Here is a 242,043-nt window from a genome sequence, read left to right on the forward strand (position 1 = left end):
ACGAGTTTCTTGACGCATAGAGTTATTATTATTTAAAAATTAAATCATGCTGAACCACGTAGAAGATCGCCAAGATGACAAAAGGCAGGAATCATTTCAGAGATTTTAACTCAGAATTAGAAATGTAGGCGAACTAAAAAACTCGAGTCACTGAACGCACGGAGACCTCACTCTATAATCGCGACTTCTTGTCTAGTCATCAACCTGACTTGGTAATGTTTACGATCTATGTAAACATGAGAGACAAATACCATTAATCATGTAAATCTGATGCGATTATTTAGCGTCTCAGAAGACAGGGACATTTTTTCCCCAAAATGTTTGATGGGGCTACATCCACTAATTTTTTTACGGCAGGAGGCATCTTCTATCACGTGATAAGTTTTATGCCTCCCTTTCTTATTTTCGTTAAAGCAAAATTTTCCTCCTTAATTAAACTCAAACTAATATTCGAACACAACAAACACCTGAGAGTTGAGACTCTGAAATATAGGTTTATTTGACGAGGATGCAAAATACAGATGAAATTATTTCACCGTTGATAACACCAATGGGAGCTCATAGAGCGATGCCGGAGTGTGAAGATAGCTCTAATGAGACGTATCCGAGACAGAGAGGTAGGAAGACTAACGGATGACACGCTGAAGAGGATTACCTAAATTTTGAGCATTCGCGCCGTTTTACTACTGCATTTTATTAGCCTAGGCAGAAGTTTACTGGGTAATTCATGACGTCACCCGCACCACGCTCGGCGTATGACCGTACTGCCGGTTCAGCTTCCATTTTTCCTTTTAACTACATGCAAAGTCATCACCGAAGTATCACCGACGGCAATACACTAGATCCGCGTAGTGACGCTTAAAATATGTCAATTAAATATCTCCAAAACCAGTATCGTATTTCACTGATGTTTTCTTAAAACGAGGCGAAATATTTAAAAATGACTCTGAAATGTTTATGGCATAAATTATGGTAAAATTCGTGTATTTGTTTTTTTTGATTAAAAGTCATTTTTGAATCATTTTAAAAACGTATTTAAAATGATTAAGGTCAATTTCTCATGGATATATGAGACATTTTAAAAATGTAAATGACAATATTTTTAAAATATATTAACAAATGTACGTAAACTATTTTTCCGCTTAAATTTTTTTTTTTTTTTTTAAAACTTTTTTCTAAAAATGAAAATATTTAGATACATGAATTGCTTATTTTTAAATTAAACATGCAAACCGTTTTTTTAACTACTAAAAAGAATTACCAAAACCAAGAATGCCTTTCTAAATTCTAACCTAACCTATAACTTAACAAACTTAACCCAACCTAGTCCAAAAATTAGTCTTTTAACCGTCACACAGTGGATCGAGTCAATTAGAGAGGTCGGGCATGAAGTTTTTGACTAAATTGCAAATTTTGATGTCAATTTCGTCACATTTTAAATTTCAAGGGATGCTCATGGAAGAAAATTTCACGAAAGAACCAATGGAATCACTTTTAGAACCTCTAAGTCTTGTATAAATGGAGTTGGAGGCGTTTAAAGTTTCCAAACTTTGTCCAGCCTCTCCTATTGATTCGACCCACTGGGCGTCATGTTCAATTAGAAATTGTTTTTGTACTCGTATTATATACCTGGTTTATTGATCTCGGTTTATGATTGCATATGACCAATGTTAATTTCACTGGAAAAAAAGTCGCTTGGATCTAGAGTCCAAACTCTTGAAAACAATGACAAGAAAAAATACTTTTGATTCAATCGGCTTTCTGCATAAATCAAAAGTAAGTACGCTTAAACTAAGATACTTGGTTCTCGATTTAGGCAAAAATCGAATTAAATCAAGAGTATGTTTTCTTGTCTATGTTTTTAGGAGTCTGGACTCTAGATCCAAGCGACTTTTTTTCCCAGTGTTTAATCAACAATCCAGGTATCCACTCCAATTTGATAATATCTGCTACCTTCCAATCATCGACATTCTTTGAGCCGTCATCGATGGTCTAGCGGATCCGATGACCCATGCTAGAGAAATGGCTTAAAAATTTTGAGTACGTGCATAATTTGAGGGGTCCCCCCCCGTCTGGAGAGACGTTACCGAATAAGTAGCGGTCAGTTCGTGTCGATGAGACCGCCGACCATCGATGACATTAATTACGCGTTACGTGTTCGCGACTGCTATCTTCGCTCTTTCGGCGTAAGGACGAATCTCGATTTGTACATGAGCCCCGAAAGCGTAGACTTATACGGGAAACAGAGCTCACGAAGCAAGTTAGATGCGTCCTTGCGTCGGAGGAGCGACGACGCTATGTGCTCTGGTCGTGCGCCAAGATGCCAGTTCAGCTCGAATCCTTTCAATCACACACGTGACCGACGTGACCCACTCTCCCGCGTTACCGAAAAGAGCAGTCATTCCAGAAATTAAGCTTTAAGGCGACGGGATGGAGCAAGATGTACTTGAGCGGAAAATTTTATTCATAAGTCCCTCAATTTTCGTAATATTTAAATTCATTTCCCGTTTTTTTCTTTCTTTCAAAAATAACCGTATTTCATAGGCGGGGCAAGGAAAGGCGTACGCCGTCTCCCCCCCTCCCCGCTCGCACGAAAAAAGGAGTAATATAAAGAGAAGAAAGAAAGAAGGAAGGAACTGCGGAGAGAAGAAGGAATAACGCTTACATTTGTGTAATTATTCATGACGAAATTGACATAAATCCCATATTTGATGTTATAAATTTGGCATTACTTTGATCTGCACATTAATTTTACACTTGTTCATCAATGACTGATTCTGAAAGCCAAACTACCTAGTAACTCGTAATTGAGTGGTAAATTAAATTATAGTCGGGGGAAAAAACCCATCGGCAAATAAAAAGATAATTGATTTTTGAAGTACAATTGAGGGACTTACAGAAGGACAAGGCGCATAAGTGCAATTTTTGAAAAAATTGAGATATTAATGATTTCAAGTAAAACTAGTCTTAATCCAAATTCTGTGAAAAATTCGCTTCCAAATTCCAATTTTCAAGTATCAAAAAGTCGGTTAGAACTTTCTTTCCGCTATGAGGATCCATGTAATTTCGAAGCTTCAAACACGTATTTCTCAAAATATCAAAAACTGCTCTTATGGGCCTTGTCCTCCAAGCCCCACAATTAGTGATAAGCTTTGTCAAAAAGTGAAAAAAGGGAAATAAGCATGCAGCTAAAATATTACTTGCATTAAGACACGCTTGAAGTCAATACGATGAATTCCAGAGAGGAGTAATAATGTATTGATTTATGAGTTTATAATGAGAGATCTATGAACAAGGAAAGCCTATGGCAGCTTTAAAAGATCAGGTGAGGAAAGGATTTCAAGCATAGACTGATCCCTCAAGTCGCAAGCTAACAAGATCAATCTAATAACATGCTTCGTGAAGTATTCGCATCGCATCAATTTGCCATTGATATTTCCTTACTTTCTCCCTCTATCTGTCCCTCTCCTATTCTCTTTGATTTGCTTTGCCTCTACTTTTTTTGCCTTTTTGCTATCGATTTCCTCTTTCATTTACGTCTTCAAATTTCTCACTGATTCAAGCAGTTTTAAAGGAAATATATAGCATCTACGGAAGTGGAAGTCACTTGTTTACCAACCAAAAGGCTAGTTATAAGCACATCATGAAACCATAGGTAGTTTGATGTTTTAAATCCTAAATACTCGTGTTTACTGCAGGAGAAGCAATACATTGATCGCTTCGTTTGATTAAGGCAAAATTCTTAGATACTCATATTGGAAAACATGAATACTAATGGCGGTACGTTCAGACGCGGATCCATACGCTTCGAACGTGAGGGGTGGGGGGTGGATTTTCACTAAGCCCTATCCCCCGGGGGTTAGAGGGGTCTGCAGTCTGGTAGGTGTGGAATATCCAGGTCAAATGCAGGTCCGGGGCGGGAGGGCGGCTTTCCTCAGGTCATTTTCGAAATTTTAAAGTACACCGAGAAAATAGTGAAGTTGATTCAACATTCTGGATGTAAAAAAGTGTGCGAGAACTTGTAAAACGCTGAATTACACCAATTTACATATTGACATTGCTGAAGTAACTGTTGTACCGAGTGATTCAGCATTTTATAAGTTCTCACAGATTTTTTTTACATGCAGAATGTTTAATCAACTTCACTTTTTTTCGAATTATGTGCAGTTAGAGTCAATCCCATCATAAATGATTACCAAATATAAGCGTCCCTCGTTCTTCTTTCCTCCAATCAAATTATGACAACTCTTGGGTGTTGTTATTAACACTCCGGTGCTGAAGTACCATTCCAAGAGAAAAGTATTTTCTTGGGGGAGAAAAGTATTCGCTCGGGAGAGAAAAGTATTCTCTCGAGAGAGAAAACTATTCTCTCAGGAAAGAAAACTATAATCTCGGGAGAGCTTAACATCCTAGGATATTACTGTAACAGCAGAGTGTTAATGACAACACCCAAGAGTTGTCGCAAATTTTTTTAACATCTGTGGTGCACCTTTTTATCGGGTCCAAATTACCTCTGACCAGAAACAAGCCCTCAGACATCCATGCTCCCCAGTCATATCAATCCTTCGCAACCATCATTGTTGAGCCCCATAGCTAGTCATCGCGGTACAATGCACCTAAACTCAGATGACCGCAAAACACTTTCGTAACTGGGGCCGACCTCCGGTAAAAGTTCTGTCAGACTTTGAAACCCCGGTGAATAAACCCCGGATTAGAATCATCGGCTCGCCCGAAATCGGAACCGACCGGGCACTCTAGCGATACACCACATCTAAACGCCGCACAGTGGATCGAGTCAATAGGAGAGGTCGGACGAAGTTTGGAAATTTTAAACACTTATAACTCGCTTTGTATAAAAATTTGAGGTTCTAAAATTGGTTCCCAGAGACAAGAGATCCTTCACTGGCCTCCTAGCGACAGGTGGAAGATTTTACTTTCGGGGATTCTACAGTTCCTTATGGACAATTATTAGGGAGCAACAGTCATCACCTCAATTTCGGCTGTTGACCTACCTACATGGTCAATGATGAGCTTCGGGTGACGTCATGAGCCAAACAAGTTTCGCAAACTTCGGCCATTTTCGACTTGTTTGCAAAACGAAACTGCCAACACGTTGTTAAACATCAACCATGTAGGTGAGTCAACAGTAGAATGCTGAAGTCCCGAAAGTGAAAGCTTCCACCATGGCCAAGATACTAGTGGAGGGTCTCTTGTCTCTGGTGGTTCCATTGGTTTTGTCGTGAAATTTTCTCTTAAAGGCACCCCTTGAACTTTAAATTTGACGAATTAAACATCAAAATTTGCAGTTTCAGCCTAAAATTTCACGTCCGACCTCTCTAATTGACTCGATCCACTGCGCGCCGTTTCGATAACTCTCCTCCTCCCCCACCTATCACCGTCCGATTTTTTACGTCATAGCTTCCTCCGGCCCCGGCTTCTTTCACAGTTTCCCATTCTTTCCTTTCGGTCGCGCAGCGATCTCTGTCGGTGTCTCTCGGAGGCTGTCAACCAATCATTTAGCCGGCAAATATCGATCGGATCATCACCCAAGGGTGCACGGTCCTATTATTCTTTGTCCCGCGACCGGAGCTCGTGTTGTAACGCGGGCCGTTCCTGCGCGGTCATTTGCCACATCGCGCGTGAAATTGTGTCAATGATAGCGAAGAATATGGATAATCTTTTAATTAGGCATTGCTATGTCAGCTATATAGCTAAAGCAAAGTACAACAAAGAGGGGGGAGGGTATAAAATAAATAACGTATTCTCCCAGATGCTGCATGCAAACCCTTTTGCAGGTAAAAATTGGACTGAGTTAAGGTGAATCCAGGCTTGGAACTTCGCGATTTGGCCACCACGTCGCGCTGCTCAGAATAGCCGCCTATATTTGCCAAAATAATAAAAACCGTAATACTTATTCAAGATTGGAGATCCAGGGGATATGGCAACATACTTGAGGAACACTCAGTAAAAAAATCTTCTCAAAATTCCCAAAAATGAAGTCTTAACTACGGCGGAAAGTAATTCCCATTGCGGCAATGGGAGAGAGAGAGAGACAGAACATGAGGGATGCCGTTGCGCGCTCGGCCGCCGCCTCTGAGCTGAAAGTTTCAGCCGTACTTTCTCTGCGCTTGTAATTCTAACTATCAATATTTTTGGCTCAAAAAATCAAGCAAAAATTAATCTATATCTTGTGGATCTGCTTTTTGTAATTCGAGGAATATTATTTCAGTAATCGTCGAAGGAAAGTGAAATTCTCAATGGCGACTGGTGGCGCTATCTCTAATCTTGAATTATCCCTAATCGGACCCTGGATTCACCTTAAGCAGAAAGGAACCAACCCACATTTTGGAAAAAATTCAGTTACGAATGGTTTTGAACTCAACCACTGCTCTACTATCTATCGCCAAAAATTCGACGTTTTTGTTGGAGAAAATTTTGCAGAAATTGAACTGAAGTTTATCTTTTACACTGAGTCTTATGGAGGAGCCAAATTTTAAACCTCTTTTTCTCGGTTCGATCCCGGTGTGGCTTGGTTCCTTTCTGTTTAACTCCGTCCAATTAGAGGTGAGTCATAGTGATTGGAGTTACAATGAAACTATGATTACTGGTTTGCTTTGGTACACCTGTTAATTCTAGTTGGTCCTGATATGTAATAATTTTCAACATTTTGAAAGTTCGTACTTATATCCAGGTAAGTTTTGAATTCTTTCATTTTAAGCTTTACTTCCTGATGAAACCGATTGCTGCGCATAGTTTGAATGAGTATTTCCAAGGAGGGGTATCTATCAGGGCTGTTTTTAGGCCCACCCCTGGCTGAATTTCCTCAACTCTACGATTTTCTGTTCACTGAAGGTCTACTTTTTACGGACTCCACCAGAATTTGATCATTTCCGGTTTCTAATCAGGTCTAGTACTGGACTATCCATGGATCTAAGGGCCGATTTTGGTGACAAATGCAGACTTTTCGGCTGTCGCCCGCTAACCCGCGAAACCTGCATTTTCCATCAGCTATAGACTTGATTAGAAACCGAAAATGATCAAATCATGATGCATTTCGTAGAAAATAGATCTTCAATTGGTAAGAAAGAAGCGGAGGGTTAAGGAAATTCAGGGCAGGTCCAAAAACGGCCCTATTGTCGATACCCTTACCTCCTTTTGTAATTGTAGGGTCGAAATTAAAACCTGGTAAATGTCAGCTGGAGTTACGCTAAGACTGTGTAACTATATCTTCTTCATTTAACGTGCATTCAGTGGCTTAAGAAGTACAATTTTTATCTTAAAATAAGACAAACATTGATAAAAGATGAAAATTGATGATAAAAAAGATGATAATTTTGGACAATAAATCGATGAAGCTATTGCATTTGGGTTCTTATACGATAAAACACCCTAAACTTAATCGCAGCAACACCAAATGACACTCACCGAGTTTTTAGTTTCTACTCTTCAATTGATGGGGTTGGTTACGGGGGAAAAAATGTGAAAATGTCATAATTCCATAACCGGAGTTAATTATAATTATAATCATACACAGAATCCTTGGGTTTTCGATCAGACGAGAATTTCCGATTAAGCATGGCTTTCTCTGCTTTCCCTTTTGCCGAAGAAAGCTCATCTTTGCTGTGCCACTTGAACTAGAAGCTTCTCCCACAATATTTAATGACCCATCAGCTGAAACTGATAGTCCCAGGAGTACCGTATCTTGAATATGCAGTTTTGAGTATTCGGGATCGGTCTTAAAAATATCGACATAATTCAACTTTTTCATTTGCTCAAACGCTTCCATTGCAGTGAGACTGCCGTTACGTTTGGGTGACTTTTTAAGTCCTAAAACAGCTCCTAATTTCTTAGACTTCCAAATTAAAACTATGTCCGTTTTCCTTTCGACGTCTTTAGACCCTGAGGTGCAAAAAGTTCTGCCACTTTCTACCACGACCTCTTCCTTTCCTTGACTGGCGAGCTGTTCAGCGGATCTCCTAGCATACGTGTAGATTAACGCCTTGAAAGTAGAATCCTTTACCGGAACTTTAACTGAGGTGATGTTATACAAGACCTCGCCCAAGCTTTGAAGTGAAGAATTGGAGGTAGTAAAGCCGGTCATAGCATCCGTGAAAAGCCTCTGATGTTTTTCGGAGACATTAAAATATTTAAAACTGTACCCACTATCGTACCAATAATCCCTGAGTACGTAGGAATTTGCCCGATTTGGAGGTTTTACCATTCGTGAGGATCCCATGTCCTGTGCTACAGATATTAGTCCCAAGTCCAGGAGCAGTCTAAGGAATATGTCGATTTCCTGCGTTATCAATTTGAAATTGGCTAAAACTACATTTTCAGGCCTTTTTTCCTCCTCTAGGTGCACCATCTTCAGCTTTTCCTTCAGCCCCATCAACAAGGTCATATTTAAATCATTCGGTGCCCTGATTCTCGTGCCATCACCAAATAATGTCTCAGTGACAGTTGAGCCGAATTCGGTGATCGGTAAAGAGTGGTTTCAAACCAATCAATGCACTAAAAGATTCCGATGGAATGATGGGCTGCGATTTCAATCTTTGGACGTACGACACAACAGACGATATATTGAACACCTTCAGATGAGAGTCTAAAACGCCAAATCCATTGTACCAATCGTCTATGATCCTAAAATGATCCTCTAGAGAAAAATCACGCAGGAGATTTTTGACCTCTTGTTCTGTCAGCCCAAAATATTTTCCAATTGTTTCGTCATGGTAAAATTCTCGATGTGTAATGCCTTTTATAAAATTTGAGAGAATTCCTCCCAAATTTAGCGTCCCAACAAACAAAATCCTATCCACACTGACATTTTCTTCATTTGCGAGTAATCCATCGACGAATTCCACAAAATATGCCATCGCCTCTGAGCCTGTAATGTCGTTCAATAAATATGCATGTAAAATTGAATCAAATGCATCGCCCAAAATGATCACCTCCTTCCCAAGTGCTTCCTTTAACATCCTCACGAAGACACTGCCATCTTGTAATGCTTGCTTGAAATTTTTTGAACAGTATGGACTCCCGGGTGTGTACTTCTTAAAAAATTCTTTCAGTGACTCCTTTGCCCCTGTGCAGATTCCTAAAAACCCATAGTAGTTGACCATGTTTTCAATAACTGAGCACATGTTCACTCGAAAGGAGTCCAAAGTGGTGGTTTTACGTAAAGGTGCAAAATCAACAAAAATGACGCTATATTTGTTCCGGTGCGTCTTGAAAAATGTCTCATTCTTTGATATGGTCGTGTTCTCAAAGAATTCAATTGATCTTCGATCGTCCTCGATGATATTCACCGAATCATCTATCTCGAGCCAAGTTGCATTACAGAATAAACCTATCAATGTCAGCAAAGAAGTTTTTCCCATGCGAGGAGGTGCTGTGAGGTATGAATATTTTGGCTGGTTGACCAAAAAGTCGTGAATGAATTCAGTTTTGTCTACGAAATAGTTGTTGGCCTTCAGCTCGATGAGCTCTGTTGTCAGGAACCATCTGGACTGGAAAGAAAATTAAAACATTAAAAAATTATCTGCGACGAGTACCAATATATCATGTAAAAATTGCATTTCATCCAGAAGCGTTGCATCAAAGGGTAGTAAGTATAGAAGTAGCGTATGGAGGAACTTTTATAAATTACGCAATTTCAAATACATGTTTCACACGTAGTGGTACAATGGGAAGGGTTTGATAAAAAAAAGTCTAGAAACCGCACATTATTCTCTCTTTGTAGATGATAAAACAGCATTTTCAAGATGATAATCATAATTGTGAAATCGTTTCACATTCATTAATGAAAAAAAATGTATCAAATGAAAGACATTACTTAAATTACATACTTAAATATCATCACATGGGAAAATTATTTTCCCATTTTTCATCACTTTGTATACCACGATTTGTAAAATATTTTGTTTAGAAGGCATTTCGATGCAGCTTGTATCGGGTCGTTCTTTTCTACTAAATTCTACCCACCATAATCCTAATCTGTCAGTTATCTGACTTTTCAGTATGGTAGTAAATGAGGTATACATAGATTTACAAATAAATTTGAACCTGTTTGTTTACCTTGACTGCATTTGCTCTGACTAGAGGATTTCCAGAAAACTGAACCAGGTAAACACTCAATATAAACTGAATGAATCTCATACTGAGGCAATTTTGATTATTTACCAATCTTGGAAACACCGCACAAATTTCAATGGATACTTGAATCCATGCGATTACAATAATGTTAAATATTTTAATGGAAAAGACATAGCCCGATCAAGCTCTGACATTCTCTCCTAAGCAACCAAAAACAAGGAGGTTACCGGTAGCGTGGCGTGAATGATTGACAGTCGATATCTCTCCATTTAAAACTATGGTAAAGAATCGATTATTAAGGTGTTTGGCGCAAACATCATGTGCATCGATCCTTTTCTATAGGTTTAAATTACTGATCAATCGATTTATCGCAAAGCACGCCACGCCACTGAAGGTTACGACAAACGTCACATCATAAACTTATAATGCGACAATTTTGATCGAGAGATATATTAGATAGATAGATTAGATTAGATGGGTAGATTAGCGAGTATTGTATGACGTCACGAATGCATCCAAACAACACAAGTTTGCAATGTCGCTTCCACTATTCGCACGATGCTTCGCTGTTGTATTCTTTGCGAGGCATGCCTGTCGCTATGTCGCTATCGAGCGATTTCGATCATAACGATGGACTCTCGAGCCCCTTATGACTGATCACCGCTTGAAACGATGAGGAGTATGTAAAGTTGCATGCGCAGAATTGAAGGCACTTTAATTTCCTCGATCGATGTGTCTCTGGTCGTGCACTTACTGGAACTCAAACGTAAGTAAGTGCAATGTAAACGTTTCGTAAAAGTTGAGAACTTGGATCCTCGTCAAACAAATCCCTTTAAAATGACACTGATTTTCTCTACTTGTTTACACATTCAAAATTACCTGCTAAAAAGTGCAGTAATTAATGTGGTATTCAAAGTCGCGAATGCTGAGCACACGATCCCTCTTTCCTTTGAAGCTAGCTCTGACTTTGGACTTAAAACCTCCAAAAGTATGTGTATAGTTTGACAGTGCGATAAAATGTCAGATGCAACGAATTAAAACTGAATAGTGAAGCCAAACTTTTAATCGTTCGCACATCATATACCCCAAACGTGGGCTGGTGGCGCTCAAAACGTACCTGTCTTTCTTCACATTCATTCTTCTTAATTTTGACAAAGTTATACAGGGTTATCCAAAAGTCACCTACCACCCCTGTCACTTTTTTCCTAATTGAGATAAGTAGAAGTTTGAAACTTTGGGAATGTTCCTCGGCTTAAGGTAGCAACTTTTTGGTCCTCCCAAAATTTTGGGGAGCGGCCCCCTCTAAGGGGGGCGGGGGCTAACTTTTTTTTCTCAAATGGCAACCCCCCTTTTGTGATACTTCATTCGAAAGATAATAAAAAAAGAAAATTTTTGGCGCAAACCGCAGGTCAAAATGTTGATTTTTGACAAAATGGCGGCCGGTCGAAGTTCAAAATGGCGGAAATTTGACATCTCCAGCGGATTGGTCTGAAACTCAGAATCCTAGGGTTTTTCGGGACGAGAAAAACGATTCTGGCATTAGTTTTTCAGAAATGTCAGTCCTTTTCAAAATGGCGGCGGTTAAAATGGAGGCCTAGAGCGGGAAGTGGATATTTAGGCTGCTTATCGTTGGATTTGTATGAGACTTGGAATTCACATAGTAGAAGAACTTACTGAGTCCTAGTATCTGTATTCAATAACGTTTAGCATGATTTTTGAACTTCATCAGAGGAACAAGTGACTTGATCAATCAGAAATATGCTCCACTTTACCGCCGAGAAGATTCCCTTATGAATCAATGAAGAAGGTAACGCTTGTTTAAAGGAAATATGCTTACATAAAAAGAAAAGCTATGCTTACTTCAAGCAAAAACCCGCTTTCATTCCGCTCTTTTCCTCTTGATTCAAAATAAAACTCCTTACGGCATACTCAAGAATGTTTCTGCCTATATCGTGTAAATTTTTTCTCTAATGAACTTCAAAAATTATGCTAAACTTATTAAATATGGGGCTAGGTCTTAGTGAGTTTTTGGACTACCGCTCTCTTTTTGTGCCGTAGTATCTTGATTTATTTTGCGAGGAAAACTCCGTACTCTCAAAGGATACCTGTCATTTTTGATACGTTGGAGAGCTTTTAATTCCGTATGATACTGTGCAACACCTCTGTTGCAAACTAGTTGCTTGAAGCGCTGCGGCGCGGTGCGGCGGGCTAGGGTATGACCAGCGCGACACGCACATTGGCGCCTTCAAACCTAACAGGGATACTTCACGCATTGCGCAATGCGTGAAGTATCCCTGTTAGGTTTGCAGGCGCCAGTGCGCGTGTCGCGCTGGCAGCCCACCGCGCGCCGCGCCGCTTCGCTCTGTGTTTGGCTCTAATATTGAAACTCACGTAGCCAGCGTTTTTTAACTCATAATTTTAAAATATTTGCACGTTCTGCATGGATTATTTCATTCAAATTGATAGAGAAAAAATGTTAAATGAAAATATAATGTGTGTTTTGTGAATATTAAGGTTGTTCCGTGTCAAAATTTCCGTCAAGGCTTGGACCAAGTTACTGTTGCTTATTTTACGAGTGACATTAATCTACTGGGCAAAACAGGTGCTCGGACAAAAATCGTTGACGGAATGGCCTGAAACCAGGGTAAGCAACGAGACCAGAAATTAGAAACTTAATTTTAAAACTTTATTACACTTCACGTGTTTGGACGAATGTCAGGCATAGAAAAAGAATTGCGGTATGAAAAAATAAATTATGAAATAATGACAGTAAAATTTTTAACATAGATAAATGATGCTTAAAGGCCGCCGGAATTGGTTGTATTACCATCGACACTATTTTTTAATTTTATAGGAACACAAAATTATCGTATTTACCAACTAACTATGCGTATTGCGTGAGCAACATTATATACATATGTATACAGCAGTAGCATGCGTAAAGTATTTAACATAAGGAGCTCAGCATTATTGGAAGGTGAACATCTTTCGTTGATCGTAAAAAGAAAAACTCGGGTCAACAACTGATTTTTCGACTCGTAATTTAGGGAATATAGGTCCGTACCCCTTCCACAAAGTAACTAACGATGCTTTTTAGTGCTTAGTAATTCACACCTTATCACATAATGCTTTACAGGTGCTGGAAAATTCTTGATTTTCAAAATTAACAGTACAACAAGCTTTTGAAAGTCGCCTTAGGCTGGGGCCTCAAAATTGAACATAAAGTTAAGTTTCCAACTCAGCATGCCACTGACGGGTCTACAGAGTTTTCTGGATGAAGTTTTAAGGATTTGTCACACATTTTCCTACTTGATTAACGCCTAGTGTGATGTTATCATACGTAGTATCAGATTTTGATCAAAATTAATGGCACGGGCATATTGTACTCAAGAAGTTTACACTATTTAGGGCGATTAATCTTCAAACCCCATGGCTATTCACGATTCCTTTAGTTCCCTCATGAATTTAGAGGTTTTGCATTTTTAAATGAACTCTTATGTATCCTGAGCAGAAAGGTTGAAAAGTATATTGCACTGTCGGACTCGCATTGTATGCTCAAAGTCCTAATGTATTCATTATTTTCCCTTTATGAGCAAAAAAAAAACAAATCCTTTGTGCTCGTAACGTCCAAGCGGGTCGCTTATTGAAATACTTGTTAAAACAACAAGATATTGAAATGAGATCTATTGCATGGTTAAGATTGAGGATGGTCTTGTCTTGTTGTATCGATAATATATTTTCAATAATCCGTTCACAGTCGTTTCCTAATTGAGTGAAAGTAACTGCACTACACCGTTGCAAAATTATTAATCGCGATTTCCATGTTACTGGAAAACTGTTGAGCGTTTCTAACTTAAAATTTTCCTGATTTTTCTTCTAATTACACACAAAAATTACTTTCGGACAGAGGCGCGAACAGTCATGTTTGGAATGCATTTACAGGAAGGAACTAGCCCGACTCCAATCTCTTAAAATAGTGCTTCTTCTTCTTTATATTAAAAATTAATATATGAGGACTTATCTGTAACAATAGCGGACGTCGAGTTTTCACATTGTGAGAAAATCGCGTTTGAAGTTTTTGAAGCTTTGCACTTTTCCGCCCGTAGAACCGAGAGGATTCTTATAAAGATTTTCATGAAGAGCAACTCCTCCGGTAAAAGGCACACGTTCTACGATATATCTAAGTGAAAAATTGAAGGAGTAACAGCGATTTGAAAAAAATGTGACATCCGCTATTTTTACTGCAAACACTTTTTTATGCATGAAACGAAGTTTCCAGGAAGGGTAAGGCTGGTGAAACGATTGAAATGAACCAAAAGTAAGTCAATGCTGAGTCATTTAACAAAATTGAACAAGAAACTAAACCGTTTGTAACTTTTACAACAAAAACTAGGAACAAATTCTAAAATCCGTTAAAAATTCAAAAATTCTGGCGAGACGGTCTTGATACGTATAATTTGAGTGTCAGCTACAGCACATGGTCGGTGGACTGGGAGTTATCGCAAGTGGGTTCGAATCTCCACAGTGTCCTGCCGCGCCGGCCGGGGAAAAAATTGGATTCTCACATCCGCTGTTTTTACAAATAACATGTTTTTCAGTTCATATCTCGCCGAAAAATTGTGCTGGAAGTCGAAAACTTTGCACAGGCATTCTTGGAGGCTCTGAATTTCGAAAAAAGCGTTTACCCTAAAAATGGCGGATGTCAGCGACCGCCATTGTTACATATCGACGGTGAAACTACCAAACCACGTATCTCGTTTGCGGTGTTTAAAAATCTACGTTCACATTTTATTTTTTTGAAGTAGACCAAATCAATATCATTCCTTGAAATTTTCACGGAAAAGAGGAAAAATCACAGAAATTTTCAAGACTGGATGTTAAGTAGTTTCTCATTTAAAAAATAAAGTATGACAGGAAGTCTGCGACGTCTCAAACCGAGATACGTGGTTTGGTAGTTTCACCGTCGATATATGTCCTCATATGTATGCTCATCAATAAATGTGTGTACGATCGTTTTTCTCTAAAATGAACAATTTTCGGGTAGAAAAACGACAGCCCTCTTGCCATTCTAAGCATTTCATTTTCTTTTTTTCATAAAATGCTGAAGATACACAATTTTGAAACAGTGCGATCAAGATTGGTTTCTTCTTTTAAATGTTATTTGTTTTGCATGGGAAAGTTTTTGGGTCAATTTTGCAAACTTGGAATGAAGTTACGTTCCGCATCTTTGAAACGATAATATGCATGCTCTTAATCTCCATTTTAGGTTGTTTTATTCTGTTATTCCGGGGCGATTGAGCAGCAATGTTGAATTGGGTTTGCGGTGGGTTTCAATAGAGTACCTATATTGAGAGAGTATGGCCAATGGGCCCCATGGAGAGGCTTAGGACCCAAAAATGGCGGTGCTTTGTTTTGGTTTTTGTGGATGGGAGGGGGGTCATTTCCAACTTTTGACGGTTATCACCAACCGCACTTGCTGCTAACCTTACTACATCTAAGATAATTTTTCTCAAAAATTGCACACGATTAGCCTTAAAAATATGTAAAGATGTCGCAATAGTGCATTTAAGTAAATTTCTCGTTACGATAAGCAAAGAAAACTACATTTTGAGTCATTTTGCATTACATTAATTTATGGTGTCCGCCATTTTTGGATCCTAAGGGCTCCATTTAGCCTAAGATGGCTGAGCCAATCAGAGGTGGTAACTCCAGTGGCCATACTCTCTCAATATAGGTACTTTAGGTTTCAATGTTCCCAGAGGATTACTTTTAGTAATCTGCCGCGGGATATGCGTGATGAGCTGGTGACGGATATGCCGCTATGGGTGCTGCGTATGGACTAGGTGCGTAAGCCGGTGCTGGAGCTACGTACGGACTCTCGGCCTTCTTCTTCGGCTCAAATGGGTTGTGAGCTGGATCCGCGTTCAATCTAAACAATATCAAAAAGGTGTCATCTACAATGGAAACAAATAGACTTGGTGAAATCATGAAAGTTAGAGAAAAACAGTGATCCGGTCCCCCTCCATGATCCAGGAAAGAGTTTACAGCACTTATTTACATACTAGCGAAATGCCCGTGACTGGAGTCACGGGTCTAGAGGCCGCTAAAATGGTGGTATGGGAGCAAAACATGCCATAAAAAAATGATAAAATCGATAGAAAAATGAGTTGAGGGAGAGGGTGATGGAGCTAGAAAAATGAGCTGTGTGGGGGGGGGGGGTAGAATAAATGCTGGCAAAAAATTAAAACTAACCTAGCAATGATTTATTAACAAAAAAAAATGAAAAAAAGAAATTGAAATCCAACATCAGCTGATAGCAAACAAAGGTTACCAAGGAAACCAAGGAATGGAACTTTCATAAAAACAGTTTAGTGGAAAATAGCGTAAGTAGGGCACTTACGTTAATTACCGTTTATAAGTAAACGGTAAATGCGATTTAACCAAAAAACTATACAGTTCTTCATAAGACCAAAATGGACAAAATTGCAAAATTTGAAGAAGCTAACGTAAATCTAACGGTAGTTATCGTGAACGAAAGAATTGCTGACATAGATCCGGTAACTATTATAGGTGGGATGGGATGGTATGGACGCCAATCTTATGGAAACCCTTGGGGGGGGGGGGATAAAAATGTCGATTACTCTGGGTGAGAGTGGGCGACAGTGGATGAAAATGGGTTGTTGCCAATTTCTAACGCTCATCGCCTGGTGCACCCAGAGATAAGAGACCCCCCACTGAGGGAAACTTTTACTTTCGGGGATTCAACACTTCTTTATGGACAATCATAAAAGAGCAACAGTCCTTATATCTGCTAGGTGGAAGATGTTATTCGGGTGACCTAATAAGCCAAACAAGTTTGCTTGCAAACTTCGGTATGTTTGCAAATCGAAACACCCAAACCAAAAAGTTGTTCAACATTCACCTTGTAGGTAGGTTAACAGTTGAATGTTAGAGTCCCGAAAATAAAAGCTCCCACCATTCAGGGTAGCAATAGAGGGTCTCTTGTCTCTGGCTGCACCCGTTACCAACCTCCTTAATGTAGCGATTCAAGATGAAGTTTATTTTTAAGTTTGAGGCACTTTGGTCTCAGAACTTTTTCAAATTTTCATGAAGGTTTCATCGGTACACGGCACCAATAGCACAATTCCAGAATTGAACGCCTTCACTTTCGTGTGACACTTCACACTTAGCTACGCAGTCAACTAGTCGTCTATTTGATTCAAACAGTTTTCTTCTGGCTTAATTGTGGTAAAAAATGTTGCTTTAAAGGTAAGTTCAAGAGTGACTGTTTTAATATTTGACAGTGAACTTACGCATATAGGGAAGGCGCCTCTTGGCAATTGACATTGTACCACCAATCGCAGGCAAATTCACGCTGGTTGAAGAGGGTTCCGTTCGTGCAAAGGAACGAAGCGCCCTGCTCACCCTCTCGACCGTCATGGCACACGTGATAGGCCTGTAAAAGAAAAGGGTTGATAAGTGATTGAGTAAATATAAATAGTGTTACATGAATAATTGAACTTTCGGGAGAGGGGCATGATTAGGACAAGACTCTTTTCGGAACGAGACGTGAACTTAGCTCCAAATTTTTGGGATGTCAAGTCTACAAACGAGCTAACCTATGGTAGGTGTTAGTTCCTGAAGCCATACAACTACCCACAGAGATGTAGGAAAATAAGCTGAGCAATGGATGATTTTTCCCACGACAAAATAATCTTGAACTATTCGATGTTTAAGGGTTTTTTCTTCACGAACTAATATCTCTCAATTCAAGTCACCTCTCGGCCAAATTATGACAAGCGTCTTGCGACGTTTAAAAATGTCCGCCACCTTTTAACTTTTTTAACAGAGAAATAATTGTTGATAAATCTGTTTGAGCATTTCGTTGAATTTTATTGACAACACAAAGAAAATTCAGCGAAAATTTCGGACAGCTTTGTTGAAAAATTTCTCCGTAAGAAAATAAAAAGGCGGCGAAAATTTTTTAAACGTTCAATGGCGCTTGTGATACTTTGGCCGGAGGGTGACGAATTATTAAGATTCAACTCTCCTTCATACGCCGTAAACGTTTATGCATTGGTGCAAGGCTGACGAATAAACTGAAAAATCGAGTCGAACTAAAAGGCCATTAGGTCTTTCGTGGTCATAAGCTTATCGTAACTGCAATATATTCTGGTGGAAAGGTAATTATAGGTGTGGTCAGGTTCAAACCGTAGTGAGACCTTGCGAAACAAGTGTTCTTTGATGACCGCCCTCGTTACGGCCTGTAACTTGACCCCTTTACTTGAATGTCCCGAAGAATTGGTGTTATGACTATGTGCTTGTGCTCACCCAGTATTTGACTCTACTATCTCTCCATTATGGCCTCTACTACAAAACTTTAAATCCAGGGTGTAATAAAGCTCTTGCATATCGACGGTGAAACTACCAAACCACGTATCTCGTTTGCGGTGTTTAAAAATCTACGCTCGCATTTTATTTTTTTGAAGTAGACCAAATCAATATCATTCCTTGAAATTTTCACAGAATTTTTTCCGCACGAAGAGGAAAAATCACAGAAATTCTCAAGACTGGACGTTAAGTAGTTTTTCATTTAAAAAATAAAGTATGACAGGAAGTCTGCGACGTCGCAAACCGAGATACGTGGTTTGGTAGTTTCACCGTCGATATGCCACAGCAATTTGCAATTCAAGTACTTTCCCTTAAAAACTATATATTGAGAATAATCCTGATAGAAATAAGACGGACTATAGATGTACAAAGGAACTAAGTCTCTTAGATATAACGACGGTGTAAGCCGGCAATCACATAACTCGTTTGCGGTGTCTGAAAATCTCCGCCCCTTTGTTATTTTTTTAAAGGAGAACAAATTGACATCATTCCTTGAAGTTTTTGCAGAATTATCTTCGCACAGAGAAGAAAAATCACGACAGTTTTAAAGGATTGTCGTTGAGTAGTTTCCTGTTTAAAAAACAAAGTAAGACAGGAAGTCTGCGACGTCCGACCGAGTTATGTGATTGCCAACTTACACCGTCGATAACGTAGTTTGTAAATTAACTCTCAAAGTTAAGGTTACAATGAAGGAGATCGCTTTACGCGTTACATCCTTCGTCTCATTTTTTGGAATGTTCTTTTCTATGAGAGCCATAGAGACATTTTTTAATAACTTCAGTGGAAAAGAGTGTCCGTATCATATACAGGTTGACGCAACAGCGCCTTCAAAAAGTGTGATAAAATCTCACGACTTTAAGCTTCAAATAGTTACCGAGCTATGTCCGGGGGCATTGTCCATGGACAAATTTTGAAAATTGAGTCGTCTCAGTAGTAATTTTGGTGGACCATGCAGAAAAAAATTATTGTAATACAATTCAAAGATGAGACTCCCAGTAAGAAGGAGCGTACCTTGATCGCGCTTTTCCGGTATTCCTTACTGAAATTGTAGTTCTTAGAGGAAAACCATCTCATAAATTTGCCTGAAATTCTCAGTGACGTGCGAGAAAAGACACTCCAATTTTTAGGAAAATTCGTGAGATGGTTCTCCTAAGAAATAAAATTTTGGTATAAATACTGAATCAGCGCACAATTCTCTCATGGCGGAGACGACGCAGTGACTATGCTTAGCAAAATTTTCGCAATTTTTTGGGGGGATATGGTAGAATTCTGGTATACAACGCCCCTCTCCCCGGTCCCGCCCCCTAGCTCCAGGGTATACTGCCATGCCAAGGAAAAACGCCGTACGGGTCTTCAGCCGTTGCCAATGCTCTTGACAAATCACAAATTTTTAGGAAAATTTGCAATGATTTTTTTTTTCAATTTTTCACAGTATTTCGTTCGTTATTGGATCTAAGGCCTTGTCTCCACGGGACGTTTTCATGGGATTTGTCCCAAGTTCGAATCGCAGGAATGAAACTTTTTTCCCACTTACCGTCTCCACGGGACGGGGCTCATACAGTCCTGCGACTAGTTTGCGCGGGAAGATAAATTAGTTAAAGTCGAGTATTTAACCGGGATTTAAATAATAATTGCACTCAATTGACAATTAGACACATTATTTTAACTAAACAAACATGAACAATGTAGTAATGAATAAAATATCGCACAATTCCTTTTCACTTCTTCTTCTCTCAGTGGGTCCTAGGGGTACAAGTACCATACTTGGTACAACTTCGTAAGTGGGATTTTTCCCTGGGACAAATCTCGTGAAACGGCTCGTGGAGACAAGGCTTTAAGTGTCTGAATAGTTCAAAGGAAAATATTCACAACTTTCTCCAGGAATTAATATTTACTGAGAAAAAAATTTGGCAACATTCAAATACTTATACGGCGTTCTTCCTTAGCACGGCAGTATAGGTCCGTTGAAAGAATTTTCAGTTTACCTGACATCCTGTCTCTACGTTGGCGTACATGCCTGGGGCATAGGGCACATTTCCACAGTGGAAGCTGGTCTGTGGAACTGTATGATACAACGGGTAATCCACTCCCGGAGTCCCTGGAATTTTACTTAAATCTTGTGCAGGCTTTTTTTTGTAAACTGGAGCAACAGGAGCATATCCAACAGGAGCATATCCACCGTATCCAGGAGCCTGTCGAATCTGTAACGGAAAAAAGTAAATCAGTTAGCTCCACGAAAAACACACAATATTTTTTTTCGCTGCTGTAAATTCAGATGAGTGCGATTTACATATTGACTGTTGTAATCAAAACTGAGTATGTGTTATTCTTCGGTCTAGACACGATAATGACGTGGTCTCAAAAGAGCCGCAAGAAAAATGCTATTCGAAATCTAACTTTTTTTAGTTAGTATTTTCAGGGAAAAACAGAAAGGAAATATAAGATTGAATTGTGACTCACTAGATTTCATTTCATGAAATTTTTATGCTTCCGAATTTGTGTCGTGTATTGTTTTTAACATTGTATGTTTTTATTTGAATTTTCTTTGCAAGAAATAATGAGAGAAAAAAAACCTCTCCACTGTCAAAGCAAATTCTCCATGACTAGATGATTTTGACGGATGTAACCAGAATTAACATGACTATGCTAGACGTCACCTAATTTTTAATCGTTTTTTTTAAATTCTTAACAGAAAAGTAAACACAATTTTGAATTTAAATTGTGTAAACATTCTCTATTTAATCTAAGTAAAATACACATCAATATGGGATGCTAATGTTATGTTTAGATGCTAATATTTGTCATAAGACATTTGCAAATTATGCAACTCATCAAGGAAGCAAGCGCCACCGCACAGCATCGTTTCTAACGATGTCTGATGATGAACTCAAATTACTGGTGCACCGGTGCTTCGACCGAGCACTTACATGACGCGTCACATTTTTCCTTAACACTCACTCTGCCAATTTCCTCCACTATCAACAAGTTCCTCCATAATTTTTGTGTTAAATGATCATTGGGCGATCCATGGAATGCACTACTACGCGACGAAGGGTGTGAACTAAATTTTGCAATAGGAACTGCTATATCTGGCTCATCCATAAAAACACCCATCGATTTTGCAAAAATCAAAAACGGAGAGGAGGAGGAGGTAGAAAAAAAGAGGAAGAAGAGAAAACAGAGAAGGAGAAGAAAGAGGGGGGAAAGAGAAGTAAAAAGAGGGAAAGCATGAGTACAAAGAATGATAGGAAAGAAGAGGAAGCAGAAACGACAGAAATGAGCAAGTCAAAAAATGAAGAAACCCGAAAATGTAATGGTTTAAAGGTGGAGTCTTAATTGGACTTCATTTTGCAATTAGGAACCACAATGCTTTCTGAGTTTAAAAACAACGTATGTAACATTAGTGCCTTTGTGCACATACGTTTTTTTCGAACGACTGGCCAGAAATTGAATCAGTGAGAACGAAAACACACCAACTCGAAAAAATGAGTTTAATCAAGACACACACAAAACTGCACGATAGGTAAAGAAATTAGTCTAAGAAAAAGATTTTCAATGCCGAAGGACAAGGACTTAAGCACCTTTTAAAGGTCCAAGCTGGAATAGATGCGCTAACTTCAATGATCTCTATGAAATTTGACCGTATTTGATGAAAACTAAGCGTTATCGAGGTACAGAGTTGGTGTGTTCTCGTTCTCACTGATTCAATTGTTGTTCCAGATTAAAACATGTAGTCCAATTAAAGTCCATGTCCTTCGCAATGAAGAGGGTTTTGAGTTTGATGAATTTTCCTTTAAAAATTTAAGATTATCGAGTATCTAAAAAAAGGAGATATCTTTGTGACACAAAACTCTATATGTATTTGCCACGGGTGTGCTTTTTGCTTTTAACGGCTGATATAGTTGGTTTCCTCAAGAATTTAATTAGCATCCATATTATCTGATAAAAAGGAAAATAATAATGAATAATACCAAGATGCAGTTGTTCATGATTATTAAATTATTTATGGTCATTTATGGCACTCAGCCCATCTTCAGTGCCAGCTGCAAGTAATCCATCAATGTAGATGTAATGATCCATATGTAAGATGATGAAAACAAGCAATTATAATGCACACACAGTTAAAAAATAAAAATAAAGGCAAGGTTACAATCGTCATAATTTAAGAGGAAGAGTGACTTAAAAGAATCGACTAGTAATGCAAAAAATAAGGAGCAAACAACCAAACTGAAAGTATGAAATAACAATGGGTTGACGCGCTGCGTGAGCATAACACGTACGGATAACATACTCTGAAAGCGCTTTTATATCATTAAAACTGCATTTTGGTATGATTAATTATTATTTTACTTTTTATTGCTGTTTCTAATGTATACCGTACATATACACTACTGTACAGTTCATTTGCATTTAATGTTGGTTTTGGACTTGTCGAAAGGTTTTTAACATCACCTTGGGGGAATTTTAGTGAAGAGAAATTGCAGTTAACTAATTATTGTCCTGTCAAGTATATGGTCACTTTTAAACTGAGATAAATCTGCTTAAAATTACCCCATATTATTTAGTTATATTTAAATGAACACTTAATTAATAGTAGTCAGAGCAGCGATGGCGGTATTTTCACCATTGAGCAATATTTTACCAATTGGTAAAATTACTAACTTAAGGGGTAAAATACCATATTTACTGGTTATGACTACTATTCATTAAGAGTTAATGCGAAACACCACTCATTAACGGTAATTTTAACCATACATTTTTCTCAGAAAACCGATCATTTTTCTATACAAAAATGACAAAAGAACAAGATTGACGAATCATTACACTGATATGCGTCATCATTAGATGATATTCCTTTGATTTTTGACACAAAACTTACGTTATGCGGACCGCTTTTAGTAGAGAGGAAACAAGCCACATCAGTGATTTCAATTTTTTACAAGAGAACGTCTGTGCGGTTTCCTTTGGAAATTTTAAGGAATTTGCTTTGCACCATGCAGACAATGTTTTCATGTAAAAAATGAAATCCCCCAGTTAAATTTGACAAAAGCCGATGTGGCTTGGTTCATTTTTGCTTAACGCGGTCCATACTGCCATGCTAAGGAAAATCACCTCATCAACATTCGAAAGTTGGCAAATTTCATTCAATAAAATGTCTGGTTATAAGACATTTCGTCAACGATTTTTTGTCCACGCACCTGTTCTTTCTAGTAGTTCAAGTCCACGCGTTTTTTCGGGGCTACTATTGCGCCACGGAGGTGTTGCACAGTATCATACGAGATCGAGGGCACCCCAATGTATCATGATTGATGGCATCTTTTGAAAACGAGAAGTTCCCTCGCAAATTAAATGGAGTGACGACAACAAAAGGAGAGTGGTAGTAGAAGAACTTACGAAGTCCTAGTATTTGTATTCAATAACGTTTAGCATGATTTTTGAACTTCATCAGAGGAAAAAGTGACTTGAGTCAAGCGGAAATATGCTCAAATTTACCGCCGAGAAGATACCCTTATGAATCAATAAAGAAAATAATGCTTGTTTAAAGGAAATATGGTCATATTAAAAGAAAATCCACTTACTTCAAGCAAGCTTTCATTCAGTTATTTTATTCTTGATTCAAAATAAAATCTTCTTACGGCGTACTTAAGAATGCTTAAGCATATATCGAGTCAATTTTTTTCTAATAAAATTCAAAAATTATGCTAAACTTATTAAATACATGTGCTAACTGTTAAGACTTAATGAGTTTTTGGACTACCGCTCTCTTTTTGTGCCTCAGTATTTTGATTTATTTTGCGAGGAAAGCTCCGTACTCTTAAAGGATGCCTGTCATTCTTGATACGTTGGAGAGCCTTCAATTCTGTATGATACTGTACAACATCTCTGTTGCGATCTAGTTGTTTGAAGCGCTGCGGCGCGGCAGGCTAGGGTGACCAGCGCGACACGCGCATCGGCGCCTTCAAACCTAACAGGGATACTTCAGGCATTGCGCAATGCGTGAAGTATCCCAGTTAGGTTTGTAGGCGCCAGTGCGCGTGTCGCGCTGGCAGCACGCCGCGCGCTTCTCCGCTCTGTGTTTAACTCTAATATTTAAACTTCCGTAGCCAGCATTCTTCAACTAATAATTTTGAGATGTTTGCACACTCTGCATGGATTATTCTCTTTTAAATTGATGGGGAAAACACATGTATTACATGAAAATATAATGTGTGTTTTGTGAATATTCAGGTGACTCCGTGTCAAAATTCCCGTCAACGCTTGAACCAAGTCACTGTTTCTTATTTCACGCGTGGACGTAAGTTAAAGGACAAAATAGGTGCGTGGACAAAAAATCGTTAACGGAATGGCCTGAAACCAAAATGTCCATATTTTGAAGAAAATTATGAATGTTTCTCCTTGAAATTTTCAGGAACTCTAGTGAAATTGCTAACAAAATCATCTGAAAAATCGGAAAGAAAAATATTCCCAGGTTTACCGGGGAATTCGTGTTTTATCGAAGGAAACCTGGCAATACCTAAAGGTTTATACGGCGTTTCCCCTTAGCTCGGCAGCGTATGAGAGCGTTTGAGCGAGACTTCCGTTCACCTTTTCTGAGCGCCTTGTCTCGTCTCTTCACTGGACGATGACCACATCCGCGGTAACAGTGTTCGACACATGATATGTGCAGATGATTATCCAAGGTGAAAAGCGACCTGCCACTAATAACCCAACAAATAGCCGAGGCGTAACGCATATCCGACGGGGCAACCGGTGGAATGAAGTGCGTGCTGAAGGAGAAAACTATGCGCAATGTTCATTCGCATGCGTATGACACGCACATGGGAAAGAAATGGTCGGAACGCACAAATGCTCCGCATTTCCTTGTCGAGACCGCACAATTTCGCTCCAACTTCCGAGGTGCATCCGAAGAGGTTTAATAGCGCAAAACGCAAAAACGCTCCAAAAAGTTAATGGAGAATTTGCACGCAAATTTTGTATTGCTTCGTCTAAGAGTCAGTAAAGAGCTACATTTTTATAATTATTTTCTGATACGGAAAATAGTATAAAAATAGATTTAAAAGTGAGAAAATGCACCGCCTAGTGACTTCATCTGCAGCTTTTCCCATTTAATTAAGTGTGTTTTAGCATATTATATCAAGTAATCATATTCCCACCAATAATTGTTCAATTTATGAACCAAGAATATCCTCTCACCCCGTGATTTCCTTTTAAACACGAATTTTATTAAATCTCAGACACCTGCGAATTCTCCATTGTGAATCCCCGATATCCGCGAATGTGTTATCCGCGAATTCACTTAACTGCACGTAACTTTCGAAGTGTCCTCATTATACGCGATTCATCGTATCGTTTATCTGCAAATGAGTGGATATAAAGTCGAATTTCTGGTGAAATGACAACCGAAGAGGAGATAATTTCCTCAGTAAGAAGTGGGTGAAATCGAATGAACATCGAAAATTCTCTGTCCACTCAACCGGAATCCCTTATTCCCCATGAAACTAATGCCCCGGAATGATGTCGCATTGTCGCGGAACCATTAAACGGGGATCCACTATATAAATATGCATTCCCATTTTCGAAATAATATTTTTACACTAAAGGAAAAAACTGCCGCCAGTTTAACTGGAGGCCTTTCCCTCTCCTTCACTTTCGGAGTTTTACCTCTCGATGAACATTACCAGTCCTTTCACTGGCCAGCGATTTGCAAGTTGGGGGTAATGAGCCCCTTCGAAGCATCAAATTTGAAAACGGAGAACAGCCTGAAGATGTCTGATGGTGCGCAACCCATAAAAAACATTATCATGCACATCAGATATCGGTATGACTATACGCTTTATTTTTTGACAACAGTGCACTGTCTCAACGAATGTAATGTTCGCTATTATGCAAACTACACTTAACTCTTGACCATGCAATTTCGCAGCGCATGCGACGCATAAACGCGCCGGCGAAGAATTTGATCTATCGAATGGTGTATGATAATATGTTTTAATTTGATCTGTGGGTCAAGTGTAGCCATATATCATTTTTTGTGTATTGAAGCTACGAAACTGGACCATACACCTTTCGTTATGGTTGCTATTGTTCAATCTGAATGCGAATCAGAACGAAATGAAACTCATTTCACGGACGCCGCGCTACAGGGAGTAGTATATCCTACCGCCTCTTACTGATACGAAGGTAAACAAACACACATTAGTTGAGGGAAAGACAGGACGATTGCAGTCTCCTTCTAGTTGAATTTGTTCATTTTAAAATTTCATAAAGGTTTGCTAAACGTTAAGATGCCTTGAAAACTAAACTTCACTCAGAATGTTATTGATTTTTGCGGGTAGTACCTGATTTGATGCACCAGTACAAGAAGTATGTCTCCTAGTTAGTGTTTTGGATGACACATGTAGGGTCCATTTCTCCAGACCCCCCCCCTCCTGTGTTTTAATTGTACGTACTTTACATGATGGGTACAAAACTTTTTCTTTGCGGTACATTTGGGTACAAAACTAGTACAAGACTTTGTCGATCTTGAATTTTAATTTTGGGGAGGTGGGGGGTCTGGAGAAATGGACCTACTATGTACACATGTACACATGTACACATGTACACATGTACACATGTACACTTTATAGACCCGAAACTAATAACGAGTGAAAATAAATTTGAATTTGAATGGTTTTCCTGTGAAAACCACATACGCTTATTTACTGCTAAGGTAAAGCAAGGGAGCTTTAGCAGCCGAATTGTTACTACTTGTATATGAGCTTTCTCGTGAAAAGACGAAGTATTGCGTGCACGATTTTCAGTTAAAAATTTTAATTAAAATTTGTTTTTCGTTACTTCTATACACGATAATTTTAGTTTTCCAAAAGACGGGCAAAAAGACGCTCGTTTAAGGTATGAGATGTTTGTAAAACAAGCGTGACGTCAAGTGAAAAAGAAGGCTAAAGAATTATCGAAAAACTTAAAATATTCACATTATCAATATGTAATTCGCAAATTTTTCCTCTTTTAGAAGCGTGTTAGTTAAGTATAAAGTCTCTCAGCTTCTTTGAATCATCATCATTCAAATCTGTCGCAATACAGGGTGATCCAGGGTTAAACGGCCAGACTGCAGGCGCGTGTTCTGTGGGTCAAAATAAGAATTTTTTGTTGTAAATTCAGATTTCGATTGTTTTGAGATCACTTATGAATTTGGGGCATAAAAGCACAGGAAAGTACAAATTTTTTTTGAGATTTGGTTCACAAATGTTGCCAAAATTCAGGAAATACGATTTACTTTCCAAAATTTGGGGGCGGGGGGCGTAGCTCCCTCCGACTGAGGGCACTTTTGGAAAAACTCTTTAGAACATAAAAGTCTTATTTTGACCCACGGAACACGTTCTTGCAGTCTGGCCGTTCAACTCTGGATCACTCCATGTATTTGGTGCTTTTAGCACCTGCAGTAGGTAATAAGATTTGGTCAGAAGGAGAGGAGAGGAGGAACACAAAAGATGAACCCGAAATTTCTTCACAATGGAACGAGACGATCAAATGCAATCACTTACAGAGAGGGCGTAAAGACAAGAGATAGATATGGCTGCAAAAATTACACCAACCGAAACTACAGACTGCATTTTAAAGCTGAAACGAAACTAAGTAAAAGTTAAATAAAAAGTAAGTACGGGATGGATATGATGGCAACGAATGGTAATGAATGACTGACCGACTGTCAGCGGCGCCGCTGAGTCTTGGATCCCGAGCGCCACTCACGAGGCTGAACCCCACATGTGAAATATCAGCACCCCTGTTGCCGCATCGAAGAAAAAATACTTGGATCTGCAAAAAACGATAAAATAACAAAAAAAAACTTGGGTGTTATTAGATGATCACAAAATGAGAGAAATTATCAGCGCTGAATCCAAAAATGACCTTTACTTTCTTCCGAGACCTACTAATTTTCTGGAAAATCAAAATGACCAAAAACACGCGATTTTAGCTCCCAAAGAAGCAATTTTTTTGAATTTCAGTTTGTTGGAAAACTGATATAATTTTCTTTTCTTGAGAGAAATTATTAGCGCTGAATCCAAAAATGACCTTTACTTTTTTCCGAGATCCACTAATTTTCTAGAAAATCAAAATGACCAAAAATACGCGTTTTTTACTCCTAAAGAAACAATTTTTTAAATTTAAATTTTCTGAAAAACGGACATGTGAAGGAAAAACTAAGATAATATTCCTTTTTTGCACCAAAAAATAAGTTGGAAAAGCCACATAAGAGGAGACACTCCAGATAAATTAAAGTCCCCATCCTTCAGAACATAAAACAAACTGATAAGTGTTAAAGTGGAAAATTGGTGTATATCTCACCATTTAACTAGAAACCTTCGTTTTTGAGGATAATCTCTACCGTCCAAAAAAAAATTAATGGGTGCAGGGAGAGAATAGGATAATTTTCGGACTCATCGCTAAAAATTACACAGAAATCACGTAACAAATTTTCAGCGTTGTTTTCGGCGCAGGCCGAGGTGTATTGCGGACCATTAGGTGGAGTGAGAAGAATAGCACTGCTGAATATGCTTCCTCGTTTAGATTTAGCTGATAGGGCATACGTCAAATTGAAAGTACGATACAATTTTCAATTGACAAAACAGCACCTATCATGCATCTACCTCAAGATCAATGGTTTTAAAATTTTCCCTCCCGGAAAAAACGAAAATTAGCGAGGTTCATATCAGCGACCGGAAACAATCTTATGAGCTCGAAAAATCATTCGAGAATGAAAAAAAAAAAAAAAATCCCTTATGATACACGATAACTCTAAAATGGTCAGGAAAAATTCAACGTGCTGAGAAGTGATTTAATTGAAAAGCACTTAAAAATCACTTTAGTGTACATCTCGACTCGAAAATTTTGGTTTTTTTCGTAAGCGGCGTGTTCGAGTTGGCGAATACAGGAGAAGTTGATTTAAAATTTTCATGTAAGTCTTGTGACATTTTTATAAAGAAACATGCACCTGCGCTGGTGCTCAGGGCTGTATTCGTATATATAGTCGTTTAAAGAGCTCTTTTCCTTGAAAGACTCCTTATAGTATAGGGAGGTTTAATGAGTTCGTAGCACAGCATCATAGAAAGGAGACTTTTGACGAATTTCGAGTAGAATTTATAGGCATAACTTTGAAATACGTTAAAATTGTCCCTTTTATAATGCCGTGTTAAAGATCTCTTTAAATCTTCCTTTATCACAATGTGAACCGTGTGTGGCTGGGGCCATTTAAGGAGTCTCTTTGGTATATCTTTCCCCCTCATTTTATTTTGAATTTTACGATACGATGTTGCAACCCAGGCATGCAAAGTACATGAGCCACCGGACTACGAAGCGATATAGCGGAGAGATGATCGCTGGTGCAACATTAATCCTCAATACACCGTGATCTTGGATAAAATCATCAATGTTTCAAGGCCCCTTGATTTTATTTGATGTAAATATCACGCAAGAATGTTAAGATCTTCTCTGCCTACACTAAGCATTAACCAACGAAAACATCACCCAAAAAAGCCAAGAAGATACTAATCATCGATTCTCGTGCCTTGCTGCCTCTTGTATGTAATGTTTGTACCGACAAAAAACTCATTAGATTACCTCGAGTTAGGTGAGATAAAATATGACAATATCTAATTTATTTCAGAGGGAAAGATATAAAATTAAATAGAACTGAGGCACTCAAAAATTCGAATGTGAAAAACAAAGTTATGCACGATATCTATAGAGCTCAAAGCTCTGGCTTTATTTGAGAAAGCAATTCAACAGGGATGAGGGGGACAAATTCGGATGTTTTTTCCTAACCTACTTTTTCTGTATCTTTTCTAACTTAATGTTTTCTTCCAACTACTAGTTTTTTTGTTTAAATTACAGGTTTTATTTTGCTTACGAGCTTTACAATCGGTTGACCTAATTTTTAAAACTTTTATCTGCTGTACAATTCGTCGCTCCTCTGACGTAAGGGCGTATCTTAATTTCCGCGTGAGCCCTGTTTTACATATAAATCCATGTTTTCTAGGGCTCATGCGGAAATTCACAGTTTCTGATAAAAGAGGAAAGGAAAGGAAAGGGGGGATTCGTCAGCTCGCTAAAGAATCTACCCTTGTATAAAGCACATTTCAATGACTAAAATTTTGGCAAAATTGAGTTAGCAACTTTGCCGCATTCTACAGTATAAAATATACAAGCTTATGATTTTAATTTTTTGAGCGTTCTTCAATAACGTTGTAATGTATGAAAAAATTGCAAAACTAAACTTAAAATTACGAAAATGACGAAGTTTTCTCTTGTTCGGCAAAATCGTCAGTTTGCAGATGGGCGGCATTGTTTGTTAGCCATCGATTTGCAAAAGTAGGTGGTGCTATATCAAGAAAGAACTAAGATTAATTTGCTCTTAAAAGTCACACAGAAATTTAATAATATAAATATTACAAATGACACGTAAATAAACCCTGAAGGTATACCCCAAGGATTTAGCACATTCATCACATTTTGCAAAAAATACACTCTCAACTTATTGGTAATGCCAGTGCTCGTTAGGATTCCTCATGTTAACTTCAAAATCATAGATATCGACGATGTAAGTCGGCAATCACATACCTCGGTTTGCAACGTCGCAGACTTCCTATCATAATTCATTTTTTAAACGGAAAACTTCTCAACGGCAATTCTTTAAAACTGCCGTGATTTTTCTTCTCTGTGCGAAGAAATTTCTGCAAACTTACAATATGGTATCAATTTGTTCTCCTATAAAAAATAACATAGAGGCGGATATTTTGAGACACCGCAAACGAGATTGCGGAACTACACCGTCGATATGTAGTAGGTATGTACCTGGGAGCTGTCCTCTATTCACCATAAAAATCTCTGAAACTTCTTTGCCTTCTAGCTGATCTCTGCCTCCTGAGTCTATCTCTACTCTCCTGTCTCTCCAGTCTCTCCTTCATGCGAAGCTCCCTATCCGCTTGCTTCTCCTTCATGCGTCTCTCTCTAGCCGCCTGTCTCTCTCTATTCCTCCTCTCTACTTCCGCTTGGAACGCGGCCCACTCCTTCTCGAAGGCGTCGATCTCCGCTTTGTCGGTCACCTCCTCTCCAACTATGACGTTCCCATACCACAGAGCTCCGTCACTGGACTTTGAGTACGAGAGCTTTTCGCCCAACTTGCTGACGTCATCCGCGACCAGCTTTCCGTTGACGTAGACTTGGTGGTTCCTCAGCGAGACGTCCAAGTCGCCTCCTGGGAGGCTACCTCGCAAGACGAGCCCATCCTGGTTCGCATCGATGTGATGACCTATCCAGTTGTGTGTGGTCGATGAGAATACTGCTCCCCCGTTGTTGATGATAGCACCGTTGCCGAAACCGTTGAAAACGTTGTTGCGGTTGATGATCGATAAGGGTGGTCTACGCCTGGAACCGTTGACCGGTGACGGCATCGGGTCGTCATCGGTGAAGCCGTGGTTGGCGTTGCCGGTAATCACTTGATTACTGTTCCTGATTATCGAGGCTGGTTTTCTACCCCTTGAAGGTGTTCCCTCGTTGTCTGACCCTCCTGCCCTCCAGGATGTTGGTTTGGTGTCCTTGAACATGTCTTGAAACCAGTCTTGACCCCCGGATGAGAAAGGTGACGGACCACCGAAAGGCCAATTCGAAGGTCCATCGCTTTTTTCTTGCTTATTGAAACGGTTTTCGACAATGTTCTCAGCTCTATCCTGTTCAAATTTCTGGATTTCAGCCTCGGACATGGGCTGGCCGATCTTGATGTTGGTGTACCAGAGGGTCCCGTCGTCGGATTTCTGGTACGTCGCCTTTTTGTCTAATTTTTGGGTGTCCTCGCAAACCAGTTTGTCGTCGATGTAGACCTGGTTGCCGATTACGTTGACGCGGAGTTTCTTGTTGGAGTTGCCGCGGAGAATCAGATCGTCGTCGTTGATGTCTATCCTTTTGTTATTCGTGAGAGTCAGTCTGTCCGGCATTTTTCCGGAGAGACTGAGACCATTAACGTTATCGAGGAAGTTGGTTTTTCCATCGGAGCCGCCATTGTTGATGTTGAGACCCTCGAAATTTATGCCTCTGGTTTTTAGGGTGTTGGGTTCCTCAGAGGTCTTCATAGTCTGTTCTGCTGATTCTGGTTCTTTCTCCACTGGTATAACCTCGTGTAAATATTTGATCTGGATTTTTTCTCCATCAGGAGAGGTAATAGTTTTCTCATGATGTGCAAATGTTGGACAACAAGTCGTCTGGAATAGAAAAATGTATCCTCGATTCATGAAGGTGAAAAACGAACCAAGGTGTTGTGATTAAAAATTTTAATTAGTTCAGCTTACGCCATCATCAGAGCATTTGTAAATCTTAAAAAATAAACATAATCACATTTTGAACTTTCAACTTGAAGTTAAGTTGATTATGTTTATGTTTCAAGATTTATAATAGCTCTGACGATGGCGTAAGCCGAAAGCTATCTTAGTTATTACAATTTCTAACCACAACAACTTGGTTCGTTTCTCACCTTTTTACAAAATGGTGTTGTTCAAGAGGGAGCTCTAGTAATTTGACGATTCAGTTTTCAATGAAAGAAAAAGTAATAACGATTTCCTACTGAGGCACTGATAATGTACAAATTAAAGCACTGATTTGGGAGTTTTTCATGTGATGTGAGATTGAGTGAACTTTTACTCTACTTTACGGTATTATTTAACTATTTTTCATTTTTAATCTAACTGACTCAGAAATGACTTTAAACAGTGACTTACAGTTAGCATTTTACGTACTTGCCTCTAAATCGGTGTCTCAGTTGACTCGATCCACGCGTTAATGGACTCGATATATCATAAAGTCGGAAACACAAAGCAACTATTTTTAACAGTGTAAATACTCAAAGCAAATTCACCTGCGATGGTCTATTACAAAATTATAGAAAATGGATTTGCAAAAATTGCGTCTTACCGAAAAAAGAATTCCTATGAAAAGTAAAAGAGAATGATTCGCAAGAACCGCCATGGTTCCGAAGTACTGACTGGTGACGCATGAATATAGAGGAACGATTTTATAGGAAACGTTTGCGTGCAAAATAACCCTGCTTTTTTGACGTTCATCAAAATCAGCATTAATCTGTCAGAGCTTTTGATTAGAGGCAGAGGAGGAAGCGGAAAATCCAATTTAAAAAAGTTGACGTGGATTTTTCCGTTGAATCATATCTCCCTGTTCCTACGAAGAATTTAAGGATAGTGCAACGGACCACCTAACAGGGTCAGAAATCAACCATTGCAATTTTTTGCTCAAACTTAATCGTTTAGTTTAGCTTGCGTGACAATTCTGATGGAAAAAGTGTTGTCAACCATTTACTACATAGATTGCATGGAGGAAAGATGAGTCACGGGGCAAATCTCGCATGGCTCATCAAGAACTCCAATAGACGTTCGTCCATGTCGTCAGAATTGCGTGTTATAATATGATTGACGTACATATTTTTTTTTTTTTTTTTTTTTTTTGAAAAATTGGAAATGTAAATCATCATAGATATCCAACTTATCGCACTAATAGCGTTTCAAGTTGCGTTCGCAGACTGTGATGTGATCTCTTGGGTAGAAACTGAAAATCGAAACCGACATAGAATAAATCAACTACAACTTTCAAAAGTACTCGTTTAATGATCCAACCTCCTAAAATTTTGATTTTTAATTAAGTTAAGAGGCTTAAATAAAGTGATTTTAAAGAGAGCCTCTTCTGGAAAATCGACGATTGGGTTTATGTTTTGGAGTTAAGACCTCACCATGAACCGCGAGATTTTATGGAAAAACGGTGCGAAAATGATGCGTATACCCGAATTTTTATACTTAAATTTACTTTATTTTTTAATATTGTATACTATGTAATATCAGGATTTTTTCCTCTTTTTTTCTAGTAAATGTAGTTTTATATTTCTGTGAGTTTTAATAATTATTTGATACTAAGTTGCACTGATATTAATCTCATAGCATAAATTCATCCTCAGATGTGCGTGCGGTATCGCTAGAACACCCTGGTAAAAATTGGCAGTAGAATCTGTGTTCCAAAATACAATAGACCTACGGTCGGCTGTAAGATTTCCAATAGCTTCTATAGCCGGCTACACAATTTTTTATAGCCTTTTATTGCCGATGGCGATGAAGCAACTCACAGCCAGGCGATAAAATGTATGCTAAACGTCACTAATTACGGATGCTAGGACTTGGTGAGTTTTTGGACCAATGCTCTCTTTTTGGGCCGTAGTATCTTGATTTATTTTGCGAGGAAAGCTCCGTACTTTTGATGGATGCCTGCCATTCCTAATATATTAGAGCGCCTTCAGTTTCGTATGATGCTGTGCAATACCTCTGGTGTGAAATGGTTGCTTCAAGCGCCGTGGCACGCTGCGGTGCGGCAGGCGGGCAGCCAGCGCGAAACGCGCATTGACGCCTACAAACGTAACAGAGATACTTCACGCGTTGCGCAATGCGTGAAGTATCCCTGTTAGGTTTGTAGGCGCCAGTGCGTCGCCGCTCCGCTTTGTGTCAGGCTCTAATATTTAATCTGGCGGAGTCAGCGTTATTCAACTCATGATTTTGAAATGTTTGCACATCCTATATGGATTAATCTCGTTTTAATTGATGAAAAAAATATGTATTAAAGGAAAATATAACGTGTGTTTTGTAAATATTAAGGTGCTTCCGTATCAAACTTAATGATCTCCAAAGCACACGAATTTCTACACAATTTCTTATAGCCTTTTATAATCGATGGCGAAAAAGCAACAGCCAGGCGATAAAGTGTAAAGCCCGGCTATAGGAACTATAGCCCGGCTGCATAATTTTTTATCGCTTCGTAAAGCCCGGCCGTATGATTTTCTCCGCATTCTTCAGCCGGCTATAAGAATTTCTATGGTATTTTGAAACGCAGCTCTTATCGCCAATTTTTACCAGGGCAGCGCATCCGAATCAGTCAACGTTAGAATTGACCGAAACTTAACAGTTGAGTGGGTCAGTCGGGCTATTCACAGTTACGTGTTTTGATCGTTCACGCTATTGGAGATTAGCGATAAATATTAAAATTTGTCTAAACGCCAAGGTTCTTCGTCTTTTATCGACGCAGGTATTGCCCATCGAAAAACACTGAGTATTTCACAAGCAATTTTGACTAAGGAACTTGCATTGTGGTTTACAATTTTACGGTCCACAATTTTGCATCCTGTCCAGTGGTCCATTCCGAAGCACCTCGAGGTTGGCGCACGATAATAGTGTGGCGCTAAGCGAAATGCACAAGGTGCGCGGTGGCGCGCGGTGTTTCAGGCGATCTTCGCGATTGATAATACAACCAACGGCCGTGATCAGCTCATCAGTCACTGCTGAATGCTGATCTTTTCCCTCCCTCGCCCCCCTCCGATTCCATGCCCCCCTCCCCGTTGCCCTAACACGCCTTGTTCCACTTTCACTATCGTTCCGGCGGCAGCGACGCGACGGCGGCCAAGCTGTCTACCCTGTCATTTCCCAACCGTTCTGCAGCACGCCGCAGACTCGGATCAGCTTACTCTCCGTTGGGATTTTGTGGTGGCACGAAGTTTAGAATATCGATGGAGAGATGAGCTTAAGTCGGCATCACTCCATTCGATACTTGCATGTCCCGTTCAAAGACTTTGAAAAAAGTCCATAGGTCTACACGGAGAAAAAACCTCGTGCGTGGGACCCGAAATTTAGGTCATATGGATCTCTGAAGTTTTCGGATTGAGCATCTGAACACTTTAGGTCTACGAGTAGCTGTTGAGGTTCGGATCACACATCTGAAACTTCAGTTCTTACATCTGAAGTACTTCGGTTTTCACATCCGAAAAACTTCGGTTTTCACATCTGAAGTACTTCAGTGTAAGAACTGAAGTTTCAGATGTGTGACCCAAACCTCAGCAGCTGGACCTAAAGTGTTCAAATGCTCAATCCGAAAACTTCAGAGATCCATATGACCTAAACTTTGGGTCCCACGCACGAAGTTTTTTCTCTGTGTGGAAAGATAATTCAATTTGATCATGCTGAGCAAACGCGTTGTAAACATTCGGCCATTACCTAATTTCCCCTGATAAAATACAAATTTCCCGGAAAACTTGTGATTTTTTTCTCTCTAAAATTTTCAGGAAATTTTATCTGCAAATAAAACCTCCGAAATTCAAGGGAGAGTTTTCATGGCTTCTCTCAGAACTGATTTTTTAATTGAAGAAAAAAATGGTGACATTCGAATGTTCACACGGCCAGCGTTTGCCTCAGCGTGTCTCCGCAGTACATGGGCATGAACTAGGGAGAAAAAAGGGGACTGACCCCACCAGAAATCTACTCGGCCTCCTCTAAGGAACGTGAGGGGCTTTGCAAAGAAATCGCGTGATAAATCTTTCATCTTTTATTTTCATCGATTTTTTTCTTCTTGTGAATTCTTGTCTTTTAACCTTTTGTGCAAGATTATACATTGAAATTATAATACAATCAATTTTTCGAGGAGAACACCTCGAAATGCTCCTGAGTTTACTCAATTCTCTGAAGTTCCCCCCCCCTCCCCGGACCCCTAATCTAAGATAGGGAAATCCCCCAAATCCTCTTTTGGAGTTTGAGGAGTCCCACGGCTCCCTCTTTGTGGGGTGTCTGTTAGTGCCTCCCGACTCCCCTTAATGAGACGCTTTTCTACCCTCCCCCCCACCACAAAACGTTCCTTGTTCCGCCTGCACGGGGGTACATGTTCAAATTGACTTAAGGTTATAGATCTATGATGGCGTGAGATAACATGCACGTATCAAGGTTTAAAGTGTTCAGTGCGTTTCGCTCTCATGATCTTCTGATGCTCGCTCTCGCTAAAAACGCAAAAGTCAACTGAATGCTATGAGTTATTTTATGACATTGCAGCAGTGCCGAGCTCCACCAGCGCGTCCAGTGGCGTGGCGTGCTTTGCGATGTATCGATTGATCTGCCATTTAAACATATGGAAAAGGATCGATTAACAGGATGTTCGCAACAAACACCTTAATAATCGATTCTTTACCATAGCTTCAAATGGGGAAATATCGTTAATCGATTATTCACGCCACGCCACCAGCGCGTACATTATTTGAGCGGATAACAAGTCTACTCTAGCTAGGTAACCTTCCTCCCGGCGGGACGATGATGGAAGTTATGAAGGTGTCTGTTTCCAAATCTTCCAGCGCAGGCTCGTTAATCTTTTAATGGACACTTAACACTGCAAGCAAGATCTCAATCAATTTTTGACTTCGGATGTCACACCGATGCCAATATGGATGCCTCTACTCTTGGAAGCACCCAAGTTTCAACTGAACTTGGCCCTGCAGCGAGAGGCATAAAATTCACGCATTCACGTGGAGCGCTAATCGTAGAGGCGCTAAAATCTCGCGCATCTATTTCGCTTATTCAAATTTGAAGAGAATTACTTGTGTTTGCCTTCTGCTTTTTCATTTTCTTCATATTCTCCTTTCTTCTTATTCTCCTCCTTCTTCCCTTTCTCCTCATTCACCCACTCATTAATCTTGATGAGGGGCGCCACATGTTGACACATGTCTCAGACAACGTATCTTGGTTTGCAACGTTGCAGACTTCCTGCCATACTTTGTTATTTTAAAGGAAAACTACCATAAGACAATTCTTTTAAACTTCTGTAATATCCTTTCTCTAGACGAAGAAAATTCCTTGAGATTTTCAAAGAATGACGTTGATTTGTTCTCTCTCAAAAAAATAAAATTGGGGCGGGGAGTTTAAAACACCGTAAACGAGATACTTGGTTTGGGAGTTTCATCGGCGAGAGTGGGTGACAATTTACCCTTGTAACGGCCTAACTAAATACGTTATGTTTTATGTATATGAACTCGCAGTCGCTTAAAAGTCTGGTCGATGCGTGGCAAAAAAAATTAATATTGTTTCCACTGAGATGTCAGAAGAGGGAAGAGGGGATGAAAATTGAGAAGAAGAAAGAGATTACGGATGAAGAGGAGAGCCATAAAGAAACTGATAGAGAAAGATTGGCAAGAGAAAGAGAATGAGCAAAAGAATGAGAGAAAAAAAATGACAGTGAGAAAAATTGAGATGAAAGAAGAGTAAGGAAACAAACCAAGTTAGGATTGTTACACTGAGAAAGAAATTCGGTCACAGATGCTTTGGTTTCTATGACTGAAAGCTTCGGATATCTGAACGAGAAAGCTCGGTTCTGAGTACGAACCGAAATTCAGAAACTGTTACCAAACTCCTTTTCTTAACTTAATATTACGGAGAAAGAGGGGAATTGAGAAAGCTTAGTTAAGACAAAAAAGGTGGGAAAGAAGAAAGAAGAAAGGAGAGGAGAGAAGGAGGAGGGAAATGGAGAGGAGGAGGAGGATAATGTAAGAGAGAGGAGAGGAAAGGGGGAGAGGAAAGGGGGAGAGGAAAGGAGGGAAAATCGAGGAGGAGTGATCGAAGGAAAAGTCAAAGGCGAAGAAGGAAGAAGAAGAAGGAAAGAAGAAGAAAAAGAAGAAGAGGAAGATTGATAAATATCTCACCGACGGTTATCGTTTTTCAAATTTTGTCCTCTTCAAATCTCGATCCCGATTGCCACTTCGGTGCCGAAACTGATTATCGCTCATCCAATCCACGCAGAAAAGCTCTACTCTCTAGGCGACATTATCGGCTTGGCATTCGATCCGGCAATGTTGCGAAACTAGAGCACAATTCCAACCTCTCGTTTCGCGAAGATCCAAATCGTCTCACCTCTGACTTGCCTTCGGAGCTTTTGCGGGCGGGCAGGAGGAAATCGGGACAGGGGGGAGGGGGGGGGTCCTCGTCTGCCACGTTGGGGGAGGCGCGGCGCACCGCCACTGAAGCGACTGTGCCCCAGCCGCACGTTCGAGTCCTGCCCGCCTGCAGTTGGAACTTCGAGCTTGCAGCTTTGGGCTTTGAACTTGACGGCCCAAGCTATGGATCATCGCGCCCTCTTCATATGGAGCTGCGCCCTCCTCCAGATCCTTTTCCTGGCCGTTGACGCCGCCGTGGCGCCCAGTGGCAAAGGCGCAAAGTACCTTTGCGAATGCTACCTCAGACAGTTGAAGAAGAGCACCGATTTAACATGGACGGTAAGTGACTCAAGTATTCTCCAACCGGATTTCTTCGGGTCGTTATGAACTTCACGTCATCAAATCTACATCGGAATAAAATGCATCCTGCCTTTAGCCTTTTTGCTCTGAATGAATAATTTTAAATTAACGGTTATTGAATTCACAATCCTGCTACAGAAGATTATCAGTATTTCCTTATGGTGTTCCGATGCGATTGCAGATTTGGACAACGCAATAATACGTGGCATATTCTGCACATATTGACGGTGAACTACCAGACCACGTATCTCGGTTCGCGACGTTGCGGACTTTCTGTCATGGTTTATTTTTTAATTGGGAAACCACTCAACGTCAATTCTTTTGAGTTACCGTGACTTTTATTCTCCAAAAGAAGAAAATTCTGTGAAAACTTCAAGGAATGAAATTGATTTTTTCTCATTTAAGAAAATAAAATGGAAGCGGAGATTTTAAACACTGCAAATTAGATACGTGGTTTGGGAATTTCACGGTCGATATGCAAGGAAATCACTGATTCCCTTGAGTGGAAGAAGGAGATTGAAATCACTGAGGGAATAAGAAGGAGTTATGGGGTGGCTTCGTTCCCACCTATTCCCTTAAATTAGAAATACAATTTTCGTCCATATTTGATATGAAATGTAGATTATATGTGTGTTTAATTGCTAAATTTTAAAAACGTAAAAAAAAAAATCTGATGGAAAATACAACAATTGAATAAAACAAATTCATATTACATATTTTCTTAACGCCTCGTTCCACAAGTTAAAACTTGCTTTTTTCTCCAATTGGTTTCGTATAAACCTTCCTTCCATCAGCATTCTTCATTCAATTTACAGCATAAATATTTTTGAAAATGCATTCACTGCGAAAGAACACAGCAAAAATTACAATATGAAGAACTTGTGCTTTTTCTTCGAAGTATGGCTCTATTTTCCGATGAGCGGGCAGCGCACAGATCGTCGCGAGGAACGTTCCTCCAAATTTTATTCCGCTTGAGGCGCGAAGCGGATCGAGAGGTTCGAGTGGTCAGGGGGCGTAGCCCCTTGTTTTAACGAAATTATCAAGCTTTTGAAAACAAAATTGGTGACGTCATCCATCGCAGTGGTGCGTAATATGGTTTCGTCTACGTCAAGCTCAAGTGACGTGGTCTAACTGGCATGCGATATATAGTATCGATTAGGTAAAAAAACTCGGTAGGTTTTGAATTATTAGCCAAACTAAGGACGATAGCGCCCCTGCGCATGAGCCTAAAGAATCATTGTAAACCCAAAAATTGGCGAAATTCTGAGCAATGAAAGCAGAAATGTGTTCAGAAAAAACCCTAGCATTCGATACAGAAATCGATAGCTGTATTACACATTAATATTAATATTTTACGTAGGAGTTGATTTCCGAACTATCCGGTGCGGGTGAAACGCCTTTTCCGTAAAATTTTGATGAAGAGATACAGTACTAGGGGGCACGCCCCCTGACCTACACGTAGCCCGATCCCCAAAGGGAGCTTTGCGCTCGCCAAGCAGATCCCCGTAGGTTGAGTTTCCAAAATCTGAAGAGAGCGGACATGCTGAAGTGTTGATAGTCGCAAAACTCATGGGATTCGGACCATTGGAACGTTAGGACTAACTGTGGCAAAAAATTAATATTTAGAATTCAGGCGGTTAGAGGGTTTTTAGTAATGCATCTTTAAATTCAGATGTTATCTCGTTCTCTAACAAAGGCATAGTTGATTACTTTATCCACGGCAAGAAGAGACCATGTATGTATCTCTGAGATGAATGACGTCATCAACCATGTTTTTCGATACGTGATTTCTTCGATTACATCGAATGCAGAAAATTGGCTTCTCGACTTTTATCGCTTTTTGCTAATCTACATGCTACTCGTAAAACCATTCAAACTCAATGCTGCGACACAAGCGACCCATCTCGCACAGTATCCAGTTTTTCAGTCGTTTTAAAGCCCACCTTATTTGGTACAACCAACAAAATGAACTTATTTTGGTCACAATAATAATGAGATTTCAAAATAAACTGGCGATGAGCCCTCTTGTTTAAATCACCAAATACCCCTCTTGGGACGTAGGAATAACTTAGATGCAAGACATGTTGCGGGCGTTTACATTTGAAGGCGTTTTATACGTCTCACTCATGGTCATGGAGCGAATATTCCAGTTGGAAGAAAATGGGAAAGAAATAGATGAATGCTGCAAACGTTTTAATTGGTCGGAGGAGAAGGGAGAGCGGGATTTTAATAGTCCTAGAGAGTCAATGGCGGTGATTAACCTACCCCTTCAAAATATTAATGTTACCCACTTAGTCAGGACTTGTGTTGATACGTGATGAATGAACGAATCATTACGAATCTGTTGTTCATTTTTCTCCCACGGTAGTTTTAATTCACTCAAAGATACCGTCGAGTCATTCAAACTCGGAATATCGCACTTCACTACAGTTTTGAAGATATAATTTTAGTTTCTCTCTTGTCAGTATAAAAATCTCATATTTTTCGTTTACATTTTGAGTTCAGCCCGGGAGAAATTTTCACGAAAATACAACGGACGGCGATATGAGGAAGTTGTATGGCTACTCGAAAAATCTGATGAACGCCCGAACTGTGGGTAAAAAGGACTCAGAACCGGCAAAAATATTCGGCAAGAAAACTGAAGATAAACTCTACCCAGAAAATTTCGATTCCAGGGATCACTGGCCGGCCTGCAACTCTACTATTTCTACTATATTTGACACTGGTTTCTGCGCCTCTCATTGGGTCAGTAAAAACAATTCTTTTTCATAATGCTCAATCTTAAGTAATTTTGCGCTTTTTTTGTCACATGTCCTGTATTTGACATGATGCGTCTTTCTTAAAATAACTTTGAAAAGTTTTTAAAAAATTACATTTTATTAGTCTATCATTAGGCCGCAGAATTCGTTCCACGAGCCGTCATGGGCCACCTTTTTTGCATAGGGGTTCCGGTTCCCCAATTTGACGTATTTATGCTAAAAGGAACTATGTTGCACCCAAATCCCATGCACATAGATCATTTTTGCATAAATAAGTTCAATTGTAAACCCTAAAAAAATTATACGAAAAACAAAATAAGAATCCTGTGTTATACAGTAATCGTCAACTTCCCCATTAACAATCTTCCCACTTTAAAAGTTTAAAAGATAAAGGAAAGACTCAGCTGTGTGTCCATCAAATTTAACCTAGGTCGGCTGAGCCTTTAATAGAGAATTGTCGCACCTTAATCTTAATTAAAAATCTCTATGGCCTTAGTGTACATACCTACTTGTTTTCTGACTGTCCGCGATGAAGAGAAAAAGTTTATCTAAGTTGATATTGTACTGAATATTTATAATTGTTATCAATCCATCGTGAACATCATCTCGTCCTTATTCGATTGCTCTTACTCATTTTATGATGCAGCCATTATCATTCTCATATTCGTACTGTCAATCTTACTAGCACCTTTTTCCCCTGTCTTGTTTATGACTATCTCCCTCCTCCTCTACAGAATGAACGTCCCAACTCATTTTCACTGACCCTATTAATTGAGTTGAAAGGGGTATTTTATGCATAGTTCCTTCAAGTATCAAGCTGAAAGTATTTTGCACCCTGCAGGCTGCCTCAGTGGTGCAAGCTATTTCGGACAGAATTTGCATTCATTCAGGCGGGAAGAAGAAGAATCTGAAGCTGTCTCCGTTGCACCCTCTCCAGTGCTGCAAAACATGCGGATCCGGATGCAAAGGAGGGTACGAATAAAACCACCCCTAACACGATAAAACCATCTGTCAAGTGCCAAAATAACCGATAAGTAACGTGTTTAGCAGTTTGTTTCAATGTAGAGGATAAGTTTAGAAAAATCAATATGTAGTGCAATACGTAATATTGCAAATAGCAATGTGTCTTTGCTAGATGTGACTGTAGAAAAGTCAAATTGTGCGCTAGCCACGTCTCCCTTTGCTCACTTTGCTATGCTGCTGTGCTAAAGAAAAACGTCATTTGAACCTTCAGGCGTTGCCAAATTTCCTTTGATAAACACGAATTTCCTGGTGAACTTGTGAATAATTTCCTTCCAATTTTTTAGATAATTTTGTTCGCAATTTCACTGGAGTTCTTGAAAATGTCAAGGAGAAACATTTATAATTTTTCTCAAAACATAGACTTTTATCGAATGAAATTTTGCAACTCTCGAATGTTCATACGGCGTTCTTCCTCAGCTCGGCAGTATGAACCACGTTAATCAGAAAGGAACTAAGCCACATAGGCTATTGCCAAATTTAACTGGACAATTTAATTTTTACATGAGAACATTTTCTGGAGCATGGTGCGGAGCAAATTCCTTGAAATTTTCAAAGGAATCCGCACAAACGTTCTCTTGTTAAAAATTAAATTGCCCAGTTGAATTTGGCAATCACTGATCTGGCTTGGTTCCTTTCTACTAAACGCGGTCCGCATGGCGTAAGTTTTGTGTCAATGATGAAAGAAATATCACGTAATGATGACGCTTATCAGTGTAATGATTGAGTGCAGTGACTGAGTCACATAGCAAAGGGAGATGGGAGGAGGGGGGGGGAGGGGGCTCATACCCTGCTGGATGAAATGAGAGACAAAATAGGAAAGAAAATTTTGATGAAAAGGATCCCCCCTCCCCAATGTCGCCCCTTGGACGTTTCTTCCTTGTGCCCCAGAGAGGGATCCAAGCTGGTAACAATGAAATTCATCCAATAAAACTGTTGAAAATCGATTCTTATCAGAGCACACCCTGGCCCCTCCGAAAACCGAGACTTTTCCAAAAGGCTTACAACGAGAGAAAACAATGTTGCCAACGTGCTGGATCTACCAATGCGTGCCCTCTTTGAGAGCCACTCCTTCCTGAATGATTAGCATCATTAAACGCAGTAGTTACGAATCACGGTTCTTTTAATCTTCGTTTCATTGCAATGCTGCATGTGGATTGTGCATCCTGTCTTCGAGCGACTATTGCGAATGTGTGCATCACTGAGTGATAAATTAGGCCATATCATGCACTATAACCATGCATGACGTCAATACCCGTGCATTTCAAAATGCAATTTCGTAGTCAGTATATCAGGATGATGATGGGTTAATTTCTCTACAGTTAATTAGCCACTACAGGACTTAGGTGAAATGGAATTGTGTGATTGGTTAATTGTATCATTCATTATCGTGCATTTATTGGATCGGATTATCGATTAGCGTCTTGGTATCACCGAGAAAAGTGAACTTTAATTTGTTAGTGTCCGGTTCAATTAAGATACCTTATAATGTAACCAACAGTCACATAAATCTAATTCAACTTCGTCTTTATAGTGCCCCATGAACTTCACAGAAAAAACAATCGGTCTCTTGGACGGAAAAACTTGCCATTTCAAAGACATTGTGTGCCAGCCAAGCGTAGCGTTCCATGAATAGCACTGAATTATTTTTTTAAACTTACACGCAAATAAATATATGGCTAAAATAAAGAATGTGTATCTCCGATTGTGACGTGATAAGTCTTCGCTAGTGTGAAATTTTCACAAGAGAACTAACGAAAAGTTTTTCTTGAAATTTCCTGTAAGCATTTAAGAACATTTACAATATACGGGGATATTTTACGGGACATTTACAGGTCATTTTTCTTTCGAAAAAAAAAAAATAAAACAAACTTGAAGATTTTTGACGTTACAATGGAGGTACGCGTTCTTTTATTTAACCGTCGATATATGTGTGTACCATACAACAGAATGTTGTACTTAGACCAAATTTGTACCGATACGTCTTTAATAAAGGTCATTTTGAAGCTGGTCTGCAAAATTTTCGCACTCATTTTTGTTTTTAGTACTGACTTAACCTTCCTTTTTCGAGTAGTTATCCTTTCCAGGCGTGGAAATTCATCGAGAAGTCTGGTATTGTGACCGGTGGGGACTATGGTTCTTCGGACGGCTGCAAGCCATACCCGATTCAATCTCCCTGTGACTACAGCACCTACCCAAACAGCTGCATTTTGAAGAAAACCCCTGTTCTTACGTGCCCCAACCCAGACAAACACTGCAGCACCAAAGAAACCAAACCACACATCTACAACAGTACGTATCTCCTTAGATCCATCACATTTGCTTGGTGCATTGGTAGCATTTGTTGGTAAAAAATAGTTTTCAGTAAATCGGAGTAATACGCCAATAAGTACCAAGTCAAGTCAAATTGACTCGTATTTAAACACATCGACGGTGTAAGTCGTCAATCACATGATTCGGTTTGCGACGTCGTAGACTTCCTGTCATACTTTATTTTTTAAACAGAAAACTACTGAACGGCAATTCTTTAAAACTGCCGTAATTTTTCTTCTCTGTGCGAGGGAAATTCTGTCAAAATTTCAAGGAATGGTGTCAATTTGTACTCTTTTAAAATAATAACATAGAAGCGAAGATTTTCAGACACCGCTAGTGAGATGTGTGATTGCGGACTGACGCCGTCAACATGGATTTTGAAGTATAATTTATGTAATTTGTATGTTTTTGAAGGTTAGCAATGCTTTTCTTTTAGTATACACATTTTTGGTAACATACGGGTACTTTTTTCCCCCTCCCCTTCATCATCTGCCATATACAAATTCACCAGAGGAAATAGTCGAGCCAACTGACCTAGCTTGGGATTTCTAGGGGCAGGTTTAAAAAACATTCCCCAACACGACACAACTCTCATAAAAATACCAACTTTTAGACGTGGCCTTCAGGGTAAGGCGTTTAAGGAACATATTCCCTATTTATTTATTTTTTTTTAACAACCTTTGTTTCCAAAATGTTTATTGATTTAACACATCATATTACATTTTGAGGAGACTGAGCTTAACTTTTCTCAAATTTCAAAAATAAGAATTGCCTCAACGCGCTTTTCTGACAGTGTCAATATACTCCTGTTCGTGCATGATGAATGTCCGTATCGCAACTGTAAAATTGAAGGCGCGATGGCGCAAAGGGTGAATTCCCAATGCTTTGCTCTATGCTGCCAAGAAAATATCACTTAGATTCGGGAGGAAAGTTGAAAAAGGCGGTCCAATTACGTCTCTCTTGTCTTCAGCCGTGATTTTTACGTATCCTTTAAAGCACTACTACAAATGAGACAAAAGAAACGAGCACAAAATGGAAGCAGAGCAAGAGAAAGGATGGATGGAAAGGAAGGAGGGAAAGGTGCTTGATGGATGTCCGTGTCGTATTTACAGAATTGAAGGCGCGATGCGTGAAGCCAACATAACATGGAAATAAAGTGAGAGAAAGGACTCGCTTTGGTGACGGCGCAGAGATATAACCATTCGTGCTTGATGGATATCCGTGTTGCATCTGCAAAATTGAAGGCGCGATGGCGCAAGCGTGAAATGGCAATGCTCTATTCTGGGTTGAAGAGTTTCAGGATGGAGATGTGCAGTGTGCATACCTCCACAGTCCCATGGGATAGAAGCAAGAATGATGAAGTGCTCGAAGTGTACTAAAAGGGTTCCAGTTCGATACGGAGCATTGGCGGTTAGGTGTCGTAGCGCGCCGGGGAACGCCATATAACGATACGTGTATGTAGTGGCAGAAATGTAAATGGTTTCATTCATTTAGTCTATAGCTCCCATATGATCTATGCTGATGGTATTTGTTAATACCTCGTTAAGAGGTTAATTTCTGAATTGCTTCTACGTAAAATTTTGAAAAGGAAATATGTGACTTTTCTATTCAGAGCTTGCGTCTGGTTGCCCATTATCTAATGCCTAATTTTCGCTGAAGTTTCCTCTGAGGTATAGAGTAAAACGGGAATCTAAGCTGTGACTCCTCGTAAATTGTGCGACGGGCATTTAATGCTGCGATAAATTTTTAATGTGGGGATGGGAGGAATCGTCAAGTGGTTTCATTACCTTTCACGTCAAGCGGGAAGAAAACACTCACTTTGCTTTCATAACCCTCCCAATTCTTTCGAACCCTTCGATTTTCACACCTCAGCACTCAGTCACAAGTAGTTTGGATTCGTTAGTATGACCTTGGCCTAACAAGGCTTCAAGATTCTTGTCTCCTCACCCAATGCTCTAGTTTTGCGTCGGGTGACATACTTTTACGGGTGTTTTCCCGGCAATATGGTGTAATATGAATAAACAATAATTTCAAATCCAAACTGCTTTTAAAATTGAACTACTTACATATATACCAAGTGGTATATTTGAAAAAAGCCCTCTGATGTTAGGGTAATGGTCGTTGAAATTATACCTTAAGAGGTTCACCTCTTTGAAAGTTCAGCTGTAATTTGTGTCTTTTTTCTAGGGACGTAGAAGAAAAAAAATAACAATTTTTAAGAGCTTTTTTACATCCTTTCTAAAATGTTCAGTGTTAAAAAACTACAGCAGATTCTTTCAGAATTTTTTTAAACACTTTTACGATTAAATTTTACCTCGCATAAATTTTACTTTAAAAAGTTCCCAAACAGAGATTCCTTGATAATAAATTTAACGGGTGTTTTTTTAAAAAAATTATTAAAAAGTTTTTTATTTTTAAAATTTACAAATTGTTGAAAGAATTTTTATGGTCGTTGCTACTAGGGATGCTCTTAATCAAGGTTCATGTCGTCCTGTCAAGTTTCATCCGCATCTTTTATCTGGATCGCATTTAGCAAAAAGGAACCAGTGCGAGCACAGTGTTTTCAAAATTGTGCGAATTCTTCTTTTCTTTAAAAAATACTTAATATTTGCACAGTATTAAAATTTACACATTTATTTTCCTTTAAAATTAACAATTTTTGGTGGAAAGCCAAAGAAATTTGCTACTTTGGGAGATTTTTTCAGATAGTTATGAAGAAGCAACATTTTCACAACACTGTAATCACGCTGGTTCCTTTTTGCTAAATGTGATCCATGTATACTTTACATTTAAGGTCGTGTTAATCCCCGTCTCAGCATGTTTTGCGTTGTTCTTTCACTTCTTGCACCTAAAAAGTCGTCATGCTGCAGAGGACAGTAAAACTTAACCGGGTCCTGTTAATATGTTTCAGTTGATCTGGTGAGGACGATCCCGAACTCAGACCAATTTACTCAAGCCTGGACTGCAGATTTCATCAAGCAAGAAATCATCTCCAATGGCCCCGTCACGGCCACAATGCGTCTCTTCTCTGATTTCTTCAGCTATAAAAAAGGTGAGTAAAAGGAAAGAGGGTCTAAGAGCGAAAAAACCCATCACATAATTTATCAACGGCTCTTTATTTTAAACTTACCAGCTAAGGCAATAATCTAAGTTCTTTAGTTGATTACGAAAAAAGATGCAGCCAGTGAGACTAAGGGGCGTGCTTTCCTAGAAATCTATTTACCCTTCACAAAAACCACATTTGAAATTGAATCAGTGAGAACGAAAACACACCAACTCAAAAAAATGAAAAGAATCGAGACACACACAAAACTGCATATTAGGTGAAGAAGTTAGTTTAAGAAAAATATTTTTAGGGCCTAAAATCAAGTATTTAAGGAAACTTTAAATGTCCAAGTTGGCGCAGATACGGTAACTTCAATGACCATTATGAAAATTGTCTGTACATAGTGAAAAGAGAGCATTTTCGAGGTACCGAGTTGGTGTGTTTTCGTTCTCACTGATTCAATTGTGTTGCAATCAAGTTTTTAATGACAGCATTTTAAAATTGCTCTTTAGACGAATGAATTTTTCAAAATTCTCTCCGAGAGACCGAGGCTCCTTGAGTCCAAATTCGGAGCAAGAGAAGTTCCCCGAACTCTCCCTCAGAGCTGTGAAAGTCCCCCAGATCCAAATCTCCCTCGGTGTGCTCTGGATGGTGCAATTGATGATGCAACGCTGTTTTTTCTGTCTCAGGAATTTACTCACCAACGAAAGATGCGAGGAAGTTGGATGACGTCACATTGAAAGTCATCGGCTGGGGTAGAGACAGGCAAAAGAAAATCGATTACTGGCTGGGAGTCATGCCCTGGGGCAATAAGTTCGGAGATGGTGGATTCGTAAAAATCAGGCAGGGTGTTTCACAGCTACAAATTGATCGTCGTATGCATGCTGGAGTGCCCCAACTGCATTAGAGGTGGATGCAAAATTGAAGGCTCAAGCGAAGGCACTCCTCAAGCGACACCTTCTGGAGTGCAAAATTGTGATGGAGGTTACCGAATAAAAACATCTGAACGATTTTGAGAGGGATTCTTTCCTGCTAGGGTTATAGACACGGAAAAAATTGATTGCTGATTTAACAATTAAATTGTCAAAAAAGATGTCCGATATGTTTCAAATATAAAATATTGAACAGCTAATTTAACCACAGGGGTGGTTAAATCAGAATTTTTTTTTTATTGTAAAAACTGCATTTAAACACATCGGACACTTTTTTAAACTACGAAATTGTTAAATCAGCAACTTTATTTTTTCCAGGGATCTATCCGCGTGGCCAGAGGAAGAGAGAATGAGCAAGAAATTATGAACCTAATTCCAAAATGAAGTCTAATACCATTTTCCGTTGTCTTGTTTTCCTCATTTTTTAATCTCTAAGGAGAAATTTAAATAACATAACGCCTCGAAACTCTCTGTTAATTTTCCCTCGATTATAAAGATAAAATCACAAAATTTTAACGTATAGTGTTACGTAGTTGTTTGATAAAAACATAAGACTCGAGAAATTAATAGGCAACGTATGATGCAGTTATCAGTGGCGTGGCGTGAATTGCGATGTATCGATTGTTATACCATTTACACCTATGATAAAGAATCGATTATTAAAAGTGTTCGCTGCGAACACCCTGCTTATCGATCCTTTTCCATAGGTTTAAATGGCATAACAATCGATACATTGCAATTCATGCTACGCCACTGGCAGTTATGATGATTCTGATTAAAATCGTCCAAATGTCCTGTAAGATTTTTACAATACCTACCTTTGCATTCACCCTCTTTTCATCTGACGAATTTTTAAACATAGACTCCCTTATTCTCGAGAAAAATACGAAGGTACGCCACTGCAATAAAGATTAAATCAAGAATCAGTGCTCAGAGCATAATTCTACACCTCTTGTGAAAGATCTCGATGTTTCAAAGAGACAATAATGTGAATAAAGGTGGCAGAGTTCTTTTAAGAAAAGGCGGGCTTGTTTCCTGACACAAATGCAGATCTAAGTAATCAATGTAAGATCATAAAGTGTAATTTTTTTAGGAAGATAAGACCGGATTTTTCAAAAGACACGACTGCTTGATGTATTAAAATGTTCACAACTCTATAGCACTTTATGCAGACGAAGCTGATTTTGAGTTCAAGTATGAATCTTCAGCGAGGTCTATTCACTCTTATTAATGAATGGTGAAATAAGTTTAAAATTAAGAGAATTTTTAGGATAGTGAGCCAAACTGATTTCATTAAGTCACTAAAGGCAGCTCCACCATTCTATGTGTTTTCATTATACGAGCAATGTCGTATATCAGCAAGCATGTAACGCCTGTCATGAACTTGAATCGGGTAGGCGAGAGATGTTGAAGCGCCTTCATTTTTTTCAACGCAACACGGACAGCTCTTGAGCCCGAATAGTTGCGTCGAGGCCCCTATCGTCGAATTTCAGTCAAACTCGTTAGATTAGCTTCCCACTGAAGGTCGGTAGCCTGATTCTGTAACTTCACTTCTACAGCGCACTTTTATCTGGCGTCCGAGCCCATGCAATGAAATCATACTGTATGTGTTTAACATATATTTACGCTATATTCCGACTTGAAATTTTTTTAGTATCTACATTCTTCATCCCGTCAAAAACTCTTTCATGTAAGATGACCTTCCAAGCTAAAAAAGTTTCTTCTCACTTTGACAATATCACCGGAAAAGCGCAAATTATAGACAAACAAAATAATTTGAAAAAATCTATACAAAATCTAATTTTTTGACCATTGTCCTACAAAAAAAATTGATGCATTTGTATCGATTCGTCAGGCACCCGTTAGGCAGGCTCTCACTCCCCGTGCCTCTCCTCCCCTACCCCCGTATCTTTCCCCTGAATTATATAAGAGTGACCAAACTTCCACATTTTTCAGAGAATAATGAGGAAAACCTAAAAAATAGCTGAAAAAAGAACTTCCATCGGAGACTGTTATTTTCCATGAAGTTGAAGGTTTACGAAGGACAGGAATCGATCCCCGCATCCTACCTCAAAGAAATTGTCCTTTAAGACCCCTAAGGGACAAGCTCAGACTCAGATGCTTCCCTTCAAACTGCAGCGTGATGTTGAAATCGGTATACAAAGCTATAGACAAAGAGGACGAAAGGGGTATGCAGAGATCCTATTAGTAGAAGCGGATGATTGGTAATAAACTAACCATCGGCAACCCAAAAAAGACCCTATAGCTAGTCCATCATTTTCTCCCTTTGTCTATAGAAACCACCCATTTCAACCAATAGGCTCGCTCCGTACTCTCCATGTCCTCTCTGTCCGTATTTTTGTCTATCAATTTCAACAATCAGCCCGCAGCTTGCTCAACATTCGAGACCCTTATTCGGCGATAACACGTGCTTACATCGAATAGGGGTGGATTCCTCATGAAGCGGCAACCCTGATTGCGACCCTTATCGACGGGCTGCAGTTCGGTAGTGTTCACTGCTCAGTTACTACAACAAATGAACAAACAAGGGGCGGCGGGGTGGCCGCCGAGGAATCGCCACCTGTTGATAGGTCTTTGTCGATCGATAACCGTGCCCCAAACCCGAACTTGACTCCTTTCCGCTCTCTTTCCGCCGTCGGGCGTGAATCGCTCGCGAAAACGGTTATAAAAAGATCACGCAATTGGCGCCCTCACTTCATTTGGAGTCGCCAGCGATTGATGGCTTCATCGTTTAAACCTGACGTTTCGATTGACAGCCGCTCGTCTAAGATACCCGGCTTAAATAGCTTCGTTTTAGCTCGGCCCCGCCTCCCCTCATCAAACACGGTTTCGCGTATTATTGCGAGCTTCGTTTGTCGAGAGCGAGAGCAATAAAATCAGACAACTGCACCGACATTAATAGTTCACCTCCATTCTGCATGCTTTCCTCCGTGCTCTTGTGTGGAGAACTGCACTGGAAAAAAAAAAAAAAACACATTGGATCTAGAGTCCAGACTCTTAAAAACATCGACAGGAAAAAATACTCTTGATTCAATCAGACTTAAGCTTAAATCAATAACCAAGCCTCTTAATTTGAGCGGATTTCCTTTTGATTTAAGCAAAAATCTGATTGAATTAAGAGTATTTTTCCTTGTCAATGTTTTCAAGAGTCTGGACTCTAGATCCAATGTGTTTTTCTTCCAGTGTGCTCACAAGCCACCAGATTCACTCAGTTCCATCCATGTTTTTCCTTTTGCTGCATATCGACGGTGAAGCTACTCCTGAGCTACGGCTGATTGTTGAAATTGATAGACAAAACTATAGAAAAGGAAGACATAGGGAGTATGGAGCGATCCCATTGGTTGAGATGGGCAGTTCCTGTGGGCTAAGGGAGCAATGATGGACTAACTATAGGATCTCTCGTGGGCTACCGTTAGTTAGTCTATTACCTACCTCCTTTGTCCATTGCAACCACCCGCTTCTACTAACAGGATCTCTCCATATCCGTTTTGTCTCCTTTGTCTATTGCTTTGTCTACCATTTTCAACAATCTGCCCACTGACCACGTATCTTGGTTTGCGGCGTTGCAGTCTTCCTGTCGTGCACACTTTATGTTTTAAATGGAAAACTACTTAAAGTTAATGCATGAAAACTTCCGTGATTTTTCTTCTCTGCGAGAGGAAAACTCTGTGAAAACTTCAAGGAATGATATTGATTTGTTCTCCCTGAAAAAAAAATTAAATTGGAGGGAATTATTTGAAACTGCGCAAATGAGATGCGTGGTCTAGTAGTTTCACCGTTGATATGCAATTTCATTTCCGAGAACACAAAATAATCAGGTACTAGAGAATTACAGCAAACTCATGGCAATGCCAAGGCAGCGCGGCATCCCAGATGAGCATTCAGAGCCAGATTTACGAAGTTCCTTCATTTCGTTAGGTATGCAATTTGATCTCCGGGGAGATGGAATAGTTGCTTGAGGTCGAGGCAAAGTAGTTTCATCTACCAGAGTAAATTGCTGAGAAAACAGGTTGTTTTCCCTCAAAAGTTTGGCTTCTTCAGCACATGATTCTATTTTAAGTATCGGGAGAAACTTAATAATAGCGGTTCCTACGTTTGCAGCATTCTTGCGGTAGGACACGTATAATTGTGTCTAGCATCTCTACAGCTCTTGACTTATAATTTTAAGCTGCAATTTTACTGCGGGAATAAAAGACCAACAGCAACTTGAATACGAAAGTCGCGATACCACACTGTATGCAACGAAGGGGGGGGGGGGGGGGTGTCTACATCAAATTGAAGAATGAAATCCCTGGTAAAAATTGGCGATAGGAGCTGCGTTTCAAAATACCATAGGAGTTCTCAACTGAAGAAGGCGATAGAAAATCATTGTATAGCTGGCTGTAGAAAGTGGAAAAAATCATGCGGCCGGGCTACACGAAGCGATAAAAAATTAAACAGCCGGGCTATAGTTCCTGTCACCGGGCTTTACACTTTATCGCCTGGCTGTTGCTTTTTCGCCATCGGTTATAAAAGGCTACAAGAAATTGTGTAGAAATTCGTGTGATTTGTAAATCCTTAAGTTTGTACGGAATCACCATAATATTTACAAAACGCACATTATATTTTCCTTTACTACACATTTGTTTTCATCAATTAAAATGAGAATAATCCATACAGAGTGTGCAAACATTTCAAAGTCATGAGTTGAACAACGCTGACTCCACGAGATTAAATATTAGAGCCTAACACAAAGCGGAGCGGCGGCGCACTGGCGCCTACAAACCTAACAGGGATACTTTACGCACTGCGCAATGCGTGAAGTATCCCTGTTAGGTTTGGAGGCGCCAATGCGCGTTTCGCGCTGGCTGCCCGCCTGCCGCTCTGCCGCAGCGTACCACGGCGCTTGAAGCAACTATTTCACACCAGAGGTATTGCACAGTATCGTACGAAATTGAAGGCGCTCCAACATATTAGGAATGGCACTATGGCAGGCATCCTTCAAAAATACGGAGCTTCCCTCGCAAAATATATCAAGAATACTACGGTCCAAAAAGAGAGCGGTAGTCCAAAAACTCACTAAGTCCTAGCATCCGTAATTAGTAACGGTTAGCATACCGTCAGTGAAACTACCAGACCACGTATCTCGTTTGCGATGTCTAAAAATCTCAGCTCCCATTTTATTTTTTTGAAAAAGAACTAATCAATATCATTTCTTGAAATTTTCAGTTCTTATCGCACAGAGAAGAAAAATCGCCAAAAATTTCAAGGATTGACTTTGAGTGGTTTTCCATTTGAAAAATAAAGTATGACAGGAAGTCTGCAACGTCACAAACCGAGATACGTGGTCTGGTAGTTTCGCCGTTGATACACTTTATCGTGAGGCTGTTGCTTAATCGCCATCGGCTATAAAAGGCTATAAGAAATTGTGTTGCCGGCTATAGAAGCTATTGGAAATCTTACAGTCGGCTGTAGGTCTATGGTATTTTGGAACACAGATTCTACTGCCAATTTTTACCAGGGTTACCTGCGGGTGAAAATATATTTTTACAAAATACCTGAATAAACAAAAATGGAATGAACAGAGTATATACTTAATCGTTTCTCTTCAAATGAATTTTTTGTATTCTCCTCTTTTTACTTTTTTCTTATAGAGGACTACCACCTCAGGCTGGCCATTCCATATTTTTCTTAGGTACTTTTTGTCGCCTTTAGAAGCCCTAGACAAATGGAACACTAATTCTTTGATGAGAAACGATGGAAAACTTGTGTTCGAACCTTGAAATCACATGGAAGCGTAAAATATACAAATTCATTACAATAATCACAGGATGCAATGAAATAGCCATGACAACATCGTGGAAGACCGATTCATTTTCCTCGTTCATAATGAGCATGGGGTGGACTTCATTCGTGATATTCTCAACCCGTGTGCGGAGAGCCGCAGACCCCTCCGGCGCATTGCAGTCCATTGTTTTGACACGTAGTTCAAGGCATGCCGCGAGAGCGCAACACCATCATCATAACAAAGTGAACTGCTCTTTCGGATAATATTTTTAGTGATAAGATAAAGTTCGTCCTGTCCGGGTGGTCCCACAAGGGATTTTCTACAAAATCATCGCAGTCGGTGCCCGAGAAGAACTTTCGACGTGTATTGCGAGACTTCAAGCAGGCCAATTTTGATCAATTAGCTGAATAAGAGTTGAGGAGGAAGTGCAATAAAGTGGGGATAGCTCATTGCTCGACAGCAGTCTCGAGTTTTATCAGTGTTTTGGTTGTCCAGTCTCTTCGTTTATTGTCGCGTGGTGGCCGCGTTTTACTCCCGCTGTGATTTTAAGTACACGTGCTTTGTGTTCATACTGTTCTTCAAATATTGTGCTCGGATATCGGAGTTTGGCTCCTCGTAATCAAATAGTGATTGGAACTTTCTCTGCGAACAAGGCCCAGTAGACTGATTCAGGATTTAAAGTTCACAAGACGGTGAGTAAATTTGCTTTGTATTTTACAGGCTTTTATTACCTCCTGCTGATAGTGTATTTTCGAAGCAAGTATATCATTGCGTTCTCCCTCATGGTGGGACCAAGACCTGCGATCATTTGAGGAGCACCGAACTCGAGTTGTAGATTACGAATATATTTGCCATTCATTTTTACTCTCCGGCTGCCCTCGCAGGTAGAGAAAGTATTTTTATAAATTATGATTGACTCGGAACAGCCTGTTGATATCATGGACCAAGATTTTAAATCAGTAAATCTGTGAACTCTATCTATGATAGGAATTGGCGTATGAGTTCTATTTCCAAGGAGCGAGGTATATCCAGCTCTATTCTGCTAGCAATAAATTTTTTACTACATTTAAGTATCTAGCTGAAATTTTGAAGGCATTTTCTGTCATCTTAAATCATCATGAAGTCTTGATAGAAGAACTGTCGAATGTATAACAGTAAGCATTTGCCACTGTTATTGATCCTCTTTGCCTCCAATGCAATTTTATCATTTACTTAGAATTGCGAACTCGATACTTAGGTTTTACTGCATAGCAAAACTTTGTGCTCTATATCGACGGTGTAAGTCGGCAATCACATAATCGTTCTGCGGCATTGCAGACTTTCTGTCATACTTTACTTTTTAAACGGAAAACCACTCAACGGCAATTCTTTAAAACTGCCTTGATTTTTCTTCTCTGTGCAAAGAAAATTCTGCAAAAACTTCAAGGAACGATGTCAATTTGTTCTCCTTCCAAAAAATAACATAGAGGTGCAGATTTTCAGACGCCCCAAAAGAGTTATATGATTGTAAACTTACACCGTCGATAAGTTGATGCTTGAGTCTTTTACAGGTTAGATCTCTCTTTTCACCTCACATTCTCACCGAGAGTCGGATCTCTAGCGCATGATATCAATAAGACTCTACTTATTACTCCGAAACTTAAGCTCAAAAGTATTCTTACTTACTCATTGTCAAATCTGTAATAGTAGATGGTGTAGATATGTTCTGCATCAATCACTTGACTATGATCAGCGGAGGTTTTTAGTCGGCGTGCCACTTTTGAGCACACCAATTTTTATCTAAGTTCTTCAATTTCTCTCTCACAAAAAGAATTTGACACAATTTTCTCCAAAAATCTTTAGATTATGGAGTTTGAAAACTTGTCCTTCGCTACCTACCCCTTCCCCCTAAAAACAGGTATGTATTTAGGGGAAAATCAATGTCATTTATTACGTATAATTGGATGAAATTTATCTTATTGTTAGCATAATACTATGTTAAATTTCTGTGGAGCCATGGTAGTGATATCCAACGTTAGAATCAAAGCGATGATTTCATTCTCAAATATTTTTAAACCGCCCTACTTAGTTTTCATCCAATCTGAGTTCAAAATTGCACTCCCTAGCAAGCACACTGAAAAAATTATGAGTCACCAAAAGATTTTATTTTAATTTTTTTTTCCTACACTTTCTGCTCGTAAAATCTCAGGTACCCCTCCTATCCCTGTAAGCAATTTTTTTAACAGTTTTCTCAAGGGTAAATCTCTCCATGTACCTAGGTAAAAGAGGCCTTGAGACTCCCGTTTTATCTTGCCTTAGTCTTGACCTTAAAGTACCTGAAGTCTGCACTTTATTTATTTATTGATTGATTTTTAAAGAAAATGTGTTTAAAAAATAAAAAGAGTGACAATAGAGTGACATTTAGTCGTGCCATTGAGCACAGCTTGTTTGGCAGGACAAATACATTTTACATTTACAAAAATCAAATACAAAATTCAGGTTAATATTGTTAACTTCGTCACCTTACTGAGGTATTTGTAAAAAACAGGGTCGGATTTTTATGAACAGTTAGGTAGTGAGGGTGAGGAGGGTAGAAACTTGGAGAGCTTAACACAGATGTTTCGAATGAATTTAACTTCAGTCAGATTGTTCGTATGTTCGTGCTCGTGTCATTCGGCAGACAGTTGGAACAGTCTCATTTCGTGTGTGTCTTACGGAATAAGTAATGATCAATTAACTACCAAAAGACCCTCATAATTGAGATAACTGTGAGGCAAGAATGGTCGCGAAGGAAATCAAATAATTTTGGTCTTGTTACACTATCTCGTCGATTTTCCCGAGTTCAAGTCACGTACCTTCTTGGAATCTTTGAAAAACGATTTGACATTAAATTCTGAAATATTCTTCTGTATGTTATTCTTTCCTTCAAACCGTCTCAAGTCCTTTAAGTACACTCTATTTATTTAGCTTTAAATTAGCGACGGATTTTTGAAATAAGGATAAACCGCACGTAACATCTCTTTGGCAGGAAAATCGTAAAAAGAAAGGAGATTTTCCAGTAAGGAAATCCTTAAAAATGTATATAGAAATTTTCACTTCTCATAGGTAGTTCAATGGCCGGCGATGGTTCCGAATGTTCATGTCGAAAGGTTTTACTTTAGCTCTGTCTGAACACAGCTAACAAATAGGGAAAAGAAAATTTTGGAAAAATTGGACGACAGTAATAACATCCACGGTACGGTGTTTCTCATGCCCCAGAAAAATTGATTAAATCATATTTATTTTCTATATATTCCATTTAAAGCTGTCAATTCAGCCATTTTTGAGGTTTGTAGGACTGACATTTGTTTTTAAAAGTATCTCGGATTTTTTCCTCTTATACTTTTGAAAGATGAGTATTAAAAAATTGAAGACCATGGTAAGACTCTGGAACCACGTCCATTGAAAAAAAAAAGCTTGCAAAACATTAGTTAAATGCAAACTTCTCCTTGTTTTCAAGAAAAAATGTTTTTGATGTGAAGCAAATTTTTTTGGTTTTTTTTTTAATTTAAAAAATTAAAAAAATGATCTTTCATCCAAGAACACTTTAATACGTACTTACTTAGGTAAGAGAAATTATTTTTTTACCTCTAAAAATGTTTCTTTCAATCGAAGAGAATTTTTTTTAAGTTGTTTTTTTTTTAAAAAAAAAATGTTTTTTAACCATTATATTCCCAATGTAAGCCACCATCCCGTCTCAATAAAATCGTGGACAAGGCTTGCCATGTTTAAAACGCGTTCGAATTTTTGAAAGATAGACAGAACAATTGAGCGAAGCATAAACCTGGAAGTCCGCATACAAGTGGCGTTATCATCCTCTCATAATAATTGCCGCGTTCACAATAATGAGTCTTCTAACCTTGCTCACGGATGACAATCGATTGATCATGCGGGTGCCCCGCGGGTGTTCAAATTCCTGGATTTTATAGCCATCATCATAATTGGATTACATTTTTCAAGAAGAAACTACTCTTTTTTTGGCTCAGAACATCCATCTCTGTCAGCAGCCGAATGGTGTAAATGCTGTTTTTAAAATGGGTTAAAAAAATCGGCTCCTTGTTGCGAACTGCGATCCCGTCAATGTAGTATTCAAAAAGAAGACTCAAAGTTCATAAAATGCTACTCATAACCGAGCGCATTGTCAAAGTTGCATGCTCAAAATTTTTTTCTACAAGCGCCACACTCTTGTCCCTAAAATTCAGCTGAAACGATTCCTTTGCCACGCGCGCGCAAACTGTATCGATTTTCGAGAGATGCCCCATTGCCCTCCCCCGTCCAGTTTGGACCCAGAAATTGGCAAGTTCAAGGGCTTTGAGAAGACCTCATTGCGCAGTTTCCCGTCCGGGATGGGAAAGGTGTGTAGGGGTTGAGAAAAGGCTGGAAAAGCAATCCATCACCGGTAATATTACGGCCCTGCTGAGGCTGGATTCAGCGATGAGGGATCGGATCTCTCTTTAGACTAATCCATTCACCGGCCGCGACCGTCTCTCCCGTGAAAAAAGAGAGTAAATCCCAGAGCTACCTCAGGAAAAACTTAAAAACTTTTTCTCGAAACGGCAATCGTTTTTCGTCTTAATTTGCCTCACGAAGTATTGAAAAATATCCATAAGTTGTCGTTCATTCCTCCAAAATCCACTATTTCGTCGGCGAGAGAGAAAGAAACCATTGGAAAGCGTTAAGTAGAAAGGAACCAAACCACATCAGCTATTGCCAGTTTCAATCGGGCAATTTAATTTTTTGCATGAAAACGGTTGTGCGGATTTTTGTGCTTTCAGTGAATTTTCTGCATAGTGCGAAGCAAATTCCCTACAATTTTCAAAGGAATCCGCACAAACTTTCTCTCGTAAAACTTTTAATTGCCAAGTCAAATTTGGCAAAAGCCGATGTCGCTTGGTTCCTTTCTACTAAACGCGGTCCAATGGAAGGTATATACATCAACGCGATGGACGATATCGTGTTCTTTGAAATCTACGTACATCTCATAGTTGAGCAGAGAAGTTCGGCGTTTGACTAGATATCGTGGTTATTTGCTTACAAAATGTTATCCTTTTGTATGTGGGTGCTCCTTCAAAAATGTGGGAACCCACCCAGCATGACCTAGAAGGAATGAAAAAAGGGAAAAACATTAGTGTAACCGTTATAAGCAGACATCCAGTGGAGATCCGAGGGTCCAAAATGTTTAATCTTTAATTAAAACTTTAGTGTTGAATGCAAGTTCAGGGTGATGGCTTTAGCTCTTTGCCACAGCAATTTTCAACTGGAAACGTTCCAATACTTGACTTACAATTTTTAAATGGACAATTGATGACATCTTATTTCTTTATAAGTGTACGGGGAAAAAAGTGTGAGGGGTTATCCCCTAAAATTGTGGTACTACCCCAATTTGTTGGATGATATGGACATTTCTAATTAATTTTGGTTGAATCGCAACTCAAGTTGGGGTAGTACCGCAACATTTGGGTCAGTAACCTAATTTCTCGGGATACTACCACAATTAATCGGAGTATTACCACAATTAATCGGAAATGTCCATATCATTCAACAGTTGGGACTTAACCCCTACCTCTTTTTTTTCCGTGTGCGTTTTTAAGAAAAATTTTCAACTTATAATGCCTGTGGAATTTTTTCACGACCACCGGTCAAAGCTAAATTATTCTTGCAATAAATTCTTCTCTACATAACACGTTTATCTGTCCCTAATAACACTTATTCATTAAAAAATCCCCCACCCCACAGCCGAAGTATTAATGAAATAGGCCAAGTTTCTTTCCCTAAAACGTAGAATTTTTTGAGGTGACAATGCATTATCATGTTAATTATCATTGCACCACAACTAGTTTCCTGTCCCAATTTAGACCCCTTCACCCGCCGCCGGCTGAGGGGAGTAGTCTCACCTTCGCCAAGAGTGCCTCTCCCCAAAATGACGAAACCTCGACGACGCACGGTGGATCGAGTCAATCAAAGAGGTCAGACATAAAATTTTTAACTAAAACTGCAAATTTTGATGTTTAATTCGTCTCATTTTCAATTTTAAGGGATGATTCTAGAAGGAAATTTCACAAGGAAACCTATAGAACCATTTTTAGAATCTCAAAGTTTTGTATAAATGGAGTTATAAGCTTTTAAAGTTTCCAAATTTTGTCCGACCTCTCCCACCGACTCGATCCACTGTGCGGCGATATCGGGATGTTGCCTCTCCTAAAGCCCTCCCGTATCCAATCCTGCCATTTCTCACGTAGAATTTGCCTTTTTTACACAACTTCGTGTAGGAAAATCCGACGACTCCCTGTAAAAATGACAACACAGACGAGCCATATTCCAGTCACCGGTGCGATGTCGCCCCTGTCACCTATTATCACGCCGGTGATGGGTGCAGGTGCGACGGTGACAGTCCCGCTTCCTAACTGCGTTGCCGTCGGTCTAATAAAATTTACCTACTTTTTATCATACGATACGGGAAAATCCTAGAGTTTTCCTAATAAATGGCAACGGTGCTTTCAATGGCGTGCAGCATTGCGTCATGCTCAAAAGCTCGCTGGTTTCCCGGTGTTCGTTTGGGGGGTGTGGGGAGTCTTCGGCACGATGTGACAAGTCTGCTAACTTTCTGAAGCTTTTTGAACAATGGACTTCCAAGTTGACGAAACAGCGGCATTCAACCGACCGTCAAACGTCACTTGTCTCGCTATGAGCCGTAGCAGGATCCATCTCCTCGTCGCACCGTGACTTCCCGCCCGCGGCCGGACTCGTGGACTGTCAGTGGCAAAAAATTCTGAAAATCACGGAAAATGGAGTTGTTGCATGTCTGAGGAATTTGCGATTTGACTGTTGTTATGTATGTAAAAGTTCGCGAGAAACACGATGGTGCCACTGGTTCTCTCTGAAATCAACTCCCAAGCTCAAAATAAGCTCTCAAGTTGAGGTCAAAATGGAGGGGATATCTCACGCTATCCTGAGAGTTCACCTCTACATCTAAACTGAAAACACGCAACCCTGCTAATGTATTTACTCCCTGTATTCTGTAATTGAAAAATCGTTTGTTTTTAAACTGAAAGATTCGATCGCGGAAAGATAACTAAGATCCGGCCCTCACACTCAAGTAGTGCAGGTACGTGACCGGTCGTACACAGTGGCGATTCTTGAAAGTTGGCGACTCAATTTTTTCCCCATTTCCATGTGTGTAAAACAGTCGATTCATGGTGAGGTAGCGTGTCTCGCCCAAAATCGATATTTATAATTGATTTAAATTGAGAAAAAACAATGTTGTAAAATTGCCACTGGGCGTAGCTTTTAGTATAGGGACTGGCACACAGTGAAACAAGTCGATGCTGTCAATTGGAGAGGTCGAACATGATGTGGAAACTTTAAATGCTTATTTCTTCGTTAATCGAGAATGAAGAAGTTTAAAAATGGTTCCATTGGTTTTCGCGTAAGATATCGGTCAAGGAGCACCCCTTGGTAGCTAGACTCTTTACCCAATTTTTTTTTTACCCGATACCTAGTTTGGCCAACAAGTTCAATTCAAGTCATACTTTGGCTGTGTTGCTCAAGTCGCCCTCTAAGCGCCCCGCTACAATCGACGGTGAAACTACCAAACCACGTATCTCGTTTGCGGTGTTTAAAAATTTACGATCACACTTTACTTTTTTTGAAGTAGACCAAATCAATATCATTCCTTGAAATTTTCACAGAATTTTCTCTGCACTAAGAGGAAAAATCACAGAAATTTTCAAAACTGGACGTTAAGTAGTTTTTCATTTTAAAAATAAAATATGGCAGGAAGTCTGCGACGTCGCAAACCGAGATACGTGGTTTGGAAGTTTCACCGTCGAAATAAGACAAACGAAGCCAACACAACATGGAATAGAGAGAGAGAAAGGACTCGCTTTCATGACGGCGCAGAGATACAACTATTCGTGCTTGATGGATGTCCGTATTGTATCTGCAAAATTGAAGGCGCGATGCTCCGCTCTATGCTGTCAGTGGTTTGTCGCTTAGATTCGGGAAAGAAGGTAAATAACAATGCTCCATTACATCTCTCCTACCTTCGGCTGTTTTGCTAACGTAGCCATTGAAGCACCACTACAAATAAGATGAACGGAACCAACACAATATGAAAATGGAGTGAGAGAAAGGACACGCGCTGATGACGGCGCAGGGATACAACTATTCGTACTTGATGGCTGTCCGTGTTGTATCTACAAAATTGAAGGCGCTATGACGGGAGGTGTGAGTTTGCGATGCTCTGCTCTATGCTGCCAATGCAATGAATTGTCACACTCCGATTCGGGAGAAAAGTTTTAAAGAACCAGACCCAAAAACGTCTCTCCTGTCTTCAGCTGTGTTGATGTTTGATTTTCACTCGTTTTTCCTAGTTCATGTATTATTCTTTTATAGGATGCATTTGTGCCTTACATCTAAAGTTCGGATGGACCGGTCCCATGAAACCCGCGGATACGTGTTATCAGGGATCGTTGGGTCAGTTTTACGTCTGTTTTGGGCATCTAAGGGTTAAATTCCATTATGGAGAAATTTCGGCACCTATATCATTGCTTGTAACTGAACTACATAAACTATTAGCCAGAAAAAAAACATTGCACACAAAAACGAATGGACAAACTTACATATAATAAATGGACCGCAAAAACTTTGAACCAAACAAAATTGGTAAAGGGTCTGGCCATCTACCCCTTCAAATGTATCATGTGGCAAATAAATATTGAAATTTCTAGATTGATACAAAATTGTATCATCTGATCGCTCTTCCAATGGCTCGTTCTACTTTGGAATGCGGTCTGTGCGACGGTCTCCTGCTGTGGCATCGATGATTCAGATATTCCACACCTGTTTCGAACTTTTCATATCTATCGAATCACCATCATGCTGAACAAAGAACCTACTCAGCCTTCAGCAATGACCCGTGACCTCACCGCTTGTTTTTGAGGGTCAACCCTGATGAGGGGCCTTTTTCAATGAAACAGGAGCGGCTCGAATCCGGCTCCCAGAACTTCTGGGCATCTTCTTGTTAACGATCCGCATTTTATCGTTCGTTGCGTAACAATCGTCTAGGTTCTCTCTCGAAGGGGAAAAAAAATATTTTTCCGTCTAACGACTGACAAACGAAACACGCCGTTGAATGATTGCCTCCCTTTCATTTTGTACCGCTTCAAGAAAATTAAGTCAAATGAGCATAAAAAGGACAATACGCTACTTACGTCTTATTCTTCCAAGATATTCCTGAAACAAGTTTATTTAAGTAAGCCCTCTAACAAATAAATGTTGCAGTTGTATTTTTCTCACTATTTCTTCTCCTCTAGATTTAGCTCATTTTTGTGTAAGTCATTTTAACTGGAGGGTATTTTCCCTTGTAAGCACAGCCCCTTTCCATAAAGTTAGTGACGAGGCGTGAATTATCATCATAGTTATTTCCCTGTTCGAAGCTGTGGTAAAGAATCGATTATTAATGTGTTCGTTGTAAACACACTGTTTATCGATTCTTTTCCATACATTTAAACGGCAGATGAATCGATACATCGCAAAGCAGAACACGCCACTGGTGTATAACCGAGAGGAAAATTCGCTCTAACAACAAACCAACCTGTCAAATGCAACCGCCGCCGCATTTTGTAAGCCTGGCTCATACAAGGATGGTATTGACAGCAAAGCAATAGGCTGAAATCGTCATTATCCCAGCCTAATTTTTCCAAAGTATGAAAAGAAGTTTCCCCGAAAAAAGAATAATTCATCCCCTCTGATTACGGTAACTTGACTCGCGAGTTATAGCTGATAAGGGGGTGGGTCGTCTTTTCCGCGGTAAATATTACTCGGGCAGTTCCAATTCCCACTTGCATGTCCTCCGTTGAAATATTCAGCAAATGCACCGTCCAACCGAGAGGTCTCTTATTATGTGCCGTTGCCATCGCGGGGATAAAATTACGAAATAAGCCAATAACACTGCGTGCTTAAAAATTTCCCGAGCCGTCGCGGAGCGGCAAACTGCGGGGGAGGTTATTGCTCCCGGCCGGCCGCAGAGCAAATTGCCACAAACGCAACACCCGCGTTAAGTCCGGGGGGGGGGGGGGGGGGGATCTGAGACTCTTGTATCGTGACCCTTTCGGTAAAGCACGAAGCGATAACTTTTGCCGTTGCTCTCGTGAGTAACGTAACCCACTCAATCGGAAGGGTACCTACTTAAAGCGGAAGGGAATATAAGACGTACCTTTCTTGGATCCATCAGGAAAGTTGTAAGTGCTGGAAAATGGAATCCTCTGGAATATTCAAAAGTGTATGGGAATGAACGCTGTGCGTGAGTCAGTTTTAGCTGGGAATTCTTGGGAACGTTCCTGGAAACAGGAAAATTCCTATTTAGATTCGTAGATAAGGTAACTTACACTGAAAAAAAAATGAAGTTGATGTAACATTCTGGGTGTAAAAAAAGTGTGCGAGAACTTACAAAATGCTGAATTAACTGCTACGGCAGTTACTTGAGCAATGTCAAGATGTAAAACTAACTGCCGTAGCGGGTAATTTAGCATTTTGTGAGTTCTCACACACTTTGTTTACATCCAGAATGCTAAATCAACTTCACTCTTTTTCGGTATAGCGTCTGTACGACAATTGGACCGCGTGAAGCCGAAAGGAACCATGACACATCAGCTACTGCCAAATTAATTTAAATGGGCGATTTAGTTTTTCACGTGAAAACGGTTGTGCGGATTATTATGCAAATTTCAGTGAATTTTCTGCGTAGTACGAAGCAAATCTTGAATTTTTCAGAGGAATTTGCACAAACGTTCTCTTGTAAAAAATTAAATTGCCTGAAGGAACTTGGCAATAGCTAATGTGGCTTAGTTCCTTTCTGCTAAACGCGGTAAAATTCATCTCAAAGAGTCGCCATTAAAATGAAACGGTCATAGTCTTTATTAAAAATTTTGACCTCTAATAGCAACGAGCAATTTTCGTGTAAGGATAATTACGCTATGCTAGATAATCTTTTAATGAGGTTTCAAGAGACATCTTGAAATATATTTTTGAAGTTATTATTTTCTTCGAAAAGAACGCTGTGCAACAGTTACGAAAAGTCACTAGATAAGCACAGGGTGTCTTTTTGCGCTACATTGTATTGCGTAATGTTTTTTGGTGATGTTGTCGTTTTGCGTTTTCTTTTAATGACCTCGATTAAGTATATTTTGCATCAGAAATTGGATTCGGCTCCCATGCATGCTTTTCTTTGCATCTATTTTTTAGTGAGAGCTCCCGAAAAATATCTTCCAAAACGTACATAATAAAGCAGTATTTAGTCTCCGTTCAAATTTTCAGAAAAAGTACATGTCTGAGTAAATTAGAAAGGTTGATTCTATTTTCCGTAGAAAGCGTAAAGGCCCTTCAGAACTCGCCGTCTAGATTGGCGCTGGCGCATACAACAGTGGCGTGGCGTGAATTGCGATGTATCGATTGTTCTGACATTTAAACCTATGGTAAAGAATCGATTATTAAGGTGTTCGCTGCAAACTTCCTAATAACCGATCATTTTCCATAGGTTTAAATGGAATAAAAATCGATATATCGCAAAGCACACCACGCCACTGGCATGCAAATGGCAACGGGAGTAATCTGGCATCCATCTCAGAGCGATTTAATTCAGCTGTATGCACTTAGTATCATGCACTTGCTCAGAACCGAATTTAGAACTATTCTCCCCCTCTATTCCCCTTACATATCTAATGAATACCGGATTGGTATGAACTTGTCGTGGGTGTGACAGGTACCTATAATATTAGATGTGTGCTTGTGGTCTTAAATCTTGACGTTTGACGGTTCATTTTCGTCGAGGCATGGTGTTTACTTTTATCAGTCAACCTTGAGAGCCGTGTCAGAAAACCATGCACCTGTGTTTGAGTTGCCAAAACTAAATTTATCTCCGGGAATGGATTATTTTGTCCGATCGGATAAAGGAAAGTTCCTGTTTTTGAACTATAATTGGACGTATTTCTGCCAAACGGTACTATGTACATTAAAACATGAGCCCTAAGACCCTTAAGAATGTTTGCATAACAGGGCTCACATCATAATGCACATAGTTCCGTTTGGCAGAAATACGTCCAATTCAACCTCTCTCCTCTCATTCTTGTAGGTATAATTATTTTTGAAAAGACCTCTGGCCCTTTCTCGCCTTTTTTAATACATTTTAGGAGAATAAAAGGAACTGAAAAATTTTAATGAAAGGAATAAAACTATCAACCCGGCCATCTTCTTTTTCTATTGGTATACTGAGATTTCTTCAAGTTAAGTTTTCTTAGATTTAATTTTACGGTGGTCGAAAATTGGAAAATGCGCATTTTTATTTGCAGCATTGCACTCTCTGCTTGTGTTTAATTAGTAAAAAAGTAACACCGAGTGACATCAAACACAGAAATTTTCGACTGTGTAGTGATGATTTGTGATGATATTGTGAAAATATCAATGAACACTCCTTTTGAATATCTTGCAACAAATATTTTTAAATATTTGATCTTAAAGTATGTTAATTTTCTATTTATTTTTTTTCCAGGTAAGTTTCCGTTTGACGTCATCACTGAAAGATCGTTTTCCTGTGTCCGTAAGTCACACTATGAATCTCATATATATGTGTACGTGTAAGCCACTTTATGGCGCGCTGGGGCGCTCTGCGACGCCTACTCGCCACAGGAATCTGTCATGGTAGTCATATATTCTTTTCTAAATCATATTCCGATGGTGAAACTAAAATCCCATTTTGTGCTCTTTAAGAACTGTATACCCACGGATAAAAGAAAATACCCTTCTTGAGAAATTGAACGTAGGCCGGGTCCCCACGCTGAAAACAAAAAGTTATGGGCTATATAGACATACCGTCCGTTCCGAGCTCAGTGGCTGGAACTCCCGGGTGCTGGAGCTGTAGCTCCGGGTGCCACGCCCGGAAGTTTCGGCCTCTGAGCCCGGAACGCGGTAGGTATGTATATAGCCCGAAAGTACGACTTCCACGTTTTTTTTTCTCAGTGAAAATGAGGAATTACCGGCCACGTATTGCATAATTTGTTATAAAGAGTGAGCGAGCGAAGAGGTGTCAAATACTTTCGGAACACCCTGTGTACTCTTCTGATGAGAAGCATTAATGAATACCGTGCCGACGGCAAACGGAAGCGATTCGATGCAGACGTGTAATTTCAGTCGAAACGGTGGAAAGTTGAATCACCGCTCATCCGAATGGCTGTGGATCCCGATATAAGATTGATCTATTTCAGCCGGCAAACAGACCGCCCAATCACGGGTTTTGCGTCTGCTATCAATGCTTCTTTGCAGTCGTAGTATCTGTCATCATAAGTCTTTTTGCTCAAGTTTTTTTTAACGTACAGTACCTTTGTAAATAGAGTGTGGCCGCCATACTGAAGGAGCCACTCGTGAGTGGCTCAGACATCTTAAGTTTTACAGATTTGCAATGCCTTGGCTGTACCATGTCAATAAAATAAATTTTACAGAGTTCATAGGACCCAAAAAAATGGTAAGCGTTGCATGCAGATAATGCAGTTTGATTCAATTGTATCGCCTATTATGACCTTTATTCAAACCACATATTTAGACGGATTTACACCGTTTTGAAACTAATTTTGTGCATTACACTTGGAAGAAATGTCAGCTTGAAACTGTACAATGACAAAGTTGGTAACCGCCGCAGCTTAGATGATATGGACTACATTTTGTAATTTGGAACTATAAATTCTAGCCCGGTTTAAAAACAACGTATGTGCCATTAGTTTCCCTATGCACATAAGTGTTTTTCCAGAAGAGCCAGAATTCATAGTTCCAAATTGCAAAATGCAGTCCATATGGATTGCATTTTGCAACAAGGAGTCACTATCTCTGGCTCTTCCCTAAAAAGCACCTCTCTGCATAAGGAAACCCATGGCATGTATGCTGCTTCTAAAATGAGCCAGAAATAGTGGTTTCTTATTGTAAAATGTGGTCCATATACGTCAAATGTTGGCAACAACCTTTTCTGACGCTCCCTTACCAAGAATCGCCGCCATTCATCAGTACTTAAAGGGTCTCCATAAGATTCAGATGCCATACTTTCCATACAAAGGTACTCAACCGAAATGGTGAAAAATAATACAGCTTAGCTAAGATTAGAGAAAGATTTGATCACTTTTATATGAATAGTATCCCCAATGCAGGATCCTCCTCTGATTGACTTAGCCATCTTAGGCTTTCGTCGAGCTTTCATAAAAAAGGCGAAAACAGCTTTAGGATGGATCCTAATTTTTTTTAATAATTTCTAAAAAAAAAACGAAGACGACCAAAAGCTATTCTACGACCCGCGAAACCAATTCTTAAATGGACTGCGTTTTGCAATTTGGAACTATATATTCTGGCTCTTCTGGAAAAACACTTATGTGCATAGGGACAACTAATGGCACATACGTTGTTTTTAACCGGGCTAGAATTTATAGTTCCAAATTGCAAAATGTAGTCCAAAAAAGAAACCGTACCTACGTTCAAAGGCACACAATTTCCATTAACGTGCAGCTCATCCTCATGATGTAATACATATTCCAGGTATCTCATTCAGAGTTAGCGATAAGTATTTCGAAGTGGGCTCTCCTGACAATCGGTTTAGACGTTTCACCGCTCACTTCAAACAGAAACCTACTTTCATTAAGTTTGCTTTTACTTCCTCTCAACGCAGACGGTTGCAATGTATTACTTCACTCCTTGAAAATACCGAATGGGTCACATACGGTATACAGTATAAACGCGTTAACTCCTCGGTTTATCTTGATTATCGAAGGATCGAATTAACGGGCAGTAAATCGAAGCCCTCGAGAAATTATCGGTGCATTTCGAACTTGAAATCGACGGTGAGGTGAGTCATCGACATTGGAAACGTTTAAGCTCTGCCTCTCTTGCACGGCCTGATAGGAGAAGTGCAAGGACGCCAAATCATGAAGTTGTGTAGAACATTAAGTGATACCGTACATAAAAATTGATTTTTTTTCATTTTATTTATTTATTGCTTATATTTTTTCTTGTTTGTTTGTAGAAATGAATTTTCTGCACTGAGGAAAAAAGTTTGATTTTTATCGAACGTCAACATTTTTTGGTTTAGGTAACCAAAATTTTTGTCATGGGAATCGAACTTTGGTTCAGCCATACAAGCGACCTTCAGTTCATGTGACCAGTAACATCGGTGATTTGAACCGAAAAACTTTAGTGCTCAATATGAACTGAAAATCAGTCCCTGTAACCGAAGTTTTTTTTCTCAGTATGTCACCGATTTCCTTATACTTAATATACATTCCCACTTACTCAATTTTTTTTTCGCTTCTCATTTCCTTTTTTCGTCTTCCTTTATCTTTTGCGATGAAGATCGAAAATAAAAAAAACATTAAAGTCGAACGGAATTTTTAGAATACATTGACTAAACAGCTACTTTAAAAATCTGAAGGAAAAATTATCTTATTTATGCCAGGAAAAAGTCCGGAAGGGGGGGGGGCTACCCTTTCTCCCCTACGGTGCCTCTCAAACTGGCAACATCGTTCTCTTTTCCATTTAAATCTATTATGAACAGTCTATTCTAGGTGAGGCAGTCTACTGCGATGTATGGATCGATTGTTTCCTGTGCGTCCAAATCATCGCTCCTCCGGCGTAAGGGTGTATCTTGATTTCCACGTAAGCCCTGCTCTCCATATAACTCTATGCTTTCCAGGGTTCATGTGAAAATAGAGATCTGCCTTTACGTCAGAAGAGCGACGAAATGAGTGAAGTCGCAGGTTGCCAAACGAGCAAGTCGTAACTGATGCCTCTCGATAAATCGTTCAAAACCGCGAACAGTTTATCCTTCTATAATGCGTTTATCAATGTTTGACGAGCATCCACAGACCGAGTAAGAGCAAATAACCAGGTTGAGAAATGGACGAGTTGCTTTTGAAATAGAATATGTTCAGTTCTCAGGTGAGCCTTAGAACGCTAATATTCTAAAGTAACACAGGGCTCATCTTAAAATGTGACATATTCTCTTTTTGAAACTACGCGTTCAAATGAGATGCAAACCTAATTACAGGAACGTTCCAGCTTGTCTCCGCGCCATTTTTCAAACAGTTACTCATGTGTATTTTCGGTGATTGATAAGAGTGTCGTGACTGGTCGTGATTCACATTTCTCAAAATGGAGCTGACGTTTTTGCGGTGACTATCAAAAAAAATGAGCGTTGCTCTCTCGATCGAAGCTGATTCGCCAAATATTTCTCGTGAAATGGGTTATCGAATCTCCTTGTGCTTCTGCATAATCAGTTTTGTCATAATGAGTTCGGCAAAATGTGTCGATTAAGCCTGAGTCAAGAGCAAAGTACTCCAATATGACACGCGTTTATTTTTTGCGCATGGTCATGTAATAATAAATCTCAGGTCGATAGATAAGATGAAAAAACTGTTTCATGTATCATTAATATATATATATAAAAGTCGCTTTATAACGCACTCTGGCGTTCTACGACACCCAAACGCCACATATGCCTGTCTTCCCAGAGGTTATCGGGCAACCGACACCTGTTTTATGTCATTTTTTAATAATTTTGTTCCAAGCTCCCTTGGAAATTGAATTGTGGAAAGAGCAATCCTTTCATCGTTAGCATTTATTCGCACGATATAATACTATTTTGTGGGAATTTATGTTTTTCATTCAGCATTTAACCATAGGTGTATTATCACGTTTTCTCTATATACTAACGAAAACTTGTCGACTTGACCTGCAAAAATTTCAGTCAGTATCTCAAAAATCAACCTTGAAAAACTTATTAAACGCGGGTATTTCAACCCCTCATCAAGAAGGCATCGCAAGACTTTTCGAATTACACGGTGAGCTGCCAGGAAATTAACTTTCCATATCATTAGAATCAACTACTTTTTACTGGCCACTTAGATTCTCTGCCAATGCTCATGCCAAGAACTTTACCTTGCAGCTTAAAATCAAATGACGATGACAGTATCCATAGCGAAGTTTTATAGAAGATCGTCATTTTTGGTTCTCGGTTTCTTTATCTGCGGTGTGATTAAAAATTCGATATGACAGTGCCTTCAGTCTGTATAATTGTGCAAGCATCAAAAATCTAAAGACATTTCATAGCGACAGGGTGTTTGTTTTGAGATGAAATGGGTTTGTAAAAAAAGGATGCATGAGAGGAATGTAGTCATTTGTGAGAGGACTCTTTCCATTTTTCTCAACAAAGCTATTTATGAAAATGGCTCAAATCAAGGAGGGGTGCACTTTCTTCACTTTATCAGTGGAAAAAGATAATAAAGTAACGAAAGATATGGATTTAATGAATTTTAAAGTAAACTGAACAATTTTTTTGCGGTTTTTTTTATTTTATTTTATTTTATTTGGATAACCGTTATTTTAACCCAAACTTGCTTATTTTCGATAACCTTCCCACCCACGTGTACCTTATCACCTCCGTTGTCCTTGTGCCAGGTCGCAATCAAGCTACACCGTTGCTGCTTTGATGCGTGAATCGTGAAATTACCTTTTTAGTGCTGAGCCTTTGCAGGATTGTATATTTTCTGGGCAGTTGATCTCATGAGGGTCAGCAACATTGCAAAATGCCTCGCAAATCGCCAAAGTTGCTAGATCGTCCGCTAAAATGTTTCAATCACACCTGACAAAAAAATGAAGATTGGTGATTGTGGCAACAATAACACCTACCAGGCAAGAATGTTATTGGTCAGCTCACAATCACCAAGTTGTTTTTCCCTCTCTTTTACAATCAGTACTTGATCGACTCGTGATAAAAATAATTAAGATCCACAGACTGTTGGGAACATCTCTCTAGCTGCGACCAAACCAGTTATGTGGACTCTATCGCTACCAGTCCACACAAAAAATTCGGCACCTCCCCTGTGTTTGTGTTTCGGACTCAAGTTTCTACGCCTGTGTTTTTGCTGATGAGTTTTTAACAGCCTTATTTCAAGGGATTTTTTTTTCCTGTGTCTTCCAAAAGAAAATCGAACATTTTTACTCAGTGCGTGTGCTTAGTATCAAAAGAAGTCGTATAAAATAAAGTCGTGTCCGATAACAAACCGGTTTTCGCGGTATACAATATTCGTGGTATTTAAAGTGGTCAAATAATATCACTTAAACGGGTGTTGTTACGTATCATCGAATCATAAATAACGTAGTGCGTTAGGTTTTTAGTTTCTTTGTGCTTAATAGTCGAGAAGAAATTCTGAACCGTCACACATTTCATACGAGTGATGTAATTTAACCAAAACTTTGACAACTAAGAATGATTTAAAATTGGAAAAATATTTCATAACCTTCATAACCGTTGAAGCAAAAAAAAAAACCGAACATTCCATTTGGACTGCATTTTGCAATTTGGACCTATAAATTCTGGCTCATCTGAAAAAACACTTATGTGCATAGGGAAACTAATGGCACATACGTTGTTTTTAAACCAGGCCGGAATTTACAGGTCCAAATTGCAAAATGCAGTCCATTTGGTCTCTCCACAAATGCCAATTAACTCATACTATCAGTCACAATTCAGTGTTAATTTTACATGAAAATACGTGTTTTTAATTGAAGATTCATCGATTTTTTTTCGGCGCACTTTGTCCCCCTGAATCTCGCAAGTTTCACCGAGATAGAGCCCTTTTTCCATCCAAAATGCACGGCTCACTTTTAGTGCTCAGTTTGGTGCTAGCTGCAGCTCTTAGTCTGTGCACTTGTGAATCTCCCCGCGTGACGAATACATCGGGGATCTCACTGCCGGCGACACTCCCAATCGACAAGGATGCTTTCAACCGCATGGAAACGTTCTCTCATGAGTGGCGACAGTTCCAAGCTTTCGTGCATAATCACGGAAAGAAGTACAGCTCTCTCAAAGAAGAAGAAGACAGGTTTCAGGTCTTCAAGGAAAACCTGAAGACCATCGAGCGTCTAAACGCCGACGAAAAAGGAACCGCTTTCTATGGGGTGAACGACATGGCCGATTGGTCCAAAGAAGAGTTTTTGGCCAAAAGGGCCAATCTAAAACCAATAGATCCCGCGGTATTAAATAATATTACGAAAAAGGTAAGTAAGTACTGTTTTTTATAGTTTTTCAAACTTTAGTTTTATTGCCAGTTCCAATCGCCAAGTGTGTCTTTCGAAAGTTATCTTAGTTTGTTAATCACGTCACAAATGTGTGCCACAGAAGCGTTCAAATAGTTGACCAAAATAAACGTCCCGCTTGAGGAGATCACTGATCGTACCCGTGCCTAATCGCAAAAGCCGTGGGCACATCTCAGATCTCGCCTGCAAAATCGAGCGTATGCAACCCGGCCCACCGCAGAGTTAAAATAGTTGCATTATGAGTTCGAACCCAACTTCGTGTGTTCTCTCGTTGTTCTACGCGTTGTTTTGAGATGGAAGAGCTACGTTAAGGCAGGGTTGCGCGGGTGAAATGAAAAATTTGAAATTTTGAAAATTTCCGTGTAATATTTCATGAAATTTCACTGAATTGTGAAAAATATGAAACATATTTTCAGGAGCTGGGGTATGCAACACGCACTACAAGACACCTGTCGCGTCTGAACGGGATTTTCGGTTTCGCGTCGCGTTTTGAGGGATTGTGGCGAACACTTAACTTAGTGAGCGGACTGAAAACACTCACGTCCCGCTAAAACAGCGTCGTTAATTTGGGAGAGCAAAGTTCGGTGTTAAAGAACGAAAATGAGAAAGTCGTTGAATCACATAGAATTTTTATTCACGGACCGGATGGTAATAAATGGATATGACGGATATTAGAATTTGAACAAGAAGTTACATATTAAGCCGACTTGCGGTAGAGCGTATAGGAATTGACATATCGTCGCGCTAAGATGTGAAAAACCGAAGTGAAGTTAGAGTCGTAGAAGACGAGCTCTAACGGTCTTAGCTACGTAAGATTTAGGCTGCATTGCATCAGCCATCCTGTGCATTGATAAAAAAAGATATTAAAGAAATGTGATCATGCGTCTGATTGTATTCAAGCATTGGCTTAAGGCCTGAAAATGCTTGACTTGTAGAAACTAAGAGAGAGACAGAAGAAATGGGAGAGAAAGGGATAGAAGAAATATTCTGTCTCGGGTGAATTTTGAAGAGGCGTTGCGTAACACGCGACAACACCCGAAAGCAAAAACCAGTCGCTTTTCATTTAATTTTGCATTTAATTTCGAAAAATATTTTTCATATTTCTCAGAAATTTCAAGTTGTATTTTTCACGTAAAATTGCAACCCTGCGTATAAAGGAGGGAGAGCAGTTCGCTTAACGCTTACGTACTCTTATTCCTTAAGCAGGACACTTAACGGCCCCTACACAGCGAGAAAATTCAACCCAAAAGTTTGCTTGATACGGCATGAAATAGACAAAATTGTTGATCCTGGAGTTTCTTAGTCTCTCCGTTGTTTACTGCACTAAATTCTTCGCTAACTGTACCAAAATGATCACAAAGTTTGGGTTGGTCTGTGTTTCTTATTCTATATTATCCAAAATTATTACAAGAACACAATATTTTTCTCAGTGTGTAGAATGGAGATGTTGCATGTGTGAGGAATTTGCGATTTGACCGTTGATTATCATGTAAACGTTCGCGAGAAACACGATGGTGCTACTGGTTTTCTCTGAAATCATCTCCCAAGCTCAAAAAGAGCTCTCAAATTGAGGCCAAAATGGAGGGGATATCCCACGCTATCCTGAGAGTCCACTTCTACATCAATACAAACTCTCCATGCAAAGATAGGGAGCAAAAACATTGCTGTGATGCCATGTTTTCACTTTTAGAGTCCCCAAATAAAGTCTCAGCCCTGTCAACGTATTTGCTCCCTATCTTTGCATGGAGAGTTTGTCTTGATGTAGAGGGGGGCTCTCAGGATAGCGTGGGATATCCCCTCCATTTTGGCCTTAACTTGAGAGCTTTTTTTGAGCTTGGGAGTTGATTTCAGAGAAAACCAGTGGCACCATCGTACCATCGTGTTTCTCGCAAACTTTTACATAAGAATCAACAGTCAAATCGCAAATTCCTCACACATGCAACATCTCCATTATATCACACTCAGATGAACGCTCATTTCCCTTTCATAAGACTCGATCAAAACTAATCCACTATCCCAATGTCTACGATATCCCAGGTGAACCTCTCAGCCGACGGCGACGACGCCACGATCGCGATCCCAGCGGACTTTGACTGGGTGTCGAGCCTTTCGGTGACACCGGTTAAGGACCAGAAATCCTGCGGCGCCAACTGGGCTTTTGCCGTCGTTGGTAACATCGAGAACGTGGCGGCGATCAAGAGCGGAGCCCTGCGGGACCTCTCCGTCCAACAAATAATCGACTGCGCCAATCAGACCGTCTGTGGGCCCGGAAATCTGATCACCGGCTACCAAACGGCCCTTACCACCGGCCTCGTTCTGGAGTCCGACTACCCTTTCGTCGGCAACGACTCCGCCTGCAAATTCTCCCCTAAAGAGGTTTGTCATCATTGAGAAATTATCGCCGTGTTACCAAAGAGAACACATACGCGAAAATGGGGTTTTGAGAAAATGGATGTACACCGTCCGCGCAAAAGAGTATATTAAAAAAACGAGGGGAGCAAGAAAGTAAAAATCTCTACTCTGTGTAAAATTGTCATTACCTACTATTCAAACGACTCTTTAAAATAGTTTAGATCATTACAAACCGACGAATTTTATCTTCGATTTTATATAAAGGACCTTTTTTTCGTTTCATATTAGGCTAGGCAAGAAAGCAGCAAATCGACGGTGTAAGTCGGCAATCACATAACTCGGTTTGCGACGTCGCAACCAGACTTCCTGTCATACATTATTTTTTAATAGAAAACCTCGCAACGGCAATTCCTTAAAACTGCCGTGATTTTTCTTCTTTGTGCGAAGAAAAGTTTGCAAAAACTTCGAGGAATGATATCAATTTGTTCTCCTTTAAAATATTAACATAGAGGCGGAGATCTTCAGACACCGCAAACGAGTTATGTGATTGCCGACTTACACCGTTGAAATGCTGAATATTCTAAATCGATGGCCAAAGTAGGCAGTTCCAGCAAGAAAATATGTGGAGTTACCAGTGGCGTGGCGTGAATTGCGATGTATCGATTGTTATGTAATTTAAACCTATGGTAAAGAATCGATTATTAAGGTGTTCGCTGCGAACACCCTGTTTATCGATCCTTTCCCATAGTTTTAAATGGCATATCAATCGATATATCGCAATTCACGCCACGCCACTGGGAGTTACGCCGTTTTGTTTGAAATAACGTCAATTTTTGCGTCTCTGATGCTCAGTGGCGTTTCTTTAAAGTTGGCAACACTGTTTCCCCCCCCCCCCCCCCATTTAAATGGATCCAAAACAATCGATTATTTTGCCTCGCCAAAATTCGATACTTTTTAATTGAGTTAAACGGAGAAAAAACAGTGTTGCCGACTCTCAGAATAGCCACTCCCTTTGCTACTGTCTTGTAATTTTCGTTTTTTATAAGCTAGAAAAATTTTGCTGTTTTAAATAAACCAGTCAATGTATTTAAATAAAACTAGGGGCTTATGGGGCTGCTTCGCAGCCCCTTATTTTGCCTGTACACTTTTCACTTTCACATGTTTTTTTTTTTTTTTATTATTTATTTTCATTTAATTTTCTGTTTTGTCTTTGAATCGGGTCTAATTATTTCTTTGAGAGAATAAATATAACAAATGTTTTCAAAAATTGTAATTTTATTTAGTAAACTTTAAACTAAAATTTTGTTTTAATCTTCATTCAAAATTATTTTTTAGGTTTTACATTTGTTTTTAAACTAAGTTTTAAGTATCGGTTTTTTATCTTCTAAATACTTTACTCTGTTTTTCTTTAATTGTTGCTTCTTCTTTTTCGATTTCTGCCCTGCTTTTTTCCCAATTTTTCCTTCAACTCTTCTCTTTTTCGTTCCTCCTTTTTTCTTTTCTTCTTTTTCTTCTTCATTTTCTGCTCCCTCTTTTTCTTCTTCATTTTCTGCTCCCTTTTTATCTTCATCCAATTCTTCCGCTTTTTCTTCTTCTTGTTCCTGTTCATTTTTCTTTCCGTTTTCCGTATTTTCTGTTTCAGAAGTTTTTTCTTTTTCCAGTTTCTTCATCTTACTGTTCCACATGAATGTTGTGAGAAAGAAAAATTGGAGGTTATTGACTTGATGAGGAAAAATTGGAAATAGGAAAAAGATGGAGCCAATCACGATTTGGGGTTTGAACTGTTTATTTTTAAAATGTTTAAAAACAAAACGGAATAGACAAAGTCCAAATAGTAATTAACAGAGGAGGAAAGATTTAAATGCATTCCGGATGCGTTAAGGGGTGGGAAGGAGGGAGGGACGGACTGAGAAACTGAAAAAAGTACGTTACGTAACGGTAAATATAGGCGGTTCTACGGGGGTGCCAGTGGGTGCCGGGCACCCCCACACAAAAATTAAGTGCAGTTACCGGAACCGTGAAAGGGGCCTTCTTCTTCCTTCACCTCTATTAATTGCTTTTTTAACCAGTATAGAATTTAATATAAAAAGGACCAAATTATACTGCTTTTAAAGATTCTGCATTCGCTCACACTGAGTAAAAATCCCAGCAATTAATTGAAAATGTTTTAAACAGAATTAATATTGATAGCCGTGTTTTACAAAGATTCTACTGTTTTTTATGGTAAGATTGTAGTTTTGATGGAAAGTTTTGCTAAAAAATTTTCTACGTTGAATGTATAGGTATTTCAGTAGAAAGAAAGGAGAGAAAAAGAGAAAGGATGGTAGGAAAGGGATAAAACTTGAGGGCCGAAACTTAGGCCTCCCCTGAGCGACCTTCCCCTTCGAGACCGGTCTCCGACATTTTTCACCTCTGGGCACCCCCAAACATGAAGGTCTAGAACCGCCTAGTAAATATAAATAAACTTACCTATATATGGATCCTTGAACTTTAAAGCAATAAGGTCCATCACCCGGAATATCAATTCGATTTGCAGAGAAAGAGGCAAAAGCAACAGCACTATTATAATTTCTGATATGCTTTATGAAATTTGGAGAATATAAAAATAATGATTTCAAATCGGTATTTGTCCGAATACTCGGTAAAGAAATTAAGCCATTTTGGCAGCAGTTATTAAAATGACCATTGGACATTTCACCCTGAAAATGGCGAGCATCACAATGATGACAAATTATATTCATTGAACCGACTGAAAATTTGGTAACAAAATTTTCATCAAAGTTCTGATCATCAATTTTATACTTCCGAAATGAAGAAATGAAACTTTGATTTTCTATACTAATAACAGAGTTAAGTTCTTGCTTCACTAAACGAACATGCGAAGAATTCTGGAAAACGCGACCATGTTTTGGAGGACGACCGCCTCGGTCATTGAAAATTTCACTCATAACAACTGTTAAATTTAAAATTAAAATTAGTAAAAATTATTATTATTTTAACAAAATCATAACTGAAAAGTTCAATATTTAAATTAAAAAAAAATAAATCAGAAGAAAAAGGGATGAAATGAAAATGGAAATTAATAATAAACATATTTATACACATTGAAAAGAAACAGCGTGAAAAGTTCTGAGAAAAAAAACTTGGAGGTTATTGCCTTAATGAGGAAAAATTGGCAATAGGAAAAAGATGGAACCAATCATGAAAAACCGTAAAAAAAAAAAAAAAAAAAAAAAAAAAAACGCGGGAAAAGAAAAATGTAAGTTGATGGCAGTTGAGTGTTGGAAGTAACCTCACTTAATGATGATTGTTGAATGAAAACAGCTGATAAAAAGACAGCAAACAGTAAAGTAAGATGCGTAGCAACAAAACTTTTCCGAAAAACAAAAAACAAAAAACCCCCACTTCCCCTCATCCAATTTATGAGTTTTTAGGGATTTAAAAATCGGGGACGAACCCCAGAAAATAATTTATAGTTTTCCCGAAGCATTGAGAACAACACCTTTCAAATGAACCAACGCCCCTCGCAATTAGTACAGTGGTTGATTCACAATTTCATTCTATTTTTCAAATTAAATATTAAGATTATAACGGAAACTCAAATTCCAAGATGTAAGCACTGTTCCTGGTGTTTCTAAATCCAAAGTAAACAAAGATGTAACGGAAGGATTGAAAAAATAAATGACCCCATTGTGTACTATTATAACACTAGAACTGGCAACGTAATTTTTCAATTTATTTTATTTATTTTTTTTTAATTAATGGGAATAAGTTCCTCCCATCGAAGTGTTCTTAAATCAACGTCTTATCCTTCAGTGAAGACCTCACACTGAAAAAGAAAGTTACGGGCTGTATGGACGTGCCGTCCGTTCCGGGCTCAGAGGCCGAATGTCCCGGGTGCTAGAGCCGTAGCTTCGATTGTTCCGGGTGCTACGCCCGGAACTTTCGGCATCTGAGCCTGGAATGCGAACGGTATGTCTATATAGCGCGTAAGTACGGCTTCCACGGCCGGAATTATTTCTTCAGTGCATTAATGTTGCGCCCTCTTAAACTTTTTTAGGTTGCTGTGAGACTAAAAGAGTTCAACGTATACAAGGCATCGGAAGAAGAGATGGCGCAGTTCATCGCTATCAAGGGATCAACAGTGAACGCTATCAACGCCGAGCGGCTGCAGTTCTACATCTCCGGTGTAATTTCGCCGGCCGAAGGGACGTGCGACTCGACTAAAACCGATCACGCGGTGTTGGTTGTCGGCTACGGAAGGGATCCCAAGAGCGGACTTGATTTCTGGTCACTCAAAAACAGCTGGGGCAAGGGATGGGGGGAACACGGATACGCAAAAGTGGCCAGAGGCAAGAACACTTGCGGAATCGCTGGTCATTTTGCTTCCGCCACTGTCGAATAGGACGTTATTAAGTATAGTTACGAAAATCAAACAAGGTGTTTCGTATCTTCATTTTTCTTACCGTATTCACATTGGAGAAAACAAATCAAAACTCCGGCCGTGGAAGCCATTTTTATGGGCTATATGGACATACTGCACGTTCTGGGCTCAGAGACCGAAAGCTGCGGGTGGTAGAGCCGTAGCGTACCCTCGACTGTTCTGTGTACAGAGGCCAAAAGTTCCGGGTGCTGGAGCCGTAGCGCACCCTCGACTGTTCTGTGTTCAGAGGCCAAAAGTTCCGAGTGCTGGAGCCGTAGCGTACCCTCGACTGTTCTGTGTACAGAGGTCGCTGTACTCGGAACTTGCCCTCTGGGCCGGCCCAGAACGGACATTAAGTCTTTACAGCCCGTAAGTATGGCTTCCCCGGCCGTAGTTTTTTTTTCTGCGTGTTCCAAAGTGAATAAAATATTTAAGATATTTTTTGAGGTACAATAGATATTTTTTGAATTTAGTAACCGTCCCCGAGATTATTTATTACAATCAAAAATGTACCTGTAGTTAACTCGCTATCGCCCTGTTTTTTTTGCACTTTTACGTACTTATTTTCTCAAATTTTCATTGGTTCGAAAAAAATATATTGTTAACTTTGGTAAATTGTTAGAGATCTTGAAGCCTGAAAGAGTTTTTTGACAATTATTCACAACAATCCTCTCTCGATTTGAAGTCCTCTCCATGAGCTCAATTTTCGTCAACTGCAGTTTATCAATACCCTATACATTTATGCATATTTATATGAACCTCTTTATCGCCCTCGTGCACTTTGCATATCGCTAGAAGTCGATCAATTATGTTTTCTCTCCTTCCGTCCTGCTGGTAAATTTTGCGTGCTTTGTGATTTTGTCGTGCAATCTTCATGCGATAATTTTGAACCTTGACCTGTGCAGATTTTCTTAATAAAGTAATGTGTGTTACTGAGTCAATTATATTGAAAGTTTTTCAATCAAATATTCAACTTTTTCTTTTTTGTGACCTGTATTTACTGTCACTATCTCGCGGTCACATGGATTTTCATCTCCGAATCAATAACAACTTATCGAAAAAGTCATGGTCACCGAAATACCCGAGAATGTGTGTGCTGGTTCAGCACTTACGTTATTAGAGTGCGCGCGTGTAAATACTTTGAGTAATTGTAAGGCTGAAATGGTGCTGAAGTCGAGCAATAAAATGATGGCATCGCTCATCGAAAATAATAGACAGCTCGTATTGGCTTTGTTTCATGGACAATAGTGGCACACCTCGGTAGCGCGACAGTGCGGTGGCCTCTGACCTTGAATAAAATCGCTATCATGACGATAGAATTTAGAACAGAATTAACATTTATATTGGAAAGAATGAAGATATGCATTTTAGTTTAGAAGATAAACATCAACATTAAACATAACAATAATCATATCCAATCCAGTGGTGAAAATTAGCAGTTAATTGTCTGCATGCACAGCTCAAGCGTCAATGAAAAGTTAAGGTCAATCATTCCGCATTAGCTCCATCCACACAAGCCAGTGTTTACTGCACTCGTATACTGCTGTGCTAAGGAAAAAAGTCGTATGAACATTCGAGCGTTGCCACATTTCCTTGGATAAAATGTTTATTTCTGAGGAAAATTATGAATATTTTTCCTGGAAATTTTCAGGAACTTCAGATCAAAATACGAACAAAATTCTCTGAGAAATTGGCGGAAAAGTATTCAAAAATTTTCCTGAAAATTAGTGATTTGCCAGAGGGAATTCTGCAACGCCTAAAGGCTCATACGATGTTTTTCCTTCGCACGGTAGGATACGTCATATATGCGACCGTGCTAAGGAAGAACACCGCTTGAGCCATCAGGCGTTGCCATATTTCCTTCGAAACATCACGAATTCACGGAAAAATTCGATATATTTTTCTTCCGGTTTTTCACAGAATTTTATTTGAAATTTGATCTAAATTATCTGAAAATTTCAGTGAAAAATTCTCATATTTTTCCTCAAAAATAAGTATTTTATCGTTGGAAACGTGGCAACATTCAAATGTTTATACGGTGTTTTTCCTTAGCACGGCAGTATGGTGGAAATGGTAATTGTTTATTATTCTTACGGACGGCGCTTCGAGTCGTGACGCAAGAGATCTGTGCCTCGTGTGAAATCGTAGGCGTTTTCCCGCGTTGATCTTAGATGGATGAACCGATGAAAAGATTGACCAACCACCATAACGAGCTTCTCCCGTACTGATTCATTCTTCTCTTGAAGTATGTCTTAGGAACGTGAAGTCCTTGAAGTCGGAAAATGCCTTCTGTCGATAGTGCGACTTTTGTGGACTCGGGTGATCAATGACCATTCAACTGTCAAAAAGTAGCTTGAAAGTTCTCCTCCGATCATTCCATCGTGGTGAAACCAGAGGCGGGTCCAGCGATTTGGCAACACCGGATTCCCTCCATTTAAACCAATGTTAAATAATCGACTCTTCTCGAAACACCTGACCCCTCCAAGAATCGATATATTTCCATAAGTTTAAATGGAGAAAAACAATGTTGTCAAATTGCTGGATCCGCTTCTGACACCACCGGGTCCAAATTTTGTTGGAAGCAAACTTCTATATCTGCAAGCAGCTGCGCGGCGACTTTAATGTAAATCACCTCGGAGTGAAAAAAAATCTCAAAATACCTAAAAAAAACCTGGAAAAGTCAGCAAATTTTATTTATTCGTGAAAATTAGGAAGCTTTGCCCCCAGACCGTGAAAATTCATAAATCCGGCACCGCTGCTGGATCTTTATTTAAATTTGGGGGTTTGAAAATGTAACTTGCGGCCAACCGCAATCTATCGGACCCGGGAGTCAGTGGCGTGGCGTGAATTGCGATGTATCGATTGTTATGCTATTTAAACCTATGGTAAAGAATCGATTATTGAGGTGTTCGCTGCGAACACCCTGTTTATCGATTTTTTCCATAGGTTTAAATGGCATATCAATCGATATATCGCAAAGCACGCCAGTTTAGATGATAACTCTTAGGAGAACGGACAGTAATGTTTACATCATCCACGCTGAAATAAAGTGATGTTCAATGAGATGTGCTCAACCTTAGGTCAGTGTATTGATCTCATTGCCCGATTCCACGTTAGTAAGTAAGAGAATAAAAATATTCCAACTCTCTGCGCTATATTGGGCCCAAATGTTGGCAACGAACTTTCATTCACCGACGGCCGCAGTTTTGTTTATCAGGGCTAATTGATAGTCGATTCATGTTTGGCACTGTTGAGAATTCATGGGTGGGTTGGACGGGTCATAAATTTAGCTTAAATAATTGCTGACAGCTTAAGCCAGGATATACGGGATTTTCAAATGCGTTCGGCTGCTACGACTGCAACCAACAAAATTTCAGTCTAGGAAGACTATTAGACGAAAACAAGAGGACCATAAACTGCGGTGGGATGGAAGAAGGTAATATTTTAAACTCAAAGGCATACAAAAAAGCCACCACTTCAGGAGCGTACGAGACTTATTGTTAATATCTCTCCATTATCATCCACCTCCTTTTCTCCTCTTCTTCTCTATCTTCTCCTCCTCCTCCACCCTCCTCATTCTCCTCGTCGCTCTCCTTATATGCTTTCTCGTTTTCTGCCCCTTCTTCTTTTACTTCTTTTCCTTCCCCTCATTTGTCTTTTTCTTCGTCTCCCCTTCCTCCATATTCTCATTTCTCTCTTTCTCCTTCCACTGCTTTTTCTTCCCCCTCTTCCCCTCCTTATTCTTCTTTCTCTCTCTCCTTCTGCTTCGTCTTCTTCTCTTCTTCTTCTCCCTCTCCTTCTCCTCCCCTCTTATTCTTCTCCTCTCTCATGCTTCCACTATCTCTCCTTTAATTTCTCCGTCCTTTCCTCCTCTCCCTCTTTCTTAACCTATTTCTTCTTTCCCTTCTTCTTTTTCTCTCTCTGGGGGAAAAAAATCGCGCCTGCTTGCACTAGATGTAAGCTCACAATAATAAAGTTATTAACATTTTTTTTACTCATACGAGGAGGTTTTTTTTCTCTCTAAATTTTTTCCAAATACATATACAAAGTTTGAAAAAAATATCTTCCTTTTTTACTAACCTGGAACATCGTCTTTGATACGAATTGCTTCTGTTTCTTTCGAACTTGTTTTGAACTTGGTCACCTGAAGCTCAGGAATTCCCGCCATCTCGCTCAAAGGTCAAGTTTCAGCAGTAGATTTTTTTCCGGAGTGAGGACGTCCAGTGTCTAGGCGAGTTTTAATCTTTAAACAAATCGCACCAGTCATAGTCGCCAAATCGCCGGAAATTCTTTGATTTTTTTCTAATTTCTCGCGGGAATAAAATGCAGAATATCGTGCAAAATTTTTCTTCACCGTAATATTAACCGACAGCTCAGAACAGTCTTGAGAGCCGCAGGCCAAAGTTATAAGCTGAGGGACGGAACCTGTGCCGAACTTCACGTAATAATTTACCAAAATTATATTTGTCTGAAGAGGCATATAGGTGATGATTATCATCATCTCACATCTTATAATCAGTCCATTATGAATCCTTTCATGTCCAAAATGTCAAATTTTACAGGAAAAACAAGTTTAATTAATGAACAAGGTGTTAAATGGACCTCAGTGAGGTCATTTAGACGCATCCAACCACTAGATGGACGTCAGTAAGGCCATTTAGACGCATCCAACCACTAGACCATTCGCCTATGTATGAGGAGATGACCAAAAAATCGAGCAACCCTGATTTGTAAAAATTCGTCCAGCATAAGTATCATCCCGACATTCATCAGTCATCATTTGACGAATTTCTTGCTCAACAAGTTGTTCATCAATCATCACTAGGCACAACTTAGCGTTGACCTCTAATAGACTGCTTTAGTAACTACGTCATTCGTTATGATATCCAGCTTTTGGCTCAAACCAAAACAAACTAACATAACCTCATGTGCGAATTCTTCATGAGTTTATTGTGTTAATTTATTGCAATTCAGTCATTGACCGATCATAAATCAATCAAAGACTCATTAAATACGAGAACTTTCGATTGTAAGAAATACCTGGAGCTTTTTACTACTATGTATGCAATAATGCGCGAATCATAATAATAAGTTCATGTATTTGTTTGCATTTGCAAATGGCACATTTTATCAACGAACTAGAACCAAATCTATGTTTCAGGGTTTAGTGAGCGTATATTACGGAACACAAGAAAGAATTTACTAGTCATTAGACATCATGGACTTATGCATATCCATGCTACAGCTTTCAAATTTACTATGGCGATAAGAGCGCGAATCAGAAATAAGGCTCTGTGTCTTACATTTGGAACGTATTGTCTACCACCAACGGGACTTGAACCCGGGCCATAGTGACGAGAGCCAGACGCGCTGACAGCACAGGGGCTGATCTGGAATTGAGACGGCGTAGACAAAGAAGACGTCCGGCGTATTACCAGTCCTATTACTCGCAATGGCTGTTTCCATGGCGCTTAGGTGAACGTATGACAGAACGCGCTATCCGGGATTGCTTAGAATTACCACCTCAAATGTCAATTGCAACCGCCGCTTAGTTCCGTTGGATCAGCAAATACTGTCTTCATTTGAACCATTGCGTTGTCTATCAATTTCATAATCAGCCGATGGCGGCGTAACCACTAAATCAGTCTATTTAACTTTTGCTTCAACTGATTACTAGCTTAGACTGTTCGTGCGGGGTCTATGAAAGATATTGTCTCTGGCCATGTTGCTCATTCGTATGCTTCGAAGCGGCAGCCCCGCAGCCCTGGCGGAATGAACCCACAGCTCTTTGTGAGTGGTATAGTCGGCCGCGGAGCTGATTGTGATTGCCATACGGAAATTGGGGCCGCGAGGACGCGATGATCATGGTGGATGAGTCGCTATGGGGTATACCCAATTGATCTTGTGAGTCATTAAGGCTGTATCCTTGCGTAGTTCTCTCGGGGTTCCTGACTCGTTTTTTCATCCGGTATACTTTTTGACTCACTATCAGGTTGTTTGAAGAACAATGAAAAAAATGGTCGATTTTTTATATTTTTTTCCCATTTAAACATCATTTTATTTGATTCTAAGATTACTTGAAGAAGGAAGGGGTACTGAAAAAAAGTCTCTTGGATCCAGATTCCATGCTCCTAAAAAGTTTCACAAGAAAACATGCTCTTGATCAAATCGGATTCTCACTTAAGTCGAGAACCAAGCCTCTTAGTTTGAGTAGATTTCCTTTTGATTCAAGCGAAAATCCGATTGAATCAAGAGTAATTTTTCTCGTCAAATTTTTTAAGAGTCTGGACTCTGGATCCAAGAGACTTTTTTCCAGTGGGGCCTGAACTCGCCTAAATGGGTCCTACAAGAGGGTGGGGGAGGTGATGGAGAGGGATTCAAGTGCAGTCGTCTTACGTAAACCTAAGCCTCCTACCAAAAAAATGAAATTAAACTATATTTTTCAATAAAACAAAATTTTCTAGCTAATTTTTAAGACTTTATGTTGTATTCTGAAAAATTGGCAACGGATGGGGTGAGTTAAGCCAATCCCACGAAATTTCACCTTCCCCTTGAAAGAGGGTTCAAAGGTTGAAAGTTGGGTTGAAAACTCGTCCTACGGGTACCTCACGGAGGAAAAGGGGGGGGGGGGGCTCCAAAATCCAGTCAAAATACCTTATGTAAGACTTGAACGGGCCTTCAAAGAGACTTCAATTGGAATAAATTCTGAGGAAAAAAGCACTTAAAGAACGATGGGCACTGGAAATGAAGGGGGATGGGTGAAGAGCGTTAATTTCAACAACGGAGCGTTGTCGACTTCGCGTGCGGTTGTGCGTGCTTCCAGCGTGAATATGTAAAACATCGGCGACGATAGCATGCTACATTGTCATTATTCGCCGTAACTAGCGCTCTCTTCATTTGTCACAAGGGAGGCGAATAACCGCCCCGAAATGCGGAAAGATATCTGATTAGCGAATCAATGTTTAATAGCTCTCTACGCTGTGTCCACCAATTCTCCTTACAGCCGTCAATTACTGAGTTTCGTGTCTTCATCGCAATGGACTCATTCAGCTTTAAAAATCGTTTTTCAGACCGCTCTAACTGGAAAATTTATCGTTTCTTACTAAAGTAACGATACATTTTTCAGTTTCAGTAAATTTTTCAGTTGCTACCAAGCAATGAAATGCAAGGGTTAGAAGGCACTCTTTCTTTAAATCACAGGCTTAATTTTCCCGTCAATTTTTGTCATGACGATATTTTTTTTTATCATTTTTTGACCTTAGTGATGTGAGACAGTCGCGGGTCCAGAAATTTTTTATGGGAAATGTCTACGGTCAAAAATTTCTCATGAGAGGTCACAGGTAAAAAGTTCCTGAAAATCACGAAAAAGTACTTTTGTTTTCAGGAATCTTCTTAACTGTGGGAGTTAGAATATTTCTCCTGATTCTTGAATGTTTTAAATTGATGTCTTCCTGTTTTTAAACTGCTGTTTTTTGTGTTTTCTTTTCTCCGCCCACCCTCTACATGTACAAAAAAACTGGCAGCTACTCTTAATTTCTTAGCCACGCGGGGGAGATACTTTGACGCAAGTTCGTGTTGTGTTTCAGCCAAAGTTTTCCGTTGGTAATTGTATGTAAATCCGGTGCCTGTTCAGCGTGATGTGCTTTGAATATTATCGTTCAGTTTTAGTTACGGTTTGGCCGCTTGAGACCGTCAAACCGAACATAGAGAAACAAGATGAAGATTCTATTTCGCGTTCCACGGGATACCCACTTATGGTGACATATTTGTCCCGTACGTACCTAAACTGGTTTTGCATTTTTTTCACATGATCTATGGCTCCTCTGTAAGTGCTGTATTTTTGTTCAATGGACCAGCGCGTCGAAATGGGTTCGTCCATGGACGGATTTAACGTGAATCGGTTTAAGTGTACTTCATGTTTTCCAGAATTTTCTTCAAATCACAAAAATTTATTTTTAAATTTTGAAGAAATTGTCTTTTAAACCATTTTTAATGTGATATTTACAATACTCCATTTTATGCAACGCAAAATCAAATTTTGAATTTTTTGCTCTGCAGGTTCCTTTTTTGCGCAGGCACAACTCTAGGAAAAAATTCTCTTGGATCGAAGTTCGGACTTGAAAAAAAATTGACAAGAAGAAATACTCTTGATTCAATCGAATTTTTGCTTGAATCAAGAACCAGTTTTATTTAAGTGGGTTCCTGTTTGATTCAAGCCGAAAGCGGATTGAATCGAGTGTACTTTTTCAAAATTTTTAATTTTTTCTTTATCAAATGTCAAATTTTTTAAGAGTCTGGATTCTGGATCCAAGAGAATTATTTTCCAGTGCACGGTCACAGGATGATGTTTTTCCCCAAATTTTAGAACTTTTTCGAAATCGAGCCTAAGTATTGAATCAAAGTCGAAGATGAGGCCTCGCAAAAAGACAACAAAATTGGCCGCAAAACGATAGTCCAAGAGGACTAGCGTACGTGGTGTGGTACAAGGTCGCGAATCTGAACGCGACCGCGGCCTTGACGTTGGACGCTTGACGTCGGACGCGCGACGATGCTCGCGTTTCATGTGCGCGTATATTCGACGGACACTTTCTAAAATAACCGCCAAAGTGCTACTTCTTCTTCTTCGTTTTATTCGTCGAGCTCGGGTGAGTCATTACCGGCTTGCATCGTTGCATCGTCTAGTTCTATGTTGAGTCGCGACATGACCTGCCTCAATGTCGGCGGCGTTTAGAAAACGACACGGGGGAGGAGGAGGCCGGCAATTTTTGGGGTAGGCCAGAAAACTTCCCTCGTGCTGCAATAGTCGCACTAAATTTTGCAACCAGGAACTGCAATTTCTGGCTCATCCGTTAAAACACTTATTTGCATAGGGAAACTCATGGTGCTTGCATTGTTCTTGAACTGAGCCAGAAATTGTAGGTCCTAATCGTAAAATGTAGTCCAGTCATCCATTCGAGTGCTTGAGGCTTTTGGAAGCAAACGGAACAAAGTTTCTGGAGCAGAGCACAGTTTTCCAAAAATGACAAAAAAAAAAAAAAAACAATTAAATTGAAGTGAAACACTTTATATTAATTTTTTATATTAAATTTTTTCTATAAAATGCAGTTTTTAATGCTGATTTTTGTGCGTAAAAAAATTTTGGGTCACTCGATTTTTTTCTTCATTTCTTTCAGTAAACACCTGGACATTGGGCATTGTTCCAACAATGGAGACTATGCAGACTTAGGACGTACTATAGCAGGGCTGCCTACTTGCCGCCCCCTTCTCATTCGTATTGAAACTCGATAAAAACCATCAAATGAACGTGCCAGCGGGGGGAGGGGGGGGGTGCATAAGACGCATTTACTCGTGTTGAACACATTTTTTGGGCCCTGTCAACACTACTAGCAAAAGTTCACGAACCTTGCGCGAAAGTTAAGTTCCATAAACCTATCTCTGTGTGGACAAGGCCTTCCATTCATAGGAAATGAACGAAAAAATTATGAAAGAACAAACATAAATGTGGATTAATGATTTTAACTTCCGCCGCCGCGCCGCGCAGACCGTACCGTGTTTGGCGCAATGCGTGAAGTATTCACGCAGTCTTGTAGGCGCTATGCGTTTCACGCTGATCGCACCGTCTTTGCCGCAATGCGTGAAGTATTCATGCATTCTTGTAGGCGCTATCCGTTTCATGCTGACCGCAATGACCGCACTGTGTTTGATGCAATGCGTGAAGTATTCGTGCAGTCTTGTAGGCGCTAATATATGTTAAATGCCGATCGCCACGCCGAGGGTTTCCCCTTAACATCTTAAGTCCTCGTCATCATTTCTCTCTAAGTCGTGCCGTTCCAGGCCAAATTGCATGTTTGGTTTCTCTCTTAACTCGATTAATTAAAGGTGCTGTCTCTTGTATCACTAAAAGACGACAAAATTAGAAATTACTATACTCTCAGGAAATGGGAGATTTTGTCGCCTTTTCTCGTTAGTAATTTTTTTTCTAAATCCGATTTTTTTTATACCTATGTTTAAAAAAATTGCAAAATTTGCCGCACCCTATAGATTTGCCGCCATGGGCCGCGGCCCATGTGGCCACCCCCTTAATCTGGCCCTGTACTATAGGGTGCTCTTCCATTACATACCTCGATTTTTGCCCGCAGTTAAAGTTTTACCATTACATTATTTGGAAAAAGCATCGATTTAATCACTGGTAACATTAATAGAAAAAGCTACCAAATGAGAGAGGAAGTGTGATTCGCATGAAATTCAGACCTAAGAAATTCCGATGTTAACATTGAATCCTGAACGTTCCTAGGTTAGTTTGAAGTTGTTTAGTTCGTTTCAACAGCTAATTTTCAAACCCTTTTTTAATAGAACTGAGTCCTCTTTTCTCCAATTAAAGTTCAGATTCAGATTTAGAGTAAAAAATCCTTGCAGATTTTGCAGGTAACTAAAAAATTTTCCGAAGTGGACTTTCCGCAGTTTGCTTCAAGAAATGACGAGAAACGGATGGAAATGATGGCACACTGAAGAAAAAAACTCCGGCCGTGGAAACCGTACTTACGGGCTATTAGATAGACATAGCGTCTACGTTCCAGCGTCTAGAGACTGTAAGTTCCGGGTGTAGCACTCGGAACAATCTATGCCCCGGCTCCAGCACCAGGATGTTTCGGCCTCTGAGCCCGGAACGGACGGTTTGTCTATATAGCCCGTAACTTTTTTTTCAGTGTATCATGACGTTCGAGCGGCGCACTTTTAATTCAGATAAGTTGGTGGGCTTGACAGGAAGGAACCAGATATGCCTGATACTACGTCCTGCGTCATCCAAAATTATCTACGAGCGCGTCAACTCAATCCCGGCCTGAAAACCCGGGGAGAGAGCGAACGAATCCGGAAACGTCCAGTCAGCAGATCTGCCGTGCTAAGAAAGAACGCCGTATGAACATTCGAGAGTTGCCAACTTTCTTTGATGAAATGTTTATTTTGTGGAAAATTATGAATATTTTTCCATAAAATTTTAGGAACTTTAGATCAAAATACGAACAAAATTCTCTGAAAAATTGGAAGAAGAATATTCATAAGTTTACCATGGAATTCGTGTTTTATCGAAGAAAATTTGGCAACGCCTGAAGGCTCATACGGCGTTTTTCCTTAGCACGGCAGAGATGCGTCCCGATTGTTTCTGCATAAAGCAGAGTTGGAAAACACCAGCCAAGTCATCGAACCGTGGAATTGGATGACGGGGATCAGATCGCGTGACGTCATTCTGCCGATGCGGGAGAAATCATTCACCTGATGCGACGACGGACGCGACAACGTAACGCAACGATGCATGCGACGTGACGCGGCGTGTCGTGACGTTCGCGCGCGGGAAGTCGGACCCGCGTCCATTCACTTTTTTACTCGCCTCCTCGTAGGAGGAGGGGGGCGGGAGGACCTTGTACCATTGTACTGACGATTAGCTCAAATCTATGCAACACGAATCCTGAATCAGATTTAATGCTGAGGTCAGCCAATAAGGGACGGCCTGTAAACTGACCAGGGTGTCTAGCATCAGGATTTTCCCGATTCTATCAGGATTTCAGGTCATGCCGCAATCAGACGCTGAATTTAGCACCTGAATGTGGAAGTCAACAGTCATCGCCCAACGGCTGAAATTTAGCAAATTCGAGTTATTTTCATCCAGATGTGTATCAAATCTACTCGAATAGTTCAGACAAATTCAAAATTGGTCCGATGGTTGCTGAGAATCGTTGCTGAATTTTGCGCGTCACGCGCAAAATTCAGGCATCGGGCCGATGACTTCCACATTCAAGCCACATTCAGCTCCCACATTCAGCGTGTGATTGCGGTGTCAATCAGGATGTAATCCCGATTTCATCAGGATTTGAGGAAAAATTGGTCGTAAAATCAGGATTTTAGAAAAGTCGGCCGTCCGATCGATTTTTTTTATCGAGCTATTTTTGTGAAGTTAAAGTTTCTCCGCCAAAAATCAGGATTTGAAAAAATTATGAAATTAGGATTTAGCGATCAAAAATCCAGAAAAATCAGGATTTCATCAGGATTTCCCCAAATGAAAAAAACTGGACACCCTGATCGACCAATCTGGTGGATACACCCGTTCCATTAATTTTTTTAAAAAATCGAGCCTCGGCCGGTTTTGGCACCCATGTGAGGCACTTTACGATGGAAGGATGAACTCGAAGGAAAAAACATAAGTGGAGCGCCGTAAGCAACTCCTTTGAGACATGGTACTCGTTTAGTATGAAAATTTGACGGTGACCGTTTTAGCTAATTCGGCCATAAATTTTTGATTTGCCTAATTTAAGTATGGTCAAGTACTATAATTATTTTAATATGATTGATGTAATTTCAATTTAATGCCCTCGTTTAAAAAATTGTCTTCAATGTATTATTTCTTTCTGTTACGCTGAGTGAATAGATTTGTTTTAATGGGCGTTATGATTGCACATTGTATTGTAATCTTTGTGTATAAGCGTTTAGTAAATGCACTGTTCCCTTGAATTTATGTATAAACAACGGTAAATAATTTTCCAAGAGACCACGCCTGTGCGGAAAAATCTCCAGCAACGAACTTCATCAGACGGAAGACAATTTTTGGGTTTTTTTTCTGGAGCCATCAAAATATAATAGCTTTTTCAACGAAACCTTGGGTTGAAATGACCACATGGATTTTATTAAGTGAAAATTGAAGGGAATTACGTAATTTCTAAGGAAGGAAAAGAGTCAGGTAGCCGCATGACCTGTTCAAAAAAACCGAATGAAATTGGTCTCAGCTCCACTGGAGCGTGTCTCGACGAACACGTTTGTGGATGACACTCACATTTCAGCTTCGGCCAATACATTTCGTGCCTAATTTTCTTTTTGCCCCTTCCCCTGTCCTCTCCTGTACTTGATAAATGGTCTCCGAGCGAAACATTCAAATTTAAAATTGCGCGCAATTTCCATCGTTGAATCACCGCAGGTTCGACGGTCGGATTTAGCCTTGGAGGTTAATCCGATCTCATTCAGTAGCGTGGCGTGCTTTGCGATGAATCGATCAATCTCCCACCTGAACCTATTGAAAAGTATCGAGTTTCAGCGTATACCTTAACTTTCGATTCTTTACCATAACTTCAAATGGAGAAATATCGATAGCTGATGATCTATGCTTTGCCCTCGATCTCATTGTGGGGCTCTATCTGGGGTATGAAAGGAACACGGCATGATTTTCTGATATTTGAGAATTTGGTATCGGCGTTACTGCCAGATGCATTGAAGAAATTAGCAATTGTCCCTGTTTACATTCATTTAAAAAATGCACGTTTTATTGCCTGACATGACAATCTTGATCATTGGATCTGTCAGGCACCACATTCGCTTTTTAACTCAAATAAATTTTCAGATTCATTTTAAGCGAAAGTCTGAAAATTCACATCGTTCCTTCTATTTTTGGCTCAGGATTTTTGCAAAAAGCAATTTTACTTTCGTATGACTCACTAGTGCCGAAGAAAAGTTCCGCGCTCTCCTTTTCTCTTTTAACCGTTTACTTTATGATTTTTGACTTTGATTACCTGTTGCACTATTGCACTAAGGGAAAACGCTGTAAGAACATTCAAAAGTTACCAACTTTTTCACAAATACAGCACTCATCTTAAGGTGAAGTTATGAATACTTTTTCTTTTAATTTTCGGATGCTGCAGCTTAAATTGCGTGAAAAAATCTCTAAAAAATTGGAAGAAAAATATTCACAAGTCTTCCTGAAAATTCGTATTTTATCAACAGAACTTTGACAACTTTTGAAAGCTTGTACAGCGTTCTTCCTCAACGCGGCGGTGTTGTCCTATTCAATTCTGCTTGAGGATTGACCCCATGTGTGCAATAAGCATTCGAATGTTGTCAAACTCTCCTCGGCGGAATATTAATTTTTAAGAAAAAGTTATGAAAAAGTTATTTTGAAATTTTTTAGAAACAATACATTATATCGCTAATTAATTCTCTAAAATTGAAAAAAGAAAATTGCACGGGTTTCCTTGGTAATTCGTATTTTATCAGAAGGCAATAGGCAACATCTGAATTTTTATGGCATTTCTCTGAAATGGTCTTTGTGAGTTTCGCACGTGGTAATCTTAATCAGATCATTTCAACTATTGAACTCTGAGATAATTAAGTCATTAATGAATTTACAGCAACTTCAAAGGTTTCGCGCCCGTCGCTGCCGTGGTAGGCGTGGATTTCCTCCAGTAGCACTTTCTAATCTATTTTTTAAGCTATACGCACCAAGTGTCTAATACTTTATCGGCCGTGAATTTTTGAATGGCACGACTTTTTTTGAAAACAACGCCAAAATTTGATTCTTCACTCTCTTCAGTCATATTGTCACGAGATCTCTTTACTTAGGAAGCTTTTATTTTTACACGCCCTAGCCGTATTTCTCAGTCCGACCGCCCGAAATGTTTTACGCCTCTGGTGTTATATGCACTGGAAAAAAAACACATTGGGTCTAGAGTCCAGACTCTTGAAAACATTTACAAGAAAAAGGACTCTTGATTCAATCAGATTTAAGCTTAAATTAAAAGGAAATCCGCTCAAATTAAGAGGCTTGTTCTTGATTCAAGCTTAAATCTGATTGAATCAAGAGTATTTTTTCTTGTCGATGTTTTTAAGAGTCTGGACTCTAGATCCAATGTGTTTTTTTTTCCAGTGTGCGTTACCCAGTACTCATGATTTTACATCATAGAGTAAAATTTGTTTTTTTAATTCTCCTAAAAATGGTATTGAAAGTTATCAAGAAAAATAATACTGACCGTTTCGTGAAGTTCGTTCGCACGAAAAGAAGTTCGGTAAAAGTCAAGGAGGTGAGATTTCACCGAAAAAAATTGAAGTTGATTGAACATTCTGGATGTGAAAAAAGTGTGCGAGAACTTACAAAATGCTGAATTACCCTGTCAGTTACTTTAGCAACGCCGAGGTATAAAACTAGCTGCTGTGGCGCGTGATTCAGCATTTTAGTTCTCGCACATTTTTTCACATCCAGAATGTTAAATCAACTTCTTTTTTTTCGGTGATTTTTCTACGTGTAATAACGGCGCAAGAACCTAGTAAAACGATAAAATCAAAAGTAAGTTTAATCTTGGAACAGTGTCGAGAAGCTATTGAATTTATTCCTTCAGTTCAAACTGACAACGAGTCCTTTCCAAAAAAAAAGAACAGAGAGCGAAAAAAATAGGAGCTCATACCCTAGATAGGCCCACTGAGTGAACACTAAAAAGCTTTTTATTCGAAGCCATCCGTTTTCCCAGTATTTTACCCTACCTATAAGACTCGACTCATCTTCAATTAAATCGTCGACAGCTCAAAGCCGTTTCCCATTAAAGCACGATTTGCGAAGAAACATCCATCATTATTCCATTACTTGGCGAGAACAAGTGTGCGAAGACTTTTTAATATAAATTACGCAACAAAGATGTGATTGTGCCGACCGCAGTTAACTAACTTACATAACGCTGTGACGTTCCCCCAACCGCGTTGAGCTCTGCAGCATCAATGTCAAGGTTAACACAGCTGTACGACATTAAGCTATCTCTCTCCGAGTTTTTTTCCCTTGTTCATGCTCGTCCTTTGTTTATATTTGCGCGTATTCAGAACTTTGCATGAAGAGAAAGTAAACTTTTAAGGACTTGTTTTCTTTCTGAAGAAAAAGAACTGGATTTTTCATGGAGGCTGTTAGCTAGTCTTATGCAAGGGGGGATAGTGGGGCCGATAAGCATAACAATCGTGCACTTCTGGAAGAAAGCATGAAAATTTCAGGGATTCATCTCTACCCTATAGACATTCGATTCAGACATAGACCCCAAAAATCTGAGCCCCCTGGGGGGGCAGGGGGGCCCCCAAATTTTGAATTTTGAATAACTACGGAACGGCTAATGTTAGCGTAATTTTTTTTAAGCAGGACGATAGGAAATTTTATCAGGAACAAAAATGGTTCTGATGAATTTTTCTGTGGGATCGATATTTAAGGCGTGAAACAGGAAAAAACCATCGGGGGACGGGGAGCCGGCCGTTCTGAGGCAGATCCGCGCGCTGCGCTGTTTGCCCGGGACGCGCGCGGCGGCACAGTACGGTGTTACCGACGAAACAGCCGCTTGTCTTGGTTTAATCTCAACGATGCGCAGTTTTAAAAGTATTGTGAATATATCGTACTACCTATAAAGCCTTAAAATAGGGCTTAACTTATGCAGGTAATATATGTATACAAGCGAGCGCACGGCAACAGAAAGAGAAGGGGTTAAGTGCTGGAGTTCCGAATTGTTTTGTTGTATGGGTTTGTCAAGTTTTATTACAGCATCCGAGATAACTGCATCAGACATCAGTTGAACGGAATAAAATCTGAGGAACAGTTGTCTCGGGAAGGGGGGGGGGGGGGCTAAAAGTCACAAATCTTATTTATGTACCACGATGACCTGAAAAATGATTTTAAAGTGTTTTTCTTTCTCTTTCTCTCGGTGCTGCGACATCAGGATGGTATCTAAATATGCTTACTTAAGACAGGGAGCCTAATTTTGTAAACAATGAGCATACATGGAAACATGCTTATTCTCCTCTCTTTCAGGAACATTTTGGTACATCATTGCTACGTATAGGCATTTTTTTAAGAGGACCAAAACCACCTTCAAAACTTGCTCCAAAAAAACGGCAAAAGAATCTTGAGAAAGCTTGATATCGATAAATGACCCCCAAAAAACCTTTGTTGGACTGCTTCTTGTACAGTACAAAGAATATTATTAAGTAATAACTAGCCGCCGTATCCGCTAATCTGTCAAAAGGGTCCATTTGAGTGATAGGAAGTCGCGCCTAAGTACTGGGAACCTATCCTGCTCTTATGTCAGCGCATCATAGGTACGATATTCCGCAATCTCGGTAATTTTGCAACTGATTACTGATTTTGACTGATTTTTTGATATTTTGACGATAAATTAACCTTTTGATAATCTCCAAAGCCAATTCGATCAGTGTTACAATGTACGATAAAGTTTAAGGTGTACGTTTTGTGCATTGCATATTTTGCAAGTCCCGTTTCTTGAAAATTGTCTCCGACGTACTTACCTAGAACTCTTCCATGAGCTCCATACAAATCAAAAATCGGTACGAGATTTGCGGGTTGAAAAGAAGAAATGCAATAAATTTCTTCCTGAGGCCTGGTCCTTCTCAGAGGTTCTTTAAAGAATCAGAACCTGCATGATAAATAAATTTCCTCCTATATTAATATTTTTTTCAATACAAATGTTAACAACTCCACTCTAAATTCCATACAACAAAATGTAAGATAATATACATGGATTTTTTTACTGCTCATTCCATTTTCTATGTGTCGTGGTAAGTACCAATAATATCTTCAAGGATGACTCGATAAAAAGAGGCGATAGTATTCAGATATCTTCTTTTTTATCATTTATTTAATGTATTGTTCTATTTTTTTTTAAAAATGCATGTTTGTTGAATAACTGAAAAAATGGGGAGTTCATGATAATGAAAACTTCTATTGACTGGCTGGAGGGAAAAAGAGGAGAAAAGAACATTGTCGGAATGTTCCGTATGAATCAGTACCTATGCAATTGCGAGAAACCAATGAACATGAAGGAAATCTGGTAACCTTGGTGGCGAAGGGAATGTGAAGCCCCCCTACCCTCCCTCCTCACTCCTCAATTAATGTCTCTACCAAGTTTTGCAAAATTCATGGTTATGTAAGCAGCTCATTGTCTCATTCGCCGAAAGTAACATGAAAAATAAGCTAAAAATAAGTTACGAAGGATCCGCCATTTCCAATAGTCATGAAAAAGTGGGTCAAAATCGTATTAAAACTTGTTATTTCGCTCTAATATCTTAAAAAAATGTAATCCTGTCTGTACAAAACTTACATGAGGAAAGGGTAATTTACTCTGTAATGAGGTCGGAAAAGCTCTGCATTCAGAGAAAACAAGACGCGTGATGCGCGATGACCGATCCCTCCTATTGACTCGGCGCTCTCACATTGGAGTATTTCGCTTTTGCTTGTTTTTATGTATTACTAATAAAAAGTAGAGCTTAAATTACTGAGGAAAAGTATTTAGGCAGTACGGTAAATTCATTATTATTTTTAAAACTGCGCATCGTTGAGATTAAACCAAGACAAGCGGCTGTTTCGTCGGTAACACCGTACTGTGCCGCCGCGCGCGTCCCGGGCAAACAGCGCAGCGCGCAGATCTGCCTCAGAACGGCCGGCTCCCCGTCCCCCGATGGTTTTTCCTGTTTCACGCCTTAAATATCGATCCCACAGAAAAATTCATCAACCATTTTTGTTCCTGATAAAATTTCCTATCGTCCTGCTTAAAAAAAATTACGCTAACATTAGCCGTTCCGTAGTTATTCAAAATTCAAAATTTGGGGGCCCCCCTGCCCCCCCAGGGGGCTCAGATTTTTGGAGTCTATGTCTGAATCGAATGTCTATAGGGTAGAGATGAATCCCTGAAATTTTCATGCTTTCTTCCAGAAGTGCACGATTCTTATGATATTTTCCACTTATCGGCCCCACTAGGAAAAAAGTTCGGTGCATATCGAGCACCAAAAGAGCCTGTCAAAAAAGTGCCCTTTTTGGAATCGCCGGAATTTTCTTCAAAAAATTCCAAGCAAAACCTAATAATGAAGCAATCTTTCGATGCATGTTTCAGCAGTTCGTTTGACAAAACAGCGCTGCAAAGTTTGCGTTTCTAACTGTTAAAAATGCCAATGTTTTGAAGTTTTCGTAAAAAAAAAAAAAAAAAAAAAAAAAAAAAAAAAAAAAAAAAAACCTGAACCGATTTACCTTATATTTTCTGGGGGATACTTTTATTAGACTGTTGTTGACACCACAATCATCAGTCGTGATGAAGCGTTGCAAAGTTTGTGCAAGGTGTGTGATGAAAAATCGGCGATTGAAGATCCATACGTTTCCAAATTTCTCATATTAAAGCATTATTTTTAGGATAGTTAGGAATGTATGTCCTCGAAACTGTCTGAATCATCAGATTGGATTGTGCAGAAAATTCTCTAAAAATTTGAAAAATAAGAGCTAAGAAGTTTTTCAGAATTTAGTGATTTAATCTGAGGAAATTTCGCAACGCTCAAGTGTTCGTATAACGTTTTTCTTTAACGCGTCAGTATTAATAACCAAGCTCAGGACGATGATACCGGTACTAACGCCTTGATGCAACTATTCGTGCTCTATGGACATCCGTGTTGCGTTTTAAAATTTGAAGGCGCTCCCGTTTTCCGATTCATGAAGCAGACTGCTCGCAGCGACACGTTATCACGAAGCAGTCAGTGTAGCGGTGGGATGTAATATTCTGATGTGTATAAATAGTGCAAAAACACAGTTCTCTGTTCTATTCCCTTAGTTTTTATCGGAAAACATCTTGCCTCGCATTCGCAACTGCGCGCCAAACGCTTCTGCATGCTCTGCTTCATGGACTTCAGTGTCCGCAGCGGAGCGCCTTCAATTTTTTCAAATGCAACACGCGTGTCCATAGAGTACGAATAGTTGTATCCAAAGCATTCCTATCAACATCATTCGAATGCGTTGCTCATGTTGATTAAAAGCCCCGTTCCGTCATATCTTACCTAGTTGTTAGTTTCGTTTAGTAAATAAATTAAATTCAAATTGCGCTTATGAAAAAATGCTAATATTTTAAAATTCTCCGATTAAAACACACCTTTAATCGATCTCTATCTACTTCAGTAGTTTTAGTAGTTCTACTTCAGAAGTTCTACTAGTTTCATCAGTTCTTGTTACTTGAGGAGACTAGGACTGTTGTCGACACTACGATCTAGCGATCATTCGTGATACAGTATTGCAAGCAAAGTTTATACAAGATGTCCCAGATCCTCATTCCAGGATTTTGCTCTCGGTGCGATTTTAGGTCGAATGGTGTTTGGTACAGAGAAGTTAAACACGGAATGGACTCCAAGAATCGGACTTTCATTTTTTGGAGGTCCTTTAACCTTTTTTCAGGATTCATTCCCTACTTATAACGCCCGGTCTCAGACATCAACCATCAAAACATTTTTAAACGGAAGAAGAAACGAAACAAACATCCGAATTAACATATTCTGACAACACCCAGATAGATTCCGGGCATTTATCAGGAGGGAATATGTAAGCGTTTCAAATTATTTTGAAAAGTTTTCAAAAATTCAGTGTATGTTCAATATCTTAGTAATATTCCAGTTCATATCAGATCTATCAATTCAAATCCTTATCAAATCTAACAATTCAAATCCTTATCAGATCTAACAACTCAAAATAGTCTCAGCTCTCATACACGACATTGTCATGATAATTCTATCTGGATGACGCAGCCTAACAGAAAAGATGTACATATATGAGTTTTCCAAGCAGCTCAGTGAAAACACCGCGCACAGAGCTCTTTGGATCCATCATGACTCATCCGTAGTAGCCGCGTGTGGGTGTAGAGCTTTGTTGCTCTCAATTGTTCACTCTTATCATCACGCAGTAGGCAAAAAAAGAACTTTGTGGGACAAAAATTAGAGTTCCTACAAGCAAAACCTCGAAAATCTGAGTTCGTTGCTCTTGTCGTATTTTTACATAAGCGACTATGTATGTATCATGGGTTCAACGTCAGTCGAATCATCCTTGTCTCACCTATGTATAGTCTTATACGATTGTGTCTCGCACATATTTTTGTGCATACGCACTAGAAAAAAAAAAACACATTGGCTCCAGAGTCCAGACTCTTGAAAACATTGACAAGAAAAAGGACTCTTGATTCAAGCAGATTTAAGCTTGAATCAAAAGGAAATCCGCTCAAATAAGAGGCTTGGTTCTTGATTCAAGCTTAAATCTGATTGAATCAAGAGTATTTATTCTTGTCGATGTTTTTAAGAATCTGGACCATAGATGCAATGTGTTTATTTTTTGTTTTTCATTGCGAATCAGATTTAATTCAATATTACTTACCATCTCAACCTCTCTCATTTATTCCCAGAAATGGTGTTTTATGAGATTTTTAAGATTTTTTACACTTTTGAGCACCATCCATGAATGGAACCTGTTGAACTCTAATTCAATGAAATACCATTGTATAGTAGAAATGTTGACTAAAATGCATGAAGCAACTGAGTTCAATTCTTAACTTCATCAGAGCGTTTTTTCCTCTGGGTTGCGACCCTGCCTATCTGATCGGGAAAGTTTACCCAATCAAATAAGATTAAAGTAGAGCCCTCAAAAATCCCTTCTCCACTTAACTTATGGACGTGTCCAGCGACCGAAAAAAAATTCGACTTAAGCGGCATTTCGTCCTAACCGTAGTTCGACTTAGCGAGCTTTTACTTTATGTCTTTTTAACAATCTGCCATTTGTTCAATTGCCAGAGAATTTTACCAAAATGTGTCAGGAAAATGTCGGGGAATTTAATTTTCCAAATTCTGTCGCAAACCTGAATGATAACAGAATCGAAATGATCTTAACAATACAGGGTTATTGAAAAGTCACGCACCACTGGCCAAAACTTTAGTTCTAATTAAGATATCGACTTGCGGTTTAAGACTTTTTCCTTATATCGAAGGGAACACTTTTTTAGATACTTTCCAGTTTTGGACTCCCTCAGGGGGAGGGGGGCGAGGGGCAACTCAAAAATTTCAAATGGCCACCCCCCTCATGGCCAGTGGTGAGTGAATAACCCTGTATAATACCGCGAAACCTCGACCAATTTTTGGTCGTCTGCAGCGGGGTTTTTGCTCCGTGCGTGTCCGTCCGGTGGCGGCATTTCAATTATCTCGTCTGTCCAGTGTTTCCAGGCTCGTTAGTTATAATGGCGGCTGGAGATAGCTTCCTAATTGGTTCCCCTTTTTTTCTGTTGCAGCGTCTGCTCGGAGTGCGATGCGGGAGGAATGTCAGAGCTGTTGACCTCTCGTCCACCCTGGTCGGGAGACCGAGTCTGAGGATCGCGCCGACGGGACCTGAAGGGTCCTCACGAAGGAAGGTCACTCAACACCGCCCACCGCGTCCTTAAGTCGACACCATGTCCAAAATCGTTGACGAAGTCTACGGTGAGCGCTCCACCCGTCTTGGTCTTCTGCATGGTACACTATTCTTCTCTCTTCCGCTCAGGGTTCACCAGCACAATGGTCTTGAAGCAAAAAAAAAAAATGCGACAAAAATGTACCCAATAACGGTTTGCAGAGGGCGATTCAATGGTTCGTGTGGACTTAAAATCGCGGAAAATCAAAATCTTGGCTGATCCTAATTTCGAGATACCGCAATTTGAAATTTGCACAGTGAATGCAAGTTTTCTACTAATTTTTCGCTTTGAAAGGTATAGCCAAGTACTACGCTATTAGATTTTTACTATTTTTTACTATTTTATCCAATTGAGGAAGGCTAAATTTTCGGCCGAATCTGTTTGATGATATTTACGTGAAAATTAGCCTTGTTACCCCGCTGTGTAATTTGTTTCATTCTTGAATAAACTTAAACAGAAACAAAGTTTAAATTCAAAATAAAATGTACCGCGGTGCAAATTTTCAGTCCTAAAAAGTCCTACGAATTTGTTGTTTCGAGGTTGTTTTCAATTCGCCTTCAACTGCGTCCGCAACAATTGTTGTTATGAATATGTCGTGCGTGCTGACCTCAGCTAATTACATACTTGACTCTTCGAAGGCGTTTAATGTGTGAAAGTAGAGCACCCTGTTGGAGAACACTAGAAATGAGATTGAACGACTCGTTTAATCCATATACTTCGTTTGTACTCCGACAGATCACGCTACTTGTGCACAAAAAACGCCTTCAGAGAGTCGAGTATGTAATGAGCCATAATAAGCACGCACAACATATTCGTAACAACAATTGCTGCAGACGCAGCAGAAGGAGAATTGTTCGGTTAAAAAAAAAAGTATGATAGGAAGTCTGCATGTATTGAAAGGGTACGTATTCGATCGAAATGAATCGAACAAAGAATAAAAACGTGAACCGATCAACACAGATTCCAAGGACAAACAAATAAAAAAGCTGATCAAAATCGGTAGAAAACTTGCATTCACTATGAAAATTTCAAATTGCGGTACCTCGAAATTTGGATCAGCCAAGATATTGATTTTCCGCGATTTAAAGTCCACACGCACCATATAGCCTCACCCCCTGCTAACGGTTTTTGAGTAAATTTTTTTCGCAATTTTTTTTTTTTTTTTTTGTTGGTTTTTTTTTGTTTCAAGACCACTGTGCCAGGGAGCTTGAGAAATTAAGAAGTTTGCACTTGATGCTCGTCACTAGAAGTCCGCCATTAAAAAAAAAAAAAATACAATAAAGTACAGCTTTTGCATGCGTCTGAAATATGCGATTCAAGTGCTTTTTCTCCAGTACATTTTCGCGGAAAACACGATGGAGCCTCTGGTTTTCTTTGGAACGAACTTTCTGGTTTAAAAAAGCTCTCAGGAGTTGAGGACGTAATGGAAGGGATCCGATTCCCCGTGTTACACTAAGAATCCACCTCCATATGGATCAAACAGATATGGATCTATATGGACGTTTTAAGTCTGCAACCATGTATCTCGTTTGCGGTATTGGAAAATCTCCACTTCTATTTTATTTTTTTAAAGGAGAACAAATCGACATTATTCCTTGAAGTTTTCGCAGAATTTTCTTCGCACTGAGAAGAAAAATCAAGCCAGTTTTCAAAAATTTCCGTTGAGTAGTTTTCTATTAAAAAAATAAATTATGATAAGAAGTCTGCAGCATCGCAAACCGAGATACGTGGTTGCGGACTTACACCGTCGATCTGGTTTTCTCCAGGGATTAAACGGCTACGGAACCGTTCCTTCCAGGGATCAAATACATGTGTGTTTTCAGCTAATTTGATGCCACAAACAAAGTGGCAGCACCGCTCATGTAGTTTATTCCCATCAGTGCAAAGAGAGTTTGACTTAATATAAAGGTTAGCTTTCAACATGGCGTAGGGGATCCCCTCCTCTACGACTTCACCATTGAGAGCTTTTTTGAACTTTGAGAGGTAAGTTTCCAAAAAACCAGTGGCACTATCGTGTTTCTCGCGAAATTTTATGAAGGAGATGAGCTTGGATCGCAAATCCCAGACGGGGGCAAGAGCTCAATTTTAGTCGATATTAAAATGCCAGTTTTTGGCAAACACACTCGCTAGAAGTATTGTAACCGCCATGTACAGAATAAGTGCTGAATAAATTACACTTTAGAACTGCTATTGCAAAGATAGTTATTTTTACTGTAGTAAGTTTGATAAAATATAAAAAATTCGGATTTTTATTATGTACCTCCTTCTCGGTAGCAAGAGAGATCAATATGAAAAGACCCGTAGTATGGCAAACTGCATGCGATCCGCTACTCTCTTAATTAACGTTTGCTCAATATTGCTTTCTTCACCAATCAAATGCGCTTTAAAAAAATGTATTGTCCATTTTTCATGTACAATTTAGCGATTTCCACAAAGAAAGCCCTTTGAGTAGGCTTATCATTTGAACGTATTTATGCTACAAGATACTATACGTTGCACGCAAATCTAATGCCTTTAATTCCTTTTAGCATAACTCGTACCTTTTTCTTTCATATCACCCTAGGCATGCACTCGTTCAATATATGTTATTTTTATTATTACCTGCTTATGTTTTCTCTTTTCTCTTTTCCCGCGTGCTATTGAATGCAAATGACCCATGGCCTCTGCATGAAACACTAATGCACGTGATGTCATCCTTCTGCATGAACACTCAAAACAGGTACGAAAATGGCCAACAGTCATAGTACTTTTCACTATATTTTGATTAATTGGTCAGCACTCAATGGGAAAGAACCATTCATTCGTAGCTAAGGCTTTTCAGGCTCGCATCCACAGGAATCATGTGATTGCCCGACGAGCGGAGCGGCGCAGCGCCGCGCACCAGAAGTGGCATTGCCACCGGCAAAACCAAAACGCCTTCAAATATTCGTATATGCAAAACGGACATCCACTGAGTACGAATAGTTGCATTCAAGCGCCGATGTCGTCGTCGTCGCATTCGCATCTGTTATCCTGCTGTATGGCCATGTGACCGCAGAAATCAATTGGTGAAAATGAAGTTTTGATACAATAGACCTCTCAGAGTCCGTTTGTAGGATTTTATCCTCCATATTTCGTCAGATAGACTCTAATAGTCTCCATCTGTAAGACTTTTAGAAAGATGATCTTTCAGTACCTAATCACTTTGCGATCTTTCAGTAGTAGGTAATCACAGTATAATTAAGCGGATTTAAGCAAGGACAGCCTCATTACATCAGGCAGTGACGATTTTGCAAGTTGATAGGCCTGTTTTACCCCCATTTAAATTCATTAAAAAGATCGATATTAGATGAGGCAAGCTGCTTTACCAATAAACGATTGTTTTGCATTTATTTAAAAGGAGGAAAAACACTAAAACAGTGATGTCACTTTTCAAGAATCGCCACCATATCGCTTCATCGCTTCATTTTCTCTTTTGTCTTACTTTTTAACGAAAACCAAGCAATATTCTGACGTGAAATTTTGTGAGAATATTCTTCAAACCCTTGGGGAAATTTTCAGGAAGTTTCACGGCGGTATGTTTCTCAGTTTTTTCGTGGATAAGGTAGCTAGATACAAACAAGAAAACCTGTTTTTTCATAACTCGTGAGCCAAATTCTAGAATCGATATAGCTCATCGTGAACCGGGGATTATGTATCTTCATCCTGTAGATTTTTACTTAATGTTCTCTTTTTTTGTTTACAGGCAAGAAACTCGATTTCGAGCCAAATTTCAAAGGACCACGCAAGCATCGCAGCTGCACAGACTTGTGCTGCCTATTAGTATTCGTTGCTTTTCTAGTCTCCTGGGGAGCCTTAGGTTTTTATGGTAAGAACTGCACTCTTAATACATTCTGACTATTTTTCTAGAACCGATGAGAAATTCCTTTAATGGAAAAAAGCACATGTAGATGCACAGGGGATACAAATTGTCAGATAACACGTACAACCAGTAATTTGAAATGTCTGTATAATGAATTACCGGACCGGGTTAAGCAGAAAGGAACCAAGCTACATCAGTCACTTCCAATTTTAATTGAGCACTTTATCTCTTTACATGAATAGGTATGTTCGTGCGGATTTTCGTGCAAATTTCAGTTAATTTTCTGCCTAGCACGAAGCAAATTCCTTAAAATTTTCCGACAATTTTCCGGAATCCGCACAAACGTTCTCTCGTAAATAATGACTTTGCCTAGTTACATTTGGAAATAGCTGATGCGGCTTGGTTCCTTTCTGCTAGACGCGGTCCAATTTTGGAAGTTTTCCGTCTTAGTGGCAATTTTTCTTGGTCAATTGGAGCCAAAGTGTCTCTCTCTGATACATCACCAAACAAGCATACCTTTTTTCTGCTGCCAGTAAAAGAGTGAAGGAAGGAAATCGAAAAAAAATAACTTAATCTGTGGATAGCTGGACTTACTTGACGTTTTTTGATGGATTTAAATAAAATGTTGGTTTTTGTGGGCAAAAGTAGGGAATGCAAAAGCATTGCTCTTTTTTCGTTTTTTTTTTTTTTTCTTTTTTAATCTTTGCCTCCTTCTCGATGCTTTATTTTAGTGCATATTTCTCTTAATTTCAGCTTTCAAGCATGGCGATATTACCCCATTGATTTTGCCATCAGACACAGCAGGCCGTGTTTGCGGGGTGGATCCAGAAGTTGTGAGCCGAAGAAAACTGTTCTTCTTTGATTTATCACAATGTGCCAAACCAAATGTTGTGTTCAAAGGATGTAAAACACCTCAGGTACTATTTATTTTTAAACCATAGATCATTTTAAAGACCTTTTCAATCTTCTGATCATGAACTCAAAAATTCTTACAGAAATGAGGAAAAAATAAGTTGAAAACCCAGTAGAAATGATCCAAGAGAAAAGATTTTGCCAGGTGAACATGTGAAAGCTCTGCAACAATCCTAATATCTGCTCGTTAATTCGAAGAGTTCTCTCACCAACACTTAAAAAAATCCAATTTTTAGCGTTTCGTATATTCCATGAACAGCCCGCTTAGCGGCAACAACTACAGTGCGTACTCCATAAATTAATATGATTTTATTTTTTTATCCATGATAATGAAACTCCGAAATTTGTCTCGTTCAGGGCTGATTATTCACTGAGTAAAACTACTCTCTTTTCATTCCATTTTAGGTTTGTGTAGAACAATGCCCAAGAGAAAATTGGGCTGCGGATCCATACATCAATCAGCTCAAGCCTGCAAACTGGCCGACAATCCAGAAGCAGCTAATATGCACAAAGCCAGAGATAGCCAACTCGGTCAACAGCCTTAGCAAACTTAAAAGTGTAATCGATGAAAACTTATGTGCCAGATATTACATCAAAAGTCATTCCAGTAAGTCCTTCCTTTACTTTTCCATATTTTCCTTAATGCATGTTTCATATTCGTGTAAAATACAAGTATAAAAATTATCTGAATCTCCTCTACCTTTACAGTTGAATAAATTACTAATTCTAAGCTAGAGGAAAAGTTAAGTTTTGCTACTTTCTTCTCTGCATATACTCAGAAGTACAGAGACTTCCTGACATTGCAACAGGAACAAACTTGGGTCATTCAGAATGGGGAAGTCTCTGTTGGAATACCTATGGAAAATCGAGGGAACCTTGTCTAATTTGTTTACCTTTTTTAAGTGTTTCCTATTAAGCGTTCTTTTGACCAAGTATTACTAAGTCCTCTGAATCTTTGTTTCAGTTGCCAAACGATGCATTCCTACCCTTAAAGATATTAAAAGTGCAAACGATTTCCTTAAGGAAAACAGAGTTAATTGGACAGATTTAACCGATGGAGCACAAGCCATTCAATACTATGAAAAAGCAAGAATCGTAAGTTGTCAGGCTATTCCCAAAATTTTTAAATGGAAAGAACAGCTGTTTGAGTCATGAAATGGTGTTTTCAATACTTGTTCTTATTTTTAGTTGATATATTATCTAAAATGCAATAAAATACAATGAAAACTTGAGAAATCAATTTAATTCCCTTTTAGTGTTAACTCTTCTTTTTCATTCACGGACTAATCTTTTAGCCAACAGCCATGTTTGCCAAGCTCTTAAGTATTGAGCATGTACATATAAATCACGAATAAATATAATAAATTCGTCAAACCAATAAAAACATTCCATTATCTCTAGGAAAAGAGAGGCAGCCTTGTGCCCATCCTGCAGCTGCTTGTCTAGGTAATCTTTACCCCAAGAGTTGACCATTCATGCAAGTTTTCACTTGCCTCTCTTCGTTAATTCGGTCAACATGTTCCAACCACTTTCTTTATCTGACGTCAGCCCATTTTGCAGAACTATACATGACACAAGTATCCCTTGTTGAACTTGCTGGTCTACCAATCCCAAAAAGTAAAACTCACTATTTTTTTAAAAAAAAAAAATATATTCATCTTCACTGTGTGAAATTGTTGTTTGGTCGCAGCTCCAACATTAATGTTTAGCATTAAAATTATTCATAATATTCATATCCATACTGGACTGAGTTGCAACAATGATACATAAACTACCTGCTTCTTATTTTGGTATCAAATAACATTTATTAATGGAGGCTCTTCCAAAACCAAAGCTAATTTTTTTTTAATGTTGATCGAATGACACATTAGTAGAATAATTGGATTAAATTTTCCATGAGGGAAATACTATCTCTGGCTAATTTTAGAATATGCATGATCAGTCAGGTAGGATTGAAAGATTCAACTGTACAGAAAATGATGTAAGTAGTACGAGATCAGTCCGTATTCTTGAATAATTGTCGATTCCATGTTTAGGGGTGCGTTTGGTAGATTACAATCGTATAGTACATCGTAACTGAAACATAAGAAAAAAAGAAAGCTATTGGTAGGATGTATTTGGAGAAATGTACATACAAAGAATATAATAATCGAAGGAGTAGGTTGGTTGCCGAAAAATTGGTAAGTAATAAAAAAAAAATTTAAAATTTAGGTTTAACCATGCCACGGATGGATCATGTCCTCTGGAAGGAAAAAAGGTAAGGAACAGATGAGAAAAATAAGGACAAGAAAGATTAAACGGAAGTTTCTTTTGCGAAGGCACGAGTTATGGGTCTGTTAATGACGGGTTTATCGTCGATTTCGACGTCACTATTTTTCGGAGCGGAAGTAACGATGGGAGAATGACTACTGTAAGGTTTTAAACGGGAAACATGAATTAATTCATTAGATAGAGTACCTCGTATCGGAATTTCAACAATGTAATTATCTAACTGTTCTTTAGATATGATTTTGAAAGGTCCTTTAAATAAGGGATCTAATTTGGAATTTCTTTTCGATAAGCTGACCATTACCAAATCTCCAGGTTTGAAGAAAATTTCATGTCTATCAGAATCGTAACGCTTTTTATCCCTTGCTTGAGCTTTTGCAAGTAAAGTTGGTACGTTTTTTCGGATATCAGTTAAAATATCAATATTTTCTAAAAGATTGGAATCCAAATTTCTCGAGGGAAGAATTGCAGAGAGGGAGGTGTCGGGGTGGAATCCATATAACAAGAAAAAGGGTGAGTAGGTACAAAAAATTGAATGAAAAAGTTGTAAAAGATAGATATCCTTTGCCTAGAACCGAGAATCTGTTGAACGAATTGCGTAAAAACAATTTTTTCAGCGAGTTTGACTTTCTTCAAGGATTCTATCAACAAGAACTTTCCGTGAAATCAAGACCATATTCCGCATTCACAACACCTACCGGTTTATATCAATTTAAAAGACAACCTATGGGTATTTGTAATGGCTCCGCTAGCTTTTCTCGCGCCTTACATCGTGTTTTTGCAGATTTATTGTGGCATGGAGTTGTAATATATATTGATAATTTATATGTGTATTCCAAGACGAAGGAAGAACATGCTAAACTTTTAAAAATTGTTATGGAACGCCTCCTTCATCACGAATTGCGCGTTCGCACAAATAAGTGTCGCTTATTTCATAACAGTTTAGATGTGCTCGGTTTTCATATTTCTAACTCCGACATTTCTCCTGCTGCGAAAAATCTTAGCGCTATCAAGAACGCGAAACCTCCCAAAAATTTAAAAGAATTACGTTCTTTCTTAGGTTCTTGTAATTTTTACAGAAACTTCATCTTTCATTTTGCCAATCTTTGCAAACCTCTTTACGATGTTGTCAAAAATAGTGATGACAAACACTTTGAATGGACACCTGAGGCAGAATCCGCTTTTGCTCTTCTCAAAGAAAAATTTACCTCACCTCCCGTCTTGCAAAATTTTGATGAAACGTTAGAGACAATTCTCATAGTTGATAGTTCCAATATCGCCACGGGAAGTATCCTTGCTCAAAGAGGAAAAGATAATAAAGTGCATCCAATAGGCTTTTATTCCAAAATTTTACCCCCCCTTAAATCTTGGAGTGCCTCAGAATTAGAACTTAGAGGTATCTCTGAATCTGTAAAACATTTTTCAGAATTTTTATATGGTCGATTTTTCAAAATTTTCAGTGATCATAAAGCATTGGAATCGTTCAAAAATTTCAAGCCTAACACAGTTAGATTGAATAAATTGATAGCTCAGCTTATTGATTTTGATTTCAAAATTGTTTACATGAAAAATGATTCTCCAGCAATTAAAGCAGTTGATCATTTGTCTCGTTATCCAGTTGAATCTCTCAATGTAATTTCCTTTAATGATTCTCAGTACATTATAACCGCTCAAAAACAGGATGCTGAAATAACCCCGATTATACAGGCGATAACTTCCCCGAACTCAATTAAAAATAAAGCTATATTGAGAAAATCAAAACGTTTCATCATTGAAAACGACATTCTATATCATGTAACGTTCTCTCATAACGGAAAAAACCTCGCATTATATGTTCCTCAATCGTTACGCAACGAAGTTTTAAGAGATGCTCACGCCTCATTAAATTCGGGCGGAGGACATTTAGGTTTTAAGAGATCTTATGATAGAATTAAATTTAAGTACTACTGGCCTACATTACGTAAAGACTTAGTACTTTACATACAAGAATGCATTTCTTGTGCGGAAAATAAACGATCATATTCAAAATATGGAGAATTACACCCAATTTCACCTCCCCTATCTGGTAAACCGTTTTCACATGTAATTCTAGACTTCAAGGGACCTTTACCATCTTCAAATGGGTATTCTTATGTCTTGGTAGCCATGTGCACCTTGACCAGGTTCGCTGTAACGTGCGCTGCACGAAATGCTGATTCTTCCACCGTTGCAACATTTCTTATGCAAAAACTCATTCCACAGTACGGTTTCATAAATAAAATCAGTTCAGATCGTGGCACGCACTTTGAAAATCAGTTATTAAATTCTTTATGCAATTCCTTTAACATTCAACAGCAAACAAGTACAGCTTACCATAGTCAATCGCAAGGTTTAGTAGAACGTTTTAACCAAACTTTTCTTACAATTCTACGTCATTATATCAACGATACTAGAAAGAATTGGCCGACCTTGCTCCCATGGATAACGTTCGCTTATAACACAGCAACTCAAGAATCAACCGGATACCTACTGAGTGACGTAGGAATTCGCGTGTATTTTCAAGAAGATGGAATCGTTACAAAAGATTAAAGGACTGACTATCGGAGCACAATGGATGGCGGTGCGAGTTGGTAAGAAAATCCGAAGTACAGGGCTTTGCGGTGGAAATCGAAGTGGCCCGGCTCCTTTTGTTAAAAGAGGAGCTCGGTACTAGAGAGTCTTATCTTTCAATCCATCTCGTGACGCTGGTAATAAAAAATATAATAAAGATAGATGCGTACGACGTGATCACAGCAACGAGTAAGTGAAGCTTGCTCGATGCTAGGTTTTGAAAATTCATAGAGAGAGACCGAAAATATGGGAGAAAGGGAGATAGAGAATCTCTATGAATAAACGCGTTGCGTTATACGCGACATTTCTCTATGCAGATAAATGCTTTTAGGTATGAAGTTGAAATAGTTGTTCCCAATTGTAAAATGTTGCATTATGACCTCTCCGTTTACTTTTAGAATCAAAACTAATCATCCAATGTTCAAATGTTTTCAGACTGCTGAAAAAGTTTTTGATGACTTGAAAATATCTGGAGCATACATCATTTATGGAGCCCTAGCTGCTTTAGTCATCAGTGTATTTTACATTATATTACTAAGATGGCTCTCTGGAATCATGATTTGGTTATCGCTTCTATCATTCATCGTTATCCTCTCTTTCAGTAAGTTACTTCTTCCTTCTCATATCACTTCTCAATGAGTAACCAAGAAAAAAACAACAACAACAACAAATGAAAATCAATCAATAAGTATCTAACTGTATCAAATTTTTCACAATTTCTTATCTTATTCTATGTTGACAAACTAGTTAATGCTTTTTTTCTTAGAAAATTTCTGAAATTCAGTGCAATTTTCCTCAAATCAGAATGATTTCAATCATCAATAATATATAATTTACAAAAAAAAAGAAAAAAAAGAAAAAAAACGTCAACTCTTTCTTTTGATTTATAATTTTCTTATATTTTTTTAGGTGTTTTCCTGTGCTATGGAAAATATGTCGAGATTAAAAATAGCCCCAAGTCGGAATTCAGGCTTCCTCCGTCTATTATTAATCGTTCGATTGAAGATTACATTGAAGCATTTAACAACAATGAAGACATTTGGTTCTGGGCTATGATTGTCATTGGAATTGCTCTGGTCATTACCTTCTCCCTAATCATTTGTCTGCGGAAGCGTATCAGAATAGCCATCGCTCTAATCAAGGAGGGAAGCAAGTGAGGAATCATTGTTAATTTGACTTATAATATAAAAAAAATATGCATGATAAACGATGAGGAATTGGTAAAAGAAATAAAAAAGTTAGATGGAAACTTAAAAATACCAATTTTTATCAATGGTCTCGTGCAAATAATGCCCAACCTTTTAAAAATACAGACATTGTTAAAAATGAAAACATTAATAATTCAGATCTAGCCATTCAGTTGAAATAAGCCCTACACAACGGACAAAAGCGTTCCAAAATGCATCAGTACTGTAATTTACAGTAATGTGTCCAAGCATTTTACATATTTAGTTTTTCAATTCTGTTTTGTTTATTATTCATCAGCTTACAGTTTTTTTATCGTGAATTTGTCCGATATGTATTTCTCTGATGATTTTCATATTTTACGACTCCTCTTGAACAACTTTGGTCTCTTTACTTTACAAACAAAACAAGGAAGCAAGCTAAGTAACCTAGCAAAACCATGACAAGTTGAGATATGTAGTTACAAACTCACTTTCAACCAGAGAAAAGAAATAAAAAATGAGTCGACAATTTTCTGCTATTGCAAGACCAATACTGATTATAAAGTAAACAAACCGGGCCTGGTGCAGCAAAATCTAGGCACGCAGTGACATAGACTCTCTGGTAAATTTAGTCCGTATAGTCCATCCACCAATTTGTTGAATACATAATCTGACCTACTTTTATTTTGATTCATAATTTTGAATTTTTACCTTTTTCAGAGCCATTGGATCCTCTCTTACATCACTGATATTCCCTCTGTTCCCATGGATTTTGGATATCCTAGTCATTTCTTGGGCTGCAGTTGTATTCTTCTATTTGTATTCACTTGGAAAATCTATATACAAAGTAGAAGGCCTCTCAAACAGCTCCGATTGTGTTTGCACAAATTCATACAAGGTATTTTTTTCTGTCTCCACCTGTTGTTTTACTCAATTACTATCCCTTAATCCCGCATTTTTTTTTTATCATGCCTGAGGTAAGGAGCTGGAAATTTGTTTTATCAAAATTAACAGTGTCTGAAGAAGAGATGCAGGCTTATGAAAAATAGAAATACTATAATAAAATTGAAAAGTAGAAAAATCTGTCGAATGATCGATGAAATAATGCAAATATAAATCACTTGTCCAAGGTGATGTCATACAGATAGTAGAACTTCAATAATTAACTTACCTTTTGGTCTTTTACAATTTATCACGTCACCCTACTTTCCATCGATAGTTCCGTGGCTTTAGCTTTAATTTATGGTCTATCAATAATAAAATTTTGTGAATTCAGGTTGAATCAGCTGAATTTTGCAGTAGGGTGTCCCACTTTGAGGGTCACCTCCGAATTTTGATGATGGTACCCTCTAAATCGTTGACCCCACTCATAAAAATAAGATTGCACTAAAGAAAAAAATTCTAAAAAAATTTTTAAGGGTTGCGCACGGCCAAAAACTACCCCCCGGAATAGGGCAAAATGCAGAATTTTGCCCATTTTGACGATTTTTTTAAACAACATTGTAATTGAGCTAGGGTTCTGAAAATTTCACAGTAAGAGCATATGTTAGGGTACTTTAAAGAAAAAATTTTGTTCATGTCATCATGCGTTCCCAATTTTTGCTAAAAATCCTCAAAATCGGCTAAAAACGCGATAATTTCAAGATTTTGTATTTTTGTCTCATGACGATTTTTTCAGCTGACAAAGTTAAATTAATCATGAAACGTACCATTAATTGCATCTTTATACTCATTTTGACCAAAATTCATACTTTACTTTATTAACCCCTCCCCCTCCCCCTTCTTTATAACCGTAAATTCAGCGTTTCCTAAGTTGCGATAGGTGCATGTGATTTTTTTCTTTTTTCCATTAAAGATAATACTTTTATTCATATTCTTACATTTTAAATGTCGACGTAATGTTTCATTAAAGTGGTACTAACTTATATACAATGAGAGAGCATGATGTGAACTTGTTTTTAAAAAAAAAAAAAAATAATAACTTGTATTTTCGAAAAAAAAAAATTAATTTTACTAAAATAAATGGGAATGGACTCAAGCGCCAAACAATTAGAAACAGCATCATTCCTTTCTTCTAAAATACTTTCACAGAAGCTCCGTAGAAAAAGAAGAAACACCGACTCAATATTACTTCAAAACACGAGGTGAATCTTCCAAAAAAAAGTGGCAAGGTGCCTAAACAGTAGAGGAAATGCATGATTACTTCCTCTTTGAATACTTAACAACTGACGCTTCAGCGGTAATAACAGGCCAGTTCATCCCTCTGTTTTCGAAACTGGGGCTATTTTTCGGCGTCAATTTGATCCAACAGAAAGTGATTTGAAAGGACTTCAAAAAGTTTGCTTATTCAGTTTAAGATGTTCAATCTTTGCTGGTAAAAACCTCAGCTTTCAATTATTATTGCCCTTAAAGATGCGATTTGTATTTTACAAAAAAGTAGGTACAATAGTATTAATAAGAGAGTATCAGAGGCTTCATTGGCCACTTTTTCAAGACATTAAAGTTATCTTAGTGATAGGTTGGGGCCTCTGTCTGTTTTTGATTGATTTATTTCTAATGGCATGAAAAGAAAAACATTTAAAGCTTTAGTAACTAAAAAGAGCAATGATAATTGTCTCGGCAAGCTAGTGAAAAATGACACTGAATTACACACATTTTCATCCTATCATATGGTTGATTTCATAACAACGAAAAAATTAAGAAATTGCATCACATGAATAGTCATTGAATCTTCTTTGACGAAACTTCCTCCTAACTTTACCAGGTACATAAAAAGAAAGGAATAATGCATTTCCTCAACTGTTTTTTGTCACCTATTGCCTTGCACTATAACCTTGCCACTTCTTTTTGGAAGACTAAACTCGTTTTTCTGAACTATACTTAGTAGTAGTATGCTCTGAAGTTCTAAAGTATACTAAGTAACCATCCTAACCTAACCTATAACTTTTTTGTAAAATACAAATCGCATCTTTAAGGGCAATAATAATTGAAAGCTGAGGTTTTTACCAGCAAAGATTGAACATCTTAAACTGAATAAGCAAACTTTTTGAAGTCCTTTCAAATCACTTTCTGTTGGATCAAATTGACGCCGAAAAATAGCCCCAGTTTCGAAAACAGAGGGATGAACTGGCCTGTTATTATCGCTGAAGCGTCAGTTGTTAAGTATTCAAAGAGGAAGTAATCATGCATTTCCTCTACTGTTTAGGCACCTTGCCACTTTTTTTTGGAAGATTCACCTCGTGTTTTGAAGTAATATTGAGTCGGTGTTTCTTCTTTTTCTACGGAGCTTCTGTGAAAGTATTTTAGAAGAAAGGAATGATGCTGTTTCTAATTGTTTGGCGCTTGAGTCCATTCCCATTTATTTTAGTAAAATTAATTTTTTTTTTTCGAAAATACAAGTTATTATTTTTTTTTTTTTTTAAAAACAAGTTCACATCATGCTCTCTCATTGTATATAAGTTAGTACCACTTTAATGAAACATTACGTCGACATTTAAAATGTAAGAATATGAATAAAAGTATTATCTTTAATGGAAAAAAGAAAAAAATCACATGCACCTATCGCAACTTAGGAAACGCTGAATTTACGGTTATAAAGAAGGGGGAGGGGGAGGGGTTAATAAAGTAAAGTATGAATTTTGGTCAAAATGAGTATAAAGATGCAATTAATGGTACGTTTCATGATTAATTTAACTTTGTCAGCTGAAAAAATCGTCATGAGACAAAAATACAAAATCTTGAAATTATCGCGTTTTTAGCCGATTTTGAGGATTTTTAGCAAAAATTGGGAACGCATGATGACATGAACAAAATTTTTTCTTTAAAGTACCCTAACATATGCTCTTACTGTGAAATTTTCAGAACCCTAGCTCAATTACAATGTTGTTTAAAAAAATCGTCAAAATGGGCAAAATTCTGCATTTTGCCCTATTCCGGGGGGTAGTTTTTGGCCGTGCGCAACCCTTAAAAATTTTTTTAGAATTTTTTTCTTTAGTGCAATCTTATTTTTATGAGTGGGGTCAACGATTTAGAGGGTACCATCATCAAAATTCGGAGGTGACCCTCAAAGTGGGACACCCTATTTTGCAGGTTTTACGAAATGTACCTTTTTGACTCCAGTTTTATTTTTTTCTCCAAAACAGGATGGAGATTTGTGCACCTTGAACGAATGGAAACTCAACTGTCACAACAAGTTTTCTCCATCTACTCCATGTTTGGATGCCAAGTGCACGTATTCTCCACGTGAGTCAGATAGATATATCGACTATCTGCATCTTTACAATTTATTCGGACTTTTGTGGGGCATGGCATTTGTCTCCGGATTTTCGCAAATGGTCTTGGCTGGAGTTTTTGCCACTTGGTATTGGACGCTACACAAACGGGATGTTCCATATTTTGTTATTTGTGGCTCATTGGCCAGGACAATCCGGTAAGATGTTGGAATATCTAATTGCGATAAGTTGAATATTTTTTTGTTGAGGTTCTAGAGGCAGACATTTAGTGAAGGTAGATGTGTGATTGGTCGATTGTGTTGTACACATTATTCAGATCCAAAGTTTGATCTTTTCATCAAGCCAGATAATTTACTAGATAAGGCACCCAATTGCTTACTGATAACTGATTAAATATATGGCCTAATAAAGAGCTCAAAGTATTTATTTCTGTCATCTGTATGACACAAACGATCAATCCACTATCATAAAAATAGCGTTATTCCACCTTAGTCTTGTCTGTTCCGAGAGATGAACATAAAATTCCAGCAGTTAGTCTGCAGTAATGCAGACAGGCGTACTGCGTAACATTGTAGTTTGACCTCCTACACAAGTTATGATTAAAAATTCGGTAGGCTAAATTCTCTCTCAGCTTCAAAATGAAAGCACAAGCTAAAAAATTCAACTGTAAAACAAGTCATCTTGAAGCGAAAAAATAAAAAATTGCGTTTAGTTATCGATGTAGTTAAGTTTTTCTCACTTGACCTGTTGTTTTACCAATTATTATTTTGCCTCCTCTTTCTGTAAAAAACTGATGCACTTAACAAAAGCATTAATGTCAAGTTTCATGACAAGTCCTCCTTCAGTCCCCATTTCGAGAATTGCTATGACTAGCATAGGTATTCATCCTAGTATTGCAATCGGTTAGACTAAGAATAAAAAAAAAACTGTAATGAAGCTCACTTAATGCAGCATTTTCTCTCCTCTTTATTCTGATAGTCTTCTTACCCAATTTTTTTCATTCTCCACCAGGTATCACCTTGGGACAATTGCTTTTGGCTCTCTGCTCATAGCAATTTGTGGCTACATAAGAATTATGATTGAGTATATCCAGAAAACGTGCAAAAAGTATCAAGACAGTTCCATCGCCAAAGCAGTCATCTGGTGTTTCCGCTGCTTTTTCACGTTCTTGGATGCTGTTCTACGCTTTATCAGTCGAAATGCGTATATCATGTGTGCAATCCACGGCAGTAACTTCACTCGTTCAGCAAAGGATGCCTTCGGTCTTCTTAGTCGAAATGCAATCAGAGTTGTTGTTTTGGATCAGGTGAGTGCTAGCCAGCTGAACCTTTCATACTGAACACCATTCAAATTTTGTATCCAAACATGTTGCATAATTTTCTCTATAGCAGGAATTTTCTGTCTTCAACATGAATAACCTTTCATAAAAGTCCTCAAAACTTCCTGAGCGATTGTTACAAGTGCACATTGATGGCCAATTTGCGAAACTATGTACCTCCGTCTGTGATGTTGCAGATTGTTGTCATATTTTATCTTCTATTTGGAAAACAGTTAACGTAATTTCTAGCGCATTTTCTTGATTTTTCTTTTCTGCTAGCCATATATTCTATTTAAACTCTAAAATTAGCTTGCCTCTCTTTGAAATAATAAAATAGGAGCAAAAATCTAGATAAACATCGCAATGGAGGTATGTGGTTTTGAACTGCACTTCAGCCTTTGATACGCATGCATAATTTCTACATTTTACAGGGAAATGAGTTGGCGTTTGATGTCCAATAGTTCCATGTAATGTAGGAGGAGCCTCTTCCCTCAACATGTTAAAGACCTTTTACATCTGGCCTCTCTTCTTGATTTTTTTTATTTTTTTGTTTTACCAAAATGATTCGTCATTAACATTTACATATGGTTAAATTAATTTAGTACAATGAATAGAGGCTGTGATTGGAAATTTTTGCGAGTTATTTTTAATGTTTTGGAGACAAAGCTGGAGTTTATTTTGTTTCCTAACGTCATTGTTGGTGCAAAAAGTAGGAGTGATCAAACGAAATAACTAAATTTATTTTGAAAATGAAATGAAGTCTAATTAACTTTCTTATTTTTTCAGGTTACATCTCTGCTTTTCTTCATCGGAAAAGTTGTCATCACAGGAATAATGGTTGGTATCATGTACTACTTCCTTATGATCCGTCCAAATGATGTCATGGCTTCATTGAATTACCCTGGAGTCCCGATCATTTTTGTTGCCATCTTCTCGTTCCTTATTGCCTCCATGTTTTTCAAGGTCTATACGATGGCTATCGAAACTTTGTTCCTATGTTTTTGTAAGTATAAGATTGTTTACTATTCTTCTAATTTTTAACTTACATCCTCCCTCATCAAGGTCTTATATTGATAGATTTCATGAAATAAAAATTAAAAACGTATATATTTGAATTAGTTCCTTGAGTTCAAAACAACTTCCCTCCACTAATAATTATTCAGTATCAGTACGTACTGCTACACACCATCAAATTTTGAAGTTTTCTCATGGTTATCAAAATTGCTACTTTTAAACATATCTATAAGTAGTAATTGAAATTTATGTAATTAAAGTGTAGCCTGTATGATCAAATTGTACGATCATTACTGAATCACTTTAGAAGACTACAATAATGTCACATTAATCACCCTTGTTCACAACAATAATCATATGAGGCTTCTTAAGGAGGTGCTGTTTAAGGAACGATCATGTATGCAGCCTTCATGCTTTGAAATCTGTTATCTATCAAATTAGCTTTGAAAGCCTATCTACACATTTCCAGACTCAAAATTTGCTCGTGTCATTTTTTTAATTCTTAAAAATTGGAAAGGTTTGTCTCATCAAAGATTTTGTATTTGTTCTAATTTCAGGTGAAGATTCTGAAAGAAATGATGGAACAGCAAACCGTCCGTATTACATGTCAAAGTCACTCAGGAAAATTCTGCATCGGCATAATGAACCTAGTGTAGCATGATTGCTCCAATGCATTCCTTTCACTATTTGTTAATTATCATACATTTAAATCACATTTTTTCTGCTAAGTAGTTATTTTTGTTAATGTTTTCTCCTTTAATTAAGTATATGGTTCCTCCGTATCAGTTCTCCCTCTCCTTCTTAGTTGACTCTTAGAAGCATTTCGACTATGAAACTTCAAAAACACATATTTGGGTTTAATGCATTACAGACCACCTATCATACTTGACTTTCTTAGTAAGAAATAAAAAGTCATTTTTCTAAAACTTAGGTGAAGATACGTATTTTTGCAGTTTCATTATCGATACGTTACCTATGATGAAAACAAGTGGCTGTCTTTTAAAGTAAAAAATTCATATTGTAAATATTATATATTCATCTCATGTTTTTAAGTAATTTCTCTCTTTAAAAATGTTGAATGTACCTTTTTTTAAAAAAAATCAACCATTCATTTTAAATTTTATGACACACGTTTTTGCTGAATTTTCTTGATGAAAATTAACTTAGAGTCAAAACTTTTCCAGTGGTCCCCTCAGTAGAATTTCTGTCAGAGCGCTCAATAGAACCCTTTTTATGATTAGATTTTGAATGTCAGGGAAAGATTTCCTTTCATTACAACAAGATACCAAACTTTCAATAGTTTCTTCCTTCAGTTTCGTTCCTCTGCATCATTCTTTACCTCGTATTTTCTTTCTTCTCTCCAATTTTAGTCAGAAATACTTTAAATCCCCCCCCCCATTTTTCCCTTTTCAAAGTGAAAATATTGCCCTATAAAAAGTTTAGGATACCATTTAAGTTTACGGAACATTTTATTATCATTAGATTTTTATTCAGAAATAGCAATTATTATAATTGTATGAGCTGTTATCATGAAGTGCCTTATTTAATTTGTACCACTTTGTAATAAATTTGAAGCTATAATCCACATTATTCTCCATCTTATGTGGACGAGTGTACACTTTTAAAATATTTGTCTGTCAAATAATTATGCAAGACTGATAACCCTGTATTATTATCCTTGTCGATTTTATTGAGATGTTAATTTTCTACTTTTATTAAGTTGTTTATTCATTTTTGCCCGACAACTTTTTCAATACTTGCATTATTTTAAAACTTGAAATTTGCTCTTCTTCAGCCAAGGTGGTTTATGTAAGTGAGGAATCCTTATTTTTTCTTGAATTATACTGCCAAGCACTGAAATGCAAGTATCTGTCGGATAAAATTTTCTTTAAAAATTTGTCAAAGTTTAGGGAGAGCCAGTAATCTGGAAGGAGTGCAGTATTTTTTATAAATTATTGTACCCTCCCAAAAAAGAAGAAAAAAAAATTTATAAGTGTCATTTTCTTCTTTCCAAGAAAAATATATTTTAATTCATCCATATTGATTTAGTGCAAGTATTATTTTTGTGATATTTTACTTCCATTTTGTCTGACAAACAGGCTCCCCTCGTTTTATCATCACTTGTTATGTTTATTGGTTTTAACTTTGCAGAAACGTTAAATTAAAGTTGAATTTTCAATATTTTATGCCTAGGATGAGATTGAAATACAGTGATTCAAATTTAGGTCTCAAAAGACTTTAGTTGGATGTTCTTGGCGTGGCCAAACTAGCATGTAATAAATTGCTTTAACATATCTATCAATGTAATATGTAAGCCAAAAACTTGACAGATTTCACTTTCCTAGCCCAAAAAGTGATAACATTCTTTTCGTAGGAGAGTAAAGAATCATTTTCAAAAAGAAAAAAGCTTGCAACTTTTTTTAACGCTAAATCTTGTTTCCATCATTGTAAAATTTGCAATTTATTCTGTTTGATAATATTCTTTCGGCTGATGCGCAGCAACTATTGTCCTTTTTTTTTTTTTTTTTGATGAAAAGTCAAAATTTGCCAAAATATTTGCTTCTTCAGTGCAATAAAATGCTAGCCAGTTTGACCATGACAAGACCTCGATATGAATAACCTTAAAGTTGGTTGCTTATTTTACCCACAAAGCATCTTGCCTGTCTTGTGAATATTGTTTTAAATTTCATCTATGAGGTAGAAAGTTGCTGATTTTTAAAATTTAATAGTCATATGTTGAAACATCAGAACCTTTAGAATAAAAACTTCCGGAATTAAAAAAAAAATAAAATGAAAAAATGATTTATATTTTTGGCCCAACTTCAGCACACAGTCAAAAAAAGCCCAACCTGCTTGTCTCTGCTTCAATTCAATGGCAACATTGAGATAAATCAATTTTTCTCAAATTTAAGCACCTACTGAGTATTTTTATTTCTTGTCATAGGAAATTTCTGATGCATAACATGGTCAGTTCTTGGAGCTTACCAAATGTTGATTGTTTTGTGCTTAACAAGCTACCTTCATTGTTTCATTGTAACTTTAACTGTAACTGTTGCAGCATTTACCCTCTCCTTTTTGTATCATATCATTAAATTTCATAAATTTTTTTTATATTTGTATCACATAATTGTTTATCTTCCATCCTTGTCAATCCTTCCAGCATGGAAAAAAAGTTTTTAATTTTTAAGTACCTACTACAGGCTTTACTTCATGATATCTACTAATTTAAAACATCAAGTACAGGGATATTTAAAGGTTTTCTTTACTGCTGATTGCAAATCTAGATTCCTCAAGTTACAAAATATCGATGGCAAAAGAATGGAACCAAGCATCTCCGTTCGCAATGTTGCAAACTTCCTGTCATACTTTATTTTTTCTCTCGAAAACTAGTTGATGTAATTCAAATCTTAAAAACTGCCTTACTTTTTCTTCTCTGTTAACAAAATATTCTGTTTAAAGTTCAAGCTCTGAAGTTGGCTTGTTCCTTTTTGATAAAATGAATTAGGAGTGAAAATTCTGAAACATCACAGTGGAGGTACGCGGTTTTGCACATTGGCCATTGATTTGCATTTTCACCGACATTTTAAGATTTGAGCCTTACCATCCATCCTAAAAGATAATTGGTCGGAATTAAAACTACAAATTTATCAACAAATAATCTATTTTCCTAAAAACTGGTAATCTTTCTAACAATATAAAAGTCTTAATTTTCTATGGATAGGTGTGCCATAAAATGTACAAAGAACAATAAATACTTAAAAAATAAATAGGTACAGTTAAGTTTAGGTCCACTGTACAGTCTACGTCATAAAAAATTGCAAAACCCAGAGTGAATAAATACTCTCTTGCTTAAGATGAATCAGTGATGTTGAGCACTTGTTTCAATTCATATATTTGATCAAAATCAGCCTTTGACTTTCCACAAGTCCTTGCGAAGTTTCATGAACAGGTAGATGAACACGAGGAATATCACATTCCATATCATTGCACTGACAAAACCTTTGAATATTTCAGGGGCGAAAATGTTGGAATACCTCATGGTGATAGCTCGGAATGAGATAATTGGTTGAGTCAGAGGAACTAATCGGTTAAAAAGTTGAATGCTGTAGTGGGCTCCTTCCAGGGCCCAAAAGAATCCTGAAAAATAAAGCGCATATTTGGTGAAAAATGAAAATGCTCAAGGCCTTAAAAAAGAAGCCCAATTACAGATGTGTCAATCAGGCCTGCCCAATCAAAAATGCAACAGGCAATTTTTTACGATTTACCGCCGGTTGTTCTCTTAATGTTTCTTCCTCTCTTGTTATCTCATGTTTCCTGAAATGAGACAAATATTCCTTCACTGATCCAAATTCTAGAATGCCTCAACGCCGGCCATTTTACGAGGGTTTGTTCATTTCGCGCCGCACAACCACCCAACCCGTGAGTGGGATCATGCTAATTCAGTGATCACTCGAAGCCTGAAAGTCTGCATTGAAAGTCTCACTTGAAAATAATTTTGAGTCTGTTCTACTCTAAGATGAACTTACCACAAATTAACATGAGTAAGAAGTTGCTTCCAATGCCAGCGAATCCAGCAGCAGTCAGATTTTTTGAAGTAATCGACAATATTATTCCTGAAATCAAACCGAAACCTCTAATCAAAATATACCTAAGTAAGTCAACAAAATTCTCTACGATGTATAAAATTGAACATACATAAATGCTCTGAAGTTCCGATGGTTCAATTCGGATAATGTGGGGTCGCTGAGTCGAAAATGACGTCTTTTTATGGACGGTGCCGGGTATCTACTCAAAAGCGCAAATCCAAGCACACATCTGAAGGTGGTAAATGCGTAGGTAGCCCATCTGCGCAAAAGGAGTGTTGAGACTCATCCGAAACATGCAAGTACCTGAATAAACCAAAATTTAAAAGGAAACATGCGCATGATGATTTGGACTGCATATTACAATTTGGAAATATAAATTTCTGGCTCATCTGAGAAAACATTTATGTGCATAGGGAAACTTTGGCACATCCGTTGTTTTTAAACTGGGCCAGAATGTATAGTTTCAAATTGCAAATGCATTCCATTTTATCAACGTCTTAACTGGAAAATTATGCATGGAATTTCCCTGGTAAAAATTGGCGATAGGAGCTTCGTTTCGAAATACCACAGGAGTTCTTATAGCCGACTAAAGAAGGCTATTGAAAATCATAGCTGGCTGTAGAAAGCGGAGCAAATCATATACCCGGGCTGTACGAAGCTATAAAAAAGTATACAGTCGGGCTATAGTTCCTATCGCCGGGCTTTACACTTTATCGCCATTAGCTATAAAAGGCTATACGAAATTGTGTAGAAATTCGTGTGCTTTGGAAATCATTAAGTTTGATACGGAACTACATTGGTACTTACAAAACACACATTATATTTTCCTTTAACACATATTTTTTTTCATCAATTAAAATGAGAATTATCCATACAGAGTGTGCAAACATTTCAAAATCATGAGTTATAAATCGCTGACTCCGCAAGATAAAATATTAAAGCCTAACACAAAGCGGAGCGGCGACGCACTGCGGCGCCTACAAACCTAACAGGGATACTTCACGCATTGCGCAATGCGTGAAGTATCCCTGTTAGGTTTGTAGGCGCCAATGCGCGTTTCATGCTCTCTGCCCGCCCGCCGCAACGTGCCACGGCGTCTGAAACAACTATTTCACACCAGAGATATTGCACAGTATCATAAGAAATTGAAAGCCCTCCAACATATTAAGAATGACAGGCATCCTTCAAAAGTACGGAACATTCCTCGCAAAATAAATCAAGTTACTACGGCACAAAAAGAGAGCGGTGGTCCAAAAACTAACTAAGTCCTAGTATCCGTATTTAGTAACGTTTAGCATAAACTTTATCGTCTGGCTGTTGCTTAGTCGCCATCGGCTATAAAAGGCTGAAAGAAATTGTACAGCCGGCTACAGAAGCTATTGGAAATCTTACAGCCGGCTTTATGGTATTTTGGAACACAGATTCTACCGCCAATCTTTACCAGGGTTTAGGCTGGTCTCGAGGATTTTCGTAGGAAAATTTCGCACCTAGACGTCAGAATAATTTTTTTTTCAAAACAGGGGAAAATCCAAACAAAGGATGACTCGGTACAGTAGATTAAAAGGACCTCCACAAATCTTACACGGATACTTCTTTTTTTTTAGTTGTTTTATTTCGAGGATCGGCAACAGTTTAATATATTCAAACAATTAATACGTTTTTCAAAAAATTAAAAATGTCGAAATAAAAAGCAGTAATAACTTTACTTCATCGACACAATAGCGACGCTGGAATTAGACGAGCACGGCACCCTCGATATCGCATGCAACAATCATTGAGCGCATTTTATTTCAACGCCTGGATGCAACTATTCGAACGCCACGGATGTCCGTATTGCATATGCTCGTAAGTGAAGGCGTTTTGAATTTTCAGGCTTTCTTTGAGGCTCCAGTCAGCTCTAGTTTTCCTTGTCTCCTTTTTATGAATTTTAAGGGCAATCATTTGCTCAAATCATCGTTTGTGCTCATGAAAATTTGCGCTTTTTGAATTTCTCCCCACTTTTTTCAGACTTGGCATCCCATAATTAATAAAGCTCGGCCTTTAGAAATTCAAAAATTTGTCTCTGTTTTTTTCCTTTTTGTTCTCCTTCGTTGTTTTGTCGATCAGTGTAATTTCTCATTTCATTGTGAAACCAAATAATCAAAATAATCCTTCACTTGCCAAGAATCCACTTGTTAAGATGTAAATTATGGATTAATCGCTTAGCTTGCCACATTGAATAATGAAGGTTTCCTTACATTCGAAAAGTGTTACAAAATCGTAGAATGCTCATCAGATTTCTCTATTGGAAATGAGAAAAAGACGTTTTTATGACATTCAGAACTGTAGGATCTTACCTTATGCAAATTTTTTTCTTCTTCTTTTTACATGCGTCAAGTGCTGATACAGAAATGAAATTCTCTACCTTCAAATAACTTCGTATGACAATTACGTCGCACGAATAATTTTTTTTTGTCGATTTCTTTGTGGTTTTTTTTTTTTTTTTTTTTTTTTTTTTTTTTTTTACGCGCGTCCTCTTGTGGATATCATGGTATCCATTCATATTTAGGTGTACAAAAGTTTCATCAGACTGTAAAAATGCACATCGCCAAAAAGAAAATAAGAATAAACCATCGTCTACTTACCAAATAACATTCCTTGACTTCCTACTACAACGAGCAATGCAAATGCCAGGGTGGGGTCACCTTTAAACGGCTGACCAAAAACCAAGAATATGATGGCCAATAATTCCACGATTTGTATGACCAAAATGGTCATTTGAACTATTACGTGGGACAACGCAACCTCCAGAAAAGTAATACCTGAAAAATGAAATAAGATGAATTTCATGAAAATCCATATTTCCGATGAAATTATTAAAAACTAATATGAATTCATCTTAATAGGTAAAGTAATGTCAAACTCAGAGTTTTCTATCGATATATTCAGGCTAACAAACCGAAAGCTCTTAAATTTATTGATGTCAGTTAGATGCCTATTTGAAACTTTTCGAGCCTGGATCAGGCCAACTGATTCGAAAGCAAAGCGGCATATTTGGACTGCATTTTGCAATTTGTACCTATAAATTCCGACCCGGTTTAAAAACAACGTATGAGCCATTAGTTTCCCTATGCACATAAGTGTTTTTTTAGATGAGCCAGAATTTATAGGTCCAAATTGCAAAATGCAGTCCATTTTAGTAAAGCAAAATCATCCATCAGCTTACCTGAGCTCATGACTCGCTCCATCACCCCACTCTCTTTTTCTTCACCGATGATTCCAGTCGTAAAAACTGTGGGTAGATAAAACACGGCTCTGAAATAATAAAACAAAAAATAATCATGTTCAAATCGACAAAAATAAATTAAAATGCAAACTCCCCCAAACCTTCATAAAATTCCGTATAGCAGCCAGGCAACAAACCAGCAGGTATGATTCGATTTCAAAATTGCAAAACGAACTTTAAGATATGCGTACTTAAAACGTGGTCAAATGCGTAGATTTTTTGCTCTTGGTTTTAATAAAGTGTTGGCAATCAGCGATCGCCGTTGATTTGAAACCATTGTGATGAACAGAGAAACGAGTGTGGTGAAATCTGTGATCTTAGTTGCGTTTGATCTGAATGAGCAACTAAATTAACTGAGAGGCAACGCGTACAGTATCAAGGATAAATGCAGGCGCTCCAAGTCGAATCGTGCCAAGAATAAAACCTGCGAATGAAATATTGTGATTTGCAAGTGAGACGCATCATACAGCTTGCATATTGCCTGCAGTTCATAATTAGGTACCTTTGTTGAACATATATTTTTAGCTTTCTTATTTACAACTTTTTCATTCCAAATTTTCATCGATCAATTATTAGAGATTATTTTTCCTAGTTCTATGTCTGATACCTCATAAGTGCAGTTTTGCGTGATTTATCGTGTTCCTGTACGCTACTGCGATAATTTTTTTTTTTTTTTTTACAAGCATTCCTTGTTTCATTATTTTTAAACTCTAACCGTGTCCAGGAATATCCAAAGATCACTTAATCAATGAGCTCTTGAAAGTACTTCACAACACACTACTTGTTTTTCGGAATATCGTTTGCGGAATGTAATTTATTTCTCTTTCATTTTTTACTTATCTATACGGCGTTTAGAATGATGAATTTGTCCTGGTATTTACATATTAAAATACTTACATTATTACTAAACCTGGCGTACAGAACGTCGAGAAATCATAGTCATAACTTCCGAAAACCGGTTGTTCCATCTGAATTAGGAGAAAGGAAAAAATGAAGAATTTTAGCGGACACTTGAACAAAATCGATCAACTTGTTTTAGTTGATAAATTAAGTCGAACGATGAAATAAGAAAAAAATATAAAAGACTGCAAATATCCTGATGAATATCAGTCCAAAATTGAATCAGTGAGTTCGAAAACACACCAACTCGGGTTTTTTCGATTTTCACTTTTTTACGGCTTAGTAACACTTATGGATAGAAGCATCTGCACGCAAAGGGAAATTTCGAAAGTTCAATCGGAAATGCTCGAAACAGCCACGGGAAAAGGGAAAAATCGAAGTATTTCATTGTAAATACCAATTTTTGGCCATTTCAAGGGAAACGGGTGACTATCCGATTTTGCAGTTTTCTTTTTTCGGTTCAGTATACCTTGTACCAACAAGTTAGATAAATATTCAAGCGTTATGCAGGTCGAAAAATGTAAATTTTTCAGGGCAGACTATGAAAAATCAGTATCTGAAAGTCAGTGAGGACGAAAACACAAAGACAAAATGTAACGAACGAAAAAATTATGAAAGAACAAACATAGATGTGGTTAAAAATTTTAACTTCCGCCGCCGCGCCGACCGCACTGTGTTGGCGCAATGAAGTATACATGCAGTCTTGTAGGCGCTATGCGTTTCACGCCGACCGCTGCTGACCACACTGTTTGGCGCAATGCGTGAAGTATTCATGCAGTCTTGTAGGCGCTATGCGTTTCCAGCCGACTGCTGCTGACCGCAGTGTGTTTGACGCAATGCGTGAAGTATTCATGCAGTCTTGTAGGCGCTATGCGCTTCCAGCCGACTGCTGCTGACCGCAGTGTGTTTAACGCAATGCGTGAAGTATTCATGCAGTCTTGTAGGCGCTATGCGCTTTATGCTGACCGCCGCGCCGCTCGCTCCGTTCCAGGTCAAATTGCGTGTTTGGTTTCTCTCTTAACTCGACTAATTGGACCGCGTTAAACAGAAAGGAACCAAGCCACGTCAGCTATTGCCAAATTTAATGGGGCAATTTAATTTTTTACATGAAAATGGTTGTGCGGATTTTCGTGCAAATTTCAGTGAAAATTCTCCATGGTGCGAAGCAAATTCCTTAACATTTTCAAAGAAATCCGAACAAACGTTCTCTCGTAAAAAATTCAATTGCCCAGTTAAACTTGACAACAGCTGATGTGGCTTGGTTCCTTTCTGTTAAACTCGGTCCAATTGAAGGTGTTGTCTCTTGTTTCACCGAGGACGACAAAATTAGAAATTACTCTACTTTTACTCTGAGGAAATGAGAGATTTTGTCGTCTTTTCTCGTTTGTAATTTATTTTCTGAATCCGATTTTTTCTCTCTATTTTGATACCTACATTCAAAAAGATTGCAAAATTTGCCGCCCCCTACATTTTGCCGCCATGGGCTGCGGCCCATATGACCACCCCCTTAATCCAGCCCTGTCTGTAACTTATAAAGTCAATACTGACGATTTACTAAAGTTCTCCTTTGATTTTGGCGAAATTGGTGTGATAAAGTATTGAAGTACTTTTCCCCGCTTCGTAAATCTAAAACTCACCGTAATAGGTAGCCTCAGTGACTCAGCCGCAGTCTCAGATTCGTTTGCGCAGGGTTTCAATATTTTCTTGAAAGCCGCCTTGATTCCGTTATAGAAATCTCGCTGCATCTGATAGAGAACATGTAAATCTACAAGAAAATATCGAAAAAATAATGGTTATGAAACATCGTTACGGAAATGTTTTTTGGTATTTGTTCGTTGAAAATGGTTAAAATCAACAAGATTTATTATTCTGAAGCCAAGTTTTTGCGCCAGATACCATCATGAAATCGGATAACATAACTGAAACTACAAAACGCTAAACTAACTATAAAAAACTGATGCGGAATATTTTGTGCAAAAAGAACAGAGGAGAGGGTGCGTTACTGTTTGTCACGAAGTAACATGAATTTACCGACAAGAAATTTCTTCTTTAATCAAGAATGCTTTTTCTGAAGCAGGTCTCTGTTGGATATAACAAAGAACTTTACTCTGGGTGCTTAAGCATCGTTTCTACTTGTTTCACGAAACCTCTTGGATTCAAATTCAAGAAGATTTTTGCTTAAAAGAAGTCATTTTTTTCTGCAAAGTGTGTCCAAACGGAGAATCCCTACAGCAAACTGACTTCTTCTGTGAAAATGCGTTCACGCCACACAGACGCACGAGACGATATTCCAACATTAGGAACACAGAGTTTGCAATTGGATCTTTAATTTGATCCTGAATCCTGTGATCCTTTTTATATTTTTATTATTCATAAAAATCAACCCTTAAAAATAATAAACGCATTTACTCAAAAGAGGCTATACCTAAATATCCAACTTCTAAAGTAGATAGGCTTATCGACGGTGTAAGTCGGCAATCGCATAACTCGTTTGCGGTGTCTGAAAATCTCCGTCTCTTTGTTATTTTTTTACAAGAGAACAAATTGACATCATTCCTTGAAGTTTTTGCAGAATTTTCTTCGCATACAGAAAAAAAATTGCTGCAGTTTTAAAGAATAGCCGTTGAGTAGTTTTCCGTTTAAAAAATAAAGTATGATAGGAAGTCTGCGACGTCGCAAATCGAGTTATGTGATTGCCGACTTACACCGTCGTTATATTCCGTCAATGCGTGCAAACATTTTTCGCCACACAGTGAATTTATTAAGTTTAAAAGGTTTTACAATTAGAAACCTCAAGGCATATTTAAAAATGTTACATGGATCTAAGACAAAACATAAACTTACTAGAGCTGTCCAGCCATAGATCGGCAAAACTCTGCTCGATCGCCAAGTTCGATGCGTCTTTTTGGAGTTTGACTCTTTCTTGCACAGCTTCTGTGTAGTTCGAACCGAAATGAATCAATCCGTATGTTTTACCGGTTCGATAGTCCAGAATCGCGTTGTCTAAATTTGAATATTCGTGCTGCGAAAAAAAAAAACATTGATATTTCAATTTTTGGGGACCTATGATAGGTGTTATATTTCAAATTTCGCATCTTAGTCGGGAAAGAAGTTGCAGCGGTTGTGAATTGAACTATGACGCTTGAATAGACGATATTAGCAGATCCCTCTCGGTTTTGAGATTGTTCTCTCCTGTTTTTCTAGCTATTTAACTCTACTAACATCCCCATTTAAAAACACCTGTAGCGCACTTTAAAAGGACCCATTAAATTTTTATCTTTTTACTCCCAATCCTAAGTAACACAGTGCAACGAAAATATTGAAATTAAATTGCAATTTTATTTCAATTAAATTGTAGTTTTTTTACCATTCAATTGCAATATTTTCACATACTTTAGTCGATTTATGCCGATTTTAGACAATCAACAAAATGAGCTCCATGTGTCAGAAAGATGGGCAATGCAATGCAAAATTGCAACTTGTTTCAATTTTATTGCAATAAGTTGCAAGATATGGGGCCCCTTCAAATAGGAGCTAGGCAATATACACAACACTCAGTGGAATTGAAATATTTTTACAATGTAATTGCTACTTATTGCAATCTGTGCTACTTGAGAGGATGAAAGGAATCGGGGAAGGAATGGAAGGAAGAGAGAGAGAGAGAGGAAGATGTAAAAAATGGAAGTTTGGAAGGAGGGGGGAAGATGGGATGATGGAAACGGAGAGAGAGAGAGCGAGAGAATGAAAAATGGAAAATTTTAGCAAAAATCAAAGGTCGATGCAGCTGTGTCACAGTGACGCATTATTAAATGTCGTCAAGTGCAGGTACTTCATTCCACATACTAGATAAATATGTTCAATCTTTCACTGACCATATTTAGAGAATTTCCAGTTTAATTTAATATATCTTTTTTAAAACATTTATTTTTCTCGTGATTGAAGATTCTAGGGCGTGCATTCGTGATTTCAAGTCAGACAGGTTTTGCTAGTTCTATAAAAGAAAACTTGACTCGGTAAAAATTTGAATCTAAATGATGCGACAAAAATTGGGTTTTGACATTCAAAGTTTATATACCTTGTGATTCTTAAGTCCTATACTCGAAATAATATTTTCTTAAAAAATTCTGCTCAGCACGTTCATGTCGTAGACCCTTCAATTTCATTTTTTATTAAAATTCCAATTAAATGAGGAAAAATAAAGGCGAAAATCCATTTTGTCACCTGAAATCCTTATTAGATGAGTGGATTTTTGAACTAGCTTTTGAAGTAGCTATCTACTGCATGGTTCAATCAACGCAACGCTCTACATTTTAAAAATTCTCTACTCTGTATCACCGAGAGTCATTTCAGTGTCAATTAGGGGCCGTCCATAAATTACGTGTAGTAATTTTTTCAATTTTTCTGCACTCACTCATCCTTTGTAACGCGATCGTAATGCTGGTCCAGACACCCTCAAAATATACTAATTACGAAACATTTGCCTTAACACCCTCACTTTTTACTATAAAAAATTCGAGAGAAATCTTCTCTCTGAAAACGGGGGGAAGGAGAATGCATGTATTAATTGAAGGGCTCTGTATTTTAAGAAACGAGAAAGTATGAGGCAAAAACTAATAAATAAAACTCACAAAGAAAAAAGTTGAAATCCAGTATGTGCGTACTGTTACGTAAGCTGAGCTTCACACCCTTTCACCCCCTGGCACGTTCGGTGCAGTGGCGTGGCGTGAATTGCGATCTATCGATTGTTATGCCATTTAAACCTATGGAAAAGGATCGATAAACAGGGTGTTCGCAGCGAACACCTTAATAATCGATTCTTTACCATAGGTTTAAGGGGCATAACAATCGATATATCGCAATTCACGCCACGCCACTGGTTCGGTCACAAAATTATGGAGACCCACCAACCCCCTAGAGTGTTATGTAATTTTTGAACAGCCTCTCATCCTGATATTTGACATGAAGCAATCCACAACAGGTGCATCATGCATTCGCTAAAATGATTTTTATTCAAATTTTAAACGTTAAAACGAGTATTTTTAAGCGTTTGAACTCTCTGCATCATTACTTTTAATCGTCCCTTTTTCATAGGTCAGAAGTAAGCGGAAAAATACGCACCAATCTGTAGTCTCGTCCTTGTATTTCTTTGATGAACGCACAGCTGATGGTGATATTGTCTTCAAATATACACCGGTCTGTAGGATACACCTTCGGGCAATTGATTAAACTATTGTCAAGCTCACTGTTGACCACGCCAAAAGCCAAATGTCGTGGGTCGTGACCAACGGCTAACGAGAAAAATACGCTCACAATAATTGGTAACATGAAAGTAAAAAGTAACATTCTGAAACAAAAAAGGAAAAATAATCTGTAATGATCAACCTTAGACCATACGTACCGATAGCTTTTTTTTATGAAGAATGCGTTCTGGCCATTTTTAGGGTATCTCACTAGAGTCTCAGCGCACTTTTCTAAAATTGATAGGTATGAGATATGGTCTTACTTTTACAAACAAACAAACAAACAAACAAACAAACAAACAAACAACAAACAAACAAACAAACAAGAAACAAAAAATTGAGAAAATTTCATATTTTTTAAACATTAACCTTTTAATCCTTTTGGTGCAAAATTTCTGTTTTGTTAAAAGTACCTCCATCCTGTAGAATTCAAACAAGCAGTTCCAACGCCAAAGCGTTGGGGGGCGCTTCTTTGACAAATCATATTATTACCAGTTTATACACCCGATGACTGACGAAGATTGAAATTAAAGTGGGAATCTCTAACCGTTAAACCCTTCAAATCCTCAGGTCGACCGCGAAGATCTGAAAATTTGCTCAAGCGCTTTGTGCAGTTTGTGCCGAATTACGATAGGTGATGCATGGAAACATAAAGGATGCACTGTAAATCAGACGACGGGAAAGAGCGGCGGAACGTCTAAAGCTGGTGCGTCAACGCGATCTAGCGGACAGCGGCGTCGCGACGCCGCGAGGTAGGGCGCACAGGGGGGGAGCGCGGCCGCGTGAAGAGGAGCGCAGCGGCGGGGAGGGGAAGCGCGGCTCCCGGCCAGCGGCGACATCGGCGCTGGACCCATATTCACGGCGTGAACAATCTGCCAGGCAGCGCTGATGTCTCCGCTAACTGGAGTTGGGGGTCCTTATCAGAGACAAGAGACCCTCCACTGGCCTCCTAGCGACAGGTGGAAGCTTTTACTTTCGGGGTTTCAACAATTCCTTATGGACAATTATGAGCGAGCAACAGTCATCACCCTATTTTCGGCTGTTGACTTACCTACATGGTCGATGATGAGCTTCGGATGACGTCATAAGCCAAACAACTTTCCCAAACGTCGGCCATTTTCGGCTTGTTTGCGAAACGAAACTGCCAACACGTTGTTGAACATCAACCATGTAGGTAAGTCAACAGTAGAATGCTGAAGTCCCGAAAGTAAAAGCTTCCACCATAGCCAAGTTACTAGTGGAGGGTCTCTTGTCTCTGGTCCTTATTCATTCTCTTGGTCCATGACATAACCTTAAACCTTCAGCTCAATGCCGCAAACAGCTGACGTGTCGATGCTGCGCTAAGAAAATGAACCAATCACAAAGTAGCACAGTAATACGTCACTAAAATGAAGAGATCACGTGACTGTTCGTAATATTTTCAAATCGATCTGAAAGTACTGCCTCGGATATAAGCATTTAAAGCATAAGGAGGCCCTAAAATAATTTAACCAGGTAATACGTCCGTGCGAGATTCTTATGTCAAAAGCAAAACATTTCACGAAAATGTTTACGAATACCAAGAGCAGAACAATCTCCAAATTTTCCCGGGTGTACCAGAATGGCGTCATTACCCATAAGGCAAAAGGTTATGTAGTATAGTACATGTTACATCGGGGGAGTCGAACGGCTGGAAAGGGCGCATCTGGTACCCAGAAGCGCCCAATAAACTGTTCAGTATTTGTAAGTAAATCATAGAACCATTTTAATAATGAAATACGTAAATCCAACGCCGGTAACGAGGCTGTTAACGTCTTTTAATTCTATCGTTTGGTTTCCCTGTGTTTTTTTGGACCGCTTATACATGTTAACGAGAAACTAGTTAAATGTAATTAATTATACTCTAATTGAGAACGATAACGCCTAGTGGAGGTAATCAAATAAATGTTGCTGAGCAGGTGTGGTAAATAAAAAAGCGTTACTTCGGGCTACCGTTCACCGTAGCTGATACGATGTAGTCACATCTTTGCTGCCGTTTTGAGGAAAAACGCCCCATGAACATTCGAACGTTGCCAAATTTTCTCCAATAAAATGTATGTTTTTAAGTAATGTTAAGAATATTTTTCTTAAACATTTTCAGATAATTCAGATGAATTTCGAGTGAAATTCTCTGAGAAATTATATGAAAAATATTGACAAGTTTCTTACCACAAAATTCGTATTTTACGGAAATACTTTTGGCAACGTCTGAAAGCCCATACGGCGTTTTTACTTAGCACGGCAGTATGCCTAAGGCTTATTATTATTCAAATTCCATCATCCGTATCCTAGTCGGAGAAACACATCTCGAGTCACTTTTTTAGTCTAAAATCCACAAGATCATACCGTGGGACCCTTTGAAGTGGAGGTCAAAATGAGGAAGTAAGACAAAGCACACACTGTGTCTATTCACATTTTATTAGAAGCTTCTTTGTGCTCAGAATTCATAATATCAGGATCAAGTATTTTAATTATGCATTTTCTTTCAAACTTACGGTATATTCCTCATCAGCAAGTAGATATTCTTTAAAAATTGTGCCTTAAACCTAGATGTATTAAAATTACTATTGTTTTGTAGTGGCATGGTTGGTTTTGCAGCTCCTCGGGAGAAAAAACTAGAATCCTGAAAAGAAAAGAAAGAAATATTGAAAATAGCCTCAAAAACACTGCAGGATCTTGTTGTTTTTCCTCGTGATTTCCCATATTTACATATCCACAATGCGCAAAAGTTTATCAAAGCAAAAATAGGTGTTAAACTTTTCGAAGCAAACGGACTCTATATTGGGAGAGTGTGTCTGTCTGTTTAAGAAAATTATTGTCTTTTATAATTAACTGGAGGTTTCTGCCTTAATTTTTCATCAAAATAGAGTGGTTTTACGCACTTTAAGGCCTAAGAATTTCATTCCACTAAAGATGTTAGTCTGTCTGCAGATAAAAGAAAACCTCTAAATGTCGAATGGAGATTTTTCGACTCGTGTCTATCCTGGAAGAAAATCTCAACCATTCTCATCTGATTTCGTATGCGTCCGTGTGACTTACACGCACGTTACCAGTCCTAAACTACAACTTACAAGTGATATTTTTTTATTTATTTTTTTTAACCCTCTGCACAAAAAGACATATTGCTCAAACATTTCCAATTAATGCACATTTTGATGATAGATTTAAATAGTTGACGAAGGTTTTTTTTCACTGTGAAGTCCTTACGAGTCGAAGTTGACTTCGCATTGAAAGAATGAATAATGAGACAGCCACAATCCTCGTAGTTCACTCACCTTAATCTCGAATTGTATGTGTACTCTCTGATCAAGGAAAAACTGGAAATCAATCGATGGATCAATTTAAGTTCGGTTTTTTCTCCTTCTTTTTTGCGCTCTTTGTCCAGTCTTACCCACTTCAAGCTTAGGTGTGCCTCAAGAAAAAACACAAAAGAAAACATTGACCTAATAGAATCGCGATTGTTCAATTACGGACTTACCCATTTGAATTCTTTAGCAGCTTCATCCCGTCGACATAAAGCTAAAAAGACATCCTCCAAATTATTCGTGTTATGATCTTCTAATAATTTGTTCGGACTGTCTTCTGCTAGGAGCTTGCCATACCGCATTAGACCAATCTAAAACACACGCATTAATTGTCTTACAACACAAAGATAATGGCACTGATTTTTGCTGTGAATAAACTAAACCTTATGAAGAGCATTTATTAATCGAAAAGTTTTCGAGCAATCGAAAAAATTTAAGTTTCAATTGAAAGAAAACTCTCAAGGTCCTTTTTTCGACTTTCTTTATTTAAAGGTGTAACTAGGTTATTTTGCTAGAGACGGCCTGACTCTCCTATCAGGGGAGAGAGTCCGGTGGGAACCTGGAAAATTTTTGAAATTTCAACTCCAAAAAAGCGCGTTCCGACGCGTCCGTGACGCACATTTTCCGTTTCTTTTCGCGCACAAATTACGTCGTTTTAAGTATTTTCCGCTCAAAATTTGTTCGGATTGTTACAACGAGTTACCTACATTGCGTCAAAGATTTATCTCTGACGAGGATTTTTTCCACCTTATAGAATTTCTAGCGGGAGATCAGATGATACGATTTTCAATTCCAGGGGGCTAGGTTCCCCCTGGCTACATCCATGCATTTATTCCACCACTGCTATTGATATTCACACTGAAAAAAAAGTAGCTTGGCTCAAGCATGATAATTCTTGAATTTGCCGCCAAGGATTTTTTTTTAACTTGCTTTAAGCTGAATTTTTCTTGATACAAGAAAAATCATGCTTGGGTCAAGCAAAAAAGTAGTTCATATTAACCAGCGAAATTCTTGATTTAAGAAGAAATACTTCTTGGCGGCAAATTTAAGATTCTTCTTTTTCAGTGCAATATTGCCAATTTTTACACAATCGCATGGGAAAGATGAGAATTTTAGGTGAGCTCGATTTTTCCCTGGGCCCAAAAATAAACCTTAGAGGAATTTTTCAACGTTATGTCTCATGATCGGTATCGAGTCACGTCATAAAGGTAAGCAAGATGCATACATTGTTGGATTCGCATTATGACGTGCTTCATTTTCACATTTCTCAATAGACGAATATATATTTATATGTATCCCGTCTCATCTATGAATAATCAATCATTGTTTACCATGTGAGGTATTCCACATTGCCTTTAACTGTATCATCTAATGAGCTTACAGTGTCGTCAGGTTTGCTAATGGAGCTCCATTACAAAGCTGAGATTTGCGATTCGTAGGTCCATTTTTCTTCACAAGATGCTTAAATGGCCAAAAATTATCGGTAAACTTTTAAAGGTAAAAAATAGTAGCGTGAAAATTTTGAGCCAAACGATGCATTCTTTTTTCTCTAGTTTTACCGGATTTTTACTGCAAGCTTGTCACGTGCCCTAGGTGGCTTTTTTCAACACAAAAATTGCGATAGTCTGAAATTAAGTTTGCAATTTTTTTACGATTTTAGGCGATAAAATCGCTAGGATCATCAACATTTGAGTGATTATCCTCGATCTTGTAACAATTTTATCTCTACACAATCGCATTCGATAAAATCGAAATTTCATCTCAATTTATCGCGATTTTTTGTTCGATAATATTCCGATACGTCGCTGTCGATACAATCGCGATTTTATTGCAATTTTATGTAATTAAATTGCAATTTTTTATCCAATGATATTTCAAAAAACGACGTCGACAAAATTGCGATACGTTTTCCGATCAAAGTGCAACTTGTCGCGATCACTAGCTGCTTCTTGGGGCTGCACAGACAAATACCCGCTACAATTATCTGTAAGGAAAACCCACAATAAACCGCAAGAAACTCTCATTTGCTCCAAAATATACGTTTCGAATGATTTCAAGTCGTGGAAAGGCAGCAAATCTCGTGAGATGATCTTACAATCTACGAGTGGCTGATTCGACAGCCTTGTCCCTATTCGTATGAAAATGCTCCAAGGATCCCCGATAAGTTCCGCCGCAGTTCTTAGGTTTCCCACATCGTTTTCCGTTCATTTTTCCTCGACCGATAAGAATGAATCGGTGCAATCAGCAGATTTATGTGCGTATAATCTGAGCGAGAAGAACGAAAACTCGTGTAAACTTGGTACTCAGCTATGTAAAACATAGCTTTCCGAAGGGTAAAACACGGCGAGCGACTGCTATATGAATAGCAGCGCGTACGCATATATCGATTATCGAGGACTTGAAATGATAGGAAGCCACACATTCATCAAGGAGATGATTAACTCTCGCAGAGCCGATGATATGCTGTATGAAATGGAGCGTTGCTTGCTCCTCAATTATTCCCAATTTTGTCTCGAATGGTGGCACAATGTTTCATTTTCATCCTTTTCATGATGGCTAGGCGCACGGACTGCATAACGTCTGCTCACGATTACTCCGAATACAGAGGCGGATCCAGAAATTTGGCAACACCAGATTTCCTCCATTTAAATCTATGCTAAATAATTGATTCTTGTCGGAGCACCTGGCCCCTCCAAAGATCGATACATTACCATAGGTTTAAATATAGAAAAGACAATGTTGCCAATTTGCTGGGTCTGCCAATGTGAATATTATTTACGCACAATTCACTTTTTGGCAACGTTATACCTTCCGGAAATTTAGACAAAATAGAGGAGAAGTTGAACACGGCAGAAAACGAATGGCAAATTTTACCAAAAGTATGGTAAATTCTATCGGCTATCCCAGAAAAACATACCTGGCTACTCTAATAACCTCAAAAAGACATTACTGAAGGTCTCATAACGAAAATTCTTCAAATTGCATTTTCTTACCGTGTGTGCTTGTCTTGCTTCTTCTATATAGTGAGTTGTAATTATTATTGTTTTTCCTTCCTTTGCCATTTCGACTAGTCTTTCCCATATACTGCAAAGAAAAAAAATGTAAAAGCGTATGAACAACAGACGTACATTTTCAATTTGAAAAACTTACATTTTCAATTTACACACAATTGGATCGAATTTAGTCATAAGGAACAGCAACTTAATCACATAACCGCCGAATGGTTTTTATTGTTTTCATCGAAGAAAAAATCCAGATGGTTCGTTTGAAAGCTCTTTATAGTTTTCAAGCGAAAAAAATATTATAGGCGTGAGCCATAGAAGTTTCATGTGTGACAAAAGTTAATTCCATCAGTGCAGGAAAGACTAATTAGCTCCTTTCTGCAAAATGTGATCCAAACTGTAATCTATGTATAACATACCCTTAAGAATAATTTGTCTAATTGAAGACTGCCAAAAATATTAATTTGAAACTTCTGTTCTTGCTTATAGAGTGTTGGCTCCTTAAAATAAAGTTTTCAGTTCAATCAGGAACTTTAATTAATGAACACACGCCCGCGTCACGTGCCAAACATAAACCATGATAAACCATATAAAGCGTAATGCAGTCAGTGTGGGCGAAAGAAGCGCGCCTTCAATTGACAGCGTATGCAATACGGACAACCATTAAGCACGAATAGTTGCATCAAGGAGTTATTAACAGGTGCTGCGTCCGTTGGCCGAGATATGAAAGCGAAAAGTCATTCGCTCACTCTCTATTCCCATGGATTGTCGAAAAGTGTCACACATGACATGATCACACTGAATTTTTCAAAAATTATTTTTGGCAAAAGCAGGAAGAAAAACCATTGAAATTTTCAGAATTTCTATTATTGAATCAAATAACATTTTGGAGCCACCGGCAGGGCTGGATTTTCCTACTTGCCGCCCATGGGCCGCCTGTATTTTGCCGCCCCCTTCTCATTCGTTTTAAACATCAATAAAAACCATCAAGTGAACGTGTCAGCGGGGGAGGGGTGCATAAGACGCGTTTACTCGTGTTGAACACATTTTTTGGAAAAGCCGTGTCAACACTACCAGCAAAAGGTCACGGAACTTTGCGCGGAAGTCAAGTTTCGTAAACCTATCTCTAATGGACAAGGCCTTCCATTCAAAAGAAATGAACGAAAAAATTATGAAAGAACAAACACAAAATTTGGTTTAATGATTTTAACTTCCGCCGCCGCGCCGCGCATACCGCACCGTGTTTCGCGCAATGCGTGAAGTATTCACGCAGTCTTGTAGGCGCTATGCGTTTCACGCTGACCGCACTGTGTTTGGCGCAATGCGTGAAGTATTCACGCAGTCTTGTAGGCGCTATCCGTTTCACGCTGACCACAATAACCGCACTGTGTTTGATGCAATGCGTGAAGTGTTCGTGCAGTCTTGTGGGGGCTAATATCGTCACCTTCCAGGCAAAGTATCACAAGCGCCATGCGACGTTTAAAAATTTTCGCCGCCATTATATTTTTTTACAGAGAAATTGTTCAACGAAGCTGTCCGAAAATTTCACTAAATATTCTTTGTGCTACCGATAAAAGTTAGTGAAATTTCCAAACGGATTCAACCAACAATTTCTCAGTAAAGAAATAAAATGGCGGCGGAAATTTTTAAACGTCGCATGGCGCTTGTGATACTTTGCCTGGAAGGTGACGATATGTGTTACATGCCGATTGCCGCGCCGAGGGCTTCTCCTTTTCATCTCAAGTCCTCGTCATCATTTCTCCCTAAGTCGCGCCGTTCCAGACCAAATTGTGTGTTTGGTTTCTCTCTTAGCTCGACTAATTAAATGTGCTGTCTCTTGTATCAGTGAAAGACGACAAAATTAGAAATTACTATACTCTCAGGAAATGAGAGATTGTGTAGCCTTTTCTCGTTTGTAATTTTTTTTTTCTAAATCCAATTTTTTTTACACCTAAAAAAAAAATTGCAAAATGTGCCGCCCCCTGGATTTGCCGCCATGGGCCGCTGCCCTTGTGGCCACCCCATTAATCCGGCCCTGATTACCGTGAAGATTCATGAGGTCACTGAAATAAAGCAAGAGACATTTGATGTGTTAATGTGTACCTTTTACTCAGGACCGGATCCAGACCCACCGTAGGTTCGTCTAAAATCAGAAGAGATGGATTGTGAAGTAAAGCTACGGCTAGAGAGACTCTCCTTTGCTGTCCACCACTGAAAGAGAAGACGAGAGGAATGTAAATCATTGATCAATTAAAAGATATTAAGTAATTAAATGATAGTAATAAAGTGTATAAACGGAACTTATTCTAGAACGACATCGACCGTGAAACCTCCAAACCACCTATCTCGATTTGCGACGTTGCAGACTTCCTATTCATATTTTATTTTTCAAATGGAGAACCTCTTAACGTCAATCGAGGGGTTTGGAGGACGAGGCGCATAAGTGCAGTTTTTGCTATTTCGAAAAATATGTGTTTGAAGTTTCGAAATTACATGGATCCTTACGGCGGAAAGAAAGTTTAAATTGACTTTTTGATGTTTAAAAATTGGATATTACCAGTGAATTTTTCACAGAAAATGCATTAAGACTGGTTTTATACTTGAAATCATTAATATCTCAATTTTTTTTTAAAAAAAAAAGTGCACTTATGTTCTTCCAACATCTTAATTCTTCTTCCAAACCACCTATCTCGGTTTGCGACGTTGCAGACTTCCTATCCATATTTTATTTTTCAAATGGAGAACTTCTCAACGTCAATAATTGAGGAGCTTGGAGAACGAGGCGCATAAGAGCAGTTTTTGCTATTTCGAGAAATACCTACGTGTTTGAAGTTTTAAAATCACATGGATCCTTATGGTGGAGAGAAAGTTCAAACTGAATTTCAGATGTTTAGAAATTGGAATTTGAGAGCGAATTTTTCACAGAATATGCATCAAGACCAGTTTTACTTGAAATCATTAATAGATCAGTTTTTTTTCAAAAACTGCACTGATACGCCTTGTTCTCCAAGCCACTCAATTCTTAAAAACTTCCGTGATTTTTCCTCTCCGTGAAGCAAATTCTGAAAATATTTAAAGGAATGATGTTGAATTGCCCTTCTTTGAAACGCAGGAAAATAGGAGCGGATATTTTTAAACACCGCAGACGAGATGGTTTGGCAATATCAACGTCGGTATATTCATCACGCGTAGCTTTACATTATTTCATTTTCAAGTCTATGATGTAGAATTCCTTCGAATAATCCCAATTTATAGACACCTCGTCGAGTAGGCACGTGCGCAATTGTGCGGGTGTGAGGCTGGTTCCCATCAAAAGCGCTCACTTCAGCAAAATATGAAAAGAAAAAGCGCATCGATTTTAATTAAGATATTCAGTCAGAATCTGTGAACTCGCCACAATAAGAGCGCTACATTGTTCACAAATTAATTGATCATGGCTCTAATGAGTCTGTGTTTACGGAGGTCCATTAAAATTACAATTAATTGATGGTTCTCAGCCTCCGCGTTTGGCGCTCTTCTCATCTTCTTCCTCACTTCCCAGAGAGGTGTGACATTCCGTTTTTTATGAGTTTGTTTTATTAGTTTAGGTAACATTTAGCGGGTGGGCTCTTCTCAGCTTAAAGGTTAAGGTTAGGTTAGGTAAGTTAAGGTAAGGTAAGGTTAGGGCTCAAGGTAACAATAATAGTGCTCCGAATATTGCAAATAATCCCTTGTTTGCAAATAATACAAAATTTTCACATTCGAGAAATATGTGAATGAAAGAAAAATGTCTCTGGGCAACGCCTCTCCGCCTTTTTTATTCAAAAGTTACTCAATTTGATTGTCTTTGTGGCCGTCCATAGAAAAAGGAACCATGTCTACTAGCGACAAATTTTCAAAAGAGCTATTTTTACCGAGTGAGGCCGATTGATCAGATTTTGACGAAAAACTCTCTGCAATATGGCCTAAAGAATGCTTCAGTGCTTTATTGGTTCATCCTTGTGATAGTAAAAGGGGTGTCGATGCATTGTTATAAATTTTTTTTTTTACCCTGGAAATGACAGAATAGAATTTCGAATCGCTTTTACTCGATACGTTTTTGAACTGGAAACTCCAATCCAGCATATCTCCATCCGATGCGGTGTAGCTCTTATTTTTGGGCACATAAATATTAGCCTAGAATTTTTATACATATGTATAGAACATTCTTAATACATGTCTGAATGAACCCTCTCCTCTCCGATGAACGGTCGCATTTTGATTATTTTAAATATTGCATTCTATGCAAGGTCTCCAAATTGTGCGATGAATGTGCATATTGTCCATGGGTTTAAATGGGGATTCGAATTTCCATCCTCCTCCCAAAGTCGGAGATGGCAACAGGCCAGTGGCGTGGCGTGCTTTGCGATATATCGAATGATCTGCCATTTAAACCTATGGAAAAGTATCGATAAACAGGGTGTTTGCAGCGAACACCTTAATAATCGATTATTTACCATACGTTCAAATGGAGGAATATCGATAATCGATCATTCACGCCACGCCACTGCAACAGGCGCTTACCTGAGATCTGAGATAAGCCTTGTAATAGGTGGAAGTTGAAGCATCTGAACCAGAGTGTCGACTCGAAATCGAATTTCACGGTCGCTGAGCCCGAAAACGTAGCCATAGTAGGTGAACACCTCTTGCATGCTCAGCTGGAAGTGGAGGGCCAGCTCCTGCGAAAATAATTAGCGAGTTTATTGCCGGCCATTCAATTGAGTGTCGATTGTTGACTGTTGAGAGCAAACTTTATCACGCGATCGTATCGTCAGACGCCGACTTGACACGTTTCTGGCTCCCATCGGTCGTTCTTAAGGTAAACTGGGGTCACTAGGGCAACGCAGATCGTTCCTAACCATCGCTAATCGTGCACAGACCCAGCTCCATGGCTACTCATAGAATGAAATCGTCGTTTCTCACGTAAAAGGACGCAACTAAATTTTAAAGATGATAAATTGAAGGGCTTGGAGGACAAGGCGCAAAAACTGCAGTTTTTGCTATGTCGAAAAATATTTGTTTGAAGTTTCCAAATTGCATGGATCCTCACGGCGGAAAGAAAGTTTAAATTGACCTTTTGACGCTTAAAAATTGGATTTTACCAGTGAATTTTTCACAGAATTTGCATTAAGACTGGTTTTATACTTGAAATCATTAATATCTTAATTTTTAAAAAGTGCACTTATGCTCTTTTTCCTCCAAGCCCCTTAATTGTTGTTTCCCAAATAAATGAACGTAACTCGATTTCAAGGCTGCAAAATTGATTCGAACAACTCAATTTTTTACGAGAGTGTAAGTGTGCAATTTGTATCCAAAAGTGCGCCGATTTTTTTAGGGAAATTGGAGGGAAAATCTTTTGGGTTCTCACTGAAATGTACAGAATTTTACGGAAACTTGCTGAATTTTTCAGTTTTTACGTGAAATTTTCACTCCATTCTTTGCTAAATTTTCAACAGCTTCCCGATAAAGGTACAAGGTTCTAGTGAAGACTTCGAGGTATAGTAATACAGTTACCTTATTTTGACGGGAAAATACGAAATCATCCCTCAAAAATTATATTTTTACTGGAAAACTGTTGGGTTTTTCTAATTAAAAATCTTACTAAGTTTTCTTCTGATTACATGCAAAATGTTGGACAGAAAATGTACAGTGAATTTTTTACTTAAAAAAACTCGAATTGCTTAAGTCAATTTTGCAGCATTGGGTTAGAGTTACGTTTTTTTGTGTGTAGGGAGCGACAAAGTAAGCGTTAAAGTATGATCTTCAGAGGAGAACTGACATCGCAGCAGTCGACTAGTTTCTAATGATGTTGAGCGGGCCGGGTGGTTTTGTTTACGTCTGGGAATCTGTGCTGCGACTGGTGCGCAATTGACAATGAGTTCAAGAACAGTAATTGACCAGTGGACAAGGTATGAATTATATATAGCACAACGTTACAGGTTACACGTAAATTTTACGTAGGAAGTAATGCAAACGACTACAGGCGGATAGTTCGGAAACATGAGCGGAACTAGGGTTAGCGGAAATAATAGCATCAAAATGCAATTTTGAAATTGACTTAAGAGTTTTAATGAATAAAGCGTCCATCTACTCAGTCCGCTCAACCAACCTGAGAAAATGAGAGAGATTTTGCCGAGTAGGTAAGTGAGTGATTTGGTAACTTTATTATTTTCCCTCAAACTTAACCTTTTTAAGATATTCTAAAATCCGACATCCCATCCTATCTTCATTTAGATAAAAAATTCTTCACACATTGAAAAAAAATTCTCGGCGTTTTTACCAAGGTCCGTTGGCACCTTTACCATCTCACTTTTTTTTACCAATTATTGGTAATTTTACCAAGACAGACTGGTAAACTTACCTAAAAACCGATATTTTTACTGCTTTTTTCAGGTAAGAATACTACTTTTATAGGTAATCAATTCCCGGTAACTTTGCCATTTTATCTCGGTAATTCTGCCATAGTCGATAAGAAATATTGGCGTTTTTACTAAGTTCCAGTAAAATTACCGAGAAAGTTCAATGATAATTACCAATTCCATAAATGGTAATTTTACCAAGGAAACACTGGGATCAAATAGAACCCTGAATTCTTGGTAATTTTATCCTTTTCCTAGTAAATACACCGAGATTTTTTTTTCAGTGCAGTATGCAACGTGAACTTCCTTTATGTTCAAGTCACCTTTGTCGCTTTGAAAGTTGTATCAATGAAAAATTAATTGAGAGGCAATAAACATTGTCATGCTTTGCCTCTTTGAAACGTCTCTGCATAATCTGACCACTCTGTAAAGATTTTTCCTGCTAGTTACTTGGCCACCATCCCGTTAGAACCATCAACCACCTATTGGCGCTATTTTAGTATCCACAGACATTACAGAGTACGCAGATCCATTCCTCCAAGCTTTTCAAATGTTCTGGATTTGAGGCAGGCCGAGGGAATCTGTTTATGCAAATCCACCCGTCGCACAGTGGATCGAGTCAATCACAGAGGTCGGACAATTGGACATGGAATTTTTGACTAAAACTGTAAATTTTGACGTTTATTTCGTCACATTTGGAATTTCAAGGGGTGTTTCGGGAGGAAAATTTCACGAGAAAACCAATGAAACCACTTTCAGGACCTCAAAATTGTGTATAAACGGAGTTATAAGCTTTTAAAGTTTCAAAATTTTGTCCGACCTCTCTTATCGACTCGATTCTCTGTGCGTCGATTTCGTGAAAAGTCGTCTCTACCGGGATCCAAACCCGGTACTTATTGACCCGGAGTCAGACGCGCTATAACTACTAGGCCGACTTAGCCAGCTCATGCTATGACGTCATAAAATCATTCTTAGTAACCCCCCCTTCCCTCCCCAAACGATAAAACGCATTTAAATCCGCTTTACAACAAATGAGGACTTTTGAAATGATCTGATTAAAAATACGTCCGAAATAGAATCGGTGTGCCCGTCATGATTGAGGATTATCCGTTCCAAAATGAAGGTTACTTTCTTGTGCAAATGCCCTTGTTACGAAGAGCAAACTCCCTGCCTCTCAATTTTCATAATACGCCTCAGAAATGTCTATTCTGATTTTCTTGAGATAAACCGTTTTTGTCTGTGATTTAACGCAAAAAATGAAAAAAATCCAAGAATGAAGAAGAATAAGTAGGTATTGAAGAAAAAGTTGAAACTGAAATATGAAATGACATATCTTTCGATGCGAACACTTTAGAAGAGAGCAGAGAATTGAGACAAAAGCATGTTTTTTAATCAGTATTGCAACTAATTGGATCTTGCTTAGTGTCACTAAAATTAGCTGAATGCGATTGTAATGTTCACCTCTGACCGTCGACAGATTGACTGGCGGTTCAGCTGCACAATGACTTAACTGACTCAATGATTTTAAAATCTTTGCTTACACTTAATTTTTTGAAATTAAATGAAATTTTGCAAAATAAAATTATAAACATTTGTAACGAATTTGTACCTAATCAAATTTTGAAAATTTAAGTTCACTCCCTATTCCGGGAAAATAAAACCCTTCGGTCAAGGGAGAATTTCAAAAATTTATAAACGTTTTACTCGTTGACTCTTTGAATAGAAATGTTTTAAAGAGATATTGTACGAAAATTTTTAAACGAAAGAAACGAAGATAAGACCTTGTGTGCCTCCTTTCAAGTAAAGCAACGCATTTGAATAATTACCCTTGGAAAAAAATGTCAGCAACTTATTTGTATTTTAGAATATTACAGGTGAGCTAGGATATTATTCTTATCGAACGTAACTTAAATTCTTTTCTTTACCCCATTGATTTTCTAAATTGCGTTTTCTACGCTCTTAATCAAAGGGCTGTAAAAAGAGGGCAAATAGCGAATTACTTAGTCAGTAATTTTACCTGTGGCATGAATCCGACATCTTTAAGTCTTCTGGCTTTTAGTCGTACGGATCCATCATCAAGTCGACTTCTTCCTATTATGCAACTAAGAAGAGTTGTTTTACCACAGCCGCTAGGCCCCAAAAGTCCATATCTGAAATAAAATAAATCAGTCAACTTTAAAAAACATATATAGATAAACGCAATCTTGAATTGCAATCATGCGAAACCACATCAACAACACTCATTAAAATATGATTTAAAAAAGGTCCCATATTTTTACCGAAGCCCTTCATACTCCATTTTTTCTCATTCTGAAATCTTTATTTTTCGATTGTTCCTGTTTACTGTGTCTCATCTTTTCTTTAAGGGATACGGCTGTAAGCGTGGATATCGTCTATATGATTTAAAAAAGGTCCCATATTTTTACCGAAGCCTTCATACTCCATTTTTTCTCATTCTGAAATCTTTATTTTTCGATTGTTCCCTTGTTTAGCTGTGTCTCTATCTTTTCTTTAAGGGATAACGAGCTGTAAGCGTGGATTATTTTTGTTTTAATTTTTCCTCTCCTTCTTACTCTTCTTCTTGTTTTCTTATTTTCTTGTTTTCTTCTTATTCCTTCCTCCGCACTTATGCCTCGTAGAATTGCGCAAAATTAAGGTGTTAAACACCATCTGAATTTTAAGACTGTTGCATCATGTACTCACACGAGACGACTAGAAATTGATATCTTTCCAGGTTGAAGAGGAGTTTTGATTCAAAGTTTTGTCACTGAACAGATAGAAAGAGACAAATAACCACTGCCCAAAAGTAAAGTAAGGGCTGTTCAAAAATACATAGATTTCTCAGTATTTAACTTTAATCAGTGTTTAAGTCAAGCGGATCAAAAATTAATACTCGGATGTGTTATATGCTCTAGGGACGTTCACTTCTGTACACTCCCAGTAATCACGGATTTACGTTGCCATTGCTGTCAAATTTTGTCGAAAGTTGTTTGACTTTCAACAGTCTAGCTTATTAGAGGCACAGCAAAAGAGGCGGTTATAGGACATTTCGGCAACGATGTTTTGTCCGCGCACCTGTTTTTTTCCAGTAGTTTACGTAAAGGCGTTTTTTCGGAAGGGAAGTTTTGGTCCACTTACCACATGAGACCCAAAACTAATTGGTCCACATGTAAATACAAACGACAACTGCTTACGACGTTTTTGAATGAAAATGTTTAATGTCTTGGAAGAATGGGGGTTTGCTTGTATTTTTTTTTTTGTTTTTTTTTTTTTTTTTTTGTTCCAACGGAGAAAAATATATAATTGAGATTTTTGGTAAAAATGAGGGAGCGTATTTCCCATGAGAGAAAATTCACTAAAACTCTCTACACCCCTTTGGTGCAACATTACTTAATCATCTTTCAAGAAAATCCCATATTTTTATACCTGAACTGGAAAACCTTTTGTTTTGCCTCAGCTAAAGGATCTCATATTTTTCCTGTGCATGATAAATTCGCTTCGGCACTGGTTTGCCGCAACGCTTCGAGCTACTATTTCGCCATGGAAGTGTTGCACAGTATCATATGAGATCGAAGGCACCCCAACGTATCATGACTGATGACATCTTTCAAGAGCACGAAGTTCCCTCGCAAATTAAATCGAGTGACGACAACAAAAAGAGAGCGGTAGTCGAAAAACTTACTGTCCTAGTATCTGTATTTAATAACGTTTGGTATGATTTTTAACTTCATTAGAGGAACAAGTGACCTATTTAAGGAGAAATATCCTCAAATTTACCGCCGAGAAGATTTTCTTATGGGTGATTTCACGATAATAGGAATAGTCGTGTCGCCGTGGGTTATGAACGACATAGGGCAAAACGATTGAAAACCAAATTAATTAATCAATAGGAATGATGTCCCTGAACCTATCCATGCTAAAAAATATGATGAATTATTATTATATTTAATAATATGAGACTTTAAAGGCCGAAAATGTCCGGTCGGTTACGCGTCGCCAACCCCGATTTTGAAGCAAAAGAGCAATTTGCGGTAACATATCAGTACTGATCATGAACTCTTTGGCAATATTTGCTGAAAAGAGACTCTAGTGTTCAAGAAAATTGCCAGTTTGAACTGAAATGTTTATTATTGAGCGAGAAAAGTCATAAGAAAGAGGTGTCGCCACATTTGGCAACAAATTTTTGCAGTTGTATTAAGTGCAGTGTTTATCTCGCCAGATGGAGTCAGGAGTTTCAAAACTGCCATCAAATTGTTCGCTGAAGTCTTCTTGACAAAACCATTACTGATAAGTCAGTTTTTTTTACAATGAAAACTTAAATTATTATGAAAACCAGTGATTTTTACGTGTGTAGCACTAATTCCTCACTACGCAAAAACCTCAATTTAATAGTATTAAACTAAAACGAAGTCTCCAAAGTTTAGAAAACTTTTAAGGCAGCATTAATTCCACCTCATAACTCAAGAATTGCCAAGTTTCATCTTTTGTATCATCTTTAATCTCACATTTTTGAGTGTCGGTTACGCTGTGTCTGTTACGTAACCGACACAATTTGGCAGGGCCGCCATGTTTGCGTGGACCTCCAGCAGTCCCGCGGAAAGCGCTGATACCTGATTCAATGGCTTGTTTATCAATCACTTTAACTTTGCACTGAATCAAAATAGAGCGTGCCAAAGCTGGAAAAAGGAAGTTTAATACCTTTAGAATGAGGTAATGAAATCCTGTTAAAATCGGTGCACTTTTATTTCTCAGGTATTTCACATTTTAACTATTCCTGTTATCGTGAAATCACCCTTATGAGTTAATAAAGAAAATAATGTTTTCTTGAAGAGGAAAATATGCTTTTATAAAAAGGAAAGTCACTTACATCAAGCAGAAACCCGCTTTTGTTCACCTATTTTATTCTTGATTCAAAATAAAATCTCCTTGACGGCATACTCAAGAATGTTCCTTTACCTCTCTTATTTCGACTTATTTTGCAAGAAAAGTTCCGTACTCTTAAAGGATGCCTGTCATTCTTATTGTTGGTATGTTGGAGAGCCTTCAATTTCGTATAATACTGTACAACATCTCTATTGTGAAATAGTGAAGCGCCGTGGCACGTGGCACGCTGCGGCGCGGCCAGCCAGCCAGCAGGGAACGCGCATTGGCGCCTACAAACCTAAGGGATACCTTAAGCATTACGCAATGCGGGAAGTGTCTGCTTAGGTTTGTAGGCGCCAGTGCGCGTTTCGTGGTGGCAGCACTTCGCATCACTCCGCTTTATGCCAGGGCCTATTATTTAAACTCGCGGAGTCCGCGTTTTCCAACTCATGATTTTTATATGTTTGCACACTCTGCATGGATTATTTTAATTTAAATTGATAAAAAAAAATGTATATGAAAGGAAAATTTAATGTGTGTTTTGTAAATATTAAGGTGTTTCCTTGTCGTATTTAATGATTTTCAAAGCACATTAATTTTTTCTTTTATATTTTGTGCTTTTATTGTGCTGCAGCGTGGTGTGAGCGCAACCAAACGCTCAAAATAGGACGTATTTGACTCTGAAAGATCGATGTACAAATGGGCTAAAACCGAAGATTGCGTGCTTCTCGGTTTTTTCCCTCTTTTATTCATTTGTGCATAGTTTCTTTCGCCGCAACTACTGCTCATTGACTTTAATGTCGATGCCATCGCTTGGAAAAGGTTTTACAAATATTTGCCACATTTTAAAAATTTAAATGTTTTTAAAATAAAGTAATATTTTCATTAAAAAAAATTATTTATAAGGTTTATTTTTCATCGAAAATTTCAAGGATGGAAATAAAACCACATATTCACCCATGACAATTTAAATAGATTGATCAAAAGAAGGAAATAACATTTCATTTAAAAAATGAGGCACCACAACAACTCTTCCGTCTCTCTCAATTTTCTCATTTCATTATTGGCAATATAATTTTACATACGGACTAAAATATGACACTTGGACTAAGTCACTGTTGTTTAGTTCACACGTGGACGTAAACTACTGGACAAAACAGGTGTGCGGACAAAAAATCGTTGACGGTATGCCCTGAAACCAAAGAGGCGTTCACAAAAATTAAGTGAGGGGCTTGGACGTCAAGGCTCATATAGGTATCAGTGCAGTTTTTGAAAAAATTGAGGTATTAATGATTGCGAGTAAAACTAGTCTGAATGCATATTCTGTGAAAAATTCGCTCCCAAATTCCAATTTTTAAGCATCAAAAAGTCAATTTGAATTTTCTTTCCGCCATGAGGATCCATGTAATATCGAAACTTCAAACACATATTTCTCAAAATAGCAAAAACTGCACTTATGCGCCTTGTCCTCCAAGCCCCTCAAGTGTAATTTGGTAAAATGGACCTCTAGAACAAGTCTAACTAAGTTAACCAAGTTGACCTAATTAACATGTTTTTTCTTCACATTTTCGCAAGAAAAACGAATGGTACAACAGAAAGCCTGCAGAAATCGACCCTTCTACATGATTTACCGCGTTTGACCTGAATTGCCTGACTAAAAATTTTACTTGCGTAGTTAACGGTCACAATATCTCATTTGGCGAAAACCCGAATTTTTTTTTATCTGCGTTTTACGTGACTCTAAAACACGTTCGTTTTATTAGATTTTTCTGCGAGTGAAATAATACGAGCTTTAAATGCATCTGGTCCTGACCATTTCCTTCAGTTTAAAACTCGTGCAAGCGACTAGACTAAACGCCTCATTCCAATGACGGGACAGCACGGCAAGGTGGCCTTCTAACCTCACATACTGCCGTGCAAGTGAAGAACGCCGTATGAACATTTAAATGTTGCAATATTTCCTCATACATAAACATTTTATTTTGCAGTAAAGTTACAGATATTTTTTCCCTTGGAATCCCAAACGTTACTTTCAGATAGCAATTTTCAAGAACTCTCGAAGATTTGTAAAAAAAAAATCATTTTTCAGGAAACCGCGTTTGGATATTTTTCGACGTATGGTCAGGTGACAATAACGCGGAAAGGTATTTTTAAAAAATCTACTTTTTAAGAGATATTAACAGTTTTGTTCAATCATAAAAAAGTACATAATAGTAGGTCGTTAAAGAGTTTGTTGGTACTTTTTTTTACTAAAATTGTTACTTCGTGATTATTTTAAAAATTACCCACAAGAGAATTAGAGTACCTATAAGTCGGGAGAGTATGGAAATGTCTAAATATGGTTCTTAGGGTCCAAAAAGGCAGCCAACCGTCTAAACAAACACGTCACACAAAACACTAAAAAAGTCTACTGAGACTAAAAAATCGAAAAACGAACATATTTAGGGAAAAAAAACAAAAAAAAGAAACAAAAGAAAAAGAAAAAGAAATCTGTGTGATGTAAAGAGGCATTTGGCAACGTCTCAATGTTCATATGGCGTTCCTTTTGAGCACGGCAGTTGACCAGCGTGCTCGGAGGTCGGTAGTTTACTAGTTCAATGAAACTGCGGTGATCCATCGATCTAATCAAAAGTCAGAATTTGCGTAAAGGACGATCAATGTGCCCTTTAGGGTGACGTCACATATGCAGAACCATAAAAAGACTCTTTCGGTGCACTGAATTTGAGACAATTAGCTCACTCGGACTTCAGTTTACGACATGGAACTACTGTTCCTGACTAATTCTAGAAACAACGAGGGCCATCGCTTTACTTATGCAGATGGATGCTTGCATGGATGAGTTTTGAATCATAGTTCCATACGGCAAAATAGGGCTCACCTGCACAAACATAAGAATACTTCGATAATGGAAATCACAAAAAATGTATCTTAATTTCCAACGTTGCAGATTTATGGGCACATTTTCATTTCTCGAAAGGAAGCCGACCATAGTTATTTCTTGACTTTTTTGCCTAAATTTTCCTCAACCTGCGAAGAATATTTTTAGGAGCATAAAATAATGCTCATTGAATTTTCTTCGAAAGAATAAGACAATACCTGATGGAAATTCAAAGGGAAGGAACAAAGAGTCTGTGGAAATGCCTTGCATGTAATATCATCAGCCCCTAGTAGTGCAGTAAAGCAGTGGCGTAGCGTGAATTGCGATTCGATTGTTATGCCATTTGAACCTATGGTAAAGAATCGATTATTAAGGTGTTCGATGCGAACACCCTGTTTATCGATCCTTTTCCATAGGTTTAAATGACATAACAATCGATATATCGCTATTCATGCCACGCCACTGGGTAAAGTAAAAGTAAAAAATACAGCCCGAATAACTTATCTGAGTTATTTGATTTGTACTTACATGGTTCCTTCTAGAACTGTGAGGTCGAGTCCTTTGAGAACATGAGAGGAGCCGTAGCTTTTGAAAGCCTTTTCAACGCGAACCGCCACGTCCCTCTCACCAGGAGAAGCTACCATCTTGATGTGCTCTCTGCAACAAGAATACAATTGGAAATCAGAATAGTGGGAAAATTAGTATTTATTTTACCCTTATTTTGCCATTTTTCTTACAGCATCTCGATGGTGTCAGTCGGCAATCACATAACTCGGTTTGCGACGTCGCAGACTTCCTGTCATACTTCATTTTTCAAACGGAAAAATACTCAATGGCAATTCTTTAAAACTGCCGTGATTTTTCTCCTCTGTGCGAAGAAAATTCTGCAAAAACTGCAAGGAATGATGTCGATTTGTTCTCCTATAAAAAATAACATGGAGGCGGAGATTTTCAGACACCGCAAACTAGATATGTGATTGCAGAGTGACGCCGTCGATCTCTAAGAGTAGCGACTGTCAAAAAGAAATTGTGAAAAACTGCAAATTTTACAGGGACAACTCTACAAAAAATTGTAATAATGTTTTTAAAAAAGACTTTTTCTACGTAAATTTTACCGGGCATAATTTTTTGTTGAAGAGTATGTCCAAAATGGGTTCCTAAAAACATTTTAGCAGTTTTTTTGAGAATTTTCAAAAAGCGTTCTTCAGCAGCCGTTGATATGGGAGCTTTTTTTTTAAAACATATCAGTATATAAGATATTACGTCAGATTTCCGATATTTTAAATCACCGAGTAATCACAGTGAACACGCTGCTACTCGCGGCATGTACCATCACATGAGGCGTGTATATACGTGCGGGTTCAGAGGCCGTAAAAACACACTATATAGAAAAAAAAAATATATTTGATAGCAGAGGGGAAGGGGTAGCTCGCGTGAATTTCAAGCGTGATAGTTCATTCAGAAACCGGTCCAGTTTGTGTCATTATACTTAACCTTGCATCGCAAACTCACAGTCAGTCAAGTGTAAGATACTCGCAGTTGCCAGGTGTAACATGAAGGATAAAATTTCACGCCAGTGATAGGTCCAGTGGTCTTGGGTTACCTGTGCGTCCTAAGCACGTATGTGTACGTACATAATTAATTATTCTCGCATAAAATTTAAAAAAAGAAAAGAAAAAAATGGGACTGAGTATTCATGACTGGACATAAGAACCTAATCTAAAATAGTGATACGAGTACTTATAAAAACATGTCACAGTAAGCACTGTGCCGTTAATTTTATTGGGCGATCCATACCATTAATTTAAGTATAATGTAGTCATCATCTGCGTATTCATTTTAGGGGGAAAAAATACGAATCAGACAAAGGAGAAAATCATTTGACACTCTAGATGAGTGATACAGAATGGTATAAATAGACTTATGACTTCATTTATATGTATGTAACTTTTTTTTATCAGTTTTCCCTTTTCTTTACTATCTTACTTTATACCCATCTAAAAAAACTGCTAGCACTATACATTCCTTCTACAGAGATACTATAACGATGAATGACAAAGACAAATTAGGTACTGCATCTAAAATGTTTGCTTCAATGAAGTATTCTTTAATCAAGTGCCACAGCGAAACACCGGCTCCGAACCTCGTGGTGTTATACTTTAGAAAATGTTTCTAATTCAAAATTACTTTAATTCTGAAGTACACCGGTAGAAGAGAACGCATATTAGACCCTGAGAAGAGCGTAGAACTCATTTTTTCAAACTCTAAACGTTGTGCATACAGCAAAATTTTCTAGACAAATATGTTTCGAAGAAATCGAGGATTTTACTTTCGTGCAAAGAAATCTAATAGCACGCCAAAAATTTTGTTACAAGTTCTATTTCAATCCTCTGGAAACAAATTTTTAGGGAATATAATAACGTCCCTGGTAAAAATTGGCGATAGGAGCTGCGTTTCAAAATACCATAGGAATTCTTATAGCCGGCTAAAGAAGGTGATAGAAAATCATATAGCTGGCTGCAGAAAGCGGAGAAAACCACACAGCCGGACCATACAAAGCGATAAAAAATTATACAGCCGGGCTATAGTTCCTATCAACGGGATATACAGTTTATAGCCATCGGCTATAAAAGGCTTTAAGAAATTGTGTAGCAATTCATGTGCTTTGGAAATCATTAAGTTTGATACGGAACCACCTTAATATTTACAAAACACACATTATAGTTTCCATTAAAACATATTTTTTTTCATCAATTAAAATGAGAATAATCCATACAGGATGTGCAAACATTTCAAAATTATGAGTTGAAAAACGCTGACTCCGCGAGATTAAATATTAGAGATTAGCACAAAGCGGAGCGGCGACGCACTGGCGCCTACAAACCTAACATGGATACTTCACGCATTGCGCAATGCGTGAAGTATCCCTGTTAGGTTTGTAGGCGCCAATGCGAGTTTCGCGCTGGCTGCCCGCCCGCCGCGTCGCAGCGTGTCACAGTGCTTGAAGCAACTATTTCACACCAGAGGTATTGCACAGAGTCATACAAAATTGAAGGCGCTCCAACATATTAGGAATGGCAGGCATCTTTCAAAAGTACGGAACTTTCCTCGCAAAATAAATCAAGATACTACGGCCCAGAAAGAGAGCGTTAGTCCGAAAACTCACTAAGTCCTAGCATCCGTAATTAGTAACGTTTAGCATACACTTTATTGCCTGGCTGTTGCTTAATCGTCATCGACTATAAAAGGCTATAAGTAATTATGTAGCCGGCTATAGAAGCTATTGGAAATCTTACAGCCGGCTGTAGGTCTATGGTATTTTCGAGCATAGATTCTAATGCCAATTTTTACCAGGGGTAACACTCTTATTGCTAATAAACCTTCTTTCAATGTTAAAAAAATGTATTTTTCTTGTGTTTGGCATTAAAAACAAAACAAAAAAATATGTTAAAATGTTCTTAAAAAATCCATTGATAAAAACACTTCTAAGGTGTAAGAGAGATATTCGATGATTATTTTTACATGCACTTCAAAAGTATTTTCGTAAAATGTTTAGAAATGTCTAACAACATGTACGATGAAGATAGCTTCCTTCCCAGCTTTCTGTGCTGTTTTAAAAAATGGTATTACATTTATGTTAGATACCACACTGAAGTGCCTGGGCTGAAGTGGCGAGCCAACAAAGAACGCCATCGGACCTAGACCTCCACACAAAGTTTCGGTCTCATCCACCGAAACGTCCGGTTGAGACGCTCGGAAACGAACGGTGTTCTTTCACGCTCATCTATTCAGCTCAAAAACCAAGACCAGTTTTTGTCAGTGCATAAAACATAGCTTATTCTTGTGAAAAAAAAATACATGCCTTTACTACAGCATTCGAGCATTCTCGGAGATGTGTTATATTTTTAGGACATTAATCAATTTTTCATTCATTTTTATACTCCGAATTTTACTGCTGTTTGAGAGGGAGGGAAGGGACACAATTTTAAAATGCCATAAAGTTTGCTCTCTTATTTATAAATGCAAATACGAATTTATTTGAATGTCCGGAGACGATTGAAACAAATAAGTTTTCTTCTTGCGCTTTTCCATTCTCTACTCCTCTTTATTCTTTTTCTTGATCTCCTTTTCGTCCTCTTTCTCGTCTTCTGTCTCTTGGCCGACATCTTTTTCTCATTCCTATCAATCATTAGAATGTGACGTATCAGAACATTAGATTGAGAGCTGTTTTACTGTGCCAGTTATCACCCAAAAGACCAACTGACAGCGCTGTGTTTTCCTATTCAATATGTATTACATATCTACCATAGAACATTATTTAATTGGTAAAAATTCTCCCTATTGCGGCGTCTTCAAACGAACGTATCTAGCCACAGTACCGTCTAAATTTTTTGCTAAATCCCCTTCTTGTCTTGACACAATTATGATCGCGTGCTTCCCTTTTTTTATTAATCACTTCCAGTTTGGCGTGTTGTTTCTTTTTGCACCGGAATCCTAGAATGTTAATGGGGTTTGTCATAAACCGTGCCACTGATGTTGAGGCGGATACCGGACTAATTCATTCATAACAAGCCAGACTGCCAATTAATAAAAAATGCATATTGTAATTAATCTCAGTAGTAAATTTTGACAAAAAACTTATCTGACAACGGTGAGGACGCCGCGAGGTTCGTGAATTTATTTGTTTTTTCTGGTTTTCCCTTCGTTTGAAATTTTGTAGACAATTTTACTAACGAGCTTCCGATTGTTTCACGCGAGACACGGTGGCCGATTCACTTCCGATTCACGAATACGAGTATTTACACATCTTTTGATCATTAACATCTGCTGAATCCGCTATCGCACGGTCAAAAGCTCTACTATTGGTGGAGGTAAGACGAAAATTGATCCCAAGACGCGATAAATAATTTACATGAATTGCGTGGTAAAGACATGATTTAATAGTTTTTCTTAGACTAGCAGAAAACAATACTGTGCCTTCTTCAGGTCATATTTTTGCCATGTCCATAAATTGCTGAACTGTTGATTGAGACAGGCGGCCTATTGAGCAGTATGGTATGGCGTCATCCATCTTGTAGTCGCGTACCATGTATCTTTGGTGAGCTTTAAGTGGAAGAAACCAAACATGCAATTTTGCGATGAATGATATCTTCACGAGATAACGATGATTAAAAACCCAGAAAAGTTAAGTTTAAGATTTTTGGCAAACTGACATCACCGGAATGGCATGGTTATAATGTGCGTCCAATTTCATTACACACGAATAAAGAATTTAAGCAGTCGTCGGACTGAGTTAGAGAAAAAGGGTCACATCAAGAAAATAAAATTGAAAAAATTGAAGTAGGAGTAGGAGAGGGGAGGAGGAGGAAAAGAAGAAGGAGAGAGAGGATGAGGAAGAGAAGTAGAAAGAATTCGAGATCTGGAAATACCATACTTATGGTTCCCAATCCGTTCGGGATTTTCCAGCATCCTGCTGCCGGTTTGAACTTTCAAAATGTAAACAGACGAGGGTAGCATTCCTCGATGCGTTTAGCCAAATGTTACGGTTTATATTTTTCAAAAATAAATAGTCAATATGTTCGGTTCTGAGAGGAGTTTTATTTATTATCAACCTTTTCCTAGCCGAAACATATTTTTAAACTTCTACAAGACTCAACATAAAATGTAAATGTCCGCACTTGATACGTGACGTTTAAGACAAGAGCAGCTGGAACTCAAAGAATAAACTGCCTCTCTCCCCCTCCCCCTAAAATCATCATGCCTCGACCATCTGAATAACAGATTGCACCAAAGTTGGTGGAGATGGTACCTCGTATAAATAATTACTTCTTCTGGATAAAAAATATTGATGGCAAAAGTGCAAAACTACCTATCTCTATTGCGGTGTTTCACACGAGTTTTCCAATCAATTAATCAAAAATCGAACCATCTATATGTTGACACTCGCGTCAACATCAATAATCGATGAGAGTAATCGAATCAATCGAGAATATGGTATTAGTCTGCGATTGAGGATTTCTTTGCAAATTTCCTCCATTCCCAAGTAGCAGTGATCGCAATAAATAGCAATTTTATCGGTTGATTATCGCGATTATATCGGTGGCAATTTATCGCAATATTATCGAATAAAAAATTGCAATTTATGGTGATTAAATCGCTATGCATCGCAATTTTTTGTTCAATAAAATCGCGATACATTTTCGTTGATAGAATCGAGATTTAATCGCCATATTTCGCGATTTGTGTTGCGATAATATCGCGATAAATTGCCGGGCCATAAAATTGCGATTTTATTGCAATAAGATCAAGGATAATCGCTCAGATGTTGATGATCTTAGCGATTTTATCGCCGACAAAATCGCGATTTTTCCGTTGAAAAATGCTACTTGGGATTTGGTGCTTTTTGAGGTAACTCAACGTTAGATTCGTAGAACATGCAAATTTACCTGGTTGTGACTATCAATGATCACGGTGCTAAAAGATTCGTCGGTTTCTCAATTAAATCGTAATAATCTAAATAAAACAAAATTCGATTAGTTGAAATCGTAATCGATAATCGTCCGTCCTTACTCCGTGCTTAATTATAGAGCTAAAGCACCTGACAAATCTCACGGACCCCAACTGAGAGCTTTAAGTTTGATGGTGTAAACAGCGATATTGTGGAGATGAGGAGCAAGGAACAGGTTTAATGACCGATGCTGGTCGCGCGCGGCTGCTCTCGGGTCGGCAGATGACTCGTCGAAATTATTATGAATTCCGATCATAAAAATATTCCGAACCATCCTCAAGGTCGCGGCACCTACGCTCAGAGCGGATGATCAGGAAGTAATAATAGAGGAAAATCGAGAAAAAAACTGAATATTCATTCCGTTTGGGGGAGGTTGACCGCGATCCTATCAGTTTTTTTTTAGTTATTAACAGAGGGAGGCGCCAGGGGAATTCCATTTCTGGCGGTATTCGAACTTAAAGACATCCTCGCGCATTGTAAACTATATCATAGAAGGTTACATTTCATAGATATATTAAGTAATTTAAGCATAGTTACGACGCTAATGAATCAATAGTAATGGAAGTTTTTACAGAATTGTCGGTGGAAGTAATTCACGCGCGGGGCGTGGAAAGGGTATTTTTCAAGTAACACAGGTTGCATCAAATTTCCATTACAGAGTAAAATTATTACTCAGGGGCCGTCCATAAATTACGTCACCCATTTTTTTTCAATTTTTCGGCCCCTCCCTCTCTCTCACCGTATCCAACCGTCATTTACTGATAGAACTCCCCCCCCTCCTAGACATTACGTAATCCTTAGCGTACCCTCCCCCCCCCCCATATTTGGAGGAAAACGCAGAAAATCGGTAAAAATCAGTAAATATAGTATGCAACTTTAAAAACATCAACGTACCTTCAAATTTCAAGCAAAGCATTTTCAACATTTTCGACTTCAGGAAAGCTTACGTCATCTTTGGCTTGACCCCCCCTCCCCCTCCTTCCCCGTCACCCACCGTCATCCATCGTTGGACTCCTCCGCTCTACTTGCATGGATGACGTAATTTATGGACGGCTCCTATTCTATCAGAGTGTTGTGCATGTTGTCTATTCGCTAATTTAAGGGGCTCTCCTCATTGAAATGTATTGCAATAAAATTGAAATAAGTTGTGATTTTTTTTATATTGCACGATGCATATCTCTCTCACACATGAGGCTCATTTTATTGATCGTTTAAAATCGGTATACTAATCAAGGACGTCCCTTTTTCTGTGAACGAAGAAAATTTCATGTTAGATCAATAAGAAGTCCTGTTAGATAAGCCGTAACAGGAATTTCGCGTTGCAACAACAGGAAATCTTCTTGTTTCAAACAGTATTTCCGACATTTCTAAAAAAAACAACCTGTCACTCTAAAGAGATGTCTGGTCGACTCTTGGCGGTCCTGTTCGCATTATTTGACTGGACCATTTTTCTAGGTAAGGACAGACACCACAGAACCCTTTTCTACACTGTATATCATCACCATGCTAGGTAGCTGTTTACAATATTCGTAGATTTTTCATTAAAAATTGTTGGACAGGCATTTGACCGAAAAGTAAGAGATAAATTTAAACCAAGGTAACTCAGTTTTCAAATAAGAAATCAGGTGGCATATACTACCTCCTAAAGCAGGTTTCGAGCGAAGCCGATGAGATACAAAAACTCCCTCCCTCGTCCCTCAGAAAAATTTCAAATTATGTATCAGGATTCAAAGTAAATAAATTGAACTATACAAGGTGGAAAGGAAGAGTCTTGGTAGAGATCGGCGCGCGAAGCACAACGGATTCCGAGAGAGAAATCATAAATCATTCAAAAATCATAAATGCTACGTTCGGGAGGAACCTAGCAGGAAAATACGGTATTAGAACTGAAAACGATCCGAAATTTTAAGTCCGCTTTGAAATGTCATAGATTCAACTCGGATAAACAAACCGCGTTTCAATTTAAATAGGAGTCGGGCTGTATTATTATTCATGCGCAAAATGTTGATAGAGAATATTTTCAACCGCTCCGAGTTTTCTTCAGACCAAAAAGAGCAAAAGGTATGCTTGTTGAAATGCCATGCTGCGGACGAGTCCTTCCAAATTTCGCAAATCTATCACGTTATTGACATCAAGTGCAAACTAAACCGTAAAGCCCTCCCTCCCCGGTCCAATTTTTGAGTAACTAAAACGAACTTACTCGACAATACTGTCATGCTGAGGAAAATAGTCGTGTGAACTTTTCGATGCTGTCAAATTTTCTCCCATAAAATATATATTCAGAGAAAGATAGTAGGATCTTTCTTTGAAATTTTCCGATGCACTAGATGAAAAATCGAAGAAAAATCTGTAAAAATGTTCAAGCACAAAGATTGCCAATTTTCCAGAGAATTTCTATTTTAGGAGAGAAAATTTGGCAAAGTCTGGTGATTTTCCTTAGCGCGGCAGAATATAAATGCTTAATTTCCCAGACATTCTAAAAAATCCCTAGGCTTCAGGGAACTGCCTTGACGTTGTGCACGCATTAAACTGTTATGACGGTTGAAGGCTGACAAAGGTCTCGACGCTGCAAAAGCCTTTACACCAATACGGATAATCCAGTTGGTTTATGCTTATTTCTACCTGTGATTAAATGCCACTTGTCTCAAGTCTTAAGGAAATCGTCTCTCGTCTCCTTCGTTAAAAAGAAAATGACTTTTTTGTAGTTAGCAAAGAAGAACAATTTTATATGAAATACCACAAAAATAATGATTTCCGAGGAATTTTCGTTTTTTTATCTATTAGAAATGAACAAAAAATTTGCGGTTCATTTAAGTTGAAAGTTCTTCGCAGAAAAATCCGTGATATAGAATATTAAAATCACCGCAACTCTGCGAGCAGCTTTCAAAAAACCAGTCCCTACTTTGCTATAAAGGCAAGTTCTTTTATGCTAAGTGTCAACCAACCTTTCTAATAAAAACAAGATGATTCACATATTTTTACGACATCATTTTTCTGCCCAACCGCTCAATTTGTTTTGTGAAAAATGCCTCTCTCAACAAAGCAAAAAGCAAGTGGAACGATACAACATCTCCCGCCAATATGAGCCAACTTTGTTTGCATGAACTCATTTTTGCTGAAAGGATCTAAGCTCAAATAGATTGCGCCAAAAGAAGCTACATGCATCGGATTTGCATGCCTCATAGTTCCATCTTATGTTATTGATTCATACATAACTCTTTTCAGCATAAATACGCCCAAGTAGACGAGGAAAAATCAGCAAATCGGCCATCGACTGGAATTCAATGATTGCGACCAGTTTCCACCTGGAGCTGGACCATGATCCGGGTGCGTTTACCTCCTGCTCATGAACTGGACTGCACCGCGCATTGTTGCCAAATCAAAGTGTTTAATGGACAATTCTGCCGTGCTAAGGAAAAACGCCGCATCAACTTCAAGGCGTTGCCTAATTTCCTTTGATAAAATGCGAATTCCCGGTAAACTGATGAATATTTCCCTCCCAGTTTTTCAGGTAATTTTGCTCGCAACACCTGAAGCACCTAAAACACCTGTTTCACCTATACAATGAAAAAAAATTCTCGGCGTTTTTACCAAGGTCCGTTAGTACCTTTACCATCTCATTTTTTTTTACCAATTATTGGTACTTTTACCAAGACAGACTGGTAAGCTTACCTAAAAACTGGTATTTTTACTGGTTTTTTTTTCAGATAAGAATACCACTTTTAGTGGTACTTAATTCCCGGTAACTTTGCCATTTTATCTCGGTAATTCTACCACAGTCGATAAAAAATATTGGCGTTTTTACCAAGGTCCAGTAAAATTACCGAGAAAGTCCAATAATTTTACCGTGATTTCTCGGTAAAATTACCAATTCCATAAATGGTAATTTTACCAAGATAAAACTGGGATCAAATAGAACCCTGAAATCTTGGTAATTTTACCCTTTTCTTATTAAATACACTGAGATTTTTTTTTCAGTGAAAGATTCTGAAAATTTAAAGGGAAAAAATTCATAATTTTCCTCGAAAATAAACATTTTATCGAAGGAAATTTGGCAGCTCTTGAATGTTCATACGGCGTTTTTCCTTAGCACGGCAGAATTTGACTCGACGTGAAATCAACGTATTTCGTCGCACGTCACGGCATACTAGCATTCTCGAACGGCTGTGTTAAGGTTCCTGATCACAAAGTTATCCGTATGAGAGCGGTCCGAATATGTGCCAACTTTTAGTGATAAATTCCTCTTCCTCTGAAGTACATTCGATAAATGTCGTCTGTCGACTCTGTTGCAACCCTGGATAATTCCCACAAACAGGTCGGAAATGACGCATTGACGCTCGAAATATTATTTTGCGTTAATGGAATCTATGCCGAAAGGGTCGGATAGTTTATGACATTGATGTGGGTGAACGAGAATTTCTTGTTTTCGCGTGATTTCCATAAGTAGGGTTTACTTCGCTCATAGAAGAGTCATGCGGCGAATCATTTTTGGTTTCTGATATAAGTATGCGTCAAACTTTTATCGACCATAGCGATGTATGTACTAGCATCACTCGTTCATCGACAAAAACTTCATGCATAAGCGTGGAGGAGCTTTATTCGTGAATTTATAGATTACACCCCTAAACTGTCATAAAAGTAATTTATGGCTAGTGCCCATAAGTTTTTCAGTCATTACAATTAGTGCTCCTTTGTGACGGATCATTAAATTGATCTCATGAAGCATATGCGCGTCACTGGAGAGATTTTCTAGGGATGGTCTGGCCTCCATTTTGCCAATAGGGGCCTTGGTATCCCTAAAATATGCAGGGGTTTTAGAAGGTTATCCCCGGAAATTTTTTTGAGAATTGACAGTCATGGATGCATTTGCTATGGATGCATTTAACATAGATGCATCTTGAGTCTACTCTTGCGCAAAATTTGGCTGCATGCAAACTTAGGGTTCAATCCTCGTAAAAAAAAATCGTAAAACTTCTTCTTTTTCTTATCACACTGTTCGACGAATTACGGAAATGTACCGGTTCCATGGTTGTACCTATTTTATTTTCTAAATTTTCTTGGGGGAGAGGGCCGGCTGCTATCATTTCGAATGCAGGGAGAGGAGACAGGCCCACCCTGGGTCTCCAAGAGCTACACAACATAATATTTTAGCAATTTTAAACACTTGACAGTGTTTTTTCATGAGACACCAAAATCACAGTTTTTCTCCCAAGTCTTTCTTCCTCTTTTTTTCGAGGAATAATCTATTAAAATTGAATTAAATGGACATCATGAGTAACGATAACAGTTATGACAGTATAACAGTGATTAAAGCGGCTTGTGCGAAACCGTCCGTTGTCCAATACAGGGTTTCATAGTGGCAGTGGTTTCTTTTGCCCCATGACACTGATGAATAATATCGATCACTTTAGTAAACGTTTAATTATACTTATGGGATTTTGTATAAAATTATTTTACATCCCTAACGTTTTAAATCATATTGTGTCTATAAGTTACAACGTAAATGTCCACTCTAATTCTGAAGCACTGTAATGGACATCAGACGTTTTCGCACGAACCGATTTAAGTAGAGTCTAATGTGAAATTTGATGATGAGTGTTGCTTATATTTAACTCGAGGCGCCGATATTTGGAAGTCGCCTGGTGATATTGTCAAGTCGTTTCATCAATAAGTTGGAGAATTAATGATGCAGTGATCAAAATCTTGCTAGAAATACCCACGGACAAATAAAACTGTGGAAATTATCGATTCCATTGCGCATGGGAGTGGAAAACATAAATCAAACACTGGAAAAAAAAACACATTATACAAACACACAAATATGAGGATTTTGGTTGAAATTATTTAGCATCACTGGAAAAAAAGCCGCTTAGTTCTTGAGTCCAGACTCTTGAAAACATTGACAAGAAAAAGTAATCTTGATTCAATCAGATTTTTGCTTAAATCAAAAGGGAATCCGCTCAAATTAAGAGGATTGGTGCTTGATTTAAGCAAAAATCCGATTGAATCAAGAGTATTTTTTCTTGTCGATGTTTTTAAGAGTCTGGACTCTAGATCCAATGTGTTTTTTCCAGTGTTTGGTCACTTATTCTCTATGGCAAAAGAAAGTTTTCCTACGAAATCTCCAAATCCGATTTTTCGACCCAACTTGACAAAAATTGCTCCAATGAAAATTTAGCCTTCGCAGACTGCAAGGTCTCCTGCCCCCTTCGACGATCACGTGTAAATTTTATGTTCTGAGAACTAGCGCAATTTTTGCCTACAATGGAGTATCTATGATTGTTAAATTTAACTAGTAGTAAATTCGCAACTGGCTATGGAGAAGAAGAAGAAAATGATACGTTACAAGTCATATCATAATAGCCAAATTTTAAGCGTGACCACACGATCAATGTCAACAACGAAATTAGCACACGCCTCGACAAGGAACTACTAGACCAAGGTCATTAAAATTTAAAGTCTCGGAGAGAGACTTTTTTATTATTTATTTTTACAATCGGTCATCGCCACGATGCAACAAGCCAACCTATGCCTCTTTCATTCGAAATATTTTATACATACTATTTTAGAGCATAATTAAAGGGTATGAGTAAATTTAGTCCATCGAGTGTGAACTGGTGAGCTCACACAAAATTCACGTCGGGTTCAAGGCCCACGCCCTCAGAAGATCAAACACAGGCGTACACTAGAAAGAAAAAAATAATCGAAGTTTATCGCCCGCGATCATAATTGAAATGTTTTTGATCGAGGGACACACAACCAAAGATGGAGGGCATTTTTATCGTGAAGTGATCTGGAAATTATTCATTAAATATTGCGCGGTGCATACATTTTCGGAGCAGCCGTGTCTTGTCTCGCTTTATTTGTGCCAGAAATTATGTCGATGCGTCGTTTTAATCATTTAAAATTTTCCACTAACAATAAGTTCAGTCCTAGAAAATTGATGGTGAAGTAGGGAAACAGTCATTAGTGTTAGTATTTGCAAACGAGCCCCGGTGAAGAATGTCAGTTTGAATTTTTATTGATTTTTCTTCATCCTATACTGAATATTTTGTAAAGATTTGAAAAATTACGTTTACTCTTTTTTCGCAAAAAATCATTGTTTGCATAAGAATTGTTTTTATAATTGTAAGAGATTACATTTAGAGTTAAGATGTTTGCATGTAAAAATGGACTAGGTGTCATTAATATTCCTTTTAAAAATTTCTCCGCTTATAAAATATCCATCTCCATAAGTTTGCGTTTCTACCCTTGCGTTAAAGTCTCTCGGTTATGGCATTTATTACTGCTTCTTAGGAGTTGCACCTGTTACATATTTGAGTCTAACAGCAGCTGGACTGACAAATACCTTCAATTTTTTGTGCTCTATTACAGGTTTTACTTCATTTTCTTCAAGAATGTGTGTAAATGTGTTTTTGAGCACGTGCTAGATGTTTAGATTACAGAGACCCAAGGAAAATGGCAGTGAACCGGGATAGATCATAAAACTGCGATGAAAATCACGTGATTGGACCTGATCTCTGGATGGTTGAAAAATATGTTGTTTCTTTGCCCATCAGAAGCTACTAGAATTGTATCACCGGCCTCCTAGAAAAGACGCAAACGTACCTCTTCGCTACCCCCCCCCCCCCAAAAAAAATAAATTTGAAATACGTTGAGCTGAAAGAGCGTTAAACTCTACAATTTCTTTTCGAATTTACCTCGATATTTCGACGGCACGTCAGAACGAGGAAAGATCAACCAGGTCAAGACTGGCACGTTAAGGTGCGTCCTAAATTTAGAAATGATTGGGGAATATAAAATTAATACCGATGGGGCCAACTGGAGGTCCCGCACGGATTGAAAACGAAAGAGAAAAAACAAAATTCTGGCACAGTAGGCGAAGAAAAATTAAAGGTCCTTTGCCCTGTTTACTTTTAACCAGAAAAAAATTTCACTTGGTATGCTGACGGATTTGTCCGTCGCTTCTCACACCCCTTCCTTCCTTTCCCTCATAACTGAGCAAGTCACGCGAGATAAATAATGAAACAGTAAGTTTCGGAGGAATGAAGTAAAACGCCCGATCTTTCAAACCTTTTCATCCCTGATCTCATCCATCAATTTTTTTTGAAGTTTTGAGGGAAATTTTCTCCGGCACTAAGTATCATTTAAAATCATCAGGCAGACGATACATACCAACAATTGGACGTATTTATGCTAAATGGTCCCATGTGCAAATGAATTACATTAAAAGAAACTATTTACGAAGGATTTGCGTCGATGGCGTGGCGTGCTTTGCGATATATTGATTGATTTGCCGTTTAAACTTAAGAGAAAAGATCGATAAACAGGGTGTTCGCAACGAACACTTTTATAATCGATTCTTTTCCATAGCTTTAAATAAGGAAATATTGATAATCGATCGTTCGCGCCATGCCACTGGCGCAGGGTGGCAAAATTTCATGAAAAATAAAATCTTGAAGTTTCACGTGAAATACTTCATGAAATTTCAGAAATTTATGAAAGATATTGAAAGATACCGGTTCCTTTCCATGTTCGCAAAATGTAAAAATTGTGACGCTCTTCTATTTTTATGTATTTGAGTGCGGGTTGCATACTCTAGCCCCTGAAAAATATGGTATATTTCACAGCATCTTGAAATTTCATGAAATATTTCACTGAAATGTCCAATCTTCCACTTCTTTCTTACATTTCATGCCACCCTGCACTGGCGTACCTCGCAGTTAATATCAATCAAATTCATCTGCACATAGTTCCCTTCACCATAAACACGTCTGTCTAGCCTTCTTAAGAAGAGCATATACACTCAGCGGATGCATCATTGAGGAAATTGAACGTAGTGCCTTTTCTTTTCACATGCAGATAGGTGCTTTTTGGTAAACGAGGCTTGAGCGGGATGCGGGAACCGCATTAGACGAACGGGATGGCATATCTATGGGCGGATTAAACTCATCTAAGTGGCTTTGGAATTTAATGGGGCCTTGGGTTTTTTTCGTTCAGATGCCACCCGTTTCCGGCTTCCCGCCACGCTCGTCGCGCAGTTCCCATTTCGAAACCGCGTCACAGCTCCTTTCAGAAACAGCGTATGTGTCTTTCGGTTTCCTACGCAAGTAGGTGCTTTTAGGGACTTGCATGAATAAAGGTTCCTTATTGCAAACTGTAGTCTATATGCAACATGTGCTAGCAGTCCTATCCCACCTTTTACTGACACTGTGCCATTTGGAATTCGGTGGAACTGCAAAAATGCATATATCTCAGTTTGCAGCGTTGCGGACTGCCTCTTATACTTTATTTGATAAGATGAAAAGTTGAACCAAACAACTTATCGCGCTTTGCACAGGGTGACTCGTAAAAATCGTTACTTAAGCGTGCATTATTAATGTTATTGCACTCTACATGATGTATAATTGGACTTATTTATGCTAAAAAGAACTACGCAAACCCTATGCACATAGTTCTTTTTATCATAAACACGTCCAATTGTTCACTATCTGCAGCGATTAATCACTTTCAATCCATACTCTCCCATTTTCGTAGGATTGGGATAGTGCAATTTAGATTTAGAATGTCCACAAATAGAGGATTTGGTCAAAATACAGGGCCTTGTTAATAAAATAATACACTTTTTTTTCGATGCCTCGCAAAAAATAGTTTAAGAATATTTGAATTAGAGATTATTTTTCGGGCACAAGTTACAAGTGTTGAAGCATTTGCCTAATATTACACGAAAAATTTATTTCTTTAACATCGATTCTATACGAAAGATATCAAAAAATATACCACAAAATGGCAACAGCGCACATAAAGGGAAAAATTGTAGGACGCAAAATGCGGTAAATGATTGAACGATATGAATTATGAATGAAATGTTTGAATTAACTGCCTGAATTAAATGCATCTGAATCTCATCCACGGCTTGATTTTTATTGGTTTACACACCTGTCATTCTGAACATATTTCACCGACAAACAGCCAAGATTGTTAGAGTACATCAACTCTTCAACCTTACGCCCTTCGAACTCACCAACGGTCCCCTTTGAATAATTGCTTAAGATGACTAGGCGAAAATTCAATTCTATACCTAATGGAAAATAATTGTATCCTTTGTTTTCTCTTTCATTTTATTCATTCCGACACAACTGTAAAAAATTGTATCAAGAAGAAGAATATCTCCTCGTGTTAGCATCCTTGAATGAGTTAAACAACGTATACCTACAGAACTCTTCATTTTCGTACACAATTCATGATCAAAAAATCGGGAACATGAATAGTAAAAGAATACTTTTTAATGTCGAGAATAGACAAATCTCATATTTTGTTTCAAATTTAAGTGATTTTTTCAGGTGGTTTGAAGGATACCCGTGCTTAAAAAAATTTAAAGGAGGAAAAACGATTGCTTCACCGTTATGAGAGACATTATCAATGTTTTAAGGACATTTTTCAACGTTTCGACGCATAAAAAAATCTTCAAATTTTGCCGGGCTAATTTTTTTAGAGACAATGCATCAAATGTGAGCGTTCTCTGAAATTTCCCTCCTGTTTTCCGAGCGATGTAAAAATTACAAAATATTTTCATGAATTCCACGCAATGCCCTCATTGTAAGACCTTTTTCTCGTTCCAATGCAGAGATTTTGAAACGTTGTTGTGCTGCGTGGATACACTTGTTCAGTGTTCAATTACTCACTGTTAGCTTAATTTCACACCGGGGGATTCAACAAGCAGACCAACAAAGACCCAGAGCTTTTTAACAAAAAATAACCCTTAAGTCCCTACATGTTCCTGTGCGCTATATATACCGAACATTTTTTTTTAAAAAATGATACCTCCTCTTACAGATTTACGGAAGCAAAGTCACCTCGTAAAATTAAGCAGGAAACTCAACGTAAGTCAATGGAAAGGCGAGGGTAAACAAAACTGAACAAAAAAATATGCCTAGGGCTGTCTAGGTGGTTATGACCAGAGGCGGATCCAACAATTTGGCAACACCGGATTCCCGCCATTTAAACCTATGTTAAATAATCGATTCTTGTCGGAGCACCTGGCCCCTCCAAGAATCGATATATTTCCATGGGTCTAAATGGAGAAAAACAATGTTGCCAATTTGCTGGATCCGCCCATGATGGCAATCTCATCAACCGGAAGTATATCAAAACACTTAGATCATAAAAATTAAATGATGACATCGGGCTCAGAAAAACGGTTGAAACCTTCTTAAAACGTCTTAGGATCACGGTTTTTTTGTTCCGATGGTTCAACTAAGTATGAGCATTTGCATTGTTGAAAAAAAAATCATTTTATCTATAATACCAGTGCCCCAGAGTCAAAAGTACCTAACTCCATTCCAGTCATTCCAAGATATGGGGGAAACCCGCGCGTCGGCCCCATTCATTCCAGTGATGCAAATCGCAATTTTTAAAACTCAGTATTTAGCAACTGGTATAAAATAGGGCTGCCCAATTTTCCACACACTCACGGACCCGCTATCGGAGTTTTCCAAAATACCACCGGAGGTTGCAACATTGACCCCAAAATTCAATTTTTTTCAAAAACGTACCTGTGCAATTTTTTCCCAAAATTTCCCTGGTTTTTGCAGGCAATCGGAAAAAAAATCAGTGAAAATTTCAGCAAAACATGCCTAAGATTCACCTTGAGAGAATTCAATTTGCGAGGGGAAATTTGGCAACATTGAAATGTAATTACGTTCTTGTGAGGGGAACGACGAGATGGATCACATTTTGCAGTAATGAGGAACTATTTTTGACTCATTTTAGAAATAACATATATGCCATTGATTTCTCAATGCCGAAAGGTGCTTCTACAGAAGGAGCCAGGGATAGTGGCTCTTTATTGCAAAATGTAATTGGATTGCATTTTGCAAAAAGGAACCAGAAGAATTGCGATGATGCTGAGATTGTGCATTTTCATCCTTTGCAATTAAATTACTGAAACCATGACAAAATATGAAATCTACATTGTAATTTTGTCTTAAATTTACAGTTTTTAGTTAGTAATAGAAACTGTTAGTGGATAATCAGATTTTTCTTCCAAGACAAAAGAAGTTGCACAATCTTGGCAACATCGCAATGCTCCTGGTTCCTTTTTTCAAAATGCAATCCAATCCAAATGTGAATTAGGTACCTTTTTGCTCCGGGGCATTGATGTTCGCCAAAACATTGGTGAAAAAAACGCACCCGCGTCATGCGGAGAACGTTGGATGAGCCAAACTGACTTTTTGGAAATCTTACCTTCCCCGCAGAATTTCCGATGATTGGCGGAAGTTAAAAATAGAGTCTCAAAATAGAGGAGCTTAATTCCGAGTGGCGGGAGAGCACTTCATCGCGGACATGATCACCGGGTAGCACAGACGTATGGGTTCCTGCGTAGCACAGAAGTATGGGTTCCTGGGTTCCGCGCGGTTCGGAATGTCTCAGAATCCCATGGTAGGCGAGGGTTCGGGATGGGGCGAAAAGCGCAAGCACGAAGAGGGAGCTGGGAAACACTAGGACGCGGACTCGGAGGCGACGGACGCGGTCGACGGACGAGGGGCTGGCCAGGGCGCGAGACTGGTTTGAGCGACTGGTGAGTGGACTCGCCGTCGCGGCTCCCACGAAACCGCGCTGATGATCGTGAACCTGAAATATCAGCCGACGGAAACTGCATCAAGGCTCCGTTCTCCTATAAGCAGTCTGGAGTTAGTCATATTTGCTCCTATTGGTTTCCTACGAATCGGATCCTTGAACAAATCCTCAAAATACGCTCGCCGCGCTGTGGGTCGCGCGCCGGATTCACCGCGACAAAAGTCTACACTGCCGTGCCTAGAGTGCCTGTGCAGCGAGAGTATGGACAGATGTGGAACTCCGAAAATCCATCAGGACTTCACCGATATGTCTGCGCGAATAAAGTTAGGGCCCAGAAATGCAGCCAACCTATGAATTTCAAGTATCCAGAGCGATTTACTAATACTATTGTTACGAACCGTCGTTTATTAAGCACGTGTTTGACTCAGTTTTTGCATAAATTTACTCAATTTCGCGAGGAACGCTCATTTCTGTGCATTCTTGGCTATATTGGTTAGAATTGGAATCTGCAGACTGGCATGAAATTTTGTGCGTTAGAAGTTGGTTAGAAGGGTGGCTGCACTTTTGGGCCCTAAGCCCTCATGAAGCGATCTGTCCATACTCTCGCTATATAGGTACTCTAGCCGTGCCGAGGAGAAACGCCGATGAGTCTTCAGGCGTTGCTAAATTTCCCCTGATAAATCACCAATTTTCAGGAATTTTTTTAAAATATTTCACTGGAAATAAAAACACATTGGATCTAGAGTCCAGACTCTTGAAAACATTGACAAGAAAAAGGACTCTTGATTCGATCAGATTTATAAGCTTAAATCAAAAGGAAATCCGCTCAAATTAAGAGGCTTGGTTCTTGATTTAAGCTAAATCTGATTGAATCGAGAGTATTTTTTCTTGTCGATGTTTTTAAGAGTCTGGACTCTAGATCCAATGTGTTTTTTTCCAGTGTTGTCTATAAATTTCTCAGATAATTTTGTTTGTAATTTGATCTAAAAATTCTGAAAATTTAAAGGAAAAATATTCAGAGCTTTCCTCAAAAATGAACATTTTATCGAAGGAAATTTGGCGACTCTCGAATGTTCATACGGCGTTTTTCCTTAGCACGGCAGTAGAGAGACGAGGCGTGAATGATTGATTATCGATATTTCTCCATTTGAAGCTATGATAAAGAATCGATTATTAAGGTGTTCGTTGCGAACGTCGCAATGGAGCTATCCAATAAGCTATTGATAAGCCCCTACATATTGCCTGCAACTCATTTCTAACTGCGTGCTAAACGTATGATGGAGCTGGGGTAAAAAGTCAAAACGCCTTCAACTCACCGTGTATGCAACATGGACATCCATAGTGTGCGAATAGTTGTATCTGCGCCTTGACCCAAATGTCGCTTGCTGCGGCTATGCGCACTGATTTCTTTACACGACGTTTTTCCTTAGCACGGCAGTACAGTGGCGAGGCGTGAATGATATATTATCGATATTTCTCTATTTGAAGGTATGGTAAAGAATCGATTATTAAGGTGTTCGTTGCGAACCCTATCCTCAGGTATATCGCTGGTGAAACCGAAAAAATGCGCATCTCGGTTTGTGACGCTTCAGGGCTTCTTGTCATGATTTATTTTTAATTATGAAACATGTTCAGTAATTTTCTTTAGAACATCACTGATTTTTTCTCTCTATATAATAATGATAAAATTCTCTCGCAAAAATTTCAAGCAGTAGTGTTAGCTTGTTCTCGTTAGATAAAATAAAATAGCAGCGGAGATTTTGAAACACCGCAAACGAGATACGGGTTTTTTTCAATTTCACCGTCGATGTGAACTTAACTAGAATCACTACATTATAAAGTGCCTAATTTTCTCTGGCACTTTATTTCTTAAACAGAAAACAAAGCGGCACTGAAACTCGTTTAATGATGTTTGCAAAAAATTATCAAAAAGAGTATTTATTTAATTGTTCTTTTAAAACAATAAATGAAAGAACGTAATAGATTTTTAAACGTCGCAATGGAGCTATCCAATGAGCCATTGATTGCCGCTTCATATTGCCTGCAACTCATTTCTAACTGCGCGCTAAACGTATGATGGAGATGGGGTAAAAAGTCAAAACGCCTTCAACTCGCCGTGTATACAACATGGATATCCATAAAGTACGAATAGTTGTATCTGCGCCTTAACCTAAATGTCGCTTGCTGCGGCTATGCGCACTGATTTCTTTACACTGCGGTATTCTTAACGTTTTAATGACAACACGTAGTCTTCTCCATCGAGAATTTTTCGCCAAAAAAAAACAATTGATAAACTCCGTGAATTTCAGTCAGTAGAAAAAAAATAAAACAGAAATTAAAAATGGAGTCTATAAAAACCTTGAGTGTACAATAAATTTTAAATACATTAGAACGACTAATTATTTCAAACCAGTCAACGTTTCCAACATTTTACGATAAGTGGATCGTACATAGCAAAAAGGGACCAGCGCAATTGAAGCAAGGAGAATGAAAACACACCAACTAGGTATCTTGAAAATGCTCGATTTTCATTTAAGACAGCCAATTTTCATAAAGGCCATTGGCGCATCTATTCTAACTCGGACCTTTAAAGTGTCCTAAAGTACTTGTCTTTCGGGACCAAAAATATGTTTCTCAGACTAACTTCTTCACCTACCGTGCAGTTTTTTATGTGTCTTGAATAATGTCATTTTTTCGAGTTGGTGTGTTTTCGTTCTCACTGATTCAATTACAGTGCTTTCAAAATCGTGCAACTCTTTTATTTTAAAAATACTGAATATGTGTACAACAGTTAGGGTACAAGGCTTCAATTACACAATCATTTTGCTTTAAAATCACCAATTTTTTGGTGGGAAGAAAAAACTATTTGCCATATCTAGAAGATATTTAAGATAATTATGAGGAAGCAACATTTCTACAACACTTCAATCGCGCTGGTTCTTTGTTTCTAAATGCAATCCAAGTTGTGAATCCTCGATCGAGTCTTTAAGACGTTTACGTCTCAAATTCGTTAAAGACTGATAACCACTGAATCAAGAAATATGGCATTGTTCTGGATTTGAAATATTCGGCGACTTCTGTTCGACTTAATCTAAATACCGTACCACAGTGCGCCGCCGTTAGCGTGGTCGACCCGCGCCGATCAAGATTGTTCACACCGAGTGATTATAATGTGCAGTTAGAAAAAAATATGAAAATTACACATGCTCTTTCGTTTTACATTGTGCGCTAGCCGTTGGCTAACGCTATCGCCCGCCATTCGTGTCGGAGCATTGTGCGCTTCATTGGTTTTTTAACCCGCAGAGGCGAATCCAGCAATTTGGCACCACCGGATTGCCTCCATTTGAATCTATGCTAAATAATCGATTCTTGTCGGAGCACCTGGTTCCTCCAAGAATCGATACATTTCCATTGGTTCAAATTGAGAAAAGACAATGTTGCCAATTTTCTGGATACGCCGATGAACCCATGGCTCGCTGAATCGTATCGTATAGGTCTCCTAACTTTTCAGATGAGTGGTTATGTAGTAAAATACTTATATCATACATTGACAGTGAAACTACCATACCACGTATCTCCTTTGCGGTGTTTCAAAATCTCTGCTCCCATTTTATTTTTTTGACGGAGAACAAATCGATTTCATTCCTTGAAGTTTTCACTCAGTTTTTGTCGCAAGGAGCGTTGAAGTTTTCAAAAATTGACGTTGAATGGTTTTCCATGTAAAAAATAAAGCATGACAGGAAGTCCACAACTTCGAAAACCGAGATACGTATTCTGGTAGTCTCACCATCGACATGCAACCTCATAAGTTTGATCCCCTCCCCCAGCCCCCACCGGAAATACGATGATGGGCTTTTTCACCCCATTGCTTTCCTATTACTAATATCTTTCTTCCTCTCATCAAATGATCTATTTCATTCCTCCATTACTTGATTATTTGGTTAGTTTTTCTTTCAAATAAATAAATATCTAATGAAATAAAATCAGAGATTTTTAAACGTCGCCATATTAATTTATATTAAGAAATGCGCATTTTAACCTGATCCATTGTATGCTACAGCATATTGCCTACAATTTAGTTGTAACTATTGTGCTTAGCGTTTAATGGAGCTGAAGTAAGAAGTCAAAACGCCTTCAATTCACGATGTATGCAACAAGGTTATCCAAAGGACCCCAACAATTTCATCCGCTGTGTCCCCTACCTTGGCCAATGTGGACTGATTACTGCGATACTCTCAACGCTATGATGGGAAGACAATCGAATTTTCAATTAATTATTTGTACATCCATGCTCACATATTTTGTTGGAAAACAATAACTTAAATTGCTCAGACACGCCTCTACCTGATAAAGTCGTTTAATTTTGTGGCCCTACATTACTCCATAAAAAGAAAATGTGAGAAATTATCATCAAGGAGACTTCGAGACCACAAAATGAATATCACGCCGCATTTGAAGGCGTTTTCAAAACAGCCAAGTTCCGTTACCGGAATAATCGTTTTGCATACTTCATATTATTTTGTTTCCAATTCTAACCACTTGTTTCATTATAATCCTCCTATAAAAACCACCCATTTGCTAAATACAATTCTAGCTGAAGCGCACTAAAGCGCATTCATGACTGCAAAAATGTTAACTGAAATCGAAAAGGCCAGCGTGCATGAAGGCTATTATTTTCAATTGCAATCTTCCGTCACTTTCTTACGGCGCAATGATACAACTGTTTGAACTCTCCGGAATGCGTGAGGTATCACGCCGCATTTGAAGGCGTTTTCAAAACAGCCAAGTTCCGATAACTGAATTATCGTTTTGCAGTTTTGCATAGTTTATAGTATTTTGTTTTCATTTCTAACCACTCGTTTAATTATAATCCTCCTATAAAAACCACCCATTTTCTAAATACAATTCTAGCTGAAGCGCACATAAGCGCATTCATGACTGCAAAAATGTTAACGGAAATAGAAAAGGCCAGCGTGTATGAAGGCTATTTCAATTGCATTCTTCCGTCGCATTTCTAAGGCGGAATGATACAACTATTTGAACTCTCCGGAATGCGTGAGGTATCACGCCGCATTTGAAGGCGTTTTCAAAACAGCCAAGTTCCTATAACTGAATTATCGTTTTGCATAGTTTATAGTATTTTGTTTTCATTTCTAACCACTTGTTTAATTATAATCCTCGTAGAAAAACTACCCATTTGCTAAATACAATTCTAGCTGAAGCGCACATAAGCGCATTCATGACAGCAAAAATGTTAACGGAAATTGAAAAGGCCAGCGTGCGAATTTTGTGCTGAAAGTAGAAGAAAAAACATAGTTATTCCGCAGAAATTGATGGAAAAATTCTTTATGGAAGCTTCAAAATGCGTCCGATTAGTCGTATAAATTCTAAAATTTCACGAGGGCTGCCCCTCGGCTGCCCCCTCCGTGCTTGGGGCCCGGACCTTAAAACTGGTACCAGGGCCCGAGATGGGATGTGGCGGGCCTGGCAACATACCTATATACTTGAGAATGTTTGTGAAGAAATTAATGAGAAAAAAAATTACTGACGGAACAATCACAATCACTGCCTGTGCAAATGTTAATTAAACAATACTAAGGCACATTATCGATGGTGAAAGTGCAGACGTGCGAATCTCGGAAGGAACGATTTTCCAGGAGAGTAAATACTGTCTGTATTCCTCTTTATTGGCGGTAGTAGGGTAATAATTCTTGATAGCAAGAATAAGATGTTGCTTCAAACTCCATCAGCAGTTTCAATAATTTCTCGAACTGTTGGAAAATACGGTAGAAATGCCGAGATTCGCGTTTTTGGCACCACGAATCGACACTTCATCAGGAGATACGCATTTTTGTAATTAGTTTTTTAAACTTGTTGGCGGATTTGGATCATTTAAGAATGGAAAAAGGGTTTCAAACTTAAAATTCCTTCTCAGATAAGATTTAGTTGGTCATCAATGCTCCATCCATCCATGTTTTACGCTTTCCTAATGGACCAGTGGACAAAGTACCTTTTCTTCAATTTTGATTATTCACAGTTAATCAAAGAAAGTTCATTTTCGCCGTGCGAAACTCTTAAAATTCACAACCTTTTTTGAGTAAGTTGCGATCTTGTAAACGGCGAATTTTTCGGTTTCGCTACAAAATACGATGACCAAACCAAGGGTCTTAAAAAACACAATCTGATCCAGCCGCCTGCGCTCTCTTCCTTAAAATAAGTCGTAGAGACCAAAAACAATCTTATTATTTTTTCGAAATAATATTCCTCGGCATTTTTCAAATACGCAGCTCGATTTAAAACAAAAAATTATGAACTTTTTGGTCAACATCATTGTACAAGGCTACTCACAATGAATACAAAAGAGCGCCTTCAAATCAATGCGTAAACATAATGCAAAATTCTGATACCACTATTCGGGCGTCACGGCAGTCATTTTGCATACCCGGTCATTTGAAGGCGAATCATTGACTTCAGGCAACGGGGTACGATTTACAGCAATGTCATTCGATATTCTTAAGAAGAAAAAACTCCGGAGGTCCAAAGCCGGGGGCCGCCCACCTGGCCCCTAAGGAGCCAACGCCGGGGGCCGCCCCCCTGGCAACTAAGGAGCCAAAGGAGGGGGTCGCCCCCCTGGCCCCTAAGAAGCCCAACCCGGGGGCCGCCCCCCCGGAAACTAAGGAGCCAAAGGAGGGGGTCGCCCCCTGGCCCCTAAGAAGCCCAACCCGGGGGCCACCCCCCCTGGCAACTAATGAGCCATAGGAGGGGATCACCCCCTGGCCCCTAAGAAGCCCATCCCGGGGGCCGCCCCCCTGGCAACTAAGGAGCCAAACCCGGGGGTCGCCCCCCTGGCAACTAAGGAGCCAATGGGGGGTCGCCCCCCTGGCCCCTAAGAAACCCAACCCGGGGGCGGCCCCCCTGGCAACTAAGGAGCCAAAGGAGGGGTTCGCCCCCCTGACCCCTAAGAAGCCAACGCCGAGAGGGGGGCCGAAGAGGGGGGGAGGATCTTTCTGAAAGTTTATTTGCTATCGTTCAAGGCGGATAAAGAATGGTGGTCGCATTTCGATTTTGGCTGCCATCTTGAAGCACTGTGACGTCAGGAGGGTACGGTTTTTGCCATGCAATTCGAGGTTGAGCCGGCTCCCCCGGCCTCGGCCGGCCCATGTACCCGATACCGTGTGACGTCCAGAGGGTACGAAATGCGACCACCATTCTTTATCCGCCTTGGCTATCGTTCTCATTGGGAATATCACATTTTTTTTTAACCTTGGCTGTTTATGATGAGCCTTTGAAGTTGCAATGTCAACTTAGGAGCGTGTACTCTTCATAGCAATTTAAAAAAAAAAAAAAAAAAAAAAAAGCATGAAGGCGTTTGAATATGTCAAATTTACCATAAATACCAGAAACGTTGAAATAACGAACATGTGCCAGCTCTGGCGGTTTCATGATTAGGTTAAAATCCGTTTTTAATTTTTCATGAGATTTTACTTTGTAGCTTAATGAGATTGAAAAGTGAAAAAAAGGTCATTATGTTATCAATTTTAAAATCTGCCTCTCCTCCCCCCCCCCCTCTAAAGCTTCCCCTTAAATTCGCCCCTGCATACGTATCCTATTATGTTATATTTTTCATTGAGACACTGTTCTAGTAATGATGCTGAATAAATCATGTAAGTAGCCAGGAACAAACGATAGTGTGCATAATGTTTGTTCTTCTTCTGAAATACGGAGATAAAAACAATTCTTGGCAGCATGGTATTTTTGGGTAAAATGTCATTGCAAAACAATTTCGACAAGAAAAAAAAAGGTTTACTTATAGAAAGTATATGATGAAATTCACGATACAATCAAGTATGAAAGTAACTGATAGTGAGAACTTCAGTATTTTAGTTTCAGAGACTGGGCTAACCATACATCATTCAACAATGTCATTAATAATGAAAAGAGATTTATTTGAAAAGAAAACAATATTTACAGAGTCAGGAGAGAAAATTCATATGTACTTATATCTTACATTTCATTATCAGCTTTTAAAATTATATACTTAGGGCACTCACACTTTTAACAATAAGCATAAATGTGGAACACAACACCATATGTAGTAATACAGTATGTACAATAAAAAGAATCAAGAATTGAATGGGAAAATAAATACATTTACATTGAGAATAAATAGGTATGAACATCATAAGGTAAAACTTGCTTCCATGAAAAATTAAATAAAATGAACTTTCCTGGTGCTTCAAAGCAAATAAAAAAAGAGATGACTTGTGACTTATAGTAGGTAAATAGACTTGTATTACTTACAATATTAAACATTGAAGGGTAGAATAGCTTACCTAAATGGTTAAGATGTTTCTACTCTTTGAAAAACTGTTGGACACTTGCCTCCTTTTTTGCATACGTGAAACTACAGGTTTCGGGGAGGAACAGGATTTTGAGGGACTTGGCAAATAAAGTTACTTCAATTCAATTCACATCTGATGACTCAAACAGAATTAAATCAGAGAAAAATAGTAAAATTATGACACATTCAGTCAAAATTACTATTGTCAATCTAATATGCATGATTTAAAATAATGAAAATTGACAAACATCACTGCAGCTAACAGTATAGAGAATTTCAGATAAATAAAATAATGAACGGGTGTCAAGATTTTAATATATGTTGAAATTCATTCATTTCGTCATAAAACAAAGGCTGTTGCATTAATAATTTGTCATGTAAGGCTACTGATTTGTTGGTTATGAAAAATGTCCCCCTACTTTTTTTTTATCTCACCCAGACGTATTGCAAAATATGCCACACAAGAGACAGCGACACTGAATAGGAACCACATTATTCTGTTGCACTGCTGCTTGAAGACCCAAAGTGTCTGATGTTTGTACGTACTTTTTTTGTTACATTATGTTGATGTTTTTTCAGGAGCTAAATTATGAAAGCGAAAAAAATTTGCTCCCAACAAGAATTGGAGTTCAAATAACCCTTCTTATTCAACCTGCAAGGACAGATTGGGACAGACCAAAACGTTTTAACGAAGATAGCTAGCTGGTCATCAATAATGGGCTAGGACGACAATTTGCTGTATTTGTACATCAAGGAGCTTCATTAGGAGAGCAGATTCTGAGTAAAGAATGTTTGAAAGAAAGTATACAGCGCATTCTTTCACTTCACTCAACTAACTGAAACTCAAGGCTATTTAAACTAAGATTATGGTCATCTGTCAAGTGCTTCTGTAGCGTTTGAATGTGATCAAAATTAGAACTACAGAATGAGCAATGATAGATAAGGTTGGCATCTTCATTCACGATTGGATGCGGTGGCATCTCCTCCTCATACTCTTCACTTGCGTACTCATCTTCTTGTATGACCACAGATTTTGAGCTGAACCTGCCTGATGGTTTACTTTTTCCACCGGTCCTCGAATAACTGGGACCAGCACTGTAGTGTGAGGATGAAGCTGCATGATGACGAGAGTTGACAGAGCGACTTTGCGGAGTCACATAATCATCATCCGAGTCATACTTAGGCACTGGTTTTCTAGGACTCTTCCTGGGAAGTTTGCTTTCACTTTCAATATGAGGAGGACCTTCAAGATTGCCAAACCTGCTGGATTCACCACGTTTTGGAAGTACGCTCCCGCACACATGATTCATCATCACCTCCCAGTCGGAGCTTTGGATCTTACACTTGGGACAACAATATGAGCCAGGGTTTGTTGCATCTTTGAAATGGTGTTTCGAGTGCTTCGAAAGTTGGATGTAAGAATCATACTGACTGTCACAAATAAGACATTGATAATCTTTGTAAGTTTCACTACCATGGGCGAGTGTCATATGTACACGGAGGTCTTTGAATTTCGCAAATATCAAACCACAGTTTTCACAGCGGACAATAGGCTTTTTAGACTTGGTTACAGTATAAGCGAGCTGCTGGAGTGAATCATTGCAATACTTGACGTGTTTTTCTAAAAATTTCTCGAACATGTAACCACGCCCACAGCGGGTACAATGGAAAGCAAATTTATCATTGTGTTGCAGTTGAGAATGAAGCTCTAGTTGCTTCAGTCCAAGGAAAGCTTCTTTGCAGTGCTTGCATTGGAATTTGTCGACAGCATGAACTCTTTCATGCATTTTCAGTGAGCAATCTGTATCATATCTCTTACCACAGGCGCCATTACTACAGACAAAGTTTCCATCACCACTACCTTGGGAATAATGAGCTTTTAAAAGTTTGGCAGAACCGAACGTCTTGTCACAGTAGGGACACCATGTGGCTCTTTCAACGCCTGGCTTCGGCCTTTTCCTCTTTCCTCCACATTTCGCTTGGTGATTAGTGAAGAACTCAACGTCATTGTAACCACATCCACACTTTGAACATTGGTACGTGCATTTGTCTGCATGAACCTTCCTTTTATGAACGTAAAGGTTTATGAATCTTGAGAATTTATGCTGGCAGAAATTACACTCATATCTAAAATCGTTCTTGTGTTTATCTTCATGGACGTTCCTGATTGTGTGTGTTCGGAAACTCTTTTCACAGAAGCGACATTTGTAAGGTTTCAATCCAGAGTGTACTGATGCATGTAATTTCAATCTCTTACTATTATGGAATGTTTTACCACAAATCTGACAAAGGAAGCTCTGGTCTCCATGCAAGTTTCGTTTGTGAATCTTGCAATATTTCTCGCATGAAAATTCTCTTCCACACACATCACAAATTGTTGGAGTTTTGGTGTGTGCTGTTTCCTTGTGCTTGCTCAAATTGGTTTTCTTCTTGAAGGTTTTCCCACATTCTTCACAGGTATAAGTAATATCATGCGTTTCGAGGTGCTGGTAGTACAAGTGTACTTTCGGGAAAGTTGCTTCACAGTGCTCACAAGTATATACAGATCTGTCCTTCCTCATTGGTTTGCATTTTGTCTCATGACTCCTCAAATTGATTAAATTAAGGAACTCTGTTTCACAACCTTCGCATTTGTGAAGAATCTTATCATGGTAGTATATTTCGTGTGTAAGTTTCAGAAGCCTGGATGAAAACCATTTTTCGCACGTCGGACATTGGGTACTTCCATAGGACTCTCCACACGATATATCTTTCTGCAAAAAAATTAAAAACCAAACAAAATTAGAGAGAAAAAATTACAGGAAGTCAACAAAATTAATAATTAAAAGCAAAAACCATTACATTTCATGTTGATGTAAATAAAGAGTTTTGAATTTTGAGTTTGAAAAAGATTCCTGCCATAATAATTCGGGGGATTTATGACAATATGAATCATTTCACATTTGATTCTGTGGGCAGATCATAAAAATAACGTGAACGCAAAAAAAAAATGCAACAGAAGCTTGACTGAATTATATTCACAATCATTGTTCATAGTTTATGTAGTTATGCATAGAACTAAGTTTTTAGTCGATCCATAGCACAAGTTTCATTTTGGTACTTAACGGCGACTAGCTTTTTTTTCCTTGCTTTTTCCTTTAGGAAAATTGCGGAAATTTCAGACGAAGTTGTGTTATGGTTCTCTTGAAAAAAAGTAAAATGGTAGTGTGAAATACTTAATGCGTAGACATTTTTTTTATGGGGATAACCAACACATGTACAACTTGATTGAGGCATGACAAACATTATTTCAATCGAAATTGATTTTGTGCATTTTGTTTTGAGAGCAATATTTTTCCTTCCAAAATTGATTCTGTGCATTGAAACATATGCTGTCTTGAGAGCAATCTTTTTCCATCCAAACTCAGAAACTAAGAAAAAGAAATAACGTGAACCCACCAATTCATCTTCTGGATGGGTTTTGCGATGTCGTAAGAACATGGTTATTGAATTGTGTTTCTGGAACTTCACTCCACACAGCGGACAAGATTTTTCCAGGCCTAGGTGGACGCTCTTCACATGGCGATCGAGGGTGTTGCCATTCACAAAGATTTTACCACAGATATGACAGTTGTTTGGATCAAACCCTTCTGATATGTAGCCATTGAATGAAAAATCTTTGAAGTCGCTTGATGTGATGCAAACAGTTGAGCCATCTAGCTGCTGCCTCAGGTGTTGGCGATACAATTTTCTGCAAGAGCAAAAAATATTTCTGAAATAAGTATTAAATAGGCACCAAATTTTTCATGAAATCAATGTGAGTACGTAACGCACTCATACTTATCGAAGGAAGCATTCTTGATAAAATGCTCCTTTATGACAGATCTGCTCCTTGACATGTAATTTGTACTAACATAGAGTTCTGAAAGAAACCACACTTTAGAAAGCGAACAAGTTGTCATGATATGGTTCTCAAAGACCGTTCATAAAACACATAATGCTGAAAATCGGATGTTTTAACTCCACCCTCTTCCTCAGGACGCATCCATTACATAAGTTGGAACCCCCCTAATGAAAATTATTTGACGTTTACTTTGACCCCTCCTTCCCGTAAATTCGCATTTTGTGATGAATTTTGGATAAGAAACGCTACCTTGCGCCCATTTTCAATCTTAGATTTTCAAAAAATGTGTTTTGACTCGTGTAATGCAACCCTGAATATTCCTTCTTCTCCTTGTGAGGCACTCAAACACAGACTTAGACCCTTCCTCCTAGAGCATAACGTAAATCCTGAGCAGTCTTTTGGACCAATATGGCCTAAAATTTTCGGAGTGACAATATTTTGGAACACAGGGTTTGCAGTCATGTTTTGTCTCTTTCAGGTAGGTTTTTGACATTTTCTTATGGTCAATTGTTAACCATATCTGCCTAGTACTTTTTATAGTTTTTCACAAACAGCAAAAAATCTATTGATTCTATAATTCTAGATAATAAATATTTTAAATTCTTGAGTCTACTCCCTGAAGGGCTTTGGGAGGATAGGGGACTTTGGCGGCTAGGTGACCCAGAACGCCAGAGAGCGCTATAAAAGCGGCTTTATACATACAAATTCTTGAGGATTTTTTCCCCATTCAATCCCTGTCATCTAGGCCTGTTTCCAACAATCTATTAAAATTTTAAGGTGCAGCATACATTTGAGATTTTTTTTTTTCATTTATCTCACACTGAGATTTGGATGCGGCTCATGCTCAAAAAAATACTGTGCTCCACATATGTTGTACTACCTACTCTGTCAACCCTGTTACCGAGAAAAAAAGGAAGTAAAACTTAATATAAGCTGATAAAAATCCTTACTTTGAGGGGAACGTTGTTCCGCAATTATCACACAAGGTCTTTGTGTCACAGTACAGTAAATGAGAACCACGAAGTCTAGATGGGATTATTGCATCACATTCATCACATTCTGTGGAATTGATCTTGAAGCATTGATTATAGTGGAGTTCAAAGATAAAGATGGACTTGAAATATTCACCACAGAAGATACAATTGACGGGTGAATTGGTCTGCAATGCCTTTATTTCCTCTGATAGATCAACTTGGACACCATGCTTTAGCATGCAGTTATAGTAATGAGCCAAGTAATCCTTTTGTTCATGAAATTGCTCCTCACAAAGTCCGCACTGGACAATGAGCTGAAAAAAAAGAGAGAGAAAAGAGGAGAGTTAAAAACAGAGTAACTCCATTGCGCTTACTCATAAAATTTCTGGGCGAGCGAAAACGATAGCTTTAGCACACACAACTTTTTAATGTTTGTAAAAATCTGATACTTTAACGAGAATTTCTAGAATCTTACATCTTGTAAGTCGCTATTTTTCTGCCTCAAAGGATGAAACACCAGCCGAGCATTTAAAATGTTCATTATATTTAAAACTTTTTTTATTATTTGAATTTTTTCACGTCACTGGTGTGTTAAGTAAGAACATGATCTGGAGCAATCAGGGATAGCTCAAAGCCTAAAACACGGCCAAGTGAGTTCTTTCTTCTTTATAACATACATAATATGTCTACAATGGGAATGTACAAACTTGCCAATGCTTTGAAAACTAATTTCCTAAATTTTCCAGTTATGACATGATAGCTTGGTGTATAATCACTTCTTTTGAAGAAAATTTTGAAATCCTTCAGTGTCATTGTGAACAAATTTAATTAAATCTCTAGGAATTGATTTAAAAATCCAAAAAACTATTCCATGAAAACTTCTGGTCAAAATTATGATCAGCCATTTGGGATAATTTCGCAGAAAAAGTTGAGATGATTATAACATTCCAGGCAGGTTATTTCTATTTCATTGAAACAGTTGAGCTATTTTGTATGCTCCCTGATTCTGCTAAAATGAGAATGTTTAATTTTTCCTATGCAGTGCCAAAAATTACAATTTCTATAAAACACAACATTTATTATTTATTTGAATGTTTTAAAGATAATTTGACAAACTGAATTACCTTCTTCTGTGATTTTTTCTTGCAGACAATTCTGAGCAGTTCCGGATTGTGGATACAACCATGAGTGACAAACAGAGGATAGTTACTGAATTGATTTTTGCACACTCGGCAATCATACAAGTGATCACACCGCTCCATCTCAACCATGCTTTCAAACTTTTTTCCACAAGTGGAGCACCCAAAGTTATAGACTTTCTCAGTCTCTTCACTTTTCGTCCACTGATTTGTACGATTGAAGTCCACTCTGAAGTCTCGAATGAATTTGAGGGCGAGTGAATTGGCATGAATTTTCTCATGATGCAGGTACTCATTCCAGTCGGTAAACTGCTTCTTGCAAATGGAGCAATTAAAATTATGAGAGCAGAAGAATTTATCTTCTTCATCGTAGAATTTTTTATTGCACGTCTCACAATCCGTTGATTTCTTTTCGTGAACCTCACATTCATGTAGTATCAGTTCATCTTTGGAAGTGAAAATCACTCGACAATACTTGCAGCGTACCATGTGATTAGCAACTGAATGAGCGGTCAATTCTTGCTCTTTCATAGTTTTATTGCAGAAGCAGCAAGTTGTCCTGAACGGCTTCTTGGGTGGAAGTTTGGGGGCTGCTGGTTTTGGACTTTTTTGTGGTTTTTTCTGTGGATTATTCTCTAAGTATTGAAGAACTCGATTCTTCTCCTCTTTTAACATGGTGCTGATGATCGAGTAAGCTCGGCGACGAGTGACCTCTGTGAAAGAATCATTCATCAGAGAGAAATGATGAGGAACCAGTTTGTTGTTTATTTTTGAGTAGTAAACAACATACGTGACCAGCATGACACCTTCATCTTCATCTTTGGTTTCTTCACCTTCATTTGGTGTTTTCAAAATTTGTATTGTGAACCACCTCTTAATCTGGAACAGATGTAATATAATTAAACAGATGTCAGGAGTTTCAAGGTTAATTTTTTTCTGCATTGCTTAGTGCTATGGTGCATGTTGAGAATATGTTGTACTTGGCTTTTTTTTCACTATTAGGTACAAAAATAACAAAAAATTTAAAGAATTACAAAAAAAAAAAAAAAAAAAAAAAAAAAAAAAAAAATGAGAGTAAATTATCTAAATCATGACATAACCCAGTTGTGAATTTTACTCGCCAAATTACACAGAACTTTGATCTCTGTGCAAATACTCATACTTATTGAATACAGAGCTTTTTTTGCCGAAACACCTGAGTCCGATTTAGTGAATTGATATAGACCTAGTGTGTTGAGACTATGCCTTAAACAACATACCTATGCTGCCGTAATGGCAAAGAGAGCAGTAAGTGTCAAATTTTCAAAATGGAAAAATTTGTGTGTTTGAAATAAAATCGGTTGATTTTAACTCATCCAAACGATTTCTAAGAGTCTTTCGGATGATGGAAAGCAAATTTGACAAAAAACGGAGGCTTCTTTCAGTAAAATTTTCTGGTAAGACATATCTGAGTCTGTTTTCTGAAAAATTCATTTTTGCACTAGCTACTCTCATTACGATCTTGGCAGTATGTGTATACCTTTTCTTGGTTTGATGAGGAAAATAATTAAATCAGAAACCTACAAAAATTGAAATAGGTACGAACGTTCATTCGGAAACAGGAATTTTCTGAAGAGCCAAATTAAGCGACAACTTAAATTTTGATATTGAAGAAAATTCTATGACTTTCATGCAGGGAGACTTAAAACTTGCGTACCTGTTCTGTCTGAAGGGATTCTGAAAACTTGGCTAGCTCTTCATCAGGATTGACTCCAGTTCCTTCATTAGTGGAGACTATTTCATCAACTTGATCATTTCCAGTTATGCTAGGAGTTTCTGATTCCTTGATGACTTGACAATCATCGTCTGCGGGGTGGTTTTCTACATCCATACTTTCAGATAATTTTTCAGTAGTTTGGGTCTCAGTTCCTGAAAAGGAGAGCACAGTTTGTACAAGACTCCAGAAAAATTTGTAGATTGAAAGAGGGTGCCTGGTTAAAATAAAGGAGAAGAGAAGGAAAAAAACTTTTTTGGTGCAGAGGGTGCGCGCAGGTCAAGAGTTGATCACTAAACAAGATGCAAATCTAGGCATTCTGGTGCATGTTTACGAGCTAAAACCTTACGTATAACATGATTTTTTCAATAAATAAATGAAATTAAATCCAACAAAGATATTGATAATTCTCAATGCATAAATTCAAACTTCTCAAAAAAAAAAAAACAAAAAAAAAAATCTACTCAAGTTAAATTGCACACTAAATGTTATCAAGAGTTTTTGCAGGAGGAAAATATGCCAGACTCAATATAAGTGCTTTGGCACCACTTTGGAGAGCACATCGGGAAGGAACACTACTTATTCAGAAACTGTTGCCAAACCATCGTAACGCTCGATTTGATTTGCATTCACTAATTCACACTAAATCACACTCTAATTCTTCATGTGAGCGTACAATGTAAAGTTTCCGTAATAAGTACTTAATTAAAATAAACTAGCTTGAGTCGGAATTAATTTCAGCGATTTTTATTGCATATAGCGGGTTCTGCGTCAAATTTGAAAGAGAAGTCATACATCAGAATGGTAATATTCATACCTAGTCTAGGGGTCCATTCTAAAATTCTAAAAAAACTAGATCTGTCGAATCAGCTATCATAGGTGCAAATATACTTCAGTGTCCCTAAGATTGGCAGTTTGTAATATAAAGCATTACCACAGTAAGTATTAATAATGAGCTTGTTTAGTAATTTTTTAATGCTTGCATTTTGAAAAGTAGAGAGTGGACTTGGTTCAGAGAAATTTTCTTGCATTATTGTGAACGATAAGAAGTCATGACAAGAAGAGTTCAAAGTTGTATATTCTGAGCCCTTATTTGAACGTGTATTGCCGAAAAAGCCAATGTGGCATTCAAGAAGTCAATCCTGCTGAGGGTACACTTACAACTGTGAGTTTCCTCAAGCCATGTATTGATAACAGCTACACGAACAATAAATTGCAGCAGAGAGGATGTAAGTACTTGAATTCTCTCTGCGCCTCCCTCTTCATATTTCGGTCATTATTTGATTTTTGCAGCTTGTTTGTATTTTAATCTTATTCCATCAATTATCTGGTAGCAGATGACCTATTTTCAGACACACTTACCTGAGGGATCAGTTGTATTGTTAATCTGTTGGTTTGTCTCCGGTGGTTCGATGGTGTCAACAGCTAGATTGATAAACTTGGGCTTGTGGGTGTTAGTTTGTTGCTTTGACTTCTCTGCATCCTCGTCGTTGACTAGAATGATATACACAGGTTCATCTAGCTCTTGGCTTGTGGTATTTAAAATTTCCGAAAGATTCAACAATGTCCTGTTATCTCGTGAGTTTTTGTCCAATTCAGCCAGAGCCTCAGTAGCTATATTCTTCACTGCATCAGCTCTGCAATATGAGTTCAATTCAATCATTAAGGAAGTATTCTTTTAAAAACAGAGTCCTTGCATGTAGCATAGATTTTTTATTTGCGTGACCGTGCCATATAAGAGACAATGACAGGATGGAGGTACGGTACTGATGCTGAACTGTTATGGTACTTAGTTCCTGAAGGGTTTATGGTTAGATGGAGGAAAATGGCGTTTAGATGCCATAGAAGGCTACGGAGTGCTATGAAGCAACATGTATATATAGATTAACCATTTTTTCTTAAAGTTTGCTGGAAACATGGTTTTGTGAAGGTGAAATCAGTTCAGGTCCGCCACAAGGAGGGGGATACAGGGTCCATGATACCGGGGCCTATGATACACTACTTCGAATTCACATGTAACCCTTGTCAGGGCCCAGACCTTAAAACGACAAGGGCTCGAGATGGAATGTGGCTGGCGTGAATCAGTTCATTGCTAAAACAATGTCACAGTTTATTGCTGATGTCACTGAAGTATACGGAGGATGAATGGGGACTAGGCTGACTTAGATCCCCTTTTATTAGGTATCTTTGTAGCAAGATGCTAGAGATGGCTTTAAAGAAAAGTAAGAGTGATCTTCTTTTTTTCTGCGCAGATGCTAATTTTTGGACTTCTGCGCAGTTACACTATCCACATGAAAATGTCTGTCAATTTGCGACAATGCATAGAATGATAAGTTCGAATTCTGTGCCATTGATGTGAAATGGCGCTGATAGTGCACCGGCTAGGGCTCGAGAGCATTAAAACCTGAATTGGGATCTGCATTGATGACAATCTAAAATATGGAAAAACAGCTACCTTTTATCGCAAAGAAACAATTCTGAAAATCGTAAATTTTTCCCAGGCTCAACTAATGATAAAAATCTAAGCTTGAAGAGAACTGAGCTTGATTGGTCAAAAAGATCTAGACGGAGCAAAAAGATCGGACCTCTAAATTTAAAGTGGATGGCCCAATATTTTTTTACCTCTTGCAGCCGTTTGAGATTTTTAGGTAAAGCGTTGCATTATTTTACTTTCCTTCCAAGAATTTCAGTTGAGGAGAGTTCGGTGCGGGCAAAGAAATCAAGCCTACCAGGAGAACGCAACCAGTTTGGCTCTTATTGAAGCATATCATGTGAGAGTAGCGGAACAGTCCTGATTTGAACCACGTTTACTCTGCAGTGCCATGGAGCCATAAAAGTGAATTTACTCTCGTTTTAAAGTAGGCGATTGTTTTGATCCAAAGCAGTTACTAGTCATACAAATAGTTGGGTAAAAGGTTATTTGAATGTAATTTTCATCCACAAAGATCAATTTCCCCAAAGATAAATGCATTGTACATACATGAATGGATGTAACTTTCCTGACATTTTGTGATCTTTAGAACCTGATTATATTGCCTAATATTAGCCTATACATATTGACCTGATATTGCTTTCAACCTATCAGTTCCAAACAGAGAACTTGGTGTATGAAACTAGTTGAGAGTAAATGCAAACCAAAAAAGCGAAAATTAAACTTACTCTTCCAGAGTTTGGATTTTTGAATTTGAGAAGAAAGCAGGAACGTTGGAAACGTTAGCTCCAGGCGAAGTCTATTGAAACAGGGAAAAACAAAGAAAAAATATCAGTGGTGCGGTACAAGTCAATGGATGTGTCTGCAGTCAAGGCCAAAAAACATCACATTTAAACAAAGTATTATCAGTTCCACAGTTAGTCTTTGTTTTTTTCCATTGCAAGCACCCTGTTGTACAGATCCAAACAATCAATAGAGAGTATTTTCAAATTGAGTTCGATCAATGAATAACTAGGGCATGAGTTAAAAATTTCGCTGAGTAAATGGAACAGTATTATCTAAAGCTGAAATTGAGTTATACAGAGTGATTCAAAAGTCCTGCACCACCCCTAAAACCTCTGTAGTTCTTGCTTTTTTTAATGCTGGTCCCTTTAAAATTTTTGGGATTCCCTAAAGTCGTTTCCTTAGACCTCGGATCACTCACAAAATGTCAAGTCTCTATCTCAGTTACATATGTAGTTCAAAAGTTATAGGGGTGATGCGTAGTGGTGATTATGCAGAGCTTTTAAATCGCCCAGTATGATTTTTCAGTTCCACCACTTGATTTCTTTGCCATTTTTCATTGAATCAGCTAATCAATAGGTAAGAGGCAACTTCCTTGGAAGTCAATGACTGGTTGATCATCTGATCCAATATAGAGTGCCTTTATAGACAGAGTATGGCCATTTGTATCTTTTTACTACAAGAAAGCTGTTCCGCTTTTTGATTGGTCAATGAGTAAAAACTCATTTACTCTCATGACTCAGGCTTCATGATGCTCTTACGGCCGTAAATAAACAAACAAGATGGCGGCTCACCGAAACATCGATAAGAAGCTAAATTTGACAAAAATTTCATTTATACGCCTGTAACAATTTAAACTAGCATATCTACGAATAACACACAAAAAACACATGAAAACATTGTTAAATCGCCTTTCACCTTTATCACAGGAGGATGTGAGATGTGCATAACCTCAATCTTGCTTGCTGATAACAGCCATCTTGTTTGTTTATTTACGGCCATAAGAACAACCTATTTTCTTGCGACCAATGAAAAACCGGAACAGAAATGGCCATACTCTGTCTATAAAGGAACTCTAATCCAATAAAGGTATAACAAAGAAATTAAGTGACCCAATCAACCAATTACAAAACTATTTTTCCTAACTTGGATCGCATTTAGCAAAAAGGAACTAGCGTGATTACAGTGTTGTCAAAATCGTGTAACTTCTTCCTTTTAAAAATACTCAATATTAAGTGTAGTATTAAATTTTACACAATTATTTTCCTGTAAAATTAACAATTTTTGGTAGGAATAAAAACTATTTGCTATTCTGAGGGATTTTTTTTAGATAACTAATTATGAAAAAGCAACAGTTTTACAACACTGTAATCGCGCTGGTTCCTTTTTGCTAAATGCGATCTACATAGTCTTGTCCTAACCTTAAGATTGAGACTTTTCAACAATCACTCTCTCTCATGAAAGGTTTGAAATTAAGTAAGGTGTTTAAAAATTCAGTTATGAGCAAAATAGTGGTTGAATACTTACAGAGACCTTCTTTGGTTTTAGATGACTGTATGCATGGTCATGCGAGAGATTCTGACTTTGAGACTGATTGGTTGATATTGGGGCATGTTTTGAAACTAAGGTGGTTGATCTCTTAGTCGAATTTCCACCAAGGAGAATTTTGTGGAGATTGGCTTTGAGACAATTTTTGACAACTTCTTTTTCCTCATTATCATCATCATCGATTTCCATTGTTTCCACAGGGTTTGATTCCTCAAAGACATAGTCTAAAAACAGGAGAAAAAGAAGTTTAATTTATTGAACAAATTTTTTTTTTTCATTTTAAAAATACTTTGATATTGTAACAAGTAATAATGAGAGAAAAAAGACATAATTATCATGAAAGTTTGGGGATTATATGAGATAATTGAAACTTTTAGAAAGCAAATTTACGTCGACTATGAATTGTCGATCGTTAAATGAATTTTGACAAGTTATCGATTCAGATATCAACGCGAAAATAATCAGCCTGATGTGCTCACTTTTGCACCAACAAAAAACTCTCTGACTCTTGAGCGTTTACCCTACAGAGGCTGATATGAGATTACAACTCAAAAGTAGTTACGCAAAAAGCAGACAAATTTTTAATGAGTTCATTAGGTGTGATTTACAGAATCTACTGATGAAGATTTCATATCAAAGTCATTAAGAGCTGCATGGCCAAAGGCTGGGTGCAAGATTCTTTGCTTTAACTAGGAGCAACTGTCTTTACCTTCAGTGGGAGATTCATCTCCCTCATCATTCTGTTGGTTTAGCGAGATTTGGGCTTCAGCTTTACTCTGGTTCAAGGTCTCTTGTATCTTATCACTTTCAGTATAAAACCGACCATGTATGGAGCTACCTTTCCTCCTTGCAGGAAACCCAACAGTTGCGGCTAGGTGAGGAGTTTCCCTACTTCTTGGCAACCGCAAATGCAATGGTGTGTACGGTTTTTCTTCTTCCTGAGGAGAAGGCGTGGACAAAGGAAAAACACTTATTAATCAAGGTTGCTGCTAGAAGAAAAAAAGGCAATGCTGTTGCAAGATCCAGAAATTACCTGGAAAACAGGTGTTTCTCCAATAAAGCTTTGAGAGAAATGCATTTCCCTGCTTTATAAAGCTTAAAATAGCTATTATGACTGAAAGAGGAGGTTTATGGTTGAAGGTATTGAAACAATGTTCCTCATTGGTCTGAAGTTTATGGCACCATGTAAGGTGACAACCTATGGTTTCCACCATCTTGAATCCAATGTAACAAATCCACCATACAATTCAAATCAATGACTACCGACTTCATTAAAATAAGTAAACAACTCGAATATTCACTTCGAACAACAATAATATTGAAAGCACAGTCGAGTTAGGTTTTTCTTTCCTTTGAGAATTTAATATTGTTCTATGAATGTGGCTAGCTTGCGTAGGGAGACAGCTCCTGCAATCAAATATGGGTGCAAGTCACTAGCTCCTAGTTGATATATTCTGCTCGAAAATTGTCAGAGTATCTTTTATTCATATTTCCTTAAGAATTTTATACAAATAAAGCAAATTTGAAATTGGAACTTGACAACATTCACTTTTCTTACAATAAATGAAATATTAGCGGAGATTCTCAGACACTACATTTTAAAATTGTCTTTCTAAACTAAGACACTGAACACTGCCTTAGTTTAGAAAAATGTAAAGTTTTATTTCAAAGATTAACTTCTTGTTAAATTCATAGGAAAAACAAAAATATTTTCTTAAAGAAACTGGGACTGAAGGAGATGGATCTGGAACCTTACCTCCTGAATTGGGTCCAGGAATATTGAAGTGTCTTTATAATCTTTGTAGTGTTGCAATAAGCACGCTTCTGTGAGATAACATCTGTATGCAAGATCATCAATGGTTTGCAGGGTTCCCAAACACTCGAGACAAACATTTAGCGGTAACACGTCATATTTATGGACCTGAGAAAAGAAATTATATTGAATATTTATTAAATACCATTAAATGCAGTAAATGCTATGAGATTTTTGTTCCATAAAAAAAAGAGGAAAAAAAGAAAAAGACCCAGATGCATGGATTAGAATTGATGCATTCAAGAAGAGGGAAACATCGGTGAGATTTTACAATTAATTTTTAACACACTCAAATAAATAGGTATGTTGTAGTCAAATTCCAAAAACCAGCGAGAAAACTCTGATCCAACCTAACCTAGCCAAACTAGAGTTGGTAAAGTACATTGGACTGTGGGATTTGACAAGTCAAATCGTCACATTGCGAAAGGACCAGGATTTGGTATTTGACTACAACATAAATCTAGGTATCTGCGTACAGTGTGATAACTAATAGTCTCACGGAAATGAAAAATCATCAAGAGTAAAATGAAAACAATTAATTTAAGATCATTTAAATGTAATAGCATTAAGCTATAGGAAAAATATGTTGCAAATAAACAAAAAATAAAATAATATGATGTGCAAACAAACTTGTCCAGGTTCAATGAGTAGACTTGAGCGTAATCTAATCCTGGGACCTCAAATACCGAAGGCCAGCATAGCAACATTATCTCCTGATTAGAGGAGAGTGCATCATCTTCGTTATTGGGCTTTCCTGTTACTTTACTTCACTGGCAGAGCAGACCAGCCTGTATAAGGCCTGCTCAAAGATCCAGTTATTAAAATTTTCTGTATGCTCATGAGCAAGACCCACAAGTGGACAGAACTAAGCGCCAAATTGAGTTCCTTTTGAGGATTTTTGAATTCCGCATGGCGCGTTCTGTCAAACGGAACTAAGCGCCATGGAAAAATATTGCGAGTATAGGATGTAGCGAGCATCGCGTTCTATAACACCCGCCAATCCAAGCCCCCTTCTCCCTTCCTCCTCCTAGGTATGGCGCTTAGTTCCGTTTGATAGAAATACATCTAAGTATGCAAACAAAGGACAAAAAAATCTAGTAAGTAATTCTCTGGGTAAAACAATCACTTGTATTGATACAGCAGATTGAGAAGTTTTCTTTGCAAGCCTAGTGAATGGTTGGAACTTAGGATAAAGTGAAGACCTGCAGGCTGAATATTGAAACTATGTTAATAAAAACATATACAATAAAATAAGATGAAGCACTGTCTTAATCAGGCAATACATTGCATTACAATGTCTTATCAAGCAGCAATAAACTTTCAATAAGTGGCTCGATTTTCAAACTCATGCATCAACAAGTTGAGAGATTAGCCCTGGTCACTGAAAAAGAGGAAATCCTTTCTCCTGGGGACCATAGGTAGACAAACGAAAGAATGAAATACTCACCGTGATTGGCATATAAGTATTCACAAGCTTGCTCAGGGTTTCATCGGTTTCAAAAATTTTGCAGCATGACTTTTCTTTCAATCCACATATTCGACACTGTCCAGAGACTAATTTGTCAACGGCAAATCTCTGCTCAATTCTCTTTGAAAATGATGGAACTGCTTCAGTGTATTTCAGTTTTACTTTCTGAAGAATAACATCTCTATAGGAAGATGATTTGGTGTCTATTACTAATGATTCTCCGGCAAGATTTTGGTACAGCACTGATTTTGACGATTTCGCCATCTTGTGTTGTTCAATATCCTATGATCCTAGGTTGAAGTCAGCAACTTGATGCACTACATACTGCTTTCCGGTTATCGATCTACTCATAACCACTGCCAAAGGGAACTGAATCTGAAAAATAATTAATTAAGGCTAATTAGTAACTTGAAACAAGATAGAAAACTACAGTAACATTTACCTAGTTTCTTCTTAACATGGATACTTATCAAAGTATTAAGATAGGACTTGTATTAGAAAAAGGATTTTTACTTGTAGCTTTTTGAAAAGGTAATGTTTAAGTTTTACTACAATTTTATTATTAAAAAAACTAGTGTTTTACATCCACATTACCTTAAAAAATGCTGGCTTTTAGGACACAAGAGGCGGAAAAAGAGAGCATTGGATGATTAGTGGAGAGTGTTCAGTTGAAAATATGAAAGTTCATACTTCTTAAAACAACACTTTGTTGGAAAAGCGAGAGTACATTTTAAATAACGATAGCAGATAGCCCATGACTGTAAACTCTCATATTCTTTAGATGTGTTAACACATAAAAAGCGGGCGATTCAGGGAAGCGATGGTATTAAAAGTAAAACAAGCTTTTCTTCAACAACACAGGGAATGTATTGTTGGGAAAAGTATTGTTCTGTGTTGGGTAGGAGTATAAAGGCTTTTTCACCTCAACAAGTCAGTTGCACGCGAGAGATACAGCCAGCTGAATACCCATGGTAGAGATAAGTTTGCTCAAAAATCTCGTTGGGCACATAAGAAATGCCTGAAATCTACTCCTTAGCAAACAATCCATGTGGTTTATAACATGCTTAATCAAATTTACCGCATCAGCGTGCAGTTTCTCTTGATGGTCGGCTGTCAGGTTTGTCTCGAAAGAGAGGCCTGGCATCAATAATAGTGAAGAGAGAATATCAAATTCGAATGCGATTATTTGAATATTCGAAACTTTTCGATGGCAATTATTTGAGAAATCAAATCTTGCGATTTCGAATACTTTGAAGCGAATATTAAAATCTTTCCGATCATTCCTCCGATTTTATATTCTTTTGTAACGGTGCTCTACAAATATAACACAGTGGTAGAACAAAGCTTGCACAGGGCTCTATTTTTCGCTCTTTAGGAAAAGTATTTCAACACGATGGACTTTTATGAACCATACTGATGGTAACTTGGACTCAAGGAGATGTAGGTCCGTACTGAATGGTTTGCAGGTCTAGAGAGGAATTTTTTAACCTCGTAATTTCGAACTATAGGAGAGGAAGTAGTAGAAAATCGCGGTTTTACCTTTGCCAATATTAATCGAATAATAGTCGCATATTCGAATACTCTCACCAACAACATTCGATTGTGATGCGATTATCTCGGTGACAATAATTTGAATATTTGATTATTGAAATATTTGACCATCCCTACTTAATAAACAAACAATCTCAGGAACATATCTAAACTCTCCTTGCATGAGATTTCAACTGATTCAAAGCTTTGGTTTTTGCAAAATTAAGAAAAAAAAATAAATAAATAAAGGAGAAAAATGCTTGAAAACAATGGAAATCATGCTATAGAATAAGTTAGTGGAATCATTTGTTTACTTCTCTGCTTGTGCAACCCTAGTCAGCGGTGACTGAGAAAAACTGCCTGCAGACACAGGAGACTTGAAAGAGCGTGTTACACGCTGCGGCAGATTACGCCCTAAGGAATGGATGTCAGACTTTTTCAATGTGCCCAATGTATCTACGTGCGATTTCACCCATGTAGAGGATATTTATTCGGCTGTGCAACGGACGCGTTCTTCGGAGTATCAAAGATTTTCCACATGGATATAAATACGACCTATTTTTTTGCTTTCTGTAGGTGTATTTCATAGCGTTACAGAATACTTCAATTAAGGATAAATGGAGAATCATTAAAAAATAACTTGAGTATCTATCTTAATGGCAGTGATGCTACTTTGGTTTCAGCCAGAGAGCGACATGTCACTATGATAACGAAGGAACCTGTGTTCCTAACTATGATAATTCAGAGATGTTTCCAAATTACAAGCTTGCAGGCTATTACAATGATTTTGAACTTTAATATTGCACTTCATCCTCGTACGAATACCCGCAGGACCATATCTGCCACAGCCTTAGAGACATTCGCAATCTCATCAGAGATGACGGGAGTACATGGGAACAGGATCTGAACTCTTTTGAGAGATCTCAGTAAATATGAAATAAATAGTATATATATGGTCACAGTTCTTCATCCATAAATGCTGGTTGGTTATACCCGATTCATGCAAGCGCATAAACATGTTGACTCCAAATTAGTAATGTCACTAACCTAACTTAATGGGAAGAATGGGATGTAATTAGGAGCAATGTACATACATCAGGAAAGCTTTCTGAGCATCGCAAAGCAGTTGACAGGTCAAGCGGATCAACAAAAATACCGCTCAGAGAAACCCAGCATGGGCATGGGTATTCAATGCTTTCAAATTCATTTCATTTATGAGGGTTGCAAGTTTGGTGGTTCATAGTAGGCATCACGGAGGCACAAATTTCGAGCTACTAGGAGTCGCTGCGTCCGGTGAATCAGCGAAAATCGGAAAGATTCACTGCAGGAAGAAGCTTATCTAGTTTGAGTAAACTATGCAAAAGAAGATAAATAAACTTTTTAATCGACTTACGTGATGAGGTTATCACTTATCATACAACCGACAGAATAGTGCTACATAGAGAGATAGAGTACCATCGCCATTTTTCGACCGTTGGTGGCTGGGCCTGGAGAAGCAAGATGGCGGGATTTCAACGGGCGCGGTACACGCTCTGTGTAGGTCAAACAGAGTTGTCACATTGCTATTAAATTAACTTAATTGAAAAAAGATTGAGTGCTTCTAAGCCTTTGGGAGGGGGGGGGGGGTGCAAAATGTCTTGATAAAATATAAAAATCTCATCTCGCCTCCCACCCCCCCCCCCAAAAAAAAAGAAAGCAAATCAGCCTGGAAAAAAGGCGACAACAATTTTACAGGTGGATACCGGGACCGGGTGATATTTTGTTGAAAGTGGGCTAATTTGTAGGTACATTTTAATGGACTATATCTTTAATATTCATTATGAAAGAGCGCACCTGTAGAAATTAAACTTCAGCCAATGAATATGGAAATACTTAGGTATCTCTACGTTATAGATAAGAAAAATGCTTGAGTTAAAAAATTAGGCAACTTGATAAGATAAAAGTACAAATATATAAGAGAAAATTTCCTCTTCGCATCATGCCTACTCAAGTGACTCAACAGCACTCATTGGTGAAGTATAGCAAATGCAAAAAGGAAATGTTGGAATAACTCTGTCTCCCTTTTCTTGTGAATTTTTTTCCTTACATAAAAAATCTGAGATCGCTGTAAAAATCTCCGTACTTATTTTTTTTTTTTTTATTATTTTACGTTTTTCTCTCGATTTAAATTGCGACTTTGTGAAATCAATCAAATTTTCATGGCTGAGAGTACCGCTGACTTATTTCATTCGGGTTTAAAGCTCCAAAAAATTGCACACAATGGGGTAAGTATAACTCCTTTCGAAGGCGAAATATACATTTAATCGATCAGGCCGGTTCTCACGATTTTTTTTTTTTCTTTTTTTTTTTTTTTTTGAGTGTGGTAATGCATCTGAGGATTTTCCATATTCAACCAGATATTCGAGCCTTTAAAATTCTTCAATTTTTTTTAGAAAAATAAGAGGATATCGTTTACTTTTACTTAGGCGCTGCTTGTGTTCCGGTTTTCTTTCTGTTGCTTTGCGCGCGGTCATTCACCTCATCTCCCGCTGGCTTCGCTTCCGTCGAAGTCATTGGCGGATCCAGTAAATTGGCAACAGGGTCTTTTCTCCTATTTAAACCTAAGTAGTAGTACCTAAGTAAAGAAAAACTTGAAAAGAAACATTCACTTGATTTTTGTCAATGCCTTCCTTAGAATTTATTCCAAGCACTTGGACCGGATTCCTTTGAACACTTCATCATAGATTCGTTTCGTTGAAATGGCAAAGCGACTTATTACTATTAATTTTTCGTTTATATATCTCCCGGCTCGAATAGTTGCAAACACTGTCGTGGTAAAGAAGAACGCCGTATGAACAGTCGGGCATTGCCAAAATTCTTCCAATAAAATGTTTATTTTTGAAAAAAGTTATCAATACCCATGTCTCCCTTAGATTTTTAATTACTTATTTCATTCTCATATGAATTTCACCTAAGTAAATCAAAAGTTATTATTGTGAAGCATAGCAAATTTTGAGTATGAAATTTCTTTTATTTATAGGTGATGAACTGGTTTATGAAATTACATCCAATAAAAACGCTATGGAATTTACAGCCAACATACATCTTGGCACAAACCTCTTTCATCATCGGAGGAGTTACAACTTTGATTCATGGTAAAAGTCTGGTATTTGTTTAATATTTTTAGCTAATACATGATCCTTTAGTATCTCACAAGAGTTAAATTATTTAGCATTGCAATAATCAGTCATTTAATGGCCGACAAACACATATCGTGTCTGAAATTGAAAACGAATATCTCCTTTGCGATGTTTTAGAACCTCTGACTATACTTGCGCTTACTTTTGGAAATGAAACTAACAAACTGTAATCCAGTCGAATTAGCTCTGAAGAAGGACAATCTAATGGGAAAATCAATGTATAGAAGGTTTCTTTGCAGAAACATTTTGCAATCGGCCACCAGAACAACATATACCTATCAAAGTTTTCAAAGACTCATGCGTCAACCGGTACAGCGACCGCATACTGTGTGTTTGGCGCAATGCGTGAAGTATCCATGCACCCTTGTAGGCGCTATTATACTTGCCGCGCCGACCAGCGACCGCAGCGGCGGAGCACTGGGTTTGGCGCAATGCGTGAAGTATTCACGCACTCTTGTAGGCGCTAATATGCGTATAGCACCGACCGGCGGCTGCACTGTTTGGCGAGATTAGAAACGATGATACAGCATTATTAGATTTGAAAGAAACTTTAGGGACAATAAGTGTGATGCACTATGGTGGCCTTAGCTGAACTGAAAAGTATTACTGTTGGTTAGGTATATTTTTCTTAAAAAATAAGAGGAAAATACAGCATTTGGTTGGAGATTTGTAAGGTTGCAGTCTGACGTAAAGGCATGTTTTAACTTCAGCTATTGGTACGTTTTTGCTCATCTCTGCAAAGGAACTTAAAAATTAGTCAATATTCATCTTTTCGACACACGTTTTTTGAGTATGTTTAAAAAAAAAATACTTGCATTGCTGTAATACAGTTACTACAACAGCATGGTTTTCTCCTTTAATTCTATTTTTTTTTCAGCCTTCCTGACAGGAGGACGATGGCCCTATCTCTGGATTGCTACAGTTCTTCATGGTATACTTATTGAGACAATCTGTTATATTTTACCTGATGTTGATAATTTTTGGCACTCAACGACACCTGTTATGTTTCTCGGAGGACGCCTGCCTCTCCACATTATTTTATTATGTAAGACGTTCGTAATTATTATACAACACAAATATGAGAAAATGCAAATAATGACAATGTTTTTAGCAGAGTTTGATAACAAAACCTACTACATACTTACATTGTAAAAAAGGGTTTATTAAAAAATAATGTACTTACCTAGCAATAAAACCTAGTCAGACCAATCTGCAATTTGTGGAGAGGAAAAAATATTGCTTTCTCCACGTAGATCTAACAGCTTCTTTTTTTTTGCATTCCCAATGGATTTAGGACGAGAGATTGTAGTGTAAAAGCTCAACAGAATATTTGTTGCTTTAAAAGAAAAATTAGGACACACAAATTCACTGAAGTGGTCCTCCTTCAATAAGAACCAAAGCTCAGAGAGGTTCAATTATAAATCAAAATTATGAGCAGAATGTTCTACATTATGCCTACAGCAAGAGTGATTCAAGTAGGTACAGAGCATACTAATTTGAAAACCTTCAAATCGAGTAAAAGTAAAAACGCATGATTGATTAGCCTAAATTCTTCTAAAACTACAGTGGAGTTTCACCCCACGTAAAAAAAAATCTAAGAAATACTCCTATCTAAGTTATGATTAGATACATACTGAGAAAAGTATAGACGCTCAAGCGTACCTGCACGCGTCAAATCAAATTACGCGCGCTTTTTACCTCGCTGCGCATTGAATGTGCGCGGGAAAAATGGCGCGAAAAGGTGGCTACTAGCTTGTGGGAGGGTCATTTTCGCAGCTCACGTGCTTCGAAGTCTGAGAAACTGAACCTTCGCGGAAAATTATGACTCCTCCTTCCCTCCAAAAAGAAAGAGACAAATCTAGAGAAAGAAAAAATTTTGGGGTCTTGGATATGATTAGGTGAAATTTGCTGAACTTCTGAGGATTGTAAATAAGCTGTTTGGGAAGTAAAAAGTAGGTAAGCTTGTCGCATAAAGTGATGATTTAATATTTTTTGTATTAAAAGAGGTGGGGAGCAAAGGAAATAAAGACATATAGTAGCTAACTTTTTTGGATACATTTTTCTGTCCTAGATCCTTCTTTTTACTGTCAAGCAACTTTCGCAGTGACCAAAATGAATCTTCCACAAAGAATATTTCCTTTTGCAGGTAGGTTCTGACTTTTTTTTTTTTTTCAGTTACCACAGTACTTATGCCTACCTCATAATATTTCCTTAAGTAAACCTGCCATTTAAGTTCCTGTTTTCTGCTCTATATATTGTGTTACAAATAAGGAAGAATGAGAGCAGGAAAACCAATTACCTATGCAATTCTAGGCAAATGGACCTTTGTGCTATTTGAGGAGAACACTTTATTGAATGAATCCTCCGTTTCTCGTAACATTTTCTATGATATCATCCAAATTATTATTGTTAATTGTTCAAGTGGTAGAAAATTGACAAAATTTACAATAAAAAAAAAAAAAAAAAAAAAAAAAAAACTACAAAGCTTGTATTGAATATTTCTTTTTTCATTTGGAAGGAGGGGGAGGGAATGATTAAACAGTGAGTCTAAGTATGTTAAATGAGGGATCATTATGTTACAGTGGGACTATTCGTTGTATTGATTGATTTACCTTACGATATAATGAGCGTAAAATTTGTCCATTGGACGTGGCATGATACGGATCCCAATATTTACGACAGACATTACTGGGTACCATGGAACTCCTACTTTTTCCACGCGACTTTCAGTGCTGGCTTCACATTTTGGTTCAATTACTCTTGCGACCAGAGTCAGTCAGCAAAAAAAAATCTTCAGAATAGGTGAACTTCTCTTCTCCAGGTTTGAAGTCTATTTTTTCCACTCTGTGAATTCAGTATCATGGATTAAGTACTGACTAATCATTCTCCTTTGAGCTCTTCTTTCTAAGCGTATGAATGCATGGTAAAGGCCATGAATTAAAGGAGCTTTATTAGCTCCTTCTACAACAACAATTTTTTACCCATTGCCATAGAGCTGGACTCTGACCATAATGTAGGATATCCCTTCCTCTACAGCCTTAACTTCGAGAGCTTTCATTGAGCTTTAAAGTTTGTTTCAGAAAAAAGCAGCGGCACTAGTGGCACCAACGTCTTTCTCATGATTGCTCAAACAAAGTATTTAAATCGAAAATCCCTACGACATGCAAGAGCTCTATTCTAATGAATGTTTCTTTGTCCTTTAGATCAACAAAAATTCGCTTTCTTAAGATGGGTTACAACTCCTAGCCTCTCAAAAAAGTCTTGATTTTTTATTTTCTTTTTTTTCTTCTTCTAGGCGAGGTGTAATAACAGAGCTGAAATCAGTTATGTGTGCAGTGCTTCTTGGAACCCCAACAGGCATTTTATTCTTTGTGCTAATATACCATCCTTTGCATGACGTCTTAAAAATTCACTCGGAGGTGACCTTCTTCACCTTATTCTCAGTTTTCGCTATGATTGTCTGCACAAATATGATGGCATCTGGTTTGAGAACACCTATTCGGTAAAAATTATAATTTAAACTTTGTTTGTTTGACTGAATAAGTAGAAGTTCCATACAAACTGTCATTCTACATTTTTGTATACCTAGAGTATTGGGTTGACAAAGATGGTTAATATCCATTGGTAATGTTTTCATTGATTTTTTTTTTAAAAAAAACCTTTTCAAAATTCAAACAGCCATTCTAAAATACATTGAAATAAAATTGCAGTTCTTGATAAGGAGGACGAATTAAACTACTGATGGTGCTAAATTAAGAGCTAATAATTGGACTGAAAGAATAAAATGGTAACAGAATTGCTTGTTGAGCTTTCCACTCTAAAAATAATTCTTCATTTCCCTCTTTCACCAGCACGGAAGAAAAGGATTACACAAAAATCCTCATTCCACACCTCTTGATTCACTATGGACTTTTTTATGGCTGCGGAATTTTTGGATCTCCAGAGAAAGAAGTTTCCATTGGATTACATGAGCCTGTAGGCCCTTGCAATGAATACACATCTGTGCAAACAGTTCTGGGAATGGTGAGTGCTTCATTCATTCTTTATATTGAACATCTAAATTTAACATGTATGGAGTTAAACATAAGCGTTTGGAGTTGTGAAAAGGAAAATAACGTTTTTCATTTCATCCAAGTCCTATTTTTGATACAAGACCACATTTTTCTGCTTCCAGAGTTTGGTAATAAAAATGGTGGAAAATTTAACAAAGCATTTCATTTTTCAGGTACTGAAGAAAAGAAAATATTTATGTATTGAGGACTACGATGAGGCATACTTTGATTTCCATTGCGTACCTGGTGGCCCTCCCTCAGAAAGGGCTATATGGTATGGAATCTGCGGTACGCCATTTGAAAACCGGGCTGAGTACATTGTTATTTTCAGCGTAATAACAATGATCGCAGGAAGCACTTTTTATACACTTCACAAAGGTTCAACGAAAAAATTGGACACAAGACAGAAGAAAAAAGCTTAAATTCATCTACGAAAGAATCTGCTCAATGATGTTTTGAGAAAAACTAGGGGGCTCTTCCTTCAGGATAGGGACGAATATTACAGATTCTTAAGCATATCAAGTGCAAGGCTCTCATTCCTAAATCTTTGTTGATTCTGTCATCTTAATGGGATCAGTTTGACAATCGCTCAAATCATTATGATGAATTGTTAGATGGAAGCTTTCATTTGAAGTTTAACAAACCTAGATCCAGATAAAATTCATATTAAATAAAATAATTTGCACTTAATGGCTGTTTTCATCAATCATGACCATGTGAATCAGATTTTTTTCAACATACCTCCTTTAAAATGTTACAGCAATATTACTTGATTTTACTGCCCGTTTACTGTAAGCATAAAAATATTAGAAATTGGCTGAAAATATTATTTTTTGCCAAAGATTCAAAGATTATTAGCTGATGATATGACTGCACTGTTGTGAGCAAAAATGAAAGGAAAAAAAAAACTTGATTAATAAAAAATCAAAAGTTAGTAGTACGAATTTTCTGTAATGTTTCACAGCATAACATACAGGATTTTCAACAAAGATACAATATCAATAAGAAATTAAAAAAAGAATATGTGAATACTTAATTATATGTATTTACAATATCTGTAGATATCATTGGACATGGCTGCCACAGAAGCCAATAAACCATAATATGGTAAATTGTTTAGTTGTTGCGGGTACCAAAACGAAAATAGCTTTCATTGCAAAATGGTAGGTTAAATTAAACAGCCTTTTAAAAAAAAAGAACCGAGACCATTATAATGTTTCAAAATCGTGCAACTTTTTATTTATCTGGAAAATGCCCTGAAGTTTACACAGCCTTCATTTTTCCACCAAAAAATTTTAGTACATACGTTCAATATTCCTTCTGATAAAGAAGGAGCTGCATGATTTTGAAAACACCGCAATGGAATTGGCTTCCTTGCTGAACACGGTCCAATTAATGCTGAAGTAGAAAGGTTTTTCTGATTAAATACTCAAACATTTTAAAGTATTCCTCGATACGTATCCCTCAATTATTACAAATTGTATTTTGACTGGGAAACTTTCCAATGTAAGTATGCGTTTCAAAACCTTAAACAACAGCAAATGGGGGTTACTTTAGAGAAAATGGAGACATAAAAGAGAAGGGATTAGATTGCGATTACACCTTCTTAAATTTTTTTTTTATTTTATGTATTACAGTCCTACTTTAGAGTTAATCTAAAGAAAATGATCGAGACGTATGATGCAAATGATTAGCTATGTATGTGCATTGTTGTGTACGTGAGAAAGTTTAAAGATGTAACGTTAAAATAATAAATAAAGAATAGATATTACTAATTATTGTGATAAAAAAAGAAGAATAAAATGTAGTGAATTTACATAATAGGTAAGTGAGTTCAACGCACAATTTCAACTTTAAGAACGAAGCAAGAGGAATTTGATGTCACAATGACTGGAAAAACGCAAGAGCTGTAAAACATATATTATACACTTCAGATAATTTTGTGTTTAATTTTTTCTTTCTTCTTATTTAACTAATATTTACAGAAAGAAGCTGCTTTGATCGAATTTTACAAGTTCTAGTGGCAACCACTGTCATCATGATATATACATCTGTACAAGCAAAAAGTAAAAGTTGAATTGGATCAGAACTTAAAGAAAAGCTAAAAATGTTTTAAAAAGAACTTCTGTTACAAATTCTGTAGCATCAAAAGCTAAAAATATAAGTAGAAAAAACGTCCGGAAAATTTGGAGGAAAATATTAATCATTGAAAAATGATTCAAGTTTTAAGAAGCATTATAGTGACTTTTACTTGTTATGAAATCTAACTGCAGGCTCTCATCTTAAGATTGAAGAAGTCCCAAAAACAAAAAGATGACCTCAGCATTCAGTTTGAAGGGGAAAATATTGATCATGAAAAAGATCGGTTTTGAGACAGTATAATTTTCAATCCTTTCATAAGATAAGGGATTAGGACATCAAAATTTAGCAAAATGCAAGATTATTACACCAATTATAAGTGGACTAAAAAGATACAGAACTTAGACCATCAATAAAGAGCTATCTATTGATGACATCAGGCACTTTCTACTCATTTTTTACCCCAACCCCCTCCAATCCACTTAATAAGAGGTTCATCAGGTAGTTCTACAACCCCCCTTTCCATAAGTACAAAATGTCACTTATACACGACTCTGAATCTCCAACAATTGCAGAAAATACAATAACACTCGTGACCACCCATTCTTCCTTATCAAATACATATTTTGATTCAATTTACTTTCTCATGTAGCTTTGCTTGTTAATTATAAACAAATATATCAATGGCTATGGTCAGATTTCCTTGAAGAAAATAAAAGATTAACACAGATTTCTAAACATTGCCATTGAGATACCCATATTTCATATTTAGCTGTCAATATGGTAGGCATGAGGAAAAAATAGGTGCTGAGCAATTTGAAATATTTTTCTTGTAGTACCTAAATGACAGCAGGTATTCAAAATTCAGCAATTATCTGTTGGATTCTGGGTTCCAATATCATACCATTCTGAAGGATACGACAGTGAATTTGAGCATTAAAAAAATTACAGCTTGAGTGAATAAGTTTGAAAGCATCTTTTCAGAACATTTTAAAACTGCTAGGAAAGAAAAAAGACATTAAACAGATCCAATAGAAATTCAACTTAACTTATAGGAAAAGAATTTGATGATTTTGACTTAACTGCCTCCAGTCTGCTGCTGGTACACCTCAATGGTGTCTCCTTCGTCCATTTCAAGGGAGGCTGGTGTGTCATCCTTGCTGATTGGTGTGCCGTCAAACCTGAATCTGACTGCTGCCATGGCAAAACCCTGTAATTAAATACAATGACTGATCAACCAAAAACTGAGGAAATGTTATCTCTAAAGCTTCTCTCTGATGCCATTGCAAAATAAACAATATTTGTTTTGCAAAATTTTAATTAATTGGGACATTCCTACAAGATGTCTTTAACTTTAAGAGCTTCAATGATGATTTTTGAGGTTTTGTTTTTGCATCAAACGTAGGCAGAAGTTGTGTATACAAGTCACAATGATTAGCATACCCATCCTTTTTGCCATGTACAACACTTTCAAGTTTCAATATAATCAGATTGGATATGAAAGGATTTTTGCTTCCCAAAATCTGATTAACAACCTCTGCATAGGGGGCATGGGAACCAGAACAAATAATGAAGACTATCGTTGGACACTTTCTATGACCAGTAACTGCATTAAGGTGTTGCAGAATTTGCATGAGTAAGTATGAGAAGACTGTCTTAGACATCAGTATTCTCTCACTCTTGCTCCATGAGCAACGTAAAATATGAATATGTGACATCTCTCTCTCTCTGGCAACTATCATTCAACCTAGTCCCTTCTGTCACAATCTTGGGAGACCTTTCCCAATGAAAGAGCCTGCAAGAAAAGAGCTGATGAAAGGCTTTCTGAAGTGGTAAAAGTTGTGTCATGTCCATATGGGAAAGATGCGGATGCACGCATCCTGCTGCCTTGCTCTTCATTAATCAATGCTTTCACAGAAACTTCATTCAAATTTAGATTAAGTAGGCTAATTTAAAAGTTTCAGCCTGGAAAGGCTCTTTGCTTTAAGAGGAAAGGAACTGTCTACTTGTTTGTGTCAATCCTCGTTTGTCATCCTGTTTGATTAAGATTTCCTATTCTCATCCCTGCTCTCCTGATTCTATTTTTCACTTGAGGGAAAATAATGAAACTTTAAAGATAAACTCGCAGATACTTCGAAGGGGGGGGGGGGGGAGAGGGTTGCCAACTCAGGAATACTACAGGAGAGAGAGGTAAGGTGACTTACGGCAATCCTTTTGCCACTGTCGTAAAAAGTACAAGCATCTCCAAATAAGAATATCTCGGCTTGTGCACATTTTGATAAGTATAATTTGGACCATGATAAACAGAAAGGAACAAAGCCACATCAGCTATTGCCAAATTTAATTGGGCGGTTAAATTTTTTACATGAAAGCAGTTGTGCGGATTTTCATGCATATTTCAGTGAATTTTCTCCATAGTACCGAGCAAGCTCATTACAATTTTCAAGGGATTCCGCAAAAACGTTCTCTCGTAAAAAAGTAAATTGCCCGGTTAAATTTGGCAATAGCTGATGAAGCTTGGTTCCTTTCTGTTGAGCGAGGTCCATTTGGTGGCTCTTGGCTTGAAATGAACTTTACATCAACTGACTAAAGTTTTTTCAAGATGTAAGGAGAGTCATTGGCCTGCTATGTTGTTGCAAAGTTCATCATATGAGTTCCCTCTGGTCATTCATTAGTAAAGTAAAGCTCTATTTTCAAAACAGGAATGGCTATAAAAAAATAATTTGTAAAATAAGAACATACCACTCTCTCACAGTAAGCTTTCATGAGCTTGGACAAAGCTGTGTGCTTTTTAATTTTGAACTGGACAATGGTGTTGTCATTTCCTAGCACTTTCAAGTTGATATGATCTTCTCCTTTGGAGTCCTGAAAAGAACACAATGAAATAAATTGAGAATTAGTGAATAATGTAAAGGGAGTCAAATTTGAAGGTTTTATGGTTTAAGGTTCGGGAGTGGTACCATTTCAGAAATGAATCCTAATATGAAAAGAAACATGAAGTAGCTTACTATACAAGTAGTGAATCCAAACTGTTGGGTGAGAGGAAGTCAGCACTAACCCAAACACAAACTGATGGCAAGTTTTGACCCGCATGGCACAGTTGTGGGCATAACTCATTTTTTGACATTTTCTATTCCAGTGCGTGTTAGCTAATTTGAATTTCAGGGGACTGAGGGATTTATTTGAAATTATCAACTATTTTGAAGGTGGGCTAAGAGATGCAGTCCCTGTTTAAGTACACTTTGGACAGAATAGATGAGGGGGGGGGGGGGCAACAGGAACGTCCCCTTGGTTTCTTTTACATGAATTGCCACTGAGGGCCTCCAGATCTTAAGATCGCATTGGAATTTGGTGAACACATCGTCACCTTCTGGCCAAAGTGTCACATGCACCATGCAACATTTCAAAATTTCTGTTATTTTATTTTATGTTTAGATAGAGAAATTGTTGGTTGAATCTGTTTGAAAATTTCACTGAATTTTATTTGCGGCACAAAGAGAATGCAGTGAAATTTTCTGACAGCTTTGTTGAACCATCTCTCTGTAAATAAGTAAAACAGTAGCAGAAACTTTAAAATAGCACATGGTGCTTGTGATACTTAGGCCGGAAGGTGACAACAAGACAACTAGAAATCATGTCAGTTACTAAGTTGGCAACTGATAATTTGTGGTTTGTGAGCAATTGCAATGCCATCGTTCAATTGTTCAATTGCCATCAGGGGTTAATCGCGAGTGAAGACACCGACATGTGCTGACATGGCTTGGTCGACTGCTTATGACAGTCAGAAGTACAACTTATTTAACCCAAATTTTAAGATGCAGCTGAGTTAATTAGTGACAGTATGTTGTAGAGAGCAGCCAAAACTTACTTACGGTGGTCTCAGTACATTTCATCATTAGATGCTGAATACCATCTGCAACCCAGGTACTTAGGAGACCACGCAGATGCAAGACCTAAAAATTAGACTATTCTTCGACGATCATACTTCAAAACTCAGAGGTCTTGACAGGTAATTCAGGCCTGGAACATGGATGTGGATGAATAGCGCCGATTTCGGCAACTTCTCGTACGTCTTCAAAGTTGTGTGAATATCGTCACTTTTGAAACGGTTTTCTCGTTTCTAGCTGTGATGGCTGAGAGCAAGCCAACTTTAGTCAGCTTGAAAGAAATAAGAAAAAGATAGTTTTCGGAAGATGAGCGATCAAAGGCGGTAAAATAAATTAAATAGAGACCTAACCTCCAAGTTCTTTGGATCGAAAAAAAAGATGATGGTTTCCCACATACTCACCTTACGGTCATCCGACATTTTTGACTCGTAGATTCGCGGTCCGTGAACAAATTTCACACGATGCGAAAAGGTTATTTAAATAAATTAGATTTTTAAATCTCAGAAAAACAGTAACCACGCTCAATCAAAAATTGTTTTCGACTTCGACAGGTCAGGTGAACACGGCTGAACAACTTTAAAATTTCCTCAATGCTCATTGATGCACGGGCTGAAGTGAAAAAATTCCCATGCTGCAATGTTTACTCACGATAAACACAACAACAACAACAACGTCAAGATAAGGTTATGGTGGTGGAGTCCGAGGCAAGTTCTAAATTAATTTTCGAGTTTTCAGATTGTTTGAACGCAGTATTTTATTTTTTCAAACAGTTCAGGTGACAGTTATTAATCATTTATCATCCATGCTCCTGTCGGATATGGGTGTCGTAGAATTTAAGGACTTCGGTAACTAGTTACGCACCCTTGGTCAAGTGCTTTGATGAATCATGATGCAATTGTGAGTACGTACTCATTTAGTTCCTTTCCTTCTCTCTCAGCGGTCCCATTCCAGTTCATTTCTTCGAGATGGCCTCTACTGCAGCAGATCCTGAAGTGCTGTTTGAACTAGAGAATCTTGTCGAAGATCTCACGCACTCCGGTCAGAAAACCTTGGATGCATCTAAACTGAAAAGACTCAAGTCAATCTGCAAGTAAGTTCTTCCTTTAGAACCAGGTAACGAATTATCTGAAGTAGTTATCCAATTTTTTTTATACCAAGCCCCGTTTCTGTAATGTAGCTCTTAACCCATCCGCCTTATATGATGAGTATACTCGTCAGCGGGCGCCCATGGTAGGATACTATCTCAGCTGACGACTTAATTCGCGTTAATTGTTGGCAATGCGAGGTTTGAGATACCACCTATAGAAAAAGCGAAAAAACGCTGTCAAAAAAATCGCACAGCAATGCGGACAGATGCCGAGAATTAACTCGTCAACTGAGATATGTCCTGCGCACGCCCTGACGAGTATACTCGTCAAATGAGACGAATGGGTTAACAAGTGCAAGAACTTTTGTAAGAGCCATTGCTGGATCCCGTAAATTTTCCGAAGGAAGTGATAGTAGGTATCATGATATTATTTGAAGCTGTAATTCATGTTGGAGTTGTCATACAATTTCTGTACCACCTGAATTTTCACCTGACTTCTCAAATTTTTAAAAACTCGCTTCATGAATGGCAAGTCTGTGAGACTTTTCTTCATTTTTACTAAACTTGCATTAACGGTCTGCTCAACATATTGGTTCATCTTTATCCTCCAACTTTCATAGACAAATTGACAAGCTGGAATTCTTGTTTCTGATTGGCTTTTTTAATGGATGGCTTTATTTTGATGGTTGTGTAATTGTGTTTATGAAGGTCTGAGTAGAATAATCAGACAATACAATCATCTAAAAGAATGGGCCAATTGCACAAAATCGTGTTTTGATGCTTGATTCTTGTAGATTAGCTAACATTAATAAGATCTGTCCAAACTGAAACTTTCTACATTCACTATTAACCGAGATATCGCCCTTTGAAAAGTCGGGATTTTGACGTCATCCACCGCAGCAGTGACACCCTTGGTTTCTTCCCCTTTTGTTCGATCAATGATGGAGGAAATGCAATGAAAAACCTCACAGACATTAAATATAAACGAACTCAAGAAACAGACGGATTCGCGCTTCGAGGATCTTCTTATCAGGAGATAATGCACTCGACGCGAAGAGATTTGGCGGTCAGTCAGTTCACCACAGTTTGTTAATGTTTTATGTCGTTTAAGTTTTGCGTTGCGTCTCCTGCATCATTGATCGAAGAGAAGAGGAAGAAACCAAGCGTGTCACTGCCGCGGTAGATGACGTCAAAAACCTGACTTTTCAAAGTGCGATATCTCTGTTAATATTAACCGTGGAAAGTTGCAGTTTGGACGGATCTTATTATTGTCAGTTAATTTACAAGAATCAAGCATCAAAAACAATTTTGTGATCAGCGCAACTGGCCCATTAACTATCAGGGATGTGGATTCTCATTTTTAGACTGTCACCCATCGTTGAATTACTCTCTAATTTTTCTGTTTTTCCTTTTGACTTTTTAGACAGTCTTCTTCTTACATTGAAAGGATGTACACACTTGTCATGGACTTCATGAAAAAAGATCATGCAGAAATTCGATTCAGCGCTTTTCAGATCTGTGATGAATTTTTCAGGTGAGATGAACTGTCTCATACTACATTACCTCTTTTAACTTCCTCTACCATAAGTAAATCCAAAGGGGATGAGACGTATGAAAATTCATCTTGTAAGTTCTCATCAATTGGGATGTTTTAAATTGGTTTTATACCTGATATCTTGGGCCTGCTATATGTAGTCAGGAAACATTGTACAGTGTGTTCCAGATTTAATTAGCAGGAGCTCAGGGGACAGTTCTTAAGGTCAAAATGAGTATTTTTTCCTGAAAACATGGGTCATTTTGATGACCTTCTATTTTGCTCTGAACATACAAATTGCTAAACAATTTAAAATCTTGTTGATTTCACCACATGTTGTAAAAAACATGCCATTTTCACCTTGATGTTGCAATAAACATGCAAATCTTATGCTGCTGTTCCCATTGTGAAAACTCGTTCTTGGACTTTTCATTTTTGCCTGCAATTGATGGCAACCATGGATCACATAGTTGAAAAGTTTTTGTATCCTTGGTTCTGAGGAACTTGCCGCACCCTGGTGAAACAGAGTACCTCTTGTTCCTATCGTGTCACTGCTATTTTATTTTATAAGTATCTGTGCCTCGTAAGTAGATAATAAGACTTCATATTGATTTTTCAGGAGATCTCACCTTTTTCGTGAGCTCATCATTGCAGATTTACAGCAAATTTTCGAATTGACAGCAGAGATCAATGCTAAAAATCGAATGCCACCACCCAGAAAAGTAGCAGAAAACCTGAAGAAAATGGCTTTGAAAACTGTGAAGGAATGGAATTCAGTCTATGGACCTGCATATAAAAGGCTTTCTTTAGGACTCCAATATCTACAAAAATGTGCAAAGGTAAGAATTTTTCTTTTTTATTTGCTGGACTTGTGCCCTTTTATCCAACGATCCTCCAATTTCATGTCCCATGTTTTCCTCAATTTTCAGTAATATTTTCAACTTTTTAAGTTGTAACAATTTGGAAGCTGTTTTCAGAATTACACAAAATGTGGGTACTTAGTGTTTAATTTGCAGTCATTCTTAGTCATTCATTTGCCCTCTGTAAACAGTCTATTAGTCCAAGGAAGTTGAAGAAGTTACATCCATCCTAGATGTCAGTAGAAGATCATTGATTTTACAAAAAAATTATAAGTTTTCATCATTACAATTAGAAAATTGTTTGTAAAGGACTGATGCCTATCAAGATTTAAGCTCTTTAATCATCAAGCAAATTCTTGAAAGAAATATCAACTTTTGTCTTGTTTTATAGACTGGTTTAACCGTCTCTCATTAATGTAAGAAGAGATTAGCCAAGGTGTCATGTGTTTTCACTGATTTATTTATTTAATAAATGTGCTAAAGCTTTTCGGCTTTATTAAATAAATAAATCAGTGAAAACACATAACACCTTGGCTAATCTCTTCTTACATTAATCATATTTCAAGTGGTGTTACTAATCATAATGAATGGTCTCTCATTAAAACCCTGACTTTTTTCAAGTATCGTCTCATGTAACTAACTATTTTTCCCCATTTTCCAGATTAATTTTGAGCGCTTAGAACGAGAGGAATCGTTAACTCGTGATTTAAATAGACAGATTGAAAGGAGGAAACGAATGGAAATAGAGGCCAAATTAATTAAACTACATGCTGAAATTTCAGGTACCAGATCTGCTATCCACGTATTTGGGTCAACAAATTTTCCTTTGGTCTTCTTGATTCTTAATTTGTGTAAAATTTCTGCTTAAATTTTGTATGTAAAATTGGGCAAACTTTAATCATTCCCTCCAAACTTTCATTAGCTTAATAGGTAAAATTTCATTCAAAATCTTGTAAAAATGGGTTCATTATCAGGCTCTTCAAATCAACTGAAAACATTTGAGTATATTGACTTTGTAAGTCATGATTGTAGCATCGCAAAAAGAGGATACTGTAACAACTCCATCTTCGTAATGAAGTTGATTCTCCTTCAATTGGATGTACTCAAATTATAAGTATGTTATTTTACAAAATGTGATACAACTTCTTCAGAACTTCCAAGCGCAGAAGAATTTGCCAAGTGGTTTGGTAGCTTTGCCTATTGATAGTTGCAATCATAACTCTTGGCAACCAAAAACGATATCATTTTGCAGGTTGCAAGATTTTCCTTCCTTGCACTTGAGCAAAGATTTTAGATTTTCATCAGTTGTTAATGAGAACAATTGTATTCAACTTTGTCATTTACAAAGAAAAAACACTGCCTTTTTTTTATAAAAAAGATAAAAGAAGAGTTTGTTAAATATTTCAGAGGTCTCATTTACATTTGAAAAGTGATAGAATATTCCTGCACTTTTTGACATTTATTTTGACTTGGGGATGATTTCAGAGAATGAAACAGAAATCAGGATGGCAGTCAATGCATTGGAAGCTTGTATGGGTATATTAGTTCCCAGATTAAATGATTTTTCGCTTGATGATGAAGACGGGTCTTTCTCTACTGAAAAGCCATCTACATCTGCAGAAAGTACATCCTCAAGTAAAGTTGCAGTTGAAGAAGAAAACTTTGCCATTGAAGATGAGGCAAACCTAGAGTATCGTGAGAGAGGAATGAGCTCAAAGTATGCCATAGAAATCTGTCTAAATGAAGGTAAGTTTTGTTCCTATTTATACATTCTGAATTAAATTAACTGAAGTGTACTGATGTATCAGCAAGCAACAGGCCGTAGAATTATTTGGGTGGAGGGTGAAGGGGGAGTTGTTTCACTTAGCTGTGATCAAAGGCTTGTCTGACTGTCATTTTTAGGTCCACAGCAACCCAAGTAGTACAGGTTTCAATAAATTTTAATCACACATAGCCTGTTTCCGATAACTTTCCTTTTTCACTGTATGCGCAGGGTGCGGATTACTGTATCCCGTGCATACAGCCGAAAAGGAAAAGTCATCTGAAATGGGCTCTGACAAAATAATTGCTGCATCGCAGTGTTGTCAATGTTGTCTTTTCACTGATTTAAGGAACTTCTAATATTAAAATTGACTCCAATAAAATTGAAATAAGTTGCAATTTTTTTTTATTTCAAATTGCTTAGGCACCTTACACATGTAGCATATTTTATTGATCATTTTATATCGGCATTTACCAGCTCAATGATGCAAAAGTAATCCAGCTTCATGGTTATGATCGCAAAATGTTTTCTATATTCTCATTGCATTGTTCTACTTGTAAATACCTCCTCTTCATAGCCAGACTGCTGAATACTCAAAACTCCCCATCTCAAAAGAAGGGTTACTTGCAGCTACCGATTTTTCTAAGGAATCTGTATACCAGATCTCCAAAATGTCATTAACTTGTTTTTGCCGAGCATGTTTGCCAGGTCCCTTTTTGATCTGGGGCACTGATATTTTCATTCTTTTGATATCGTTTTTCAACTTCACAGGTCCTGTTATTCATGAAAGCTCAGAAAATAAAGCAGTTCTGGAAAATGCTGTAGATCAGCATAAACTTCTAAGTAATAAATTTACATCAATGTTGAAGTCATGGGAAAGAACTCTATCCAAGATTGGTAAGTAGGAGTTCAAAATTGCCTAACATTTTAAAATTCAGATAATCGTTGAACAAGGATCATACCAAATTAAGTAAAATGAGAATTGCTACACTTAAAAAAACTAAAACTTCCCTTACTTATTTCTTTATCTGTAAGTCATTTTGGAGTCTTTACCGCCCTTCCTTCTCAGTGATGATAGCGCTTAAGTTTCCTTTCAATTCTTATCTAATCTAAAAATAAGGTGACTGTGTTTAATCCACAGTACAATAATTAATTACCATCTGTCTTAGTCACTACCTTTTTATGTATTGTTGTAAGAAATAGAGACTCATTTGGCACTGTTTTTTTCGCATTAATTTGTAAAAATCTAATCAATTAGTGCATGTGTGTTTTGTGCATTTCTGTGTCATCAATGCCTTTTTGAAATCCCTTTATTTTTCTTCAATATGATTTCTAATAGGTAAAAAAGAGGATTTAGAAAAAGTGGTTGATTTAAAAAAAAAAGTTGAACAAGTGGTACAGAAATTCAAAACATTGAAAATCATTAAAATGCGTGGAGAGGATGAAGTCTCGACAGATTCTGAACTGGAGGACGTTCCAATCGATGAAACTGTAGTTCTGGCAGCTGAAGATCCCAACAAAGAGGCCAACATAAAGGATCCAAAACTCAGTGAAGCTGCTTCAACCAATGATAAAACATGTGAGACTGCTAGTCAAAAAGGAGTTGTGGCAAAAGACAGCAATGCTTGGAGTATACTATCTACAGAGGAAAAAGCAGAAGTAAGTTCTTAAAAGAATATGTCAAGTAAATTGTGAGCAAACTGAAAACTCATTTAAAATTGTCTCTTTTCAATTTTTTGTTGCATACCTGTAGACCAAAGAAAATTATATTCCAGGAACAACCAATTTTATCTACTTCTAGGCCTTTATTTTATTTGAGGCTCTCTGTACGGAAAATGAAGATAAAAGTCGTCCTTTTGATATGTAATATCTTGTGTCTGAATTCATGAAGCTGTAAAGTTCTATTTTTTTTTTAAAGAAAGTTGCCGACTGTAACTGTGTAGCTCTCTAAATTTGAATATTCAACCAAAGTAGTCTCATAAAACTCTTTATGAGACATTTATTATCTACTTCATTCTATCATTTTATAGCATTTTATGAGTAATGAAATAATATCCTCTTCCCTCTTTAAGGATCCTACCAGTGCACAAGCAGCGCTACATAGTCTGAAGAAAACTCCAAAGAAATCCAAAAAACCCAAAGCCGAAGAATCAAAATCCTCATCGGAGGAATGCAGTCCAACTAAGCTCTCTGAAAGAAAGAAAAAACTTCTCGCTTTAGCTCCAAAAGTGCCGTTCGATATCGATCTCTACCATTGGGAAGAAAATGATGTTAAAGCTCCAACTTTGATAGGGTAAGTATTTTAACCGTCAAACGTCCTCTCAGATGCGATACTATCTTTTCATTTGAAATGTTAGAGCGCGTTCTTCTCACATGGGGAGGTCTCAAAAAGTCCCACCTACACCTGCTTGGAGTATGGCCAATAGTTTCGTATTTGACCTCTATTTTCTCAGTTTTACTAATGGACCCTGAAAGTTTCAAAAAGAAACTTTGGCAAAAAGTGTAGCTTGCCGAAGTAGCGAAATTACACTTTCCTATTCCGAACCTTGCAATAGTGTTGTGGTCTAGAGTGCTTAGCTTCAGAGGTCTAGAGTTTGAATTACAATACATTACATTACTTTACAGTTATAGTGTCCCAAAAGACTTTGTACATAGTCATGATATCAGCTGGATTTTCAATTTCAAAGTATGAACAAGTAAACCTATAGTTAAGCATTTTGCTGTTTTTAGTAACCTTTAACAATTTACATAGTGATATTTCAATTATTAATATTATGGTTTAATTTATTCCAGCAATGGCTCTGAAGGGCATCGATTTTGGTCATCTGTATCAGCAGAAGACATGCAAGAAATTCCTGTGCCAGATGGTGCTGCCAGTTTGCGAACTAGAGTAATTGAGTTTAGCGGTAAATTCGAGCCTGTTAAGTGGGAGTGTCGAGCTCCAATGCCAAACGGTCAATTATGTCCTCGCAAAGACAGAGTCAAGGTACATAGTTGGATTCTAAATAACTTATTTTTATCAGCCGCAAAAATGACAAAGTTTTTTTCAGGGATCTCTAATATTTTTAGGTAAATACTATTTGTGAATTTGGTCGTAGCCCATGTTTTAAAATGATGATTTTTTACCTTATTGACAAGATATTTTTTATCTAATAATATGCCAAAAAATGCATTATTTTATCCACTTGTATAATATCTAAATCTAGTTTTATGTATTAACCTAGTATTAAACTAGGCATTAACCTAGTATCTGTTTCTGGATTTTAAGGCTAGTCCTGTCTCTCTTACTGAATGATGATGCCTGGCAGGGAACAAGATGACCTTTAAACAATTGTTTGACAACGGTTTGAAACAGAGGTTCACATTATTTATAGTTGACTGGTCAGTTTTCTTAAAGCTCTCCTCATAGTAAATCACTCCAATGTCGTTGTATTGAATTTTAGTTTTCAATGCTTATTGTTTTGGACAAAATTTAATGTTTGCCGATAAGGATTAGCAGGAAGCAAAATTTCTCAGACTATTTGAGCATACGTTGGTGGATTTTCCTGAACAGTCGTAAATGTGCATTGGTTCTAGGCACTGTCCATAATGCATTGCAAAGTCATTTATTAGAATATTTATTTTTTTCAACAGTGTCCTTTTCATGGAAAAATTGTGGAAGAGACAAAACTGGTCAGGTCACCAACATAGAGGAAAAGATGAAACTACAAGAACAACATGAAAAAGAACAGCAGGAACGTCCAGACTGGCAGGATCCAGTTCTGCTTGCTGAGTTGAAGGTAATGTTTAGATCATGGTAACACCAATGATTTAAATTTTTAATGTAATTGAGGAATTACAGGCCATCAATATCGGGGGATTACCTCAATGAACTACATTGCCAAAGCGGAAGTGCCTTCTTTTACTCAGTTGATTTTCTGAATTTTGAATTTATCTAATTTTGGTAAATGGTCAAAATTGCAAATAAAAAAGTTTGATGATGAATAGATACATTTTTCAGTATTGGTAACTCCCCTAATTTCTTCTACAGGGATATTCGAATTTTCGTCCCATTGCTACATATATTTTAAAAAAATGATATGGCTATTAACTGCCAATGTGCAAGTGAAAATTGTAAACAAAAACTCTAGTTTATGTTCGCCTTGAAAACTCAATTGCTGGATGCAAAGTTTTTGTTTATCTTTGACACTTTCGGATGTTTGAATGATATGATTTTACCTAAATTTGTATGACAGAGAGTATAAAAATTCTAGACTAGAAAAGACATTCTTTCATTTTGCAGTTGTCAGGGCTTAGAGGAGGTGAAATCAAATTGATGTGTCTTCAGTTTCAACTTTTTGACCTCAAAGGCGTCTCGAGAAGACCAGTGAAACATTTCTTAATGTTAATGGCGGAAAATGGAGACTTAAATTCAATTCAGAAAGTAATTATATTGTCCCCTTTCAAGAGCTTACTGTTTCTTTTTAACGTTCAATAAACTTTTTCTCATACTTAATGTTTGTATTTATAAATTTAACATAAGTAAACAGTATTTCATGATCAGAAGAGGAGTCTTTGAATGTGTCTAATTTTTCCTTTGATTTTCCACGCCCTCAGCAATTGTATGTAAACCATCACTTTTATTAACCGGAAGTTGATATTTTATTCACAGAAACAAACAGGTGTTGACTTAAAAATGCCAGAAAGGACCAAAAATGGTCGCCTCAAAAGGAAAACCAAGAAACATCCAGGATTAACAGATTTAAAGCAACATGAAAAAACATCATTTAATAGACTATCCAAAAAAGTGTTCAAGAAGTGAGTACACAGCTATTTTTTTCTATTTTTCGTGAAGAATTACTTTGCTTTTTAAAATTTTACTAGCAGCTGCATCTGCTTCTTTAATTCATGACTGCAATTTTATAGCATAGAATTGTGTCACAGTGTTGGAGCACCATCGTCGATGCGGTTCAGTGATCGGTAAGAGGCTCCTAACAAAGAGGGTTTCCAAAACTGTGCCCATCTCAAGCCTTCCAGATAGAATCTGAAATACGTATCAAATAACATCTTATGGCACCCAGATTTTTAAAAAAATTTCAGCTTGAGGTACATGGGATAGGACCTTTGCATGTCAAAATGAGATCGGCAGCTCACTATTTTAATGATGCATATGAGCTATAATATCCGTATAACACAGACTTACTTGAAGCAAGATATGTAGGTGCAGGCAAAGGATAGTGATTCGCTGTTACCAAATTGCAGGCTCGAAAAATCGCCTCATCTGTGTAATTGAGCCATTAATTTCAATTTTGAAAACGCATCTTGCGTTTTTTAAAGTAATAAAAATCATAGAAAGGGCACAAATGAAATATTCTTATAAATTTATTTTTGATGTATCAAACTTAAAAACTCATCAAAGTTAACATTTTGGCTGACAAAATTATGTATGTACACTGTAATTTTTAATCATTTTTGAAAGTCCGGAAATCTGAACAGCAATTTCATTAACAGACACTTCAAAGCCAGACGCTTAATTAAAAAATGTTTCGTTTTCTAAGGTCAACGATGATGAGGGTTGCCAGAGCATTGGATCGTGCAGATCAAAGACGATATCGTGACAAATATGGGGATCAATTCAATTACATGTATGATAGATAATGTGTAAATTTGGTCCCAAAACTGCTACACTGTGATACATTTTAGGAGAAGAAACTTGCTGCTGGAACATATAGGAGCCATCAGGTGAGAAATTTTGAGATCAACAATGAAGGAGAATCATCAACTAGATACCCGTAATGTTGAATCCTAGCTTCTTTTTAAATAATGAGTGACAAAATTCTTCCAAAATTAAAGCTCTGTATTTTTTTCTCAGAAATTATTAAAGGCAGAACAGCTTGAAAGGTATGGTTTAAACAACTAACCTTAGCCAACTTTATTTTTTAATTTTTTGAGCTCTTATCATTTGGAAAATAAAATTGAAATCTGCGATCAGTTATTATTTACCCTCTTTTTTCCACAATTGAAATAAAGAAAATAAAAATTTTGGTAAATTTTTGTCAGGTGCTACTAGTGTGCTATATCAATGTGCATTTGTCTCTCTCTGTTCAAGTCTCTATTATTCTCTCATTGCTTGCACAGAATTCAACACTTACATCATTTTTATAGATGTTCAACTTTCTTATCTCCATATCAGTGAAGAAGGAACATTACTTTCTGAAGATTTCTTTGATAGTTTGGTCTCGCCTCCCAGATTTTGTGTGATGTCATGAAACATTCAGAAACGCTGGTGCTTAATTCTCCCAGATCTTTTACAATATGTAACCTGCAGATTCTGTGTTGTGCCTTTTCATTTTAATCGGGCTTATTTTATTTGTTGTAAATATGTCAGTTTTGTGCATTAATTTCAAGCCTGACTACAACTTTTTGTTTGACCCTAAATATTTCTCTCATTTTGCTCCCTTTGAAGTAGTTCAATTCTTATGATTTAATTATCTCTCAAAGAATACTCTCAAGCTTTTTAGTAAAATATTGTTGGTGAAACTGTAAACGTGAATCTCGTTTTACGACACTGCAGATTTCCTGCAGTATTCTCCTTGAGAAAAATATTCTGTGGAAATGTAGAGCAACAGTGTTGTTTGGTCCAATTTTGATTTTCATTGGGAGCAGAGATTTTGCAACACCATAAACAAGATTTGCGATTTCATTGTTTCACCATCGATACACTTTTTGAGCATGAAAGATTTTGACTGCTGAAGCATCATCTTACAAATATATTATACCAGAATGCTTTTTTGCGTGTTAGCAGCAAAATTCAACAGTTAATAGATAAAGCAAGGCGTTCTTCTGAGCTTCCTCACTCAAAAAGTAGCTTCTAACTCTTTCTGAGCTTTAGCATAAAGGAAGATACCTCATTCATCTTTAGGATCGTAATTTTCAAATCTCTTGTTGCAGGTTGAAAGAAGAAATATACAAAAAGGCTGGAGGTCTGCAGATTTTTCATCTCATCATTCGGCAAGTATGTGTGTTTGAATAATTGCTGACCCCCAGAATTGTTAAATTATTTTCTTTTTTAAGTGACTTTGAGAAATTGTTTTTTAAGGTCGTGCCTTTCATTTCAGAGTTCTAGATTCTAAGAATGATCATGAAGAAGCTTTTCTCCCTCCTCTTCTTTTTTTTCAATGTCCAATTATTTAGATTAGTTTGTGAGGTGGGGCTACATACAGTAGAAATCAGATATTACGAAAAATAACAACTTATTGGTCATTTTGGTCAGCCCTCTCAGCCCTCGGTTGAAATCTCATTGATTCCATATTTATGCATTGGTTATAATGACAATCGGACATTACGACCAAATTAAAGTAGCCCCCAGAAAGTCATTCTATCCAATTTCCACTGTATTTAGCTGTTGAATCAAAGAATTAAACAGTATATTTATAGAATACTTATCAGCATAAAATAATTTAATAAAGTGAAAAAAGAAAAAAGAAAAAGTTATACATAATTGGGAGTAATACACATTACACAAGCATTGTGCACTTTGAAAACATAGCACGTAGCTAAGAAAACGAAAAATAAAGACACATAAAATCATACATATATTTTTAACAATACTGTTTTTTTCCTTTTCTTGCCTAAGAGTTTTGTACCCTAGAATCTCTTCTGAGTGCGTCTTTAATTATGCTGAAGTCTTTTCTTTCTAAAACTTTTCTGTATCGATCCAGTAAATCGACAACTGTGATTGAGAAAATACATTATAAAAAGTGTTGTTATGGGTTTAAGTAATTGTTAACTAAACAAGAGAAATCCTGAATGGAAGAATATTACTTCCCTGTCGAAGGAAGTTTTATTCACCCATTTTGCACAAGATAATTATACGTATTGGGAGCTCTATGAAGTTAAAATGTATTTGATGTACGTACTTTCATTTTGAAAGTTGCTTTCTGATTTCTCCTCATTTTATAATAGGAACATCATTTTGAGATCAAACTTTCAATAGTTGGAGACATTTTCTGCATGATTATGTCTTGTATTCAAATCTATCTCAAGTCTCTAAATGCTTTTAAGCACTCTCTCAACATACCTAGGTGAATTTCTTTAACGCACATCAAGATTTGCGTATCGGCCATCTTAGTTAATACAGAAACAGTTCCTTGTTAGTGAAAATAGTTTCACGCTTGTTGTTAATTCCTCATTCTTAGTCAGTGACACAAACAAGCTTTGATTTTTAAGTACTGAGATTTTACATAATGCCTTCAAAATTTAAGATCAGCTTGAATGCCATGCATTAATTTAGCAGATTTCTGCAATTTCTCTTGTTCTTCTTTTGTAAGAATTTGTTTAACGATGCTTGTAATGCCGTTCTCTCCAATAACGCAAGGTACTGATAAAAAGACTTCCTCATCCACACCATGTAGACCCTGTTGAAACAAAATTTAGTATAATTAGTCAGCTATTTGACAGATTTGGTTGTTAAGGATTAAATCATTTGTAGTATTTGATCTGAGTTGAACCCATTGACTCACGATTTATTTTGACCGTGCCGCATCAAGAATCAGTTTTTAACTATGCCAAGACCAGTAACTTCGAACACTTAGAAATTATCCACACCTCTCTTTTCGAGGTTTTCAATCAGAATCCCTAGCATTTATGATATTTTCCTGAGAAATGTGAATATATCTTGATAAAGTGATGAAATTAATGCAGCTACTACTCTATTGAAACTTAGCTTTTTGATGCGTCAAAAAAAAATCCAAGATAAAAGCCAATCAAAAAAATTGTTTCATCAATTTTTACAAGAAATTTTCATTAATTCTAGAAGACAGGCTAACATTAAACTCATAAAGAGGAGCCTAAATTTCAAGTATTCCATGATCGCATTTATCAAAAGAAAATTGAGTCAATGTTTGATAGTATATATTGCTTACCTGAACCAAAGTAGAAAGTGCATGTAAGGTGTTGAGATTCTTGGTGATCGCGGAGACGATCATTGAAACGCTTAAACCAATAGCCCACGATGTGTATCCTTTTAATTTTATCACTTCATATGCGCTGAAACATTTTCAAACAAAAATGGTTCAACTTTTAATTGAATCGCAATCCTACATAATCTCAACTCTTTCCTCTAAGTATCAACAGTGAAACTGTAAAAATATGTAGTTCGTTTGCTGTGTTCCAAAATCTTCACTCCCGTTTTATTTCATTAAAGGAGAAGGAACGCTAATGTTTGAAATTTTCATAGAATATTCTCTATGCAGAGAGGAAAAATGAGGAAAGTTTAAAAAATTCCGCTGTGTTTGTTTGTAGTTGAAAAATTAGTTACGACAGAAAGTCTGCAGCGTCACAAACCAAGATAAACGTTATTGTCGTCTCACCATCTATCTGTACTCTTATTAAATTTAGCTTCAACAACACTGATACTTTTATTATAAATGAAGAAGATACATTGGACTTCCTGAAATGCTTTGTAAAGGAATTGTGTGATTTTTCTCGACCACATTTTCTAGTGATTTAAGTACTGTCACCTTTAAATATGTAGTTTTTTGGACTTCAGGGTCTCCGTGCACGTGATAGAACTTAGTCACACTCAAAATTCTGGATATTTTTCCTATATAAAGTTATGCTACAACATAATTAAAATTTCCTCACTGCAAAATGTGCATCAAAAAAGTCAAAGCAAACAATTTGGTCTTGAATTGAAGGTTTATCATAAATGACAGTCTGTGTTTCAAAAGATTGGAAATTGAGTTAGACGTGGCATTTTGCTCTTAACATCAAGGACTCGATGCATAACAGGTTAAGTGCCACCAACACTGAAGTGGGGCGTATAATGTCTGAAAGATAGCATTAGGGGCAATTTCCTTGGCAATTGCAGAATTAAAAATGTGAATGTCTCGAAACCAATTTGTTTGCTTTCTACCCATTATTGATGGCAAGTTGTCAATTTTCTTTCTTAAAAACGTCAACTGTCAAGTTGCAAGTCCATTGTGAACTTGGAGTGTATGGCATCAACGAATAATATTCTGCCTCATATTTCAAGTAGGAAAAATATTCATCAATGTGCATTTAGAAGAAATTAAAGTTGTATCCGTGTGGCAAAATTCTATCCAGGAAACGAGAATTTAAAAATCCATGTCTTACCTATCAACAACTTGCTTGTGGAGTGACGCCCATTTTTCTTTGTCATTGTCTTTCCCAAAGTCAGGATTCAAATCCATGAGTCTGACTCCTGCGACATTCACACTTGACCAAACAGGAACTGCAGAAAATAAACGAAGAATCAATCAAAGAATCAAATGAAACATCATATCTATTTAAAAAAGATGTCGTTTACAATTTTTCATCAAAAATTATCTACTTTAAATTTTAAAACACCTACAAAATCAATGAGCCATGAAAACTTTGCACGGAACTATGTAAAAAAAATACTGAATGCAAGATCAATATATTGCACTGGGTGCAGGGCACTGTTTCGATAGCTTTGGTAACTGCTTTAATACCAAGAAGCGGCATCAACTTATAGTGAACAGCAAGTGAAAGTAAAAAATCATGTGGTAAACACTATCAGGGCACTAAAAGTAGGAACAATGTTAGATGATATCTCTACTTACTGCTTGTATCTCCATGTTCTCCGACAATCCAACCATGGCAACTTCTAGCAGCGACGTTGAGTTTCTGAGATATTAAGAATCGGAATCTTGCCGAATCAAGATTTGTGCCAGAGCCAATTACTCGGTTTCGGGGAAGACCACTGATTTTCCAAGCAACGTATGTCAGAATGTCAACTTCAAACAATCAAAAAGACAAATACTGAATGAGAATCTACAAAATTTGTGGTAGAGAAGGGTTTTTAAATGGGAATGCCAGTTCAAAAAATGGGAAAGGCTAAGAACTTTCTGGCCCCCTGAAATTATTTAATTTAAGTATCCTCTAATCTTCTTTCTTCTTTCAAATTTTACATAAGGATAGAATTCTCCAACGATTCACAAAACTTGGTATTGAAGAATGTTTTCTTTTGTTATTATTCTGTTTTGAAATTTTTGTTCACAGATTAGACATAGCTGATGGTTACCTGGATTGCTGACAATGATCAGAATGGTATTTGGGCTGTATTTGACAAGTTGCGGAATGATGCTCTTAAAAATGTCAGTGTTGCGCTGTACCAGATCCAATCGAGTCTCACCCTCCTTTTGACGAGCTCCAGCGGTGACGATGCATACTCTTGAGTTAGCCGTCACGGAATAATCTAGAATTTAAGGTACAATTAAAGTCAATTATATTTTCACTCATTTTTTTAAATGCATTTAAGGCATACAATCTTTACAATTTTTAATAAGAATATGTCATCATATATGTAATTAAAAAATTGGTTGACAAAACTGTTCACGATCTCTCCTAAGTTCCTGTGCAAGAGATAGCTAATTTAGTCCAATTATAGAATATTTTCACAGCATTTTATTTAAGTTTGTATTTTTGAATTTTGTTTATTAAAGCATTGCATCTTTCAAGCGAAATACTTCTTCTCATTTTCTCTAACAGTAATGCCCGACTATCCAACTTTTTGTAACAAGGGCCTGCATTGGATATCGAAAAAGTGGGATAATCAAAGCCACCAAAAAAAGACTGAAAAAATGCAATTTCAGGAAGAGGGGAATAGGAGTGTTGAAATCGTTTATAATTTTTTTTCTCTGAAATTTTTTACTCTTCCTCTCATTTATGCATGATTAAATTTCGATCAGACATAATTATATACCTGTACTAGCTTGTATCTTTGGACTTTTCACAAAAACGGAGCCGTGTTGGAGGTCCATCATTTCTCCTTGAAGTTTCTGCTCATTTGAATCAATTAAAGCAATGTCATGGGAAACAGACTGAAACATAGTCAAGATAAATTTTATAGTCACAGGATCCTCTTGAAATTTTACACATAAAAAATCTAACGGTAAAAATCATTTTTAGATTATTTAACTTCTTTAGCTTTCAATGATCACCAACTTATTTTAAAGATTTCTAGAGATCCATACTTTTTGAGAGCTTATTAACTATCTATGATAGGTGTCTTAATGAAGTTATCGTTTTGAAATGGTGATTAGGAATGACCAGTATTGACTAGTTGTATACTTTTAAATTTAGAGGCAAGTAATCTTTGCTAGAAATTTTAAAATCATGTAATAGATCTTGAGGGAGGGTGAAATTTACCTGCGTGAGGATGGTAAAGGCACAGGCCATGCCGACCTGACCTACACCAACAATTGTGACTTTGTTGCCTGAAGACTCAGCTTGTGCCGCAACATGCTTAAAAAGAGCACCTTGTGTTTCTCGGGCAATTCCATTCTCTGAGCATCCATTGCCCAAGTTAAGCCCGGAACTCCGTTGGTAGTCATTTCTCCGGTGGGTTATTGGACTTCTGAAAACAAATCACCTATTATCAGTTTTCATCAGTGGGTCCCTTCATAGAGGAAGAAAAGGAGGTGTTTGCATCTTGAGGATTGTGTACCCACCCTGTGACTTAGGTCGGTACAACCTGGTCAGCAAAATCCGGAATTTGAAGTACGAAAAATGGACCACAACATCCGATTTTTTTGCTTAAATCAACTTATGATAAAATTTCAAACACTTGGTGTAAAATGCATTTGTTCCATAAAATACACCATTTCCAAGAAAATCAATGATAGAAGTCACCGTATGGACCTATGTTATCAAAAAAAGTCTAAGATGCCCTAAATGGAAACACTTCCTTTTTTTTCTCTATGAGGTTCATTAGTTGATAGCTCCGTGGTGAGGCAGAGTCGTCTTCAGAAGAGAGAAAAATTTCTTTTATCTTTCTATTTTAAGAACTTCTCTTAAGCCCCTAAGTTTATTTTTTCAATCACAATTTTATCAGCGACATTGGAACAAGCTGTCGTCCAAAACAAGAGCAGTACATCTCCATTCCAGGTTTCACATATTCTTTCAGACAAAATGCACCATTGAAAAGAAAAATTCCATCACCATCATACTTTACTTCTCCAGTTTGAGTTCCTAATGGTATGGCAGGGTTTTTATAAAAATATAATGGATGAAAGATTGTTAGACTGCATCTTGTAGACTAGAATGTAGCGTAAGAAAAAAATTAAATGACTCTAGAATGGAGTTTTGCCCTCTTGTTATGGATGGCAGCACTGTGACAAATCTCAATAGTGCAACAAATTGCAAAAAGTTTTCAATCTGAAGGCCCTGAAAACCCAAAATAAATCGGAGATGATCGTGTTTTAACTTTTTCTCTAAGATCGAAACCACAGGAACCAACAAACTCTTTTGAAAGGCACAGCAGACCTCATTTATTTTTTGTAAACATTATAGACCACAGACTTTGGGTAAGAGAAGATTTTGGTCGCAAATTCCTTGGTATGTTTGTACAACTTACATTATGCTGACACTAATTGAGGTCTCCACTCTCTCAATCTACTGATTAAAAATCGTTGACACATGAGAATAGTGCAATTCATGATAATGAAATGAATGCCTGCAAAGTAAGCATTATGAAACTTTTACGACTTAAATTTTGTTAAAAAAAATCTCTTCCTTGGATTTGTTAGAGGCATTGAGAAAATGTGTCAATAGCTTGAATTGTTTGTATGAGGCGGTGTAGTAAAAGGAAAGTAAGGTATGTAAAAACATACCTAGCTTTTTTTCCATTAATTAGGGAGATAAAAATGCATCGTATCTCTTATCTTGTAATTTTTTTTTAGAAACTAGTCTGCCTTGTGAGAGTGTTTATTGTAGTTGATAGGGGAACAAATTAAACACGAAATAAACTGATAATCTTAGAGAAATTGATACTTTTATAAATCTTCAGTAGTGAGATATTTAAAGGAAGAAACATTTAAGTTGGAGGAATGTTGATGACATAAATACAGTTTACTTTTTTAGCACTGTAATAAGCGATTTCAACAAGCCTCTAACATCAGGAGGAAAATTGAAAAGAAAAAATATAAATAAAAGGAAGGGAAAAAATGTCATTTCTGAATAATAAATCTCAGAATGTGTATCAGCTACATAATCCTCTTGAGGAAAAATTCAATCGGATGTCTTAAATTATTCCAGATAGTTTTTATGGAAAATTAGGAGCACTATGAAAAGAATGAAGATCAGTGGCTATCAAGTTTTCCTTTTGAACATGAGTGCACAGGATTCCTGATTATTGTTGAAGCGGGAATGTTTTTACCCCATATAATGCCAATGTAGTCAATTACAGAGCATTGCCTCCTCCCCAAAATGGAAAAAAATGAAAGTATTGTTGTTGATATGTGTAGGTTGATTGGTCTTATTCCGCCTTGCAGATAAACAGCCACTTACAAAACGGTAGGAAAAGTGAAAATAAAATTAAAAAAAAATAGGAAAAATAAAATAAAATGTTAATGAAGAAATAGGAGAATAAATAAAATAAAAGTAGAAAAATTAATTTTTGAAAAAATAAAAAATAAGGAACAAAAATTGTTTACCAAAAAAGGAAGAAATGAGGTTTTTTTAAACAAATAAGGAAAAACAATTTTTTAAAACAAAAAAAATTTTTTATCAAAAAAAGAATAAAATAAGTTTAAAAATTTCAAACAGTAGAAAAAGAACTGAAAAAAGAAATAAAGAGATAGTTATGATCGGGATGAGGTTAAAAGCACCAGCACGATTTAAAAAAAAAAAATTAAAATAAAAGACTCCAAGTTCAGATACCAATGGATGAAAATCAGTTCGTCAGCGCCTGAGGAGCGTCACACACCAAAACTCCCCCCAAAAAGACTCCCGAAAAAATAACTAATTTTCCTTAAAAAATCCGCAACACTTACACACTTCACTGGAGGAACCGCAACAACAACAACAACGGTGGGAAATGGGAACAGCTGGTCCGAAAAGGCGGACGATGACTCTACCAGTTGAATGAACGGCGACGGCGAGCGAGCGGGGTTCGTGACGATGAGAGCAGACGACTGCAGCGGCGAAACTGACGACGAGCCGCGCGGCGCGACGGACAGGGAGCAGGATGAACGAACGAAAGTGATCGCGGCTCTTACATCACGTTGAGATATCCCGGATCCCTCTTTCAAGGTGACCCCGGACCCCCGACGGGGGTTAACCGACGCCGCCACCGCCGCTGCTGCTGCCCAAATCCGATGGGGTTGTTCCGCGCAGTGGTCGCATTCGGAAAAAATCAATATCAAACTTGTTGATTTTGCCACGTTTTGTGGTTAGGAGATGGTGATGTAATGTAAGGGAGCGACGGGTCATCGTCACCAAAAGCCTCAGGGTTGCGAAAATCAGCGGCGATTTAGAAAAGTCAAGGATTTCAAGGCTGTTCCGCGCAGTGGTCGCATTCGAAAAAAAATCAATATCAAACTTGTTGATTTTGCCACGTTTTGTGGTTAGGAGATGGTGATGTAATGTAAGGGAGCGACGGGTCATCGTCACCAAAAGCCTCAGGGTTGCGAAAATCAGGGGCGATTTAGAAAAGTCAAGGATTTCAAGGCTGTTCCGCGCAGTGGTCGCATTCGGAAAAAATCAATATCAAACTTGTTGATTTTGCCACGTTTTGTGGTTAGGAGATGGTGATGTAATGTAAGGGAGCGACGGGTCATCATCATCGAAAGCCCTAGGGTTGCGAAAATCAGGGACGATTCAGAAAAGTCAGAGATTTCGGGTTTTTTTTTTGTTAAGTAATCCTGAAATTTAGAGAATTTGTTTCGTTTTGAGAGAGGACTCATTATATGCCAAGTTCGCTCCACCTCCCCTCCCCCCCAAAAAAAGGAAAAATGAGTCGAATCCCTCTTTTTAAAGATGGGGGAGTAGTCAGAAATTTTGCCGAAATTCGTCAGAAACTTGTTTCAGGAAATTCAAGAATTCTTGGGAATTTTGAAGAAAATTTTGATTCTTGATCCGTGCATGTGCAGCGTTGTGTGTTTCGCCCTCATTTAAGCGATTAGGCAAAAACAGATCCCATGCGTCGGAAAATGTTCACTGCATTTTTGCGAGACTTCAACCCCGAACTATCAATGTACACGCCAACATACCAGCGTCGTTACCAAAGTGAGGACTCGGGCTATTTCTCACGATCGCTTTTCTCCATAAATATTCAAGATAGTTTGGCAAATTCATTTTTTTTTTCTTTCTGTTTTTAATTGATTGAAGTCGTGCCTGAACACGATTAATATAACTTTGCAAGATTTTTTTTTTTTTTTTTTTTTTTTTTGGGGGGGGGGTTTGCTCACTAATCTCCATGTAAACCTGATCACTACGAACATGACAAACTGAAACCTGATTGCAACCACGGCTGTAAACCTGATTGCCGATGATCGTGAAAAAGATTCCCGCGCGCGGGGATGTAAATTTGAAAATGCGCATGGCGGACTACGCAAATTACGCGTTGTAAAGTATATTACATTTTCTAATGCGCATAGAGAAAAAAAAGGAGGTGTTTGCATTTCGGGCATCTTGGAATTTTTTGATGACTTCATGACGTAGGTGGGTACAGCGACGTTTAGCTAAATATGAAAAACTGACCATAATGTCCGATTTTTTCACTTAAATCAACTCATTATATAATTTCAAGCACTTTTTATAGAATGACTTTTTTCCTTAAATAACACCATTTCCAAGAAAATCGACAAGGATAAAAACGTCGCTGTACCCACCTACGTCATCACGTCATCAAAAAATTCCAAGATGCCCGAAATGCAAACACCTCCTTTTTTTTCTCTATGTCTAATGCGCTCAAAGTGATTTTCGTGCTTGCAAGACCACTCATTGTCAGTTACCTGTATCTCTTGTATGCAAGAGACCCATTGCCCCGCGATAGTTCTGTGGTGCTGCGGCAGCACCGCGCGGCACGGTTACCTTACCTCCCACGGACGCACGCACGTCCGCACAGCGTCGCGCGAGCCGTCCTGCACGTTCCAAATGGGTTCCTTTCTGAGCCCAATCCAAGAATGCAGCAACCGGTTCAAAAACCAAGCCCGCGGGTTCCCGCTCAAGACCACGCATTGGTGGTCCCGCAAGCTCTGTACTAAACAAGGGTGAGGTGTCAAGATCTTCGACGGTACTCTGCGCTCTGACCATCCAACGCCTAAAACCCATCTGTGCCGTCTTTTCCCCGTCGAAAAAACGTAACTTTGCTCGATGGTTACAAAATTTACGAGTAATTTAAATTGAAAGTAATTTAAAACTTTTTAAAAAAGCATACGACTTTAAAATTTGTGTCCACAATTTTGCTGATGTTTTCGTGTAACTTGAAGAAATATTAGTGAGATTTTCGGTTGGAGACGCTCAGCTGGCCTCTCATGAAGATACCTATAATTTACGAGAGAAAATTTTACGGCTCTTAAAAAATATTTTTTTGTCTCGGAAACGACTATGTATGGATATGGGGCGTATAGCGCAGAGGTTTTCCATAAGTTAACACCTAATGGTTCAATTGAAGTTGGTAAACCTATCTGCGAAAAAAGTATTAATTGCTTCGCTCGTCGCTCGTTTCAATGAAAATTTACGGGGAGATGCCAATTAATTATAGAGACTTAGGGTGACTAAAAAAGTGTAGGTAAATTTTGGCGCAAAGCTGAGAGGGACCTTGGATTTCTTGGGTAGGTCTCTCCGAGTGGGAAAAAATTATATCTTTTCGACGTGTGAGCTGAAGATAAGCTGAGTAAAAACGTGATATCATTCTACTAATGTCACTTCATGATAGTAGGTACACCGAGAAAGACGTAGGTGTTATCTGTCAAACAACACCGCTCATGGTATTTCACAAATGCATCTCTTTTCAGTTTTAGAGGATAGCTCCGGTTTTTAGACATTTTTGGACGCACTTTCATGTCTTTACGTTTGATGGACCATCAAACGTAAAGACGATAATTTTTCCTAAACTTTTCGGAAAGACCTATTCAACAATCGAACGTTTTAGTGCAGTTCCAAAAAAATAAATTGTATAATGCTATGTGTATGCAGATTCCCGACTGATTGTGAGTTAATTGCGCATACATACAAAATTGGTTGTGTGTCCGAATAAGTAAAGTTCCACAACGTTCGTGCAAGTATGCCGTGACTTATAGGAACTGTTAGAGCCAGCAAGGGCAGCGAGTTACAAGTGTTGCGAAATAATAGAGCAGGGGGTCATAAACAATTAAAAGTTATTGAGTTCAGAAAAATTGAGGGACTCGGAAGTGATTTTATTCAAAGTTAAATCGTAAAAAAATATAAAAACTGCCAAGTTGGAAGGGTGGGTGGGTACAGTGTGCGTACATCCTGCGCCGTAAAGGCAGAATTTTCCCTAGGCAAGTAATATTCTAGTGGCTCAAGTCGAAAAATGCGTTGAATACTTAAACTTTGAAAAAACTCAAATTTAAATATGTTTCATTTTTTTAAACCGAAGTACCTATGAAGTACATCCCAGAAACGTTTTGTGAATATGATTCATTAGAAGCAAAGGAAATTTAGAGAAATATTTCCAAAAAACTCCTTATCGGTCCACTCGTTGTTTTTTAATTTTGAAAAAAATAAAAAAAAGATAAAAAATGATGCTGTTTTATTTCCTTAAAGGGAACTAATCAAAATGTATCTTTAGAATTCGGTTTGATTTTTTCAGAATGAACGAAAAAAATCGAAGATAATTTCAATGTAGACTGTTAATTAGTTTATCTGTACAAAAAAATAAAATAAAATATGAGCGGGAACTTTGAACGTCTTAAACTGAGGTATGCATTTTTCGACTTTGAAACTTCTAATTTAATCTGTGCATTTGTCGACTTTTCCTAGAGCCTAGGTCCTCCTCTTACTAGGACTCCAGGATGAGGGTGCTAAAATAAAAAAAAGCACCAACAGTTATCAGGGGTGCGCTAAGTCATCGCTTCACAACCCTTATTGCCGGCAAAGTTGTATTCACTAAAAATCGGTGGTAAGGGGCAGTTTAAGCTCGTGATTCTTCAGGAACGACGATTGCGTCATCCTTAAGCGTCCCTGCAGTGTAGCATGACGCGTCGCCATCAGGTGCAATCCGCAAGCCTGCTACGAGCTCTAGAGGAATGGGATGTGTAAACGCATTCTGCTGACGCAATATCTGACTCACAGGCCGTAAGAGAAGACGCCACTGAAAAATCGATGTCTCGCAAAATAGCGCAACTTCCCAATTCCCGGAATCCCGAGAATAATATAGTGTCCCAACGGGATACTTGCCCACAATACTGTTTGGTTTGCGTCTTCAGACCCGTTGGTAAATTAATTCACGATTATGAGTTCGGTGCCAAAAATATCAGAATAATTTAGTCCTCGATCAGAGTTAAAAAAATTTCAGAATAACATCTGAAGTTTTTAAGGGATATGTCACTTCCGTTATGGGAGTCCCCCCCCCCCTCCCTCCTACCCCAAATGGCAGTGATCGCACTAAGTTACGATTTGAGCAGAGAATATAGGTATTGCAATTTTATCGACGCCGATCAATATTATCGGATAAAAAATTGCGATTTTATTGGAAAATTTGCAACGAAATCGCGATTTTATCGACGGCGATTTATTACGTTACTATCGGAAAAAAATCGCGATAAATTGAGATAAAATTTCGATTTTATTGAACGCGATGTCATAAATATTTAATTGCGACACGATCGAGGATAATCACTTAGATGCTGCTGATCCTAGCGATTTTATCGCCAAAAAATCGCAACTTAATTTCATATCACGCGATTTTTCTATTGAAAAATGCTATTTGGACCCTTGTCTGCCTCTCAGTCGTGCCCTCACACTCCTCAAGCTGTCATGTCGAGGTCCTCTTCCCCAAATACTCAGTTCGATCGAAAGCACTATACCGCTCCAAAAGTCTGTTGTCCGTAATTTTTCAGGATACTGATTGTCTACTTCGGTATGGTCTGAAACTACTAAAAGACCAAGTCTGAATTACAGCGATACATACGTTCCTGATCGAGTGCTTACCTGTATCACGATGACAACATTGTACGTAATGAGGGAGTCCGGAAATCAACTTCCAAGTCAGAACTCGGCGTTTGCATTCACGTCTATCAATATAAAACTGATGTTTCTATTTATTCGCACATATTTAATCAATGATAAATTGTAATTTTGAACGTTCGTTTCTTTCTCATGTGTTCATTTCTGAACCTTTCGTCGTAATATTTTTTTTTTTTTTTTTTTTTTTTTTTTTTTTTTTTTTTTTTTTTTTTTTTTTTTTTTTTTTTTTTTTTTTTAACTGAGATTCTAAAAAGGAAATGTGCAATGTGGCGATGAGGAGGCAGGTAATTAGTCCATAGATCAGTTGCACGAACATGGGCAAGGATGATATGAGTCAACCACGTGGTAGCTCGAGTAGCTGATGGTTTATTTGGGTGTATCGAAGAGTTGAAGAGCTCTCAGGAAAAAGGGTCAATATCGAAAAATCGTATCTGAAATTTTCAGTACTACTTTTTGGCCACTGATGGTGACTTACCTACATCGAAAAACTTGGGCACTAAGTTTCAAAGTTTATATACCCTGGGAGAACAGAATTTTTCAACGGAAAAATCGCGATATTTTAAAATTAAATTGCGATGTTTTTGCAATTTTTTGGCGATACAATCGCTAGGATCACCAACAACTGAGCGATTATCCTCAATCTTGTCGCAATCCTATCTCTATAAAATTGGGGATGTGAGCCCGTTGAGTCCCGGCACAGTGGTTTTGAAGCAAAAAAAAAAAATGCGACAAAAATGTACCCAAAAATGGTTTGCTCGGGGTGAGTCCATGGTACGTGGACACTTAAAATCGCGAAAAATCAAAATCTTGGCTAGTGCTATTTTCGAAATACGCGCTTTGAAATTTTCATAGTAAATGCTACTTTTCTACTGATCTTGATCCACTTTTTATTTATTTGTACATTGAATCGGTGTTGATCGGTTCATGTTTTTATTTTTTGTTCGAATCAAGTCGATCAAATACATGCCCTCTCTTTACACGCACACTTCCTTTCATACTCTTTTTTTTTAATCGAAAAATTCGCCTTCTGCTGCGTCTGCGGCAATTGTTGTTACGAGTATGCGGTGCGTGCTGGTTTCAGGTAGTTACATACTCGACTCTTTGAAGGCGTTTTGTGTGCGAGAGCAATTCGCCAGTTCTCCAACAGGGTACGCCACTTGCGCACATAAAACGCCTTCAGAGAGTCGAGTATGTAATGACCTGAAACCAGCACGCACAACATATTCGTAACAACAATTGCTGCAGACGCAGCTGAAGGCGAATGGCTCTCGCACATAAAACGCCTTCAGAGATTCGTGTATGTAATGACCTGAAACCAGCACGCACAACATATTCGTAACAACAATTGCCGCAGACGCAGCTGAAGACGAATTTTTCAGTTAAAAAAAAAGGGGGATGAAAGGAAGTGTGCGTGTAACGAGAGGGTATGTATGATCGACATGAATCGAACGAAAAATGAAAACGTTACCCGATCAACACCGATTCAATGTACAAATAAATAAAAATTCGGATCAAAATCAGTGGAAAAGTTGCATTTACTATGAAAATCTCAAATCGCGTATTTCGAAAAAAGGATCAGTCAAGATTTTGATTTTTCGCAATTTTACGTGTACACGTACCATAGACTCGCCCCCTGCAAACCATTTTTGGATACATTTTTGACGCTTTTTTTTATCTTTTAGATAAAAAATCTCGGCAGATTTTGAATTTTCAGCAAAAAAAAAGACGATGGCCCCTGCGCCTGCCCTGCGCATGAGTCTAAAGAATCATTCTAAACCCAACATTGTTCTATCCTATTCTCTATATCTCTATAAAATCAAAATTTTATCCCAACTTATCACGATTTTTTCGATAATATTGTGATAAATCGCCGTCGATAAAATAGCGATTTTATTGCAAATTTTCGCGATGAAATAGCAATTTATCGCAATTTTACTATCCGATAATATTCCAATAAAGCGGCATCGATAAAATCGTGATACATTCTCCGATCATATCTTATTACCAAAATCGAGATATATATATCATATCTTATCGAGATCACTTCTACTTGGGATAAAATGAAAAATGTGACCATTGGTAAACATACATTTCCTCCAGAGTGTTGGTGAAGGAATTTTTAAAATTTTCCGTTTTGGGTCCTTTTTTCGGAGATGGACCTGTGGTCATAGGTTTCGGCTTTTAAAACTGTTCCTCTGATACATGCACGAGTTTTTAAACAAAAAATAATGTTTATTAATTTTTTCCATTTTAAAAAAGAAGAGTAAATAGATAAAAATCTGATTTGGTTGTCTAAAGTACATTTAGAAAAAAAGAAAAAATAATAAGACAAAGCTATTTTCTAAGTCGATGAGGATCATTAAAAAATCTTGCCTCGTCCTAATATAGTCCAACTCCGCGCCGCGCCTGAATTTCCGCGAACCGCAACCTTCATCTCAAGAATTACGTCACGTCGCGTCCGTCGTCGTCGCTTGGTCACAAAATCGCACGCCATGCGCCATGACGGATGTCTGTGCGCCGCGTCGTTCATAGACAAATTAGACGTGTATTTAAACGCATTTTTTATTTCGCTTTTTCTGTATCATTGCGCCTGTTATGAAGGCAGATTCGAGTTTGATGTTTTACTTCTGAGATTAGGCTATTTTATTGATATAATTTACTTAAATATTATATATAGAGAATGGAAACTTCCATCCAATAAAAGCTTTAGAGTGGTTGATATTTGAACCGCGTTAAGCAGAAAGAAACCAAGCCACATCATACCAAATTTAATTGGGCAATTTAATTTTTTACACGAAAACGGTTGTGCGGATTTTCGTGGACATTTCAGTGAATTTTCTGCGTAGTATGAAGCATTTTCCCTATAATTTTCACAAAACACCCTAACGTTCTTTTGTAAGAAATAAATTTCCCGGTTAAATTTGGCAACAGCCGATGTGACGTAGTGCCGTCCTGCTAAACGCGATCCATTTCTAATGTAAAAGCAATGCAGGGGTTGCGTCATCCCTTCATACCCCATAATTTCGAGACGATAAGTTTCTTCTCCCCTCTCTCTTCATAATTAATATTATTTTCTTTTCTTAAAGTGGTGAATGTTAATAGTTATAATGATGTCATAGTATATAATGTCATATTCTAATCGGAATAGTTTTTAATCCATCAAGGGTGCGTCAGAAAGAATCCTACCACTGTGCCCTGTCCACATGTGTACTTCCAATTAATTGTGAACTTTTGATTCGTTATCACGTTTTTTAAAGCAAACATGCGTTTTAAATGCATAAACCAATCATGAAATTCAAGTTAGCATCTACGTACTTATTGATAAAATGTTGGGCAACTAGTTCGATTTGAATATTTTACAAGAAAGCAACACAGCTTTACATTAAACGCAATAATTGCTCCGGATGGGATGATGCCTCTGATGTAAAAGCAATGTGGGGGTTACATCATCCTCCAGAAGGAGGGGGAGGAAAGAACCTCGAACCCTTTCAATTGGGCCCTTTATTTAGACAGATCAGATAACCGAATTTACATTTTCCGTGTGTAACAATAAAAAACCCATGAGCTCAGTAAATGACTTCTGGAACACCCTGTATTAAAGAAAAATGTTATTCCAACAGGCGGGTGTCTGCGTTACCTACTCTGGGCTGGAAACCGAGTGGAAATTTTAATCTAGGCAAAAATAACAAAA

General features: G+C 37.9%; 12 protein-coding genes across 30 annotated transcripts; 5 read left to right on the plus strand and 7 right to left on the minus strand.

Annotated features, from left to right (window-relative positions):
* Nucleotides 1-7,494: 7,494 nt before the first annotated feature.
* LOC109039649 (uncharacterized) lies at nucleotides 7,495-10,330 on the minus strand. 2 transcript variants are annotated; one of them, XM_019055236.2, is made up of 2 exons: nucleotides 10,063-10,330; nucleotides 7,495-9,506 (listed from the first exon to the last, which is right to left on the minus strand). In XM_019055236.2, the coding sequence occupies exons 1-2, from the start codon at nucleotides 10,153-10,155 to the stop codon at nucleotides 8,451-8,453; spliced, it is 1,149 nt and encodes a 382-aa protein (XP_018910781.2). In that variant the 5' UTR covers nucleotides 10,156-10,330; the 3' UTR covers nucleotides 7,495-8,450. The 2 variants fall into 2 exon arrangements, with proteins under 2 accessions (XP_018910781.2, XP_018910782.2); XM_019055237.2 differs by having other exon boundaries at nucleotides 10,075-10,327.
* Nucleotides 10,331-15,836: 5,506 nt separating this feature from the next.
* On the minus strand, nucleotides 15,837-28,177 carry LOC109039550 (uncharacterized). The gene is made up of 4 exons (XM_072296052.1): nucleotides 28,026-28,177; nucleotides 20,469-20,684; nucleotides 17,406-17,548; nucleotides 15,837-16,021 (listed from the first exon to the last, which is right to left on the minus strand). Exons 1-4 carry the CDS (start codon nucleotides 28,092-28,094, stop codon nucleotides 15,862-15,864), a joined length of 588 nt encoding a protein of 195 aa, XP_072152153.1. The 5' UTR covers nucleotides 28,095-28,177; the 3' UTR covers nucleotides 15,837-15,861.
* Nucleotides 28,178-30,885: 2,708 nt separating this feature from the next.
* On the minus strand, nucleotides 30,886-39,191 carry LOC109039549 (uncharacterized). 2 transcript variants are annotated; one of them, XM_072296050.1, is made up of 2 exons: nucleotides 39,029-39,191; nucleotides 30,886-32,735 (listed from the first exon to the last, which is right to left on the minus strand). In XM_072296050.1, exon 2 carries the CDS (start codon nucleotides 32,604-32,606, stop codon nucleotides 31,347-31,349), a length of 1,260 nt encoding a protein of 419 aa, XP_072152151.1. In that variant the 5' UTR covers nucleotides 32,607-32,735; nucleotides 39,029-39,191; the 3' UTR covers nucleotides 30,886-31,346. The 2 variants fall into 2 exon arrangements, with proteins under 2 accessions (XP_072152151.1, XP_018910595.2); XM_019055050.2 differs by lacking the exon at nucleotides 39,029-39,191 and adding an exon at nucleotides 33,442-33,585.
* A 139-nt stretch (nucleotides 39,192-39,330) lies between these two features.
* LOC109039536 (gut-specific cysteine proteinase) lies at nucleotides 39,331-49,768 on the plus strand. The gene is made up of 6 exons (XM_072296051.1): nucleotides 39,331-39,598; nucleotides 42,125-42,364; nucleotides 43,220-43,350; nucleotides 45,473-45,690; nucleotides 48,623-48,763; nucleotides 49,447-49,768. Exons 1-6 carry the CDS (start codon nucleotides 39,443-39,445, stop codon nucleotides 49,662-49,664), a joined length of 1,104 nt encoding a protein of 367 aa, XP_072152152.1. The 5' UTR covers nucleotides 39,331-39,442; the 3' UTR covers nucleotides 49,665-49,768.
* A 5,964-nt stretch (nucleotides 49,769-55,732) lies between these two features.
* On the plus strand, nucleotides 55,733-123,880 carry Ctl2 (Choline transporter-like 2). Of its 2 annotated transcripts, none has more exons than XM_019055047.2 (13): nucleotides 55,733-56,169; nucleotides 103,271-103,490; nucleotides 107,154-107,276; nucleotides 108,024-108,187; nucleotides 108,588-108,789; nucleotides 109,147-109,277; nucleotides 113,475-113,640; nucleotides 113,949-114,192; nucleotides 114,926-115,103; nucleotides 118,348-118,634; nucleotides 119,449-119,743; nucleotides 120,542-120,758; nucleotides 121,327-123,880. In XM_019055047.2, the coding sequence occupies exons 2-13, from the start codon at nucleotides 103,430-103,432 to the stop codon at nucleotides 121,428-121,430; spliced, it is 2,172 nt and encodes a 723-aa protein (XP_018910592.2). In that variant the 5' UTR covers nucleotides 55,733-56,169; nucleotides 103,271-103,429; the 3' UTR covers nucleotides 121,431-123,880. The 2 variants fall into 2 exon arrangements, with proteins under 2 accessions (XP_018910592.2, XP_018910593.2); XM_019055048.2 differs by having other exon boundaries at nucleotides 55,734-56,169; nucleotides 103,271-103,457.
* On the plus strand, nucleotides 73,337-82,361 carry LOC140223850 (cathepsin F-like). Of its 10 annotated transcripts, none has more exons than XM_072296059.1 (4): nucleotides 73,337-73,691; nucleotides 74,093-74,581; nucleotides 76,658-76,996; nucleotides 81,033-82,361. In XM_072296059.1, exons 2-4 carry the CDS (start codon nucleotides 74,174-74,176, stop codon nucleotides 81,375-81,377), a joined length of 1,092 nt encoding a protein of 363 aa, XP_072152160.1. In that variant the 5' UTR covers nucleotides 73,337-73,691; nucleotides 74,093-74,173; the 3' UTR covers nucleotides 81,378-82,361. The 10 variants fall into 10 exon arrangements, with proteins under 10 accessions (XP_072152160.1, XP_072152161.1, XP_072152162.1 ...); XM_072296060.1 differs by having other exon boundaries at nucleotides 73,337-73,679; XM_072296061.1 differs by having other exon boundaries at nucleotides 73,337-73,652.
* A 532-nt stretch (nucleotides 123,881-124,412) lies between the features above and the next one.
* Nucleotides 124,413-174,351, minus strand: LOC109039548 (ABC transporter G family member 20). The gene is made up of 16 exons (XM_072296053.1): nucleotides 173,958-174,351; nucleotides 155,732-155,860; nucleotides 149,480-149,612; nucleotides 145,628-145,782; nucleotides 143,189-143,296; nucleotides 141,077-141,167; nucleotides 138,257-138,394; nucleotides 137,274-137,401; nucleotides 134,639-134,864; nucleotides 132,365-132,542; nucleotides 131,158-131,285; nucleotides 129,518-129,588; nucleotides 128,561-128,649; nucleotides 127,980-128,156; nucleotides 125,296-125,382; nucleotides 124,413-124,906 (listed from the first exon to the last, which is right to left on the minus strand). The coding sequence occupies exons 2-16, from the start codon at nucleotides 155,845-155,847 to the stop codon at nucleotides 124,674-124,676; spliced, it is 2,058 nt and encodes a 685-aa protein (XP_072152154.1). The 5' UTR covers nucleotides 155,848-155,860; nucleotides 173,958-174,351; the 3' UTR covers nucleotides 124,413-124,673.
* Nucleotides 174,352-182,215: 7,864 nt separating this feature from the next.
* On the minus strand, nucleotides 182,216-201,505 carry LOC109039598 (uncharacterized). Of its 4 annotated transcripts, none has more exons than XM_019055155.2 (12): nucleotides 201,347-201,505; nucleotides 198,403-198,798; nucleotides 196,899-197,063; nucleotides 195,852-196,080; nucleotides 195,128-195,366; nucleotides 193,540-193,610; nucleotides 191,743-192,017; nucleotides 190,324-190,535; nucleotides 188,613-189,506; nucleotides 187,465-187,802; nucleotides 186,070-186,361; nucleotides 182,216-185,384 (listed from the first exon to the last, which is right to left on the minus strand). In XM_019055155.2, the coding sequence occupies exons 2-12, from the start codon at nucleotides 198,685-198,687 to the stop codon at nucleotides 183,456-183,458; spliced, it is 4,929 nt and encodes a 1,642-aa protein (XP_018910700.2). In that variant the 5' UTR covers nucleotides 198,688-198,798; nucleotides 201,347-201,505; the 3' UTR covers nucleotides 182,216-183,455. The 4 variants fall into 4 exon arrangements, with proteins under 4 accessions (XP_018910700.2, XP_018910697.2, XP_018910698.2 ...); XM_019055152.2 differs by having other exon boundaries at nucleotides 195,122-195,366; XM_019055153.2 differs by lacking the exon at nucleotides 201,347-201,505 and adding an exon at nucleotides 201,048-201,333 and having other exon boundaries at nucleotides 195,122-195,366.
* A 410-nt stretch (nucleotides 201,506-201,915) lies between these two features.
* On the plus strand, nucleotides 201,916-207,874 carry LOC109039627 (uncharacterized). 2 transcript variants are annotated; one of them, XM_019055200.2, is made up of 8 exons: nucleotides 201,920-202,217; nucleotides 202,973-203,087; nucleotides 204,010-204,177; nucleotides 205,204-205,278; nucleotides 205,715-205,934; nucleotides 206,428-206,634; nucleotides 206,984-207,155; nucleotides 207,358-207,874. In XM_019055200.2, exons 1-8 carry the CDS (start codon nucleotides 202,152-202,154, stop codon nucleotides 207,604-207,606), a joined length of 1,272 nt encoding a protein of 423 aa, XP_018910745.1. In that variant the 5' UTR covers nucleotides 201,920-202,151; the 3' UTR covers nucleotides 207,607-207,874. The 2 variants fall into 2 exon arrangements, with proteins under 2 accessions (XP_072152166.1, XP_018910745.1); XM_072296065.1 differs by lacking the exon at nucleotides 206,428-206,634 and having other exon boundaries at nucleotides 201,916-202,217.
* A 241-nt stretch (nucleotides 207,875-208,115) lies between these two features.
* Sumo (Small ubiquitin like modifier) lies at nucleotides 208,116-213,719 on the minus strand. Its single transcript, XM_019055204.2, has 3 exons — nucleotides 213,552-213,719; nucleotides 212,006-212,128; nucleotides 208,116-210,473 (listed from the first exon to the last, which is right to left on the minus strand). Exons 1-3 carry the CDS (start codon nucleotides 213,567-213,569, stop codon nucleotides 210,342-210,344), a joined length of 273 nt encoding a protein of 90 aa, XP_018910749.1. The 5' UTR covers nucleotides 213,570-213,719; the 3' UTR covers nucleotides 208,116-210,341.
* A 106-nt stretch (nucleotides 213,720-213,825) lies between these two features.
* Nucleotides 213,826-229,882, plus strand: LOC109039599 (UV-stimulated scaffold protein A). The gene is given in 15 exon segments (XM_072296064.1): nucleotides 213,826-214,240; nucleotides 215,661-215,771; nucleotides 216,391-216,610; nucleotides 217,293-217,413; nucleotides 218,117-218,377; nucleotides 219,165-219,290; nucleotides 219,733-220,052; nucleotides 220,466-220,686; nucleotides 221,187-221,379; nucleotides 222,027-222,048; nucleotides 222,051-222,172; nucleotides 223,045-223,190; nucleotides 223,931-224,114; nucleotides 225,324-225,387; nucleotides 229,419-229,882. Coding segments are annotated over 13 exon segments (2,088 nt in total). The 5' UTR covers nucleotides 213,826-214,115; the 3' UTR covers nucleotides 224,031-224,114; nucleotides 225,324-225,387; nucleotides 229,419-229,882.
* Nucleotides 225,812-233,387, minus strand: Ldh (Lactate dehydrogenase). Of its 3 annotated transcripts, none has more exons than XM_019055159.2 (8): nucleotides 233,192-233,387; nucleotides 230,568-230,775; nucleotides 230,122-230,239; nucleotides 229,441-229,614; nucleotides 228,980-229,153; nucleotides 228,510-228,627; nucleotides 227,297-227,420; nucleotides 225,812-226,789 (listed from the first exon to the last, which is right to left on the minus strand). In XM_019055159.2, exons 2-8 carry the CDS (start codon nucleotides 230,595-230,597, stop codon nucleotides 226,625-226,627), a joined length of 903 nt encoding a protein of 300 aa, XP_018910704.2. In that variant the 5' UTR covers nucleotides 230,598-230,775; nucleotides 233,192-233,387; the 3' UTR covers nucleotides 225,812-226,624. The 3 variants fall into 3 exon arrangements, with proteins under 3 accessions (XP_018910704.2, XP_018910706.2, XP_018910705.2); XM_019055161.2 differs by having other exon boundaries at nucleotides 230,568-230,772; nucleotides 233,192-233,357; XM_019055160.2 differs by having other exon boundaries at nucleotides 233,079-233,357.
* Between the last annotated feature and the right edge of the window lie 8,656 nt (nucleotides 233,388-242,043).

Source organism: Bemisia tabaci, chromosome 2, assembly GCF_918797505.1.
Source record: "Bemisia tabaci chromosome 2, PGI_BMITA_v3".
Lineage (NCBI taxonomy): Eukaryota > Metazoa > Arthropoda > Insecta > Hemiptera > Aleyrodidae > Bemisia > Bemisia tabaci.

What these genes read in the sequence shown, in the direction of transcription:
- LOC109039649 (XM_019055236.2), bottom strand. Translation starts at nt 10,155, where the DNA reads ATGAGATTCATTCAGTTTATATTGAGTGTTTACCTGGTTCAGTTTTCT. An exon ending in CAGTCAAGGTAAACAAACAG is followed by an intron (nt 9,507 to 10,062) that starts GTTCAAATTTAT and finishes TTTTCTTTCCAG; the next exon opens with TCCAGATGGTTCCTGACAAC.
- LOC109039550 (XM_072296052.1), bottom strand. Translation starts at nt 28,094, where the DNA reads ATGCAGTCTGTAGTTTCGGTTGGTGTAATTTTTGCAGCCATATCTATC. An exon ending in ACGTAGAGACAGGATGTCAG is followed by an intron (nt 17,549 to 20,468) that starts GTAAACTGAAAA and finishes TTTCTTTTACAG; the next exon opens with GCCTATCACGTGTGCCATGA. An exon ending in GAGGCGCCTTCCCTATATGC is followed by an intron (nt 16,022 to 17,405) that starts GTAAGTTCACTG and finishes GATATTGTTTAG; the next exon opens with ATTGAACGCGGATCCAGCTC.
- LOC109039549 (XM_019055050.2), bottom strand. Translation starts at nt 33,495, where the DNA reads ATGGCGGTTCTTGCGAATCATTCTCTTTTACTTTTCATAGGAATTCTT. An exon ending in TCATAGGAATTCTTTTTTCG is followed by an intron (nt 32,736 to 33,441) that starts GTAAGACGCAAT and finishes TTTCTATTCCAG; the next exon opens with ACGACTTGTTGTCCAACATT.
- LOC109039536 (XM_072296051.1), top strand. Translation starts at nt 39,443, where the DNA reads ATGGATCATCGCGCCCTCTTCATATGGAGCTGCGCCCTCCTCCAGATC. An exon ending in GTTTCTGCGCCTCTCATTGG is followed by an intron (nt 42,365 to 43,219) that starts GTCAGTAAAAAC and finishes TGCACCCTGCAG; the next exon opens with GCTGCCTCAGTGGTGCAAGC. An exon ending in CAAACCACACATCTACAACA is followed by an intron (nt 45,691 to 48,622) that starts GTACGTATCTCC and finishes AATATGTTTCAG; the next exon opens with TTGATCTGGTGAGGACGATC.
- LOC140223850 (XM_072296059.1), top strand. Translation starts at nt 74,174, where the DNA reads ATGCACGGCTCACTTTTAGTGCTCAGTTTGGTGCTAGCTGCAGCTCTT. An exon ending in TAAATAATATTACGAAAAAG is followed by an intron (nt 74,582 to 76,657) that starts GTAAGTAAGTAC and finishes ACGATATCCCAG; the next exon opens with GTGAACCTCTCAGCCGACGG. An exon ending in GCAAATTCTCCCCTAAAGAG is followed by an intron (nt 76,997 to 81,032) that starts GTTTGTCATCAT and finishes AAACTTTTTTAG; the next exon opens with GTTGCTGTGAGACTAAAAGA.
- Ctl2 (XM_019055047.2), top strand. Translation starts at nt 103,430, where the DNA reads ATGTCCAAAATCGTTGACGAAGTCTACGGTGAGCGCTCCACCCGTCTT. An exon ending in CCGTCTTGGTCTTCTGCATG is followed by an intron (nt 103,491 to 107,153) that starts GTACACTATTCT and finishes TTTTGTTTACAG; the next exon opens with GCAAGAAACTCGATTTCGAG. An exon ending in AACTTTGTTCCTATGTTTTT is followed by an intron (nt 120,759 to 121,326) that starts GTAAGTATAAGA and finishes TTCTAATTTCAG; the next exon opens with GTGAAGATTCTGAAAGAAAT.
- LOC109039548 (XM_072296053.1), bottom strand. Translation starts at nt 155,847, where the DNA reads ATGGTAGCTTCTCCTGGTGAGAGGGACGTGGCGGTTCGCGTTGAAAAG. An exon ending in GATCCGGTCCTGAGTAAAAG is followed by an intron (nt 141,168 to 143,188) that starts GTACACATTAAC and finishes TTTTCTTTGCAG; the next exon opens with TATATGGGAAAGACTAGTCG. An exon ending in AAGGACGAGACTACAGATTG is followed by an intron (nt 132,543 to 134,638) that starts GTGCGTATTTTT and finishes TTTTTTTCGCAG; the next exon opens with CACGAATATTCAAATTTAGA.
- LOC109039598 (XM_019055152.2), bottom strand. Translation starts at nt 198,687, where the DNA reads ATGGCGAAATCGTCAAAATCAGTGCTGTACCAAAATCTTGCCGGAGAA. An exon ending in ATACTTATATGCCAATCACG is followed by an intron (nt 197,064 to 198,402) that starts GTGAGTATTTCA and finishes TTCTTTTCTCAG; the next exon opens with GTCCATAAATATGACGTGTT. An exon ending in AGATGAATCTCCCACTGAAG is followed by an intron (nt 195,367 to 195,851) that starts GTAAAGACAGTT and finishes TCCTGTTTTTAG; the next exon opens with ACTATGTCTTTGAGGAATCA.
- LOC109039627 (XM_019055200.2), top strand. Translation starts at nt 202,152, where the DNA reads ATGGCTGAGAGTACCGCTGACTTATTTCATTCGGGTTTAAAGCTCCAA. An exon ending in AAAAAATTGCACACAATGGG is followed by an intron (nt 202,218 to 202,972) that starts GTAAGTATAACT and finishes TTTTATTTATAG; the next exon opens with GTGATGAACTGGTTTATGAA. An exon ending in TGCAAACAGTTCTGGGAATG is followed by an intron (nt 207,156 to 207,357) that starts GTGAGTGCTTCA and finishes TTCATTTTTCAG; the next exon opens with GTACTGAAGAAAAGAAAATA.
- Sumo (XM_019055204.2), bottom strand. An exon ending in AAGCTTACTGTGAGAGAGTG is followed by an intron (nt 210,474 to 212,005) that starts GTATGTTCTTAT and finishes ATTTAATTACAG; the next exon opens with GGTTTTGCCATGGCAGCAGT.
- Ldh (XM_019055159.2), bottom strand. Translation starts at nt 230,597, where the DNA reads ATGGCCTGTGCCTTTACCATCCTCACGCAG. An exon ending in GATCATTGTCAGCAATCCAG is followed by an intron (nt 229,154 to 229,440) that starts GTAACCATCAGC and finishes GATTGTTTGAAG; the next exon opens with TTGACATTCTGACATACGTT. An exon ending in CACAAGCAAGTTGTTGATAG is followed by an intron (nt 227,421 to 228,509) that starts GTAAGACATGGA and finishes AAAATGTTTCAG; the next exon opens with CGCATATGAAGTGATAAAAT.